The 288,358-nt window shown below is 41.3% G+C and overlaps 4 protein-coding genes, 1 non-coding gene and 2 pseudogenes across 6 annotated transcripts; 4 read left to right on the top strand and 3 right to left on the bottom strand.

The window, feature by feature from the left end:
- Positions 1 to 53,593: 53,593 nt before the first annotated feature.
- Abhd2 (abhydrolase domain containing 2, acylglycerol lipase) lies at positions 53,594 to 156,155 on the top strand. Its single transcript, XM_027919748.2, has 11 exons — positions 53,594 to 53,708; positions 75,577 to 75,676; positions 78,051 to 78,251; positions 111,302 to 111,477; positions 115,990 to 116,157; positions 131,986 to 132,169; positions 141,517 to 141,609; positions 144,732 to 144,842; positions 146,722 to 146,791; positions 148,259 to 148,343; positions 150,258 to 156,155. The coding sequence occupies exons 3-11, from the start codon at positions 78,058 to 78,060 to the stop codon at positions 150,452 to 150,454; spliced, it is 1,278 nt and encodes a 425-aa protein (XP_027775549.1). The 5' UTR covers positions 53,594 to 53,708; positions 75,577 to 75,676; positions 78,051 to 78,057; the 3' UTR covers positions 150,455 to 156,155.
- A 7,624-nt stretch (positions 156,156 to 163,779) lies between these two features.
- Rlbp1 (retinaldehyde binding protein 1) lies at positions 163,780 to 171,713 on the bottom strand. The gene is made up of 7 exons (XM_071607419.1): positions 171,702 to 171,713; positions 171,360 to 171,503; positions 169,542 to 169,746; positions 167,500 to 167,678; positions 165,913 to 166,071; positions 164,249 to 164,359; positions 163,780 to 163,938 (listed from the first exon to the last, which is right to left on the bottom strand). Exons 1-7 carry the CDS (start codon positions 171,711 to 171,713, stop codon positions 163,780 to 163,782), a joined length of 969 nt encoding a protein of 322 aa, XP_071463520.1.
- Positions 171,714 to 181,200: 9,487 nt separating this feature from the next.
- On the top strand, positions 181,201 to 252,210 carry Fanci (FA complementation group I). 2 transcript variants are annotated; one of them, XM_027919764.3, is made up of 38 exons: positions 181,201 to 181,322; positions 181,913 to 182,015; positions 196,960 to 197,032; positions 202,232 to 202,362; positions 202,920 to 203,076; positions 203,177 to 203,234; positions 205,067 to 205,108; positions 205,863 to 205,986; positions 206,495 to 206,580; positions 208,330 to 208,456; positions 211,243 to 211,332; positions 211,936 to 212,072; positions 212,859 to 213,039; positions 215,045 to 215,132; positions 223,232 to 223,362; positions 223,996 to 224,066; positions 225,455 to 225,569; positions 227,383 to 227,505; positions 230,094 to 230,162; positions 231,819 to 231,920; positions 233,007 to 233,183; positions 233,269 to 233,390; positions 234,138 to 234,302; positions 234,783 to 234,962; positions 239,988 to 240,154; positions 240,472 to 240,557; positions 241,421 to 241,537; positions 243,340 to 243,391; positions 244,179 to 244,306; positions 244,404 to 244,472; positions 244,652 to 244,745; positions 245,067 to 245,248; positions 246,071 to 246,124; positions 246,204 to 246,263; positions 248,971 to 249,042; positions 249,868 to 249,963; positions 250,563 to 250,670; positions 251,697 to 252,210. In XM_027919764.3, exons 2-38 carry the CDS (start codon positions 181,932 to 181,934, stop codon positions 251,754 to 251,756), a joined length of 3,978 nt encoding a protein of 1,325 aa, XP_027775565.1. In that variant the 5' UTR covers positions 181,201 to 181,322; positions 181,913 to 181,931; the 3' UTR covers positions 251,757 to 252,210. The 2 variants fall into 2 exon arrangements, with proteins under 2 accessions (XP_027775565.1, XP_071464740.1); XM_071608639.1 differs by lacking the exon at positions 248,971 to 249,042.
- Positions 198,074 to 198,167, top strand: LOC114081392 (small nucleolar RNA SNORA40; annotated as a pseudogene).
- Positions 219,924 to 220,465, bottom strand: LOC114107351 (ras-related protein Rab-2B pseudogene; annotated as a pseudogene).
- Positions 252,006 to 269,027, bottom strand: Polg (DNA polymerase gamma, catalytic subunit). Its single transcript, XM_027919755.2, has 23 exons — positions 268,896 to 269,027; positions 267,409 to 268,185; positions 264,475 to 264,670; positions 263,199 to 263,363; positions 262,942 to 263,088; positions 262,713 to 262,792; positions 261,742 to 261,924; positions 261,507 to 261,649; positions 261,218 to 261,347; positions 260,139 to 260,375; positions 259,051 to 259,171; positions 258,761 to 258,847; positions 258,372 to 258,479; positions 257,752 to 257,912; positions 256,953 to 257,006; positions 256,732 to 256,849; positions 256,139 to 256,274; positions 255,804 to 256,050; positions 254,424 to 254,546; positions 254,129 to 254,297; positions 253,788 to 253,996; positions 252,515 to 252,675; positions 252,006 to 252,095 (listed from the first exon to the last, which is right to left on the bottom strand). Exons 2-23 carry the CDS (start codon positions 268,023 to 268,025, stop codon positions 252,019 to 252,021), a joined length of 3,669 nt encoding a protein of 1,222 aa, XP_027775556.1. The 5' UTR covers positions 268,026 to 268,185; positions 268,896 to 269,027; the 3' UTR covers positions 252,006 to 252,018.
- Positions 269,028 to 269,277: 250 nt separating this feature from the next.
- On the top strand, positions 269,278 to 269,350 carry Trnar-ucg (transfer RNA arginine (anticodon UCG)). The gene has a single exon. It is a non-coding gene; the product is annotated as a tRNA-Arg (tRNA).
- Positions 269,351 to 288,358: the final 19,008 nt, after the last annotated feature.

Here is a 288,358-nt window from a genome sequence, read left to right as displayed (position 1 = left end):
ACTGAAAATAGTGAAACTTTGGGGGTCTCAGAGTTTTGATGCTATAATTATATGTTTGCGTTTTTTTTTTTTTTCTGGAGAGGAAAAAAGTTCAAGGTTGTACTCTAGCAAAATCAAAAAGGAATTCAGGAAAAAAGAAATAGTGACATCAACTGAGGAGCATAATGAAGAAGAAAATAAATAATAATCCCAGAATGATAGTTGTCCACAGACCAGCAGAGTTAGCAGTCCTCAATTAGAGTAGGGGGTCAGAGAGTTAATGTGAAAAATATTTTTTAGAATAAAATGGGTTCCAGTGGATAGATAATGTTTATGAAAGAGAATAATCTCCTAAAAGCTCATGCGTGAGACAATGCAGGAATGTTCAGAGGTGCAGTGATTAGATTATATGAGTTCCAACCTAATCAGTCGGTTAATCCATCATGGGGATTAATTCATGTGATGGATTAAAAATTTGAATGAGTTAATGGGTAGTAACTGTTAGGTAAAGCATGACTAGAGGCAGAAGGTCACTGGGGGTGTGCCCTTGGGGATTATATCCTCCCCGACTCCCTGCACTCAAACTTTCTCTGCTTTCTGATTCATGAACTGAGCTGCTTTCCTCCACCATGCCCTTCTGCCATAATATTCTACCTTACCTTGGGCCATAATATTCTACATTACCTTGGGCCCAGAACTATGGAGTCAGTCAACCATGGACTGAACCATGAGCCAATACAAACTTTTTTGTCTCTTAAAAAAAAAAAAAGAATAATTTTTGTTTTCTCATTGATTCTTCTTTTTTAAAGAGGGGCAATAAAAACTCCAGGAAAAACAAAAACTAGAAACTTAAGAAAGTTGAGCTAGGCGCTATGGCACATGCTTGCAATCCCAGCAGCTCAAGAAGTTGAGACATGAGGATCATGAGTTCAAAGCCAGCCTTGGCAAAAGCAAGGCGTTAAGCAACTCAGTGAGACCCTGTCTCCAAATAAAATACAAAATAGAGCTGGGGATGTGGCTCAGTGGTCGAGTGCCCCTGAGTTCAATCCCCAGTACCAAAAAAAGAAAAAGAAAAGTGTGACCAATGTATGAAGCAAACTATTACAGATATAAATATATATTTGAGATAAAATGTACTTATGAGAAAATGCTCAGACCCTAAGAGTACCGTTCAATCACTTTTGATAAATGCATACACTTATTAACATACACCACTATCAAGGCAAAGAACATTTCCATCACCCCAGTAAATTCATTCATGTACCTTCTCAGTCAATCCTCCTCACCCCTCCCCACAAAAACCATTGATTTGAAACAAGCTAATTTTGAGAAATAGATGAAGTATAAGAATTAAGAAGATACTTGACTTTTATTCTTTTCCTTTCCCCAGTGCTGGGGATTGAGCCCAGGACCTCCTGCATGCCAGGCAAAATGCTCCAGCACTGCACCACATCTCCACCTCTTCTTCTTCTTCTTCTTCTTCTTTTTTTTTTTTTTTTTTTTTTGGTGGGGGGTACCAGGGATTGAACTCAGGGGCACTTGACCACTGAGCCACATCCCCAGCCCTATTTTATATTTTATTTAGAGACAGGTTCTCACTGAGTTGCTTGGCACCTTGCTTTTAGCTGATGCTGATTTTGAACTCAGGATCTTCCTGCCTCAGCCTCCCAACCACTGAGATTACAGGCGTGCATCTCTGCACCCAGCCCCAGCCCCTTCTTATCTTTATTTTGAGATAGGGTCTTGCTAAACTGCCCAGGCTGGCTTCAAACTTGTGTTCCTCCTTCCTCAGTCTCTGGATTATCTGGGATTACAGGCCTGTGCCATTGTACCTGGTTCTGTGTGACTCTTATAAGAGTCACAGGGCACTGATCCTTTGATTAAAACCTTACTCAGATAATCCAGAATAGTCTCTTCATTTTAAGATCCTTAACTTCAGCTGGTGACCACCAGAAAAGCCACAAACAGATAGTAAACTGATTACATCTGAGTAATAGGAATGGGGTTAGGGAATATGAGGGAGAAGTCTTTTTTATTTATATTCTTTGATACTGAAGAATGAACCCTGGGGCACTCTGCCACTAAGCGACATTCCCCCTTCTTTTAATTTTTTATTTTGAGACAGGGTCTCACCAAATTACAGGAGGGTCTCTTTTTGGAGGTAGTGGAGGTACCAGGGATTGAACTCAGGGGCACTAGACCACTATGCCACATCCTCAGCCCTATTTTATATTTTATTTAGAGACAGGGTCTCACTGAGTTGCTTAGCGCCTCACTTTTGCTGTGGCTGGCTTTGAATTCACGATCCTCCTTGTCTCAGCTTCCCAAGCCACTGGTATTACAGGCATGTGCCACCATGAAAGGCTACTGAGGGTCTTTCTAGCTTTCGGGGGTTGGTCTTGAACATGCAATCCTCCTGCCTGAGCCTCTGGAGTTACTGAGATTACAGGAGTGCACTATTGGGCCCAGTAAGGCAGAAGTCTTTGATTTTTTGTGTTATACCTTGTTATACTGAAGGAATTACCATTTCTTCACAGTGTTCATGGGTTATTCTTATAATGTGAATTAGTATATTTTATGAAGCTAGGTACAAACTAATCTATGATACAGGGAGGTATGTGACATAAGAGAAAAAGAAAGAATGGGTAGAATCATAAAAAGAATTACACACCATGACCAAGTGAGATTTAGCCTAGAAATGCAAAATTGGTTTAACATAGAAGATCAATCAAGGTCACACACCATATTAATAGAATAAAGAACAACAAAAACAAACCACATGATCGTCTCAGCCAATGCAGAAAAAATATTTAATAAATTCCAACACCCTTTCACAATAAAAATACTCAACAAGTAAGAACAGAAAAGAACTTCCTCAACCTGAAAAGGGCCTCTATGAAAACCACAGCTAACATCAAGCTTGAAGGGAAAGACAGAATATTTTCCCAGGACGATCAGAAGATCAGGAATAAAACAAGGATGTTTGCCTTTAGTACTTCTACTTAATGCTTCACTGGAGAGTCTAGCCAGGGCAATTGGGCAAGAAAAATAAATAAAGGACATCCAGTTTGAAAAGGAAGAAGTAAAACTACTATTCACAAATGAAAAGGAATTTTGTTTTGTTTTGTGGTACTGGGGATTGAACTCAGGGCCTCACACAGAGTAGACAAGAGTTCTACCACTGAGTTACATAACCACCCCTTTTATTTTATTTACAGACAAAGTCTCACTAAATTGCCCAGACTGGCCTTCGGTTTGGGATTCTCCTGCCTCTGTCTCCTGTGTCTCTTATACACAGAAAATTCTAAACTATTACATACCACACACACAACTATGAAAGTTAATGAGTAAGCTCAATAAAGATACAGGATACAAGATCAATATACAAACATTAAGTGTGTTTTTACATACTAGAAATAAACTATCCAAAAATGAAGTGAAGAAAACAATTCCATTTACCATAGCACCAAAAATAATTCAATACTTATAAGTTACATCTAACAAAAGTGGTGCAAGATTTGTACACTAAAAACTACAAAGGTCTGTGAAAGAAATTAAAGACATAAATAAACTGGGCATAGTCATATAGGCCCCATAATCTCAGACTTGGGAGGCTAAAGCAGGAAGATCACAAATTTGAGGCCAGCCTTGGCAATTTAGCAAGACCAGATCTCAAAATGAAAAAAACTAAAGGGACTAGGTGTGCAGCTCAGTGGTAGAGTGCCCTTGGGTTCAATCCCCAGTACTGGGGGGAGGAGAGGGGGAGGAAGACCTAAATAAATTGAAAGAAATTCCGTTCATGGATTGGAAGACTTGTATTGTTAAGACGGCAATACAACTCAAATTAACATACAGGTTCAATACAGTCTGTCATAGTCCATTCTGTGCTGCTACAACAAAATATCTGAGGCTGTGAGACTTGATACTTTATAAGTAAAGAAGTTTATTTGACTCATGATTATGGTGGCTGGAAGGTCCAAAGAGCATGACACTCGCATCCTGCCTATATCACAAGATAGCAGAGAAATAGAAACTAGTCACATGCAGAAGAGACACAGCATGCAGGTGGCCTCACTTGATGACCACCCAATTCTTGCTGACCCACCAGCTAATTCACTCCTAGGAAACCCAACCTACTGCACAAGACCAGCGAAATCCATTCATGAAGGTGGACCCCCCCTCCCTGTGACCTAATGACCTTCCACTAGGCCTCACCTCCTAGAGGTTCTACCACCTGAACAGTGCCACACCAGGGACCGAGCCTGTAGCACATGAACATTTGGGGAACATACTCAAGTCACACCCAAATCATAGCACAACGCCTATCAAAATTCAGCTGCCTGTTTTGCAGAAATTGACAAACTGATTCTAAAACTCAGATGGAAATGCCCAGAACTTAGAATCGCCAAAGCAATCTTGAAAAAGAACAAAGTAGGAAGATGCACGTTTTTCCGATTTCAAAACTTATTACAAATACACACTAATCAAGACTGTAAGATACTGGGTTAAGGACAGACACATAAATCAAGGAAACAGAACAGAGTCTAGAAGTGAACAGAAAAATCTAGAAGAAAATCCTCCTATTTACGGGAAATTCATTTTTTAATCGATTTTTAATATATATATATATTTAGTTGTCAATGGACCTTTATTTTATTTATTTATATGAGGTGCTGAAAATCAAACGCAGTGCCTCACACATGCTAGGCAAGCGCTCTACCACTAAGCCACACCCCTAGCCCTTGAAATTGATTTTTGACAAAAAGACCAAACCCAGCCAATGGGGTGAAGAGATATCTTTTCAAAAACTGGTGCTGAATCAACTAAATATCTACATTAAAAAAATAAAGAAAAAAAATAATAAGGAGAAGTTAAACCTTGATCATGTACAAAAATTAACTCAAAAAGGATCAAAACCTAAATGCAAGTGCTAAAATTATAAACCTCTCAGAAGACAACATAGGGATGAATATTTGTGAACATGGCTTCAGCAATGATTTCATAGATAAACTACTTAAAGCATAAGCAACAAAATAAAAAGCAGATAAATTGGAATTTATTAAAACTAAAAACTTTTGGGCTGGGGGTATGGTTCAGTGGTACAGTGCATGCCTACAGCATGTGTAAGGCCCAGAGTTCCATTACAAGGGCTGAATTCCAGCACAAGAAAAAACTAAAAGTTTTTGTATTTCAAAGGACACTATTTAAAAAGCAAAAAGATAGCCCATAAAAAATGAGAGAAAATATTTTCAAGTCATATGTCTAATAAAGGGCTAATATTCAGATTATGTAAGGAATTTTAACAACAAAAAGACAACTCAATTTAAAAATGGGCAAAATCCAGGCTTGGCGACACATGCCTATAATCCCAGAGACTTGGGAGACTGAGGCAGGAGGATTATGAGTTCAAAGCCAGCCTTAGCAATTTAGTGAGACCCTGTCTCAAAAAATAAGAAGATGAAGATCAGTGGTAGGGCATCCCTGGATTAAATCCACAGTACCAAAAAAAATAAAAGTTGTACACATGCCAGGTGAAGTGGTGGCATATGCTTGTAATCCCAGGGATTTGGAAGGCTGAGGCAGGAGGATCACAAGGCCAGCCTTAGCTACTTAGTGAGATATTGTGTCAAAATTAAAAATAAAAAAGACTGGGAATGTGGCTCTGGTACCCCTGGATTCAATTCCCAGTACCAGAAGAAGAAAAAAAATGTTATACACAAATGATACACAATAGCATCATATATAATAGCCAAGAGGGGAAACAATCTAAATATTCATCAGCTGATGAACTGATAAACATTGTGGTAAATCCTTACAATAGAATAAAAAGGAACAGAGCACTAATACAAGAATGAGCCTTGAGAACATATTAAGAGATAGCAGCAGTCACAAAAGGCCATATATTATATGATTACATTTATATGAACTGTCTAGAATAATAAATCCATGAGACAGAAAATAGATTAGTGATTTCCAGGAGATGTGGGGGAAGGGAATAAGAAGGAATTGCTCATGGGGGTAGGGTCTCAGAATAATGAAAATGTTCTAGAATTAGGTAGTGGTGATCGTTATGCAATGCTGTAAATATACTAAAAGCTTCCAAGTTGTATACAATACACACACACACACACACACACACACACACACATACTGAGTTCCATCCCCAGCCCTTTTTGTTTTGAGACAGGACCTCACTAAGTTGCCCAGGCTGACTTTGAACTTGTGACCCACCTGCCTCAGTCTCCCCAGTCGCTGGGATTACAGGCATGCACCACCATGCCAGGCTGAACCATACACCTTAAAGGGATGAATTCTATGGTATGTGAAAAAGGAAAGAAGGAAGGTGAGAAAGGAGAGAAAAAATATACACATTATAAATTTCTGAGGGAGAAGGGAAAGAAAACTAAAGGAATTAATTTGGCCTTTCATTTCTCAGTGAAGCAATCATTCACTCCACAGACCTGATCCATTATGAGTAGAACACTTAAGAAATGCTCTTGACTAGCTGAGAGTCAATAGCTGCTCATTTAATAAGCAGGCAAAGGGTTCTGATTTAGAAGGGGTCGGGGTTTAAAGGGGAGAGTTTCCATGCCCCCCTTCTAGGTGCAGGGGAGCACCCCTGGTGTGTCAACCATCCTGGCCATGCTCTGTTGGTCAGAAGGCTTAAGGGACAGGAATCCTTTTCTTGGCTGCTGCAGTCAGTCCCCTTGCCAGTGACAACATCAGGGCAGCACTGGAAAAAGACATACCTTCAGTTCTTGGGTAAAATATCTCTATGGTCTCAGCAAATAAGTTCTTTTGCCATTTTCCCAATAAATGACTCAGTGTCCTGAAGGCAACTCTGTGGGCACTTCCTGAACACCCACTCACCTGGAAAAACTGAGGGTGCTCCTGTCCCAAAGCAGTGTTGCCTGCTGAGAAGGTGAGCCAGCTGTAGACAGGAATGAGCACCCCTGTCAGAAATACTGCAGGTTCTCAGATGCAGGGTCTCACAGAAGCAGAGAGTGGAAAGGTGTGTTTACCAGTGGCTGGGGTAGGAACGGATTGCCGGAGATAATGGTCAAAGGATACAACATGTCAGTTAGAATAAGGAATAAGTTCAAGAGAGCTATTGAACGACGTGGAGGCTACAATTAATCACAATGCAGTTACACTTGAAAATTGCCAAGAGTCGATTTTAAGTGTTCCCATGACACATAAATATGTCAGTTAATGCATATGGCAATCAGCTTGCTTTAGCCATTCCACATTTTCAAAACATCATGCAGTACTCCATAAGTACATACAAACCTTATTTGTCAATTTAAATGATACTTTCTTTTTAAAGACAAAATGGTTGTGTTGTCCACTCTAACCTCACTGCCTGGGGGACCCCTCCTAAGTGCCCGAGTGAGCCAGAAGTTCACAGATTTGTCCCAGACACCAGAGACCCAGCCAGGACAGTCCTCCAGTTGGGCACAGAACCTGAGAGTCCTCCCTTGGACTGCGGAAGTTTTACCACAGAGGCGCAACTTCCCTGGTCTTTCCTGGAAGCGGAAGTAGTGGAATGCCTCAAGTACAAGTCCGGCTCCCGAGAGATCACTGCCTGCCATAGGCCTTGGCTCCGTGTGTCTGAGAGGCCCTGACCTCTAGTCTTTGCAGCTTGGGGTAGGTTAGTGGCACCCGACGCTCCTTGCGATCTCCTGCTCCACAGCGCCCTCTCCTGGTTAACTGGATACGGCTTCCTCGCCTCCCCTCAATCACCTAAACTGTGGGTACTCATCTTGCTTAAATATGGGAATGGTATTGTAGTGCACCCCATCCTCCACACACACAAAAAAAACTTCACTAAGCTTCTCCAGAAACATTCACTATAATTGATTTTAAGACTAAAAGCAAAAGAGTCTAAAAACAGTTCAATGTAGTTAAACTTCCTATTTTACTTGGCCACTGGCGGGGAAGAAATCAGCACTCCAGGTGCTGAACCCCTCTTTACTTGTTTTTCACAAACATGTATCCAGTATAGTAGTTTGTAGAAGTGTGTTTGCAAATGTAAAATGTGATTAAAAAAAAAAAAAGACAAATCCTTTAACAAGGCCTCTGGCCTTGGCTGGGCTTCACAGAGATGTCTACATTTTTAAGATAAGTTACCAATTGGGTCCATGGTAACAGCTGGCAGGGGGAGGAAAGAAAGGGGAGAAGAAGCTTTCCCCTTCTCAGGTGTTGTCCTTGAAGGGTTAACTTGCCCAGAACAGTGAAAGAAAAAGCTGCTTTTGTGTGAACTTCTGCAGACTGTGAATTTCTGAGCCCCTCCCCTTACATGCTGGGTATAAAATTCTGAAACTACCTGAACTCGGGGTTCAGGGGATTAATTGATTACAGCAAAACCTGTGCCCTCTGGACCTGGCTGCAGCCAAATAAAACTGTTTCCTTATATCTTCGGTGTCTTGCCTTGTCTGTCCCTACAACAGTATTCAACCAAGGTTGGTTTAGTTGGTCTCGATGCAATCCACACATCGGGATTTTAAAAAGTCCGCAGGTAATTACACCGTGCAGGGGCAGTCAAGGCATGGAACCCCTGATTTACCTCTGCCCCCTCTACCAAGAGTCCAGAGTTTGACTGATGAATGAACATCTCTTAGCAGAGCCCATCAAGTTTGTTAGCTTTTTAATAGGCTTTAATATTTTTCTCTTTCTCTCTCTTTTTTTTGGGGGAGTGGGGGAGATGCTGGGGATTGAACACAGGACCTCTCATGTGCTGGACAAGGGCTCTACCATTCAGCAACATTCCCAGCCCAATTTATTGTATTATTTTATTTTATTGAAACAGGTCTCACTAAGCTGACCAGGCTGTCCTTGAACTTGCAGTTCTCCTACCTCAGCCTCGTCGTCGCTGGGATTAGTCAAGCACTACAGCACCTGGCAGTAAATGTGCCTTAACACTCGTTTCTTGAGGAAATGTTTTTTGAAACATTGCAGTTACATAAATGATAAAGCATATCATTTGTGTGATGTGCTGACAGCATCCTGTGATGTGTGCGTGTGTGTATGTGTGTGTTGAATGTGTGCTCGGCTCCCTTGCTATTCAGGAGCTTCCCAGAGCCTTGGGTCCAAGATCCGATAACCGGGCCAGGTCAGCCCAGCTCTAACAAAAACAGATCGTGGCTCCAGCCACTTCCGGCCATCTCAAGGCCTTCGCTGTGCAGGGCTCGGTTCATTGTGGGGGAAGTTCTAGAGTTGCTGTCCTCTTTAACCAGGGCTGACTGAAATTCCTAAAGGTGTCTGTGGGGAGTCATATGTATAGCTTTCTTGCTGGACCCGAGGACTCCTGGGAAGGATTTCCACTGCCATGTGACCTGTCACTTGTTTGATTCACAAGTCCTCTGTGATGTCCACATTCCTGGCATGTTTGGTGTTTTTTTGTTTGTTTGTTTTACTTTGTTTTTACTTTTTGTTTACAGCACTGGGATTTAACCTTGGGGCACTCCACCACTGAGCTAAATCCCTTTTTATTTTGTATTTTGAGACACAGTCTTGCTAAATTGCTGAAGCTGATCTTGAACTTGTAAATCTCCTGACTCAACCGCCCATGTCACTAAGGTATGGGACTGTGCACCACAGCATCTGGCCCACAGCATGTTTAAGAATGTTACAGTGCACCAGGTTGATTGGCTGTCATCACAATCACCAGCAATTTTTGTTTGTTTGTTTGTTGGTACTGGGGATTAAATCCAGGGGTGCTCAATTACTGAGCCACATCCCCAATGCTATTTTTTATATTTTATTTAGAGCCAGTTCTCACTGAGTTGCTTAGGGCCTCACTAAGTTGCTGAGGCTGGCTTTGAAATCACGATCCTCTTGCCTCAGTCTCCCGAGCCATTGAGATTACAGGTGTGCACCACCGTGCCAGCTCACCAGCATTTTTGAGCTCTTCCCATGTGCTCGGCACTTTTCAGGAATTTTATTGTTTTCAGGGCTGGGGATGAAACCTAGGGTGTGACACATGCTTGGCAAGTACCCTACTCTGAGCTACAGCCCCAGCCCCCTCAAGGAACATTTAAACAAAACAAAACAGTGTCCTTGTCCTCTAAAATGTATAGTCCCACCAGAGAAGGTGTGGTAACAGGAGTGTACATCAGAAAATAAAATTTTACTTAATTTCATTTAAACCAATTTTCACGTATAAGGAGGCAGTAAGACATTTTAAAGAAGCCCTAAAAGAACTTAGAATCTTGTGAGGACAATGAGGAATGAGTACAAGGAATGAGAGAGTATTAAAAGATGTCAATGATACAAAGTACTGTAAGATAGTGCCTCTACTACTCAGAACTCATTCTGCTACAAACGTCAATTAGTAGGCTAAAACTCACACAAACAACCAGGCAAAGGAATTTTGGGTCCATTGAAGCAAAAGACAGGTGGGAGCTGACTCGCTTCAGGCATGGCTGGATCCAGGACTGCAATGGGGCAGGAGGCATTTCCCTGCCCTTCTCCTTCACCTCCACCTGTACCCCCAATTTTTGGTCTTTATCTCCCTGTGGTCTTCCTTCTCTTCTACACAGAAGGACATTCTCTGCACAGCAGGAAATATGACCTTAGGCAATTTTGGACTTCAATCTTTGGCCCTCTGCCAAGAGGAAAAGAAATTTTCCTGTTCCATTTAAAAGAAGAAAAACAAACACAAGTGGATTTGAATTTATTCCCCCTTCCTGGCAGGGTGAGATGAGATGTTTTTATTGCTAATTCATCCAAAGCCAAATAGAGTTGGGGAGAAGTGTCCCCCAAAGGACGTGGTGATGATCTAGCCAGTAAAACCATGTGACAATTTTTTTTTCCTTGAAATGAGAGTCCATAATTTCTAACAATTGTCAAAGGAATTCTTAACCCAAAAGTTCCAACCTGGAAGAAACATCAGTAACCACCTGTTTAACTCCTTGACTTTCCAATGGAGAATGCAGAGACACAGTTTAGCGTTTTGCCTGAGATGATACAAGTAAGGTGGGACTCCATATTTTAGCTTGAATGTAGGTTGGAGAAGGTTGAGACATTGTCTTGCTAAGTTCTCTCTCTCTCTCTCTCTCTCTCTCTCTCTCTCTCTCTCTCTCTCTCTCTTTTGGTATTCGTGTGGTGCCAGGGATTGAACTGGGGACATGCAAGGCAAGCACTCTACCAACTGAGCTATATCCCCAGCCCCCAGGGGATGTGTTTTGAAGGAAGAGTCACAACCTGATCTGAAGTTTAGCTCAATATAAATATTTAAAACATGATGGAGTAGCCAGATGCAGTGGTGCACACCTGTAATCCCAGCAACTTGGGAGGCTGAGGCAAGAGGATTGCAAATTTGAGGCCAGCCTCAGCAACATAGTGAGACACTGTCTCAACATAAAAAATAAAAAGGGCTAGGGATGGAGCTTAGAAGTAGACTACCCCAGGTTCAAAAAACAAAACAAATAAATGATAGAGTACCATAAGAACAGGGGCAGGTCTGAGCATAGAAGGAGGTGAAGGTGATTTTTAAAAACAAAAATTTTTTCAAGGCAGGTGAGGGAGAAGAAAAAGTCAATAAAGACTTCTTTGGTGAAGTTCCAAGGCCCCACTGGTATTTGTAATCTTGGAAGAATTCAGAAGAATGGGTGAGGCTGCACCTGACTAGAGATGGGCAAATATTGTTCTGATTTTCTAAAAGAGGAACAAACAGATTCCAAGAACTGTAGGCCATGAACTGTCAAGATTGCAGTGCAGATTTATAAGGACAGAGTGTGCCGGACAGACGTTGCTTCCATTTTCAAGAAAGTTCTTAGCCTGGCAAATTCCTCCAAAGAATATGCTACACTCCAAGGCTTCTGCCTGGTTACATCTGAAAGGAACCTGGAGGGATTAAAAAAAACCAGGGATGTCAGGGGCAGAGTGTAGCTACATAGTAAAGAATGTGCTTAGCATTCCTAAGGCTCTGGGTTCAAGCCCTGGCACTAACCCAACCAAAACAAACACCTTGGAAGGCACATTGGGGACCCTCAGATGAATTCAACCCTGAGACATTTCAAAGAAATGAGGAAATTTCCCACAGATCTGCTTTTCTGTATTCATGATGACCCTTGAGCAGTGCACATGCACACCCAGTTCACCCCAGGCCCCGTCATTCCCTATTAACTGTCCCTTGGCTATTTCATCACTGTAACCAATCCAGCCTCAGGCATTTAAGTGTGACCTTTGATCTAACCCTTGCCACCCAGTGTTTTGACAGAGACCCAGAACAAATGGGAGTGAGAAAGCTTCTGATACCTCCCAAGATGGCAAGCTACTGTGCATTAAGACTCTCATAACCCAATCATTTCTCTTCTGAACCTTCTTGCACGTGAGCTTTTGGGAAACACCTCACATCCAAACCATAACGCTGGGGGAATAGGTAAATAAAATGTGGTACATGCAACTTATAGAAATAATAGATCAGATGCACATTTAGCAACATGGATGGATATTTTAAACCAGTGTTGAGTGAAAAAAAAAAAAGATACATATAATAAGCACAACATTCACATAAATCAAAAGCACATGCCCGTAAAACAACACTATGCATTTTGCAAGAACCCATGCAAATAAAAGGATACACATCAAACACATGAGAAAAGATATTTATGGAGAGGAAGAAGCATCCTGGGAGTGATGAAGGGATATGAGAGCAAATGCCATGGAGACTTGTAAGGTTTACCCTTTGGCTATTCTTTCCTCCCAAATTCATGAGAGGATGGAATTTCTCTGCCCTCCTCCACCCCATAGTTAGGCAAGGTCATGGAATTAGTTCTATTCAAAGAGTTGTGGTTGAAAATCATTTGTGCTAATTGCAGACCAGAGCATTTAATTTGTGGTGAGAGATCACCCAATGCTCTGGTCCACTACTGCAAATGATCATGAAGACAAGACATCACCATCACCAGGAAACTTGCTAGAAATGCTAATTCTTAGGGGCTACCTCAGATTTACTCAATCAGAAACTCCCAGAGTAGGATCCAGAAAACTGTGTTTTAACAAGCCCTCCAGGTGGCCTCTGATGCACACTAGAGTTTGCAAACCAAAGGTTTAGATCAATGGCTTGACACCAGTAGCAATTCTAACAGGAATACATGTAAATCTTCCCCATTCCTCCTTCCCATGAAAAGAAAAAAAGCTTTATAGATCACGAACATAAGTAATTTTAAAGCATTGTACTTATAAGTTTTAGAGATTTTTGTTTTTTCTTTTTGGAATAGCCTCTAAATGAACTATCAGCGTATAATGAAGCCTTCCAAAAAGAAGCCATCTCTCTCTCTCTCTCTCTCTCTCTCTCTCTCTCGTGTGTGTGTGTGTGTGTGTGTGTGTGTGCGCTTAGAAATTGGGATTTGAATTTTAATTCAGGGGTGCTTTACCACTGAGCTACATTCCCAGCCACATATATATATACTTTAAAAATTTTATTTATTAGTTTACATTTATGTAGTGAGGATAGAACCCAGAGCCTCATACATGTTAGGCGAGCACTCTACCACTGAGCCATAACCTGAGCCCAGATCTTTATATTTTTAATTTAGAGACAGGGTCTTGCTAAGGCTGGCCTCAAACTTGCAATCCTCTTGCCTCAGCCTCCAGAATCACAAGATTACAGGAGTCACCACACCTGGCCAACAGAATCTAAAGTTACAATAAGATAATAATGTAAGTGTTCCAAAGGTGACTCATATTTTGGGTTTGGGTTCTGGGATAACAAAGCAAGACTGTTTTGTTTTCTGCAGTTCTAGGGATTGAACCCAGGTCCTTGCCTATGCTAGGCAAGTGCTCTCTTACTGAGCCACATCCCCAGCCCCACAAAACAGAACTTTTAGATTAAAGCCAAAATTATTAGTTTAAAAATATGACATGTAATAAACTTGCAAGACTCAAAACTCAAGTGTTGCAAATGCATATACAAAGCAATGTCTCCCTCCTATTCATTCCCCTGCCATCCAGTATCCTTTCCTAAAAGCAACTGATTTTCCTACCATATTACCTGCCTATCTTCCTTTCTTCCTTTTGGAACTGGGGATTGGATCCAGGGTCACTCTACCACTGAGCTACATCCCTAGGATTTTTTTTTTTTGTAGTTGTATATGGACAGCATGTCTTTATTTTATTTGTTTATTTTTATGCAGTGCTAAGGATTGAACCCAGTGCCTCACACATGCCAGACAAGTGCTCTTCCACTGAGCTACAGCCCCAGCCCGCCCTTTTTATTTTTTATTTTGAGAAAGAGTCTCACTAAATTGCCCAAGCTGGTCTTGAAATTGTGGGGCTGGGGTTGTGGCTCAGTGGTAGAGCACTTGCCTAGCATGTTTGAGGCACTGGGTTTGATCCTCAACACCGCATAAAAAAATAAACGAATGAAGTAAAGGTATTGTGTCCATCTACAGGTTAATTTTTTTTTTTAATTGTGATTCTCCTGCCTCAGCCTGCTGAGGTGCTGGAATTACAGGTGTGTGCCATCATGCCCAGCAGGAGTGATTTCTAACATCTACTTCCCCTTAATGCCCTCCAGCATTTTAACATCCCTGAAAGCAGGTTGTATCTTATAATAACTGTCAGCCAGGTGGCTTTCCTCATGTTGATGTGATTGCCTTCACATGTGCAAGCCTGGTTATAACGTTTGTATTGTCATCACTTCAAATGATTTATGTGCATCATTGATGCTACATGTGCTGAGATGGCCATTTAAAATGTCTTCAAAAAGGTTCTAGTATGATTCCACATTGAAATGAAAGGATACTGATGGGCTGGGGCTATAGCTCAGTGCGAGAGTGCTTTGCCTAACACATGGGAGGCATGGGGTTTGATTCTCAGCAGCATCACATAAAAAAAAATAAATAAAAGTATTCTATCCATCTGCAAAAAAAAAAAATTTAAAAAGGATACCAAAAGTCACAGAAATAACAGTAAAGGTGTTTAAAGTTGATACTAATGAAGCAAAAAATGCATTGTTGGAGAAATGACCTTGATACTGGATTTTTGTTTGTTTTTAGGTACTAGGGATTGAACCCAGGGGTGCTCTACCACTGAGCTACATCCCCAACCCTTTTTATTTTTTATTTTTTTTGAGACAAGGTCTTGCTAAGTTGCCCAGGCTGACCTCAAACTTACTGGGACTACAGGCATGTGCCACCACTCCCAGCTCAAGTTTGTATTTTCTCTTTTTTAATTTTTTTTTTTAGTTATAGGTGGACACATACCTTTATTTCATTTATTTATTTCTGTGTGGTGCTAAGGGTTGAACCTAGTGCCTCACGTGTGCTAGGCAAGTGCTCTACCACTGAGTTACAACCCCAGCCCCAAGTCTATTTCCTTGCAGGGCATTTGTCAAAAAAAGAGTTTTTCAGTAACAGGGCTTTTCTGGATGTAATGTGAACACAGGTTCCCCGGGGATCTGAATAAAATATGGAATCTGACTAAATCTGGCATGGGTCCAGGATTCTGCAGCGCTAACAAGTCTCTGGTAATATTGATGCTGTTGGTCTGTGCCTGGCTCGCTTTGAGGACCCATAGAATAGGGGTATCCAGAGCAGACGAGGAGATATTGCAGACTGAAATTCCTGCAAAAGGTACACTTATATCATGCCAGATAAAGCTACTTAAGGTTGGGATAATGACCAGCTCTTATAAAATAGGTGAGAGAAATTTCAAAGCATCGAAGGGCTGGTGGGATCAATCATGTGCTGAACTGCTGAACTGTCAAATAGCATCATGTGATATAGTTGTCAGAGTTCAAAAAAATAGAATTTAAAATTTTTTTTTAGTTGTAAATAGACCTTTATTTATTTATTACATGCACTGCTGAGAATCAAATCCAGTGCCTCACACTTCCTAGGCAAGCACTATACCACTAAGCCACAATCTCAGTCCTAGACTAGCTTTTTTGGAAAAAAAATATATATATATATGTATATATATGTAGATGGACATAATATTTTTATTTTTATTTATTTATTTTATGCAGTGCCTCACGCGTGCAAGGCAAGCACTCTACCACTGAGCCACAACCTCAGCCCTTAAAACTTTGTTTTTAAGAGTCGTTTTTAGGTTCCAGAAAAATTGAGAGGTACACAGAATTCCCATATATTGCCACCACCACTCAAGCACAACCTCCCCCACTGTCAACATCCCCCACCAGAATGGTCCATTTGTTACAATTAAAGAATCTTTATTGCCATAGCATTATTACCCAAGGTCCTTTTCTATTTAGCATAGTCTGGATGTACCTCGTTTACACATCGGTTCACATACTGAAGGACATCTTGGCAAGTACTCAGATGTATTATTTTGCTTCAGTTTATTTTATTTTTGGAAAACAATTTATTGCTTTCCCTTCTAAAGCTTTGAGAATTCACATGCACACACACAAAACAATAACACCTATAGATTGCTTAGGTCAGACGAAGAATGCAAGAAGTGGATGCCTATACCACCGGGTGCCAGTGGATACGCACTGATGTTTAAAGCAAGCTCCCTCCGATTTGTATCACAGCCTTCAGAGAGACTGCAGCCTTCACGCTCCATCTCAGATGACACACTTGGGTCATTAGTCAAGTCCCTGGAATGGTATAAAAGTGCTTTTCTTTTTGTTTCAGGGTAGTTTTGGTTTTTGTGTGTTTCCTTTTTATTCATCGATCCCACCCTCCCTCCCTCCCTCCCTTCCTTCCTTTGCCTGCCTTCTACAAAAAAAGAAAAGAAAAGAAAAAGAAAGAAAGAAAAGAAAAGAAAAAAGAAATTTTCGATTAATTTCTGAAAAATAGTTTGGTCAATAAATTCACTGATTGGTGTTCACGGTCAACCCTATATCGGCTCAGCTGTATTTTCTTCTTGTCAATTAGTGTTTGAGGCTGCTGCTCTTGGGCTTCTTTCTGCGTTGCTATGGATTTGGGAGAGTTCTAAACACCTGTGGCCTTCATCTTCTCCTTTAAGTCTGCTGCTTTTAAAAATTGGTCCGCAAGCTCCACTCCTTTCTATAGCTGGCGGGTCATCACAAAGTCCTTGCACCTTTCCTTTAGACCTATGGTCTGTTAGGTAATCTCTGGGTCCAATACTGCAGATTTTTCATCTCATCAAAGTGCAGCCCTGCTTCAGCTGGGCATGGTGGCACACACCCGTAATCCCAGCAACTCAGGAGGCTGAAGCAGGAGGATGGCAAATTCAAGGCCAGCCTGGGCAACCTAGCAAGAACCCATCTCAAAAAAAAAACAAAAAACAATCATATATATATACATAAAGGGATATGGCTAGTGGTTAAGCACCCTGGGTTCAATACTAAATATTGCAAAAATAAATAAATGCATTCTTGCTCCTTCATCCAGGATGCTCTTGGGCATTGCTATTTCCATTTCAGACTCACTAGAGAAGAGCAGAACTCTGAAGTGAGTGATGGTCAGGAAAGAATAGTGTCCAGTTGCTTGTTGCAGGCATCCTTCATCTTATATTTCTCAGGGGCCTATATGAAACACTGTGAGGCCTTGCTGTGTACAGATGAATGCAACATGGTGCCTGCCCCACGAAGCATGACATTTGATGGCTGGCAACATAGCAGTTACATGCTGCACCCCAGGCTGAGATCCACAGGCAGCACCTGCCTCCACTGCTGCCGCCAATACCCAGCCTCCTTAAGTTTAGTTCATTAAATCAATAAAATATATGTATTATTTGTCGTGAGCCATCCATGGACTGTGTGTGTGAGCTATGTGCATTGTAGCTACACGAGGGGACAGGTCTGGCATTGCACACTGATTGGGCTGTGCAATGTAAGTGCGCCTTTTCTCTTGTTCTGCCTGTGATCCCTCTCAGCACCTGAGATGGGTGTGACTTGCCAAGATGTCAATCAATCTGTGGACCACAAGACTTCACTTTTGAAACCTTATCCCTGCCTTATTTGGTGTAGAATATTTTATTGAAAATACTTTGTTGTCTTTTCCCTATAAATAAAAGGGTTCCAGGTGCACTTGCTCTCTTTCCTTCCAGTGTGGAAGAGGACCCTTAAGGTCACAGAGCAGTCCCGCTCTCAATATGAAAATTACTCCTGTGTCCTGTGCTTTTTCACCATTTACTTAGTTTAATGTTGCAGCCAGCTCTTTTGAACACAGTTCATCTGGTCAGTGCGGGTCACTGGCGAGAATTATTATTGGCATCATTTTATTATTATTATTTGGGGAGTATTGGTTCACTCTACCACTGAGCTACATCCCCAGCCCTTTTGATTTTGACACAGCTGAGGCTGATCTCAAAGTTGGTGATCCTTCTGCTTCAGCCTCCTGAGTTGCTGGGATTACAGGTGTGAACCGGCACCCCGGGCCTTGACATTTATTTTAATGTCTTTATGGTTGGATAAATTTTTAGAGGCTTTAAACAAAGGTGAGAGTGTAAATTGGAATGCCTCCCCCTAATGGTGCTCAGGGGAATTTTTCCCTATCAGGAGCAGTCACTTTTTTTTTTTTTTTGTACACTTTTCTTCTTTTGCACACTTACTATGTTCAAGCATCTGAAGACAGAATTCGAGACTCTTTTAAGCTTAAAATTTAGTAGGAGATTGTGTTTGATTTGTACTCTACTAGAAGTTTATACCAAACTCTGCTAGATAGAATAAAGAAGCAATTAATCCTTCCCAAGGATAGGGGTCAGGGTAGGAGATTCAGGGTGATTGTTGTTGGCCAAGGTCTTAAAATATAACGGGGTATGCCAATCTGAGAAAGCAGGAAAGGGGATTGCAAGCCAAGGGAGCAGTATGGCCAAAATACCCAAGTGGGGAATGTCAAAAGACCCATCATGAGCTCAAAAAGTGGTCGTGCTGGTAAGATTGCAGTTTCAATGTTCCTTTGAAATGATCATTTGATAATAACTATCTCCTCCACCACACTATAAGACTTTGTTTTGATTTGTTTTCCTTTTCGTTTTTGTTTTGGTGCTGGGGATTGAAACCAGGACTTCATGCATGCTCAGCCCAAGCTCTACCACGGAACTACATACCTAGTCTGACTGTAAATTTGATGAGAGCCAGGGCTGAGTGTATTTGGCCATACGATGTCCCTAGTGCTGGGCATGTGACATTCGTAAATATCTGTTGGGTGGATGAAGGGGTAGAGTTTCTCAATTAAGATGGTGCCAATTTTGTCAAACTTATCAAAAATAACTTTAAAGAATTTTTCTTCAGTGAATATGAATATATTCTTCATAAAATCAATTTTCAATGTTCTTTTTCTTTTTTGGAGGTACTGGATATTGAACTCAGGAGAGGTATTCTACCACTGAGCTACATCCCTAGCCCTTTTAAGTTAATTTTTTAAAATAGTTTTTGTCTTATTTTTAGTTGTAGATGGACACAATACCTTTACTTTGTTTATTTTAATGTAGTGCTGAGGATCAAACCCAGTGCCTGTAACATGTGAGACAAGTGCTCTACCACTGAGCTAAAGCCCCAGCCTTTTTCAGTTTTGTATTTTGAGACAGGGTCTTGCTAAGTTGACCAGGCTGGTCTTGAACTTGCAGTCATCCTGCCTAGCCTCCCAAATCACTGGGATTACAGGTGTGTGCCACTGCTCCCAGATGAAACATCCATTTTCAGAAAGTTAAGAGTCACAGGATATATTCATGAAGAGCATATTGTTGGATATGTTTACTAAGATGTCCATTAAAAGTATATATTAGGATAAAATCATGTAATTTGCAGGTAAATGGATGGAGAATTTAATGCTAAGTAAAGTTAGTCAATCCCAAAAACTCAAATGCCGAATGTTTTCTCTGATATAAGGAGGCTGATTCATAGTGGGGTTGGAAGGGAAAGGATGGAAAAATTAGACAAACTCTAGACAGGGCAAAGGGTGGAAGGGGAAGAAAGGGGGCATGGGTGTAAAAAAAATGGTGGAATGAGATGGACATCATTACCCTAAGTACATGTATGAAGACACAAATGGTGTGACTCTACTTTGTATACAACCAGAGATATGAAAAAATGTGATCTATATATGTAATATGAATTGTAATGCATTCTGCTGTCATATATAACAAATCAGAATTTTAAAAAATTTAAAAAAGGATCTAAAAATATAATGCTACTTTGTTTCTAATTATTGAATAAAGTGAATTTATTGAGAACAACAACAAAAGTATATATTTGGGCTGAGGTTTGTAGTCAGTGGTAGAGTGCTTGCCTTGCATGTATGAGGCACAAGGTTTATTCCTCAGCACCACATAAAAATAAATAAATAAAATAAAGGTATTTTGTCCATCTACAACAAAAATATTAAACAAAAGAGAAAAAAATAAAAGTACATATTTATATTCACTGAAAACATTAAAGAAAATATCTTTTGAATGGTCAAGTCAGAATATTCAGTAAACTTAGCGAACTGTTTTTAGGGTATTTTATGCTTCCAGCATCTACAGTTCTTTGAAGATATTTGGAAGCAAAGGAAGGAGAGAGGCAGGGTGGTAGAAGCAGGCTGGGAGGAGCTGTTTGGGGATGTTGTGCTGAGTGGGTCTGCTGGCTGGAAGGAGGGATTCAATGAAAATGGAGTAATGGCCATGAGAAGAAATAGGAAGCTGGACGGAGCAAGATTTCAGAGGAAGCTGGAAGCAAGGGTGTCAAGAGCAAAAAGAGTGACCCTTAGGAAAAAGAAGTTGACAGCCTGGCACTTCGGTGGCACCCAATAAGCTATGACTCCCAGCATTCATCTTGTATGCAGTCCTCTCCCACACTGACTCTGGGCTTGGCCAGGTGACAAGCTTTGGCCATTGGGGCATTAGTGAGAAAATGCCAGCAGAGGCTTAGAAAGTATCCACACTGGGCCTGTCCTCTTGGGCTGCTGTTCCTGGGCCTCCAGCCCTTGGGACCCAGCTCTTACGTGTTACATAAGTTTAGCTTAGATAGAGTAGGGAAGAGGCCCCACTGAGCCTCCAGCCAACAGCATGAATTTGAGCCCTGAGAGTGCCTCCTGGAACAGGATTCTCTAGCTTCAATGGAGCAGCCCCAGTGGGTGCCATGTGCAATGGAGATGAGTCATCCTTGGCAAGCCCTACTCGTGTTGCAGAATCATGAGAAAAATATGAATTTTGCAGTTTTAAGCCACTAAGTTTGGGGGCAGTTTGCAATGGAGCAGAAGGGATTGCTTTCCTTCTGAGTTTTGGCTTGAATTCTACTTTATTATAATTTATTATGTATTCATAACTATGCTGTCTCAGCCCATCAGCATTTACCTACTCAAGAGCACTGAGACATCAGGACTCCCGGAGCCCTCTTTGATGTCTGGATCTGTGGTTGTGCCATTTATTTATTTATTTGTTTGTTTGTTTATTTATTTGTACTGGGAATTGAATCCAGGGATGTTTTGCCACTGAACTACATCAATCCTTTTTATTTTGAGACAGACTCTTTCTAAGTTGGTGAGGGTCTCACTAAATTGCTGAGGCTGGTCTTGAACTTTCGATTCTTGTGCCTCAGCCTCTGTAGTCACTGGGATTACAGGCATGTGCCACTGAGCCCCGCGTGGCCACCTTCTTTATAGCCTAGTCATCTTGCTCTTACTCTACTCCCTCAAACATCTTTTTACCAAGTCAACATTTTAGTTTAAAAACTGATAAGTCTTGGGGACTGGGAGTGTAGCTCAGTTGTCGAGCACTTGCTTCACATGTAAGAGGCCCTGGGTTCCATCCCCAGCACCAAGTAAGAAAAACAGCTCTGCTTTTGGAGCACATGCTCCCCAGTGGGGCCCCTCCTGACTCTCCCTCCTGAAAATATAGCAGTTCTTCTTTTTTAAAACAGTATAAGGGATTGAATCAAGGGGATGCTCTTCTACTGAGCTACAGTCCCAGTCCATTTTATTTTATTTTATTTTACTCTTTTTTTTTAATATTTATTTTTTAGGTGTAGATGGACACAACATAATGCCTTTATTTATTTTGAGACAGGGATCTCTCTAAATTACTGAGGCTGGCCTTGAATCCTCCTGCCTCAGCCTCCTGAGTTTCTGGGATTACAGGCATGCACCACCATACCTGGCAATACTTCTTTCTTGATTTTCCCTGTGTATTGGTTTGCACCACTCATTCCAGGGCTTGCTACAGTCTGCCCTTGTGCCTGTGCTAATCATTGGTATGAGCTCCTAGAGCCCTCTAGTGAATGCTCTCTCAGTGCTCTTGTAGTGGCTAAGATGAGCAACATGACTGTGGGGAGGACAGATAGCAGGAAGATGTGCAGTCAGTCCCTCACAGCTCTTCCTGGCACCCTGACCCAGGCAAGTCTGCTCTGGGCCTATGATCTGGAGTTGAAAGTAATCTCCGAGGCATGTGTGGTTGGGATAAACACTTTGATATATTCTTCTATGAGTTTTTCCCCCTCTTTGTATTTTTCTCTTTTCCATCCCTCCAAGTGGGCTCTGTGCTCCTTGTTCTCAGGCAGGTCATTGACAAGGGCAGAAAATAAAGTTGCCCATAAAATGCTAGCTGTCTTCCTGGACCACCTTTCAGTGGTTCTGTCCTTGGCTTCCAGGTGGAGAGGATTTCCTAAGGAGACAAAATGGCTTAGAGTAGGGTGAAGGGACCCTGGCACCCCTGGGGCTGGGATCAGGGAAAAACCATGGGTCCCAGGAGCAGATCAAGCCTGGCCTGGTGGACTCCAGTGGTCACATGACCCCAGGGAAAGATGGCAGCAGAGTGCGTCTAGGTGGAGGGGGAAGCTAATGTAGGTGGAATTTGCAGTTTCTAGGCTTGAGACCATGGAACAGGGATTATAGATGTCTCTGGAGTGACCATGTGGACAATCATCCAATGATGAGATGGCTTGGCGCACACCAAGACTCGGGAACTGGAACACAGTGTGGAGTTGGAGGCAGGCAAGAGCAGGGAAGGCATCTCCAAGAGTTGGAGTTAACTAGCACCCCAGTTTAGTTGACTTTTGAAAAGCAACATTAAACCTCACGTACACCTGAACTTGGGGACTGAGATTTCTACCCACTGCACATGTTCTCACATTGTGAGTCCTGGGCATCCAATCTGTTCCCCTTCTTGTTGGAGCAGAGGAGCCAGTGAATTCACTGGATCCCATCTGCTAGGAAGGGAGGTGGGGAGGAGGTCCTGGCTGTTTCTCAAACACCAGATGACTGTTCCCTAGGTTACTAATCTTGTCACCTGCCCTGTTTCCTCGGCCCTGAGGGAGGCAAGGGTAGCTTAAATAACTCCCATGATGCAGGGAGCTTGGAGAGCATGCATGAATAGCCAGGAGACTAAGGGAAAGGAGGTGTATAAAGGATGTCAAAGAAGGGGACTTGGAATCAGCTGAAGAGTAGCTTCTATGTGCCAGGCCCTGGACTAGATGCAGAGGAATTCTTTTTTTTTTTTTTTTAAGTATATAAAAAGCAATGTTTCAGAGCCCAGCACATAGTAGGTGCTTCATAAATGCTAGACACCTCACACTTTCTTCCTGGAAGAATACAAAGATGTGGAAAACACAATTTTGCCCTCAAGTTTCCTAAGACCCTGTAAGAAAGTCAAAACCTTCATGCACTGCTCTCTGCAACCCAGGTAAAGCAGAGTAAGCACTATAGCCCAGGTCCAAAGATCCAAGGAGCTCAAGGCAGGGAGAGTGGACAGCAGAGTCTTCATAGTTGAGGCACATGTGAAAATTGAGCGGGTATATAGGGGAGGTGGGAAATGAGAAGGGGAACAAGGGACAGGATTTGTGGAAAGCTATCTGAAGACTGAGCTATAAGAAAACACTACATCCAGAGTGAACATTTGCAGACAGATCAGCCGTGTGGAATTTGGAATGCATATTCCCATGGAAATAATACCATAAATGGACATTGGTTTCTTAGGCCAGAGGACAGAAACAGACTTCCTCCACATTATTCAACTAGATTATTCATGGTCATTCCCTAGTTCAGGGTTCAGAGACACAGGAGCCCTGTGGCATGACTCGCTCTTGTAGTGCTGGGTCTGCAAAGGCCAAGGTCTTTCTGAGTGGAGTGTGGTATGGTTTAGGAGGGAATTAAACCTGAGAAATCACAAGACTGATTTTAATTGTATTTAATAACAAAGCTGCCAGCTGATATACATTTATGATTATATATTAGAGTATTCCGGTTGCAGAAGGTAATGATGAAATAAATTCTAAACTACTACCTAATCACCAGGCAGGTTGGTTTTCAAATTTTGTAATAGCCAAAGCAGTACTGTTTGGTGAAAATGCCTCTTAATTCCCTAACCAATATGCCTGGGGTCTGTATTAAAAGGGGGAATCTGGACACAGACACAGTCACACATGGGGCAAAGGCCATGTGAAGAAGAGGACAGAAATTGGGGCAATGTTTCTATCATCCAAGAAATTCCAGTGAATGCCAGCAGACTACCCATCGGGGAGAGGCATGGAATCGATTTTCTCTTACAGATCTCAAAAGGAACCAACCCTGCTGAGGCTTGGTCTCAGAGGCTACAAAGCCTCCAGAACTAGAAAACAACACATTTCTGTTGTTGAAGCCACCTTGTCTGTGGTACTTTGTCACTTTGGAGCCCTAGCAAACTATGAAGACATTGCAGTGGTAGCAACAGGTAAGTAACAGACAACGTAATCCTACCACCCTGGCCCAGGGATCTTGAACAAAACCAGAGGCAGCCATCTGCAGGCTGGTCAGTGCCCTCTGATGTGACCTGGTGTGAGAGCTAGGCCAACTGTTACTCCCCAGTACAGATCACCCAATCAGACCGTCTTTCTTGGGGAGCATAAAGAGAGTACAAGACCCTGAGAAGAGAAGGGGGACACAGGAGGGAGGAGCTAAAACCAAGAGACCCCGAGAAAAGAGGCTATAAGCAGAACCCCTGGAGGAACCATGCATGCAAAGAGGAGAGAGGAAACTGGCTTTTGGAGCAGAGAAAGAAAGGCAAAATGGGCCAAGACATGCTTGGGTGGAACCCTGCAGACAAGAGTGCTCCCACTGATCTTGAAAGGTGAGGACACATTCACCCCACTGCTGGTGAGTGCCAAAGCCACCTTTATCTGAATAATGTGCCAGTGTGACACCTGTCATCCTCACTCCCCATGGAGGCTGAGAAAACCTCACCCCAACAGGTGAGGACCGAGGCCTGTTTCTAGCCTTGCAACCCCAAAGGGCATAATTCATTGCTACATAGCAGTGCATGATCCCCATAGGAAATTTAGAAAATATAGACAAGGCAAAACAAGAAAATAAAAGCTACCTGTAACTCCATTACTTAGAAATAGTCTAATTGTTAATATCTCACTGTTTGTTCTTTCCCCAAGTTTTAATTCTGTGCATGTGTTTTTTACAAAAAAAAAAGGCAGTACTATTTATGTTGTTTCATAACATGCCTTTTCTCTGAACTGCTTCCAATAAACATTTTTCTAAATTAATAAAAGTTATTATTTGTAGTGGGTGTTCACTGTGTGGGATGTGCTTAATCACTCTGCTTTTGTTGGAAATTTGTGTCTGATTTTAATGTGCATATCCTTCAATCTAACAATCCTGCCTTTAGGAATATACCCCACAAAGGTAAAACACTGGTTCCCAAGAATTTATTTGCAGAGATGTTCATTGCAATAGTTTTTATTGGTAATAGCAAAAATCACTAGAAATAACCTAGATGTCTGCCAATAGGGGAGTGGTTGAATAATCTGTGTACATTTGTACTATAACATTTTTGGGGGGCACTAGGGACTGAACCCAGGGGTGCTCTACTTCTGAGCTACACCTCCAGTCAGTCCCTTTTATATTTTTATTTTGAGACAGAGTCTTGCTGAATTTCCCAGGCTGGCCTTGAACTTGTGATCCTCCTGCCTCTGCCTGGGATTGAGTCACTGGGATTATATGTGTGCACCACCATGCCTAGCTGTACCAGGATATTTTGAACTGCTATTAGGAATGAGATTGATCAATATTATTTTTAAATATGATTATGACATATCAAGATAAAAAAACAGGTCACAAACTAATCCATAATGTGATGTTTGCTTTCAATTAAAATTTTGTAAATGGAGATGGGGAATCCTTCTATGTGTTTTTATAAATTTGTGACTATTTGTATCTCTGTAGGAGAAATGATAAGGAAAAAAAACACTCTCACAAAATGTTAATATTGTTCACCTCAAAAAATTGACTAGTTACAGTAAACACATATTGGGTTTTGCAACTTGAATAATTTTAAGAGAAAGAAAAATAAAAACAAGATTGTGGCAGGAATTTTAGTGCTTATTCTCTTCGAGACACTTGCAGAAGACAGAGTAGTGCAATGAAAATAACCAGATAGACCAATCAATGTGCCTTATTACTGATTGATCTTGAGTAAGTCATTAACTGCTTTGGGCCTTAGTTTCCTTATCTGTAAAATGAAGACAAGACAGCTTGGTGGTGCACTCCTATAATCCCAGCAGCTCAGGAGGCTGAGGCAGGAGAATCCTAAGCTCAAAGCCAGTCTCAGCAATTTAGGGAGGCCTTAAGAAACTCAGTGAGACTCTATTTCTAAATAAAATACAAAATAGGGCTGGAGATATGGCTCAGTGTTTGAGCACACCTGGGTTCAACCCCCAGTGATAACAACCTCTGCCTGTCAGGGTTGAAATGCAGACAATACCAGAAATTGAACTGAGTAGACAGCTGGGCACAGTGGTGCTGGCCAGTGATCTCAGCAGCTCAGGTGGCTGAGACAGGTGGATGGTAAGTTCAAAGCCAGCCTCAAGCAATTTAGTGAGGCGCTAAGCAATTCAATGAGATCCTCTCTCTAAATAAAATACAAAATAGGGCTGGGGATGTGGCTCAGTGGCTGAGTGCCCTTGAGTTCAGTCCCCAGTGCCAAAAACCAAAATGAGTGGACATTACGTTTTTTCACACCATAAATCCAATTTAATCTGTAAGTGGTATCATTTGAGCTCTGGCCTAGCATGTATGAGACACTGGGTTCGATCCTCAGCACCACAGAAAAATAAAATAAAATGGTTTTGTGTCCACTTACAACTAATTTTTTTTTTTAAGTTAAGTGAAAAGGGAAAGGATCCACATTTAGCCCTCGCTGCAAGCTTGGGAGTTCCGCTTGGGAGGCTGTTCCCAGGTCAGCTTTTCCAAGCTGCTCGCATCTAGTTCCTTTCTTTCATTTCTAAATAAATTGGGTGCCTGGTACGGAGGTGAGGGTCTCTGAAGATGTGGAAGAGGTGGGGAGGGGGTTTACAAAGGAGCCACAGGAAACTTGTGTGCTGGATTCTTCAGGAGCTCGGAGGATTGATTTTTACTGTCTCTGAGTCAAAAGTTATTTTGGGTAAGAAGATTAAAAAGAGCACCTCTGAAATAGCCGTGGCAGTGGAAATCACGGAGCGGGCCTGGCAGGGCCTTTTGGGGTCGCTCCCCACTTTCTGCTGCCATTCCCGCTGTGACCTCAGGGTGGCGCTGCTCCCTCTCCCATGGCGGCCAGTGACCGCTGCCCTGCTGCTGCTATGAAACCGCTGGAATTTTCCCATTAGACTGTCCTTAAAGCGAGAAATAACAAAAAGAAAACAGATTTAGAGGACTTCGTGATTTAAAACTCTGGTTCACTGACCTTGACTTGTCCTCTGCAGCTCATAGCCCTCTCACATTTCCACCAGGGGTCCCAGGACTAGGACTCCCTAGTTTCCTACTTTCAGATTATGGGCCCAGCAACATGAATGTGGCTCTGGGGCAAAGGTACAAATGGAGGTTCAGTTATTCTTTTTCTAAATATTTTTAATCTATTAAGTCAAGCGAATAAGCTAGTAAATGAATAGGTTCCATCCTTCCACTTTGACATGCATGCTTTATAACCACTGGAAGACCAGTTTAGACTGAGAATTTTCAGACTCCTTGGAGATCCATGCCCCAGTTCTCCTTTTCTGGCCTTTGGCTTATCCCCATCCTCTCAGAGTGTAAAGAGCTCCAGAGGTGCACAAATGGATATTTCAACTCGTGGACCCAAACTTCATGGGTACCCACAGCCCCTATAACCCTGAAAACAGTCATCCCTTGCCCACTCCTAGGTTCTAGCATTTGAACACTGGTAATAAGGTCCACTTTGGGAAGAGAGATCCAGAGAAGTTGCCCTTGCAGGCTCTGCAAGAGGGCTTGCTATCTTTTGGGCTAGAATTCTGGGGTATTGGTACCTGAAACTCATTCTGGGATGGGTGTATATACTCCTTCCCCTGTGGGAAGGAATGTGACCCAATAAGGTACAGATCAGGGGCTTCTCATGCTCTGGACTACAGACATGGGGTATAGGGGCAGGGACCAATGACATTCTTAACCCTCTTCCATCACGCAGGATTGCCCCTGACATCTGGGCTCCTGAAAGTTTGGATTGTAATAGGCCACGTCCCCTTTCAGTTCCTCATTTTTGCCTGTGGCAGTCTCCTTGTGTCCAATGATTGGCACCAGGAAAGACCTCACCCATCAGGCAAGACCACAGCTGTCCTGGAAGCCCTTTCTCTCTCGGTCCTCACCAAAAATCTCAATAAAAAACAGCAACCCAAAGTTCAACAGAGGCTTACAGTGTTGAGCAGCGGAGAAGGAGATGTCTTTCAAGAGCACAGAGTACCATTTCTTTCTCAGGGGACAGATAATTCTGGCCTTAATGCAGCCCTTCATCAGCCCAGTCTCCAGCTGATGGGAAAGCAGATTTCCGAAGCAGCCCCAGTGAGAGATAAGGGCTCTTTGCTTGAAATGAAAAATTCATGAAGAAAGACTAGGGATGGGATACTCGGATAGCTGCCAAGTTGCTGTGCTCTGGGGACATGGTGAGAAACTCTGAAAGCCAAATGGAAAATTGCCCTCCTCTCCAGCACATCCCATCATGCTCCCTGTCCATATTTGGGATTCCCTTCTCTGCTATACCCTCCCCTACCTCTTCAGTCTTACCAATGCCCATCTGCCAGTATGTTCAAGAAGGGTACTCTGCCCACCCAGGCCAGGCACATGGCACCCACCCAACATCCTCAACAAAATGCACATTGTTGCTGGTTAAGCTGGCATCATTCTGACCACCTGCCACCCCAGACCTGGAAGAAACCCAAGCTAGCAATTATTTGCCCCTGAGTGGATACCTACAGATTACTCCATATTCCAATTTCCTGACCAACGAATCTGATCAAAATTCGTATCAGGTAGTCATAACTCATAAATTGGGAAACAGACTTTGAATTTCTTGTCACCATACTGGGCAAATAGGGGTTTGAATGGAGTAACAGGAACAAGTAGGAATTGGAACATTTCTCTTTCGTGTGGGGATGGGCTCAAGAAGCATGACCCACTAGCCCATGTTATACAAAATGTCACAATAGTTGCAGTCGCCATTCTAAAGATGGTGAGTACCAGGGCAGGGGTACAGTTCTGCTGCCATCGCAGAGGACCCTCTCACAAACAAAGTTTGCCAGGCTCTGCTCTCAGAGGGACAAAGGAAGCTACAGGATACTGTTGCAGAGCTGCAGTTCCTCCTCTGTGCCACTCTGTCTCACTTGGAGGAAACCTCACTCTGCTGTGCCCCAGTCCAGGCCAGCTGACACCCTCAAGCCAACACAGCATCTTACATGAGGTTGGGGCCCCCTCTGACACCCCCAGTGCCTTAGCTCTTGGCTCCCAGTTCTTTCAGGCATTTTACAATCTTTTCTATCCAAGAAGAACCTGGATTCAGACAGTGGCTTCTCAGAGAAAAGTCTGTCCCTTTATCCAATCCTTGAGAACCACCCCAGGGCCTTTTAAAACACCAACTCCCTAATACAAAGGATTCATTCCCTGTTCCTTCACGTTAGGGCCCCACCGGAAAGAACATGGTATCAAACGCCTGGAGGGGTGTCTGTCCTCACCCACCCTGCAGGAATAGGAACCTCTCATCCTTCACTCAGGGACAGAAAGCAGGGTTCTCATAGGTCCCCTTGTGTACACAGCAGCCTAGTGGTTAAGTAGGGTGCCAGGTTTGACTATAATTCAATTGTTCCTTCTTTTTTGTGTACAAAGTCTTTTGAAGTTCCTGCCTCTAGATTATAAAAGTGATTTGTACGGAAGAGAACTTGAGGGTGGGAGGAGTATTCATAACTCACTTCCTGCAGGCAGACTATTAATATTTTGACATATTTTCCCTATTATTGTTCTATACCTTATTTTATTTTATTTTTGCAGTGCTGAGGATTTTACCCAGCAGTGTTCTATCACTGAGCTATATCCCCAGCCTTTTTTATTTTATTTTGATAGAGTCTCATTATGTGGCCCAGGCTGGCCTCAAACTTGCTGTCTTCTTGCCTCAGTCTCCCGAGTAGCTGGGATTACAGGCATGCACCACCACACCTGACTTTTTCTATGCCTTTTAAAATTTCACTTGAAATCGTACTGTATATATAGTTTTATTGAGTATTTTCTCACGGTATTGACAGTAGTTCAGAAATATTAACGGCTGCCTAATTATAGCATATCCATAATGTACACCTTATAGTTTGCCTGATCAGTCCTCTACTCTGAAACATCTAGGTGGTTTCTGTTGTCTTGATAATTTAAATTGTGTGATTAATATTTCTGCATGAATTTTTGTCCATCAGTTTAGAATATTTCCTAAAGGTAGAGTCCTAGAAATGGAATGATAAGGCCAAGAATTCAAAGAGCATGACTATTTTCAGAACTTTGGTTCCCATTGTCCAGTGGCATTTCTGCACGATGGTATACACCAATAGGGTATAAAAGTATCATGTCTGCAAGACTCAGCTCTAAGCCTTACCCAGTCATGAGGCCACAGTTACCCCAATACGGTGTGACAGAGCTTGGGTGAGGAAACAGACTCGGTTGGATCAGGCAGAGGCACTGAGGTCTATGCCAAAAACACCAGAAACTAAGGACACAGGATCTGGAGGCTACTTCACACAAATAAGAGGAGAGGAGCCCTTTGGACTTCAGGCTTCAGAAAGATAGCTGGAGTTCAGAGATCCAGACAAAGGCACATGTGTGAAGGAGGGATGTGAGGCCCCAGTGCTACCATCCATTCAGGAATATGAATGTTGTTGGGCATTGGGGCAGAGTGTGTAGTCTGGAGGAGTCTTGGGATGGATTTTTTCTTGTTGTATTTGAGTATCGGGGATTTAACCCAGGGGTGATAAACTACTGAGCTACGTCCCCATCCCCATTTTTCCTTTATTTTGAGGCAAGGTGTCACTCAGTGGCCCAGGCTGGCTTGAACTTGCAATCTTCCTGTGTCAGCCTCCCAAATTGCTGAGATTATAAGCACACACCACTGAGCCCAGCCTTAAATGGGTCATTTTTTAACAAAATCCATTTAGGAAGGGATTAGGAATGGTAGTTCCAAGCAGGGAAGAAAACAACAGGGGTGGTTTCAGAAGACAATTGTGACATGAGCATGAGTATATCAAAGAAGGAGTGGCATTTCTTGCCTTGTTGATATCTGGTGCTTATTGAATTTATTATTATTATTAGTAGTAGTAGTAGTAGTAGTAGTAGTAGTAGTATTGAACCCAGGGTGCTCTACCACTGAGTTACATCCTCTTTTTATTTTATTTTGTTTTTGAGACAGAATCTCACTAAGCAGCCCAGGCTGTCCTTGAACTTTTGATTCTCCTGCCTCAGCCTCCTAAATAGCTGGGATTACAGGTGTGCATCACCACATCTGGCCACATTATTTTATTATTATTTTTTTTGGCAGTGCAGGGGATTGAACCTAGGAAATATTATTATTTTTAATGGACTATTCAGAATTTTGCTAAACATATATTCGATGCTACTCAACTAGACTGTTAATTATGAGTCTTTGGTTATTTACAAAGTTTTACTTAATAAACCTTTCAGCTTTATAAATCTTTGAGAAATAAATCATATATGAGCAGATATACTGTATATGTAAAGTTTAGAGGATAATAAAAAATGTTCACCTTTACCCCAGTCTGTGATGAAGAAACAGAACATTATTAGATCCTTAAAGGCGCCTGTGGGCTCTGCCACATTGCGTTCTCCCAGAGGGATCACTGATCTGAACTTCATGCTAATTATTCCATGCTTTTCTCTATAATTTTATCATATGGGTATGTATATACCTCCTCCCCTCAAAAGAAGATCCTAAATATGAATCTACAGGGGCAACAGAAAAAAAAAAGGGTTCTGTGGGCATCCCAGGTCCTGGCCTTTCTTTCCAAACAGCATGTCCAGCTCTTGTCATCTGAGGCCCTCCACCACCACTGGTATGACTTCCCACCTTCCCCCTCAAGGTTGGTAACGTTAGAATCCCTCCACACTCCTCCTCCAACCCCATCCAACCATTAGGGCAAACACATTTGGAACAGTAATTATCCACAGAACGTTTTTCAGAAATGTGAAAGAGGGATCTAGAATAGCACCATATTTTGGGGAGAATCATCCAGGGTAGACCTTCATGTTCCACTCTCCCCACTTTGGAAGCCCCTCCTCTAGGGTATGTTATATCCCAGGTCTTCTTTTTTGTTGTTGTGGTTTGTTTTGTTTTGTTTGCCCGACAACCTGTAGGTAACTCTTAAATGAATGAAATAAAGGGCAGCAGGTGTAGCTCGGTGGTAGAACACTTGCCAATCTCCAGCAGCACAAAAATAAGTAAAAAATATTACTTGATGTGGTGGCACACACCTGTAAGTCCAGCTTCTCAGGAGGTTGAGGCAGGAGTATTGCAAGCTGGAGGCCAGCCAGAGTGACTTAGAGAGACTCTATTTTTAATATTTAAAAGGGCTGGGGATGTAGCTCTGAGGTAGAGAACCTGCCCAGCATGCTCACAGCCCCAAGTTCAATTCCCAGTAATGCACACATTTTCATTTTTATTTTTTTAATTCTTTTTGCAGAATGATATACAGATCTTTATGTAAAAAACCCAAACTATACATTTTATTCCCTGTAGCTTATACTGAGACTGAAGGCAGTTGTCAAAAAAGAACTTGTCTTGATATTTTTGAAGTAAAATATGTTATTTATCATGCATACACACATTTTTAAAAGGAGTAAATATACAAACACTCTTCTATTAAGAACAATGATCTCAGCCACTTTATTGTTTACATGCACATTAAATGAGCATATTAGATTGATGTCTTTTAATCCAAATGAATATAGACTTTTTCATCATTTTATAGAGAAATTTTAGCTCCACCTTTGCCTTACTCTCCTATGCAGATTATAGCTTTGATCAATCTCAAGCACCTGCTAGCCCTTTCTTCCAAAAGCCTTCTTCCCCTAATAAAATATATCTTCATCTTGCTACTTCTGTCCTAATGCAGAATCCCATGAAAAAGGAAAGTTGCCTTCGTATTTATGGAGAATGAAGTCTGAAGCTGGTATCATCATATTAACTACCATTTCATTAATGCTAATGTTCCTGGTACTTTATATATATATATTGCACGAGAAAAAAATTATTACTTTTGCATATAAGAAAATTTATGTTTAATCGTGCATCCAAGGGCTCAGCTAATGAAGGATCAATTCAGAGCTTGGTTCAGCTGTGTGCAGCACTTAATGTGTACATACTCTTTCTTTGGAAGTATTTAAAACTGCAACATTTGAAAAAACATTTTCTTTCTGCGGGTATTAGTTTCCCAGAGCTGCCATAAGTACCACACACCTGGTGGGTTAAAGCAACAGAAATATATTCTCTCATATATCTAGGGGCTCAAAGTCCAAAATCAAAGTTTTGACAGGATTGGTCCCCCTGAGAGTTGAGAGGAAGAATCTCCTCCACACAGCTATAGTTTGGAATTTGAAGGTTCATGTGTTAAAGGTGGCACTATGGGGACGTGGTGGAGCCTTTAAAAGTGTGGCCTTTAGGGAGGTCTTTAGGCCGCCCCTCCTCACTCTGTGCTTCCTGGCTACAAGGTTAGCAGTTTTGCTGTGCTCCTACCATGATGTGCTGCCTTACCACTGGCCCAAAACAACAGGGCCAATTGGTGATGGACTGGAACCTCCAAAACTGTGAGCTGGTTATCCAAGGCATTTTATTATAGTGATGAAAAACTGACTAATACAAGTGCCTCTTTCCTCTCTTTTTGTGGTTGCTGGCAATCCCTAGCATTCCCTTGAAGTCATAGGTGCCTCCTCCAATCTCTGTTGCTATCATCACATGTGATTCTTCTTCCCTGTGATTCATGTCTCTGTATTCAAATGTTCCTCTACCTTTCCTTATAAAGACACCAGTTGTTGGATTTAGGGCCCACCCTGACCCAATATGACCTCATTTTAACTTGATTACAATTGAAAAGATCCTATTTCTAAATCAGATTACATTCACAGATACTAGAGGCTAAGTCTTGAATACACACACACACACACACATAAAACATATATTTTTGTGGGATATGATTCAACACACTAACCTGGGCATCCCTGTCATCAGGTTTTTCTCCTGCCCTATCTTCTTCCTGGGACAGGAAGGAAAACTGCTCTCTGTTCAGACAAGCACATAGAAGTCGTAGGACATGTTACCTTAGTCAAATCCCAGCAGGAGAGCTGGACACAAATTGTGTGCTGAGGAAAATACCATTTCAGAGAAAAGAGACTCGTGGTGGCAAAGCCAAGTGAGTCAATGGCCAGGAGAGCAGGTGAGCCAGCCTGTGGAGAGGTAGTGCCCTTTGGTGTACTCAGTTGAGCCCCTGAGCACAGTGACATGGCTCAACTATGCTAGTTTCCCTTCTGCGGATGTTACACCATTTGGAAAATGTGGCTGGCTTTGTGTGAAGTCATCGGGCTTAGGGAATTTAGGATCCAAATAAATAAAGAGACAAAAGGTTTTGAGATTTACTCTACATTCTGTAGGGTTGAGAATGGAAGTTTGAATTGACTGTGGTGTTCACAGCACTGTGAGCCTAACACCTATCCTAATGTCACTCAGGGTGAATGCCCTTCACTTCCCCCTCTGGGCTCCCAGGGGTCAAACCTTGAAGTAAGGACCATGACATCACATTCTGGCACTTTGAAGATGATGGGCAATTGTTTGATAAATGAAAGAAATTCTTCAAAAAATGAATGAATGAATGAGTGCATGAAAGAAATATTCAGTGGGATTCTCTACCCACAAATACTGAATAACTTTCCTTTTTTTTCTCAAAGACTGCAGCCCTAGACCTCAGGAACTTTTTCCTGTTATAATGGGTTTAGCGGGGTATTAAATGCATTTTTATTTATGATATTTTGACAATATGCTAGGTTTATCACAGCATAAGGAGCATCTGTGTGTGTGTTTGCATTTATGTAATTTATCTGCATAATAAAATACCCCAAACTTAGTGGCATAAAACAACCATCCATTGTGCTGGCTAATGGACTCTTGGACAGGAACTAGCAGGGGCAGATAGTCTCTGCTTCATGATGTCTGGAACCTTAGCTGGAAAGACTTGAAAGCTGAGAGTGACTCATAGTGGGGGCTGCAGTCCTATGGAGGTGTCTTCACCCACATGTCTGATGGTTTGGCTAGAACCTCAACTGGGCTGTTAGCCCAAATACCTACTCGTGGTCTCCACATGTGGTCTCTCCATGTGGGCTAGTCTGGGCTTTCTCAAACTAGCTGGTAGCTGGGATCCAAGAGAAGATGTCCTAAGAAGACAAAGTGCAAGTGTCTTGACCATACTTGATTGGTCAAGACAATCATAAGTTTGTCTAGGTTCAAGGCATGGGGGAATGGGCATGTTTGTAGAACATGTAGACAGCAGGTATCATTGTATCTATTTCTGGAAGACACAACTGCCATGCTTTTTATTTAAATCATATCATTCATGAACAAAAGAATATAGAATATAATCCCAGAATATAATCCCAGCTACTCAGGAAGCTGAAGTAGGAGAAACACAAATTTGAAGCCAACTTCAGTAACTTAGTAAGATTCTGTCTCAAAATAAAAAAAAAAGAAAACAGACAGGTCTGGGTATATAATTCAGTGGTAGAGCACTTGGCCTAACATGTATGAAGTCCTGGATTCCATTCTCAGTACTGAGAAGAAGGAGGAGGAGGAGGAGGAGGAGGAGGAGGAGGAGGAAGAGGAGGAGGAGAATAAATATGACATGAATAATTTAGAGCTCTCCATTTGCATCTCCTTGACCCTCAAATGGAAGTAACTGCTCTCCTGACTTGTGTTATTCATGTCCTTGCTTTCTTTACAATTTTACATATTTTTACCAATTTAATCCTAAATAATATATTGTTTAGCCTTGCGTGTTTGCAAACTTTACAAAAATGGAATTATATAAAGGTATGTATGATTCTGTGGTCTTATTCATTTACTCTTGTATCAGGCAGGATAGTATGGTTATGCCCTAGTAATAAACATCACCAAGATCTTGGTGGCTTATAACTAAAATCTGGCATTTCTCACTCCATGTTATATATATGTTGCAAGTTGACAGGAAGTCCAGTCTGGGATCCAAGCTGAAGGAGCTGTCCCTATCTGGTACAGTGAAGGACCATATGTTGTCTCTCCAAACTTCTGCTCAGAAGTAACCTGTCAGTTCTACTCATATTCTGTTGGCCAAAAAAAGTCACATGGCTAAGTCTAAGGTCTATGGGGTCACAAATGTAATCCTCATATAGACAGGAACTCCAAAGAGAGTAGCAACAGGTATTTTGAATAATAACATAAACTATGACAGTATTCCCCCTTGGTCACAATTATTTGCTTCCCTAATACAACTTACAATATTCCCCAGGATATTTGTTTCCCTCTCTTCTACAAAATAAATTCACATCTTCTCAGGAGGTGAGACAACTCAAATTCCCATGTAATTCCCACCATCAGACTTCAATTCAGGGTTCTCATGATAGTTCCTACCTCAGATGTGGGAATGGTTCCTCTGAATCTGGAGATCTGGAACTAAAAAGACATGTTAGTAGCCCTCCACGCACCGAATGGACAATGGAAAAAGGGGAATAGGTAATTCCAAAGAATATACCATTTAGGATGGAAAGAATGGGAGACAGAGTAGTCACTGGTCAATGGAAATCTTGATCTTCCATTGGGCCGACATGGCAAGAGATACCTTATTCTGGGGATGGGAAATGCTTCTTGGTCAGGTTTCAGTCCTGCTTCTGGGGGAAAGGGGTTCCTCAGGCTATTGTCCTTCATGTCTCTTGGCTCTGCCATCAGGGATGTCCTTCCATTTCTATTTTCCTCCTGAAGCCTCCTGGGGTCTGTGAGGTTTTTCCGCTTGCCTTCTATAGTAGAATGCGTTATCACTCAAAATATCTATTGACCCTTTCTATGGGAAATCCTCACTACTGGAGAACTGATTATAAGCACTCACCCTATTCATCTAGGCAAATTGTGTCCTGTAACTGGCCAATGGAATGTGAATGTAAGTGTCGTGTGCCATGGGCCTAAGGTAGAGTGTCTCACTTTAATGCATGTATGAAGCACCTCTGGATCTTGCCAAAATCAACTCTGATTCAGCAGATCTGGGATGGGGCCTGAGGTTCTGCATTTCTAACACCCTTACATCAATACTACAAATTTATGGATCACACAGAGTAGCAAGACTACAGGGCAGTGGTTCTCAAACTTGGACCACCTGGAGAGACTTGTTCAAGCCTGGGCCTATCCCAGGCTTCCAGACTTGGTAGGCACATTTTTTTTTTTTTTTTAAGGTAGAAGGATTCCAGGTGTTTCTGATACTGCTAGAGGACCTCACTTTGAGAACCACAGTGCTAAGAGGGAAAGTATACACTTTGGAACCAGCAGAACTAAGTTAAATTCCATCTTAGCAAGAGGACCACCTTTGACAGTTTTTTTACATGGGCCGCTCTGACTGTACATTAGAATCCCCTGAAGAATTTGCTGGGTGCTGTGGCACATGCCTTTAGAACCAGCTTCATGGAAGGCTGAGGCAGGAGAATCACAAGTTCAAGACCAGCCTGGGCAACTTAGTGAGACCCTGTCTCAAAGTAAAACATAAAAAGGGCTGGGGATGTAGCTCATGGTAGAGCACTTGCCTAACATGTGAAAGCCCCTGGGGTCAATCCCCTGTGCTGCCAAAAAGCAAACAAACCAAAAACTTCTCAGCAGACTTGGCTCTTTCATCTTACTCCCAACTTTTCTGATTTGAACACTGGCATCTTGATTTTGTTTTGTTTTGCTTTGCTTTTTACATCCCTAGTCCTTTTTATAGGTTGTTAGAAATGCAGAACCTCATTATAGTCCAAGTTGGCTTTGAACTATTGGTCCTCCTGCCTTTACCTCCCTAGCCTCCGGAATTACAGGTATGCACCACTGAGCCTGGCCATGTTTGTTGTTTAACAAGTACCTAGGTAATTATAAGGTGTAGCCAGGTGGAAAACCCTGGAACACTTTGGCCCAATCCTTCCGTGAAAATGTCTGAACATTAAAATATAAATGTCTTGGGGGCTGGGGTTGTGACTCAGCAGTAGAGCACTTGCCTAGCATGTGCGAGGCCCTGGGTTCAATCCTTGGCACATAAAAATAAATAAAATAAAGGTATTGTGTCCAACTACAACTAAAAAATAAATATTAATAAAATAAAATAATTTTTAAATATTTATTTTTTAGCATGAGGCAGGCAAAGTGGCTACTATTACTACTCCACACTTTAAAAATTAATATTCAATATTTATACTTATTTATGGGGTATGGTATTATCATTTGTTATTATGTATGTAATAACAAATCAGGGTAATAAACACTTTCATATTTTCAAATATGATCATTTCTATGTGTTGGGAACTTCTACATTCTTTTGGGGGGAAATACTAGGGATCGAACCCAGGGATGTTCTACCTTTGAGCAACATCCCCCTAGCCCTTTTTATTTTTTATTTTGAAATAGGGTCTAAATTGCTGAGATTGGCTCAAATTTGTGATCTTCCTGCTTTAGCCTCCTGATAAGCTGGGAGTATAGGTGTGTGTCATTGTGCCTGGAAAACTTGAACACTTCTCTAGTTTTTTGAAAAATATAATTAATAGCTATAGACTATAGTGACCCTACTGTGCTACAGATCACTGGAACAACTCCTCCACCAACTGTATTTTGGTACCATTAACCATCCTCTTTCTACCCTATCCCTTCCCCTTACTAGCCTCTAGTGACCACTATACCATTCCCCACTACATGTGGTCAACTCTTTTAGCTTCCACAAATAAGTGAAAACATGCAATATTTGTCTTTCTGTGTTTAATTAATTTCCATTAACATAAGGTCTTCCAGGCTCATCATATTGCCACAGATGACAGGATGACATTCTTTTCTAATCCATTGTGTGTAGGCATGCATGTAAGTGTGTATCTACATATATCACATTTTTTAATTGATTCATCCATCACAGACATCTCAGTCTATTCCATATGTTGACTACTGTGAATAATACTGTAGTGAACATGGAAGCATGTATCTCTTTGATATAATTTCACTTCCTTTGGGTATATAACCAGTAGAGGGATTTCCAGGTCATAGGCTCATTTTATTTCCTGTTTCTAGAGGATCTCCATACTATTTCCCATAATGGCTATACTAATGGGCATTCCCAACAGTACATGAGTGTTCCCTTCTCTCCACATCCTTGCCAGCATTTATTTTTTTGTCTGTTCAATAACAGCTATTCTAACAGGAGTGAGTACTATAGCTCTGCCTTCCATCTTAAAGGAAGGATTGCCTATCCTTGCCTTCCATCTTAGAAGAAGGGTTGTCCCTAGGCCTGTACAAGGCTCATTTGCCCCCACCCTTCAAAAAGAAAAAGATTTAGCCTCCTTTATCATTCTACTTCTGGATCATTCTCTCCCCTCACCAGTATCTTAAGTCTGTTTCCCACGGGCTTCTCTTGTCTTTTAAAATACCCTGAGTCCCCCGCTCCGCATCACTCACCCTGTTTCCATGCTGTCTCCTGCCTCTGCTCACTGAGAATATTTCCCAAACAAGTGGCCTACAACTGTGCCAATTCCTAGGTTTTCCAAAGAAAAAGCCTCTTCCCTCGACTCTGATCCTAAGCTTCACTAGGTAGAAGCTGAAGATTGTCTAGGGTGTTTGAATGGCTAAACCCAAAAGTTCTTCTTGGTAATTATCTCCTTTAATTCAATTGTACAGACCTGTTTTAGTGCCTACTATCACTGGGTACAAAGATGAATCATTCACCATTCTTGACCCCCAATGGGTAGAGTTCAGGAACAAATATTATATAAACGAGTCAGTACTGTTGATAAAATAGGACTATGATGTAAGTGTGAATTATGTGGTTATCACCCATGGCAGTCAGCCTTAGCACAGGGCCTCCCATATGAATAATTTTCAAATGAATGAATGATTGGATGAATGTGTGAATGGCACAGGAAGATAAAGAAAGGCTTTGCAGATGGGGTGATCTTGTAGCAGAGTCCTGAAGGATGAGTAGGCTTTTCCAGGCAGAGGAGTGTGTGGGTAGGTCAGTATTCCAGATGGAGTCAAAGGTATGGGAATAAGAGACAGCATGGCACATTCCAGAAATGTTGATAATGTAATTGGCTGATGTGGAGGCTGTGAAGGGGAAGGGGAGGAGGGGAGGTAGGAGAAGGTAGGCAGAGAGGAGGCAGAGGTACAAAGAGATGTTGAGGAATCTCTTGTGCCTCTAACAAGCGTTGGGATATTATCATTTGGGCAATGGAAGGTTATTCATGGGTTTTAACAAGGGAATCCACTGATCAAGATGGCATTTTGGGCCAGGATTGTGGCTCAGTGGTAGAGTGCTTGCCTAGCAGGCGTGAGGCACTGGGTTCCATCCCTGGCACCACATAAAAATATAATAAAATAAATAAAGGTATTGTGTCCATCTACAACTAAAAAAATTTAAAAAGAAAAAAAAAGATTGCATTTTATAAAGAGGATAGAACTGCTTGGGGAGAGGGTATGGGGGAGAAGAGCAGAGGGCTGAGAACAGAACCCAGGGCTGAAGAGTCAGCCGCAGGAAGAGGAGCTCACAAAGTTGGGAGGGGAATCCCAGGGGTGCCTTGTAGGCAGGTGGGCCTGGCCACCAGCATCTCAGCCCACCAATAAGTAAAGTAAGTGGGACTGAAAACCAATCCTGGATGTGACAGTAAGGGGGTCTGGGGACCTTTGCCACTCCAGTGGAGCATTGGGGGCCGGATAAAAACACAGCAGTGGACGCTGCAAGCCTCAGCCCTCCCCATCACATTCCCTCCGTCCTCGAGTCTGTGGTTCATGTGTCTGCTCCCTTCTCTGTCTCTCTCAAAGGAAAATCAAATTTTAAAAATATGAAGCCACAGGAATCCATTCCTTTGGCCACACACTGAAGGTTACTTTTCTTTTCCTCCTATTTTCATTTTTTTAAAAAAATTCTTCTTATTTAACAAAATGTTCAAACACATGCACTACCAGTAATACAATGAAACCCAGGTAACCATCATACGCTTTGTGTGTGTGTGTGTGTGTGTGTGTGTGTGTGTGTATGTAGGGATTGAACCTGGGGCACTTTGCTACTGTGTTATATCCCGAGTCTTTTTGAGACAGGGTCTCACCAAGTTGCTTAGGGCCCTGTTAAGTTGCTGAGGATGGTCTTGAACTTGCAATCCTCCTGTTTCATCCTTCTGAGCCACTGGGATTACAGGTGCCAAGCACCATCATACACTTTTTTTTTTTTAATGTTTATACTTTTAACACATACCTGTAATCCCAGAGGCTCAGGAGGCTGAGGTAGGAGGATTGCAAAGTCAAAGCCAGCCTCAGCAAAAGTGAGGCACTAAGCAACTCAGTGAGATCCTGTCTCTAAATAAAATACAAAAAATAGGGCTCAGTGTCAAGTGCCCTGAATTCAATCCCTGGTACCCCACAAATATATATATATATATATATATATATATATATATATATATATATATATATGTATTTTTTCTAGTTGTAGATGAATACAATACCTTTATTTATTTATTTATTTTTATGTGGTGCTGAGAATCAAACCCAGTGCCTCATACATGCAAGAAAAATGTTCTACCTAACACTAAGCTGCAACTCCAGCCCCATCATACACTTTTAACAATGGCCAGCTCGTGGTCAATTTTTTTCCCCAGTACTTGGGATTGAAACAAGGAGTGCTCTATCACTGAGCTATATATACCCCAGCATTTTTTTTCTCTTTTTTCTTTTTTTAGACAATGTGTCACTAAGTTGTTGAGATTGGCCTAAAACCTGAAATCCTCCTGCCTCAGCCTCCTGAATTGCTGGGATTATAGGCACTTGCCACTGTGCCCAACTCCTGTTGCCTCTTTTTTGAACTTTATATAAATAGAACCATACAACATGGGTTCTTTTGTGACTGGCTTCTTTGGCTCAACATAGTGTCCAGGTTGTGCTTACAGCAATGGCTTATTCTCAATGCTGTATAATATTCCACTAAATATGAATATACCATAATTGGTTTATCCATTCTAATATTAATGAACACTTGGGCTGTTTTCAGGCTTAGGCTATTACATACAGTACTCTTTTTTAAAAAATATTTATTTTTCAGTTGTATTTGGACACAACACCTCCATTTTATTTATTTTTATGTAGTGCTGAGGATGGAAACCAGGGCCTCACACATGCTAGGCAAACACTCTACCGTACTTTTTATGAGTGCTCTATACAGTACTTTTATGAATATTGTTGTTCATGGATTTCTTTGGCATACACTTAGGAATGAGAGTTATGCATGCTTACAGTTGCTTAAGTTTTATTCTTGACTTTACTACATACCACTTGTGTGAACCCATTATGTTCCTTGTCTAGCCTTAATTTCTTGATCTGTAAAATGAGGTCAATAATACCCACCTTCTAGGGTTATATTGAGAATTTCATGAAGCTCTTTGAACAGTGCTTGGCTCTTTAGTGAGGGTTTGATAATGATTAGCTATAATTATTCTTCTTCTTACTTTTCTTGTGATCACTTCTCAATCTCCTTCACAGTTTTCCTCTCCCTGCCTCCTAAATGTTCTGTTCTTCAAAGTTCAAGTTATCCTAGCATACTTCCTGCATCCCTCCCTCTAACTTATCTACTCCCATAATGTTCACTATCTTATACATGGATGATTTTGAAGAGTGTTACATGAAAAACTATGATTCCAAATCTCTGGGTCTACAAGCATCACCAATCCAGTCTTTCTGGTGAGGATGTACTATTTGCTCTTTCCTAGAATTGGTGTGTTTCCATAATCTCACAAACTCCCAACCAGACTTGTGTTTCTCTTTCTTGGAATTTTTTTGGGACCACCATGGAATCATCTCTGACCCTTCCTTCTCCCTGGTACCATATCGAATCTGCAGGCAAGTTCATTTGAATCTCCCTACACTTGAATCATTCTCTTCTTCATGTTCCTTTTTGTGACATCGTCTCGTTCAGTCCTCGATCACTTTATACCTAGACTAATCTAATGACCTGTTTGCCCTCCTTCCTGGCCCACGGCTAATTTAATCTGAATACTACCTCCAGAGGAACCTTACCACATGATGCTGCATGATAAATAATCCTGACAGGGCATATGACTTCTGGAATGGGGACATGAGGAACTAACCCTGTGAACTCTCTCCCTATAGAAACAACAACCACAACTGGTGAAAATTGTTTGAAAATCAAAATCATAGCAATTAAAAAACCTCTGGAAATTGTCCTAAGGGCATATAGCAAATTAATAATTTTTTTCTTCAAGAAAATCTACTACATTTCAGGAAGAACACTGAGAGAGTTGCTGACTTTTGAACCACAAACCATTTCCTTTTCCCCACTCTATTCCAGACAGTTGAGGCCAAGAATACAGCCCACCTTTGGCCCCAGCTCTCCTTGAGGAGAGGCAGTCTGCCCTCCAGGTCCAGGTCTCAAAAGCTCTACCCCAGGCAAGATTGGCTAGCCGGTCTGAGGCTCCCTTCCTACACTCAGGCCCCACTTGTAGGTAGAAGCTCTATTTCAGGCTAAGAATACTGGAGCCTTAATCACTCTGGCCCCTGCTTGCTCATGGGGCAGAGAGTCTATTCTGGGAGAGGCCGGCTAAGATAACCCTGAGCTATTCCCCCTGTCCAACACCCTCCTCATTAGGCAAGACTGTCACTCTGAGATAAGAGGGCCATTGTCCCTGCTAGGTTCCTCCAAGGTCTAGAACAGTATGCAGAAGTTTTGCCCAGGGGGAGAATATAGCCATTAAGAACAGGGTTCTAGAGCTATCATAAGAGCAGATGAACAGGGCTGGGGTTGTGGCAGAGCAACTTGCCTCGTACAGGTGAGGCACTGGGTTCGATCCTTAGTACCATATAAAAAATCAATAAATGAAATAAAATATTGTGTCCGTGTATAACTAAAAAAGTAAAAATAAAAGAAGAACATATTAACATTGTTCCAAAATTATCAAGAAAACACTTTATTTGGAACACAATGTGGGGAAGTTCAAGTGTAAGGGTGCTCTCAAAAGCAATGGAGATTTTATTGGGAAGTAATTAAGAGGAGTTTGGGAGCTCCTTTAGAGCAATGAGCTAAAGTGTAGACCAGTGTACCAGAGAGAACCAGGAAAGAGTCAGTTCAGAAAAGCCTTCTGGGATTGGAAGAAGCCTCAAAGACTGATCTGAAAGACTACCCCGGTAAAGGGGCCAAATTGAATTGAACAAGACTGAAGCAATTGATATCCCAGTTATCAACCAGTAGAAAAATCAGCTGGCAATTGATGGAGGCTGACAGGATGTGATACCACAGCAGGCCAACAGCTTAATAGAGAGGTTAGGTAGGGAGGTGAAGAGAGCCCTTTGAAGACCAGTGACATTCCAAGGTGACTGTGTATGTCATGCCCATGGCTGCACCCTCTGAGGGGTAGCAGAAGAATCCATGTGCTATGGAGGAATAGTCCAGTCAAGTCACCATATGAATAAAAAAGCAAATGCAATGGCAACAAACCCCAGAGGGGGAAGTAATCAAGATCCAAAGTTGCTATCCTCTATTACCTAAAGTATCCATTTTGAACAAAAAAAAAAAAAATCATGGCCCTTACAAAGAAATAGGGTTGTGTGATCTATACACAAGGAAAAAACCAGGCATCAGAATGAATCTCTTTGAGAGTTCCCAGATGTCCGACTTAGAAAAGACTTCAAGGCAATTGTTATAAATATTTTCAAAGAACTAAAGAAACTATGCTTAAAGAAGTGAAGGAAAGCAGGGTATGAGGGTGCATACCTATAATCCCAGCACCTCGGGAGGCTGAGGGAAGAGGATCCCAAGTTTAAGGCCAGTCTTGGCAACTTAGTGAGACCCTGATTCAAAATAAAAACAAAAAAAGACTGAAATATAGGTCCATGGTAGACTACCTCTGGGTTCAATCCCCAGTACCACAAAAGGAAAGAAGGGAGAAAGTCAGGCACGCAGGCAATATCTCACTAAATAGAGAATATCAGCAAAGAGATAAAAAAAATATTGGGGAGGGGAAACCAACCAGTGAAAATCCTGGAGTCAAAAAAGTACAATAACTAAAATGAAGAATTCTTTAGAAGACTCAGAAGAGTCAAAACAACCCTGAAAAAGAATAAAGTTGAAGGATTGAGGGCTGGGGTTATGGTTCAGATGTAGATAGCTCACCTAGCATGCATAAGGCACTGGGTTTGATCCTCAACTCCACATAAAAATAAAATAAAGGTATTGTGTCCACCTATAACTAAAAAATAAATGTTTTCAAAAAAGTTGAAGGATCGACACTTCCCAATTTTAAAACTTATTACAAAATTATAGTAATCCAGACAATGCATAAGGATAGACATATAGATCAGTGGAATAGAATTGAGAGTCCAGAAAGAAACCCTTGTATCTCAGGTCAACTGATTTTTGACAAGACTGCTATTCAATGGGAAGAATAGCTTTTTCAACAAATGGTGCTGGGACAACTGAATACTCACAGGCAAAAGAATGAAGTTGGACAATTCCCTCACACCATATACCATACACAAAAATTAACTTAAACAATGGATTGTAAATCTAGATGTAAGGGCTAAAACTATAAAAGTCTTAGAAGAAAATACATAAAATACATCTCTATGATCTTGGGTTGCTTATGCTTTTGGTGTCAGAGAATTCTTCTGACACCAAAAGCATAAGCAAGAGTAGACACATCGGGCTTCATCCCATTTCAAAACCTCTGTACTTCAAGGAATTTCATCGAGAATATGAAACAACAACTCACAGAATGAGATATAATATTCATATACCATATATTTGATAAGGGATGTGTATCTAGAATTATATAAAGAACTCTTATAATTCGTGTAGTAAAAAGGAAAATGATATATTCTACAGTGGAGATGGACCTTGAAAACCTGATGTTGAATGAAAGAAGATAATTATAAAGATCACACAGCATATTATTCCATTTATATGACATGTCCAGAATAGCCAAATTTATAGTGACAGAAAGTAGTCTTAATGATTGCTGGGGTGGAAGAGGGGATGTTGCAGGAAAATAGGGAGTAACTGCTAATGGGCAAGAAGATTCTTTGTAGGATAGTGAAGATGTCCTAAAATTGATTGTAGTTATGGTTGCATACTCTGAAGAATATGCTATAAACCATTGAATTGTATACTTTGGGTGAATTGCATGGTATATGTATTATATCTCAATGAAGCATTAAAAATAATCATGATAAAAACAGTGACTATCACTTATAGAATACTTACTATAGAGTGAGCATTGTATTAAAATATTTCACATGCATTATTTCACTTTTCAGCATTATGAAATGGGCATTATTTTTTCTGTGTTATCAATGAAGAAACTAAGACTCGTTAAAGCCTTAGATCATTTGACTACAAAAATACAACTAAAAAATACCACAGTCTAGATTGATCAGATAGAATTCAGATGGATTCTTTGCTTCTAAAGTACATGTTCTTCAGTTGTTTCTCATGCATTAGAAGAAGATAAATCTAATTCCTTTCAATTTATTTAGTGGACATTATTAACTATCTGTGACAAGGTAGGCCTTGTGTTTCCACAAAGGATGAAGATGCGTCACAGGTGCTTAAATTCCTCTTAAGAAAAAAAAAATTTACCTTTTTTTTTTTTTTTTTTTTTTTTGGTACTGGGGTTTGAATCTAGAGGCCCTTTATCCCCAAGCCACATTCCCAGACAGGGTCTCACTAAGTTGTTGAGGGCCTCGCTAAATTGCAATCCTTCTGCCTCAGGCTCCTGAGTTGCTGGGATGAAAGGCATGCATCACTGTGTCCAGCAAAATTTATCCTCTTAACCACTTATAAATGTGCAACTCATTGGTATTAAGTACATTACATTGGTGTGCAACCACTATCACTAGTCATCTTCAGAACTTCTTCATCTTCCAAAACTGAAAATCTGTACCCATTAATCACTAGCTTCCCATTACCTCTTTCTTCTAGTACAATTCTATCTACTTTGTATCTCTGAATTTGACTATTCTGGGTACCTCACAGAAGTGGAATCATACAATCTTTGTCCTTTAATGATTGATTTATTTCACTTAGCATGATGTTCTCAAGGATCATCTAACAGGCTGAATAATATTCCATTACATGTATATACCACATTTTACTAATCCATTACTCCATGGATAGACATTTGGGTTGTCTCCTCCTTTTCCCAATTGTGAATAATCCCAATGAACTTTGGTATACCACTATCTATTCAAATAAAATTTTAACTTTTTAATTGCCATTAGTGCATTGTGGATGGTGTAAGAGATGATTTTAGGTAGCATATGGAAGAACATTTTAAAATTTAATAGTTAAGACATGATTTTAGTGTAATTAGAATAATTATAATCAACACACCAAGCCTGCAATATCACAGATATTGCTTCAGTCCACAGGGTTTCTCAATCTCAACACTATTGACAAGTGAGGCCAGGAAATTCTGAGGTGCTGCACCCTTAGAATGGTTAACAGCATCCCCTGTCTACACACTGGATGCCAACAGCACCTCTCCACTTGTGACAGCCAAAAGTGTCTCCAGACATTATTTTTTAAAAATATTTTTAGTCATTGATGGACCTTTATTTATTCATTTTTATGTGGTGCTGAGAATAGAACCCAGTGCCTCACATATGCTAGGCAAGCACTCTACCACTGAGCCACAACCCCAGCCCTCTCCAGACATTATTAAATGTTATCTTAAGGGACAAAATTGGCCCCCATTGAGAACCACTAATTTAGAATGAGACAGAAGAAGGTATTCCATTTTAAAAGTGAGTCAATTTAAGGAAATTGTTAGGTAAGTCATAGAGGAAGTACAAGACAGTCAAAATTATGAGCAGGGTTATGAATACCCCTGGAGTTTGGGATCCATGCTCTGCACCGTGCTAGGATATCCAAATATCAAGTGATTGAGATGAGGCCACTAGGATGAAGGCATTAACTGGCCTCTGCCATTGGTCCCTTCCACCTGTTCATCATGCCTGCTGATTTTTCACTTTGGCTCTGCTCCGGACAAACGATCTTGTATTCTTCCAGTAAGAGGTCTCTGTTCCCGGAATGCCACCACCCCACCCAAATTTAGCCCCATGGACCTTCAAGTACCAGCTCAAGTCCTCACATGAATCCAAATCAGAAGAAATTGTTCTCTCCTGTGAATAACAATTGATGACCTGATTATACCGTATTGCTTACTTCTCGTTCATTTAAGCTCTCGAATCTTCAAGTATTTCCTCTTTGTCTTATACTCCCACCTATGCAAGGATGGGACTTTATTTTATGGTTTTGTCTAGCTTTCTAGTACTATATGTCTTGCTCATTAAAAATATTTATTACCTTGTTAATTTAAATGTAAGGTAAAACAATATAAGAGTCTCTAAAATGATATAAACAGCTTTTAAACAGCTCAATAACACGAATTTATGCAGGAAAGGGTATATGATGTACTTATTTGACACACAAGTTTTATTGACTCTTTTGGAATTGATAATATGAAGAAGTCAATTTTTATTGCTGTAATTAAGGATGACATCAAGATTAAGAATGCATGGTGACTAAGAAGTCACCTTTAGCCAAGCATTTGTCTCACTCTGTATCTGATTATAAGATTGGAACACCTTTCCACGTGTTTGGGTGTGTGTGTGTGTGTGTGTGTGTGTGTGTGTTTCATTTTCAGTGTTGGGTCCTATGTATGTAAGTATAAGAATCACCATAAAAATTTATCATTCAAATTGGGAGGATTTTGAGGATTACCCCAGTAGGGTGCACTATTAAAATTTTGCCAGAATGGTCCTTTTCATTATTTTTTTATAGATAACCTCACATATAAGTTTAAGGAAGCAGCCCAAACCATAGACAAGGTTGTTTTCATCATTATTTTCACTGAGCAGCTGGAAGCTTTTCCCAAGTACAAAAGGAGCCAAACCCCTGAATTTCATCAAAGTTTGTCCTCACAGAACTACTGCAAAACAGGATTTAAAATTTCTAAATAAACTTAATCTTCATTATCAATAGAAATCTATCCAGGAGGCCTGAGCACAGGGCATTCTGAACCCACTGCCTGGATTGCCCACAAGCAATACTGGATGTGACAATAGATTCCTCAGTCTGAGTCATGTTGGGCATCAGGGGAATCCAGGCAGGCCACTGGGGCTGTCACTTTCAACATTTTGTGAGCCTCATTCTTTTCCATTTCCTTCATCACAATTTTGTTGATGAGGTCTAAACTCAAAACCTTAACTCAATCTTTTGAACTGTTTTTTTTTTTAAATAAAGATAATACAAAAGAAAAGTGCTTCTTACCAGGTAGTAGCTTTTGCTAGTTTTAAAACATCCTGCATATGTTGGGGTAGGGTGTATATAAGAACTCTCTGTCCTTTGCTCAGTTTTGCTATAAACCTAAAACGTCAAAAAATAAAGTTACATATTTATAATCTCATGATCACAACTTCTGAGGGATAAAACTTAGAAATGGGTTAACACCTTAGAGAAAGGTCTTGTTTTGCAGTGCTGGGAATGGAACCCAGTGCCTTGCACGTGCTAGGCAAGTGCCCTACCACTGAGGCACATCCCTAGTCCTGTGGAAGGTTCTTAGTGTGGGTTCCTATCATAACTACATTTATTAAGAATTAACCCTATGGAAGGCATTGTTTGATGCACTTAACATCTACCTACTCATTTGCTTATTCTTAGGACCCCATGGAGGTGGCATGTTTCTGTCATCTGCATTTTATAGAAGAAAGTAGAGCACTGAGAGACTGTACCTGCCCACGGCCTCAAGGTTAAGGAGGGCGGAACAAGGATATGAGCCTCAGTAGTACAGAGGTTCCAAAGCTGATGTTCTCAACCATTCCCTGAAGACAAAGAATAACTAACAAACCAAGCGAATTGCTGGTTTTGCCAGAAGAGAATAAACAGAGCATATTATCTGTCCTGGCCACAGCTCCCTGCTGTCTCCCAGGGTAATTTGAGGACTTTCTCAGGTTAGGAAATTCTGCTGAGAGTCTCCTCCCCACCCCCCCACCCCCATTGAATTAGTGCCAGTTCTACTTCAATAAAGTCCTGGAGCTCCAGCCAACCCAGAATGTGAGGAGCTCGCCTTCTCTCTTCTCTTTATAACAAGGCACTCTCATGCTTTTGGAAATTTACTTTACAGTCATGACACAATACCTGGCTTTCTCAGGCCAAGGCCCACCAAATCTTCAATCTGATAGACTAATAAACATGAAGGCAAAAATAAGGCCATACTGTCTCTTAAATGGCTTCCCACAGAAATGTTTTGTAGAGAGCCGGGTGTAGTGATGCATGCCTGTATTCCCAGGGACTAAGGAGGCTGAGGCAGAAGGATCATAAGTTCCAGGCCAGCCTTAGCAACTTAGTGATTCCCTAAGCAACTTAGTAAGACCCTGACTCAAAATTTTTAAAAAAGGGCTGAGCATGTAGAGCACCCCTGGGGTTGATCCCCAATACAAGAAAGAAAGAAAGATGCTCTGTAGAATGAAATATTGTGATTAAACAGAATATGGCAAGAGTCACAGAACAGGGGAGGAAACAGAAATCAGAAACAAATATGAAAACAGTTATGTGTAGGAAATAATAATAGATCATTCTTTAAGCCACCAGAACTGCAGTGAAGACGCACATGTCCTTTCACTCTCCTTCCTCTGCCTGGCCTCAGTTTGTAGCTCTTGTTAAGCTTCAGGGACACAATTATGTTTTTGAATTCCTGAACTAGACATCCCTTCTAGAACTCTTGGCTGAACCTATGTTCCTGAGATGGGAGGAAAAATCCATTTGCACAATGGTGAGCTCATCTGCAATTCACTCCAAACAGCTGTTTTGTGTGGCTCTGAATCAAGCTAGAGAAATCATCCCTGATTTCAAGAACCATTTCATGCTTTTCAGGGCCTAACAGGACATCTCAGTCTTCCTTAGCAAACATAGGCAGGAACAAACCTGCATTGGGCCTGGCCAGTTACCTAACAGCTCTTTCCTGGTTCTTAGGGACAAGAACCAGGAAACTGTGGATCAGAACCAAGCATGCCCATGCATGCATACACATAGACATCTCTGACTAGTAATAAATCTATTTTTAAATTATTTTTAAAATTTTTCATTGACAAAAAATTGTATATATTTATAACACGACATTTTTTTTTAATATTTATTTTTTAGTTATCAGCGGACACAATATCTTTGTTTTTTATGTGGTGCTGAGGATCGAACCCAGGCTGCACGCATGCCAGGCGAGCACGCTACCGCTTGAGCCAAATCCCCAGCCCATAACACAACATTTTGATATATGTAAACATTGTGGAATGTCATCAAACTAGATAACATATGCATTGATTGCTTCACATACTTATCTGGTGACAAATCTAAAGATCTTTTCTGGAAGTCTAAATTGTTTTAACACCAAGAGTCAAGAGCTTGGAGTGGGTGGGGAGGGGTCCCTCACTAAAATTCTTTGCTACAAAAGCCTGGGTTTGTCTTTCCCAAGATGAAAGAGAACATAGAAAAATAAATGAATGTTGAGATGAAACTTCATTTTAGGTCATATGACAATTGGATTAAAGATATAACAACAAGCCAAGCATGGTGGTACATGCCTGTAATCCCAGAGACTAGGGAGGCTGAGGCAGGAGAATCGAAAGTTCCAGGTTACCTCAGCAACTCAGTGAGACCCTAAGCAACTTGTGAGATCCTATCTCAAAATAAAAAATAAAAAGGGCTGTGAAGTGCCCCTGAGTCAATCAACAGTACAAAAAAAACAAAAATTAAAAAAAAAAAAAAAAACATCAATGGCAAAGGATTCTTTCTCCTCCTTAACTCTAAAGTATCATGGGTATGGGTTCTTTCAAAGGTGAACATAAAGGATCTGGGGCTCAATTCAGCCTGAAGACTATTTCTGTCCATACTCTTAGATGTCCACACCTTCAGAATGGGGAATGGGCTTCAGGAGTGTCTGATAAATGTATTTCCTGCAGTGATTTTTGATCCAGAACTGAGTAGCCACTGAAGGATTTTATTTGGTCACAATTCACAAAACTTGATCCAGCCTGGTTCCTTGTCACAATCCTGAAATATACCGAAAAAAATTAGCATTGCTTCAAATACTACTTCATTTTATTGGCTACATGGCTCCTCCCATTGCATCCCCTGCTCCTTCTCTTTCAGCCCCACTGTGCCTTGGTAGTGTGTCCCTGTCTGCCCCACAGGAATTACATTTCAAGTCTCTCAAGTGTTCTATTCTTAGTAAAGCACATGTATTGCAAAAGCAGTTTCAGGCTCATAGAATTTTAGAACTGGGCCTACTTCCATAGACGGATGGGGTGAGTGGGTAAAGAATCAGTCCTGATGAATGCCTAGGCACTGTTAATGTTTACCAGAGTTACTTAATCCTCTCATCAACTACTAGTGCTACCTCTAGTTGCCAAATGAGGAATCAGGGAGAAAACAAGTGACTTTGCCCAAGCACACATCTCCAATTCTAGGTCTGACCTTAAAGGCTACATTCTTCCAGGAGGCCTCCTACTGGCAAGGGGCTGGTTAAGATCTAAAAGGATAACTGAGGTCCATCTGGCCCCTCAGATTCCTGTCCTCATCCCCTTTCCCCAGAGGTCTCTGCCTCCACATCCTTTCATGTCCTTCTGGCTGGGCGACTCATTACTTTCTCTCCTCTCTCTTGCGTTATTATCCCAAATGTCGACCCCTGTGTTCTGGGCTGGCTACAGGTGCTTCAGTGGGTCTGCTTGGGCCCACCAGAACCCTGTAGCTTAGCTACCAGCCGACCTTTCTCCCATCCTCAGATGACACCTGACCTTACCCAGCCTCCCAAACCAGCTTGCGGTCACAATCGCCCCCCTCTCTTCACCCCACCCTAATCAACATCAAACACCACCCATCTCGTAGCTTGAGCGCCCTTTTCCAAGCCCCCTCCGGGCGGGCCTTATCCAATAGCGTCTTGGCCCATGGGCCAAAGACGTCAAAAGTAACCAATAGTTAAAGAGCTCTCCAATAAGGACCCCCGCCTCCATTCTGAGAAGCAGCTCTATTAACCAATGGGCTGCCAATCAGGTGCAATGGACGCGTTAGGCAAGCAGAGTAACAGCTGATCTACCCAATGAATAGGCGGGCTCCTGTAGCTGGGGGCGTGGCAGAGGCGGTAGTCAGGGGCGTGACGGCAGTTGCTTGGGCGGGGCCGGTAGCGGCGGGAGCTGCACTGGCCAGGGGTTCCGGCTGCGTTTCCATGAGCGCAGCCGGCAGCGGCGGAGCTGCGGGAGCCGGACTGGGGACGAGCTGGGCCACTGTAGTCAACGTCGCGCAGGTAAAACCTTAACCTAGCGAGCTCCGCGTAGCCAGGATCGCGCTCTGGTGCCATCGCGCCAACATCCCGGGCCTCACGGTTACCAGCGTGGCTCGGCCCTTAGTACCGCAGCCTGCGCGCCCCGGATCCTCGGGGATCCTCGCGGTCTTGTCACCTGGCGCCTCAGGGGTCCCGCCATCTGGCATTGAGGGGGGTCCCCAGGGTCGGCTCGCCCAGTGGCGGAGACAGCCAGGACCACGGAGGGATACGCCTTCCGGAAGGTCCTTTGTCCCCTCCTGCTCGGAGAACCGAGGCTGGAGACAACTCCGACCGCGGCCTCCTGGCTGCCGTCCCATCGATGCGCACTTTTGGGGCCTGAGAGGTCTGGAGAGGTATTTGCCGGTCCACACTTGATGAAGAAGGTCCAGGATCCAAACCTGGAAGGAAAGGATTGAGGGTCCTGTTTACAGCCGAGGATATTCGAGGGGGACTCTGCATTTGGGTGATCCGGGGGCGCACCCAGTACCAAAGGGTTCAAGTTCTAGAGAGGCAGTTTTTGACCCACTTGGAGGTGTACTTATGGAGCTCGGGCCCACGCGGGTCTCTGTTCTAGGCGCTTACTGGGTTTTCCCCATAACGAGAGCTGTCCAGCAGCGCTGGAGGCAGCCTGCCAGACCAGGCAACCAGCGCCTCGACCTTGGAAGTGTCCAGGCAGAGGCCGGATGACAGCCACCTGTCAGGGATGCTTAGGAAGGACTCCCAAGGGAGCATTGCATGATCCATCTGTAAGGACTCTCTCCATCCACAGATGCCCAATGGCTGACATTTAATGCCTAGATTGAGGATACTTAAGGGGGACCAGTAGGTTCAAAGTGGGTGTTGAATTTACCCATAATGAATTTTGAGGTTTCAGCTCTCGAGAGTTGGTATAAGCAAAGAGAATGGATTATATGAAAAGATTTACCAAAATATAAATAACCAAATGGTTTACTTCTCTACTATGAAATTCCCTAATTTGAACTATTATGGATTTAGTCTAATTCCTCTCTCTTGATTGTTCCACCTCCAAATGTCAGTTTCACTTGCATTCCAGTAACCAAATCCAGAGGCAGCTTCCAGAACAGGCTTAGGAGAGGACCTGAGATTGCAGGTCTAGCAGAGTTAATATGATCTGTGCCCAGAGCTTTTCATGGACCATTTGGTTATAATCATATTAAGCAGAGTCTAAAAGAGAAACGATTTATTTTGCTCCTTTACTACCTTCTGTCATTTGCCTGAATAGAGAGGACATAATCATCTGAAGGTCAGGAGGCAGAGGAACAATCTTATAAAACTTGCTGCCTGCTTGAGAATGAATTTGGTTGAATAGCCAAAGCAAAAAACACACTAGTCCACATACTGCTGATTACCAGCATGAACTTGATGGAGCTCATCTAATTCAGTCTCCTCAATGTGCTGATGAGAAAACAGACCTGTGGCAATCACCAGGCTGGCTGGTCATCAGAGAGCCATGACTAAGGGTTGAGTTATAGACCTAAGATCTAGCCAGTGCATGACTTGCATTTCATTCCTAGCCTAGTTCTTTCATTCTCTAAGTTCTAGGGGAGACCAGGGAGATTAGGAGCACAGATCTGGTGGCTGAGTGCCTGGGTTTGAATCTTAGCTTTGCCTCTTAGTAGCTGTGTGACTTGGGGTAAGTTCCTTAACCTCTCCATGCCTGTCTCCTCACTTATGACACAAGAAAATAATGTTGTTTAGGTTAGAAGATTGTTTTAAGAAGTGCATGATTTATATTGGATGCATTTAGAACAGTGCCTGGCACACAGTAGCTTCTATAGATTTGCTAAATAGAATGTTTTGATGTCCCTTTGTACAATTTTTCTTCGTATCTACCACTCAGTATTTTCTATCAGGAGCTAATTCCAACCCATCCCACCACTTATTTTTTAAACATATTCCAAATTTCATTTTATCATAGACATGTGCAGGGATTTCCATGCATTTTTATCTTACGTGTTTTTCTTTCATTGACTCAGATAATTCAGTTTCTCTCTTGTAATTACACTCTTCTTAGATGCCAAGTCTTTATTATCTTTAAAGGGGGTGGGAGGGAATCTGTCAAAGTGGCAAAGTCCCTGATGATGCCAATCTCCATGGAGTCCTTTCACGTATAGAGTCCCTCTGTTCAGCCTTCCTCTCTGACTGTCGGTATGATGCAGCTTGATTATAAATGGCTGAACATTTCTAGATTAAGATTTCATGAACCACTGTATTAAGTGCTTTTTGGAAGTTCAGGGATTGAGTGTCAAATGCATTTATGCAAGTTCCTTAGTCATTTGAGTAGGGGGAGCAGCAGCAGTACCCGCATGACCTGGCAGAGACGAAGTATGAGATGGATTCTTGCTGGTAATGTAGCTTGTTCACTGGTTTATCTGCATTTTTCCTGTTCTTTTCAAGGACTTGAAATTAACCAGAGGGCAAATTCAATCTGTGGTCTTTTCCCTCTTGTTTCAGCCCCTTTTTACTTTCATTTTCTTTCCCCTCTGTGTTCTTCATGATTTTGACAAATGGGTACCCTCAGTTTACCAGCTCATTTCTTTTTAATGGAAAGATGTCTATCACCTTGGTTTTTTTTTAATATTTATTTTTTAGTTTTAGGGGGACACAATGTCTTTATTTTACTTTATGTGGTGCTGAGGATCGAACCCATTGCCTATCACATGCTAGGCGAGTGCTCTGCCAACTGAGCCACAACCCCAGCCCACTGTCATTTTGTTTTTTAATTTTTTTTCTCTTCTCTGTTTTGACCTGTTTTCTTAACTGAACCCAATACAACTACTGTCCATTGATTAGCAATTTCTTTTGCATTATTTCTCTGGAGCTTTGATATTCTAGCACTTGGCCATTTCATTTCTTTCTATCTTGCTCTTTCCTCAGCACATTGTAGTGGAAGGGCTTCTTGTTCACCATATTCCTTGCTTCATTCACTAATACCTTTCTCTTATTGATCTCTGGCAGGCCCACATACCCTACAGTGGGTTCCCACCACCCTTGCCAGAGATCCTTCCTGCCCAGAGCACAGCACAGCACAATTTCCTATGGAAGACAGGAAGAGTCTGTCTTAGTTTTTGGCCTAAAATCCTACTGTGTGAAAAGCCCTGGCAAGAGAGACACTTCCAATATAATGGAATTCCTTGTGGCCGAATTTCTGCTTACAATATTCTGATTTTATTGGATAGTGGATTTTGAACCTTCCTTGACGAGTTTAAAAATGTAGATGACATGGGACATGAGGTATTCTAGCATTCCTGTTTCATGTTGGGCTGAGCTGTCCCCAGGAACAGAGCACTGGAAGTACAGAGTCTCTTGATGTGGTTTGTTGTTAGAATTTTACAGCAGCTTTTCTTGGTCCAGCATTTTTGATCAGTGCATGAATAAGGCCATTTTTAACCTCTGTGCTTCCATTTTGTTGTTGTTGTCGTTGTTGTTTCTTTGTTTGTTTTCTGGTGGTGCTAGGGATCCAACCTAAGGCCTCATGCATGCTGGACAAGCACTCTACCACTGAGCCACATTCTAAGCCCCCATTTCTATATTAATAGTCTATAGATGCTGACATTATTTCCCTTAAGGATCATTTGTGCATCTGCGCATGTGAGCTTTTGTTGTCTTGGTTTGGGGATTAAATCTTTTCTGTTTATTAAATGGCTGCTGTGGACAGATGAGGAGCCCTGCTGTTACACTGGGACCCATTCTCTGTTCTTTTGAGTAGTTAAGTAGTTAGAACATGGATGGCCTTGGGTTTGCCAGGTTTCTGATTTTCTTTTGTTTTCAAGTGGCAGTTCATTAAGTTCAACAAGTTGAGCATCTGCTGTGTGCCAGGAACACAATTAACCAGATTAACAGCAGTATTTGCTTTGTTGCAAAAAGACTATTTTGTTCTTAAATTGATTTTATTTTAAATTTAAAACTATTTTTAATATTTTTAATTCAAAATAGGTATGTGAGGAAAGAAAATATTTGAAAGGCACAAAAAGTTGTATAGTAAATATGTCTCGGTCCACTCTGATCCCTGCCACCTGGTTTCTCTCTTCAGAGGCAACCGATGTTACTAATTTCTTCATCCTCCAGAGGTAGTCCATGCACATCTAATATATTTTATATATCTAGTGCAAGTTCACCGTGAACGTTCTGCGCTCCCCATCCTTTTTAGGCGAGTGGTGGTGCACTATATGCGTACTATTTAGATCCCTGCTTTTTTTTTTTTAATATTTATTTATTTATTTTAGTTTTTTTTCGGCAGACACAACATCTTTGTTTGTATGTGGTGCTGAGGATCGAACCTGGGCCGCACGCATGCCAGGCGGGCGTGCTACCGCTTGAGCCACACCCCCAGCCCCTAGAGCCCTGCTTTTATTCACTCAATATTTCTTGGCTATATGAAAAGAGCTTCCACGTCGCTTTTTTTTATGAAGGCTGTTTATTTGCAGTATCTTGTTTTCTGCTTCTGAGGATGTTGAGAACCAGTCTTATTTTGGCTGTAGCTTCAAATGGAGATTTTAAAGCATTTTGTGGTGAGTTGGGGACAAATATTTTTCTTCTCTATGTTCCATAGCCCTAAACCTGAGAAGAGGCTGAATGAGGTAGAAGGTTTCTCTGCAGTGTTACCCTGTGAAGGGAGAGAAGGGGCGTTGGAGAATGAGCAATGCATTAGACTTTGAGCCCTCCATCTTGATCTCTGGGCAGAATGTACTGGAATTGCCAGGGAAAGTTTGCTGCTTTTCTCTCTGGTCTCCAGAGAAGTCTCTTGGCTTCCCTAATGCACATGTCCAGCATCTCTGTTGTGTCTGACCCTTTATCCTGCACTGTAGCATCCACGGTGTTTGTCCTCACCTTTGAGTATCAGAGAGGAACCTTGCCCTTCATCACTGGACTTCCTGTTTGGGAAGTGTTATTAAGTACCCAGTTAAATTACCAGCTGTTGCACCTGTTCCTCTGTGAAGCATCTTTCCTAAACCTGTATCTGATTTTTGTTGCCATCCTTGGAGATATTTCCAAAGATCTCCAAATCACTTGACCACTGCCAAGGTCTTACTCAAACCAGCCTTGCTAGCAAAAGCTTTCACTGATATTGACTCTACAAGAGAGTTTTCAGGTTCTTCATATTTGAATTTTCTATAGTTATGTTTGTTTTAAATAACCACGCTGATTTAAATATGGTTTTCTGTGGTTCCCAGATTTTGCTTGTGGGTGTTCGTTTTCTCTTTTCTTTGAAAGTGCCTTAACCTTCATCCTGCTTTTATTTACCTCCAAGTCTGATTTAGAGTCACCTTGAAATTTAATGGTCAAGATGTTAGTCAGCCAGCTAATCTAGAGGCTTTATTTCTTGGTCTTTGCTCATTGTTGGTGACCACGTTATCCTTCAGACACTGTGTTGTGTAGTGTGAGGAGAGGGAGGTAGTGTTATCAGTTAAGTATTTTCTAATCTTGCCTGGATAAAAGAGATAGATAAAAGCTTTAAAAAGTTGCTCCATCTATGCACTTTATTTTTAATATTTCTTTTTTAGTTGCAGTCGAACACAATACCTTTATTTTATTTATTTTTATGTGGTGCTGAAGACCAACCCTGGACCTCACATGTACTAGGTGAGTGCTCTACTGCTGAGCCACAACCCCAGCCCTCTATGTACTTTTTTTTTTTTTACATATTTACATTTACTTTAGTCACAGGCAGTGAAGAACAAAAATCAGGAAATTCAACAGAGGATTGCCAAAATTTTAATTTTTTTTTCAAATACAGCAATACAAAGGCCCTAACTGGGCACATGGTACATGTGTGTAATCCCAGTAACGCAGGAGGCTGAGAGAGGAGGATCACAAATTGAAGGCCAGACTCAGCAACTTAGTGAGGCCTTGTCTCAAAATAAAAAATAAAAAAGGGCTGGGGATGTACTATGAAGTACCCCTGGGTTAAATCCCCAGTAACCACCCCCCACACCCCTGCCAAAAAATGTCCTGAGGTCAATATCTTAGGATAAAGAGCACAGATAGCTTGATAAAAAGATTGAGTTAATGGTCATTAAACTGTGACATTTGGGAAGGCCTGAAGTAGAAGATTCTATTGTAGGAGCAGTTCTAGTTTCTCAGTTTCCTTAATGCCTGCTAGTGTCTTGTTAGGAAGTCAGCCCACTCATTGAATCCAGCTAACCCACCAGCAGCATCACAGGGTGGGGGGTTTTGTGTCTCAAACTCTGGGTGGTGCAGACCCCTACAATCTTGATATGCAGTTATAGCATGTTGTATTGATATGAGCTAACATTGGGAATTGTCCTGATTGTTCATGTGTAAAGTGTCATGTTGTAGTTCTTAAGGAGGAGGCTGAGGAGGGACCTCAGAGACTCCCTGGATTTAAGTAAGGCCCTTTGGCCATGTTTACATTTTGGTTCTTTTCAAGTGAGCTTAAACCAGTTAAACCCATGATTTAGCATGTCAGGTGATGGCTTAAATTCTTTCTTAGATTAAGAGTGATTTCTCATTCAGGTCCCTGGCATGAGGCTGTCTTCCTGAAGCACACTCACCTTGTGCTAAGAATTTCCAAACCGGGTCCAGGATATGGTGTTTTTTTGTTTTGTTTTTGGTACCAGGGATTGAACCCAGCAGTGCTTAACCACTGAGCCACATCCCCAGGGCCTTGTGCATATGAGGCAAGCACTCTACCAACTGAGCTATACCCAGCCCATTTTTATTTTTGAGACATGGTCTCACTAAGTTGCTGAGGCTGGTCTCAAACTTTTCGATCCTCCTGCCTCAGCCTCCCAAGTCACTGGGATTACAGGCTTGTGCCACTGCACCTGGCTCCAGGATGTGTTCTTGAGATTCCTAGAGTTCCCATTAAGTGAAGAACACTTGGTTTTTTGGGTTTCATGTTAATGATAGTTGGACATATTTTCAAGGCCTATCCTAGAAAATTAGAATATCTAATTATATCAGTCCACCCTCATAGCCTCAGTGCCCCCCAATTGTAAATGAATTTCTGATGAGTTGGAGCCAGGTTAGTCTCAGTATAGAGAAAAATATAGAGATGGGTTTAGTAAAGAAAAGAGGCAGTAGCATCCAGTGAAGCCAAATGATAGCTCTCAGCACTGTGGGGATGAAGGCCATGGCAGCTGTCCCAGCTGAGAAAGATAGCATGAGAATAGTCATCACACCTATGTCAGGTGTAGTGTAAACTCTCATAGGACCTGCCCAGGAGCGGGTGGGACCACACTGACACTGGATGATGCTGGCAGGCATTTCAGACCTGAAAAATGGCATCAGTCTTGTTGCATTAATATATTTCATCTGAATTTTACTGCTTGGGTCATTTTAGTTGTTTATTTGTGAATGTGCTTTGGTCTCCATAATTATAAATGTGCTAAAAGAAGTTTTAGTTTTAGGCTCATACAGTTTAAGAAATAATGTGATAAATAATAATTGGATGAAAATAATTCAATTTAAATCTAAGAATCAAATACAATGTAATTTAATCAAGCAGTTTTGACAAGATTAGTTTTTCCCCTTAGCAGGGGCCATTTGATACCTAAATTTGAAAGACCCCAGTGCAGGAATCTAAGCTCTGTGAGGTTTCCAGTCTTATTTGCATCATGTATGGTTACTTTCCATGTGTTGAACAGTGTGGAAATATGAGTTGAATTGAAATGAAGAGTTAGTTGACATCATTTGGTTTTTGTCTTAGTGAGATCTTGTTTGCTCAGATCTTGAAAGTGGTAAAGTGATTTGGAGAACTTGTATAGGTTTGGGGAAGATGCTTTACGAGAGAACAGGTGCTAGTTATCACTCCTATGTATACATGCAAGCAGCGTTTATTGTTCATACCAATGAAAGGGAACCCTCCCCAAAGTAATTTCTTCAGTTCTTTTCAGTTATTTATTTTTGAAGTGAATAGTAAAGTTCTCTTATTGATATTTGTATGACCTAAACAGTTATTAGAATGATAGTAGTTGACAGTTGCCCAAACTTATTTGCCACAAGTGACTCATAGCTCAGACTATGGTGGCTTGACTGCAGCCAAACATTCGGAGCTCAGAACTCAGTGGCTACCAAGTCTATTTATCCTATTGTTAAATAATCATCTATTCATTTATTAGCTTTTATTATGAGAATTTTTTTGGGGGGGTGGGTTCCAGGGATTGAACCTAGGGACACTTAACCACTGAGCCACATCCCTCCCCACTGTTTTTTGGTTTTTGTTTTTGAAACAGAGGCTTGCTGAGTTGCTTAAGGCCTCCTTACATTGTTGATGCTGGCTTTGAACTTGTGATCCTCCTTCCTCAGCATCTTGAGCCTCTGAGATTACAGGCATGCACCACGCACCTGGCTTATTGTAAGAATTTTAAAGTCATACAGAAAAAGACTGAATTAAACAGTGAGCCCCCATGTTCCCTTTACCCATCACCAGCTTTAACTATAGTCAATTCACGACCAGATGAGTTTCTTCTATTCTCTTAGCCACATCCCTCAACCCATATTTATTTTACAGTCGATCCCAAACATCATAGAGTTTCATGTATAAATATTTCCATGAAATCTCCTAAAGATTATGACTCCTTTATGAAACATTTGTTATTACATTTTAAAAAATTAACAATAGTTCCTTTAACATCCAGTATTTAAATCACTGTTCAAATTCCAGTTGTCTAAAAATGTTGCTTATCTTCATAAGTTTAATTTTTTTTTTAATCAGATTCAGATAAGAATCGCAACCTGTGTGTGATTGGATCCACTTATTTATGTCTCTTTTTAAACTACAGGTCTCCTTCCTTTGCTTTTCTCCCCCTGCCACCAGTAATTTATTGGAAAAACCAAGTATTTTGTCCTGTAGAGAGACTTTTTACTTTTGAACAGGTAAAACATTCACATGACATAAAATTCAACAGATACATCATGGTAAGGAGGGCAAAACCTTTCTCCCCAGAAGCAATCAACATCACTAGTACCATATATATATATATATTTTTGGGGGGGTAGGGGGGATATTTCATGCATAGCCCGGCAAATGTATGTTTGCATCATATCCTTTTTCTATTTTTTCTTTTTTTTAATATCACTAGTAGCATATTGCACATGTTATTCTGCTCCCTCTTTTAGTTGAGGAAACCACAATATTCCTAGTATGATGTGATTGCTCTAGAATCCTCAGAGCTGGGCAGTGCTCATTATTTTCATTTGTTCAGCAAAGATTTACAGAGCCCTTTCTCTGCTGGATATGCTGGGCCTCTGCTCTCAAGGTCTTCCCTGGGGCCTGGATACCTTGTACCTACCATTGGCCACACTAGGAGGCTTTCCCTGAATACACACTAAGCTCCCTGTGTGGCCAGCACTGTATTCACACTGTAAACTTTAGCTTCTCAGATTCCAAATTCCCTGGCTGCAGTTTCTTCCTCTTTTCTAATCATGTAAATAAAGTGCTCACTCATTCTTGTCAATGACATAGAAAAACGTAACCTTCTAAATAGTGAGATGATGGAACATGCCCAGTAGATTATAGCCAGGGATTTTTTTTTTTCCAATTTAGAAAACAGTCCCTTTCCCTCGGTCTATAATGAATATCATCCATCAGTGATTATTATTGACTCTACATAGCAAACTAGACTTTGCACAGAAATTGCAAGAGACATCTTGATTCTGTCACCAGGGAGCTTCTAAGAGGAGTATAAATTTTTTTATATCTCTCTGGTGGGAAGAGTCCTGACAGAGCTTCTGGTGAGAGGGCTGAGTGGTGGGATCCATCTAGCTCTCCAAAAGCCCTCTCATGGATAGGTACCTTCCCCTCTATATTTGAAGAGGTTTATTCAGGCTCTGGCACAGAGAGTGCCTCTAGCCTCAGTTTCCTTGTTTACATTCATAATAAGTCACAAGGCTGTTGTGAGCACCAAATGAGGTAATGTCTGAGGATATACTTTGTAAGTAGTAAATTATGTACTTGGTCTCCACTGTCAACACAGATTCATTTTGTGACATGTCTGAGGAGTAAGTGAGGTAGTGCTTTAAAATCCAAACACTTGATAAATTGCAGAACTACATAAATAGGACATTTTAGTATCTTCTAGTTCTGCCCTTTATTTAAAGATTTGGCGAGTTAAAGATGTCAGAGCCAGAGAGCAATACTGGACCCCAGGGAAGTCATTGATCCCTGAACTTGGGGTGCTGAAAGCAGCTGATGGTCTGCAATGGGGCAAGGAATATGTGCATGCATGGTCCAACTGTTGTCTGTAGAAGATGGTTAAGTTGGGTCTGGTAGTGTCTACTCAGAGGCAGGATAGAGACCAGACTATCCAGATATCTGGCTCTGGATTGGGATCCTCCATCCTTGGTGGCTGGAGCAAGCCCCTCTGCCTTCCTTGGCAAGCACTGCCACTGCCAGATTCACATCGTGTTTGTGAATAGCAGGATGCTCTGGTGTAGGGTACTTGATCTACTCTACCTCATTTGTGCCTCACAATGACTCTTCAAGGAAGGTTTTATTATCCCCACTTAATGGGTAAGGAAAGAGAGGTGCCACAGTTAAGGAACTTGCCCAGTCACATAACTAGTATGTAGTATAGCTGCAGTGTGGGCCAGATTGTGTGCCCTTGCCAGGCGCCTTACCATCAGGGAACACCAGAGGAAACCTCTCAATAAAGCATGAGTCTTTGTGACACCAATTGACCTCTTTCCACAAATTTGACAAAATTTGAATACCACAGACATTTGACAAAAGATTTTTCTATTTTCCTTGGATGCTAAAAAGGAACCCTATTTTTTATAATTCATAGTATCTTGGTCTAGGTTTACCTAGGATTAATGCTATTCAAATTTATAATTTATGGACCAAATAAACTCATGTCAGTTGGGAAATACCCTAGGCAATTTTGTTAGATGTTTGGATTGATTAGCCAAAATCATGGGTCTTCTAATGGTATTTAATATTTATCTGAATGCCAATAACCAACGGGTAGGTTTCTGTCTCTCTTCTCTTTGGGGACCTTTCCTTCCTGTTGCTTTCTTTCTTTCTTTTTCCTTTCTTTGTGAGAGAGCAGTTTCTGAAGTAGATTTATAACTTTCAGCCTAGTAGGATTCCTTAGACAAATGGAAAGGGGTGGAAGCAATATGGCTTTGGATGATAGCTCTTCTGAATGATAGAAAATGGAAAATTTCATTTTGGATGGAAAGTTATCTGCCTGAACTTCAAGATCATTCTTTAAAATTTCCAAAGACCGCTGAACAGTGGGTCACATTCTGCTGTTCTGTCAGTGCACAGTGGTGTGGCAGTTAACTCGTAGAGGCCTGAACCTTGTAGCCTAATGGAATAGTCTGGTAAGGAAGTTCTGTTTCAGGGATCATGATGGTGATGCTTCAGGCTCATGCCTTCTGCACAAACTCAGTTGACCATTAAATATTTACAGATGTCCATCAGGTACTCAACCTCTCCAGATTTCAATTTGTGTAGAATTTAAACATGGAGATTGAATTAGCAGGGCATCAATGAGAATCCCCAGTAGAGATTAAAAAGAGGAATCATCACTTTTAGGTAGAGATGAGACTGGCAAATTTTTAAATAGAGTATTTAAAAAATGTGAAGATGGGCAAGTATGATTTTAGGAGCTAGAGGAAATGGGCCCCCAATGAAAGTTCCTGTGTAGTTCAGTAGGTTACAAAAACACTTGAATGCCATCAAGAGCTTGTGGTGTTGCTCCAGTGGTCAGTGACAGTGCTTGTCTGCAGAGTCATGAGTCCGGTTACATGTACCCAAGTAAATGCTTCTCACACCTACAGGCTCTCACGTCAGCCCCTCACATGTACAACATTGCAGCACAACCCAGAGCACATGCCATAGCAGCAGATGTGTGGCACCATCTTCCAGGCTGATGTCTGGAATTCCCCTTGTAAGCAAAGCACTGACGCTTCAATCCACAATGATTCATTGTTCCTGCTCCCAAACCCATCCCTCTTGCCCAGTCTGCCTTCTCCTGAATGCCCAGTATTCTCCTGCCTTGGCTCAGCTGTGAGCCTTGCCTGATGTCTATACTCTCCTCTCCTTCTCACCTCTTCTGTCCCATCTTTTCCTGTGATTCCCCAACTGTGATCCACCTTTTTGTTTCTGCCTCCTTTGTTTGAATTTCTCTAGTATTTGTAGTTGGTTCTTCAGGATTTAGTTTTCTTTTCTTTTTTTTTTTTTGGTACTGGGGATTGAACCCAGGGGCACTCAACCACTGAGACACATCCCCAGCCCTTTTTTGTATTTTATTTAGAGACAGGGTCTCACTAAGTTGCTTAGGGCCTCACTAAGTTACTGAGGTTGACTTTGAACTCATGATCCTTCTGCCTCAGCCTCCTGAGCCACTGGGATTACAGGTGTGTGCCACACTATGTTGTGGAGACCATGTATTATACTTTTATAGCCCACACCAAAGTTAGAATGCAGGGAGTGCCTTTGAACCTATGGGGAGCAAGGTAGAATGTCAGAGGGGAAGGGTGTAGTTTGCTAAACATCTCCCTCAGTGGTGTTGACACTTTTCTGCTGGATTTGTCCTTTTCACTTGCAAACCACTGTTTTCTCTATGAAGGTGCTGCCAATTTATGCAGGTGAGTTAATTTTTGGTTAATGGCACCAATTTGTATTCCAGTTGTAAAAAAGCATTTGCCCTGTTCTGATGAAACCATCTTCCTCGATGGCCACTCGATCACCTCCCAATGAGGCAACAATATGTGTGCACTGGGAAAGTCTGGAGAGGAAGCTCCCAGGATGGGACAGGAGCAGAGTGGCTGAGCATCTGCTTTCTGTGGTGTGCCAGCTCTGTATAGCATCTTTCTTCCTGGAGGCAGAGCAGGACTGGGCTTGGAGCACAACCTGCCTATTATAGTCGAAGTTTGGAAAAAACCAAAGGATGAAGGCTGCTGGTAGGCTAGGGTGGCAGTGGGACTTGCCCTCAGGCTTTAAAGAAGGCTGAAGACATTTGTTTCCTGAGTGGGAGGCAGGAGGGAGTGAGGCCCAGAACAACAGTGGAGTGTTTGTATTGGACGGGTGGAGAGACAGGAACGCTTAAGGGTGTGGATTTCTCTCTCTTTACTTGCTTCTTTAAATGGAAAAGCAATCCTTTTAGCGCAAACCCTAAAATATATCAACCTGAAGAGCTTCCTCTTGAATTTTTATTTTTCTAGACTGTTCAGTATCCTCAGTGCAGGGAGCTGGTGAAGCCAAGCTCCAGACTGCCTGGAGACCAATTCCCATCCTCCTCATGTATTCAAATTCTCTAGCAGTTGCTTTAAAACTAACATTTTTTCTAATCTTAAAATATTTACTAAGGCAGCTTTCCTCTGAAGAGTTCAAAACATTTTACAAACCAAAACATTTTTTAACCCACAGAATTCACCAACTTTCCATCAGTAATCTGTAATGGAACTTCCTCTCTCCCATTTTTTAGAAGAAAACGTAAAATTTCATGAAGTTTAGATGATTCCCAAAGATAAGTTGGCAGAACCAGGATTCAAACCTAGGTCCTTTCTTTCTAAAGCTTATGTTTTCTAGTTATACCACGTGGAGTCTTAGGCTAAGCTTCAAAATCCCCAAAGAGGGCAAGTAACCCTCCCCGAGCTACACAGCACAGTGTGCTCAAGGAGAGAATAATTCTAGATGTCTTTGGAAGCAAGTAATGCAGAGACATAAGTGGGATCACCTCCTTCCTCTGACCTCCAGAATCTAGCACTTCTGGGTCCTTCTACTTGGTCTGTGACCTAAAATTGGAGTTGAGACTCTTTCAGCTCTCAGCATCAGTAGGAGTGATAGCAAAGGCTAGATAAGGACTCCCTGAAGGCCCAGCATTAGTGCCGGCTTGATGAGCATCAGATGGATGGCTCTCCCACCCTTTCCTTCATTTTTAGCCCAAAGACCTGAGCACAAATCAATCCTCTACATTTATCTGCCTTTTCTGGTAAGCATTTGTTTTCTAAGACTTGGTCACAGTGGAATCCATGTGACCTCCAAGCCTGCAGCTCTAAACTGGCAGGAGATCCTGTTTCTACTCAAAGCATCCGAGGTATTTATAAAACAGAAATAAGTAAAGCTTGTCTGAAATGCCATGCACACTGTATACTCTTGCCCCTAGAACATCCCCTCAGTCTTGGAAGGACGAGGAGACTAGACTTTTCCTATTGTCTAGCTTTGTGTTGAAGGCCCTGGTGGTCCATCCCTGAGGGGAGCTATTGCTCTCACAACTGGCAGAATTCACCAGACAGCCACTGATCTGGGAGAGGGAAGAGAGGGAGGTGAGAGAGTGAGCTCAGGCCTGCCAGGCCTGGGGGAGTGGACAGAATAGGTCTCTTCCTTGCTGAGGTGAAGGCCATGGTTTAGTGAATGATCATCTGCATTATAATGGGCTGCGCGAGTGCATGTATCTATTAGAGGCCTAAAAGCATTTGTGTTAGCCAAATTCTGTGGTGCTCTGGCACTGGGGGCCTGGGAAATCAGAATCCTCAGGAATGGGAACTGCTAATTTTTATTTTCCCATTAACTGTAGTTATTAATATCTGAGGGAAACTTTCTTTGCCTGCCTTACTGAGGTCCTGGGAGTGAGTGGTCCTTCAGTCAAGTGCTATGCCAGGCACTGGGACCTGCCCTCCTACCCATTCCCTGTTTCCTCTTTCTGGAAGCTCCTTTGCAGACACAGAAGACCCGAGGATCTGGGCTGTTCCTTGGACATATCCTGGAGGTTTCTTTTGTGCAATAAGTCTGGAGATGAGCTTCTCTTTGGTTGTATCCAGGTCTTTTAAAATTCCAGTAAACTAGATTCTTGAGTTCACTGGGTTCTGTTTACCTGAGATTTTGCTTCTGATGTTGCAGAATTCAATTATAGTATAGGGGTTTTTTTGTTTGTTTGTTTGTTTGTTTTTGTTTTTAATAATGTTTAGAGATGTTGAATTTCTCTGTTAAGGTGTATGTCCTCTTAAAAAAAATCTAGACTCTCAGAGGATATATCTGCTTATGTTCTTTTTTGTTTCTTTGTTTTTTCTTAGGGTGGATTGGTTTCTCAGGGACAGAGAACCAGTTCTGCTTGAGATTTCCTAAGCACCTTCCTTGTTCATTTTTAGAAGATACTACTCTTTCCTGAGGTTTCTTTGGGAGTGGGAGAGGCCCGCTTCGCTGCTGTACTTTAGTAAGGACATGTAAAGTGCTCAATTAAATGTGCATGTCGAACTGGTGACTCAGGCTTCAGATATTTTTAGTTTAGTAAGTTTTTTTTTGTGAAAACTCCTAGGTTAGTAGCCATTCCTGACATTTCAATATGAAGTTCACATTTTCTTGCTTTGGTTAACTTTTCTTTCACTAGGAACTTATAGGCCATTTTCTGAAATGTCAGCAGTTTGATTATGTGTGACCTTATGACCTTGTGGAAGAACATGGTTAAGTAAAGCTGTTATCACCTGAGTGAGTTTACACAAAAAGGCAATTTCAAGGTCTTAATTTTGAACGAAACATAGAGCAACATTAACATAGGTGTATTTAATTGTCAGTTCCTCTGCTTCTCTTGTATTAACTTTGGACAATCCCTTCGCCTCATAGCACCTGATTTGTAAGAGAAGTGGGATGAGATGGGAGGGGGGCGCTTCTCCATTCTGTTGCTTTCAGCCTCCTATGCCAGTGCACAGGAACAGCTCCCACCTCCTAGGTGATCTTAGGAGTTGGCTGTGTTGAAGGAAAGCAGCTGGGTATTCACTGCCTAGTGCTCAAAAATTAATGTGTCAGCTGGATGCGATGGTGCACGCCTATAATCCCAGCTACTCTAGAGGCTGAGGCAGGAGGATTGCAGTTTAGTGAGACCCTGTCTCAAACTAAAAAAGGACTGGGGATGTAGCTCAATGGTAAAGCACTTGCCTAGTGTGCATGAGACCCTGGGTTTGATCCCCAGCACTGCAAAAATAAGTAAACAAATGTCTCTTGACATTTCTTGAAAATAGCGTTGGCCTTATGTTGTCAGAATTTTTCTACCATTTGGAGTTTGAGGTGGTGGTGGGGAGGGAGGATCTTTCAAAACCCAGAGTACTGAGCACTCTGAACACTCTTACCCACAGAACTCTGTGGACGACATACAGACCTAGACCAACATAGGTGTTTTAAGAGGTGGTTCTGTGAGCTGCTGGCTCTAGTGCTCACCTACCCAGTGACATTAAACTTCACTGGAAGTGGGAACAGGGCCCAGGTCATCAGGAGGTGCAGAGCTCTCGGTAGAGGAAGCTGTATCTCCAGACTGGCAGTCCCTTTGAGGCTCTCCAATGCCACAGCAGTGAGTGACTTCAAGGGCGCAAAGACATGTCTTAGGAGGGGTGCAGGGCTTTCTCCTAGAATTCTTCTGTTCTTTTGCCTACCTCCTGTGGCATAGCTTTTGTTTTTCCATGACAGCTCTGACTTCTTTAGTTAAATTGCAGATAAAAGGGAGAAGCTGGCCCTTTTCCTGTCTTGTTTTTTCCTCAGAGGTGTATCCTGTTGCCTACATTAGTGTTGAGGCATTTTTGGCCACCAAAAAGGATAATGTGGGATGGAAGCAGATCATGTTTTTATGCCAGTGTTGGGGTCTTCCGTTGTCCTCCTCACCCTCGCAGGGCAGTTTTGAGGAATGAAGCTGGCCAAAGCTCTAGTGCTGACCTAGGGGTTTATGTGAAGGTCTGGAGAAGGGCAGCCAGGCCAAGTAAGAGGGGATTTACCTGCAGGAGGAGAAGCAGGTGAGGGGCATCCTTTTCATGGGAAGGAGAGAAAAGGGGTGTGTGTGTGTGTGTGTGTGTGTTGGGAGGAGGGTGGTCCATTTGTGCATTTCAAGAACCCCTTTTAGCAGAGAAAGAGGAACAGCAAGCATATCTTGAAACTATTAGGAGACTTAAGGATCACCATTTATTATCCAGTGATTTTTTTTTTTTTTGCAGTACTGGGGCTGGAACCCAGGGCCTTGGACATGCTAGTCAAGCGCTCTACCACTGAGCTACATTGCCGCTCCTTTTTATTTTTATTTTGAGACAAGGTCTCTCTAAATTGCCTAGGTGGGCCTCAAACTTGCCATCCTCCTGCCTCAGCCTCCAGAGTAGTTGGGATTACAGGCATGCGACACCATGCCTGGCTTTTCCAGTGATTTATTAGATCTGACATGGCTCCTCTTCAGAAGAATCAAGAAGAGTATGTCTTGGAATTAATTTTAAACTTTGTGGAGGAAGTCAGAGAAGTCAGTCAGCTAGACTTTTGTTCTGGTCAGGAAAGCGTATCTTTTATTGTAATTTCTGTCAGATGAGATAGTTTACTGAGCAAAATGGAGGAGAATTCAGTATTGGCGATGGTAATAGCTAATATTTTGAGGCACTTATTGAATTAATATGATAGAATTATTGGCATAAAGAACATAGCCTAAAATATATAATTGTTCAATTTATTTGAAGACAGAGCAGAGGCCCTGAAGGTTGTTCATTCTTATGAATTTTATTTTATGTGGTCTAAAAGAAGTAGATTGCAAATCATGGGGAAAGTACAAAGTACAGAAATAATTTTTGCCTCTTAGCTGAGGACTATAGTTCTGTCCCCAGAGTCTCAGGCATTTTGAACTGAAAGAGAATCTCTGGCATTGTCTATTTCCAAATCCAGTCTTCTCATTTTGAAGATGAGGTCTTTAGGGTCTGAGGGTTAAGTGACTTGTTGAAGGTCACCAGGCATGAAGGGACAAAGCAGCACTAGGACCCAGGTCTCAGAACCTCCAAACTGGTGTTTCTCCCAGCACAGTGAAGAAACTGCCTCTCCTGTCCTTGGCCTCTGGAGAGCAGTGAGAAGCGTGGGAGGCACAGTCCTGGCCTTTACCAGAGAAGGAAATACCAGTCAAGTGAGTGTTAGAGACAAAGGACAATACTAAAAGCTCCTTTAATGACTAGTTGGGCACTTGGCAGCACCTTGGGTTCCTTTGTTAATATATAGACTACAGATGGAGTTAACTATCACCTATAGCACCTACATCCCACTCATACTGGGGTGGAGGTGGGGCCAGGGAGAGATTGATACAGATACACAGGAAGCCCAGCCCACCACAGAGATGGAGACACTGTGGACTAGGAGCACATTTCCTTTCCGTCCTCACACACCCAGCCCTCCTGCCCTTCTGGGACTTTTTTTTTCCCTATGTAAGCTGCTGCATATTCATTTCATTTTCTAGGTAAATTTCACCTACCTAGAAAAAAGGGAGTGAAATACAATACAGTAAAATTTGAGTTTGTTATAACCTCTAGAACAAGTTCAGAATATTTATATTTAGTGGCAGGTCAGTCTTGGAAACCACACCATAAAATAAAATGCAAGGTAAATTAAAATGAATGTGATGAGTTTTGTTTTAAAATTGCCTGTTAATTCCTGGTTTGATACCTAGATATATAGTAGAAATGCATTGTACACACACACACACAGGCACATATACACACTTCTCAGTCCTACATTTTATACACCAAGGCCCAGTTCTAGATCCGTAAGTCCTTTCCTGCTTAATTTTTTCCTGGACTAATTATTCTCAACTCCAAGCTTCTAAAGTACATACATTCTTAACATAAATTTAATTTCTCCCCAGTTAAAATGCAAACTCTCCTTAATTGTAGTCCTGCAGAATGCTAGGCACACAGTAGGTGGCCAGGAACTTAAGCCCACTGAGATTCAAGGGAAGCGGCCCTAAGGACAGGTGGAAGAACAGACCTGTTCCTCAGCTCAGGTCTTGGATCAAGGCTGCATATTTGGATCACAATAACCATAAATTGCTCATTGGATTGCCTTCCCCAAATTGAATTGAATTTTTAAAAAAATTTTCTTCCTTTTTTTTTTTTTTTTTTAACACAATACCTTTATTTTTATGTGGTGCTGAGGATTGAACCCGGGCCCCGCCCATGCTAGGTGAGCGCTCTACCGCTGAGCCACAGTCCCAGCCCTGAATTGAATTTTTAAACCTTGGCATTTTTCAGGGGTTGCAGAAATTAATTCTCCGCTGCATTTGCTATTTTAAAAAAAAAGGTTGTAGGAGGACACTGTCTATCACATCACTCAAGGTCCTTTTATATGAAGTCCCACAGATTTTTCAAAAAAATAATTCTGTGCCAGAAAAGCCCTGTTTCCATTGAATTTGTGTTATATGTCTTGGAGTAGGAGCATCTATATTAGCTCTCTCCATCTTGGGAAACCATTAGATTGACTGGGTTTCCCTTCTCCCACTGACTGTCAGAAAGCTCAGAGACCATCTAAGCTGGGTCACATACATATTCTTGCATATGTTGACATGTATTTTCCTTGTTTTAAAATTTTACTTAAATTTTGTTGCATTTTAAAGCTTTTTTTTTTTTTTTTTAATATGCTGGGGATTGATAAGCACATTGCAGGATCTCATGCATGGTAAACATCAGCTATATCCCCATTCCCAGCCCTAAAAGCTTTTTTTCTAATAACAAAAATATTTTAAGTCATTACGAATTTTGGAAAATAGAGAAAATTTTCCAATATTCTTAACTAGCAATTCTAGCATCTTGAAGATTTAGGTATATAGTATTTCCTTATGTGTCATTGGAAATTGCAGTTAAAGCATACAGACCTAACAGTGGTGTTAAACTGTTCTCTCATGTAAAAGAACTCCTGAGGCAGGCAGTCTAGGTCTGATATGGTGGCTCCACTAAATCATCAGGGACCCAGACATCAGTTTTTCTAATCCGCTGTCCTCTTAATGGAGTGATGTTAAAGTCACTTCATGGCCCAAGATGGCTGTTAGAATTACAGCCATACTCTTTGCATTCCAAGGAGACAGGAAGGAAGAAGGACAGAAGGTTATCTTCCTGTCTTTAAGGAGCCTTCCCAGAAATCAGACCAATCCTTCCAGAATGGACCAGAATTTAGTCACCTGGACTCACTAAGCTGCAGGGGAGGCTGGGGTATGTCATTTCTCAGGAAGGTGCAGTGCTAGGTTCTGTTACTAAGGATGAAGGAGAGACTTACCTCTTGGGAAGCAGTCAGAAGCCTGCCACATTTCCAAGTCATTCTCTATGCATATCTAGTCAGAAAGGATGTTTCATTGAAACCATTTCTAATTGTTTATTGGAAGAGTTAAAGATGCAAATAGATTTCAATCAATAAATATCAAACAAAAGGTATTATACTTTGCTACCTATAAGTTTTGACACGCATCCAGGGCTAGAAATGACTTTAGTTTTCTCCGAGGTTCACATATTCTGGGACCATTCAGGAACCAGAAATGGTTAAAATGGGCCAGGCATCAATATTGAGAATGATAACAGGAGAGGTGGGGTCAGTATTGAGGACCTGGAGACAGCTTGTCTTGTTGAAAGGGGCAGCTACCACTCGGCCCTATTCACTGTTGCTTTTTGAAAATGCTGGCTGCATATTGCCAAATATTCTGATTTTTTTTTTTAAGTAGTCAGAAGTCTAGATTTTTATCTGAAATTTCCTGATTTTTATAACTTGGCAACTAATAAATTCAGTTTAAAAATGCCAGGCAAATGCACCACCAACCCATGGGCTGCCCATATAGGCTCTTGAGTCTGCAGCCTTATTTTTCCGCTGGCAGCTGAGCTTGGTGGGTCAGGTGCCTATGATGAGGCTGCAAACTCTGCAGTTCCACCTCACCACAGCTTGTCCTCGGTGGCTAATTTGTCTCAGGATGTGAAGAGATCATAAAGATTTGAAGTTAAGCAAGACCACTGTGAGGGTTAATTGAGTCTCTCCTTCAACTGGCTCTTATTTTCTTCTTCAATCATTTTGGTGTGATATGAGTCAGAAAAAAACAATGGGGTTTGAATCTCAACTCAACTCTTAACAGCTGTGACTCTGGGCAAGCCTCTGGTGTCTCATTTGTGCCTGTACAATTAGTTTTCTTGCTTGTTTCTCTTTCTCTATCTTTACTGCTTTCAAGTAGCATAAGATGGTGGTTAAGAGAAGGTCTCTGGGGCCAGAGATGAATCCTGGCTTTTCTCTTTACCTGCTGTGTCACCTTGGGGAAGTTACATAAATTTTCTAGGCCTCATTTCCTCATCTGTCAAAGGTAGCATCTACCTCAGAGGTAGATGGGAAGGATTAAATGAGTTAATGTACATGAAGCATGAAGAGCAGAGCTTGCTGCATAGATTGCACCACTTAAACATGGTCTGTTTCTCCATGTTCTTGTTTTGGCTTCCTCTGATGCTTTGTAATCTATAGATCTTTTAGCACACTCTCACAGGGGACTTGGGGCTCTGGCCCTCCATCTCTGGATAAGCACTGGAACCTTCTAGTGCCACTTTGCAGCCAGCCTTGGGGACCCCTGTCCAGTCACAGATCTGGCCATTGCTACAGGTCCCTCACCAATGCTTTGAGCTCTGTTTCTACTACCTTGTTTTTGAGCCCATCTGCACCCTTTTACTTTCCTTAGCTCACGTTTTTCCTTTCACTGTGACATGTCTGAGAAGGAATGAGTCAACTGACTGTGCTGTCCTGATCACATTATATCATTGACCACATAGAGTTGACACCTGTTCTCTGAGGCATTGCTGAAGGTCACCTTGTAAGATAAAGAGTCAAAGCAGTGTGAAGTTGCGTTAGCCACTTTCTCTCCAACAAAGGCAATAAGGACCCAGCAGATCACTTGTCCCAGCAGCCATAGAGAGCTGTCTATTCTTGGTGGATTAGCACAGGCTTCCCCCAGCAGGTTTGTGAAAATGGCTAAGTGTCCAAGAGTGTGGCACTGCAGGTGAATTAAAGAAATTGTCTTTTCTCCTAAAGACTTTAAATGCAGAGAAAGTTAGACTTGATTGTGTTTCAATTAAATAGTTTCTCATTCTTTAAAACCTTTCCATCCAATCTTTTCAGCTTTCAGGTTAATTTGAACAAGAGATCTGACCTGATCAGCCCAACTGTGCAACTCGTCGAGGACAGTTAATATTCACAGTGAGAAGAATAAGTGATATAGGTATGTATTGCAAGGATTTTTCTGTTTGTGTGTCATTTCCACCCCTCCCCCCATGTGTTAGTGAGCAGTGAGTAGAAGGGGAAGAGGAAGGATTTGTTTTATTTATTTATTTTTTATTCAATGAGAATTATTAACTTTGGGCTGGGATTGTGGCTCAGTGGTAGAGCACTCGCTTACCATGGGCAGGACCTGGATTTGATTCTCAGCACCACATAAAAAGATTCTCTCTCCCTCCCTCTCTCTCTCTCTCTCTCTCTCTCCTTAAAAAAAAAAAAAAAAAAAAAAAAAAAAAAAAAGAATTACTGACTTAGATCAACCAGGAGACTGATAAAACCATTCATTGCATTACTCTGTTCTCTCCAACAAAGGCAATAAGGAAGGACTTCCATTTCAGTTCCATATTATCAGTACCCAGGCAGAGAAACTGCAATTTCTGATAGGTTTTATTTTTAGGGCTTCCACTTACTAGACTTAAAAATCTATATTAACAAACTGCCTCATCTTGGATATTAGTCGAGCATTGTTCTGACCAGCATAGATGGCAGAGCTCCAGCAAGGTGAGGGCTGAGAGCTGCAGATTCAACCCATTGAGCATCTTTTAGTGCAGTGCTGTGTACTTTTTAAGTCCGCGGACCTTGCTGAGAATCTGAGAGCTCTTAACCCTCTCCCCAGAAAATCACATACTCGCATAAGCTTTCACATATGATTTCAGGGATTCCCCAACCCTAGAATTCTCTAGGAACCCACAGACCTCAAGTCAAGAATCTTTGTTGTAGGAGTCTGTAGAAAGCTTTCAGGGGACATGAAAAGCTTACCCTCACCCTTACCCCCAGGAGTGAGGAGAAAAATCACCAGCAGTAAGTTTTAAGAAAACTGCTCATCACAGGCCAAAGGCAGATCCTGAGGTCTAGCCTTAATGCAAAATTTTGAACAGGGTAAGTTTAAAAACATTGTTTTCTTGCCCTGAAGACTGCTAGTGAAGGAGCTGTGCCCTTTGATTTCCTTTCCTTGTTCAGTTGAGAAACTCCACCAGAGGTTGTCTGCACTGTTTTTTGGTTCTGTATTTGCCAGAGTCATCTTGATTTTAGAAAAGACCTCTCTGGACTTGCCTTAGGTCTCAGGAGAGCTGAGTCAGTTATACCCCAAACATTTTTAGGAGATTTTTTTTTGCCCGTCTATTTTGTCTCTATGGTTGGCTACCAGAGTTCTCAAGATGACTGTTTTTAGCAGAGGCTACTTGAAACCCTTCCAGGGGGAAGTAGTTGCCATAGCTACCTGGGCTGTGAGAGTTACCATTTTCTCTTTTTGGTTCCCTTGTGGTTTCCCTAATCCTTAAGGTAACAACTGATAATGTTACTCTGCTGAGTAGCAAGGAAAATACTAGATTTTTGTGGCTGTTGCATTTGTTTCGTTGTTGATATTTGGTCTTATGCATTTGACATGGGTGGTGTGTGTGTGTGTGTGTGTGTGTGTGTGTGTGTGTGTGTTTTGTACATAAGGCAAAGCTACCTCAAAAGATGAAATATTAGGAGAGCTTGGGAAAAATCACATGTGCATATATATTTTCTATACTGCAATTTAAAATTTTGATCCAGTGGTTTAATCTGGTCCATCTTTTTTCCTAATTTTGAACTAATGGCAACAGTCCAGTGCCTTCTGCAGGAAAAAATAATTGGTGAGTTCATTTCACACTATCTGAAACCCCCAAAAGCCAAGATCCCTGTTACCCAGGCTGAGAATTAACTAGACTCGCACCAGGGCCTCCTTGAGCAGAGGGCTAAGTCAGACTGAGGTTTCTGTATCTTTACCTGCTTTGAAAAAAGAGAAGTAGGGTCAGCAGGCAGTAAATACAGCCACACCTGCTGGCACCAGCAGTCCTTTCTGTGTTTCCATCCAGGGCTGTAAATACAACACTGAAAGCACACCTGGTGCTCCAGGTGCAGATTAAGTCTATGGGGAGATTTAAGGTGGCCTGTTAACAGAAATCAAAGCACTACACCACCCCCCGGCACCGGTCCTCTCTTGCCTTTCTGACTAGTCTTATTTTTCCACTTTCAAAAAGAACTCTATCCTCAGTGTTTTCCAATTTGCTTATCCTGTAAATGTTCAAGAGATTAAAGAAAGAATAGAACACCCTCCTCTGTTTGCTCATACTCAGGACTGTGTGTGTGTGTGATTAGGGCTGTGGCCTGTGTGTTCTCTGCACAAGCCTAGATCTGAATTTTGGAGGCAGCAGAGGTGGGCACTGCTTCTGATAGAGGAAATCATAGGCACTGATGGGGCAGGCTGGGTTCACCTGTGGGTTGTGTCACAGTAGGACATGCCTCTGTGGTGGGGTAGGCTCTAACCCTCACACCTGTGCTCTAACCCCCAGGTCAAAAATGAATGCCATGCTGGAGACCACCGAGCTCCCTGCCGTATTCGACGGGGTGAAGCTGGCTGCAGTAGCTGCGGTGCTGTACGTGATTGTCCGCTGTTTGAACTTGAAGAGTCCCACAGCCCCACCTGACCTCTACTTCCAGGACTCGGGGCTCTCACGCTTTCTGCTCAAGTCTTGTCCTCTTCTGACCAAAGAGTGAGTAGACTGTGTGCCCTCTGTGTGCCCAACCTGCTGATCTCTTTGGCTTTGTGTGATATTCAGAGAAGAACCTTGTTGGGCCATGGATATAGCTCGGTGGTAGAGGGCTTGCCTAACATGCATGGGTACTGGGTTCCATCCCCAGCACCAAATGGGGATAGAACACAAAAGACTTCTCAGATTATGTCCTTAAGGCATCAATGGAAAAATGGACCCATTGGTGTTAAAACAGCCACAGTCTTGTTAGTAGTCTTGTGTTTAAACCCTGGAGGGTGGGAGAAAGAATCTGATTTTTGTTGCCTGGAAATTTCCTGTACTCCAGTGTAGTGTCATTATCCAAGACAAGGACTTTGCAGGAATGGTAGTTGGTTGTTAGGTAGATATGGAAAACTTGGACTAGTTCTTTAGCAAACACCCTATTGCCAATCACAGGACAGGGAAACCATCCTTACCCCAAATAACTGATAAGCACAAAGGCATAGACCTTTGTGCTTATTTGGGTACTCTCCATCACCATATTGAAAAATATGGCGAGGGTTAGCTAAGAGAATGCCCTAAAAGGAAGTGGCTTCATTCCCAGTGTGCCAGGTTTCTCTGCACAAGCCTAGATCTGAACTTTGGAGGTAGCAGAGGTGGGCACTGCTTCTGATAGAGGAAATCGTAGTTGTAAAATCGAGGGCAACTGCCTTCCAGCTCATACATACTGTTTTTAACATAGCAGTATTAATTTTCCCCTGCAGCTGTCTTCTGATAACTATGCCTTGCTTTGGGCTGAGCCAAGCCTCAAGCCTGGGGCATGCCATGCCCTTCCCATCAATCTAAATTCCAGACTCCTTTCTTAGAATTGCTGCTTTCCTCAGCCTCTTGCAGCTGATCCTTTTCTGCTTGTGGGCCTCACAGGACTGCAGCTCCTTGCAGAAATGTCTTTCTCAAACTGTATTTCTTCACTACTTGACTAACAAAATTTCCAATGCTCAATGGATAATAATAGAAGCGTTTCTCTCCACTGTCTTTTGGGGATTGATAACCCTGGATGAGTGCTTATCTTTTAAGAGCAGACAAATGGGCAACAGAGACATGAGTTCAGCTTCTTGCTTTGTCCAGTTCAGTCATCTAGTTGATTTTCACATTGTGGGCTTCTGGTGCTTGGGGTGCCTGTATATGACTATGCAGTTTCCTCATAGTCATGTCAGTGGTATCATGACCTCGAGTCTGAGAGATGTTGCTTAATACCAGTGGAGCACCACACACAACAGAAATGTCATCATATTGAGTTTGAAACTGACCTTGTGATGGACCTTACAGTAGGTTCCACAACCAGGCATCAAACTAAGGATGTGGTGTTCTTATGTCACACTGGGTTTGCAGAGAAAACTCTTCCCTCACAGAGGATGTGCACAGTAATTGTGTATTTTGGAATTTGCCCTGCATTTTCATACTTCACTTTGAATGTTTCCCCAATACTTAATTGAGGTAATTCACTAATTTGGCCTGGCACCCACTTTCAGATTGAGAACTTCTAGACCCAGTTTCTTGATCATCTGTCTCATTTTAGGAGATCTTTTGAAAACCAAGGTATTTAAAAGCCTGCAAGTTTATATGCAGATGAATGTAAATTTGCACCCAGCATCACTACCTTAGTAATTAGAGAGAGGAAACCTTGGGAAAGCTGCTGTTGCCCAGGCGCCAGAAAAACATCATGTAAAGTTTGATTCGGTACTAATTAGTCAAAGTATAAATAAAAGCTGAGTATGGTAGTTTTTTTTATGTCTTTCATATTCTTCTTTCTTTATTGCTGTTGTTGTTTTAATATACTTTTTATTTTTTAATTTTATTTGTTGTTGTTGTTTCCATATTTTCCCTTTCAAAAATAATGCAGAGTCATGAAGTCCCAAGGTCTCCCTTTGCCTTTTTCCCTCCCTGGCACACATTCTTTATGAGCCTTAAGGACTGGCCTGGTGTCTTTTGAGATGGCCCACCCACCTCCTGATTTGGAAGAATGTCCCTGCTCCCATCCTCTCGGAGGCCCCAGGCAGTGTGCAGAAAGTGAGCCTCAACCTGAGCCAGTGGCACTGATTTGGAGCCCTAGTTTATTGGCCACGGGCCAGGCTCTCTCCCAGGAAGTCTGGATTAGGAGGGTGGGGTGACCTAGGTTGAAGGCAGAACTGGTGTTTGTTTAGGAATTAGCTACAGTTTGAAGGTGGGTGTGAAAAGTCCCCAGAAACAGTTTACTTCCAAAACCTGTTCTTTTGATTATAGGACTGGCCCTCCTACAGCATTATTGGAGCATTATTTAAGCAACTGAATTGCAATTACACAAGTCTTCTGACTTGAACATGACAAATGGTTAAAGGACAAAGAATTCTGTTCCCCTCCACTTTCAGTAACCTCTTTTTTTCTGATTTGGATTCTAATTTTAGGAACACCTATATCCTGTATTTATGAAACATAATGTTTTTAGATTCCTCTTTTGTCCATGTTACTGCATTTGAAATTTGTTGAGTCTCTCCCATAGAGATTCTGCCACTTAATCCTCTTAATGACTTGGGGATCGGATTCATTATTCCTGTCATTTAAGGATGAGACTGGGAGTAGCAGAGAGGGAAACTGAACCCAAACTGGAGTGTGATTCCAAAGTTGATTCCTTTCTTATCCAGGGGGAAGCTAAGAGGGAGTTTTGTCAGGGTGTAGGTGAGAGAACTGAGACATGGAGCAGGAAGAGGCCCTGTGTGGCCTTTGATCCCTGCATGACCTCTTTTTTTTTTCCCCCATCACTCTGGTGGAACCCACTATCCTCTGATGTTCTTTCTCTGTGTCATATTTCCGAAACAGCCTCTTGTGTATTTGAAGCTGTGGGCAGGAAATGTCTGTTATGGGTAAAAGTCCTTCTCCTGGGACTTTGAAGATTTTTTTTTTAATGAGGAAGCCTGTCTGCAGCCTTCACAAGATCTCGCCTAGGCTGGAAAGTTGGTTAACTGATTTACAGTGAGCTGTTGGCATTACTCAGTAGCCCTGACTACTGGCAGTCCTTATTATGACTTAATGCAAATCGGAACATATCCCCCTGCTGCTCTGGGGCAAGAAGCGAATTGGTGAAAGGTGGACATTCAAAGCATGCTGTAAGTGTAGGGATTTTTTTCCCCCTCTCAACAGTAAAGTCAGTTTTAAACTCTGCTTTAAGATAATTGACCCAAAGATACAGCATAAATGAAACTTCCAGGTCTGAAGGAAGACCTTTGCTTCGGTGGGACGATGTGGCTCTTGTTCACTTAGCAACAGATCAATATTTACCTAGTGATTCATTTTTTTGTTTTCAAGAAGTGTTTGCTTTTAGTGAAACAAGCAGACCAAAGCTCAGTTCTGAACTATGAGGAAAATCTAGGTGGTGATACAAATCTCCATTTTTTTTAAGAATAAAAGATTTAATGCATATTCATTTTTTTTAAAAATAGAAAATAAAGCACACAAAAATCATCTGTAATTCTTCCATCCAGAGATAGCATACCATTGCTATTTTGGTAATCATCTCTGTGGTCTTTTCTTCTGAATGTACTCCCCTTCCACAAAAACAGGATGGTATGATTTGTTTGTGTTTTGAGGTTTGTTTGTTTTGTGTGTGTGTATGTGTGTGTGTGTGGTGTGGTGCTGGGGATTAAACTCATGGCATTGAGCATGCTTGGTAAGCGCTATACCACTGAGCCACATACATCCCCAGCCCCGGGTTGATGCATATTACCTGGTGACCTGTTTGAACATTTTATATGCTATAACCATTTGCCCACACTGCTGCCTGTCTTCTAACATTCAATTTTTAACATTCTGTCATTCATTCAAATTTCCTCATAGTTTGACAGCAGTAGTGGAGAGAAGTTTGAACTAGGGTGCAAACCTAGGTCTTCTACCTCCATACTAGCCAGGAAACTGTAGATAAAGTGCAGCTCCTTTGGTCTCCAGTTTCCTTCTATGTAAAATGAAGTAGTCAAGATATGTACATTGCCCTTTGACACTAGTATCCTCTGATTCTGACACTCTTGCTTTGCCAGCAAGCATCAGAAAAGTCCTCCAAGAAGGACCCTTGATATCAGGCAAGGAAAGAAGCTAAAGAAAAGGGTTTTCTTGTCTGTCTGTCCTCTCCTGACTATTCCATTCCCATCCCCCATACCCTGGAGACAGGCTGGCACTGTTTCCCTTGAGCTTTTTTTTTTTTTAATACTTTTTTCAGCTATCATTTATATATATAGCAAAATGCATAAATCTTAAGTATTCAGTTCAGGACCTTTTTACCTATGTATTCATCTGTGTAACCACCACTCCCTTGGGCTTTTACAGGAGCACCCCCAGTCTCCTCCCTCCTTCTGATCCAACCATCTGTCATAACGCCACTTGAGTTGGCTTCCTCAAGCAGGCTATTACTTCAGGCATTCTGCAGTGTGATGCCCCCAACCTACTGGTCCAGCTTCATAACTCACTCATGACATTCTCCACCGGTCCAGCTTCATAACTCACTCATGACATTCTCCGGTTGCCAGGAAGTGCCTGTCCTCTGGGCTCTTGTCCTCTGGCTACTCCAGATTCCCTTCTCTCTCCACCCAAATACCTCTTATCCTGCAAGAAAAACTTGAGCAGCATTGATTCTGAGGAACTTTCCCTGACTTGTCCCACACCCCTTCAGCCGGAAAGAGTCCCTCTTATGTTTTTCTACCACATTTCTAGTCTCTTTTGCATGTTCCACTGGTTTTGTAAGAATTTGTGTGTCTCTCTCTTCCCTATCACTGGAGTAGATGTACCGGGATCAATAGCCGCCCACTTGGTGAGACAGATTAGGATTCTGGCAGTTCCCAATCTTTAGTACAATGTCATTCTGTCTCTCATTTTCCATAAACAGGTGTAGGTGAGAGATGTTCTAGTTTTGGAGAATGCCATGTGGGCCAGCAAGAAAAACTTCACTGTCTCCAGCTTGTTCAGTGGCACCCCAGGGAATCAGATGTACCTTTAGTTCTGACAGAGCTTTGTTTTTCTGGGAAGCCTCTCCCCTGTCTCTGGAAGCAGATGGATTTCATTCATTTATTGGTCTTTAATTAGTCAGTGCAGCTGCAAGTCCCTGTATAATGGCAGTCTGAGGTCTCTACCTTTTCCTGTGGGCCTCCCTGAAGTTTCTGTCACCTAGGTCCAGGTTAGAAAGTGAAGACGGGTAGCAGGTGTCTGTCTCTGGAACCTGCTATTAAAGTTATATATTTCCCTGTGGTAAGCCAGGCTGCTGCTATTTCACTCATTAGGAGGCTTGTCAGAGCAGGTTGTGGTGTAGCTAAAGATGAAGGCATTTAGGAGAAGCAAGATGGAGTGCTCAGCTAATAGACAAACCTAAAACAGAGAGCTGAGGCATCTTCATGGGATGCAAGAGACATCTAGGAGCCCCTGTGGGGTCCAGCAAGTGAAAGCAGTATGATCAAAACCACAGCCATGTGTCTGTGGTTCTTTCTTCCCCAGAGATAGAAACATAATAGTTTCTTTTTTGCAACTGGCTGCCACCTGTTTTACTCAGAACTGGATGTTATTGTTCTCCACTGGGGTTGAGATACCTGAAACTTGACTGTGAGGATCATGCCCATTCCAACCCCAAACCAAAAATAACAGCTCCGCTATGCATGGTGCCCTCTCTGAATGTTTCTTCATGGAAGCTGCTTTACCGGGTTACAAGAGAATGGCAGCAACCCATGGCTTTTCTGTATGTGGTAATGGAGTTATCTTCTGGGGGTTTCCTCATTTCTGTCTTCACTCAGAGAATAAGTCTCAAATGGGAATTATATTGAAATGTCATTCTCACCCTGTTTAGTTAATATCTTTAGTTTCTCACCAGTCATCTGGTCATTTTGGTTCATGAACATTTAAGGATCTACTTGTCTTGAGACTAAGTTGTTGGGAGAAATTTTTTAAAATATTTTTTTAATTGTGGATGGACACAATACCTTTATTTTATTGATTATTTTTATGTGGTGCTGAGGATCAAACCCAGTGCCTCACATATGCTAGGCAAGCATTCTGCCACTGAGCTACAACCCCAGCCCTCTTTTGGAAGGATTTTTAAAAGATCATTTTTAGAACTGGGTATGGTGGGACATGCCTATAGTCCCAGTGGTGCAGGAGGCTGAAACAGAAGAATTGCAAATTCGAGGCCAGCCTCAGCAACTTAGTGAGGTTCTAAGAAACTTAGTGAGATCCTGTCTCAAAATAAAAAGATAAAAATGGCTGGGTACATGGCTCAGTGGTAGAACACCCCTGGGTTCAATCCTCAGTACTGCAAATAAATAATGATTTTAAAAGAAGCTTTTCATTTTGGAGTTTTCTAGAGGCATTTTTAATTGATTTCTTTGCAACTCTGCCTCCTAATTATTTCTGATCATGCAGAGCAAATCTACTTTTGATTTTTCTCTTAAACAATACCATCTCTCTCTTATATATACTCACTTCCTGACAGTAAAATCCTTTTTTCTTTTTTCTGTCCCAAATAAAAGCCTGGTTCTATGTAAGCACATACTGAATTTGTCATAGATGTACAAGATAAGCTATTTTTGTCTTCATCTACAAGGAAATATTAAATAATATGTCTAGTTAGACATACCCTACAAAAAGAACTGATTCAAATGTCTAATAGTGCAATACATGGAGTTCTTTTCCAGATCTAAAGAACATAGGACTCCTGTGTAAACTACTCTCCTGCCATTTTTTTCTCCCTGCCTCATTTTTATAAGGCCATTTATTTGCAGTGGCAGTGCCAAAGCAGAGGCTGTGACAAAGGCCTTTGATGTGGATGATAGATATTTTCTCAATGTTAAATACAACATTAGGCAAATGCAGCTTCACACACCCACTTCAGTCAGATTCCTCCCAGGTATAGTTTTGGAGCCAGCACAGCTTATTTCTAGTGAGTTAAAGCTGAAAAGAATTTCATTAGCTTGGGCTTAAATTCCTCTTAGTTTTTTCTTGCTCACAGACATTCCATATCAGATTTAAATCCTTTCCTCCTTGGCTGAACACTAAAGCTTTGTCCTTTTTGCAGGATAAACTCCTAATTATTGCTTTAATTCTGTTGACCTGATTTTACCCATTTTAAGAGCTATACAAATATTTCCTTGGATGCTTGTGGTAAACTATGAACAGTTATAGCCCTCAGACCTGTAAACTTACAGTTACTTAACTGTAACTTAAGTTACTTGCAAACTTACATTAAGTTTAAGATATAAATATATATCCTGAAAGATGAAAGGCTCAAAATCATCTTTATTGGATGGGACTGAAGAGCCTCAACTGAGGTTACTTTTTCAAGTGACTTCATCTTAAAATTGCTTATGCAATTTTGAGTGATTGTAATTATAATTAAATTGTCAAGACAAAAAAAAAATCCTAAATTACTGACCTTGGGATGTAGTTCTCTGTACTAGGCTGGCCAAAACTTTCTAGTTTGGCACTGACAGGTTTCCTAGGACATGAGAATTTCTGTGCTAATGCTGAAGAAGTCACAAGTAAACATGAATGAGTTGGTCACACTCTTAACTCACTGGCTTCTGCCATCATTTGGTGAGGTTTTTTGAGTGGGTGTTCACTTGAAGGTGATGTATACTTTGCCAGTGGCCAGGTTTAATTTAACTCTTAGATATTGGGCTATCTGCATGGTCTCTGCCCTAGCAGGTCACTTATTCAAGGAGCTAGTCATGATAGGAAGGAAAGTGCCACCATCTTTGAGGCATCTTGTGTGGAATCCTGATGACTAACTTGAGTCTGCTAAAAAATTCATCCACTTTCTCTAACTTAGATCCGGGCTTGGCTTTTTTTTTTTTTTTTTTTTTTAAGAGTCTTCGTGCCTTCTTTCAGGAATTGCTGAAGCCTGAAATATATAAAAAGATTCAGAATCCAAAATATTAAAGACTTTCTCTATTTAGTTCATATAGAAGAAGTCTCATCTCATGCCATGCACTCTAAAGCAGTAACTTAAGTTAACATTTTCTCCAAATGTCTGTCCATCCTACTTCCTGCCCTGTTCCTCAAGCCTGAAGTTTTTCTTCAGGGGTCTACTATGTCTTCAGAAATGTAAAAGCCACCTATACACAGCAGATTCCACCTGTGCACAACAGAGTCCATTGTCACATGGTGACATCACACAATGTCAAACCCAGCACATATGGATGGACAAGTGGGTCTCTACTCCTGTCCTAGATCCTTTTACTAAGTTACCCCTCCATTCCAGTCTTTCCCAGACTAGGAACCAAGGTCCATCTTGACCCACCATCCTTAACTTCTAACTCTACTTAAACTACTTTACTTAATTTACTTTATAGGTCTTGCCTGGTATCCACCTTTGTGGTCCTTCTTGATATGTTGTTGCCTGAAAATTGTTCCAATATCTAGGAGCAGAAAATGGATCTCACCTTCTGGAAAAGTGCAAAATTTCCAAGTGTAGCCAGCTTTTATCAGCTCCTCATGTTTTATTGATCCCACGAATTCCGTAGTTACCAATTTTGATCTCAAGCCGATCTTTTTATCTGCCTGCCTCTCAGCATGCCTCCCCTCACTATGATAGTACATTTTCCACTACAAAATAATATGTACTTATTGGTAAAGTATATTTAAGACAATAAATTGACTCCAAAAATAATATTCTAGAGGGTAACAATGTGACTCCTAGACTCTTAGTGCCAGTGTGGTCCTCCAGTGGCTAGAGATCAAGAGCTCACTACAGTCATACTTCATCTCTGTCTGAAGCAGCAGTGAATGAAGTGACCAGCTTTGGACCCTGGTTATCTTCAGCAACATCAAGACTATCTTTCCTGGGCTGGAGGTGTGGCTTAGTGGTACAGTGCTTGCCAGGCATGTGCAAGACCCTGGGTCCCATCCACAGTACGGCGGTGGGGATGGAGGTGTTCCTGTAAATGGAGTCTGGAGTCTGTTGTGGGGGATTGGTTTTAGGATCAGAATGGTAGTGATATCATAGTTACTCAAGGACAGCTTTTTTCTAGGTTTATAAGGAATCTATCCACAGAACTCTAGGAAGCTGTTATTTACACAGAAAGCTGTAATCCTGGTTTGTGTATGATCAGATGAGATGCCGTTGTTGTGGCCACCCCAGCAACTGATAGAGAAGCGCCAACAACTAGCAACAGTGTACTCCTCAGCACTCTTCATCTGCCTGAGGTAGCTGCCTACAGTGTTATGGTGAGCCATGGAAGTGAGTCAGTCATTGTGACAGCCTTGGAACCACCCTAAATCTCCACCCAGTGTCAACTTCTGATCTTAGAATGAGGGCTCTTGGTTAGTGTGGGCACTTGACATCCAGCCAGACTACTTAACTTTTGAGGTAGCCATTAAAAAAGTCTGTACTCTGAAACATTTGGGAAACCTCACCAGGAGGTCAGTGACTAGCCCAGAATTCTGTGGCCTCCCAGGAAGGGTAGAGGTTCAAGAGAAGCAGCAGGTTATGTATTTTTCCATTTTTCCACTGGGTGCTAGTGCTATTACCATAACTAGCCTGATTTTCCTGTAACATGTAGCACCAGGTCCTCCTCCTGGCAAGACCCTGAACTTGCTCACGCAAGTTGGTAAAGATCAGTTTGAGTTCCATATTAATATGAAATGAAAGCCCCCATAATTTCTTTTTTAACTTAGAACTTAGGAGCCATAACAGTATGTACTTTTCCTGCCTTGGTATTTGAATAAAGGAAGGTTCTTCTTGTGAATGAATAAGTAAAGAACTATGTATTTTAATAATCAATTAATAATAGTCAGTAATCTACTCTTGCAATCTGCTCACCCCCTGCACCCCACATTCACCTCTTCTTGTATATAGTCAACAATACCTTTTCTCTTATTTCCATCTTCTCTAACCATCAAAATCCTCTCTCTCCTTCCTTCAAGACCTTAAGTCCTACCTCCTCCAGCATCCTCTAACATTTACCCATCTCTGTCTCTTTTGCTCTTCCCCAGTGATGGGGATATAAGCAGAAACCCTCCGTGTGTATATCTTCACCCCCAAGTTAGAGGCTTGAAGACAAAAACTGTTTTAAAATTATCTGTCCCCCATGGCTGCTACTTTGTGCAGGATCAGTGAACACCAGTGCTTAAAGATTGTCTTGATAGGAACCATGTGGTCAAGTGTCAGAATGAGTAATTTAGACAAAGGATAAAGGAGTATTAAAAAGGGAGATGGGGGCTGGGGCTGGTGCTCAGCAGTAGAGCGCTCACCTAGCATGTGTGAGGCACTAGGTTCGATCCTCAGCACCTCGTAAAAATAAATAAAAGGCATTGTGTCCAACTATAACTAAAAAATTATATTTAAAAAAGGGGGGAGGGGCTGGGAATGTGGCTCAAGCGGTAGCGCACTCGCCTGGCATGCGTGCGGCCCGGGTTCAATCCTCAGCACCACATACAAACAAAGATGTTGTGTCCGCCGAAAACTAAAATGTAAATAAAATATTAAAAAAAGAAAAAGATTACAGATCAGGGCTGAGAGTATAGCTTAGTCAGTAGAGTGCTTATTTAAAAAATAAAAATAAAAAAAAAGGGGGAGATGGAACTATGCACCTAGAATGAGGACGTCTGAAAGATTCATCAACTTTGAATAGGTCGGATGGTATGAGAGAAGGCACAGAGGTTGGTGGGGCAGGAGCCCACGACAGTCATCATTTAAGAAAGCACTCTGGCAGAGAACTGGCTTTGCCTTCCAGGCCAGCACTTCTCACCTACCACATTTGTCCTTTTGTCCTGTGGGCCTTCCAACCCGCTACCAAGGTAAGAAGGTGGCAGAGACCTTGGCACATGTCCTCATTGTTGCTGCTTTACCCTGACCCCACATCACCTCATGCTCCTGTCCCCCAGTTCCATGATCTTCATATGATTAGACTTTGACCATCTCTCATAATTCCCAGTGATGAACTTAGTGTTGTTTGCATGGTGTTTGGACCTGCCACCCAGTCTGCCCTTTGCTCATTGTCCTTTTGATTTTGTTTGCTAATGAGTGTCTGGCCCTCTCACTGGTCTGGTCTCCACAGTTGCTTCCTGGCCAGCCCTTAGACAGGTCCCCATGCCATGATCTGGTGACAAGAGCTATCTGATGACACCTGAGAGTCCTGGTCTGTAGGGGAAGGAAAGGAGGTCAGATCACATGGAGTCTAAAATTCCAAGAAGGAAGGAGTTGGGACTTGTGCCTGGTGGTGGTAGGAAATGGAAGGTTAGGTCAAACTCCGAGGCCTCCAAGGTGGAATCAGTGGTGTAGGAGGATAATGGAACAGCCTTGGGCACTGGAAGAAAGGGCTGAGTCACAGATAATGCCAAGGTTACAACGCACTGAGAAATAATAGAATCATGAGCAGAAATAGAGAAGTCATGGGGCTGGGGTTCTGGCTCAGAGGTAGAGTGCTTGCCTACCATGCATGACACACTGGTTTTGATCCTCAGCACCCCATAAAAAATAAAATAAAGATATTGTGTTCACCTATAACTAAAAAATAAATATTTTAAAAAAGAAGAAATAGAGAAGTCACATGGGGCAGCTATTCTCTCGGGGAAGGTTGTTTGGTTTGGGGCTTGTCTCTGGGAATTATACATAGACAGGTATCCATGTGGCTACAGAGCAGCTGTGAGCTCAATGCCAGACATGCAGATTACAGGTCATCAGGGCAAATAAGTTTAAAAGGGCAGGGCTGAGAGAGAGAGACCCTGAGGACTGGTGTCCGAGGCACATCATGGTCAGTAAGGAGGTAGAACCAGCAAATAGCCAAGAGCAGACAACAGGACGGGGGAGTAAAGAATCAGGGACCTGAAGTGTCACGGGAGCCAGAGAAGAAAAGCCATTAAGGAGGTGTCAGAAACCACAGAACGTCAGGATGAGGTCTGACCAAAGGCCTTAGACCTTGGCTAGAAAGATTCAGGAATGTTGGAGGATGTGTTTTCAATAGTAAGGTGAGAAAGGAAACCAAAGAAGCTAGTGAGGACACAAAAGACTGAGAAAGGAAGAAATAAAAATAAGAAACTAGAGAAGAAATCAAAGTTCAATGAAAGTTTTCCCCTAAGATTGAAAATATAAGTGAGAGGTGCCTATTGAGAGGGAAGAAGCTAGGGAGCATCAGGGCATGGGGATCCAGAACTCAGGCTCAGACTGAGACCCACCTGGGCTCAGATGCCAGCTTTGCTCCCTGCTTTGTGAAAACAGAGTAATTGATCTTAACTCATAGGTTCGTATGAAAAGGAAAAAGAGCGTGCAAAATGACTTATAGGACGTCTGGCATGTGTAAGAGTTTAGTAAGCATAGCTGTTATCATTATAGCTATTTTTATATTGTTAGCCAGATTAGTTGTACAAACAATAAAGGACATAATGTACACAGAGTTCATGCAAGTATCTTTGAATGTTAACAAGACCTCAGTGGATACGTAGGTAGAGGATATGTCTAGATAATTTCCATAAGAGGAAATATGAGTAATAAGTACCAAATAATGCTTAGCATTGGTAACAATGAAACTTTTAAAAATGAAGTATTGTTTGATATTCAGAGGAAAATCAGGAAGTATTATCAATATGATATTAAATTAGACACAATTCGTCAAGATGGGCTAGTTTATGCTGTGGTAACTAATTACCCCTAAATCTCAGCCTTAAACACACAAGCATCCATTTCTCATTTGTGCTACATGTTTACTTCAATCAGCAGGAGGGCTCTGCTGACAGAGTACTTCTGTAGTCACCCACTGAGACAGAAAGAGGGATGTGGCACCCCACACTGGCTCTTTAAGGCTGCTGGCCGGAAGTGGCACCACGTCACTTCCTTTCCCTTTTTACTGCTTAAAGGAAGGGGTGTGGCCATGCCTATCTCAAGAAGTGCACTTACTGTGTCCAAAAGCAGGGAGAATGATGGCAGCCACAGATACAGCCCTGTCATTTGAACCTCCTCTCAGTCCTTCAGTCTCTCTCTCCTCACCAGCCCATTGCCTCTGCCTCTGCCTCTGCCTCAGCCCAGGACATCCCCAGCTTTCACTTGGTGTAACACAGTAATCTCACTTCCATTCTCTGCTGTGGACCACCAAGTAATCTTTCTAAAGCACAAATCCCTGCATCACAGCCCTGCTTTAGACTGCAGTGGCTCCTGACTGGCTCCATCTCTCTCGCATGCCTTGTGTCTAGATTAAAATTCCCTCACTTTCTATGACACCACATAGTCTCTTGGGCCTGTGTTTTACACTGAGATCCTTCTTCCTGGAATACCCTCATAACTTCACACACCTCCTTATTTGAGAGAACACAGATTCCCTCCTCTTTGAAGAAGCCTCCACATTCAGAGTGGTGGTTTTATAGTGTCCAGTCCTTTCATTGTGGAATTTACATTTATTTGTATTACTTACTAATCTATATACTGTGATAGATTATAAAATAACTTAATGATAACAGCAACAAAATAACAAATATTATAATTTTAAGGGTGCCTGCTTCCACTGGCTACTGACTTCAGTCATTACCATGTATTTTCTTTAGTCTTCCAAAAAATCCTTGACCCACCTCTACCTTCAATGTTTAACAAATGAGTAAATACAACTCAACAAGATAAATTATCCAAAGTCACAAAGCTGTCAGAATGAGATTTGACCTTGGTCTCTCTGACCCCATAGTCCTTGTTCTTTTCCTTATGCCAAGTATCCTCATTGCCCAGTATGATATTCAGCACATAGAAGGTACTCACTAAGTATTTATTGAATGTATAACAGATTATAAATAAAACAGTAAAAAATATTAATTCTTCTATCATGAATTTAACCCAAAGAAATAATTAAAACAAAAATAAGAGCACAGGAGCTTGATTAAAAAATGGCAGATTGAAAACATGTTTATCTTTACTCCTCTCTCTTTTTTATATTTTTTTTTGTTTTTTCTTTTTTTAATTAAATTTTAATTGTTATAAATGACAACAGAATACATTACAATTCATATTACACACATAGAGCACAATTTTTCATATCTCTGGTTGTACACAAAGTAAGAGTCACATCCTTTGTGTACATGTACTTAGGGTAATGATGACTATCACATTCCACCATCTTTCCTACTCCTCTCTTAATAGCCACTAAAATGTTAATAAGGGTTAGAGGGGAGATGGAAGTGAATGAATAGAAAGCAGATGGTCAGGTGGAAACTGACTTAGAAGACTAGAGAAATCTAAAACCCAAGCTTGCAGAGGGGGATCCTGAAAGAATCAGCTGATTGGAAGGCTCAGCATTGGAGGCACCAGATATCTTTGAGCATGGGTGTGAAATGTGTCTGACAACATGAAGATTGGTAGAAAGTTCTCTAGTCTTCTCCCCTCTCATACAGCCAGAGGACTCTCTGCTCTGCCCTGGCAAGAGACTGGCAGCTTGAGAGTGGGTGTGAGGCACCAGTCCATGGAGTCTGCCTTCAAATAAGTCCTAAGTCATAGCCAATTTCCCCAGGGAGATGGAGGGATTTTCCTGAAGGGAAACTGACTATCCCCAGAGACACTGCTTTTTGAGGATCCTCTTAGAATAGCTTTTTGAGGATCCCCCCAGGTTGACAGTCCTCCCCATGTCTACAGATAGCTAACTCTGCGTCAGTTTTTTAGCACTTCATCTTGCAATAGGAACAGAAGGACATTTGAAGAAAGCCTTGAACATGAAAGATAAAGATAGCAAACAGAAGAAAGGAAGTAGAGGGAGCACAATGAAATAGGTTGAAGTAAACTTAAAACCTGTCATGCATATACTCAGATAAGAGAGGGTATGTATGCATTTGGCAAGAATAAACTACTATAAAGTTGGAACATTCAGAGAACAGGAACGAGCTTTTAGAGCAGGGGGAAAAAAAGATTATTGGAAGGATTGGAAGGTAAAATTGAGTATCTCTTCCAGCAAGGAGAATAAAAAGACAAAAAAAAAAAAAAAAAGTGAATGGAAAGTGGAAGAGAAAATTAGAGAATCAATCCAGAAAATGTAACACCAAATAATTTTAGTTACAAAAAAGGCCAGAAAAAAATAGAGGGAAGGAAATTATCAAGGCAATATCCAACAGCAATCCCATAACTGTAGGACTCGACACTCCATAAGTGGTGGCACCAGCCCCTGACCTTGGCATTTGTCTTTCATGTGTAAAGAGAGATGAACTTTGCTTTAGCAGAGCTTTCCAGAGCATGCTTTTCTATATGGTTTTGTGGTGCTCTCTCACTGTGTGGACAAAAAGGAAGGTCTGGTCCTTAAGCTGCCTGACTTTGCACAAGGGTACAGTTGTTGACCATTTGAGGACATGTTTTTCTGCATTCTCACTCCATAGGGAGAGCTACCATTTCAACAGGACTAACCCACAGCCATCAACAGTGGCTTCTTTGAGCTTTTTGGAACTATGTTCCTCTTCTTGAAAGGTCAGGGCAGCTGCAGCGTTTCCTTCCTTTTGCATTTCTGCTCAGGGCTGCATTTCCCAGTAGCTTTCTCATCAACCAGTGAGATTTATGACTTTGCTGTCTCCCTTGGTGCTGACCTTGTTGGCAGCAGGCTCTTACATTCGTCTTTCATCTTCTCTTTGTGGAATCACTTAGAGAATCTTCTAAATGACTATAGGAAGAACATCTCCATTTGTGTCTTAGCTGCTAAGTATCCCATAAACAATTTGTTTAACCAGTCTTCTGCAGGAAAGCTTCATTTATTTGTAATCTTTTGCTTTCATAATGCCACAATGAGTCATTCTGTATTTGCATCATGATGCGCACGTGTGAGCATCAGATGCACTTCTAGAAGTGGAATTGCTGGGTCAAAAGGGAAGTGCATGGAAATTTTGCTAGGTGTGGCCCCTCTAGCCTCTCCCCACATCCCTGTAGGAGAGCGCCTGTTTCCCCTATGCCTGTCAACATCAAGGGCTCCCCTACTTTTTGATATTTGCCAAACTGGTGGGTGAAATATTTTCTCACTGTAGTTTTAATTTGTATTTCTTTGATGAAAGAGACTGTGGTGTTTTTTAAGATATATTTAAGAGTTGTTTTTATTTCCTTTTCTATCAACTGCCTGTTGGTAGCCTCTGACCATTTTTCTCCTGATCAATAGCCAGGAGAGAGTTCTTTATATACTAGGGAAATTAGCCCTTTGTGATATGAATTACAAATATTTGTTCCTGGTTTGTCATTTGTCTTTTGACTTTGCCCATGGTAGTATTTGCTATGCAGAATTTTTAAAAATGTGTACATAGTTAAATTTTTCACTCTTCCCCGCCCCCCGCCAGCTGCTGGAATTTCTGTTTTCCTAAGAAAGGTCTTGTTTGTATCAGAATTATTTAAAAAAAAAAAATTCTGAAATTTCTTCTAGCACATGTATGATTTCATTTTTATTGTAAAATGTTGGATCCTTGTAGAAATGATCCTGGTGTGAGGGGTGTCTCCAGCTTACTTTTCTAGATGTCTACTCTTTGCCCAACATCATTTGTTGAAACAATATGTCTTTATCGCATTTATTCAAATGCCACCTTTTTCTCTGATTAAATTTCCTAGATATATGTTCAGGCTTGTTTCCAGCCTTTTATGTTGATGATCCTGAGACTATACCATTAGTTGTAGTTGTATAGTATGTTTTATGGTGGGCAGTGGGGGCAGGGCAGATAACCCTTTTTGCTTTTCTTTTTCATCATTTCTTAGGCAATTATAGCTAATTCATTTTTCCAGATGAACTTGTGAATGCTTTCTTAATTCCAAATGTAAAAATTCTGTCGTTTTTATTGTGTATCTTTTAAATTTATAGGCAATTGAGAGAGAATTGACATGTTTGTGATGCAGAGTTTTCCAGATCAAGTTCATTTGTTTAAGTCCCTTGAGCCTTATATAAAGTTTCCTTCTTTTTCTCTGTCTCATGATTGTGAACTCACTGGGAACAAGAATAGAGTCAGGTTCTGAGTGTGGCTTCTTAGTAATGATCTATATAATTACTGACAAAAAGAAACATCATTTTTATTAAATATTTTAAGAACCATCTTTTTTTCTAACATCATTGCTTGCCATTTTGTGAGTTATTTTCTGCATATCAGAGGAAGACAAGCTGTATTACCAAATGCTCATGTCAAACATCAACATTTGAGTTCTTTTTTTTTTTTTCCAAATTGCCAGTGTGAATTAATTAAAAGTTCTATACTCTAGCATAACTTCTTGCCACTTCACTAGAGGAAAGAAGTTCTCTTTAGAGGTATCCAAAAAAATTATTGACATCTTTGTTTGAAGACCTCCTTAGGAGCAGTGTGTCCTCTGCCTTAAACATCTTATGGCCAGACACAGGGACATCTCTCAGGAGAAGCCTAGAGCAGATTCTATTAATCTGAAAATTTTAGAGGTTGCCAATAGAAACAAAGTGGGGAGACTCCCAGCTCAGTTACCAGGCCAAACCTTAGATTTACCAAAAATCTCCATGTAAAAACAATACACTTGGGGCTGGGGATGTGGGTCAGTGGTAGAGCACTTGCCTAGCATGTGTGAGACACTGGGTTCGATTCTCAGTACCATATAAAAATACATAAAATAAAGGTATTGTGTCCATCTACAACTAAAAAAAAAAAAAAAAATACTTCAGGGAGTGCTGCATAACCACAAACAGAAGCTTCTTTTCTGCTCCCAACCTCTCACCTCCAGTCTATACCCCTAGGACTCTTCCCAATTCCACCTACCGCTGTGTTTTGGAGTCTGACCATAGATGAATGAAAGATCATCGGACTGTAAATGGCACCGTTACCTTTCACCAGAATGCATCTCATCTTAAGAGCCTTGGAGAAAGCAGTTCCCTACTGGTGGGAGATCAGAGGCAACATTCTAAGCCAAACTGTATCCATCTTTATTAAAGATACTTTTCATAAACAATCATGGTATTCCATGCAAGACATGGGCAGACAATTATTAATAGTATACAGCAACTTTCTAACTCCCTTCTTGGATGGGCTACCAAAATCAGAAAGCCACTATAAAACCCAGTGAAGTCTTCATCTGATGCTCTGAATAGGGAGAGTTTAGAGTGAAGATTGACATTTCACATTTAGCATGTTGTTTAGTAACTTTTTACAAGCCAATCCTGACTTTCTGAAAATGGCAGAATTACCAGTCCGAAGATCCGAAGTCTAAAAAAAGGAACTACTGCTCTTTTGAGGGATACCATCTCAGTGTTGTCCCTGGAAAGTCCAGATGGCCTGACATATTGGTAACTGGGGAGCGAGTGAAGTCCCAACAGGACTCTGGGATTAAGGGAGACCTTGTAATGGCATAGAGGAGCAGAAGACATGAAAACAAGTTTTCCCACACTACACATAAGACGTTTGTATCAAGGTGGCCATATATGTCAATGTCAAGGAATCCCTCCTTCTGGGAGCCAAGAGGAAGTCTTTCAAAATTAGAAGGGACAGAGGTTTTCCCCACAGCAGTCCTACTTTGGAGATATTTTATCTGTGACATATACCCTTTCCCCAGAACAGATCAACAAAGTGTTTTGTGTGCTAACAACATAGTTTAAAAAAAATAAAGTAAAAATTCTGTATTTTTTAAAAACTTATTAAAAAATAATATTTCAAACTGTGTACCAGAAATATAGAGTTACCAAAAAACGCACACATTTCACTTGGCATCTCCAGCATCTTCCACTTTCTGGGCCTGGTCTGCTCTGGCATCTCCATTTTCGGCAGGACTATTCTCATCCTTGCCAGCATCCACTGTTCTCTTTTTCCCTTTGGGTACCTTCTCCCCCTTCTTTGCAGGGGCCTTTTTAGACTTAGGCTCTAGCTTTGCAAGAGCAGGGTTAGCAGACAGCCTTGCAGATCTTCTCTGTGGCTCATCCTTCACTGTGGCTTTGTTCCTTAGCATCCTCTCCAGCCTTTCTCTCATGTCAAGTCTTGTTCTTAAAGGAGGATTCCATGTAGATAATGCAAGAGCTTCACAAGTAGGTATTCCCTTTCCTCCACCAGGAATAGTGACAGATAAATGATGGATTTTTTCCAGTTCTTCTCTTTCTTCCCACCCAAACATGGCACAGCTTTTGAGGAGGACTTGGGCTGAGAAGGAGCCAAAGGCAATACTGGGTTGGACAAAGAGCAGACCATTGGCATCTATGTGCCTGTCCTCCAGACAGGAGAGAGGTGACTGGGGCAATGGGGACAAAAGAAAGATGTTCTGGATGCCTTGTGTCAACATGTATCCTGTTTGGTCAGCATAGGTGACTTTTTCAAATCCATAATTTCACAATAGGAAAGGTGAAGCAAGGGAATAGTGTTTTTACTGTAAAGTCTGGGCAAACAGAGTGTGTTTGTACTTCATGCGTAGCACTTTGGCATCCTGGTTTCAGGAGCTCCAGTGCATCCTCCAAAGGTCAGGTTTGACTAGCTTTTTGCAGAACTAGTTCTCTAATAGATGACATTTGTTGGGTAGAACTTCAAGGCTGTGCTGGGGTTGTGGCTCAGTGGTAGCATACTTGCCTTGCATGCTTGGGGCACTGATTTCGATCCTCAGCACCACATAAATAAATAAAATAAAGGTATTTTGTCCATCTATAACTTTAAAAAAAATTTAAAAAAAAACCTCTAAAGGTGTCTAGTAAACTATATCCCCAATTAAAGTATAGTTTCAAACCAGGTGGAAGCATGTGGGAGGCCCTGGGTTCAATCCTCAGCACCACAACAAAACAAGAAAACCAACCAGGTGGAGATATCTACAAGGAGGGAGGACTGTGCATGTGCTTCCACATATGGAGTGATGTGGCCTGTCCTGAATGCTGCTCGTGGGACAAGGAAGATGATGGGATCAGATAAACTTACACTTAACATGAGAAAACAATTCTAAGGCTTTTTAAACTGGTTTTCTTTGAACTTTAAAAAAAGTTTTTATTTTTCCTTAGAGCAAAGAAGTGTGGTTTCATTTTAAGTGGTTTTATGGTAACTTATGGGCCTGTTCTCTTTAGCATTCATGTTTAATAGCTTACACAGCATGCAAGAAGGGTCATAGATGTGCCAGCTTGGCCCAGCAGCCCTGCCATCCTGTATTTAGAACCAGTTACAGGGACAGAAGATGATCTTTATCTTGTTTCCTCAGGCCACTTTTGGTCATTTGGGAGAAACAGAATAATCTTTGCATTGGAATTTTCCTGTACAGAATCCTGCAAATCAGGAATAGAATATTTAGCAACAACAGTGAAAATGTAATGTGTGGCAGCTGTGAAGTCGTATTTGCCTCTAGTTGGGAGGGGAAATGTGTTCAAAGCATATTTCTGATGTGCCTATTAATGGCTATTTGGAAAGCTGAATATGAGATAAAAGGCCCGGATGTTTGTTCCTGAGGCTCCTGATGAAGTCTTTCCCAGCCTCACCCTTGACTCCTGCAGAACTGGTATGATGTGTGTGCAGTATCTGCTCCACAGCCAGCCTCCTGAAAATGCGCAACTTCTGGGCAGCTGAGTCCTAGTGGAGCAGGGTGCAGCCCAGTGGGTGGGCTATCTAGAGATCTGCTGTTGACCCAAGCTGGGTGCAGGAGAGAGGCCCGGAAGGGAATTGGAAAGAGAAACCCAGCAGGAGCAGCAGGAGGCCTGGGTCCCAGACCTGTGCAGGGGAAGCTCTGGCAGTTCAGGATCCAGGGTGCATATCTACAGAAGGTTCCTGTAAACACCAAAGGGTTCTCCCCTTCCCAGCTTCCTTGCCTCTCCTGTGTGTCCCATATGTCTGTTGTGCACATGTGTGCATGCGTGCACAAACACGACAAATCACAGAGGAAGGCCCAGAGACCAGCGTTTCAACCCCTAGAACAAAGCTTGCTCCCAGAGTTCCCCACCAACGATGCTGGGCCTGCTGAGTTTATTCTCATTTATTAAAGCAGGACAAAAATGCTTCCCCAAATCAGACACCTGTCACCTTTCTAGAAGCATTTCCCTTCTCAGTTTCACTATCATTCCCTCCACCCCCCACCTGAGTCTCATTATCTCTGGGGAGAGACCCACTATGATCATATTATCATTCTGGCCTCATCTCAGAAATAACCGAATGTGAATCTTCAAATAATTACCCTCCAGATGTCTCTGCCGGAAAAAACTCCACTAACATGCAGAAGGCATTTACAGTTATGAAAAACATGTAAAACTAAAGAAATGGCTGTCTGTTGAATGCATGTAAAGAACGCCATAGAGAAGTTTCCACAAATTCAATTATCGATTTGGAGAAACATGATTTTATAGAACATTCTTCAAGTTGATTAGACAGGAAAAACCAGGCACAGGGACGTTGAAGTGTTATTTTGGGGGGAGCTGGTGAGAACTCTGTGAGCATGGCTGGGAAGAAGAGCTTTGCAGTGAGCTGGAGGCGTGTCCTCTAACCTGGCGGTGCAATACCGGGCAAGTCCAGGTCTGTTTTTCTTAGCTGTAAAATGAGGGTGATATGCAGTTACCCAGAGTTGTTGTGAAGATTAAGTGAGAGACATGACTAGCCCACCCCTGATTGAACGCTCAGAAGTGTTCCTGCTCCCTGGGAACCCTGGGCTCCCCCTCTTGAACCGAGTTCAACTGATGCTTCTCTGCCATGTGGTTGCATCCTGTAATGTCATTCCATTCTGCCTCTCTACCCATTGCTCTCCCCTCCTCTCTGTGACAGTAGTCCTCTGGGTGTTCAACATGATCCCTGCTCCAGATAACAGACCCTGAAAGGGCAGGCACTGTCACTTGCTGTATGCTCTGTCTGCCTCATAGCACCCATATCTGTCAAGTTTTATTGAATCAATATTTAAAAGCCAAAAGAATCTAGGGGAGGTAGGCTCGGCCCTGATACTATCTTTGGTTTGTTCCCAGGAACTGACAGTGCACCTCTAGTTAGGCATTTATGGTCCACATGTCATTCTTAAAACAAATCTCTCGGTCAGAGTAAAGGTCACCTCCTCAGTGAACAAATATTTTTCCTACGATGGGAAATTTGTTTTTCTTTACCCGAATGTGTGCTTTGAGCAGAGTGGAGGGCCTGTTGAGATGGGCATTCTTTGGAAACCAAGGAGACATCCTAAGCACGTGTCCCTTGATAGTCCCAGCCAGCCTGACTTGAACCCTGTGGGTATCTTGGCCAACAGAGGACATCAGCAGCACTTGAGAGTGAGGCTGCCAGGAGCAGCCATGTGGTGAGGCTCTGTGGATCTGATGGAGGGAGATGTTTCTTTTAGGGTGGCCTCCCTGGGACAGTGGGGAAGCCCTCCCACTGCTTTTTGCCTCAGTTGCATTTTGGGTCTTGCAAAAGAGGGAACCTGCAAGGCAGAGTGCAAAGGGGCGGAGCTGTTGGTAGAGTTGAGCAGCCTCTGTTAAGAACAGTCAGGGTCTGTGCAGTGGGGAGGCTTCCAGGGAGGTATTAGAGTCACAAATGCTTCTCCCCAGGCCCTACCAAAAGAGCTACAGTGCTGACATTTTAGAGTCAGACTTAAGAAGATGGTCACCTGTTTTGCTAGATGACCTTTTATTTTTATTTATTTATTTATTTTTACAATACCTTTATTTGTTTATTTGTATGTGGTGCCAGGGATTGAACACAATGCCTCACGTGTGCTAGGCAAGTGCTCTATCACTGAGCTACGCTAGTTGACCTTTTAAATAAGTCTCAAGAAAGAGTTCCAGGCTGGGCTGGAGCTACAGCTCAGTGGCAGAGCATATGCCCAGCATGCACAAGACCCTGGGTTCCATCTCTAGTACTGCAAAGAAAAAAATCCCTATAACAAGAATGAGTTCCAGGGCTGTGGATGGCTGACAGTTCTCTATGTTGAGAGTTCTTTTTCCTACCCAATGCCTTTGAACTTATGCAGGAGATAAATTAAAGATGAATTCCTTATTTCTTGTTATCATTGCAATATTTAACGATTATCTTGATATGCTTTCTAACATACTGTGGAGTTGCATTTTATGCCCATTTAACTTATGCAAATTCAACTCTGTTAAGAGAAATCCCAGTGGTTGGAAAGGCTGAGGCAAGAGGATCACGAGTTCAAAGCCAGTCTCAGCAACTTAGTGAAACCTTAAGTAACTCAGTGAGACTCTGTCTCTAAGTAAAATATAAAATGTAGCTTCCAATATGGCTCAGTGGAAGTGCCCCTGTATTCAATTCCCAGTACTAAAAAAAAAAAGAGAGAGAGGGACATACACAGCTTCACTCATGCTGGCCTTTCTACAAGCTTCTCTACTCAGAGGAGCCTAAGTTCCCACTGCCAGTGAGCGGTGTGCCTCTCCTACTGGCGGGATCATCTTGTTACACCCTTGCATCCTTGCATTTGAAGAGAGGTTTTATGTTTCTTTCTTTCTTTTTTTTTTTTTCACAACCTGGCCCCAACCTCAAAGCCACCAAAACCATCTGTGTTTAGCTACATGCCAGCCATCTGCCTGGGCCATGCTGAAGAGAGACAGTGTGTTCCTTTCTGTGGGATGATCAGGGTGTTACTTGATAAAATAGTTGATAGTTTCACCTTTTAACTTGAGAATCAAGCTGCAGGTGAGACATGACCCCCACCTTAAAAATAGAATGACAGAGGGCTGGGGTTGTGGTTCAGCGGCAGAACACTCGCCTTGCATGTGCGAGACCCTGGGTTTGATCCTCAGCACCACATAAAAATAAGTAAGTAAGTAAATAAAGTAAAGGTATTGTGTCCAACTACAACTCAAAAATAAATATTAAAAAACATAGAATGACGGAGATGAGAACAAAGTTAAAATGGGAGAAAGGAGTTACTTCTGAGTGATTCTCCTTTGCCATGAATGTCATTGTCACAAACTTGCTGAGTCCCCAGAACTTGGTCTGAGTGTTTGCTCTTTCTCCTGTTCATCACCGGCTTCTGGTTTGATGCCCTTATTCACCAGGTCCTCAATAAACAGATGTTTATCAGGAACAACTACCAGGGCTCTCTATGTTGCTGAAAAGGAGATCACATTTGGAGATGGCCAGCACTAGCTGGGGTGGACCACAGTGTACACTTACCATCCCAACTCAGAGGCTGAGGAAGGAGGATTGCAAATTTGAGGCCAGCCTCAGCAACTTAGCAAGACCATGTCTCAAAAAATAAGACAAAAAGGGGGCTGGGGATGTAGCTCAGTGGTAAAGCACCCCTGGATTCAATCCTTAGTAATCCCCCCAAAAAGCCAACACCAGAATATGCACATCTAGTGGCTGGCCTTTGGCTACTAAATTGGGCTGGCTGTTGGCTACTTAGGGTCAGCCCCATTTGTATTGGTTCTAGATAACTAATATTTTTCAAGGATGACTAATGGAATCTCTAGAATGAAAGCATCTCTTTGTCCTCTTCATGTCAGTTTTATCATCCAGTTAAACCCTGGACACAGTGGTCAAGGCCTTAGTTGAAGTCTTCAGTCCATTGTTGATCAGCATTGTGACTTCAACCAAGCCCTTAACTCTCTGGCATCTAGGTCCCCACGGTAAACAGGATTAACAACATCAGCCCATTTTACAAAATTGACATCAAAGGCAAATGAGACCATGACTTTAAAAAACTCTGAAGTGCTACAGATGACTAAAAAAGTAGTTTTATTCATCATGCTTCCTGTTCAAAGAAAAAGATACATAAATTCACAGTGACAGTCTCCCTTTGCTAAAGGACTCCCTTTGTTGGGGGAAGATACCCAGTGTATCTTAAGTCATTAAGGAGAGGTCTCGGGCTCCAGCCTAGGTAACTCTATTTCTTTGCTATACTGAGATTCCAGTGGCTTTTTTCCAGCATGAATCTTATTCTTGCAGATAATTAGAGCATGGTAACTATTTCTTCCCATTCTTTTTTTTTTCCTCTGCAAAATCATGAGCCTTATTCTTTCCTTGCCATGGAGAAGAAGACTCTCAATGGACAGCCACAGAGCTCCTCCCCAAGCAGCCTGTCCAGCCTCCCTTTCCTCAGCCCTGCAGCAGATGCTGCATCTGGGATCTTTTCCAGCACCAGTTACCTCTTAGCTCATGTCATCTTTTTTGTAAGTCTCTGGTCTCAGGTTGGTCAAGTAAGGAGGAACATGCAGGAAGGGAGAAGGAGTTGAAGTCTAGCCACCTACACTCCTATTGAGAACACACTCAGGAGGGGTTAACCCACAGACATTTTGAATATAAATATTTTCATCAGAGTTACATTAAGATTAAATAATTTTTTATTTGTATTTATTTATTAGTTTATTTTGAGAAAGGGTCTTACTAAGTTGCCCAGGCTGGCCTCCAATTTACAATCCTCCTACCTCAGCCTCCTAAGTAGCCAGGATTGTAAGCATGTGCCACTACACCCAGCTTATTTATTTTCTTTTAATAGATAGGATTTCACTTTGTTGACTAGGCTGGCCTCAACTTCTGGGCTCAAGTGATCCTTCTCCCTCTGTCTCCCATGTAGTTAGGACTGTTGGCACATGCCACTATACTAAACTGAGTTTTCTTTGAGAAAGTATTTCCTGAAACAAATTCTGCTAAACCTGTTTGATTTTGTGATGAATTTTTTAATATAATACAATGAAATTTTTTCTTCATCAGGGTGGTTTTCCATTTAAATTGTACTACCAGTCTTGGGAGTTAGTGATCACTTTTTTATCCGTTACATGTATTGTGACATGGCTTCATTATGCTAAGTTCTCCTGTTTTAGTTTCAGCAAGTCCAGTTCTTTCAGGTAAATTGTATAGGTCTAAATGTTTTTATGAAAACTAGATTCTTTTGCCAACTTTTAGAAGCTACACAGTTTTGACTTTTTTTGTGTGTGTGTGTGTGTGAGAGAGAGAGAGAGAGAGAGAGAGAGAGATGAGTTCTTTTCAGGTGATAGCAATTGTGAGATGAACAGGAGACAGATAATATATTTATTTATCAACTAATCAGTCTTTTTGGGAGGAGGGGTACGGGGATTGAATCTAGGGGCACTTAACCACTGAGCCACATCCCCAGCCCTGTTTTTTTTTTTTTTTTTTCTATTTTATTTTGAGATAGGGTCTCACTAAGTTGCCGAGGCTGGCTTTGAACTCATGATCCTCCACCTCAGCCTCCTCACCTGTTGAGATTATAGACATGTGCCACCGCTAATTTGTTTTTTTTTAATTGTAATTGATTGTAGAGAGAGAGATAGATGAAAATAGAGTGGAAGGAAATGACCCAGAGTCAAAAATGATAGGGATTCTAAACATCATTAGTCATAAAGAAAATGTAAATCAAAACCACAATGAGATACCACTTTACTCAAATTAGGATGGCTACAGTTTTTTTTGTCTTTTTTTTTTCCTTCCCCAGTACTGGGGATTGAACCCAGTGGTGCTCTCCCATTGAGCTATATCCTCAACCCTTTTTATTTTTTTAATTCTGAAACAGTTCTCACTAAGTTGTCCAGATTGGCCTGGAACTTGTGATTCTCCTGCTTCAGCCTCACAGGCATGAGCCACCCCACCACACCTGGTTTATGATAATTTTCTTTTAATAGAAAATTGTAAGTGTTGATGAGGATGTGGAGAAATTCGGGCCCTTGTATGTTGCTAATGGGAATATAAAATGGTGCAGCTGCTATGGAAAAGTTTTGAGGTTTCTCAGAAAGCTAATTATAGAATTACTGTACAGCGCAGACATTTCACTTCTAGGTACGTACCCAGGAGAACAGCAAATGGTTTCCCAGCATAAGGTTGTACTCAAAATTCATAGCATCACTCTTCCAATAGCCAAATGGTGGAAACCACCCAAGGTCTATCAAATGACAAGCGGATAAACAAAATGTGGTGTATCCATACAATGAAATCTTTAGCCATTACAAGGAATGAATACCGATGACATGTTACAGCATGCGTGAACCTCAAAAGTACCATGCTAAATGAAAAAGCACAAGAGAGGAGGCCACAGATTGTATGAATTCATTCATATAAAATATGTGGAATATGTCAATTTATGGAGACAGAAAGCAGATTGCATATTTCCTTTGGAGTGATAAAACATTCTGGAACTTGATGGATGCCCAATATTGTGATTGTATTAAATACCACTAAATTGCATACTTTAAAATGGTTAATTCCATGTGATATGAGTTTTACCTCAAAAAAGTGGAAGGGCCCAAGGTGTGGGTTCACAATGTGCTACTTTAAGACCAGTAAAGATCATCGACTAGGAGTCTTAAAAATTCTACTTTCCTGGGCTGGGGCTGGGGCTCAGCAGTAGTGCACTTGCCTGGCACGTGTGAAGCAATGGGTTCGATTCTCAGCACCACATATAAATAAATAAAGGTCTATCAACAACTAAAAAGGTATTTTTTAAAAAATTCTACTTTCCTGACCAGCCAGGCACAGTGGTACATATCTGTCATTCCCAACCACTCAGGAGGCTGAGGCAGGAGGATCCCAAATTTGAGGTGAGCCTTGGTGACTTAGTAGACTCTGTGTCAAAATAAAAAGTTTTTATAAAAGAACTGAGCATGTAGCTCAGTAGAATTCAACTCCCAGTTCTGAAAAGAAAATAAGCCTCTGCTTTCCTGAATGTTTCTTTTAAAGGAAGCACACTTAACTTGTGTGGGTAGATTTGCTTTCAAGAAAGATGGGTGCATGTAAACAAACAAACAAACAAACAAAAAAAACACTTAAGCAATCAGGTTGCCTATTTCTGATCTATATTATTACAGGTGAAGCACATGCTTATAGGCAGATAAATACATTTGAGAAATATGTGAAATGCTGAGGGTTGGGACCAGGGTTCGGGACAAGCACTGCAAGAAAGAGACTTTGGAAAAACTAGGTGGGAATAAAGTGGCTTGATGGGGGCTGTGTGGGCATCAGGGACTCTAAAGAAGCCTCTTGAACCAAAGACAAGTCAGCTCAAAAACTTATAGGAGACATTTGTCCCTTTCTGGTTGCCTTTTGAAGGACATACAAATTTCTTTGGGGACATTCTTCTCTCCCTCTGTATGCAGCTAATAAATTAAGGTGCTCCGCCTACCCTCTCTGAAAATGAAGACATCCCTTTTTTCCAGATGTCCCACTCATGGGATACTCACTGACTCTCGAGTGGAGTTGGGGGATGCTTCTCCTTACAGTGCAAAGAGCGACCCCCAATTTCTTTCTGGGATCCTGCCTGCTCTTCATACCTGTCTCTGTAGCCTCTTGTTCATTTGATAAGCAGCCCAGCATCCCTATTTATTTTCCTTTTTTAAATTCATCAGAGTTGGGTTTTGTTGCCTTAATTGAAGTGTCTTATCTGTTAGAGTAGCTGGTGATGGGTATTTGGTTTGATGGGGACTCAAGCTCAGATAATATATCCTAAATACCCACTGTATTTTAAGTCCTGTGCTAACTTGATAAGTATGAGATAATCAAAGGGAATAACAGTTAAGTCTGGCTATGCCAGCCAACTGTAAAGTAGTTTAATCTATAACCACAGGATCCAGTACCACAAGAATTGGTTATCCACTGATTTAGGGCAAAAATGAGCATTAGTCACCTTTATTTTTTCAACTCTTTAAGAGACCAGCAACCATCTGCTCTTGCTCCATCTGCCCAAAGGCTGTGTGTGGGGGAAGAGGACATGGGTGGGAAGGAGGTTCAGATTTTCCCTTGTGGGCTTTCCCATTGGGTAGTTTTGTTAATAAAGCCAGATGTTGATTATAAATAGGTTCAGAAGATAAGGACAGTCTGGCCTCTGTATTTTGTCAGGGTCTAGCTCATTTCTTGGTAATAAGCCTTTATTAACCACAAGTCACGCATAGCACTGGACAAAATAGCATGTGGATTAGTAAAGAATTAGAAGGCAGAATTCCTGCTTTTAGGAAGTTAGGAACAAAATGTGCCCAGATGCTTCAATTCTTCAGAACAGCCTATATAAATACCTGCAAATTAGTGTAGTCAAACTGAGTACTCAAACACAAAGGAAAAAAAAAGTTTTACTATAGGCCCTAAGGGAGAGATGTGCCCTGTTCTTAGATGGGAACAAGCCAATGTTTTAAAGATGTCAATTATCCCCAAGGTAATATATGTTTGGTACATTTCCAATCAAAAATTTCAAAATTTTCATGTAACTGATCAAGCTAGTCTTGTAATTCATCTGGAAAACAGTCTGCCAAGAAAATTTTGAAAAAGAATACTCAAGTCAGCTGCACTATCAACTCTCAAAATATCCCATCTGATTCTATAAAGCAGTCATAGTGGCACATGAATAGAAAAATGGACAGATGAACCATAATACAGAGTATAGAAACAAATATAAATAATTAATTAGGAACTTGGTATGTATTAAAGATGATGGTTGAAATATGTAAGGAATGGATGGGCCATTTATTGTGCAAGGACAATTGATTCATCTATTAGGAAAAAGTGAGTTAGATCTTTCCTTTACATCATTTACAGAAATAAATGGACTTAAGGTTAATCCCTTTTTTTAAAACTGTAGGAACAACAGAAAGAAACAATGGAGAATATATTTATAACTGGGTATTAGAATGGCACTACAACATACAAAATACAAAGATTTGAATGAACTACCAAAGTTAATCACAAAATATAAATATTATGGAAGGTAAAAATAAAGTTAAAATATACAATAGACTATGAGAGAACATTTGCACCATATAATAGATAACAGTTTAATGTAGAGGCAATAAAAATAATACTTAGAAATTAATAGGGAAAAAAGGTTAAAATATACTAGAAAAAAAATGGACAAGCAATATAAATAGACCATTCATAGAAGACAAACGTAAGTGACTAGTGAATCAATCAGAGAAATGCAAATTCAAGCAAGAAACTTTTTTTTTAGCTATATATTGGATCAACCTTAAGAAACACAAGTTGAAATGAGATGTCCATTTTTATTAATTAAAGTGGCCAGAATGTAAAATATCCATAATGCAAATTATTGATGAGGGTGAGGAAGACAGGAACATTATTGTCTTGCACTGTGTGTGGGAATGTACATTGATCCATTTGATCCATCTGTTTTGGAAGGCCATTTGGCAGTATCTATAAAATTTATAATGCACACAGCTCTCAGTTCCATTTCTCATTCCCCTGGGTTGCTTCTGTCTGATCTCTCACACTGGATAGGCTTCCAAGAAGGAAAGAGTAAAACCTGCCAGGTCTCTTAAGGGTTGGACCCAGATCTGCTCAGCAATCCTTCCACCACATTCTGTTAACCCATCTAGTCATAGGCCACCCTAGATTCACAGGACATGAATCTAGTTCCTGAAGGGAAGAACAGAGAATGACTTGTGGAGACAGGAATAAGTAAAATGATTGGCAGCTATATTTTCAGACAGACTACCATGTAGGTAGTTAGAATAAAACATACTCTTTCATGTAGCAGCACCTCTTCAGAGTTTGTATGTTTATATAAATTTCAAAATATTTTATTGTTTGGGGCCATATTTCCTCCCTTGACCTAGACCATGTAACTAGGCACCTATTTTGTTATTTTTTGTTTTTAGATTTTTTCCTTGTGGTTTGTGGAGAAGTTACATAAACACAAAAACATTCAGTAAAACCCAAATCTCAGTTTTGTAAATCTTGCTGTTGTATTACTGTGTTTCATCAGTAGGTGGTCTTGTCATCAAATAAAAGATTGTGATACTTGCTGTGCACAATTGACCTTGCATTGCACAGAGAAAGTCCCAAATGATTTTGAGGCAGTTGTTTCCTAAACACATACACATACTCTCTCTCTCTCTCTCTCTCTCTCTCTCTCTCTCACACACACACACACACACACACACACACACACACACACCCTGAGAGGATTTTATCCTACCCCCATCTAAGAATGGGCTGGAAAGAAGACATTAGCCAAATGCAGATCATGCAATAGCCAAATTTATGTTATCATGGTGTGTATTATTTTAAAATATATTTTTGTATATTTTAAAGACATTTCTCCCTTTAGATTTACTAAGTGGGTCTGTATTCTCATCATTTCAGCAAGTTCCCCCTGAATGCCTAATGTGCCTTAAGTGCCCAAGGGATAGATCCAAAGGTGAATGAATGGCAGGAGGGGTATACTTAAAAAAAGCTTCCAAATTAACCAGGCCACCTGGGTGCTAGGACAGAACTATGCACAAAGAAGGGGCAACTCCCCCAGCAACCTGATTGGGAGTGAGTCCTGAAAGACAATTGCTGGCCAGCAGGAACTTGAGTGTAAAGCAGAGCATGGGCACCTTGGGTAGAGGCATGCCCATGTGGGGTGGTATTAGGCCCATGGTTAAGGTTTACTGGAGTTATGCAGAAAATAAAATGAGCACCACAAGTGGCCAGCCTCCCCAGCTGGGCTAGAACCCATACATTGGAGGGCTCTGATCAGATTTGTGCATTGAGGTTATCCCTCCATTGGCAGTGTGGAGGATGGAGCAGGCAGGAGGAAGAGTAAGGCCAGGAAGCCACGTGGGGGGTTGTTGACAAGATTCAGAGTGACATGATCTTGAACTAGGAACACAGTATCAGGGTTAACACATCATTACATGTGACATCTGTGAACAGCCAAAATGAAATTTTGTTGCATTCTTTTGTCATATTTTCTAAGTTATATTGTATTGTAAACAAGATCAGAAGATAGGCACAGGAAATTTACCCATTCTTCTGATATTTTTAACTTTAGCATATTTATAGATCTAATTAATATTATAAGCAAAAAATAATCTTCTGATTTTCCTCTTAAGAGTAATCAGGAGTTTGATTTCTTGGGTCATTCCTCTCTCTCTATGTACAATATATTTCCAACTTGGTAGTCTATGTATTATACAGCTAAATCTTATATAGTATCCAATTGTCTAATTTGATATAATTTTTATAAAGCTGGCTTTTTGTTCCTGTAATAATCCACTCAACTCTTATAAATGCCTTCGTCTGCTTTCCAAATGCCATGGCTTCTGCCCTGATATTTGCTCCTGTGGTGTTATACTGGCAAGTGGCTTCATGTCCTTTTGGTTCTTAAAATACTCTTCCTCTTCTCCCCACCCCCAGAGAGGAAGCTGTCTGAGAACTGGGTTAAGATGATAGTTCACTTCCCTTAACTTAATGCACATTTAATTAATTACACATATACAAAAAGAGTAAATCAAAGAAGTGCATCTGGTATCATCTGGTTCTGTGAGAAATGACAGGCATGAATTGGCAAATAGGGTGAATTATTAATAAAACACCTCTGTGACATAATACAGAGATGAAAGATTGATGTCGTCTTATAAGGACTCTAGTTTATGTAGGACACATCCTGGCCAACTATCAGGCTTAGGTGAAAAACCACAAAAAAGAAAGGAATTGCAGTTTCAGTAAATCGGAATCACCTTATACTGTGGTCGTGATCATCATTATTTCTTAATTGTACTTGAAACACCTTTTCCCAGTAATTAGCTGGTGTGTGATCTTTGCATTTCTTACCAAAGCTCAGAGTCCCTTGGTGTTTTCACAAAGGACATTTGCAAGGGAGGCATCAAACCTTGCTTAGGCCAACAAGCCTTTATCCTTCATTAATCCAACAAATGTTTACACTGCTCTGCCCTTCAAGCACATTCTCTGGGTTATATAGTCATGCTTCCCCTGCCCAACATATCCCAAGGCACTTATGGACTCTTAGAAGAGTTTGCAGCCCTTCCCAGTGTGGCTGAGAGCAGCAGGTTTGGTTAATGGAGCAATCACTGTAACTGTGACTTGTCTTGTTAAGGGAAGGGAAAGAAGTGAGCATTTTAGTGGGCATATGCACCGTGCTACCTGTGTTATATTCGTTAGCTCATTCAATACTAAGGAGGCTAACCCTGTCAAGTTAGAATGTGTTCAAAATTTCTTTCCTTTTATTCTATATTATGGAAATAACCCATGATGAATTACTTAATACTCTAAATTTGAAATCCTCTCTATATAAGCATACCCTGGTTGAAATCTAAAACTACTCTGATGATGCAGGATGCATTAATAAATGGGGGAAGTGGGTAAATCATGGCAAAGACGTAAGGTAATAAAAAAACTCTTGCTTTTTGCTTAGGGTACAGAATGTGTCAAGAAAAAACTTAAATAGTTTGAAAGTTTGTTCAAGGAATGTAGAGAAAATTGACCTCTCTTCTCTTTTTCAGGTACATTCCACCACTGATCTGGGGGAAAAGTGGACACATCCAGACAGCCTTGTATGGGAAGATGGGAAGGGTGAGGTCACCACACCCTTATGGGCACCGGAAGTTTATCACCATGTCTGATGGAGCCACTTCTACATTTGACCTCTTTGAGCCCTTGGCTGAGCACTGTGTTGGAGGTGAGCAAGTTTAGGTCATAAAATTGGGCCATCTCTCAGAGAAGGAACACTAGTCAGTGGGGAACACAGTGAGGAGCACACAGCTTGTGCCACCCACTGTCCCACTACATTTGGGGGCTGTAAGTCTGTTGAGAGTCATCACTTAGTAGTGTCCTATGAGAATTTGCTCCAGTCCCAATAGCCCTCTAGAGAAAGCATTGTAGAAAACAATTGTGTAATTCTCTTGTGAAATACAGAAGTGTAGTCTAAAAGGATTGGGGAGAGCCTGGGGCCCAGCATCCCCACCCAGGACCAGAGCTGAGTCAACATCGCAACAGAGGCCCAATTATTCTAAGTGCTTTATATATGAGGTTATCTCATTTACTCCTCCTCACAGCCCTGCAAGATTAGTGCTTTTTTATTCTCACTTTACTACTGGGGAAACTGAAGCTTGGAAAAGCAGTATAGGCTGGTTTTGTTTGTTGAATAACAGTATATAAAAGCCATCGGATACCCTATGCATAGGTTTCCTTGGACAAAAAGACACATTCAAGTCATAGTCATTGTGCATGGGTCATGGATATCTATTTCTGAGAAACAACTCCATTTTCCATTGCTGCTGGAATTGGGCATTATTCTATTCAATCTATGCAATAAATACCTGTTATAAAACAATTCATAATGAGGGCTTTTGAAAAAGTGGAGTTAGATGCCAGCATTCTTTTGAATGCCATTTCTATCAGAAGAAAATGTGTCTTTTACATATTCAAAGGCACCTCCTTTTTTTTTATAGGAGTGTGGTAATTATTTATGGGTAAATAGCATGCCTGTAATTCCAGGTACTCTAGAAGCTGAGGCAGTAAGATCACAAGTTCAAGGCCAGCTGGGCAACTGAGTGAGACTCTGTCTCAAAACAAAATTACTGTAAAAATTACTACACAAGTACCTGAATGCTTGCCTAGCAAGTATAAGGTCCTGGCTTCAATTCTAGTATCATAAACAAATAAAATGATGATAACAAAAACAAAATACAAAGGGATGAGGATGTAGCTGTGATCTAGTGCTTGCCTAGCATATACAAGGCCCTGGGTTCAAGCCCCAGCAGTGGGGGGAAAATTCCAGTAAATGTATTATAACTCTCATTTATTTAAAGTAACTAGAACTGCTGATTAGCTGATAATAAAGGTTTAATTTTTGTTCCTTCTCCCTGAAATGCACATCCCCAGACCCTTCACTTGGCTGCCTTGTCATTCAGATCTCAACTCAAATGTCACTTCCTCCTCTATCAAACATTTCCTTCCTAGTAGATCCCTCATGCCTCACTGCTTTGGTTTTTCATGGTACCTGATGGTCTCTAAAGTAATCTGTGTACTTGTTCATTATCTGTCTGCTGGAATGCAGGAATCCCCAGAGCCCAATAAACAGTCATGGAAAGAATGGATAAATGAATGGGATAGGAATTCACATTGTGTTTATAAATCTTGTAGCTGATCTTTCAAATATTTATTTTTCCACCATACCCAATTCTCTTGTTTTTAGTGCTTTACTTCCTCTACCATTTTTTAAATTTAGCTTAACCATTCTACAGGACTGAGGTAGGGAGCTGAAAAGGGCAAAACTCTGATTTTTTTAGTGGTATATATCTATGCCTCTCTGTCACCCCGTTCATGAAGGATATTCTGGGGAAGGCAATATCTGTGCCCAGGAAATGTTCCAAGTAAAACTTCTCTGTTCCCTTGCATGATTTTTTGTGACTATAAAAGAAATAAGTGCTCATTTTAGAAAATTGAGATAATACAGAGAAGTTTTAAAAGAATCACCATCCAAACATACTTTTTTTAACATCTTGTTCTATTTCCTTCCAGTTTTATTCCATTATTTTTCTAAAATCTGAATTATTATAATTGTATTAGAAATACTTTCATTTCATGTCATTAAAAGTCTGAAAGTCAGGCTGGGGTTGTGGCACAATGGTAGAAGCACTCACCTATCACCAGTGAGGCACTGGGTTCAATCCTCAGTGCCAAATAAAGAAAAATAAATAAAGGTATTGTGTCTATCTACAACTAAAAAAATATTTTAAAAGAGTCTGAAAGTCTTCAAACATGTAGTTTTTTAAACATTTTTATTTGTAGATGGACAAAATATCTTTATTTTATTTATTCATTTTTATGTGGTACTAAGGATCCAACCCAGTGCTTCGTGCGTGTGAGGCAAGTGTTCTACCACTGAGCTACAACCCCAGCCCCCAAACACATAGTTTTAATGATTTCTTAATAGTCTGTGTTGTGGTCATATTCCATAGTTTAACCATTCTTCTATTATTGGGCAGTTAGCTTGTTTACAGTTTTGTCATTATGAATAATTCTATGATGAGCATCCTTAGTTATAAAATTTTAGGCAAGATTCTGATAATTGGAATACTAGGTCAATGTTTATAAAAATACTAAGGTTTTTCTTTTCTTTTTTGGTACTGGAGACCAAACCTAGGGCCTAGTACATGTGAGACAAGCTCTCTCTCACTGAGCTACATTCCTAGTCGACAAATTTTAAGGTTCTTTATGTATATTATAAAATTGCTTATTAATTCACATTTACCTGCCAGCATTAAGAAGTTTTCAATTGTTTTTCCTCTTAATTTAAAGGAAAACTTGTCAGATTTAATGAAAAAAAATATGTATTCACATTTTCAAGTAGATAATTCATGCTTGTGATAGAAAATAAAAGATGTACTAAAGATACACAGTGAAAGTGTAAGTCTCTCTTCCCATCTCTACTGTCCCTCACACCCTTCCCCATTGGTACCCACTGTTAGGTTTCTTTTGTATGATTCCAGAGCTACTGGATGCATTTATAAACATAGACATTCTTTTATCCTCCATACAAATAGCAGCATATTATAAATTCTTCTACATCTAGCTCTTTTTACTTAATATATATAGGAGAGTTTGCCATATGGGATTATATAAAGACATCTAAATTTTTTTTTAAAGGCCACATGTATTTCATCACGTGGACATGCAGTCATTTATTCAACCAGACCCCTGTTTCTGGACATTTAGATTATATTCAATCTTTTGCCCTTAAACACCTACTAAATATATACTGTTTTTCATATGTACAGGTTAATCTGTAGGATAAATACCTGAGAATAAAATTGCTGGGTCAGAGGAGTCTGTGCAAACACTTCTTTTTATTTTCCTATTCATTAGTTCATGCAGAACAGTAGTAATGTTCAGGTACTTGTGTAGTAATTTTTACAGTAATTTTATGTCTATTGAACTAATAAAAAATTGAGCTCCGTTCAATGATGCACATCTGTAATCACAGCCATTCAGTAGGCTAAGCCAAGAAGATCACAAGTTTGAGACCAGCCTGGGCAACTTAGCAAGACTCTGTCTCAAAGTAAACAATAAAAAGAGCTGGGGTGTAGCTCAGGGGTAGAGAACCTCTGGGTTCAATCCCCAGTACTAAGAAAAAATTTTTTGAGATTTATGTATTTTTCATTTTATTTATTTTTTAAAATATTTTTTTAGATGTTGATGGACCTTTATTTTATTCATTTATTTATATGTGGTACCGAGAATCAAACCCAGGGCCTCACACATGCTAAGCAAGTGCCTTACCACTGAGCCACAACTCCAGCCCTCATTTTATTTTTATTTTTATTATTTTTTTCTTTTTTTTTTTTAATATTTATCGATTTTTTTTTTTTTTTAGTTTTCGGCGGACACATCTTTGTTTGTATGTGGTGCTGAGGATCGAACCCGGGCCGCACGCATGCCAGGCGAGCGCGCTACCGCTTGAGCCACATCCCCAGCCCTCATTTTATTTTTAATAAATAATTTCTATTGTATTTTTCAAATGTACCTGTATCTGACTGACAGATTGGAAAATTTTTAAATTGACCCTTCATCATAAATAGTTTGGGAATCACCAAAATAGCTCCAGCTAGAAGGGAAAAATACTGTTTTTCACAGAATTGAGTGAAAAGATATATGTTAAATTCCTTTCTCCTATAAATACACAATGGAATATTACTCAGCAAGAAAAGAGAATAAAATTATGGCATTTGCAGGTAAATGGATGGAATTGGAGAATATAATGCTAAGTGAAGTTAGCCAATCACAAAAAACCAAATGCCAAATGTTTTCTCTGATATAAGGAGGCTGATTCTCAGTGGGGTTGGGAGGGGAAACATGGGAAGATTAGACAAACTCTAGATAGGGCAAAACGGGTAGGAGGGGAAGGGAGGGGACATGGGGATAGGAAAGATGGTGGAATGAGATGGACATCATTATCCTAAGTACATGTAATGAAGACACGAATGGTGGGAATATACTTTATATACAACCAGAGATATGAAAAATTGTGCTCTATATGTGTAATATGAATTGTAATACATTCTGCTTCATATATAACAAATTAGAATTTTTAAAAATTTCTCATGTCTTCAAATCCAATGAAGTGTAGTTGTTTATATTCATTGTCGTATTCATTGTATACATCCAGATCTCTTTCTCCACCCTATAGATGATGTCACCATGGTCATCTGCCCTGGAATTGCCAATCACAGTGAGAAACAGTACATCCGCACCTTCGTTGACTATGCCCAGAAAAATGGCTACCGGTGTGCAGTGTTGAACCACCTGGGTGCCCTGCCCAACATTGAATTGACCTCACCACGCATGTTCACTTACGGTAAATAGGGTAGGGTGTATGGCCAATAGTGTCCAAGTTCAGACAAGTGGGGGCCCCCTTTTCTGTTCTCTGCAAATATGCTGTTGCTTTTGCTTCTGCCTTGTATAGAATTTATGCCTATCTGCAAGAGATAGTGAGGCACACATTTATAACAACAGCAACTCATGCTGTGTGTTTATGATGCCATGCCTCACCACAGTTTTAGAAGTGGGTACACCAACCACCCCTGGCTCACAGAGGCAGAAACCGAAGCTCACAGGGAAGGCCTTGCCTTAGGTACCCTGGCTGATAAGTGTCACAGCAGGGCTAGGAGCCAGCTAGATCTGGGAGTAGAACTTATACCTCTCACCACTGTGCCATCTTGACTCTCAGACAAGTGTGTGATGAGACATGTGAATGTCAGGAAGGGAATCTGGCACATTAGAAACTTACAGGATTTTCAAGTTCCTCGAGGACCAGAATTGGTTCTCATATTTAGGCAAATCCTTCTTGACTTTACTCAAAATCCTGTATTTGTTAAGGCTCTAGCTTCTGAACTGTTCATTCTTGATTAATATTTAGTTCTCCCTTCACATAATAAGTATACAGTAATAAACAGAATTATGCATCTGTATGTGCACAAGCATTTAGGATGTTTATGACTAAATAAACTAATATGTTTTAATGGGAAACAACCACATAATAACTATGATGTTCTATTACTTCCTCCCATTCTGTCTGTATCTATGTGTATGTAGTTTTTATTGAGTTGTAGTCATAGCATGTGTACCTACGGTGACTTTTTAAAGTAACTCTATAGTCACCAGCATAAAAGATGCATAGTTATTCTGTTTAATTATTCTAAGAGCCACATTGATATTACTATTCTGTTGTAGTTTATTTAACCATTCCTCTTTTAGGACATGTAGGTCATTTAAAGTTTTTTAGCATTTTAAATGATGGTGCTATGAAGCTCTTTTTAACTTTTTTTTTTTAACACTGTGACCAAATGTAAATGTCTTATTAGCAAACATTTGTTTTTAGGGGGTATATTGTTTATATTGGGATCTGATGACATTGTCCTTCACCTCAAAGGAGAGGTATTGGATCCCTACAGGGGCACTATAAGCCTATAGGGTAAAAACAGTAATGCCTCGGATCCACAGTGCTAGAAGGGAAGACACACTAGCAATATAAAAAGACAAGGAAAGAAATTGCCCTCAATGGCCAGCACAGCAGAAGATAGACCGAGAAAGAGTTTAAGATGTGCATATTTAAAATGTTCTGTGAGTTAAAGAATGATATAAGGAGCAAATACAGTCTGCAAAAGACCATTTTGACAAAGAGCTACATAAACAAATACAGAAAGCAAAAGATTACTTCAATATGGACATAGAGGTTCTAAAAAAAAAAAAAAAAAACAGAAAGCCTTGAAATGAAAGAAAGAATAAACTAAATTAAAAGTTCAATTGAACATTACCAATAGATTAGACTACTTGGAAGACAGGACCTCAGACAATGAAGACAAATATAACTATATTGAAAAGAATATAGACAATACAATGAAAATGGTAAGAAACAATGAGCAGAACATTCAAGAAATATGACATAGCATAAAAAGACAAATGTTTTTATTTCTAAGGTATATGCATTGACAAAATCTGCAAGAAAAAGCTCTTCAATGTACAACTTCAAAATATAAATATGAACATCCTCATTACAATTAAGCTTCAAGTCAGGATTTTTTATAGTGGACTTATAAAAAATTAATGAAATACTCTTATTCTTAAGTTCTAAACAGCTGGTTCTGGTGCAAGGAATGATTTCACTGATCCTTAGGATGCAAGTGAAAGAACTCTTTAGTGACTTCTTTGGAGTAAGTTTCCAGTGAAATTATGGAGTTAACATTTTTTATGTGTATTCGTACATAGCAATATATTGCCCTCTAGCAAGGTCATTCCAGTTCATGATGCCTTTGGTAACATATAAGGTCACTCTCCTGCAAGGGCAGGGCAGGGAAGTGGGTACATCCAGGCCTGGGGCTAGGTACTCTGAGTCTGTTTCCTCCTCTGCATTTACTCCCACACCTGAAGACACCCATTCTATAGGCTCTGTTCTGTTCAACAGTTTCGTCAGTGGCTTGAAGACATAGACAATTGTACAGATTTGCAGATAAAACACAGGCGTGTTGGGAGTGAGAAAAAGAATTGGATCCAGAAGGCATAAATAAGCAAAATCTAATACAAATGAAAATAGTGAGAAATAATTGTAAGGTTCTGTACGTGAACTTAGAGCTCCATCTAAACAAATAGTGGATGAGAGGTGTGGCTTGGCTGCAGGGCAGGCAGAGACTTAGGAGCACAAGTGTGCCAAACTGCACAAGAAATGCCAGTGAAGGCACTTAATGTGAGCCAGCCCTGTGCTTGTCTCACCTAGATATGGTCCCCTCAGCCTCACCCAGGAATTGGTGAATTTCTGATTGAAAGACTAAGACAAAGAGAGTTAAGCTATTTGGCCAAGGGCATGGAACCTGTAGATAGAAGAGTTAAAAGATAGGAGCCTAATCCTGCTACCTCATCCTCCAGAACCATCTCAGAACTGGTAGAATGGCTGGCTCTGTGGGAATTGGCCCCCCACACCCCGTGTACTCTGGGTGGTGGCTAGAGGAGGCCACATGGATGCATTACCAAGTCAGGGGATCTGGTTAGAAAAAGGTGCAGAGAAGAACAGGCTCTGTGTGGAGTGTTCTCTCAGGAAGGACCCCAGTCAAGAGACAGGCCCTGGATCAGCTACTGCAGCGCTGCTGTCAACTGGCCACATGGCCTTGAGCAGTTTGCTTAACCTCAGTTCCAGATTCAACTACAATAGTAGGTGGGTTGCTGAGTACTTGGCAGGTAGTTGAGGGATTAAAAAACCATTTATTAAATGTTGGATTTATTCTTATTTCAATACTTGGAGGTCTGTTAATGTTGGTTAATGTTTTTGACCAGACTTTTTTTTTTTTAAATCATATTCTGAAGGGGAAGTTGAGTCTCAGTAAACCATTGTAGCCCAGTGTGATGAGTGCCCTAGAAGAGGGGCTGGTGGGCATGGGGACGCCAGCTGACTCTGGAGGTGAAGAGTTATGCTGCAGTGGGAGGAGTCTCCCAAGAACGGCATTGAGCTGGGTCCTCAAAGGTGAGCTTATAAACAAGGGCTCTGGGCAGGACAATCCAGCAGAAAAACAGCTTGCTGGGCCTAGTTGGTGGTATAGTTGGGCTAATGAGTTATATCTGAGCATGAAAAAATCTACACGGTTGAGGTGGATCCATTTAGGGAACACATCAGTCCTGTCCCGGTCATCCCCCATTTCCCCATTTCCTTTTATTTGTTACATTTTTGTTTCATCGAATTTTAGAAGTGAATTCCTACAGTTTATTTTACTTTGGTAGTTTCCCGAAAGGTTACTTGGGATGATTTTTCTAGCCCTGCTATTTAATTGAATACATTGGTGCATTTTCTAACTTTACAGTGCCTCTTATACCCTTTGGAAATAAAATAAAAAAAAAAAAATGTGACCTTAATGGGTATAAAATCCAGAAGTCACACACAATACTGAAATCTAAAATATAAACCATCTATGGTAGCTGGGAGGACACCAAGGAAAGGAAATGCTAGTGTTTCCTTAGGTGCCATTGATATATGTTATTTTAGCTTAAAATTATGAATTTTTAATAAATGGTTCTCTGGACTGGTGGATAAAGAGCACTCCTTTAGTGAAGGTGGCCTTGTGCATGAAGGCAAAGCCCAGGCTTATTAAATAACTTTTATACTTATATATAAAATTAAAATACATATATATATATATATATAAATTTTTATTTTTTGGTACCAGGATTGAACTGAGGGGTCCTTCATTACTGAGCCACATCCCCAGCTCTTTTTTATATTTAGAGACAAGGTCTTACTGAGTTGCTTAGGGATTTGCTAAGTTGCTGAGGCTAGCTTTGAACTCAAGATCCTTCTGCTTCAGCCTCCTGAGCTGCTGGGATTTTAAGCATGCAACACCTTGCCTGACAGGCTTGTTACTTCTGATAGGTAAACTGAGGCAGCTCAACAGTTAACATGCTGGAACTGAAAAACCCTCATCACTATTTTGTTTTTGTACTGGGGATTGAACTCGGGGGCACTCAACCACCGAGCCACATCCCCAGCCCTATTTTGTATTTTATTTAGAGACAGGTCTCACTGAGTTGCTTAGTGCCTCACTTTTGCTGAGGCTAGCTTCAAATTTGCAATCATCCTATCTCAGCCTCCCAAGCCACTGGGATTCATGGATGGGCTTTTAAAATTAGCAAAAGCATATCTGTAGAGTTTTGTTTCCATGCCCAATGTCATTAACTTTTAATTACTATTGTTTTGTGACTTTTTGTAACTACTATTACTATTGTTTACTATTGTATTGTTTTGTATCTGGCCTAATATCCAGCAGTACTCTTGCTTCTTCAGGGTGTGCTTTTCTCTCCTTGCCTTTCTATTTCATTCTGTTGGACTTTAGAATTATTTAGTCAGGCTCTATGTTAAATTTGTGTCAGATATAATAGATTTGATTATGCTATGGGAACAAACAACTCCCCAAATTCTTAAAAACAAAGATGTTTTCTGCCTCACAGGACACATCCATCATGGCACAGCAGGGGGTTCCAGGTCCCCATCATTACTATCCTAGGGCTTAGGCTGGAGCAGCAGCCACCAGCTGGAGCCAGCCTCACAGAGAGTGGAAAGAACCTGACTCTTGAAGCTTCTGAGAAACCATAGAGGTCACTCCTGGTCGTAATTTATTGGCCAAAGTACACAACATGGCCTAACCTAACTCCATTGGGGTAGAGATGTATTTTACAATAGGGAAAATAGATACTAGCAAACTCTGGCACAGTTTATTACAATTTTTAATAGAATTAATAATTATAAGTTAACTTGGAAAAGTTCATTTGTACAGTACTTTTCTCCTTAAGGAACGTGGCATTTTTCTGAAACTCCTAGTTCTCCTCATGTAGGTCATGGCTGTACACTGGCTCAATAGTAGAATTCCCCCTGGGAACTTTTTAAAGATCCCAGGGCTGGATGCCAGCTCCTGGGGAGCCCGTGGTTCAGCCTAGGTTTTCAAAGCCACAGACATAAGACTTGTTCCATTTCCTCTTTAGTTTTGTTTTGCTTTTAATTTTTATTATAGAAATTTTCAAAATATGCAGAAGTAGGGATAATAGTAGAATGAAACCAGAACAAACCCCAACATGCCATCACCCCATAACAGTTACTCTGACCAGTCTTGTCTCTACCAGAAATAGATGCAATAATTTGGGAATCTTTCCACCTCTTTATTTTGAAAATTTGGTGTGGATGTCTTCTTTTGTATAAAGTATAGTTGGATATTATCAGGGAGACACAGATTTTTTTTTCCATAAAACAAGAAACCTTCACTTCTGCTGGTGCTAAATGAAGTCCGAAAGTGAGAGATGGGACTTGCTCCTCTTGCCTGCTTCCAGGATTCAAGTCAGGTCCATCAATATGTTCAATTGGCTGATAGGTTTCTTATGCTTCTTTTAATCTTCTTTCTTCCCCAACTAAGTCAGCTTCCTTTTCGGTATGGAGTGATTGGATGTGACATTGGGAGGCATTCTGGGTCCTCAAGACACGCTGCAGTCAACAAGTCAGGCTGCATGGTCCCACCCTAAGTGTATGAGTGAGGGCCAGGGCCTGGCCCTGACATCACCAAGTGCTAGAGGGACTCCAGAGCCTGCTTTCTCAGGTCCATCCAAGTTCAGTTTGGAAGGCCATCCTGTGGCCTTCACACAGCTCCTCCCTGTCATTTGAGTTTCAACCAACATTTCACCTTTTTAAGAGAGTCCTTCATTGATTCCTCCCCCCACGTAATGTGGCTCCATCCTCCCAAGTCATCCTCCACCTAATGTCACTCTTGACATTTTTCAAGGCACTTGAGAATTGAAGTTCAGTATTTTTTTTCATCATTTGTGAACTTATATTCACATGTGTTTGTTTATATGTTTATTACCTGCCTCTCCACCCAAAAAGTCCACTCCATGAGAACAGGCAGTCTTTGTACTGTATGGAGTGATTGGATGTGACATTGGGAGGCATTCTGGGTTCTCAAGACACGCTGCAGTCCTGTGGTAGCTCCCATTGCCAAGAATCCTGCTGAACCATAGACTTTGCTCATCTCCTTAGACACCACTGCCTGCTGACTGAATGAGGATCCAGGTGATGGACATGAAATGGCAGTTTGTGAATGTATGGTGTCTAAGTGGGTATGCCTTGCTGTTCTGCAAGTCCTCCCTTGTGCAAATCACATCTCTAGAGCCAGAAGCCAGCCATTCAAGTCACCAAGAATACCCTTTTGGCTTTCTGAAATAGTTGTCTTCACCAGAAGAAATCAATAAAGGACTTTGACATGAAAACACGATATTCTTCTTTTCCTGTTATGTACCCCCTCAGGTCTCTCTCAGAAAATTACAAAAGATCTTTTCCTATTTATCAAACTAACTTTGTTCCAATCCATGCAAGCATTAATCCCTTGTTACTAGCCATCTTTGCTGATGTGATTAGAAATGGTTGAAAACAGATCTCTCTTGCTCAGAAGAACGTCCTAAGTGGATAATTAGGCATTCTCAGAATCCTTGGTGCTGCCTTTCAAAGATAAATTCATTAAGGAAAGTCCTTCATGATAGTAGTCACCATCTATCTCACACTAATAAATGCCAGGCATGTGCTGAATTTTGTGTGTGTGTGCTTCACTTGATCTTTACTGCCTCAAAGGTAGGTATAATTAGTATCACAGGCTTGAGGAGGTTGAGGTTAAGTTCCTCATTTAGGGTCATGTGATTAGTAAGCAGAACCAGTATTCAAACTGTGATTTGTTGTTGTTGTTGTTGTGGTTGGGGAGGTGTTAGGGACTGAACCCAGAGCACTTTACCACTGAGTTACATCCCAAGCCCTTGTTCTTTTTTTTTCCCCCAATTTGATTTAATTTTATTTTGAGACAGTCTCACTAAGTTGCCCAGATTGGCCTCAAACTTGCAATCCTCCTGCCTCAGCCTCACCAGTAGCTGGGATTACAGGCGTATGTCACTACACCTGGCTAAACTGTATGATTCTTAACCCCAATTCAATAACACCTCTGCTGTTGTGTTAATTTCCTTATTTAGAATATGGTTCATTAGGATAGAGAGGAGCAGGAAGATATTTGAACATTCAAAAAGGTTTTTCCCCACTTTGATGGCAGTAGATATTACTGTTTGTATTGATAGCTGTCACTTTCATGGTGTTTGCTCTGTGCCAGGTACATTTATTATTTACTCAGGCTCTATGTACTTACAAATTAAACCAGTCATTTCTCTTCTACAGATGAGGGTCCAGCAGGATGTAGTTAATGTTCCACATCACAAGGCTGACAGGAATGAGTGACCCTGTTTCAAACTCAGGCAATCTAGCTATTGTCTGAGAGTTCATGCTCCAGAACAATGGGCTACTTTCCCTTTCATATAAGAAAGTGCATCCTGCTGATACTTCTGAGGTGTTAGGAAATAGGTCTCACTCAGATGCATTTTAGATACAGGGCAAAAGAACACCTGAGAGCTGCTTAAAGCCACAAGAAATGGGCCTGGTGGATTTGTGTTCATTCATCCAGCTTCCTCCAGAGCCTCATGGGGCCACCCCCTATAATGAAGATACAGGTATAAATTTAAGTCCCTGCCTTCAGAAATCTCCCAGTGTATAAGGAGCACCTCACATCTAGCCTGGTTAAGGAAGGGACATATGGCCACAATCAGTTTAAGCTTATTTGCTGGCTTTATCCAGAAAGAGTATTTACCAATAAGAGTATCTTTATCCAAAAAGTTGAGACTTTTTTTTTTTCAGGGACAAGAACCAATCTTAGTTTTTTAACTGTTGTATTATTTTCTGTTAATCTCCTGCATCTAGTACCTCTCTTAGATCTTCTCAGGAAAGACTGCACAGGGCAAGAGCCAGTTCTTTAGAGACCCATAGGTGGGGGCTGAATGCCTAGTGGAAGAGTTAAGGAAGGTTATGGGGGAATCAGCAGTAACACAAAAGGCACAGAGTCCAGCAGATACCAGACAATGACAATGATGATTGTCTTTATTAGCCCTTTACTCTAACTTTGAATTTTCTGTGAACCAACTTAGAAAAGAAGAGGCAAGTGTTTACTGGAACAGTTAACCAACCTTGCCTTTGTAGCAGCTTTGTACAGTGACCTCTTATGAACATGTGAACTTCCACAAAGACTAATTTGAGACACCATTCTTGTTTAGTGCAAATGCTTTCTTCTTTTTTGAGCTTGGTCTGAGTTATGTCTCTTTCTGTGGTCACAGGGGTGACCAGGCCCTGAGAGTTATTTTGAAGGAGAAATGCTTGCTTTCCTGTTGCAGGACTTTCAGGATGGGCCTCCTAATCAAACCTGGTTGGATCACACATCTTCAGCTCAAAGCTATTAGTTTCAATTCAAATAGTCAGAGTCAACTCGTGTGTGAGTCGGTGGTGCTGGAGATTGAACCTAGGAGCTCACACATGCTGACCAAATGCTCTACCACTGAGTTACACCTCAGCCCTGGAGTAAACTCTTAAACTTAGTACTGGAAAGATTTTTTAATTGCTGTCCATGCTCTGTTCACTGTATTTTAACTTCTAAAGATAATTTTCTTTCTTTTAAAAAAATTCTCCTTACTTCAGTATAGTCCATAGACTTTTTTAAACTAGAAAAATATTAAATATTTCTTTTAATAAATTAAATTAAATGTCATTAGCTGATCTGACCAAAAATAAAATGTGAACCTATTAGGATGACTAGTAGCACCCACCATAGTGAAATTTTCAACCTGACTTAAAGTTCACTAAACTGTCTTATTGGTAAATAAGAAATGGGATACTACACTGGAACAGGCCAGGTTCCATCTCTGTGATGTGGATGAGATCAGTCAATATCACTTGGAAAAGAAGGAAGAGGAGAAGTCTTAAAAATGTTTTTGAAGTATATTATTTACAAAGAATCTATTTTTTAGTTGGAACACTGACTTAATTTATTTTCTAACCCAGACAGTGTTTGGAATATGAGTGTTTTTGTCAGTGATGTTTGGGGACCAGAAAGTTCAGGGCCTATCTTTGCAAAGAGCCTCATACCCTAACAGTCCTGTATTTATATTCAGAGCAAACTATAACTGGATCATGTCTATCAGCCAAGGAGTGAACTGAAGCCAGAATTTTTCAGCTGATGATGATTCTGGCCCTAGTGTCACATCTTCATATCTTGAAGTTTTATTGCCAGAAAGTTAAGAGATAAGCAATAAAGGGTCCTGAGTTTGATCTTGATTTGAAGAGAGAAAAACTAAAATTTTTATGTCTCTTCTATATCAGGTGACAGGAATAAAAATAACCTAGCTTTGGCCCCCATAGGGTGACCAAATCCCTTATGACCATGAGAGCCTCCTAAGAACTTAACACCCTTTTCTGACTAGAACACCAAGCATTGAAAAATGGGCTCAAAAGTTTTAAATTGATTCTTCCTGTGAGTTAACTATAAATAATAAATAAATGAGTCCTTTCCTTACTTCTAAATTCTTGACTCTCTAACATTAGACATCAAGGTGAGAAGTACCTAAAATCACAGCATTGGGATTCTGTTGCTTAGAGAAGGAGCTCTTTAATTGAGTTTAACACTAGAAGTTTTTGGTTTTTAAAATACCTTTTGGAACTTGAAGGTAAGGTCAGAAAATTTTACTTTGCTTAGAGAGCAGCCTTTCAGTCTTGGAATTGAGAAGAGAGGCCCTGGACCTGAGATGACTATATAATATAGTATCGCAACTGGGACATTTTTGAGAGTAAAGAAGGACCTTATTAATAGCCACATCTAAACAGCAGGCAGATCCCAGGACTCTCTCATACAAACTAGGATGGACAGTCATTCTTCACCATAAAGGAGATACATATAATAAAGAAACTTCTATTTTTTTCTACTGTTCAATCCATCTTATAATATTTGATTAGCTCATGAACCTAGATATTTCTATAGACTTCTCATATCTACCATTTTAATTGATAGAGATTCAATTTGGGATCGTGTTCATGATTCCAGATTGACAAATATGAATTATGTTGCCTCTGCCTGAAACAGTCAAGTTGATGATGGCAGAAGAATACAATGGGAAGGAAGGAGGTGGGGAAAGGTGAAGGGACAGAGAATATAAAAGGGAAAGGAGTAAAATATGGAAGCTCCAGCATCTGGCAAGACCACCTGCTGAGAGTCAGGGCTGGGAGCTTCAGGACATGCAAGGGGGGGTCATATCCAGAGCAGAATTGTGGAGAGGCAGTGATGATAGGTTCTGCACTTTCAGAATGAGATCTGAATGCTGAAGATGGCAACTATAAGAGGACAGTTTTAGGCAGTTTATACCTGGAAAAACAAAACCAAAAGTACTCGTTTTTGTTTCAGAGATAAGACCCAGGCAAACTAAAGTGATGGCAAAAAGGGATTCCCACCTTATTGCTACAGCTATTTTCTTCCCAAGTAACCCAATTTAGTAATAGCTTCCCTTTTGGCTTTAAGAAATGACTCACATACTTTCGCTATGAAAGTGACAAGCTGCCAGGCCTCTTAGCCACCCACCTGTCAGTGAGCCATGTTCTTAGCCTGACCATGTCTTTCTCTCAGATGAAACTTAGTAGGAAAGACATTCAAGTGCTTGTTTCCCACCCGCTGTGCAGTCACACTGGCCAACACTGTGTGTTGTCATTCCATATGAATCAGACTTCCTTCTTATCCACCTAACATTTTGTGGCACACCCACCAAGTGCCAGGCCCATGCCTGGCATGGGGAATGCGGAGATGACTCAAAGTCTCCATGAATAAGGAACACTAAGTCCCTGGGTCCTTGTATTTTAGCCTACTTAGTCATGTTAGTGTCATTTGGGAAAGTGGCTTTTGAAATAATAGCTTTCAAAAAGCCTTTGCCTTTGAGGGTGGGGGCTTGAAGAAAAAGGTACCAAGCCTTTCCTACTTTCAGCAGGTGGCCTTTCCAGGATGGCCCTGTCTTCTTCCTCTCTCTAAGGCCAGGCCAGTGTATTAAATTTCATCTTGTCTTTGAAAAGCTGCAACGAGATTAGCTATCTAATCGTGTTACTAGTGCTAATCCCAGAAGGATTAAATATCTAGAACTTCATTAAAATCTCCCTCGTATTAAAAAACAGATTACTGTAGCTCTTGGTAACCTAACAAGCCAGGGAGGGGCTCCCAGGCACTGAGGGTATTGGTAACTGGCATCAGGTGGAGGTCCCGGGAGGACCCAGTTTTCCAGAAGGCTAATCCTGGAGCTGGAGCTTGACAGGCACACCATGTCTTTGCCCTTCCCTTGCCTGGGGCAAGTGGCAGCTCTTCATGGATCACCCAACAGCTTGTCCAGCATCAGGCAAGGCTGGCCTTTTATCCAGATCAGATGTGTTTAGATTTAATTAAAAGGAAACTCCCCAAGTGCCTACACAATAAGCTTTAATTGTTCCTCAGTGGTATAGCAAATCCAAGTTTTTGTAACTGCCCCAGTGACATCTGAACATCTGCGCTAGGTCTCAAATAATTAGTATCAAATCGGAATAAAGATAGATGGGTCTAAAAGGAATCAGGGGAAAATAAGACTTTCAATAATTAAACAGTACAATAAAACTAACAATACATAAGTTCTATTACTTATGTAGAATTGTGATACAAGGCAAATGCTTAGCCTACCCATACTTCCTAAATCCAAAACTCTGGAATTGGGGCCCCCGATGACTGTTTCAAGGAGCTCTCTGTTTAAACTTATCTCTAGAACTGATTCAGTAGGTTTGGAGCAGGGCACAGAAACATGTATTTTGAACAAGTTCCCAGGCAATGCTAATATTGTTGGCCCAGGGACCACTTTGAGAACCCCTGGGCTAATATATCATTCTTGCAATGACATTTAACCTCTGTGTAGCTTTTCTGACATACTTTTTACAAGAAAGATCACTAGCAAGTAATTGTATATATTTAAGGATTTAAAGCTTGTTTTTGTCAGGTGTTTGATGAGTCTGGAGGATGTATCTCATTGTGTTGAGTGGGGACTGGCCCCTGTAGAAGCCTTGCATTGAGGAAATGTTTAGAAATTTGCTACCAGTCTGACATCTCCGCTTCAGATACTTCCAAAGTCTGCACAGTGCCCCCATCTTTGAAGGCTGCTTATTGCAAGTGGAAGGGAAGGAAGTTGGAAAAGAGATGGTCCAGCATAGAAGAAGGGGTGCCTCAAAAAATACTTTCTCATTTTGGTCTGAGCTGGTGAGGTCCTTGATCTTTAGAGCAGTAGTTCTCAGTCCTAGTACCAGGCACATTGGATCCTCTAAAAGAATACCCATGCCCAGGTCCTACCCTCAGACATTCTGATTTAATTATTCTGAGGGAGGGCATGCATTAGCATTTATTTTTATCTTATTTTTATTTTGCACCAGGAATTGAACCCAGGGATGCTTAAGCACTGAGCTACATCCCCAGCCCATTTATGTGTGTGTGTGTGTGTGTGTGTGTGTGTGTGTGTGTGTGTGTGTACTTTTTAATTTAGAGACAGTCTTGCTAAGTTGCTAAAGCTGACTTTGAACTTGCAATCCTCCTGCCTCTGTCTCCTGAGCCACTGGAATTTTAGGCATGTACCATTAGGCCTGGCTCATTAGCTTTTATTGGGCCAGGTGATTCAAATATACAATCAGATTAAAGAACACTGCTTTAAAGAAAAATCCAGAAATTTAGCATGGTCTTTCCGAGTGTTAAACTGCAGATCCTTGTTTGAATTATTTTTTTAATTGTGATAAAATATGCATAACATAAAATTTACCATCTTAACCATTTATAACTCTACAATTCAGTAGTGTTGTCACTTTGTTGTACAACTAATTTCCAGAATTTTCACTTTGCAAAATTGAGATTCATTAAACAACTCCTAATTTCTCCTTTTTCCAGCACTTGGCAACCATCATTCTATTTTCTATGAATTTAACTACTCTAGGTACCATTTAAGTATTTGTGTTTTTGTAACTGGCCTCTTTCATTTAGCATAATGCCTTAAAGGTGCATCCATGTGGTAGCATGGTCATGATTTCCTTCTTTTTTAAGGCTGAATATCTTTCATTGTAGGCAAAATACTATGTTTTGATGGTTTGTCCATTCATCTGTTGATATTCTTGGCTGTTGTGAATAATGCTGCTATGAACGTAGATGTACTTAAATGATATTTTTAAAATAAAAAATTGCAATCAGTCATAATCATATAACACTGAATGCTCATTATATTCTAGACCCTACTCTAAGCCATTTATGTGTATCACCTTATTCAGGCCTCCAAACAACTCTATGAAGTATTATTACCTTCAATTTACAGAAGAGGAAACAAACCCAGAATTAATTGTAATTTGCCCAAGGTAACAATATTTGCCAAAGTTTCTCAGGATAAAAAGTATCTGTAGTATAGGTTAAAAAATACCCATTTCTGTGGGCTCTGAGCCTCTCTCTAGCAGGAAGTCCAGAAACAGTAGATTTTCCTCATACCCAGGGCCACCTGTCACCAGAGGGAAATTTAGTAGCATTTGGGGCCACTAGGAGGTAAGCCCAGGCAATCTGACCACAGACCCTTTCACTTAGCCATGAGGCCACTCTGCTTCTTTATGAACCTGTATTTAGGGCCCCTAATGTCCTGAGGGAGGTGAACAAATGTTCTAATGAGATTTCTTTGTTTTTATTTGTTGTGTGACTGAGCATCTGTGATATCAGTTGAGTGCATTATATTACAGCACCTCATTTTAAATCTAGCACCTCCTAGAGGTACATGTTTCTTCCGTTGCTACCTTTTTAAAAAGAAAATCTTAGACAAATTTGGATAAATTTGACCTAAGTGGGCATGAAAGCCTGGCCTTTCAAATTCCAGAATGAAGAAGCCAGTTCCCTTTGGACCAGCTTCTTGACCCTTCAGAGGGTCCATTCTGTTCATTCTGTTTATTGAAGACTACAGACTGTCCCAGCCTGATGGGTGCAGGAGGGAGAAAAATAGGAAGCCTGATCCTCTAGCATCTCACTGGAGTGAGGGAGACCTGCTTCCTTCCCAGGTGGAACATAGGTCTCAACTGTACTGATACATAATGGTTTCCAAGACATTGTAGAGGGATAAAGGAAGGTACTAAAGAATGTGTATGCTACCACTGGTATTAAAAGAGAGATGGAGGGAGGGAGGGAGAGAGGGAGGGAGGGAGGGAGGGAGGGAGAGAGAGAGAGAGAGAGAGAGAGAGAGAGAGAGAGAGAGAGAGAGAGAGAAAATAGGAAACTTACCTTTTAAGCATCATTTATGTCATTGGAATTCTGTACCATATGCATGAATTGACTACTGAAAAAATTTTTGTTCAGATTCCTGGGCCTGGTCCCCATTTCATAAAATCAGCATCTCTGGGGGTGAGGCCCAGGATTGCCCATTTCTGACACTCTGTCCAGGTGATTCTGGGCATTCTGCAATTTAAGAACTCCTGCATGTGTTGGTTTGACTCAGTCTGCAGCCCACCACAAAAGGAAGACAGAAACCTGGGAGCTTGCCCCAGGCATGGCTTGCTGATTAGGGAAGAAACTGTCCAAGTCCATTAGGGATGTCAAAACTTCTGAGCCAGTGCCCAGGTCAGCAACTCATCTTTCTACTGTAAATTCATTCTCTTCTCATACCAGTCTGGGTTATTTGGTTTGATACTGGGAATTGAACCCAGGGGCACTTAACCACTGAACTACAAACCCAGTCCTTTTTATTATTTTTTTATTTTGAGACAGAGTCTCAATAAATTGCTGAGGCTAGCCTCGAACTTGTGATCCTCCTAACTCTGGCCTCCCGAGTCCCTGGGATAATGGGTGTGTGCCACTGCACTCATCACCAATCTGTTTTGTATATGCTTCCTGCCAATATTCCTAACTTTCCCCGGTAGGTGTTACTTAAGTTGGCTCCCTGCGATCTGAGGTTGGGTCTTAGAAGGATGTGGTGAATCACTTTACTTGTATATGGCCATTTGTCTCCTCTTCTAAGCAAAGCTGTAGAAACACAGCATGGCTCCAATAGCTTCCCAAGGGGACACCAGCTGAGGTCATCCCTCCTGAGCAAACTAGGCAAACACCTCTCCATCCAGAAGGCTCCTCTGAGTATTTCTGAATGGGGCTGCCTCCCTTGGCACCCTGTTCCAACGTCACAAAGAACATCTTATCCTAATCCTACAGAGCATCCTGGCCATCCCTCTGGACTTAAGTTTGCCTTTCCTTCCCTCCCCTACACTGACAAGAAGATCCTGTAAATAACAGCCACTTGGTACTTTTCTTAACACATGAATCATTGTCCACCTGCGTATAGCATCCCAGTGTAGCTCATGAAACTATTCTCGAAGGGATTTGCCCTTGGTTTATTTACATTTATATGTGAACATATGTATTCATGCACACCTGAATCTATTCCAATATCCATGAGCATCTAAACTAGTTTCTCATGACCCATCCTTAAAGGAGCATCTATTTGATACATGGAACCTCTGCTTGCGGGTACTTCTGATGCTTGGTTAATACTGGGGGAGGGAGGAGAGACTTCTAAGTAGCCAAAGAACAGTTTCTGTCTGCCTATCTCCCCCTACCCTCCCTCAAAACACACATAAATTTCTTGTCTTTTAGTATATTTGCACCAATTTAGTAACCTTCCAGCTTGCATTTTCTCCAACATTTGTTGCACCTAAAATGATTGAGTGACCTCACCTGTTTTTTGCCCACAGGCTGCACATGGGAATTTGGAGCCATGGTGAACTACATTAAGAAGACCTATCCCATGACCCAGTTGGTTGTTGTGGGCTTCAGCCTGGGTGGTAACATCGTGTGCAAATACTTGGGGGAGACCCAGGCAAACCAAGAAAAGGTTCTGTGCTGCGTCAGCGTGTGTCAGGGGTACAGCGCACTGAGGTGAGTCATCTCCACTGTGTGCATGTACTTCTTTTTTCCTTCAGGTCTTCAGTTAGCATTTGTTTATTGAGATGTCCCAATGCACCAGACATGGTTTGAGAACACCATGGCAGACTGAGCAGAAGTTTCTGAGTCTTGGTCTCATCTTGTTTTGATTTCACATCATACATTGGAGTTGTTATTAGCAGACTCTATAAGCCTGATATATGCAGCTGCATGTTAGGATCAGATCTATAATTGGGTGAGCCAAGGCCCTGTTAATAGCTGCTTCTTCCCTAGGGGAGTATCTGTTAGGTGACTACTGTGTTCATGCTTCAGGAACATGGCAGAACCATGGGTTTAGGAGAAGACACAGGAAGTTGTGAGTTAGGAACTGAGAGCAGGGCCTTATGATTGCACATGTCTCCTACCTGTGTAAGAGCCAAGTCTCAGATGGCATCTGGAAGGGCTCTGTGGAAACCATTTTACAAACATCCTCACCTGCAAGTATTCATATCTCTTAGGCATCCCAGATCTCTTCACAAATGCATTGACCCACTGGGTGGTCTTCTGCCCACAGACACCTACAGGATGACTCCCCTCAAGATTGGTGCTGTCACTGAGCATGGTAGCACATGCCTATAATCACAGCAGTTTGGAAGGCTGAAGCAGGAAGGTAGCAAGTTCAAGGCCAGCCTCAGCAACTTAACACGGTCCTAAGCAACTTAGCAAGACCCTGTTCCAAACAAAAAGGTCTAGGGATATAGCTCAGTGGTAAAGTACCAAATCTGAACACACATACACTCACACACACATTTCTCTCCAGGCTCTTCAGATGCATTTGTATTTTTTCCTAGCCCGGCACAGTGGTGCACACCTATAATCCCAGCGACTTAAAAGTCGGAGGTAGAAGGATTGCAGATTTAAGGCCAATCTCAACAATTTAGCAAGACTGTGTCTCACAAATTTAAAAGGGCTCAAGATGTGGCTCATTGGTAGGGCACCCTGGATTCAATCCCCAGTATCACCTCCCCTGCAAAAAAAAAAACACCCTATTTTTTCCTATAGACACTCTTCATTATAATGTCTTGTATATGACCAATTATTAAAAATCTCTTGAATAAATCCAAAAATTGCACAAGGAAGTAAAACAAATAAAAACTTCTTTATTGATCCTGTCTAATGCCAGATAGTCTTTATACTTCGTAAAAGTCATTCCATTTTGCCTTACTTACATCTTTCATGCTGCATTTTTAAGCCCATTTCATAATTCTGATGGATTAAATTTATCTGTATTCTTTCTAAAGTTATTGCTGGAATTTGAAGCCAGCATATTCAGGGGGCAAATGTGGGCCCCAAATTCAACTTCTGCCTAAACTTGAAGCTGGCCAAAAAGGAGGATTCAAATGTACCCAAAGCAGACATGACAAATGTCCCTGATGAAACTTTTCCAAGAAAGGGGTTCCAGTCTTCCTCATCTGCAATATGGGGACAATAATAAGAAATAGTCCCCAGTGCATAGCTCCATTATGTAGGTAAATGAGTTCACGTGTAGAAATACTTAGAACAGTTCCTAGCACATAGAATGTAAGGAACTCAGAATTCTTAATTATTGGGTCATCATTATTATTATTATTATTTACTATAAAATGAAGGAGTTGGGTTAGATTAGTGGATCACAAAGACCAGTCTGGTGAACTACTGGCTGTCTCACTTCATTGAGAATCACTTTGGGGATAATGTTAGAAATCAATTCAGTTTGGGGGGAACACTATCTCTAGTGATTCTGATTGATGAAGTCTAAGGCATGAGACCCCAGGAATCTGCCTGTTGATACATTTCACAGGTGACTCTTGATCTTAGCCACATTTAGGAGACACTGATGTGGTGGCCTCAGAGGTCTCTCCAGTTCTGGCATCTAAGGACTAGATTGGCCCTTCATCTTCCTTTTGGGAAGCTCCCCATGGACACTGGGAAGCCACCTGAAAGGACATGTTCCTTTACTTTAGCTTGACTGGAAACACTCAACTCCCAAGTTCATAGCCATATGTAACCAGAGCTAACTAAAGCCCCATCCTGCTCAGTCGCTGGGATAGGAAATAAATGAGCAAGGGACCAGCCTACCAGCAGATCTGAGGGAGCTGGGCCTGAAGAGCTGGGAGGTTCTGACAGTTGGCACAATTTTCAGCAAGCCTAGAAAATGGAAATCACTAGATTCCTTTCCTAAAAAACTTCTGTGAACTTGCTGTGGATGCTGACTGGATATTCAAAGAGCCTTGGATTTGATAAATAGGAAGATTAACAAGTTTGTTCTTTTTTTCTTTTTTGTTCTTCAAAACGCAAAATCAATAACTTCATTTCATTTTGCTGCAGTAGCTCCATCTGCTGTTGCCAAGAGCACATGACACACACTGTCGGCAAACAAGTGTCCTTAACTAAGGCAAAGCAGGTTAAGGAGGGTAGGAAACTAGAATCTGCAAGGTGCTTTGTATTTTGTCCCTTCTCAAAAGATTTCATACACATAATTACATATGGTCACATCAGCCTTATACAGTAAGGAGAAAAACAGGCAACTTTATTCTTTGGAGCATAGAGAATGTTTGAGCTAAGATCATACAGTTCCACACATGGAAACTTGTGGCAGGTCAGACAGGCACCATTGTCCCATGTATGCTGATGCTACCTGAGGCTCAGGTACCCTCAACCTTTCAACCAGACCTTCTGAATGAATAAAGGAACAGTTCTGTCCTTTAAACCAATACCTTTTTTTTTTTCTTGCCAACACTTGAGGGTGATGATCCTTTCGGCACTGGGATGATGGCAGCTGTGCCTGCGCGTGTCCTCTTACATGGAGGTGGAGTGGGAGGGCCCATCTGCGCCTGCAGGGGCCACACGGGAGTTCGTGCTTCTGGTAAATCCTTTCTAGCTGAGCCTGGAGGACTGCCTGCTCAGTTACTCCCCTCCTTCTGGCTTCTCAAACTTAGTAGCTCGCCTCCCTCCCCTCTAGCCTCACCAGAGCCAATGGAAGGCTCAGAGAGAAGCCAACCACCTGCTTGCTATAGTTAGCAAATTCTAGCTGCTGCTAAACCAGCTTACATCTTACCACATGCTGCACATGGGAAGTGGGGGGGACTGTCCTGATTGGTATTCCATGATATGTAGTGGACTTTAACATATTCTCTTAGCATAAGCAGCTGCCAATCAGCCTAGGGAGGCTGCATGGTCAGACATAGTCTATCTTCTTTAATTATTTAGCTGAAACTTCACTATGAAGATACTTGATGATAAATTCATTGATGAGTAGTGACCAGACAGGAGTGTGATAGAGAGACCCAGTGGGACCAGAAGATTACTGATAGGTGAAATCGTGCATTGATTCTTTCAGTTAGACTTCATCCTGGGCATTGGAAACACAATCCTGAATAAGCTCCTTCATGGAGCTTAAGGAGGAGGGAAGGGAACCTTTTTTGGTTTGGTAGAATCAATCTCTCCTGACAAAGCTCTCAAAAATATGATATTGCAAGTCAGGCACTATGGCATACTCCTGTAAACTCAGCAGCTTGGGAGACTGAGGCAGGAGGATCACAAGTTTGAGGCCGGCCTCAGCAACTCAGCAAGGCCCTAGGCAACTTAGAGAGACCCTGTGTCAAAATAAAAAAATAAAAATAGAGAGGGCGAGAGGGCTGGGGATGCAGCTTAGTGGTAGACCATCCCCAGTACTGGGGGGGAAAAAAAATCTGACATTGAAGAATTAGCCAATAATTATAATTAAAACAAAAGCATTTTGTTGATTAAACAAAAATAATCAACATCTAAGGACCTTATCGCATTTAATGACAATAGGATGATATTTATAAGGCCACAAACCAACACACCAGCTACAAGGTCCTCAGAAATAACAGATTTTCCACTATAGGGTTATAAAACTGACCGAATGGTTTGCCCTTAGCACCTGGAGATTCTTGTTTATTTTGTTGTTGCGCTTATTGTTTTTAATCAGAAAAATGAGGGGGTCTGTATGTACCCTTAATTCTAATCTATTCTTGTAAATGTATACCCTGAGAGAAAATATTATAAACAAGAAAGGGAGTTGGTGGGTGGCCATTCTTACGCTAGCCTGAGTTCCAAATCCTGCTACCCCAATAGAAGTACCAAGGCCCAGTTAGACAGGTATCAAAGACCCTTGCTCCCTCCCCAAGGGCTTGGTTTTCTTCCATTCATATTCTCAAGCTGAACTAGATGGAGGTTATAGCCCCTCCTCAGGTTGGCTCCACCTGTGAAAGACAACCAGTTGCTGGCCTGGGCTAGAGACCACCTTCCCTCTTCAGAGGCCACGAGCCCTGTACTGTGCTAGTGGTCTGCCTAGGACTGCCCACATGTCTGTGCCCTGCCCTTTCCTTTAGGCTACTCCTGGTTTGGCTTCCTCTGCTTACTTCTCTTTTGTAGCATCAAGTTAGAAATAATCCGTATGTCCAGCTTGGGGGATAGTTAAGTAAATTATGATACATTGACTCAATGGAACTACAGGCAGCTTTTATTTAAAAACATCAAGAAAAATATATAATGTGACAGAATGTGTACATTAAAATTAGGGGAGAGAACAGCTATATAAAATATAATTGCAGGGAAGGAGAAATGGGAAGATATTATTTAATGGGTATAGAGTTTCAGATCTACAGGATGAAAAAAGAGAAAATATGATCGTATCTGGGCAAAGCCTGGAAGGGAATCCCCTCCTTGCCCAAGTAAAAATAGTTCTTATATTGGTATATAGCATTCTAGGAAAATACATAATGTACTCTAAGGTTTCATGAAGCATGTTGCCTTCAAGGTATTTTTTAGTATTGCCTAGATCCACATCCCATAAATTCATCACCAACCTTAAATCATAGTTTGCCTTCTTTCCCCTTTTTGGAATATTAGAGCCAAGCTTGCCCCCATCCAAGCCATGTAAGGACTTCTCTCTCATCCTCACCCTCCATATTTTCTTAAAGACCATGCTGTCTCACAGTCTTGCAGGAATTTGAGCTATTTATGTGAGTCAGGAGATTTGAATTAATTTGGACATTAGATGATTGGTTTCTCCAGTTCATTTTCTTCATTTTACTCAGTGCTTAGTCTGCTCATTTTGCAAAGTTGAGGAGTTGGAAAGTCCAGCCTTTTCTGAACAGGACCCCTAAAAATAATCATGAATGCTTATTTGTATGGACCCTTTTCTTAGTGATTTAAAAATATGTCAGGTGCAGTGGCACACACCTGTAAACCCCAACAGCTCGGGAGGCTTAGGCAGGAAGATCGCAAGTTCAAAGTTAGCCTCAGTAACTTGACAAGGCCCTGAGCAACTTAGCAAGACCATATCTCAAAATAAAATATAAAGAAAGGGCTGGGGATGTGGCCCAGTAGTTAGGCATCCCTAGGTTCAATCTCTGATATATATATATAAAAAAAAAAAACTATTACCTTCTAAAACACCTTTTTAAATTATTTTAACAGTTCAAAGTCAACAACTGTGAAAACATTGTGGGTAACATTATTATTACTTAATTTTATTGGATAGAAGTAGTGAAGGCATCTTTCGAGAACTTTATTTTGGTAATGGATAAGTAAATTGATGGATAGATGATAGAGCTTTTAAAAATGCATATGCATCATTCTCAAGTAAGACTGACAGTGAAACCATACTTGTTTGCAGGGTATTCTCCTCTCCTTTGTGACCTCAATGACAGCATCACTTTTTTAGAGCTTTGCTACTTTTAGGAGGCCTCTTTCCTATTGGAATGATCCTGGTTCTTTCTGATGTTTTTGAAACCTGTCTTTCTACCAACAAAATTCACTCTGGATTACACAAAGCCTCTCCTTCCTATAACAGTGACCTAGCTACTTTTTCTCTGGATTCCACAGTTCTCTGCCAGGTCCTCAGCCCAGTTACTGCTGGTGGACCAGTATCTGGATGGGCCTGGGTTGTGGTTCCTGCTATCCATTCTCTCTTCTAGAGAGTATAGCTGTCTAAAGGCAGGTTAAGCAGTTGGATGTTCTGCCATTTAGGCAAGTAGAAGTTTGGGCAGTGTCTAGTGCCCTTGGCTTCCATGCCCATTTTGTGATTTGCATCTAAACTGTAAAATTTATTTCTTCTGACTTGGCAGCTCTCACCCAACATTCTTTGCATGTTTTTCCCCAAGGTTTTTGGACAACATGGGTCTGTTTTCTTAAGCCATATAGCTTTATTCTGCTTCTCTTCCTGAAAATTGACCTTATTTTGAGTAACATGGTGTCCATCCCAGGATCCTTCCCATCTCATGAAGTCTCACTGACACCACTGAGATCTTAGGTATTCTGTGAGCTAGTTTGTTTTTGTTTGTGCTTCACCCATTGGCATTTAGCTCTCTGACACTGTAATGTCCTCTTCCCTCCCCTTAGAAGTTTCCCATTTACTCTCATCACAAGTGTTCTTCTGCCCTACCACCATTCCCTTTAAACCTTCTTCTTTGGGTCATGTAGTTCCCGGGTAGATGGATAGACGTGACCCATCTAGCCCAGGAGCTGCCTATCTTCGGGTTAAAGCCAGAGTTCACACCCATTCTCAGTACCACTTGCTGGCCAGCTCTCTATTCACCACATCTGCCTATCTGCAGAATTCTAACCACTGTTAACAGGAGCAGGAAAACCACCAAGGTCTCCAAGGTGGCCTCTGTTCTGTCTCTCACGAAACTATCTAGATAACCTCAGCATGGAAGCAATCTCGGTGAATTCTGTAGTTCAATGAATTCTCTAGTTCGACTTCTTGATTTGGCACATAGGAAACCGAGCCTTGGAAGGTTGAAGCTGCTCATGCAGAGCCTGGTGAATTTCTCAAGGTGTCCTATGGGCCATGTTTCAAGTCCTCCCTCTACCATTTGAGCCCAGACATCTTCTTAGACCTTTATCCCTTCACCAGACCCAAAAAGCCTTTCTCCTGCCTCCATTCACTGCAAAAACAAAGTGGATAAATCAGAATTTGCATCTGTGGGAGCTGTATGTGTGAGGCTCTTGATAGGCAGTGTATCCAGATAATCCACTTGTCTCTTTTTCTGTCTTTGGAAATGGTGACTGTGACCACTGCAGTCTAACCAGTTAAAACTCACTTTGACTCTTCTCTGTATCTCTTTGATCTTTAACATTCCTCAACAGGGCAGTTAATTCTCAGTAGCTTGGAATACCTTTCTTTTTAGTATTGGACTGTGTGTTTTTTATAACACACCAATTTTGATTATGTTTTATTAAACTTATATAAAATCAAGTTTCAATTCCTTAATTATATACCCAAAGGTTGTAAAAGACAGCTCCTAAACAAACTGAGTGGCCAACCAAAGATCCTAGAAATTAATGTTAGCCAAAATAAACTAAGTGAGACACTGATCTCAACATCCTTATCTGGTCCCTCCTTGGGCCCAGGCACCTGTGAATCACCAGAGACTTTCACTGAGATATTTATTATTCCAGCGAAAATCTTCTTGCAGCACCAGAGCATCTTTTTATATCTTAACAGTATGGCAGCCCCCTCCTCCCTTCCCTGCCTGTGCAGCCCCTCTCTTAAGGGAGGTACTCACATTAGCAAGAATGTTTCTTCAGTTAGAAGGTCAGCAAAGTGAGAAATGGATGATGCAAGACAAAGCTGGGACTCTTAAGGGGAAGGGGCAGCTTGGGTACAAGTTCAGAGAAGAGGAGCCACTGGGCAGCAGCGCATGGCTCACTGGTTGGGTGACCCCCTTTCTCAGACCCTGAGGTAGGTGTCTACAGTGCTGCCTCAGCAGTGATCTGGCCTGTCCTTTCTGTTTCTGTAGAGTGGGGGGAGGTTCCCATACATTCACATAGTGACCTTCTGACCTTGGAAGGTGGTATTAAGTCTCCATTTTGACTTTTGACCCTTGTGTTTTAGAAGAATATTATAGGCCATTAAATTCACAAACCATTTCACTTTTAATTCCCCACTTTTTTTTTTCAAGATATTATGGGAAATGCTTGTCATTCCAAAATTGAAGTTGGCTGCTTTAGGGAAATTACTTTTATAAACTCTCTGGATTTAAAAAAACAAAACAAAACAACTGTGAACCATTCAGTCTCTATTGCCACCTAGAAGATGAATCCTGTGGATTCTGTGTGGGCAGAGTGTCACCCAGAGGAATTGACAGGGTGGAATCAGGCCTAGAGACTCAGAAATCTGCAAAATGAAACTTTCTTTTTAATTGATGTGGACCAAAAGTGGCCTGCTTGGATTCATACCCAGGAGGAGAGCATTGAGTGGGGAGGACCAAGTTCCCATGGTGGAAACGAGCCCTTTGGGTTTGTTCATCTGTCACGTGGGCATGGACATCAGGCTACGGGGACCTGTAAACAAGGCCAGCAGTGTTCCCATGCCTCCCTCACAGGGTGATGGCCAAGCTCGGGCTCTGGAAACAAGGACACTATTTCTAACCTAGTGCTACAATTATGCAGGTCAAAGATGACCCTCAACAGGTAGGCTAACCGTGCATAGCCCTAACAGCAGAAGGACTTCCCAGCCAGCTCCCCTGTGCCTAGGGGGTGTCACTGGCCTCCCTGCCTTCACTTCTGTCTCTTCACCACTCTGATATTCTAAGGCTAATCCAAAAAAAAAAAAAAAAAAAAAAGGTTTGCTTGGATAAGGTCAGATTTTATGATTTTTCTTTTGCCTTTCAAACAGCAACAAGAGAAATTGTTTTTAGGTTTTTCTCTGCACCAAACTTCACATCCACCCTCAACTTAGAGGCTCCCAATATTAACCCATTAAGTCCCAAGTTTTCAATTCTGCAAATATTGCAATTAAATTGACACAGGTGCATTAAAATTGGTTGGAAATCATAATGTAGAGTTTATATATTATTATATTTTGTATTATTTTTATTATAATATTATGGTTTTATTATTACATAATTGTATATTATATTTGAGTTTTTATGGAAATTTCACATCTGGGATGATAGAACAAAATGGGTTAAGCCAGATAATTTTGCCTGCAGGGTAGGAAGTCAAATGGAGAAAGTATTCAAATGGCCATCAAAGCAGACTCTGGAAAGTTCTTTGACTAAAGGAAGGCTGGCTGGACAAGTGTCAGGAGCATAGTTCACAAATAATAGGGTCTCTCTGGCCCTAGTCGGTCCTGCTGAGATCAGCTTCAAGGGCACATGGTGGTTCCTCCACTGGTCTCTCTACAGAAGTTTGAGCACTGCACATCAAAGCCTCTGTCCCAGCATCTGAACAACCAGAGCTCTCCACAATAGTATCTTACTGCAGCAACACAAGCCCCAGTCGGCCTGCACCCACACCAGCCAGCCTCCCCACCACATCCCTCTCACTCTCCATGGTTCTTCCAGGGCCCAGGAAACCTTCATGCAGTGGGATCAGTGCCGGCGCTTCTACAACTTCCTCATGGCTGACAACATGAAGAAGATCATTCTCTCGCACAGGTATGGCCCTTTCCATTCTCTTAGGAGACACATGGCTGCTTTCTGAGCTGTTTGGGGAATCACTAAAAGCCAGAACTCCTGTTTGTCCAGAATAACAAAACAAAAAAACAACAGGGTGGTGGCCCTTGGTGTTCTGCCCAAGCAGCTGTGACAGGAGGCTCAGGTTAAAGTGTCAGCTCCTGCCTTCCTGAATTAACCCATCAAGCACTTAGAGTAGTGCCTGGAGAACAGTAGCCTGCAACAAATATTAGCAATAATTATGTCATTATCATTATTATTTTTGCTACTATCTCTTCTTCCTCCCTAATGACTGCCTTTCCCAGCATCTCTGCTTGCAGACCCGGCCCATCTCAGGTCTCATCATCCGCCAGGTTGCTTTTCTACAGCTTCCCCTGTGTGAATCCTGGGTCTTAAACTACATGGGAAGACTTGGAGGGCTTGGGCTTGTTTGGATTTTTCCCAGAGCCTGGCACATAATGAGCACTCAAAAATTACACTTTGGAGGGATTTTTGTCACTACACTAGGAAAAGCCATCAAGCTAAGTGATCAATTTTGTAATCTCTGGTTTTTTGTTTGTTTGTTTTGAGAAGTAGTCTCACTATGTTGCCCAAGCTGGCCCTGAACTCCTAGGCTCAAGTGATCTTCCTGCCTCAGCCTTCTGAGTAGTAGGGACTATAGGTGTCCACCATCATGCCCAGTTCTTAGTCTCTTTTTTTCAATGGTTAAAAGGAGATGTTGTTGAGCAAGGTCCTAAGCAACTTAGCAAGGCCCTGTTTCAACATTTTTAAAAAAGGGGAGAAGGGGGTTGTTGGTGATGTAGCTAAGTGGTTAAATACCCCTGGGTTCAATCCCTGGTACCTAAATAAATAAATAAATAAATGGAGATGTTGTGCTGCCCATCCAAGCCTGACCCCAGGTGGGGCTTCCTGTGAATAGGTCATATGATGCCTGAGCAAGGCTGAAGCTTATAGCCCTTCAGGCTGCCAAGCTGCCAGGCATATCCTTAGGTCCTCATGTTGGGTGGGTACAGAACAGAGGGACATTTATGTCCCTGTACTATAATAATCAACTATTTGCATTCAGTTCATGTAGTTTGAGCATCAGCCATGTACTGACATGGGTGTGACTCAACTGAGTGGGTGCTCTGGAGATTTGCCAGAGTTATTATTCCAGAAGGGGCAGAGTCAGGGCACCAAGGCCACATCCAAATCCTCTGCCCTCCGCACTTCCAGAGTCAAGCAAGACTCCTTCCAGACAAGATCTGTTTTGCTAAAGGATTTGGTCTTGCTACTAAATGGTCTGTAAAGTTCATTATGTAATTCTTAACAAATTGCAAAAATGTGCCTAAGTATATTTACCTTTTAAACTTTTTCTATAAAAAGCCAGATACTGAGCTGGCGTTATGGCTCAGAAATAGAGCACTTGCCTAGCATGTGTGAGGCCCTGGGGTTCAATTCTCAGCACCGCATATAAATAATTGAATAAAATGAAGGTCCATCAACAACTAAACATTATTTTTTTTTAAAAAAAAAAAAGCCAGATACTCTGAAATTTTAGAAAAACTTTAACTTGTGAACCCTGTCCCATAGATATATAAGATAATCTTCCTAATTATCTTTTTTAAAATATTTATTTATTTGTAGATGAACACATAGTATCTTTTTTTATTTTTATGTGGTGCTGAGGATTGAACCCAGTGCCTCACACATGTGAGGCAACCACTTTACCACTGAGCTACAGCCCCAACCCCTTCCTAATTATCTTTTGAAAAAAATAAGTGCTGGAGTAATGTATCTGTCTTCTTTTGGAAAGGTTGTGAAAATATACAGAACACTGAGTTTCTGTAATGACATTTCCTACCATAGAACCAAACTTCAAAGCAAACTCACTCCTTCCTCAGCTGTGTGACTGAGAGTTCTTGCTGGGAAGAGCAGGCTACCATGCACATTTTGACCCCTTCCTTTGTTGTGTTGCTCTTAAGATGGATCTGCTTCTCTCTAGAAATGACCACTGTACTGAATACAGTTGGCTCTCTATCTACATGAGCTCTTCATCCCCTCTTCCAACCAACAATGGATAAAAATATTAGACCTACAAAGATTGTATCTGTCCTGAACATATACAGACTTTTCTTTCTTGTCATTGTTTCCTAAACAATACAACTTTTACATAGCATCTGTGTTAATTACTATAAGTAACCTATAGATGATTTAAAGTATTCATGAGGATGGCATAGGTCATGTGCAAATCCTAAAGCAAGACATGTTTGTGGGTGCATCCATAATCTCAGCTCTCAGGATGCTGAAGCAGGAGAAGCACTTAAACCCAGGAGTTCAAAGCCAGGCTAGGCAACGCAGTGAGACCCCAACCCAAAATAAAACACAAACACACACACACACGAAATAAATCCTACACCATTTTATGGAAGGGACTAGAGCATCCATGGATTTTGTTATCTGGGGTGGGGGGGTGTCCTAGAACCAGTCGCACATGGATACCAAGGAATGATCTTATACAGCTTTTTAGCTAAGTCTTTGGGTGATGTTGATTTACCCAAATGCTGAATAGGTTATCGTTGTCTTCCTTGTTAAGCAACATAAATGGCTCATAAAGGACAAGGGGCTCTGCCAAAGGAATCATTGTCAACACCAGTGTAAGGGTAAGTGGTGAGTCACTACCCACCACTCACCACTCACCACAGGACTCATCCTGATACCTCCTCTGTGCTGAGGTCTGTAATATTCAGCTAGTTTCAAACACACACACACAATCTTTAGTTTTTCTAGTGCCCCCAAAAGGACAGTAAGGTCTTTGTGTTCATCTTTCTGAACGTTCTTCAAAAGTCACCACTCAGGTTCATCCTCTAGGACATTCTAAAGGCTGAAAGGATGTTTCTAACTTACCACATGGACTCTGGTTCATGTGGCCGCAACTCTCCAGACTTGCCCCTGGACATGGAAGCAGGCTCTGTTGGTTTCTCTCTGCATGTGAATTTTTTAAATTTGATTGGTGTATTATAATTATACATAATAGTGGGATTCATTATTACATGTTCATACATGCATTCAATAGAATGATATCATTTGGTCAATTTCTCCTTGCTTTTGTGTCTTCCCCCAAGGCAAGCTCTTTTTGGAGACCATGTGAAGAAACCCCAGAGCCTGGAGGACACGGACTTGAGCCGGCTCTACACAGCTACATCCTTGATGCAGATTGATGACAACGTGATGAGGTAGGTCCACGAAGCTGGAGAGGAATGCTCGGGGGTGGGCCGCCAGGCGGGAAGCTGCAGGCCAGCTCTGCCCAGCACAGCTCTTTGCTTTTCTCACTTTAGTGGTAAGGGAATAAGCAGCCAGTGTTTAAAAACAGATTTCACAGAAAAATTCTAATTTCTTGAGAAATAGGTAGAGGGTCTGACAACTCGTCCTACATGGCACAGTTGGCATGAGTCGAGGGGCTGGGTGTGCACACCTTAGTCACCCTCAGTCTTTCCCCTGGCTGTTCTGCCTCAGGACCAGGGCAAGATCAGGTGTCACATAAACCTGCCTTCCCAGTGGAAGGAAAGGAAGTGAAGTCACCATCAAAAATGAAAAAAAAAAAAAAAAAACAAAGACCAAGAAAGCTGTGTGTGTCAAGCAAAATGGACAGAGCCTCTTATGTTGGGGCCTGGAGACGTCTCTGTGTAAGATGCAAACCCTGCCTACTTCACTTGTTTTCTCTCCACCTGCCTGGCCCCTCCTGGCGCCTGTAACACAACCCTCACAGTGTCTTCTTTCCTGCTGCCAATAGTGTCTGACTGAAGTTGGCCTTAGCTGGAAAAGGTGTGGATCTCTGACCACAAAAGATCATCCTTTTTAAATAATCATTTGATACCTTTGATGTGACCTAAAGCAAACAAGTATTTATCCAATAGATAGGGAGAGAAAGGCCTGAGGATGTGAAAACTCTACTTTTCTTCTTCTCAAGATTTTAGTAGCCTTCTTACACCAAGTATCCTTGAACTGTGCTTGTTAACAGTTTCTCAAGGGAAATAGACACTAGGAAATTATTGGTATGTTCAAAAGAGTAGAAAGAACCATACCCACCCCCACTTAAGATGGGGCATGTGACTTACTGTGGTGTCTAATAAGAAAAAAAATTAATTTTAATTTCTCAATTCATCTTCTCAATTTTTTTTAAGCCCAAAAGAGAATGTTCTCAACTCTTTGTAAATTTCTTCCTTCATAATCATATTGAGTAGTAGCAGCTTCATATCAGTTTTGGCAACCTCCTCACAGATCTCTCACCAGTCATACTGGAAGAATAGGATGAGAAGGAACAGATTTCACAGGGACAGAGGTACTGGAGATGATGTCTACACAGCAAGAGTCCCTGATGGTCCAGCCTGAGCTTTCTTGGCAAAGATGTCGAAGACAGCTGGGGTGGAAGTGACCCAAGTTCAATCTTTGTTCCAAAAAAAAAAACAAAAAAAAACTAAAAGACTTTCAGTCTGGTGCACTGAAGGTTTTATTAAGTGTCAATTTGTCTCTGATGACTGCTCCACATTTTATTACCATTTAAGTGACCAATAAGAACTCTTTTGAAAAGAAAGTTCTAGCCTTTGAATTCAGTTTCTCTGTCTATGGTGATTTATGGTTTCATTGATGTTTCAAATGATGTAACATCCACTAATAATTATAGATGACACTGAGTCGTTCCTCTCAGCCAGTTACCAGGCTAGTAGCACTTCAGTGCAATAACTATTGTGGCACCATCAAGAAGTTCCTATTTTCAGACCTATTTTACACAGGATGAACCATTCTCTTGAAGTCACGCAGCCGGTAAGTAGCAGAGCCAGGATTTGAACTCAGATGCCAAAGCCAGCATTCTTGACCCTAAACACTGCTACATGTTCTGCTGATAGGACAAGTTAATATAGAAACTAGAGTGGTAATAAAATCAACTCAGCATTTAGACCAGTCTTGGCTGCCTGTGCATATTCTACCAATGCAGTGAGTTAGCGTGAGAATTAGATAATAATCAGCTCAATATTTCCATCTTATGACAAATGTTGTTTTGTCCTTTTTCCTTTTCTTTTTTTTTTTTTTTTCTTTCTTTTTGTTATGTTCCAGGAAGTTCCATGGCTATAACTCCCTGAAAGAGTATTATGAGGAAGAAAGCTGCATGAGGTACCTGCACAGGGTGAGTAGACAACACTGGCTCAGAATTCATGTCACTCCACCTAGCTCCATCCATGGTACAAAAATATACCTCCTAAATTTCCTAGTGGAATCTCAGCCAGACTCTAGCTGGATCTGTTCTAGTTTTTGACTCTTTTTTTTTTTTTTAATTAAACCAAAGTGTGTCCCTCTGTGACCACCATACACTAATCCCAGAACCACCCCTTAGACCAGGCTGCTCCCAAGTCTATATGAAAGCCTTTAAAATTGCTGCAACACCCCATTTTTTTTCTTAGACTCCCTTTGGTAGTATAATCCTACCCAGTTTCTACCATCATTCTTCATGGGAGCTCCAGGTTTCTTATCATCCTGAACCCTTCTTTTTGGCTATTGTGTATTTTGTTAGTGTGGTGCCTAGAACGGAATTCCAAATTCCTGCCATGATCCAGTGAGTATAGAGTCAAATGGATGTATTTATCAAAATGATGAGGAGCATGTCTGTTGATTAAGTAGACTGGTTTGCATCAATGCATTTTTTTAGCAGCTATAATAAGTGTGTGTATTAAATTTGTGGCTAATCAAAATTCCCACATATTTTTTGACCTAGCCCATCACCAAGCCAGTCTCTCTTATTCTCTTGGCACAACTGCCTTTTTTATACAATCACAGAACTTCTCATTTATCTCTGTCAGGGTCCACCTGCTGGTTTGGCTCACCATTTCCCCAGCTATAGCAGATAATTGTGTATCAAAGTTCTGCTCTTTTAGTAGCCTTCCCAGCTACTTTAGCATCATCACCCCAGCTTTGGGCATATTTATTTAAGCCATTATATAAATGTCGAGCTGTGTACAGCCAATATCAGAGAGTTCCAGGAGAGCACAGCCATTCACTAGGCATGGCTGTTCAGGAAAATCTGAGTGCCACGTCAACACCATTTCCACTCAAATGCAAAAGGAGACCATTGGCTGTTTTGCTAAAGTGGATACTGAATGCAATCCTGCCAAGATCCCCAGCTATTCACCAACCTACTCATAATTTCAACCTTCAGATTCTTCTGGAAAGTCTTCTTTGTCTGGAATGGAGTGCACTTCATTTTCCTTTCTCACAGTATAAACCAAATGAGTAGGCACATAACTCTTGGTAAAGTCATTTTTCTGAAATGTGTGACTAATTTGAAACACTATGAAGACCAATCAGAATTATTTTGACAGTGAATGCCACTCGGCACTCCCCTCTCTTCTTCGGTACCTGAGGACACTGGGAACTTTGCCCCTGCACATACTTGCTGCCAGGTGATGATCACAGTGGCACCTGTAACTCAGCCTACTACCAGTGAATACCAGGCATCCTTATCCCATCTGTTTAGCAAGCCAATCTGTGACTCTCTTCCTTTTGCTTCAAAGACATGTCTGGTAGTGATTCTGAACCTTGAATCAATGGGATCTGGAAAAGGGAATTGATCATTTCATTCAACTCTTTGTTGTTGTAGATTTATGTGCCTCTCATGCTGGTTAATGCAGCTGATGATCCCTTGGTGCATGAAAGCCTTCTAACCATTCCAAAGGCCCTTTCAGGTAAGTGTTTCTTCTTCTGCTCCCCCAACCACTCAGCAAATTCACTATTCCTTTAGCTCTGGGAACCAACCTCTTCAGGGAAGGACAGTTCATGCCTATCCTCCAAGTTCTGGAGTTGTGAAGGGCCTAGGCAGAGTATCATCGTTCAGAAGCCAGAACCATCCTTGATGTCCATCACCAAGACAGTTTGGGGAGATTCACCTGGTGTTCTGCAGAATTATTGTCTCAGAGTTATGGTTTCATTAAGTAGGAGAGTTTGACTTAAGAGATATTTACATGTAAAATTTGACCTGAAAAGCAAAACAAAACAAAACAAAAAAGCCAGTTCTATTACCTCTGGTGACAGCCTCTCCATCTGCTTTAGGGATAAAAATATAAGCAACTGAAATGGCAAAGAATGTTGCTCATGGAAATGTTACTGTGCCTCATGCGAGCACAGTCTCATTTCGTGCTGAATAAGAAGCTAAAAGGGAAAATAGAGTGCTGGCCTAGCATGTCCAAAGCCCTGGATTCCATCCTTAGTGGAGTAGGAGAAAGAGAAAGCACAGAGAGATTAAAAGGAGGATTTGATAGGAAATTGCACAGCTACTTTTCAGTGTAATTTCAGATCCTTAGGACATCATCTCCACACTCCTCACTGATGACCACTTGGTGCATGAAAGGGACATTGAAACCATTATATGAATCTTGCAAATATCATATAATAACCAGAAGGAAGAGCTATACCTCTGGTTCTCCCATGACCCTCAGGAGAGTAAATCGTAGAGCAGACAAAGGACCCACTGCCAGGGCCCTATTACACTGCCCAGGTCGGAGGCTGTGTGTAGGACAAGTGTCACATTGATAAGGAGCTGTCTCCAGTCAGTCCCCATCCAACCACAGACTCACTACACAAGTGCAACCCACTCAGCCACATGCATGGCAGTGAGAGAAAGCAACAGCACTTGTCCCCTTCTGGAGCTCTAAGTGATGGTCACAGCGCTAGTGCTGTCACATAGAAACTTACAAAACAGCAACCGAAGAGCAAGAATTAAGTGGGTAAGACTAGAAAACAGCCCTGGAAAGCCAGCCAGGGGGCCCTTCAGTCATTCCCCTGGGAAGACAGGTGCTTCCTGTTAAACTTGGCTGCCCCTGTCTGCCCCATGTACACACATTTTCAATAGTGGCCTTTACTGGCCTGTGTGGGATCAACCTAAATATGGAATCAGAAAGTCAAGCTCTAGGTCATTAACCCAGAATGGCTATCTAGCATGTGGCATTGGCAGCTCAGGCTTTAACACAACTTGCAGCTTTAAGTCTTAGTCTCAAAGATAAATGAGTGGGATGAAAAATGATCGACTCTGTTGAATTCTCCTTGTTCTCTAGGAAATAACACTCTGAGTGCTTGAACCTCTCCGTAGGGTCCGCCCACCCTCAGATTATTAAATCAGAACTGCATTTTAACAAGATACCCCAGGTGGATCCAGATGCACAAAATTGGGAAGCATAACCGAACACCTGGAGCGTTTTAGCAATACCCGTGCCTGGGTTCCCCTCCCTTGCTCATTCTTCTCCTGCCACCCCTGAGTCCCTGATTTAATTAGTCTGGGTGCAGCCTAGACTTATGGAGCTTGAGAAGCTTCCCAGGTGATTCTAATATGCAGCCAAGTTTGAGAACCACTTAAAAGAGTTCCAAGGATTTATAAAGCCAGTGCCCATTCTTCCCAAAGGCATGCCGGTCCCAAAGCTAGCTAGGTTCCACTGTCTTGGCTGGCTAACTTTGGTGAACAAGGCAGTGAGGGCAGAGGTTAGATGCCCACTTAGGTGATTTTTCCCTGTAAGCAAAGCCTAGGCCATCCCAGCCAGCTCACTCCCCTTCACATCTCCAGCCTGAAGCTAACTAGAGTGCGGTAACTCTCTGCCTTTCCCCTGCAGAGAAACGGGAGAATGTCATGTTTGTGCTGCCTCTGCATGGGGGCCACCTGGGCTTCTTTGAGGGCTCTGTGCTGTTTCCCGAACCCCTGACGTGGATGGATAAGCTGGTGGTGGAGTATGCGAATGCCATCTGCCAGTGGGAACGAAACAAGTCGCAGTGCTCCGACACGGAGCAGATGGAGGCCGAGCTGGAGTGAGGCCTCCGGACTCTGGCGCGCTCCAGCGACCCTCCTCTGGAACCCGCGTCCCCTTGCCCGCTGTTTCAGGTCTCCCATCTCCCTCAGCGACCTGGACCTGACCTCATTTCATCAGCGGGGCCCCATCGTGCACAGGTGTCTCGAGTAGGAGGCTCTCCCTGGGAGCTCCAGGCTATTTTTGTGCTTAGTTACTGGTTTTCTCCATTGCGTTGTTAGCCATGGTGACAAATGACAGGGTTCTCACCCTTCTGTCCGGTTTTTTCAGCTTCTGATTGCTTTTAAGCCAATTACATCTAGTTTCCCTATTAAAAATGTGTCTGAACAGCCATTCTGCTTTGCCAATCAAAAGGCTTTTCCCTGAGAACAGTGAAGGATATATGTCGTTTCGTGGTGGTTGTATGTGTCCTATGTAGACCCTGACAAAAGCTCACCATTCTGGGCCAATGCTGAAGATGTGACTCGGCTTGGGAATCTGGGAGCCTGCAATTCTCAGGCCAGAGTGCAGCCTCTTAAATGGCAAAGGAAATTCCACTTGAGTCACAAGCCAAGTTTCTTCCATCACCATCCACTAGGACAGTCCCCTCATACCTTGTTGCCACTGCTGAGAGTTGCTTGAGACACTTGTTAAAAATTCAGCCTCCCAGGTCCCTCCCCTTAGAGAGGCTGACTCATTGGGTCTGGGAAGGAGCCTGGAGATTTTAATTTTTGACAAGTGCCCCAAGGGATTCTCATCACAAGGCAAATTTGGGACACATTGTTCTATAGCGCCTTTAAATTAGAAGCATCTTGGTGGCTCATTTTATTGAAATTCATCATCATTGATGTCTCTTTGCTCCCAGGGGCCTCCAGAGCAGCAAGGCCTGTTGCATAGCTGCCCTTGTGTAATCAGTGTAGTGTCCCCACAAAGGACCCTGAGTGGGAGTGGGCCTTTGGGCTGAGCCCTGGCTCTGATTCTCACCTGCTATATGACCCTGGATAAGTCTCTTTGGACTTGAGTCTCTTCGCCTATGAAATGAGGGACTTGGACCAGGTAGATTGCTGAGATGACCACCAGTCCTAAGTTCAATGACAAACTCAGTTTACTGAGCTTTGAGAGAACATCCCTCCAGGCGAGGCTGGGAGCTCTTCTCCCAGGCTAAGCATTTACCTTTCTTTTTCCCTATCTGCCACCCCCCTCCCCACCCCCACATTTCATATAAAGAGATTTTGGGGGTCTTTTGAGCACTTAATTGTAATTTTAGTTTTTTTAACCCAGTACCCTCTATCTCTGGCTTTTGATACTAAACAATTCAAAAGTTGGATCCGAGTTTGAAGAAGAAAGATATTTCCAACCAAAGACGGTGTTGTTTTGAAACTGGATTTTTAAATGAATAGCCTCTATTTGTTGTTGGTTGGCTAGATTTTCTGAAATGTCTTTTCAAGTGGAAATGTCACTATAGGTTTCAAGTACTTCTTTTCTCCCATCCTGTGGTACTTGAAGATCTAAGAACCCTGTGCTTTGAAAAATCAGCAGTTGCTATCTGGAATTAAATAGAACTATGAGTGAAATTGCCTGAATACTTTAAAAATATATATTTTCTTTGCTGCATCTCCTTTGGCTCCAGGACAGACTGGAATAAGTGGTCTGTGTGGATGTTTAAGGAATAAAGGGAGTCACCTGGGCACTTGAATGCCAGCCCCTGTGGCCACAGTTTGGGCATTGGCCCAAGTGACTGTGACAATTAAATCTGTAACCTGAAGTTGTTTTCTGACAATCACCAGATCATCCTAATAACATCAGAAACAGCCATTATCTCAAGACTGAGATTACTGTGGTCTTGACTTTGTCTTGGTATAATTTCTCACACTTGCTAAATCCTGTCATTACAACTTCCCCCCCAAGTTGACATTTCTTTAACGCATCTCCTCTTCGTGTTCTTTTAGCACAAATTGGCACTTTATCATCTATGCCTCAATTTGGAAGCTAGTCTTTCTCCTCTGTTGCTTTTCTCTCCACCACCCACATCTGTAATCTGGGTTTAGGGCCATACTTTCGTTTCTCAGACTTTTTACTAAAATAGGTCCATCAAGCAATAACTTAATAGGATGGAATCGGCATTTGGAAGTGAGGGGCTCCTTTCACTTGTTTGAGGCCACATCCTTGACCTGCTGTGGAAGTAGTGGCCCAGGTACCCCTCCCTCCAGGAGAAGAACAGTCCTGAGGCCTCACACACAGGAAGAGGGGCGGGGGCTTGTCCCAGGAGCTGGCCTGTATGGCAGGCCTGGAAGTCTCCCACCCCAGGAGAGGCAGGCTTGGGCAGAGCCTTTGTTGCCACACAGCCGGAATTCCCCACCCCCAGGACTGGGGGGCCACGTCCCAGCTGAAATCTCTTTAGTGTGGAACTCTGAATGGCACTTACATTCCATTTTGGTTCACATGAAATCAACTGAAGCCCTTTATTCAAGCTTCAGGCTCTCAGGCATGGAAATGAGAATATGACTGTGGCTGTCTTACAGGAAAATTCTTGTTTGTCCCTGAATGAGAGCACAGAGGCACTGAATGTAGAGATGCAAACTTGCCTAATAAATGAGGGAGCAGCACTTTATATGTAGGTCATCTTTTCTCCTTTCTCTGGGCTTCCTCGCTTTTTTTCCCAAAGTCATTCCTTTCTGATGATAATGTGAATGCTCTTCTTGCTATGAAGGTCTTAGCTGGGCTGAAACAAGCCTGGATTTTCAGAAAGTGTTTGAATATTCTATTTTGAAATCAAATTAAGGATATAAATTGCATAGATCTAGACAATTCTGTGGCAGGAATAATATGTCAGAAACCAAGGGAAAGAAGCACCCCACTCTTCTCCAGTTGTGCTCCCTGCTCCTCCCACCCCCCAGATAATTTAAAGACGTTGCTCCCAGTCAAATTAATATTGCCTGTCTTGAAAAAGTGCATTGGGTCTCTTTGATACATGTATGTTAAAAGGGAGTTCAACAGACTCGAAGAAAACCTTTTCTCTTTTTTTGCGGTGAGTTTGCACCAATGATTCCAGACCAGAATGAAGATAGAGAGTTATTTGTTGTTACAATATTCTGTTAACTTCTCTGCAGCGTTTTAGGCATAAGGGAACCTTAGGCCCCACCGTGAGAGTGGAAATACACTAAAAAGGAATGTTCCTTTCTTGACCTGGTATTTGGGAATCAGAGTCCAGGAGATCTAGCTTCTCATCCCCAGTGTCTCTGATTGACATTGTCAAGTGGGCAAGTCACTTCATATGCCTGAGCCTGTCACCTCATCTTAGGCCATCCTAAGACGACTTCATTTACATATCATTTGCCTGATCTTTGTTGAACACTTGCCTGAAGTTGGCCTCTTCAAGCCCTTGCAGGTAGAAACAAACAGCCATGTCATCGGCCAAAGCTTATTTGAGGGGACTTGAATGAGGGAGTTTGTACATTCACCTTTTCCTGGTTAGGCCCATGGATAGCATCTAAAGCCCTGTGTCTCACTGGCTTCTCTCCCAAGGGGAGTTGTCATCGCAGTATCCTTGCTATTCTAAGGGCAGTCTCATGACTATGGCAGGTGCTGGCCATCAGGATGAGGACAATAACTCCATCCTTCAGTGTGATCAGGCAGAGCATGGAAAATGCCCAGGGCAGAAGTCCTTCCTGCCCAGGCTTTCATTCTATCCCATAGTCTTCACTGAAGTGAACTTCTGGGCAGCTGAGCTTCTGACATCAAATGAGAGTTCTCTTTGTAACTAGGTGACTTGAGATGGATTTTGCCAGCTCCAAGGAAATGATACATGTGTTCTTGTTTGTGTTTGCCAAGCACACAGGTGTCCCAGATGTGAGAGGCTTTTCCTGTGGCCTTGACTTAAAGTAAAGACCATTGAAACACCACATCTAGTGTCCTGACACTCAATGAAGACATGAAGGACTCATGTCTTCATCCTTTAGGAAGGCAGGAGAGTCATAAGTAAGCATTTTGCTGCAGCATTCTGTCACAGTATCATCTGGAATTATTTTCTTTGCCCAAAAAGCCTTACCACACCTGTAGAAAATCCCCTGGTATTACAATATCATGGTGGAAGAATTAAAATTCTTCTGCTATGGAATTTTGAAACAAAACCAGAAAGTATCCTCAAGTGTCCTGCAGGCTCCTTATTATGTTCTGTCCCCACCTACCACCCCTCAACAATAGACATGATCCAGATGGGCCAAAACCCCTCATCTCTGGCATCTGTCTTCTTTGGATTACTTGGATGCTCCAAAAAGTCATGAAAAGTGGCCTGCCTATGGCATGTAGAGGCCAACCAATTGGGACAAATTTTCCTTCCACCTGTTAGCAGAGGGAAGTACCCCATCCTTCATAAACTAGGATTGTTTTTGCCAAATTATATTTGAAGCTGAGAAAAGGAGAAGAGAACCTGGCTGGCAGAGAAAACTAGAAAGCCATCCATAGCAAAGGCTGCACCTGCATCACTGCTACTGCCGCCTCTGGGTGCTGCAGCCAGCATCCTCCATCGTGGCTCTTGAATGCAGGCCATGGAGTCCAGCTCCCCATTCTCGGCTCCCAGAATAGACAGCTACCCTTTTGGAAGAGTCAGTCCACCATGTTTTCTGAACCTTTTTCCAGGCATATATGCTGGTAGAGCTTTCATGGATCTCTAATAAATAAGCTGAAGTTAATTTCTCACTGGTGGAAACTCAAACATTCTGAGTTTCACAAAGTTCTCAGCTTTTAACTAGAACTATCAATTAGTAATGAAATCCATAACTACATTCTCTCCCTTTTGGTCCTCATTAGCTAAGAAATCCACTATTGCCATAAGTTGGGGACAGACCACTTATAGCATCTGCAGAAATACCCCTTGTCTCAATGGGCATTCTCCTCCCAGACCACTCACATCCAGCAGCCAATAGTCACCTAGAATAATTGCAACCCGCTTGGTCCCAGTGCCAACCACTTCTCTCCCAGGCTGGCCATGTAAGTGGACCAAGTCCCTGGGTGTTAGGAGTTAGATTTTTTTTTTTTTTTTTTTTTAATTTCATTCTGGCCACTTTAGTTTTCCTAAAGCACAAGTCCATGTAGAATCCTGTCACCTTTCCAACCAGTTCCAGATGGTCTGGGTCTCTCCCACTGCCTCAGGAAGACCTTCACTGTACCTGAGCTTCTGATTTCTGCCACTGCAGCTGCCTTAGTGGGGGTGGGGGAGGGGGGTGGGGGCGCCAGTTTGCATCTCTCTTTTTCCTGGTTAGACTCGGTTCAACCACATTTTTCTGTTGGCAGATCTGCTTCAGATTGATTTTTGAGAACCATCACTTTCACATTCCTGATTCTGGTTCATTTCGTTTTGTTTTGTTCTCTTTGGGTTTTCTGAAACTTTTAAATGCTGCCCTGAAAATACTGTATTTTTGAGTTTGTGTTCTGAAAGCCTCCACGCTGCTGGATCTTTGGGGGGAAATAACAGGATCCTTCAGCACCGAGGTGTTTAAGATTCGCAACTAGCAATGCAATTTTTTCTAAATATGAGGATATTTACCTTTATTAAGAAATTATACTAAATGATGGTGTCCTTGATCATTTTGTGTTCTCATATTACTTTTGATTCTATATGATTCTGTGTGGTGGTGAACAAAGATCATTACAAACAAAACTGTAATTTTGTTATCTTTGATTCAACTGAATTTCTTTACTTAAAAAAATAAAGTCTAAAAAATGTGGCATGGCTGTGTGTGCTTTGTGTAGTGGTAAAACCAAGTAGGTTCTATATGTGCCTTCACCAAAACATGAGCTTAATGGAAATGCACAAAACACCAGTTTTTCCTCACAACTGATGTCAACCCAACCTTGCACACAGATACCAAAAATACAACCAGCCCATGAGTCCTCACAAGCCCATCCTCTCCAGGCAAAAGAGCCAAAAACTGAAATAAGTGAGGATGGCAACATTTTAACCAACTACTAAAGTGAACCATGTAGATGGAATGCAAAGCAAGATGGAGGTAGTGTTTGCCATGCATGGTTTGGGTGCTTTTCCGGTATCATTCTTAGATAACTAGCCAAATGTTACCTAAATCAAAATGGTATTGGTTTGGTTGGTGGTGATGGTGATGTTTTCTTCTACTTTGGATCTTTCTGAACCCAAGCAAAGTGTCTCCCAGGGCTGGGCACAGCTCAGCCAAGAGAGCTATACCACCCACAAGAGCCTTGCACTCAGAGCCCTCCTGGGCCATGCAAAGCCTTTGATGAGCTGGGTCAGGTAGAGAGTATTGGCTTTAGAAGATGGGCATTAGCAAGATCAATATCAGATTACGGGGCTGGGGATGTAGCTCAAATGGTAGTGTGCTTGCCTAGCATGCATGAGGCACTGGGCTCGATTCTCATCACCACATAAAATAAAAGATATTGTGTCCACCTAAAGCTAAAAAATAAATATTTAAAAAATATATCAGGCTACAAGATTCATCCTTCTTAACAAGCTTCTCCCCCAAAAAAAATAATGATCCAAGAAAACAAACTTGGAAAGAATACTACCTATGAAAAGCATGACAAGGGCCAGGTACAGTGGCACACACTTGTAATCTCAGCAACTAGGGAGACTGAGGCAGGAGGATTGCAAGCTTAAGGACCAGCCTGGGCAACTTGGAAAGATCCTGTCTCAGAAAGCACCAGGGATGTAGCTTGATGTTAGAGCATTCCAGGGTTCAACCCCCAATACAAAAAAGGAAAAAACATAGAAGAGATTTCAGCTCCTGGGTATTGAATAAGTAGGTGCTAACCGCTTGCCAGTGTGGTCCTTTGCTGTATCTCTGCTAAGCAAACTTTTAGCATTTGTTGCTACCCCGATACAGCTAATATTTTTTTTCAATTATACCTTTCATTAATAGGCTTTTCAGCTCTGGTTGTGTAGGGAGTTACTTTCCCATGGTAAAGACTGAACACCTAACTGGATGGCCCTCTGTATGACCATCTCCCCTCCTCATTTCTCTCTTAATTGTCCTTAGAGGGAATTACAGGAAGGTACCAGCCACTTACCTGAATGGTTTAAAGACATTACAAGCAGTCTGGCCTTGAACTACTGAAAATCTCCCCAAAGGAGACAAATTAAATCCCTCTCTCCTATGGTTGTGTGCTACCCAGAACTTCCTATTGACTAGTTGGAATTATATCAGTACCTCTACTGAACACTGGTTAGTTTCTTCTTAAAATTGTTTCCTCTTTTATCTGATGATGGTTGGGGACCCAGATCTGACATAAATGAAGTTCTTACTTCCTTATTCCTCTTTCCCTTTTCTACCTGCACCTCCCCCACCTCCAGAAATAAATGAAGCAAATATTTGAAACAAGTAGTAACAGCCAGAGGGACTCAGAACCAGAATTGTTGGGTTAGAGTTACATCCTAACCATTTCTAGCCCTTTAATCCTAAGCAGGTCATATGCGCGTGCACACACATACACACACATCTTACAGGATATATATATATATATATATATATATATATATATATATATACACACACACACACACACACACACACATAAAATAGTTTCCAAAAAATTTAATATATTTAGTTTCCAAAACATATAAATATATTTGTATTTATTTGCATATAAAATTTTTTTCATATTTTACCTGTAAGATGACTGTAAGAATGCCTGCCTCAGAATATTGAGGGGCTTCAAATAATGTTTTTCAAAGTGTCCCTGTTATTTCAGGCAGTGGTTTTGACTTTGTTTGGTTCCCACTCATAAATCATCTCCTGGACAGTGTAGAAACTAGAAGACAAGTGTCCTCGTGGGGTAGCTCTATGCCAAAGTCTCCTCAGGGAAATACGGAGAGGTTTAGTTTCCAAAACATTTCTGGGCTTGGAAACTCAAGACGAGCTGCAAGTGTGCACCATCAAACCCTGATCCTAATTTTTTCCTTGTTAATATAGTCATGTTGAGAAATCACACATGTTCTGCCTAATGACAAGGCTACTTCTGAGCACAGCCCCAGGGAGGAGATTGCTCTTATTCTAGGACATTTGGCCTATGACTACTGCTTTCCCACCTGAACTTTTGTAGCCCAGGCTGAAAGAGCCAGGCTTCAGCATCCCTGCTTTTCTCTCCTCTCTGCTCGAGTGCAAATTTTGCCTTTAAAATCTTAGATATTAGCTGGGTGTAGTGGTACACACCTGGTAATCCCAGGAACTCGGGAGGCTGAGGCAGGAGGATGACAGGTTTGAGGTTAGTCTCAGCAACTTAGCAAGTCCCTAAGCAACTTAACAAGATCCTCTATCAAAAAATAAGAAAGGGGGAGAAAAAATAAGAAAAGCAGGGAGTTGTGGCTCAGTGGTAGAGTGCTTGCCTAGCATGTGTGAGGCACTGGGTTCGTTTCTCAGCATCACATATAAGCAAATAAATAAAGGTCCATTAATAACTAATAAAAATATAAGAATAGGGCCTGGGGTTGTAGCTCAGCGGTAGAGCATTTGCCTGGTATATGGGAGGCACTTTGTTCGATCCTCAGTACCACATTTAAAAATAATAAAAATAAAGGTATTGTGTCCATCTACAACTAAAAAATAAAATTAAAAGAAAAAAAGAAAGAAAGATGGGGCCGGGGATGTGGCTCAAGTGGTAGCACGCTCACCTAGCCCTGCGTGAGGCACTGGGTTCGATTCTCAGCACCACATAAAAATAAAATAAAGATGTTGTGTCCACCTAAAACTAAAAAATTAATATTTTTTTTAAAAAAGAAAGAAAGGCTATGGATGTAGGTCAATGGTAGAGCACCCTGGGTTCGATCCCAGTAGCAAAAAAAAAACTTACCAGCTTCCACATCTTCACCTTCTCCATATGTCTATACACAGTGCTTTAGCAGTGCACATTTTAGCTACCTGGGGAGCTTGGAAAGATATGGATGGCCAGGCTGTATGTCAGACCAAGTGAACCAATCCCGTGGCTGGGGCTCAGGGTGAAATAATTTTAAAGCTTCCCCAGAGGATTCCAACTGGCAGGAAGTTTGCAAACCACTGCTTTGGAAGCTTTGATGAGCTCTTTAATGTGCAATCCCCTGGGAGTCTTGCTATAAAAATGCAGGTTCAGACTCAGTAGATCTAGGGTGGGGCTACAATTATGCATTGCTAGTGAGCTCTAAACAGGTGATCTGTGAATGGTGAGGTTCCTGGGGAACCACTGAGCTTCCAAAACCAACACTGCTGAGTTTCATAGAAGTGGGATCAGAAATGGTCCAGTTCACCCTTTAGATGACTGTCCACCTCTTTTCCTAGCTGGCTTGACTATGATAAAGGCACACACCTCTTCCAGGAGCTTTACCAGGCAGCACTAGCCTCCTCCAGTAACTTGGTGAACTCAAGGATATGAGCCGGGGCCGATCCTGCTCAGAGACTCTCTGAGGCTTGGAGGACATTTCTCTAGTGAAACCTCTACCCACACCTGGATGAATGGCCTCCAGAGTCTGCTGTCTTCAGTCCTCCAAGGGGCTATGTGGGGATGCAGCAATACATTGCCACAAACTTCCACCCTCGCATTCTGCTCCAATTGCCGTTTGCAGCAGAATCCCTGCCTCACCCCAGATGTCTCCAAAAGGAAGTCACTTGGGCACCAAATGGTTGTCATAAAATTCTTGCTTCCTGTGGCTTTCAGGAGTATTTTTATGCTCGCTGTCCCACTTGTGCTCTCTCTCTCTCTCTCTCTCTCTCTCTCTCTCGTGTCAGGTGGGGAAGAAGCACGTGTAGGACTTGCACACATAAGCAGCTGGGATTTTGTGGGAGCTGAGTATGTCATATTTTAATATTCGTGATCTTCACCCATGTTCTCCCAATGGTGGTGGCACCACCTTCCTAGAAAAGATCTGGCCAGCCAGCCCCCCTCCCTGCCTAAGGGGCAGTGCCAAGGCAGGGTCAGCAGGGGGCGGTGCTGGCTCACAGTCAGAGCAGGCTCAGTGGGTCCCAACCCTCTGGCTTCTCCCTGAGAAACCTACTGGGTTTTCTTGTCACACAGAGTCCCCAGGCTATGGTAAAGAACCCGGAGCTAGGTCCCCCAGCCCTGCTAACTTTAAGAGGAACCTCAGATACTAGAGTTTAAGTAGGATCCAAGGCTGACCCAGGAGCCTCCTGGCTAGCACTTGCCTGCCGCTTTCTCTCCATCCTGACCACTCTATAAATTCTGAACTGCCACAAATCAGGACGGCCTGGTTGTGTCCAGGAGGGCTCCTGGCAACTAGGGGATAGGGAAGAGATGGGAGTCAGCAGAAAGGATCAACCACTGGTTCCCTTAGATTTGGATATAACTCTTTCAAAAGAATTAGAAGTATATATATGGAGAACATAAAAAATATTTCCTACAATTTTCCCCCCTTTTTGGTGCTGGGGATCTTACCTAGAACCACAGGCATGCTAGGAAAGTGTTCTACCACTGAACTACATCCCCAGCCCCAACAACTCCGCTTCTCTTCCTCTTTCCTTTCCTCCTCTCTCCCTCCCTCCCCCCACCTCTTTAATTTTTTGTTTTATTTTACTTTATTAAATAGTGTCTGGCTATGTTGCTCAGGCTGTCTCCACAACTCCTGGGTTCAAGGGCTCTTCTGGTGCATCCCCATGCACCAACACACCCAGCTTTCATTCCTTTAAATTCCTTAACTCGGGCTGGGGATATAGCTCAGTTAGTACGGTGCATGCCTCGCATGCCCAAGGCCCTGGGTTCAACCCCTAGAACCACCAAAAAAAAAAAAAAAAATTTTCCTGGGACAGGATTGTGGCTCAGTGGTAGAGCTGCTTGCCTAGCATGCATGAAGCATGGGGTTTGATCCCCTGCACCACATAAAAATAAAGATATTGTGTCCATCTACAACTAAAAAAAATATTAAAAAAAAAATTCCTTAACTCAGCCCATCCCCACCCCAACTGTGCCAGCGACAGCCCTGAAAGGGTCACCAGTGCCCTCCATCTTGGCAGATGTCAGTTCCATTGTCACCATTTGACTCAGTTGCCCCTGGGACACAGTTGCCCAGGTTGTTGTACTTGAGATGCCTTCTTAGTGCCAGAGGTTCCTAGGAAATCCTGCAGGGTGAGGGCACTGAAGCTGCTGAGCCCCCTTTAACCAGCTTTGTTCTGTTTAAATTTGTATGCCAAGACTCCACGTCAAAGTGATTTGAAAGGGAGGAGGGGCTCAACTTTTAAAAAGTAGCGAAGCAGGGGCTTGAGGGAAAATCCTCACTGGTCAGCAGCCTCTCATTCTACCCACAATAATAATTTGCTGATTCCTCCTCCAGTTCGGAAGTCCTGTGTAAATACCATTGCTTGTTAACTGCGATTTTGGGGGCAAGGATACTGGGGATTGAACCCAGGGCAGGAGCTTTCCCAGTGAGCTACATCCCCAACCCCAATCTCAGTTTTTTTTCTTTCTTTTCTTTTTCTTTCTTTCTTTCTTTTTTTTTTTTTTTTTTTTTTTGTACCAGGGATTGAACCCAAGGGTGCTTAACCATTGAGCCACATCCTCAGCTCATTTTTGTATTTTATTTAGAAAGAAAGTCTCGCTGAATTGCTGAGGCTAACTTTGAACTCACAACTCTCCTACCTCAGCCTCCCAAGTCTCTGGGATTAGGTGTGTGCTCCATCACACCTGGCTCCACCCCACTTTTTTAAAGACAGGATCTCACTAAGTTGCTTAGGCCCTGGCTACACTGCTAAAGCTAGCCTCAAACTCACAATCCTCCTGCCTCAGCCTGGGATGACAGATGTGCACCACTGTGCCCATCTTGACTGTGAATGTTATAAAGAAGGAAATTACTGTCATTTGGTGGCACACACCTATAAACCCAGTGACTTGGGAGGCTGAGACAGGAGGATTGCGAATCTAAGACCAGCCTTAGCAACTTAGCAAGATCCTGTCTCAAAATAAAAACTGAAAAGGACTTGGGATGTAGCTCAGTGGTAAAGCTTCCCTGGGTTTAATCTCCAGTACCCCCCAAAAAAAAGAAGAAGTTACAAGTTACTTGGGTAATAAGCATAGACTACAAACCTAGGCATGGAAAAATGGATCAATGCATACATATATAAATGTACGTTCACATTTACATGTACATAGCCTCATTATAGATAAGAGAAATTCTGGAAGGTGTGAAATCAAGTGGAAGGCCCTGCCACAAACAGTGGGTAGAGCATCAAATGTGCTTCATACATGCAAGGAGTAAGATTACTCCACCAACTGGGGCAGACAAATCTTGATTTGGTTTATTGGGATACCTCAGTGGTTGCAACCAGGCCAGTCAACCCTTCCCTATCACCACTAGCCAAACAATAGCAATGAGAGTCTGCTTCCAGTTGGGAAAGTAAATATAGCATCTTAGGAGAATTATCTGTCAATGGTTGGGAGCCCTTTGCCAGATGAGCCAGAGGAAGTCACATGCTCAGCAGAGGCTTCTCATCTACAAAAATGAACACATACTCAAAAATCTCTAAGCACTGGAGGAAAGACAATTCCATAGGAGGAAAGCATTTATATTTGTCAGAACATGCAGATTTAATAAGTTCATTACTTCAAGGTGCCTGAAACTAAAACAAAGAAGAGTTTAACTGTGTAACTTGAGGACTGAGAGTATGCTCAGAGAAATTATCACCTGTAAATTTAAGTAAAACCATTCATCAAGGCAAGGGGTCTAGGGGAGACAGTTTTTTTGTGTGGAAAGGAGGACAGATGAGGACATGACTGCCACCCTGGGAAGAGGTCCAAGCTCCTAACCATCATTGCACACATGAGACTGCACCTGGCCAAGGGGAGCAGGTCATCCCAGAATGAAGCTGCTCTGAGGCTGCTTCCACCCTGAATTTCTCTGTGGAAAACCCCTTGCCTGTCAACCAGTCACCATGGTCACTGTGTTCCATTTGAACTTAAATCCTCCCTCTTTTAATTGTATGGGCGAGGGAGGCTTTTAACCCAGCCTCTTTGCCTGTTTTCACAGACCCTAGAAAAACTCTGTTACAAAAAACAAAAAAAATTATTGAGAAGCCTGTTTAGAATCTTTGAAATGCAACCTCATATAAAAGTCACTGTCCCATAGCTTTAGAGGCACATGGAGATATAACTGCCTGAATTCTTCTGTTCCAAGGGAATTCCCTCTGCTTTATTGCCCTGACCCAAATTTGGGGAAACGGTGACATCAGAGCTCACCTAATCCTAGGAAGTCACCTCAGGAGGCCCTTTCCCAGCCTTGGTGCAGGGTGGCTGAGGAGAGGCCCAGGGTGGCTGAGGAGAGGCCCGGGGTGGCTGAAGAGAGGCCTAGGGTGGCTGAGGAGAGGCCCAGGGATGCTAACTACAATTCAAATGGCAGGACATGTCCTCACAAGGCTGTGCTTTCAGCCTGGACCCGGGGGCCAAAGAGCAGCTCAGCCACAGCTTTGCCATCATATTTGGGCTGCGTGCCTCCAAAGTCAGCTGGCAGAATGTTCTCATCAATCTCCTGGAAGAAGCCAGAGAGGTCATCTCCATGGACAAAGACCTGCAGGGAAGCAAGGAAGACAGCTAAGCCAAAAGTGCCCTGAGGATGAAGGATGAGGGCAGGAGAGGGACAGAGGGATAAAGCCGCATCATGGTATCTTGCCTGGTGACATCCTTCTCCACTGTCCTCCATGTTGTGCAATCAGGGGGATCCACTCAGCTTGGGAACAGGGCACAGTCTAAGAAGGGCTCAGGTGGGGTCCTCATCCCACTGCCCTCTCGCCCCTCTTGTATCGTGAGCTCTTTCCTGCTCCAGCCCCACACTCACTCACCAGCTCACCAGCACCTGCCTGGGCAGGCCATGCACTCACCCTCTCAAGCAGCTTGCTCTTCAAGAAGGGCTTGACCACATTGTAGGTGGTGGTGAAGTACCACGGCTGGTGGATGAAGTGGATGGCCTTGAACCGTGCTGGGAAGGAATCCTACAGTGACAGAGAGTGTTTTCAGACCCCCCCCAACCCCACAGTCCTAATGACTTCAGAAGCTCCCCATCACCCCCTACCCCAGGGACTGCCTCTCCTCATGGCATGAGGACCAACTAGTCCAACACCCCATGGAAGGCCAGCCAGCAGGGAGCCCCGGCTTCACTGAGGCTCCAAGTGGCAGGTAGGAAGCACCAGAAGTCACATGCCCAACCCTCTCCCCCAGATTTAAAAACAAACAAACAAAAAAAAAACTACAATTAATTGAACAATAAAATGGGGGCTGGGGTTGTGGCTCAGTAGCAGAGCACTTGCCTAGCATGTGTGAGGCACTGGGTTTGATTCTCAGCACTGCATGTAAATAAATAAATAAAATAAAGGTTCATCAACAACTAATAAAAATATTTTTAAAAATTAAAATTAAAAAATAAATGAAATGGTAGACTTGCTTGGTTTTTTAGTGGAAGTGTTTTCAGACCCACTTGCTCATCAAGTGGACTGCAAACTATTATAGACCACAGAGACACTGTGGTCGTTACTCATTGTCCTTCCGCCCTTCTGACAACCCTCCCTTCAACTCTCCCAATACACATAGAATAGCTCTAAAATAGCTCTAAGAAAGGATGGCTGACACATCAGCATATATAGGAGTAGCCATCAGGGAGTTGGTGATATCCCTTCTTCAGGGTAAATTCACAAAGAGAGGTAGCATGATATAATGGACAGAGAGCCTGGGATTCCAGGTAGAAAATGTAGGTTTAAGCTGGGCATTACGGGCTAGGGATGTGGCTCAAGCGGTAGCGCGCTCGCCTAGCATGCGTGCGGCCCGGGTTTGATCCTCAAAGATGTTGTGTCTGCCGAAAACTAAAAAATAAATATTAAGCTTGGCATCGCGGTGCACACCTGTAGTCTCAGCTATTGGGGAGGCTGAAGTAGGAGGCCCACTTAAGCCCAGAAGTTTGAGACCAGCCTGTGCAGCATTACCAAGATCTTATCTCAAAAAACAAACAGGCTGAGCACGATGGCACATGCATGTAATCCCAGTGGCTCAGGAGGCTGAAGCAGGAAGATGTCGAGTTCAAAGCCAGACTCAGCAACTTAGTGAGGCCCTAAGCAATTCAGTGAGAACCCGTCTCTAAATAAAATAAAAAAGGACTGGAGATGTGGCTCAGTGGTTGAGTGCCCTGAGTTCAATCCCCAGTACCAAATATGTGTGTGTGTGTGTGTGTTTTCAAGTCCAGTCTCTACCACTTTATTACCATGCGACCTTGAGAAAAGTCACTTAAAATTTTGAGCCTCAGTTTCCAGGTTTGTTAAAAAAAAGCAGGGGGAGAACACTCTGGAGGATCCAATGACATAATGACTGTACACCTGGCAAACTTTCCATCAATATGCAGGTGTCTGTGGTTGGAACTGTGGTTGTCATTATTCTTTATGGCACTAGAGGGTCAATATCTTAGGTTCCAGCCAGCACCATGAATCTAGGAAACCAGGCCTAGCCTCTCAGGACCCCACCTGTGGAGGTTCCTATATGGTAGGTCCCAAGGCCTCACCTGGAGCATGTCCACCATCTTCCTGAGATCCGAAGTCCGGAGCCTGGAGGCCTGCTGCATGGTAAAGCCCTGAAAGTTCTCAATGATACAGAAGCCATTAATTTGAGTTTCTTCATTCTCCAGTAGCTTCTCCAGGATGAAGCAATAGGCCTGCAAGATCTGGAGCACAGAGTAGACAGGGCATAAGATCCAACCCGCAAAGATAATTAAGGTTTAAGATCCTGAAAGAAGAGCTAACTGGTACATTTTTTAAAAATTTTTTTTAGTTGTAGTTGGACACAATATCTTTATTTATTTATTTTTTATGTGGTGCTGAGGAGCGAACCCAGTGCCTCACAGATGTGAGACGGGCACTCTACCATTAAGCTACAGCCCCAGCCTGGTACATTCTTTACTAGAGGAATTTGCCACAGGTTTCCATGTAGGACCATTCCCCTCTATGGGTACATACCCTCAAAAATGAATGTTATATTCATGGATAGACACCAAAGTGGTTAACTCAACATAAATACTTATAATAGTGGAACCAGTGGACCTAACTGTCCATCAATAAGGGACTGGTGAAATTATGGTACATTTATACCACAGAGAAGTTTAAAACGATGCAGAGGACAGGAAAATGCTCATGGTCTATCATTGAACAACATGGACCTATTTTTATAAGAAGAATACTTGTGTATGACCAGATTCAGTGACGCACACCTGTAATCCCAGCAACTCAAGAGGCTAAGGCAGAAGGATCAGAAGTTCAAGGTCAGTCTAGGCAACTTAACAAGAGCCTGTCTCAAAATAAAAAATAAAAGGAATGCAATATAGTTAAATGGCACAGTGTTCCTGGGTTCAATCCCTAGTACCACAATAAAAATAAAAAGAGAGACCAATGGAACAAAATAGAAAGTCCAGAAATAGACCCAAGTACATATGAAAATATAGACTATGGTAAGTATGACACCTCAAGTCATTGGGAAAAGATGGACTTTTAAATAAGTTGTGTTGGGATATCTAGATAACATTTTTTAAATTGAGTTTGTACTATTTTTTTCTAATTTAAATAACCTATTTAAGCATTAGTGGCACATGTCAAAGTTCTCCCAAGATAGACCTTAATTCTTCCGCTCAGGGCAGCCCTCTTAAGGGCTCAGAGAAACAAAAATCACATAATATGAGTACAAAGAACTCAAGCTGCTAAATAGGATGGAACTTTCCAGAATCTCTTCCAGCCCACACAGTACACTAATCCCTGTTCTCTTTCTCTCAGCTTTAAGCATTTGGCAGGGCTGCCCTCTGCTTGTGGCCCACAGCTGCTGTCCCGGTTTGGCACTTGGCAGCGACACTCAGGGACAGCCATGTACTATTGGCCAGTGATCCCTGCTTGCAAAGCTCCTGGGCTTTCCAGATGCCCTGGCACATCCTAGGAATTTCCCCCCTGACCAGAAGGGCCAGGTGACAGGTGGCTGCCTGTCTTTTCCCCTCCATAGGCCTTGCCTCCTGAGGAATCAGGAATGAAGGTTCACTAGAGACAAGGATAAGGGAAGGAAGCCCAGCTCACCCACAGGATGGGAAGGAGCCAGGTGAGCTCCCACTGACCTCATCAAAGGTGATTTCTTCACATTGCCAGTTCTCAATTTTGAAAAGCATGACCACTCGGCCATACTTATCCCGACTGGAAAGGACACCAGGGTAGCCAGCCTCAATGGTACAGCGAACAGCCTCCAGGGATAGGCTGTCGAAGAGTTCGGGGTACTGCAGCCGGAAGTTCACATAGCCTGGTGGAAAAAGAACCCAGTGCCCCCTTAGTGAGCCATCCCCACCCTAATACATCCCACCTCCCAGGGGGGCACACAGTGGGGGAGAAGAAGACCTGGGCTCCTGCCTGGCTCCTCCACATCCTGTGTGTAGCTAAACAGGATTCTCAACTTATTTGAGCTCCATTTTCCTCTCCAACAAATGGGATGATAATATTGTCCTATCTCACCAAATGGTGTGGCAATCAAACAAGACTCAGGGTGTAAACTATGTAGTCCTAAACACAGGGATGTTTATTGCTGGTTATGTTCTTTCCCATGGGGACAAGGCACAGGTTTTTCAGTTGGGCTCAGAGTTAGCTGAGTGAGGGTGTAGACAGGGCTGTAGTAAAGCCCCAAAGATAAAATCCAAACCCAAGGAAGATGCAGAGGCCATTCCTGATTCTATTAACACCTCCGCTGTCCACAAACTCCATCCTCACCTATCCTGAAAAGGTCCCTGCCTCTGTGGCTATCTGCACCACCAAACATGAGCTTTGGAGAAGCTGGACCTGGAGGAGGTGTTCGGGGAGCATTTGCCAAGGTTGGTGCCTGCCACACCAACCTCCTCACTATTCCAGAACATTCCAGTCACATCCCACCACCTTGCCTTTGCCTTGTTGTTCCCTGCTTTTCTCCCAAACATCTCATGTTCTTAGGGTCACACTTTGCACTGGGGGCCTCCTGACCACTTTATCCACCTCCTTTATTTTTCTCCTTGTCCCTATCACTAATAATCTATATGCTTTTACTTATCTGATTTTTCATTTCCACAGTTAGAATATAAATTCCATGAAGGCAGAGGATGCTTGTGGTTTTTTTTTTTTTTTTTTTTGGTGGGAGGGGGCGTTACTAGGATTGAACTCAGGGTGCTTAACCACTGAGCTACACCCCTCGCCCCTTTTTACTTTATTTTGAGACAGAGTCTCACTAAGTTGCCCAGGCTGGCTTCAAACTTGCCATCCTCCTGCCTCAGTCTCCCAAGTTGCTGGGATCACAGGTGTGCTCCCCCGTGCCCTACAAAGGCAAGGGATTCTTATCCGTTTTGCATTCCTTGGCCTAAAACAGTGGTTGGCACAGCATGGTACTGAATTAAAATTTGGGGAAGGAAGGAAGAAGTAAGAAAAAGAAAATCAGCCTGCAGAGAGAGGGCCTGCTCAGACCCTTCCTTATCCAGGAATCAAAAACTTGACTTTTTTTTAGGAAAACCCTTCCTCCTTCCAGCAGGGGCAGGGTAATACTACCCTGGGGTTAGCACCCTCCTTAGTTCCATTGTGCTTGAAGTTTAGGTTTAGGTAACTGCCAGGAGGGAAGCTCATACCTATGACTCTCTGGAGCATTCCAAAGCCAAATCATGGTGGTGGTGGAGGTGGTGGGGGGAATCCTGGGGGAGACTCCTCACTCTGTCATCCTTTTTTTTTTTTTTTTCTTTTTTAGCAAAGCTGGGGATGTGGAACCCAGGGCCTAGAGCATGTTAGGCAAGCACTCTGCCACAGAGCCACACTCCTAGCCCCTCATTCAAATTTGGTATTCCATTGAGTCCCAAAGTCTGGGAAAGAAGATATTCCTCTAAGAAACTGGTCCTGATATAGTCATTCGTTCATTCATTCATTCACTGACAGAGCTGAAAGGGATCTTGGAAGCTGTTTAGTTCACACACAGATTCCCATTTTACTGGGAAGGATTTGGAGGCTGACAGAGTGACTTTCCCACTGCACAAACCCACAGCATGAAAGGACATTCACGGTGCCTGGGTAAAGATGGACACCCTCCTCATGCCCTCCTCCCACATCCCCATGGCTGCCCCACCTCCCCACCACGGTCCCTCTACCACGCACATCTCACCTTTGAGCAGCTCGTAGGCGCGGCCCACGTTGAACTTCCGTGCACGGATGAAGCGAAGAAGAAAGGCGCTGTCCCTGTCTCGCACCCTCTCCGCCACTGCCACGGCCAGTTCCTCCCCAGAGGCGGCCTGTGCCTCCACCAGCTCCTGCAGTTCTCTCACCACATCCTCCCGAGTCTCCTCCCTCTCGTTCAGCTCATCCTTGGCCTAAAACAGGGGAGAAGGGCATATGTAATGAGGCTCGCCTCACCCCGTGGGAGACTTGCCTCTGGGGTCCACAAGGGCAGCATCTGCACTGGCCTCCTCTCAATTTATGGTGTTTGGAGAAACCGTTCATCCTGGCTCTGTTCGCAGGATATGGCCAACAGTCTAAGCGTTCCTATAGTTCTACAGTAACTCCTACACTTACTACTCCGTTTTTGAGCACTCTGTAAAGTTCTTTAAATGAATTATGCCTTTTAATCATTGCCATAACTCATCATGTTTAGATTTTGTTCATTTGGTTTTTTTCCCGAGGATTATTGAACCCAAGGGTGCTTTATCATCCTCATCCCCAGACCTTTTAATTTTCTTTTACTTTTTTAGACATTGATGGACCTTTATTTTATCCATATATTTATATATGGTGCTGAGAATCAAACCCAGTGCCTCACACATGCTAGGTAAGTGCTCTACCACTGAGCTACAACCCCAGCCCCATCCTTTCAATTTTTGAGGAAAGTTCTTACTAAATTGCTGAGCCCAGTCTTTCTTTTTTGATGGGTGGTGGTGGTACTGGAGATTGGACTCTGGGGCACTCGACCACTGAGCCACGTCCCTAGCTGTATTTTGAATTTTATTTAGAGACAGTGTCTCACTGAGTTGCTTAGTGCCTTGCTTTTGGTGAGGCTGACTTTGAACTTGCAATCCACCTGTCTCAGCCTCCCCAGTTGCTGGGATCACATGTGTGCGCACTGCACCTGGTTGGGTTGTTTTCTTAATCCCATCTCTCAAATGAGTAGACTGAGGGCTGCTGGAGTGAAGGTCATTCACACAGGAGTGGAGATGAGACTCCCTACTCCTGTTGAGTCACACACTTAACCTCCCAGACTTAATTCTGATCTTTTTAAAAACAAAGATCCCCAGCAGAGGCCTCCCTGTCTCCTCCCTCTCCCCCACGGTTGCACATTTCTTTCCCTTTGCTGGGAAAGATAGGAAACCTTCCCACTTCTCAGGCAGCTCTCTCCCTGATCAGCGTAAGGGGAAACCAAGTCAAATTGAGGGACCTAAGAATACTTTTCCTTTGAGATGTTCAGAGATGCAGAGATGGGTATCAGGAGCCCAGGCACAGCTCAGCCACTTCTCACCCTCTCCAATAACCCCAAAGCAAATCTGCCAACTTCCGCAGAGTCTGATGATCTCTGAGCCAATCCAACAACCATCTTTCATAGTTACAGAAGGCGAGACTTAGAGAGGGAAAGTTATTTGCTCAAGATCACACAGCAGGTCAGATTCCAGATCTCAGTCCTCTTGCTTGTCCAGTGGGGCAACAGTTGGATAAGGGCCACATTCAAACCAGCGCTGCTCATATCTGACTCCAGAGGCTCAAGTCTAGTCTTGGATTCAACTAGTTTGGATGCAGATCTGCCCGCTGCTGTAGCCCTGAACTCTAAAATGATTGCTAGAACAATTCAATCTATCAGGTCCAGGATGACCTGGAGAGTGAAGCTAGACCATTTCTATAGGATTGAGGATGCTGTCCTGTCCTTAACCCTTATATGCACATGCCAACCCCATTTTGCCCCCATAGGCTAGCCCTCACCGTAAACCTACCACCTCACCTTCTGTAAGGTGTGGCGGGGCAGTTGGCTGCACGGGCCAAAGACAGGCCCATGGTCCTGGGTTGTGAGCTGCTCCAACTGGGCCCGGAGCTCCTGTTCTTCTTCAGGGACCATGCGGAATGTGCCCACCTGGATAGAGAAGAGTTAGGAACAGCAGCCTGAGTGAGCCAGGCAAACAGGACTTCTGAGACCCTAAACTAGTACTTTTGAGCCCAGGATTGTTGGTAAGCCCCTTCCCTTTTGGGGGACCAGGGCCCACAGAGAAGTTGTAGGGTGTAGATGATAGAAAAGCAGCAAAGGATGGAAAGAGGGCAAAAGGGAAGGAGAACCCAGGGTACTTACCACTTCTGTCATATTGCCTCTGAAAGACGCTGAGTCCTCTGGCAAAAAAAAAAAAAAAAAAGAGTTTCCTGCTTCCTCTGTCCTGACTGCTTCACACTCTGGTCCTAGGAAAGGAAGTCAGCACTGCAGTGGCAGTAGAGAGTCTGTTCTACAATTGTCTCAGAATAGTGGATCTCAAACATTCAAGTGCATTAGAATTGCCTGGGGCATTTGTTAGAAAGGCAGCTGCATGGGCCCCACCCCCATGATTCTGATTGGAGGTCTGGGCAGGGCCCAGGGCTTTCCAGGTTGGGACTCCTGCAGGTGGCTCTGAAGGAGAAGGTTCTTGGACCACATGCTGGGAAGCACTGCTCTAGGAAGTGGCATACCTACAAATGCCTCAAACCTCAGCCCTTAAGTTGGCCCAGCTAGGAAAAAAGTGGAGTTGGGCTCCTATCTCTTTCAGATCACAGCAGGTTAAGACAATCCCTACTGCCTCTGAGGCTCTTCCTCCCTAGCCCAAAGGGTACCCCAGAAATTTCCCAGCCTCGTGGTTGACCCTTTCCTCAGCATACTCGTTCTCAGGAGTGCTGGTGAAGTTACATGGTCATTATTCTGGGTATGTGTTCAGTACTTTGTGGTTCATTAAATAATTTCAGATTCATTGTCTCAGATTCAGGGCCTGGCATTATTATTCCCATTTTATATAGGAGGAAACAGGACTAAGACATTAAGTGATTTGTCTGAGGTAATACAACCCAAAATAGCCAGGATCAGGACTCAAATCTAAGTTGTGACTTCTATTGGCATGGAGAGGCAGCTGGGGAAGCAGAGAAATTGGACCTGGGTTCCTCTTCCGTCTCTCCCACATGAGAGTTATGGAATCTCACCTCAGTCTTGGATGTTCCCTGTTGGGATGGAAAGATTGGAAGTATAATTAAATAATGTATACACAAGCAGTGCCCACATGCCACCCTGCTTCCCCACTAGGGACTTCTTTTGTGTGTGTGTGAATGTTGTACTGGGCATTGAACCCAGGGCCTTGCAAGACAAGCATTCTACCAACTGAACTATATCTCCAGCCCCCACTAGGAACTTTTGATGGCACCTCTTCTGTTCCCAGATTTTCTCTTCTGCTTAGATGTCCCAGGTGCCTTTGAGGATCCTTTACTGTCTGCTACTGCCTCTGACCTCATTCCATCAGTCAGTTCAGTCACCTACTCACAATTGCTAAGTGGTAGAGTTGGGACTTGAACCTATGCCTGCCCCATACCAAGTCTGTCTTATGTCAAGAGAACCAAGACATCTCCAGACAAACTCCCTAGAAGAATTGGTATCTTAGGCCTGGATTTGAAACAGGCTTTGTCCTTTGCCACTTATGCAACCTCAGGCAAGCCATCTAACTAAGCCTCAGTTTTTTTGTTTGCAAATTGAGAATAATAACAGTACCCACCAAACAGGATCCTCATGAAAACACTATAATTTCTCTAATGTGCCCAGCAAGGTGTCTCGCTCTAGAACATCGCTCCTCTTCCCTTTCTTAACATCATACCAAACATTATCCTAAGTTGCACAAAGAGACTTGGAGGATTATCAGGAATATTTGAGGGTCTCCCACCTCCTGCCCCTCCCGCTCTGCAGTCCCAGCAAGGGCAGGGAGTTGTGGGGACTGGAATCTACCACAGGAACCAAATGTAAATCATCTCTTTGGCTGATAGACATCTACATGTGTGGGCACAGAGACAGAAAGACTGAAATGCTGCCATGTTCCCCTTAGGTCTTCTGGAACAGGAATGGACAGGCCAGTACAATTGCCCTGAGGAACTCAAGTAGGAGAGATTAGTGACTAGACATCCCCAGTTTGTTAAGGGGATCATAAGGACAAGATACTAGATCTTAGGGCTGCTTTTGTGGCTCAGTGGTAGAGCGCTTGCCTAGCATGTGTGAGGCACCAGGTTTGATCCCCAGCACCACATAAAAATAAATAAAATAAAGGTATTGTGTTCATCTACAACTTAAAAAAAATACTAATTCTTAGAAATATAGACTTAAAGTCAATGCAGCAACTAGCAACTCTTTCTAAACATGCCCAAGCAACAAACTTTGCTTTTATTTTTTAAGTTTATTTTCTTTTTCTTTCTTCCTTTTTATTTTTTTCCCCCTTTGGTACTAGGGATAGAACCCAGGGACACTTTACCTCTGAGATACATCCCTGGGTCTTTTTATTCTTTGAGACAAGGTCACACTAAATTGGCTGTGGCTGGACTTGAACTTGTGATCCTCCTGCCTCAGCTTCCTGAGATGTTGGGATAGCAACATCTGCTGAGCTACATCCCCAGCCCTCAACTTTGATTTTTTTTTAAATACTTATTTATTGATTATATACAGTGAAAAATGCCCGTCCCTCACTTCATATTGATATGGTTCCCTGCCACCTAGGATCACCATATAAAATACAAAATTTTCAATATTTGGGACATACTTAGACCAAAAAAGTATTTGTTGTACATTTGAATTCATAGTGAACTAAGCATTCTGTATTTGTATTTACTAAGTCTGCCATCAGACTGGTATGGCTCAACCGGAGAAGAGCCATCTGGTTTCAGTTTACAGGCAGGGCAGTATGTGGTCCCTGGTTCCCATCCCTGATTCCCCTGTCTAGGGCTCCCTGGCGCAGACAGTCCCCTAGTACTGACTTACCTGCCAGGTCAGCAGCTCCTCCTTGGGGCCACCTGGTACCTGAATGCCCTGGAGGTCTGAAGGTTGCCTCGGCTGGGGGCGTGGCCCAGTCAGCAGGTCAGGATTAGTGTGTCACAAGAAACTTCTCATCGCCCACAGTTTCCCATTAAATCGGGCTCACAGGAGGCCCAGAGTGGGGCAAGTGAAGCACGGGGGAAGAGAGGGGAGAGGCCTCAGGCTGCAGATGTATCAAAGCCCTCCTTTGTGTGCTTCTGCTTCGGAGTCCCTGCTTAGCCATGCGGAAGCCAGTGTGGGCTGGGATCTAGGCCAGCCCCATCCCCTCTTCCCTGCCCTCTCTCCTTGAGCTCCCAGGGGAGTTTGAGAGAGCACCCGCCTGGACAGGACATGGAAAGAGGTGAAGGGAAATTATAAACGTGATCCCAGATGCAATGACAGCCTAGCAAATCCAGACCTGTGGCTCACCTTCTCCCTAGGCCACAGAGAATGGGGCCAGTGGGAGATGTAGAGGGTGAAAGCTGAGCAGAGAGAGAGGACAAAGCAGGCCCACCTGCCTTCTAGGCAGTATGGTGCAGTGGTAGGTGTAGGTTCTGGAACAAGATTGCCCATTTCTTTTTTTTTTTTTAATTTCTGTGTGTGTGTTGCTGGGGATGGAACCCTCGGCTTCTTGCATGCTAGGCAAGTGCTCCACTACTGAGCTATATAGCCCTAGCCCCTGCCCACTTTTCAATCCTAGCTTCAGCACCTTCTCTCTATGAGAAGTCACTACACCATTCCTTGACTCAGTTTCCCATCTGAGAGGTGGAAATAACCAGAAGACCAGGATCACAGCTTTAGGGAGCAAAGTAGTTAGATGCCTGACACTTGGTAAGTGCTCTTTAAATGCTGTAAATGTTCATAGTTACTCCAAATACAGAATCAGCAGGCACCCCAGGGGAGGAGTACAACCATGTGTACAGCAAGAAACTCTTCTGCAGCCCCTCAGCCTCTGCTTTGGTATTCCACTAGGGTGTGGGAGAGATTATTCCTTTAGAACATTTCTGTCAAGAACTCTAAAGGTGGGGAGCTCCATTTTTCCATTACTGGACAGTTCCCTTTGTTTAAAACTCATCGTTGGTCTGAGTTCAAGCAGTTTCCTGCAATCCTCCTTGGCCCTGGTTTTGCAATCTAGAGGTGCCCAGGGCAACATCAAGATTCTGTGTACAGTTATTCTGTGGAATCCAGTCTCAGAAATATTTTTCTTTATTTTCCCAGAGATTTTTTTGTTTGTTTGGGGGTTTTTGTTTGTGTATTTGTTTGCAGTACAGGGATTGAACCCAGAGATGCTCTACCACTGTGCTACATCCCCAGTCCTTTTTTTTATTTTTTATTTTGAGACAGGGGCTTGCTAAGTTGCCCAGGCTGGGCTCAAACTTGTGATCCTCCTGCCTCAGCCTCCCAAGTAGCTGAAATTACAGGTGCCACTCTGCCTGGCTTGTTATTGTTGTTGTTTTATTTTGCTTGGCTTGTTTGGCTTTTTAATTTTGTTTTGTCTGTTTTTTGTTTTTTTCAGCATTGGAGATTAAACCCAGGGATTCATATAAGCCAGGAAAGCTTTGCTCTAACATTGAACTACATCCCCAGTCCCAATTTCCCCCAATAGAGTTCTTGCCTTTCCACCCATTCCTACTTTGGCAAGTTTGGGATCTCTTTACCTTTCTGTGGTCTCTCCAGACACCTGGGCGGGGGGGGGGGGGAGCTGTGGGAGTATCCCTAAAGGAACACCTGAAGAACATCTGTTCCTCACCTGTCTCTCTGGACCCCTCCCTCTAAAGCAGGCTGCATTGCCTGGTGCTTAGATCTTGGGCTGTGCCTGAGACGCCTTCAGCTCTTTGTTTTTTACAGCCCATTCCCTGGGTTCCTGTTCCAGCTGCTGTCTGGCTCTAGGACTGTTTTCTCTCCAAGTCCTCTACACAAATGGTGATACCATTCCCCTATTTCTATCATTCTGCTCCCTGGGGGCCTAGTCCTCTGCTTTGTCCCACTAGCCACTAGCCACATGTAGTTTTTCAGCAGTTGAAAATGGAGTTATATGCTGGGTGTGGTGGCACATGCCTGTAATCCCAGTAACTGGGAAAGCTGAGGCAGGAAGATTGCAAGTTCAAGGCCCTCAACAACTTATCAAGTCCCAGTCTCAAAATACAAAGGGTTGAGGATATAGCTCAGTGATAAAGTTCTCCTGGGTTCAATTCCAATAAACAAAGGGAAGAAGAAAGAAAGAAAGAGAGAGAGGTGGGGAGAGGGAGGGAGGGAGGAACAAAAATAAAGTAATGCAACTCAAGAACTGAAATTTTAAATTTTATTTAAGAAACTTAATTTGAATTAAGGCCCTGACAATGCCAGCCAGGTGATGGACTCCATTGTGGAGAATATTTCTGTGTGCCAGGAACACTGTCAAGTTAAAGGACAGCCCTGATGGTACTGTACTGGACTGCACCAGGCATCTCAGAATGTTAGCAGTCCTTTTTGGGGCAAAGAGTTTTCTGCAGCACTACTTTCTGCTCACAACCCTTTTCCTGCCTACACCCCTGCCCTCTCCCCATCCTGAGTCACATTCCCTTCTAGCTTCTCTGGTCAGAACAATAGTGCCACTGTGAAAAAGGAGACGCTGCCCTCATTGGCCCAGACACCTGTGCTGGCCATGCTGGCAAACAACTGTGGGCTCCCTGGCCTGCCTGGCTCTGCCTTACTAAAGGCAGCAAGGGAGGAGGCTCACATTTGCTGTGCCCTATTCTGTACTGTGGCAGGCACCATACCAGCATTATCTCATCAGATCCTTCCAAATGTGGGTTAGAAAGCATAGGATTTAAAAAATGGAACTGGAGTTTGAACCTAGGGGTATTTACCACTGAGATGGTATTTACCACTGAGCTATGTCGCCAGCACTTTTTATACTGAGACAAGGTTTTGCTAAATTTCCTAGTCTGGCTTTGAACTTGTGATTCTCCTGCCTTGGCCTCCCAAATAACTGGGATTATAGGCGTGCACCCCCATACCTGGCTCTAATCCCTTTTTTATAGAATAAGCAATTGAGAAGGGATGGGGTGGGGAGGAAAGGGACCTGTCCAAAGTCACACATTCTAAAGCCTTCTCATCGTTCAACACACAAGGTTGGCCCTGGTGTGGCTGCTCAGGGAAGTCACAACTGCCCTATTCCCACCCCAACCCTCTCCTGGAGAAGGTGACATCATTTTGCTGTCAGCCTCCTGAGTCATTGAGACTGCAAGCATGCACCACCACACCAGGCATTTTGATTTCAATTTAATAAAATATTGATTGAGCACCAACTATGTACCAGGCTCTGGCCAAGTGCTGGGGAGATGCTGCCCTTACTGCACATAATCTAGCAGAGAAGATACACATTAGGGGAGTGTGGCTCATAGAAGGAAAGGGGTGCCCAGTGTTGTAGAGAGGTCAAGATAGGATCAAATCCAATGGATTTTAAACAAGAAGGTTTGCCATGATCTTGGCCTTAGCAGTTTTGGTGAATTGATAGAGCTAAGAAGCAGAGAAGGATAGAAGAGTAGATAGGAGACAGGAAAATACAGACAGTATAGATGGAAACTTCAAGAAATTTGGCCAAAAGCAGACGGGGGAATGGGGGTGGGGGGGTAACTGAAGGGCAATGCAGGTCAGAGGGTTTGTTTTGTTTACAAGGATTCCTGAGACTTTTTCCATTTCTGTTTGTATATTTTTGCAGTACTGGTGATTGAACCCAGGGACATTCTTCCACTGAGCCACATGTCCAGTCCTTTTTATTTATTTATTTTTTTAAATAAATTTATTTCACATTTGTAGGACAATTATTTTTTAGTTTTTTATATGTTTATTTTATTTTTATGTGGTGCTGAGGATCAAACCCAGTGCCTCTCGCATGCCAGGCAAGCACCTTACCATCTGAGCCACATCCCCATCCCCTCCTTTTTATTTTTTATTTTGAAACAGGGTCTTACTATATTTGCCAGGATGGCCTCACACTTGTTTACTTGTTTTTCATGCCTCAACCTCCCTAGTAGCTGGGATTACAGGCATGCTCTCATCTGTTCTTTTTTTTTTTAATATTTGTTTTTTAGTTGTAGTTGGACACAATATCTTTATTTCAGTTTTATGTGGTGCTGAGGATAGAACCCAGGGCCTCATGTGGGCTAGGTAAGCACCCTACTACTGAGCTACAACCCCAGCCTCCATCTCTTCTTTTATTGCAAGGAGATGATCTTAACTTCTACTACACAGGAAAAAAAAAAAAGGCTATTTTTTTCTTGTCTTTTCTGGTCAAGTGGAAGTGAAGTTATCTGTTGAGAATAAAGGAAGAGATAGAAAAGTTTGAAATAATCCTCTTGTAGAAAAGAAGGATAAACTTTATTTATTTATTTATTTTTGGTTCTGGGGATTAAACCCAGGACTTAAAAAAAAATACTTTTAGTTGTAGATGGACACAATACCTTTGTTTCATTTATATTTATGTAGTGCTGAGGATCCAACCCGGTGCCCCACACATGCCAGGCAAGTGCTCTACCACTGAGTCACAACCCTAGCCCAGAAAGAATAAACTTTCCAGGGAAGATTGTCTGACAGTGTTGAAGACTCCTTTGAGATTGGTTGCAATGACTTTACAGGGTACTCATGTGATTTTTTTCCAGCACATTCGAGCAGCCAGGTATAGTATCAATGAAGCAATATGGCAGGTCTCATGGGGTTAGGGGTTGGCATGGATGGCACAGCAGGAAAGGCAAAAGCAGGCAAGTTGAGGATATTAGTACAAATATGGTGTGTTACATCTTGGAGTTAAAGATGAGGAGGAGTGAGGGGCAGTGAAGACTGGAGAATAGGAGTATTGAATAGAGTAATTGAGTGAGACAGTTGTCTGGGGGTGACTTGGACGGAGGCTCAGGATGTAACCTGAGAAAGTGAGTGGCTGAGGAGACAAAGGAGAAAGTCATGGAGTGGGGAGTGGAGTTCCCCAGAGGCTCCATAGCATGGGGGTGATGCAGGATAACAACAGAAGAGAGATGAAAGGAAGACAATAAAAAAGGTACCCACCTCTCAGAAAAGGGCAGAAAGGGCTCCTCAGGTTTAGTTTGCTGGTTATTCACAGACCAGAGCAGTCTATTAGATTTGTAACTCGAGTGTTTTATTTTATTTTTTTATATCTTTCTTTATTTTTATTTTTATGTCGTGCTGAGGACCTTGCATGTGCTAGGTAAGCGCTCTACCGCTGAGCCACAACCCCAGCCCCCTTTTATTTTCATTTTCATTTTTAAAAATTTTTTAGTTGTAGTTGGACACAATATCTTTATTTTATTTTTATGTAGGGCTGAGGATTGAACCCAGGGCCTCGCACGTGCTAGGCGAGCACTCTACCGCTGAGCCACAATCCCAACTCTCCAGCCCCTTATTTTCACCTTCTAATTTTGACATCCTTTCAGATTTACAGAGAAAGCACAAGAATAGTACAAAGAATTCTCATATGCCTTTCACCACATTTGCTTTACATTAAATTGCTGACTTGATGCTCTTCTATTTGCAAATGCTTTCAGTGTGGATTTCCTACAAACAGAGACATTCTCTTTGCTGTGTTCTGAATATTTGTGTTCCCCCATCAACAAAATATTTTTAAAATACTAACCCCCCCCCCCCCCCCCGACAGACATGGTACTAGGAGGTGGGGCCTTTGGGGGGAAGAGAGGGCCTTCATAAAAGAGGACCCACAGGACCTTGCCCCTCCACCATGTGAAGATACAGAGAGAAGTCACCTTGAGAAAGCCGTCTTCCCCAGACATTGTATCTACCTAGACTTGATCTTGGACTTCCTAGTCTCTGAAAATTTGAGAAATTAAATTTCTGTCATTTAGAAGTGACCTGATCTCTGATATTTTATTATAGTAGCCTGAAAAATAGTCTAAAATATTCTAACCATGGTACAATGACCAAAATGAGGAATTGAGCATTGATACAACTGGATAATCTCTAGACCTTAATCAAATTTGCTAATGATAAAAGGCCAGTTTTTAGGAATTATTACTACCCTGCTTCTTCTCCTTCCCTCTTTTATTTTCTTCTTGTTCAGGTCTTTGAGAAATAAGAAACAGATTGGGGAAGGGAGCTAACACTTTTTATTGTTGTTTTGAACCTTTTATTTTCAAAGGAAGCTTCAAAAGTGGCAAGCAGCTTTGCCTTCTGAACTCAGGGCTTGTTTCTCCCACCTGCTCTCAGGCCCTTTACACAATCTGCTCCCTCAGCCTAAAATAGAGAATCTCAAATCTCATCTTACCCCTTCCTGCTCTTCACTCTACTGTCAGGTGTTCTTTTTTACTTTTTTTTTTTTTTTTGTACTGGGGATCAAACCCAGAACCTTGCACATGCTAGGCAAATGCTCTACCGTTGAGCTACATTATGAGTTTTCATGTATTAATTTAGCAAATATTTATTAAACATTAACTGTTTCGGCCAGGTTGTGAGCTAAACCCTCAGATTACGCAAGGGTGGAAGGGCTTCTGCTCCAGAACACAGGTGGAGCATGTAACCCACTTGTTTTTCAGCTGCTTTCAATGCAAAGACCTGCAGGATCATCCATTCATAATTCCTTCCTGCACTGACTACTTCCACTACACTGCACAACGCTCCAGGCACTGCGCTTGCTCACTGTGCGCCTCTTTCCGACTGTGAGTGGAATCGACGGAAGGATCCCCCCACCCTCTAGGCCTCAATGGTATATTCCATCCACGGGCGCCAGACGGCGGAAATGAGCCTCGGGGGCGGGACCTGTTGTTGAGGGTGGCGGAAGTGTGGTGGCGTTTTTCGGAAGCGGGCTTTTTGGAAGTTTGTGTCGGCGGCGAAGCTGAAGTGGCTTCGTGGAGCTGCTTCGCGCGCTGCCGGGCGTTGGGGCTCGGTCTTTGGGAGACGCAGGTCTGTTAGGACAAGAAGGCTCCCCCTCCTTTTTTTTTTTGTTTTTTGTTTTAACGTGGCCTTCTTGAAGGTTCTATGGCTGGGAATTCCGCCATGCCCGCGGTTTCCCGCCGCGCGCTTGGGCTTTCGCAATATTTTCCTTCCCGAGTATTCCATATACTCGGCTGACCACTTATTTTTAGCTTTTCCACTTACTTTTTATTTTTTATACTATTTAGTTGGAATTTAGCATTTCCACTTTTAATCATTTATCAAATATTACTTTATTACGTATTTATGATAATATACAGTGTGTTATATTTATAATGTATTACATATTTGACAATGTTTGGTTCTAGGCAGTGTGCTGAGTAGATTATGAAAACGTGGGCAAAAATTATTGAACCACTTGATTAGATTACAAGTTCTAATACGGAGATTCCAGGGAATTCTTGAGATTATTTTCGTTAGGATAGTCACCAACTCGTACTAGTACTTCATCTGTTGACTGCCCAGTAAGTGTATTGTCTGTAAGACAATAAAGGGGGGAAAATCAAGCTTGTTTACTTCTGGAAGTTTCATCCAGCTCTGACATTTTTTCACCCTTACAGTTCCCTGATATGAGTGAAAATGGATCAGAAAATTTTATGTCTAGCAGCAGAAAAGACAGCAGACAAACTGCAGAAATTTCTTCAAACCCTGAAAGATGATGATGTGAGTATTGGCAAGCATGTTCTGCTAAAAGCAAATGTCAACAAATGCAGAAGACTTCTTCTACTGCTGCTTTATCTTCATACCATTCTCTTTAGGAGAAAAGATCTTATTTGATAACAAATCATAGATGTAAAGAGGAGAGTGAGTGAAATGCACAAGTTAACAACATTTGTGACCAAATTTAAACCTAAAATAGCATGCAAATACAATTGCTTTTGCATATGTACAAATTAGTATACTTTTATGGTCCTCAGATGGACCCTGTTTGAAAAATGTCCTGGCTATAGCTATGGATTTATATTTTTCTAACAAAAATAAATTCATAAGCAGCAAAATATTTTTAAAGTATTAGCAAAAGAGAAAATTAATGCCTGAGTCTCCACTTTAAGTACATGATTATAAAATGTAATAATAATGACCCATACGTTAGGCTGTTATTTCTTTCTAATCTTCCTTTTCAGTTTTTTTTTTTCCTTCTTGCCCAATATATTACTCCCTTTTCTATAATAATTGGTCTTAGCTTGAGCAGATTTTTGCCTGGAAAAGAATACCTCTTCAAGATGAACCTTAAACACATATAAAGTTGTTATATTTTGTTTTTAAGGGAATTGTTATGTGCTGGTGTTGTAGTCATAGAAACTAGGTGCACATTTAAGAATCTAGAGAAAATAGAGCAATCTGAAAGTAAATTTAAATATTTAACAGATACTTAACATATTTAAAGCTGTAAGTGCAGGAATAGAATCCATAAAACAAGAAGAATGAATTAAAAAAAATTTTTCTTAAAACAAAAACCTCAGTAGATGGTTTAATAAATAAACACAGTTAAAAAATCAATAAAATGGAATATAAATCTATATTATTAAATATAATATTATATAACAGAAAAATAAATTACAGATTGTAAAGAGGTGGAAAATATGAAGAATGTTTACAGCCTGTGGAGAGTACTTTTTTAAAAGAGTGTCTTAAGAACATAGAAGAACATTCATAGATATTAGTTATGTGGAGTACTAGAGCACAAAGAAAACTTGGTAGACCCCATAAGAGAAATATTACATACCATGCTCTGATGACAGTGCAGTAAAACTGGAAATGAAAAATGAAACAAACCATAAAGGTCTTTCTACCCTGACTAAAATACAACTAAATAACTCAAGTGAAAAGAGATATATAAATAAATTACAGGATTTCTGAAAAAAATAATGATAATGAAAACACTGCAAATCAGAATCCTTGAGCTGGGCGTGGTAGTGCATGCCTGTAATCCCAGCAACTCAGGAGGCTGAGACAGAAGGATCATGAGTTCAAAGTGAGCCTCAGTAAATTAGGCCGTAAGTAACTTAGGGAGATGCTGTCTCAAGTCATAAAAAGGGGGTTGGGGCTGTAGCTCAGTTGTAAAGTGCTTGCCTAGCATGTGTGAGGCATTGGGTTTGATCCTTAACATTGCATAAAAATAAATACAGGCATGCTGTTCGTCTACAACTAAGGAAAAAAAATTAGAAGGGTTGGGGGTGTGGCTCAGTAGTAAAACACCCTGGGTTAAATTCCTGAACCAAAAAAAAAATATCTTTAAAATATTGTTAAATATCACATATATTAATAAAAATAAAGTGAAAATGAAATTGTGGGAGCTGGGGTTGTGGCTCAGTGGTAGAGTGCTTGCCTAGCATGCACGAAGCACTGGGTTTGATCCTTAGCACCACATAAATGTAAAATAAAGATATTGTGTCCAATTAAAACTAAAAAATAAATATTAAAAAAATTATGAACTCAAAAAACTAGAAAAAAGAGCTTTAAACAATAACAAGCCACAAAAACTACTGTTGGTCCACTTTTCCTCTTGCACTATGACAAAAATACCTAACAAGAAAACTTGTAGGAAGAAAAAATATTTTAGGCTCACAGTTTTCAGAGGTTCTGTCTATGGACACCCCACTATATTGCTTTGGACCTGAGGGGAAGGCAGAGCATGACTAGGCAAGTGAATGATGGAGGAAAGCTACTTAGCTCATGGCAGCCAAGGAGGAGAGTGTAAGGGACAAAATATAATTCCCAAGGGCTTCCAGCTACACCCTACCTGCTTAGTTACCAACCAGTAATCCATTCAAGTTCTTGATTCACCAAATGGGTTAACCATTGATTTAGGTTAATTTCTGAAAATTCTTGCATTGTCACATGAACTTTTAAGGGGAACATCTCATAAACCATAACAACTGCTAAAAATAGAAATGGAAATTAATATAATAGAAAAATAATAGATCAGACTAATCAAGAATTCTTGTTTTTTGAAAGAAAAACCATTAAAAATTTTAATCAAAACAATGGAATAAAGAAAAAACTAAAAAGCCACAAAATAAGAAATGATAAGAGACAAGTTGTTTATATGAATGCACATAAATTTGAAACCCTGGAGGAAATTGATAATTTCTTAGCCACATACAGCTTGATAAAATTGACCCAATTTGGGATGAAAAGTATAACCAGGCCAGTTTCCATAGAAAAAAAGAATATTATCAAGGAATTATTTCACCCAGGGCCCATGTAGTTGTTATTTTCCCCTCTGGGATCAAACCCAGGTCCTTGTGCTTGCTAGCAGGTGCTGTACCACTGAACTATGCTCCAGCCCAGGGTCCAAATAGTTTCACAGGAGACTTCTAACAAAGTTTTAGAGATCAGAATGATAGTCTTAAGACTACATAAATTGTTTCAGAGCTTAAATAATGAAGGAAGACTTCTAAAATCTTGGAATCGAGTGTAACTTTCATACCTTAATACGTGATAAAGATAGTGTAGAAAAAGGATATCATGAGCTAATTTCACAAATATTGACCAAAAAAAATCCTAAATATCAGGACAGATTTCAACACCATATTAAAAAAACAATACTCCAGCTGGGCATGGTGGTATATGCCTGTAATCTCAGGGGCTGAGAAGGCTGATTGTGAGTTCAAAGCCAGCCTCAGTGAAAGTGAGGTGCTAAGCAACTCAGTGAGATCTTTCTCTGAATAAAGTACAAAAAAGGGTTGGGGCTTGTGGCTCAGTGAGTGCCCTGTACCAAAAATAAAAAAACAACATGCCATGATCTGGTGTAGGTTTGTTTTTGTTTTGGTACTAGGGATTGAGTCCAGGGGCACTTTACCACTGAGCTACATTTTTTTTATTTTTATTTTTTTATTTTGAGAAAGGACCTAAGTTGCTTAGGGCCTTGCTAAGTTGCTGAGTTGGCTTTGAACTTGTAATCCTACCTCAGCCTCCTGAGTTACTGGGATTATAGATGTACACCACTGTGCCTATCTCTGGAGGGTTTTAATGGCAAGAATAAAGGTTATCTCAATATTAGAAAGTGTGTTACTATAAAGACCTTATGATTTAGATCAGAGAAAACCTTTGACAAAACTCAGCAACCATTCCTAATAAAAACTTGAGACCGCAGGAACGGGGTGGCTTTTTCCTTAATATGATAAAACATAGATGCTGACTCTAGCATCTTTTTTTTTTTTTTAAGTTGTAGATGGACACAATACCTTTATTTACTTATTTTCATGTGGTGCTGAGTATCAAACTCAGTGCCTTATAGGTGCTAGGCAAGCGCTCTACCACTGAGCCATGACTCCAGCCCCTAGAGTGAGAATCTTAATGGGAAACTGTAGAGGCTTTTCTATTAAGGCCAGGAACAAAGCCATGATGCTGCTGTCTCCACTGTGGTTTAATGTAGATCTGGTTGTTCTGATCTGTTAGTTAATACAGTTAGCCTAGAGAAGGTGTATACTTGGGAACCCCTGGGGAATCAGTGATAAAAATCATCTATAAACAATTCATCAAGGTAGCAGAATATAAAATGAATATGTAAAAATCAATAGTATTCCTACATACAATAGCCAGTTAAAAGGTATAGTGAAAGAAAAAGTCACATACTAATACAAAAGGTAAAGTGGTAATAAACTTAAGAAATATCTCTTCCCGTATGAAGAAAACTATAAAACACATAAAAGATGTAAAAATAGACAACTGGAAAGATATCGTTTATTCTTGATTAGGGAATATCAATCTCATCAAGATGTCAGTTTTCCCTGAGTTAATTTATGAATTTGATGCAATGAGGTTTGAAATTCCAGTGAGCTATTTTGTGAAATTAGGTTAACTGACTATAAAAATCATGTAGGAAAATAAACACAGGAATAGTTAAGGAAAACACTGAAAAGGAAGAGTTTTGAGGAAGGACTAACCCTATCAAATACCAAACACCATAAAAACTTCTATAATTGAGGTGGTACTGATGCATGAATAGATGATCAGATAATGGAATACAATAGCAAGAACAGAATAAAATATAATGGATAAAATAGATAATGTCTCAAAATAGACCCAACTATATAAAATCTAGTGTATGAAAAAATGGCATTTCAAAATACTGGGTTAAAGATAGCCTTTGATAAATGTTGAAACAGCTGTGTAGACATTGGTAAAATTAGACCAACCCTCATAATATTTGAGAGTGAGCTCCAAATTAGTCAAAAGGTCTACATGTAAAAATCAAATCTATGGGGCTGAGGTTGTGGCTCAGTGGCAGAGTGCTTGCCTAGCATGTTCGAGGACTTGGGTTCAATTCTCAGCACCACATAAAAATAAATAAAAGTATTATGTCCAACTGCAACTAAAAAATAAACATTAAAAAAAAATCTAAATACATAGTAGAAGAAGACATAATTAATTCCTCTTTCGCCTCAGGGCAAGGAAAAGCCTTCTGTGGCTCAACATCTAGATGCAATAAAAGATTGACGTATTTGTCTACATATAAATTTAAGTTTGCCTGGCTAAAAATAGCATCAACTGAGTAAAGATAACTGACAAACTTGGCAATAATTACAACAAATCACAGCTAAAAGTTCAAAATTCCTAATTTATAATAAGAGAAGATTTAATCCTATAGAAAAAAAAACAGAATAATCACAGAAACATGTAAAAATGGCCTTTAACACTCATAGCAGGAGAAATATAAAACATAATGTTTCTCTGTAGAAACTGAACTACTTGACAACATGCTGGTTGGCAAGGTGATGTTTGTAGAAATGAAAAGTGATTTGACCTTTATTAGGATTTGGTAATATTTAAAAAAAAAACTACATAAGTATTTGCATCCAACCCAGTTATCCCATTTCTAGGAATTTACCCTAAAGGTATACCTCCAAATAGACTTGTAGACCAGTGGTACAGAATAGAGGACACAGAGACAAACCCACATAACTACAGTTATCTTATATTAGACAAAGGCGCCCAAAAGGTACATTGGAGAAAAGATAGCCTCTTCAACAAATGGTGCTGGGAAAACTGGAAATCCACATGCAACAAAATCAAATTAAACCCCTATCTCTTACCATGCACAAAACTCAACTCCGAGTGGATCAAGGACCTAGGAATTAAACCTGAGACACTGTGCCTATTAGAAGAAAAAGTAGGCCTAAATCTCCATCATGTTGGATTAGTCCCCGATTTCCTTACTAAGACTCCTATAGCACAAGAATTAAAACCAAGAATCAATAGATGGGGTACATTCAAACTAAAAAGCTTCTTCTCAGCAAAAGAAACTATCAGTGAAGTGAATAGAAAGCCTACTAATTGGGAACAAATTCTTACCACACACACATCAGAGCACTAATTTCTAGGATATATAAAGAACTCAAAAATCTTAACACCAAAATAAATAACCCAATCAATAAATGGGCCAAGGAACTGAACAGATACTTCTCAGAAGATGATATACAATCAGTCATCAAATATATGAAAAAAAAAAAAAGTTAAACATCTCTAGCAATTAGAGAAATGCAAATCAAAACTCTAAGATTTTATTTTATTCCAGTCAGAATGGCAGCTCTTAAGAATACAAACAACAGTAAGTGTTGGCGAGGATGTGGGGGAAAAAGACACACTCATATATTGCTGGTGGGACTGCAAATTGATGCAGCCAATATGGAAAGCAGTATGGAGATTCCTTGGAAAACTGGGAATTGAACCACCCTTTGACCCAGCTATCCCACTCCTCAGTCTATACCCAAAGGACTTAAAAACAGCATACTATAAGGACACAGCCGCATCAATGTTTATAGCAGCACAATTCATAATAGCTAAACTGTGGAACCAATCTAGATGCCCTTCAGTTGACGAATGGATAAAGAAAATGTGGTGAAGTTAGCCAATCCCAAAAAACCAAATGCCGAATGTTTTCTCTGATATAAGGAGGCTGATTAATAATGGGGTTGATGGCGGAGCATGAAAGGATTAGACAAACTAGACAGAGCAAAGGGGAGGGAGGGGAAAGAGGGGGCATGGGGGTAAGAAATACGGTGGAATAAGATGGACATCATTACCCTGAGTACATGTATGAAGACATGAATGATGTGACTCTAATTTGTGTACAACCAGAGATATGAAAAATTGTGCTCTATATGTATAATATAAATTATAATGCATTCTGCTGTCAATAACAAATTAGAGTTAAAAAAAGATATACCTCCAGCAATATACACTTATGTTATTTGTTATGATATTTTGAATCTGTAAAAAAAAGTATCAGGAAGAGATCTACAACTGAAAGAGTGATTTCCAGAAGATATAATTAAGTGAATAAAGCAAAGTGCAGGGCTGGGGATGTGGCTCAAGCGGTAGTGCGCTCGCCTGGCATGCGTGCGGCCCGGGTTCGATCCTCAGCACCACATACAAAGATGTTGTGTCCGCCGAAAACTAAAAAATAAATATTAAAATTCTCTCTCTTTCTCTCTCTCTCTCCTCTCTCCTTAAAATAAATAAATAAATAAATATTTAATAAAAAAAGCAAAGTGCAAAATGTGTATCGTACTACCTTTTATATAAAACAAGGTCTGTGTGTCTTTACAGGAAAAAACTTTGGAATAATACCATAACTTATCTTGGACAGGGTGGGGGGGAATGCATATAAACTTGAACTCTTTAGTAGGATTGATTGTTTTAATATGGGTGAAACAATTTGGGAACCGTTTTGGATGAGTATGTATGTTGACATCTGGAGTTAGGGTTGAAGGTGGTAGAAGGCACATGCAAATATGGAAAGTTGGAAGGGTGGAAAGAACCCTGTGGGAATAAATTAGAAATGAAAATGTTGGTTGAGGGGGTGGTCATGCCTATAATCCTAGTTATTCAGAAGATTGAGGCACAAGGGTCACAAGTTCAAAGCTGGCTTGGGCCAGTGAGACTCTGTTTCAAAATAAAATATTAGGAAAGAAAAAAATAAAAGTATCAGTGTACACTTAGGATTTCTCAAATGTGTGTTTGTATATACATACTTTTGCTTGTTTATTTTTGTATGTATGTGTATATATATAACCAAAAGCAAAGATGCCACAGTAGCCATAAGCACATGTGTCATCTAATTATTTGCTCTCTGATAATCATTCCCCCACTCAAGGGAACCAGGCATTTAATGGTAGATTTCATGGGTGCGCAGGATGGATACAAGATGAACTTGGAAAACTTTACTGACCAGGAAGTAAGAAGTGCTCAAGACAATGTGGTCACAAGGCCATCTGGAAAGGACTCCCATTGGGCCAGTCTGGGGTTATTGTACTAGTAAGTTCAATTGTGAACTACTGGAAAACATTTAGGAGACCTACTAATCTTTTTTGTTTGTTTGTTTTGTTTTGTTTATTTTTGGTGCTGGGATCAAAAACCCAGGGCCTTGTGCATGCAAGGCAAGCACTCTACCAACTGAGCTATACCCGCAGCCCCCATTCTTATCATTTTTTTAAAATGAAGAAAAGGGAGATCTCTTGCTTACAGTGCTAGAGTTGGAAAATCAGCATTTTGCAATCACGATGACAAGGTTATCAGGTGAGATGTATCAGTAGATGCTCAATCCAGGGTTTTTAAAATTTATTTGTTCTGGTTACCAGGATTGAACTCCACAGTCACTTAACCAAAGAGCCACATCCCCAGCCTTTTTTATTTTGAGATAGGGTCTTGCTAAGTTGCTTAGGACTTCACTAAGTTGCTGAGACTGGCATAGAACTCAAGATGGTCCTTAGCCTTCTGAGCTGCTGGGATTGCATGACTTATTGGTGCATTCCAGCTGTACATAATGGTGGAATTCATTATTGTTAGTTATTCATATGTGCACACTGATTTTTTTTTTTTTTTTTTTTTGCTGGGGGAGAGGTACCAGGGATTGATCTCAACGGGCACTCAACGTCTCACTGTTGCTGAGTCTGGCTTTGAACTTTTGAACCTCTTGATTCAGTCTCAAGCCGCTGGGATTACAGGAATGTGCCACCGTACCTGGCTGATTTTTTTTTTTTTTTAATGTTAATGTTTTAGAATTCCATATCATGCGTACTTGTCCTTTTTCCGTGATCTGTAGTCAGCAACAATTCTCAGCTTTTCCTTGTCACTATTGATTGTTTTTTTTGCTTTGTCTTGTTTTTTATTTTTATTTTTATTTTCATTATTATTTGTTGTTTCTAGTTATACGTGACAGTGGAATATATTTTGACATACATACATTCTTGTGTTTGTACATAAGAGTCACACTGGTTATGTAATCATATAGGAATATAAGAAAGTAATGTTTGATTCATTCTACTGTCCTTCTTATTCCCAACCTCTCTTCCCTTCATTTTCCTTTGTCTAATCCAGAGTACTTCTACACCCCCCTCCATGTGTGTTAGCATCCACATATCAGAGAGAATATACCTCCTCTTTGTTTTTTGGGGTTTGGCTTATTTCACTTAGCATGATAGTCTCCAGTTCCATGCATTTAATGGCAAATGCCAAAATTTCATTTTTCTTTATGGCTGAGTAATATTCCTGTGTGTGTGTGTGTGTGTGTGTGTATGTCTGTATGTGTGTATAATCACATTTTCCTTAACCATTCATCTGTTGAAGGGCAAAGGGCACCAGTTTGGTTCTATAGCTTAGCTATTGTGAATTGAGCTTCTATAAACATGATGTGGATGGGTCATTATAGCATGCTAATTTTAAGTCCTTTGAGTATATGCTGAGGAATAGAATAACTGGGTCAAATGGTGGTTCCATTCCAGGTTTTCTGAGGAATATCCATACTGCTTTCGAAAATGGTTGCACTGTTTGCAGTCCCACCAGCAATGCATGAGTGTACCTTTTTCCTACATCCTTGCCAATACTTATTGTTACTTGTATTCTTGATAATTGCCATTCTGACTGGAGTAAGATGAAATCTCAGTGAAGTTTTAATTTGCATTTCTCTACTTGCTAGAGAAGTTGAGCATTTTTTTGTGTTTTTGTTGACCAATTATATTTTTTCTGGGACGTGTCTGTTCAGTTCCTTTGCCCATTTATTGGTTGGGTAATTTGTTTTTTGGTGCTAAGTATTTTGAGTTCTTAAGTATTCTGGAGATTAATGCTTTATCTGAGGTGCAGGTGGCAAAAATTTTCTCCCATTTTATAGGTTCTCTTCACATTCTTGATTGTTTCCTTTGCTGTGAAGCTTTTTAGTTTGATGCCATCCCGTTTATTGATTTTTTATTTTATTGCACTTTAGGAGTCTTGTTGAAGAATTTGGTTCCTAAGCAGATATGATGGAGATTTAGGCCTACTTTTTCTTCCTTTTACTGCTTAGGTCCTTGATCCTTGAGTCGAATTTTGTGCTGGGTGAGAGATAGGGATTTAATTTCGTTTTGCTACATGTGGATTTCCAGTTTTCGCAGCCCATTTGTTGAAGAGGCTATCTTTTCTCCCAATGAATGTTTATGGCACCTTTATCTTGTATGTGATAACTGTATTTATGTGGGTTTGTCTCTGTGTCTTCTATTCTATGCCATTGGTCTTCATGTCTCTTTTTGGTGTCAGTACCATGCTGTTTTTGTTACTATAGCTCTGTAGTATAATTTAAGGTCTGGTATTTGTGATGCCTCCTGCTTCACTTTTCTTTGTGAGGATAGATTTGGCTATTCTAGGCCTCTTGTTTTTCTAAATGAATTTCATGACTGCTTTTTCTATTCCTATGAAGAACCTCACTGAAATTTTAATAGGAATTACATTAAATCTGTGTAACACTTTTTGGTAGTATGGCCATTTTGACAATATTAATTCTGACTATCCAATATCTTTTCATTTTCTAAGTCTTCTTTAATTTTTTCTTTAGCATTTTGTAGTTTTTATTGTAGAGGCCTTTCTCCTCTTTTGTTAGATTGACTCCCAAATATTATATATTTTTTCGAGGCTATTGGGAATTGGGTAGTTTTCCCTTTCAGTTTATCATTACTGATGTTTAGGAACACAGTTGATTTTATGGGTGTTAATTTTATATCCTGCTACTTTGATGAATTAATTTATGTCACTCTTGATCTTGAGAGTCATGGAGAGTATTCATAAGTTATTTTTTTTTAATGTCTTAGAGCCTGTTTGCTATGGTCTAATTATTAGGCTAATTATTATTAGGCCCTATATCCCTGATGAAAGGATCACAAAAATGGTGATGCCCTTCTCAGTATATATCACTGGGCTCATGATTGTCATTCTTGGTAATATTGACTTTAATAACCTGGCAGAGATAGTTTGTGCTGGGCTATTTCATCATATAGAGGGGAAATTAGATGAGTGGCAAGATGATTGCATGGTTTTAAAGTGTGTCCTTACAAATTTCTTACTGGTTGCAAAGAGAGGGGGGAATAATTGTAAAGCGGGGAAATCTGGCAACACACCTTACTAATTACAATTGATATCCCAAGTGACGGACAGATAGATACCATATGCCTCCTCATATGATCCTCTGAGAATACACTATCACCTGTGTTCCAGCTAAGATTCCATAAACTCAGTCTAACCATGTGGAAACATCAGACTATACAAAATAAGAATTTATTTTTGTGATGCTAGAAATCAAACCCAGGACCTTGTACATGCTGGCAAGTGCTCTACCACTGAGCTATACCTCCAGCCCTTTTTTTCTTTTTCAATTTATACTTTATTTGGACTGTGCTGTTAACTTGATAGTTCTAGATTGCCAGTGATAAGAAAAAATTTACAGGCTTCTAAAGTAACAAGAATACTTAATCTTAGTCTACTTGTAATTTTTAAATGAAGTTAAAAGCATTACTGAGCCAGGCATCAATGGCACACACCTGTGAGCCCAGCTACTAGGGAGGCTGAGGCAATAGGATCACAAGTTTGAGGCCATTTTGGGCATCTTAGCAAGACAATATCTAAAAATAAAAAGATCTAGAGATTTACTTCAGTGGTAGAGCGCTTGCTTAGGATATGTGGAGTCCTGGGTTCATTCCCCAGTACCAAACAGCATAGCTGTATAAAGTTTAAGAGGAAGATTGAAGATATGATAAATTGAGGGAGAAGGAAAGGAAGTAGGGGACAGAGGGAAAAGAAGTTAACATTTGTTGAATGCCTGTTGTAAACTGAGCCCTATGCAAGGTCCTCTAGTCATCATCTTAGTCCTTTGAGCTAAGGAAATGATCTCATGTAACAGTTTAAATAACTAACCTGAGGTTATATGGCTGGTAGATGGCATAGCTAGAATTCATAGCTTAGGTCTTCTAATTCTGGGTACAGCTTTTTTATTTTCTATGCCATACTGACTTGTGTTGAAACTGAACTTTTTGGAAAAACCTCAAGAGTTTCTCAACCTTGGCATTGTTCGCATTTTGGACTGGATAATAATTTCTTGTGGTCAGCTGTTCTGTGGATTATGAGATGTTTAGTAGGGTTCCTGGTATCTGTTTACTAGATTCCAGTAGCACCCTTTCATTGTGATGTCAGAAATGTCTCCAGACATTGTCTAGTTTCTCCTGGAGGATAATAATCATCCCTGAGAACCAGTTCTCATTTGGAGAGTTCAGACAAAAGCAGTCAGATACTTTCTTATACCTTTAAGAAAGGAGAGATGGACTCTGGTTAGGAAAACCACATTTATGTAGGTGAGGTAGAGATCAAATTCATTGTTTATTATTAGTCTTGACTTCTGTGACACTCCTCTCTCTGGGTTGTCCTCGTGGGTTACTGACTTCATTTGCTTTGCTGGTCTCCCACTGCCTCCCCTTGTATAACTTTTTGTTTTAATGACTAACTGTTGGTGTTTATCTTGTCTTCAAGTTAATCTTCCTGGATATTCTTATCTATTTCCATGGAACTCTCCTGTGGGGTCCATTTGTATATATCTAGTTGTTTACTTGGCATCTCCACTTGAATATCTCAGAGTAGTGGTTTGGAGCCCATGAAAGACCTGCTGAATCAGAAACTGTGGGTAGAGCCCAGAAATCTCTTTTGGTAATCTTCAGGATGATTTAGATCTCAAAATTTCACCATTTTCTTTGGATGTTATCATCATCCATCCATTTAGTTGTTTAAGCCATAAATTTAGGAGTTTTTGTTGGGTTATACCCCTTCCCTACCAAGTTATGAAGAATTTCTATTCCTAGTTCTGGGATATATTTTGAAATTATCTACTTTTCTTCATCTCCTGTACTAGTATGCTAAGGCTGTGTTAGAAAATACCACAAACTGGATGGCTCAAATAAATGCAGTTTATTTCAAGTTTCTGAAAACTAGCAGTCCAAGATCAAGGTGTTGGCAGGGTTGGTTCCTTTTGAGGGCTGTGAGAATCTGTTCTGCCTCCCTCTTCCAGTCTCTGCAGGTTTGATGGCAATCTTTGATGTTCCTTGACACCTGCTTTCTGTCTTTGTCTTCCCTTGACATTCTCCCTGTGTACATGTTGTCTATGTCCAGATTTCCCCCTTTTTAAAGGGTATTAGTCCCATCTCACTCCAGTAAGAATGGCAGCCATTATGAAGTCAAACAATAACCAGTGCTTGTGAGGATGTGGAGAAAAAGGTACACTCACACATTGCTGGTGGGACTGCAAATTGATGCAGCCAATTTGGAAAGCAGTATAGAGAGTCCTTGGAAAGCTGGTAATGGAACCACCATTTGACCCAGCTATTCCCCTTCTGGGACTATACCCAGAAGACTTAAAAACAGCATACTACAGGGATACAGCCACATCAATGTTTATAGCAGCACAATTCACAATAGCTAGACTGTGGAACCAACCTAGATGCCCCTCAATGGATGAATGGATTAAAAAAATGTGGCATTTATACACAATGGAATATTACTCAGCACTAAAAAATAACAAGATCATGGCATTTGCAGGGAAATGGATGGCGTTAGAGCAGATTATTCTGTGAAGTTTGCCAATCACTAAAAAACAAAGGCCGAATATCTTCTCTGATATAAGAGGGGTGACTCAAAATGGGGTAGGGAGGAAGAGCATGAGAAGAAGATTACCACTAAATAGGGAAGAGAGGTGGGAGGGAAAGGGAGAGAGAAGGGGAATTGCACGGAAGATGGAAGGAGACCCTCATTGTTATACAGAATACATGTATGACTATGTGAGGGGGAAAAAAAAGTGTCACATTAGATTGGGTAGAGAGAAGTGAGGGGAGGGGAGGGGAAGGGGGGATAGGAAGGACAGCAGAATAAAATAGACATTATTATTGCTGTATGTATATGTATGACTGCATGACCAACGTGATTCTGCAACCTGTACACTCAGAAAAATGAGAAATTATACCCCATCTGATTCAAATGTATGATATGTCAAGATCATTGTACTGTCATGTGTAACTAAAACAAAAAAGGGTATCAGTTACAATGAATTAGGGCTCAAAACAACCTGACTTCCAATTTTGGTCATAGTTTTAGGTGTTTGGGGTTAGAACTTATGAAATTTGAGGTGGCACATTTCAGCTTATAACATCTCTTCTGCTGTCATCTTGATTTTGGCCACTGTTCTCTCTCGCTGGAACATAATAGCAGTCTCCTATCAGATATCCCTGTTTTACTCGTGAATATCCCCACAAGCCATTCTCTACACAAGGAGCAAAATTGACTTCATATCTGTTGTATCACTCCATTTTCCCCCCATTTAGTAACTTATACTTAAAATCTAAGATTCCTACCATAGCCTGTAAAAGTTTTCATAATAATCCTTTGCCTGTTGCTCCAAACTCATCTTCTGGCATTCTTTTTCTTACTACTCTCCACCTATCTTGGTCTTTTTTTCAGGTACTTGAATAGGCCAAGGTCTTTGCTCCTTCAGGGCCTTTGCAGTGATGATACCTCGTCTCCTACTGCCTCCTCTTGTATAACTAGCTCTTTCTTATCCTCCAAGTCTCTGCTTAAATGTCACTTATATAAGAGAAACTTAAAACTACTCTAACTGAAGTTGCCTCCCTTTTTGAAATTATTGTCTACCTCATCCTTTTGTTTCCATTACATTTTTTTCTGTCATCCTTTCTTCTCCTATTAGAAACCAAGTCAAATTACCATGTGCACATCCCTTGTTCATTCTTGTATTGGCCCTAGGAAGAAGAAAATACACCAAAAATATTTGTTGATGAATTTAATCTCAAAACAATACAATACAAAGTGCTGCTAAGTAAATGTTTGTAGAATAGATTTTAGTCTTGACAGCCATCGATCCTGTTAAGCTCTACCTTGTTCTAAATAAAAATTAAGGCCAGGTGTGGCGGCACACTCCTGTAATTCTAGCAGTTTGGGAGGCTGAGGCAGTAAGGTTGAAGATGGCAAGTTCAAAGCCATCCTCAGCAACTTAGCAAGGCCCTAAGAAACTTAGTGAGGCCATGTCTCAACAATAGAAAAAGAGCTAGGGTTATGGCTCAGTAATAACTTTATTTTCTTTATTTATATTTTGTGGAACCCAGTACCTCACACATGGGAAGCAAGCACTCCATCACTGAGTTACAGTCTCATCCCTTGTATGTTTATTTTCAGGTAATTGAAGTCTCTGAATGATCTGAACCAGAGAGATGAGTGCTTTTTCCATCTTGAGTGTTTAGGTTTTGGGGATAGAGGAGCTGTGACCAGTCTTGTAGCTTTTTCTTTTTTTTTTTTTTCATTGCAGTTGACTAATCTCCTTCAGAATCAAGCAGTGAAAGGAAATGCTCCTGGAGCACTCCTGAGAGCCATCTTCAAAGGTAATGAGTTAATTAATTTTACTTTTGTTGTACTGTGTTCATTGGTAGATTTGTTTACCTTTGGCAATTATTGTTTCTTTTACTATTTGAAGTGCTACTAGAACATATTCTGGTCTTTCACAGAAGCAACTAAAGCAGCAGTTTCCTGTTTAGAATACTAAACTATTTTATTAAAAGGAGTTGGAGTGGCTACCTGAGATTGTATTGTTGATTTCTTCCCCTTTTTGGGGGGCGGGTACCAGGGATTGAACTCAGGGGTTCACGACCACTGAGGCACATTCCCAGCTTTATATTGTATTTTATTTAGAGACGGTGTCTGACTGAGTTGCTTAGCACCTCATTTTTGGTGAGGCTGGCTTTGAACTTGGGATCTTCCTACCTCAGCCTTGAGCCCCTGGGATTACAGGCATGTGGTACTGCGCCCAACCTCTTATTCATAAAAGAAATTTCAAAATTGGTTGACTAAACTCTCATGGAAACTTGCAAAATATTTTGTAGAAATACCAGAGAAAAGGGAATGATGGATGATCAGTGGCATTTGATGGTTTATTTGTTAGACAATCCTGGAACAAATTACTAGAACTCCCATTTTGTGACTATATTTAAAAATAGATTTTGGAAAACCTTGCTTTAAATTTGCATGAATTATCAAGTATTGTGGAAACTACCTTTTTAATCATTTTAGTTCTCTTATTAGGTATATGACCAATAACTAACTAATGATGACATTTTAAAAACTGAGATATAAGCTGATTGCAGTGGGGCACACCTATAATTCCAGCTACTCATGAAGTTAAGGAAGGAGGATCACAAGTTCAAGGCCAGCTTGTGCAACTTAACTGGACCTGTCTCAAAAGAGCCAGGTGGGGAGCACTTGTGTTTTTGTATACCTTTTGGACAAAGACAAGTGCAAAAAACATAGCTTTTTTTAAAAAAATTATTTTTTAGTTGTAGTTGGACACAATATCTTTATTTTATTTATTTGTATGTGGTTCTGAGGATCGAACCCAGTGCTTTGCACGTGCTAGACGAGCACTTTACCGCTGAGCCACAACCCCAGCCCAAAACATAGCCTTTTTTGCAACCCAAAACTCATTGTTCAGTTTGAGTTTTGATACATATAAGCAGGACTATTATACCTAAAACAGCTTAATGATGGGATATTGATAACTAAAAAGGATAGTTCTAAGATTAACGGATTGATGAAAAGCACAGGTATTGAGAGAATCTCAGCTACGTTGATTCAATATTCCAGTTTTCATATTGTGATATGGTCAGATGGCTTTTTTAGAGGCTTTTATCTTCAGAATGATTCATGGAGTTGAAAATATATCTTAATGTGTTGGATCATGTTTGCCTGTCGAATTGGCATATTCCACATCTGCACTATTCCTGAGAGTGATAATAGAAATTAGTATGATTTGAACTCATTGAAGTTTAAGGAAGGTGTCAGCAATCGAGAACCAAACAGATGGATCTACCCCAAAAGTGATCCTAAAGTCAATTACCCGAAGAAATTAGATCCCACATATCTTAGATGGAGAACTATGAAATCATTATCAGTATTGTCCATAATTCAAATCAAAATAGAAGCCCCCCCCTCCCCGCAAAAAAAAAAAAGAATGGTGGCATGCTGATGGGGCAACTAGATTAAGCATCGGTTTTTCTTTTTCTTTTTTTTTTTTTAGTTGTAGTTGGACACAATGCCTTTATTTTATTTATTTTTATGCTGAGGATCGAACCCAGTGCTTTGCACGTGCTAGACGAGCACTCTACTGCTGAGCCACAACCCCAGCCCCTAAGCATGTTCTTTAAAAAAGGGCATTGTTGAGATGGACAGTAAAGGAATCACAATGGGAAATTCCTTAAATAAAAATTTATTGACTTAAAAAAGCTGGGTGATAGGGGGCTGAATAAAGCACTTACCTAGCATGCGTGAGGTGGTCAGTTCTCCCCCCAAAAAAGGAGTGATAATCCATATATTAAAAAAATTTACCTTTTTAAAGTATATAAATTAAAAAAAAATTTTTTTGTTGTAGATGGAGAGAATGCCTTTATTTTATTTGTGTGTTTTTATATTGTGCTAAGAATCAAAACCCAGTGCCTCACACATGCTAGGCAAGTGCTCTGCCACTGAGCTTCAGCCCTAGCCCAAAAGTGTATAAATTTTTTAATTGAGGTAATTGTCATGTCCAGTTCACCTCCTTAAAATGCATAATCCAATGAATTTTAGTGTAGTCACAGGGTTGTGCATTTATCACCACAGTGAATTTTAAATAGTTTTCATTACCCCTAAAAGAAATTGTACCATTAGTTTTTACCTCTCTACCCAGTCCATCCTGGCTCTAAAAAGCCATTTATCTACTTTCTGTCTTTATAGATTTGCCTATTCTGAATATTACTTATCTACACATCATCTAGGTTGTAGCATCTTATTTTTTTTACTGCCAAATAATATTCCATTGTATATAGCAAATTTTTTTCATTCATGAGTTGGTGACCTATTTCTGACCATAATATGTTGCTGTGAACAGTTATGTACAAGTTTTTGTGTGGACACATGCTTTTATTTATCTTGAGTATATATTCAGGAGGGGGAATATTCTAGGTCATGTGGTAATTCTATGCTTAACTATTTGAGGAACCGCCAAATTTTTCAGAGTGGCTGTATGAGGATGCTGATTTCTCCACATCCTCTTCGACACTTGTTATTAATTATTTGTACTTAAGTGGTATGTGGCTTTGATTTACATTTCTGTGATGTTAATTTTGTTGACCATCTTTTCATGTGCTTTACTGATCTTTTGTATATATTTGAAGAATTGTCTCTTCAAATCTTTTACTCTTTAAAAAATCAGATTTTTAAAAAATATTGAGTTGTAATAGTTTTTTATATATTTTAGGTACAAGTCTGTCTTTCGTACTAAGGATTGAACACAGGGTGCTTAACCACTGAACCTTGTCCCCAACCCTTTTTTAAAATATTTTATTTAGAGACAGTACCTTGCTGAGTTACTTAGGGCCTTGCTAAGTTGCTGAGACTGGCTTTGAATTTGCAAACCTCTTGCCTCAGCCTCTGAGCTGCTGGGATTACAGGTGTGCAACTACTATGCCCAGTCCTTTTTATTTTGAGACAGGGTCTCACTAAATTGTCCACGTTGGTCTCAGACTTGGATTCTCCAGCCTCAACCCCCTGAGTAACTGTGATTACAGGGGTGCTCCACCATGCCTGGGTATTTTTTTTTTTTTTTTTTTTTCCTTTTATGGTGTTCTTTGAAGCTCATAGTTTTTAATTTTGATGACATCCACTTATTTTTTTGTTTGTGCTTTTGGTGTCATATCTCATGTACCATTACCTAAACCAAGAACATGAAGCTTTGTGCCTGTTTTCTTGTGAGAGTTTTATAGCTTTAGCTCTTAACATTTAGATCTTTTATCCATTTCAAGTTGATTTTTGTATGATAGGAGGTAGAGGTTCAATTTATTTTATCCCTCCACTTAACACTTATCAGTTGCTTGAGCTGGGAGTGGTGGCACATGCCTGTAAACCCAGTGACTCAGGAGGCCTAGGCGGGAAGATTGAAACTTCCAAGCCAGTCCCAGAAATTTAGTGAGGCCCTAAAAGCAACTCAGGGAGACCATGCTTCAGAATAAAAAGTAAAAAGGACAGGGTGACTCAGTAGTAGAGCGCTCCTGGATTAAATTCCTGGTACCAAAAAAATTGCCTGAGTCAGGTGTCATACCACACACTTGTAATTTCCGCTATTTTGGAGGCTGAGGCAGGAGAATTGAAAGTTAAAAGCCAGTTTTGTAGTAGGTTATGCACATAGGAACTGTGAATCTTTTTGAGTTTTGTGCTGCTTTCTCTAGATTGTCTTGGATATTGTGGGTCCTTCATGTTTCCATATAAATTTAAAGTAAGCTTGTTCTGCAAAAAAGGAAGTTGGGTTGTTAGAGATATTTTGTTGAATTTTTACATGAATTTGAGAAGCAAAGTTATCTTTTTACCAGAGACTGAACCCAGAGGTGCTTTACCAGTGAGTCACATCCTAGCTGTTTTTTTATTTTGAGACAGGGTCTTACTAAGGCTGGCCTGGAACTTGTGATCCTCCTGCCTCAGCCTCCTGAGTTATGGGGTTACTGGTGTGCACCACCAGCAGTGCTATCTTAATTCATATCTTCCATTCCATGAGCATGTGATGTCTTTCCATTTTTAACATTATAGGGATGAGGAATGTATTGAAGTGTTGTTAAAATGCCACAAAGCTTGCTGTTTTTAACCGAGATTCAACTTTTTATTTTCTTTTTTTAAATAACTTTTAAGGTTTTTTTTATATTTATTTTTTAGTTGTAGTTGGACACAACATCTTTATTTAATTATCTATTTATTTATTTTTAAATATTTATTTTTTAGTTGTAGTTGGACATAATATCTTCATTTTATTTTATTTTATGTGGTGCTGAGGATCAAACCTAGGGCCTTGCACGTGCTAGGCGAGCATTCTACCTCTGAGCCACAATCCTAGCCCCTCAACTGTTTTTTTTTTTTTGAGTAGACACTTTCTGGATTATTGGAATCCTTTGCTTAATTTTCAGAGCTCTGGAAGGTTGATTTTGCTTATTTCTGTCAATGTTCCTTTATTGTTTATAGATGAGAGACATTTCTAGGATCCTGTTACTTTGCTGTTCCTATAGATATCACTTAGTGATGACAATTTGAAATGAAGTATATTAAAGGCATTAAATTGGGGTTACTGCAGTTTCCCCAAATGCTGCAAGTTATACTAGAAGGCTTCCTCCTCCTGTACTATATAATAATAATAATAATTATTATTATTATTTATTTTTAGTTGTAGATGAGTACAATACCTTTATTTATTTTTATTTTATGTGGTGCTGAGAATTGAACCCCATGCCTTACAAATGCAAGGCAAGCTCTCTATCACTGAGCTACAACCCAAGCCCCCTGTACTATGTAATTTTTAAGTTAATAAGTGGAAGAAGAAAAGATGTTATTTCGGTCCCTTTACTTTGGTTACATTGAGCATGTTTTTTCAAAGCCCCTACGTGTTGCTGATAATAATCAGTAGTTTGATAATTCTGTTTCTATAAACTATAAAGCTCTTTATTTTTCTTATTTACCCTTTAACCTTGTTAGACTTTTTTTTTTCCTTCTTGTTCCTTACCATATATTTAAAGGTTCTCCCTGCTCTGAGGAAGGTGGAGCACTTAGAAGACGTAAGGTATACACTTGTTGTATCCAGTTGGTAGAATCAGGAGATTTACAGAAAGAAGTAGCATCTGAAATCATTGGATTACTAATGTTGGAGGTAAGATGGAAGATAGAATTGTTTGGGGATAGTTGTTTTGAAAGGTTATAATTTGTTGAGGGAGGGAAAACTTTTGTGCCAAACCTAGGATAGTTTCTATTTATGAATAAGAGCTAATGTTAACAAAACAAACAAACAAACAAATGGGTTATGAACCACCTAGGATGAAGGGATATGAACCACCTAGATGTATATATTACCTTTCTGTTACCCTGAGCATATATCTCCTTGAAGAGCTGATATATTTGAAAACATTAAGGAACTGATGAAGGGTTCTAGCCTTTGAAATCTTTACAATTACAAATATGTAATATAGCAACTTGATTCTGTGAATCTTTTTCTTTTTTCTTTTCTTTTTTGTGGTGCTGGGGATTGAACCCAGGGCCTTGTGCATTTGAGGGAAGCACTCTACCAACTGAACTATTCCTAGCCCTCTGTGAATCCTTTATAGGGTCTGTTTTGGGTCTCAACATCAATTCAGTTTGCCAGCAAAGACTTATTACTTAGAGATATCAAACACTGGATTTCTACTTAAGATTTTCTTTTTGAACTTTTAGGCTTACCATTTCCCAGGACTGTTACTGATTGAATTAGCCAATGAGTTTATTGGTGCTATCAAAGAGGGCAGCCTAGTGAATGGAAAATCTTTGGAGTTACTGCCCATCATTCTCACTGCCTTGGCTACTAAAAAGGAAAATCTGTCTTATGGAAAAGGTGATTTTCTTCCAATTCTAGTGACTTTTTCTCTAGTCAGATTTTTTTTTTTTTTTTCCACATAATCAGATTTGTTTCACAGTGTGTTTTGCACTTCTAGGTGAATTGAGTGGGGAAGAATGTAAGAAGCAGTTGATTAATACCCTCTGTTCTGGCAGGTCAGTCTTTGTCATTGATGTATAACTTTCTCAGAACTACAAGTGGACAAAAAATGACTATCATTTATTTCAGGAATTTACATTTGTGAGGTTTTTAGGCCGTTTTTAAACACGCATATTAACGTTCATTTTAACATAGTAGCATTATTTGGAGTCCCAAGGTCCTTAAGGCTAAGAAAGTTGTCTTGATGTTACATCTTTCAATTTTTTTTTTTTTTGGTGGTGCTGGGGATTGAACCAAGGCAAGCACTCTACCAACTGAGCTATCTCCCCAGCCCCTAAAAAAAAAAAAAATTTTTTTTTTTTTTTGAGGGAATAGAATACAAAAGTAATGTTTGTATTCTTTAATCAATTATTGTATTTCTGGGATTCTACCTAGTTAAGACACCAGTATATAAAAAATTCTTACACATGAATATGTTCAACACGGAAACTTATGACCCAAGTGAGCACACCATAACTGACATTTAAGCTATGTAAGTTAAGGTATAGCCACTATGAAATTTATACCTATTAAGAATGAAATATATAAAGGCATACTTCAAAAATGAAAAATTTTTACTATATAGTCGGTAAAATAAAGAGAATACTAAGTTACATACTACAGTGTTTATACTTGAGTATGTTAAAAAGAATAAGAGAATATCCAAGACTTCTTTATGTAAGAGCCGTGATGTAAATTATTTTAGGCTTATAATTAATGTGTCCATCTCTTCTTTTGTTTGGTTTATTTGTTTTGGTACTGGAGATTGACCCAGAGGTGCTTAACACCGAGTCATATCTCCAACCCTTTTTTTATTTTGAGTCAGGGTCTCAGTAGCTTAGGGCCTCACTAAGTTGCTGAGGTTTGCCTTGAACTTGGAGTCCTTCTGTCTCACCTTCCTGAGTTGCTAGGATTAGAGGCATGTGCCACTGCGCCTGGCTTGGTTTTTTTTAGTTGTAGATGGCACAATACCTTTATTTTAATTATTTATATTTATGTGGTGCTGAGGATTGAACCCAGTGCCTCATACATACTAGGCAAGTGCTGAGCTACAACCCTAGCCCCTGTTCATTTGTTTTTAATTACATAAAGATTTTATTAAAAATGATTATGTTGGCACACTCCTATAATCCTAGTACTGGAGAGGTTTAGCTAGGAGGATTGCCTGGGCAACTTATTGAGACCCTAAGCATTAATAGTGAGACCCTTTCTCAAAATAAATAAAGGGATGGGAGTAGTCCAGTGGTAAGGTGCCTATTCAGTATACGTTATATTTTATATTTTTCATTTTCATTTAACGTATCTGTTTATGTCAGCATGTAAATACAACTCTGAATTCATTTTAGTGATTTCATAGTATTTTAATCTATTATTTGATTAATGTTCGATTGTTGGATTATTTATTTCTATTTTTATACATCTAGATGATCTTTTATAAGCATGTATATGGAATGTATTTCAAATAGTAAGTTGGGTGGGTTTGTGGTTATGTGCATTTTTAAAGTTGATAAGTATTATCGACTCCTACATTCCCTGAAATAGTATTTGAATAGTGTTTATTTTCCATAATCTCACCAATACTGGGTGTCATGAATTTTGTTTTGGTTTTTATTTTTTGATTCTGGGAATCAAATCTCATCAAACTTTGGTTTTCTAAGTCTGATAAGTTAAAAACTGACACTTAAATCATTGTTCTAAATAGTATTTTAAAAATATTGATTTCAAGTGTTGCAAAATTAAACTTGAAATGTCCCTAATTTTGTTTTACCTCTTCACTAGTTTTACAAAATTAAGTATAAATAAGTTAAAATGAAATAAATTCATGTTCTTTGTCACTTTCTTGAACCAGATGGGATCAGCAGTATGTAATCCAACTCACCTCCATGTTCAAGTAAGAATCATTATTCCTTTTTCTCTTTATCTTCTTCTTTGTGATCTTACCTGCTAGAAATTGAAAAACAGCAAGCTCAAAGGTTACTGTCCTCTGAGTAAGCATATTGGTACCTCTTGTTTTCTTTTAGGGAATTCTCTCCCCCACCTCCTCTTTCATTTTTTTTGGTACTGAGGATTAAACTCAGGGACACCCAACCACTGAGCCACATCCCCAGCCCTATTTTGTATTTTTTATTTACAGACAGGGTATCTCTGAGTTGCTTAGCGCCTCACTTTTGCTCAGGCTGGCTCTGAACTCATGATCCTCCTGCCTCAGCTTCCCAAGCCACTCGGATTACAAGTCTGCACCTCCATGCCCAGCTCCCCCACCTCCTTTTTTTTTCTTTCATCTTCTTGGAACAGGGTCTTGCTTTGTTGCTCATGCTGTCCTCCAACTCAGATCCTCCTACCTCAGCCTCCAGAGTAGTTAGGATTACAGACACACACCCTCGTGCCCAGCTTAATTATTTAATGTATTACTGATTTTTTTTTTCCAAGATGACTTTGTTTAGGAAAAGTTATTGGTTCCCTTAAAGATTCTTTATAAGAGAAAAATCAAAAGGAATAATTACAATATTCTAAAGTTTTCTTTCTTTATTGCTCCCAAATTTTGTTTCTTAAGAAAATGTTTAATGGAATTTTAGCACTGGATTTAATTTCTAAAAACAAGGCGGTTGAGTTCTGGCTAGAGCCTTTGAAATTTTGATCTATAGGGATGTCCCTCTGACTCCAGAAGAGGTGGAATTTGTGGTTGGAAAAGTGTTGAAAATGTTCTCCAAGTTGAATCTTCAAGAAATACCACCTTTGGTCTATCAGCTTCTTGTTCTCTCTTCAAAGGTATTTAAAAAAAATTGATTTCTCTTTTTATTTTGGTGGTTTGAACCAATTATCACCATTCAGCTTTTTCACACTGCTGATTTATGTACTAGGCCATAGCTGTTTTGTTTTTATGTGTGGTGATTTAGTTTAGTAAAAAGGTCATGCTCCTCGGGCAAGGAAAACAGTTATTTCTGCCATTAATACGTTTTCTTTTTAGTAGCAAAAGAAAGAGATTTCAGAAAGGGTTAACTATAGGCCCCTTAAAGTCAGACACTAAGGTATTTTAAATTCTGTTTAAACCTATGATTCTAAGTTGAGGTTTATTTAAGTAAATCTGTACTTTATAATCCTTTAGGTTGAAAAGTACTTTTTTTGCAGTGCTGAGGCCCTAGTGCATTTGAGGCAAGTGCTGTATCACTGAGCTACGAGTCCTACCACTACATCCTCAGACCCTTGAAAAGTACTTTGATTTAGCATGGTTATTTTATCCTTAAATTAGAAGAATTTATCTCCCCTATCCTCCTAGGGAAGCAGGAAGAGCATTTTGGATGGAATCATAACCTTCTTCAATGAGCTAGATAAGCAGCACAATGAGGAACAAAGTGGTGATGAGTGAGTAATATAGACAAATAGATAAAAATATTATTTTTACAAATTCATCTTATATATTTTAATTTCTGTATTGTTGCCTGTTGCCTTCTTTTTCATGCCCTTTCTTTAGAACCTCAGCACTGAATTTTTGTAGTCCTCTCCTAGATAATAATAAAGAGAAATTAAGAAAATATGAGAAATAATTAAGAAAATAATGCAATGTCTTCAGTTCTCTAATTTGCAACCTTCCAGAAAAGTAGCAATAATTGTCCTCTAACGTGTAGGTTTAAAACCTATATATTATTAAATGTCTACTCTGTGCCACAAAGTTATTTGATCTGTGGTCACACTAATGAACCAGTCAAACAAGTTCCTTGCTCTTGTTGAGCTTACATTTTAGTGGAAAGAAAACAGAGTGGAAAATGCTATGAAGGTAATACAAAGGGGTGATGTGACAGTGACAGCATAGTTACTTTAGATTGGATCAAGAAAATCTTTTCCTGAGAAGTTATTATTTTAACTGAAGCCTGAATGATAAGAATCACAACATGTAGATCAGAGAGAACATTCTCAAGTGAAGGAATAATACAAAAGCAGTGACATATATAAGAGGTTTTTTTTTAGTTGTTGGATCTGTATTTAATTTATTTATTTATATGCAATGTTGAGAATTAAACCCAGTGCCTCACACGTACTAGGCAGGCACTCTACCACTGAGCCCCTGTTTTTGTTTTTGTTTTTTGGCAAGCATTTGTAGAGTGCTTATTGTGTATTAGTGCAGTTATAAGCACTATAAACCTCACAATGCTATTTTGCCTCTATTTTGTGGACGTGGAAACCAAAAGTCAAGAAATTAAGTAAAGTAGTGGCCCTGAGATTTGGTTTGAAGAGTTCTTTCTGTTAGCTATAGTGCAGTCTGCTGTTCCTCTGTATCATAACTTCTAGTTACTAGGCTTGATCAGTTGCTTAGAAAGCAGTCTTAGTCAATTAATGCTGACAGTGTCAGGTTTGGGACAGAAAATTAGCTTAATTTTGATCATTTTAGGTTTTATGTGTATATTAGCATTCCATATAGATATGGGAGCCGTAGTCCTAAATTGCAGAGAAGAGACTGAACTGGAGACACAGATTTGAAGGGACTAAAGCCATGGGATTGGATGGAATGAATTATGTAGGGAAAGTGTGAAGAGAAAGAAATCCAAGCCTGACTCTTAAGCATTCTAAATTTTAAAGGTTAAGCAATAGGGGAAGATGGTCCTGAAAAAAGAATTTTGAGAAGAGACCAGTGACAGTGCCCTAAGAGAATGTGTTTTGAGGAAGAAGTAGTTAATTGAGATGGGACTTTATTTGCTTTGGCAACATAGCAGTTATTTGACCCTTGTAAGAAGAGTCAAGTGGCATTTGAGGGTGGGATTAAGAGAGGGCAGAAACCTGGTTGAATGGGGTTGAACTGGGAAGACAATATGAGATAAGTAAAATAATGACTATAGAGAATACTTACAGTAAGTTTTGTTCTAAAGAGGAGCAGAGAATGGGGCAGTAGAATCTGTTTATCATGCTACTTTTTTTCTCCATGTTTTCATTATAAATTACACATGAGATTTGTTGTTACATATTCATACATACACACAATATAACAATATAATTTGGCCAATATTTTGGTTACTTTGTGCTTCCAGTGATTGTGTGAGTTCAACTTGAGTTGGTCTACTTGTTCATTGAAGCATCTGCATGTCTCATTCTAACTCATCTTTGTATTGAATCTTTTAGACTGCTGGATCTTGTTACCGTGCCATCAGGTGAACTTCGTCATGTGGAAGGCACCATTATTCTACACATTGTGTTTGCCATCAAATTGGACTGTGAACTAGGCAGAGAACTTTTGAAACATGTAAAGGTAGCACCAAACTTTGAACTTCAGCCATTTTATGTCAATTAATGACAGGAAACAAATATTATAGAAGAGCCCTAGGTTGAGAGGATCTCTTTTTTTCACTTTGAAATTGAAAACATGTCACCCCAATCTTCAGCAAACCAGAAATTTTAAAACTTTCCTTTAAACATTCTAGTGCTAGAAAAGAAAAAACTGAGGACTGTTCATTAGGAAGATCAAAATCTAATTTTATTATGTGATCTTCAACCTTTTTCCTCACTTTTCATCATTTTTGAATTAGGGTCTTGCTTATTTCTAGTAGAGTTTTGTGATGCTGTCATTCAACATTAGATCTGTGAGGTAGAAAAATAAAAATTCAGAAGTGCTTTGAATTCTTAAACAAAAGAAGGACACATTTATGTTTTTTCCTCCAACTCTTCCCTCCCCCCTACTCCCTCCCTCCCTTCCTTCCTTCTTCCGTGCTTAACTGCTGAGCCACATCCCCAGCTCTTTTTTTTTTCAGTGTTTCACTAAGTTGCTGAGGGCCTCATTAAATTGCTGAAGCTGTTTTTGAACTTGGAATCCTCCTGCCTCAGCCTCCAGAGTCATTGGGATTACAGGCGTGCTCCACTGCACCCAACTCCTCCAACTTTTTATTTTGAAAATTTTAACCCGCAGAAAAGTTTAAACTCTGTAGCACAGAAAGCATCTGTATTTTCTTCATCTAGATTTACCAGTTTTATCTGTCTTATCTCTTTCTCTGTCTCATACACTCCCCCCCAATCATTTAAAAGTAAGTTGCAGAAACCATAATTCTTCATCATCTGAGTATTTCAGTATGTGCCTCTCGAGAATAAGGACATGTTAACACAATACCATCCTCACATCTGGGAAAATTAACAATAATTCCTTTTTCATCTCTAACTATTTATAGTAGCTATATTGTTGGTCTTTTCGGTTTTGTGTATTTTAATCAACTCTACTATTTTTGTTTCGTTCATCTTTGATTTTATATTTAGTCCTTATTTTTTGTTTTTATTTGGTGTCATTTTTTCTGGGCTTCAAAGACCTATTTTTTAAACTTTATTAAGGTACAATTGAATTGAATTTAAGTTAAAATTTATCCCATTTAAGTGTACAATTTAGTGACTTTTCATAAGTTTACCTAATTTTGCAGTGGTTACTATAGTCCAATTTTAGAATATTTTTATTGTCATATAAGAGCTCTCATGTGCATTTACTCTTCATTACCACACCTAGCCCCAGGCAACCACCAATGTACTTTCTGCCTGTATAGATCTGCCCTTCATAGACATTTTATAAAAATGGAGTCACATCATATGTGATCTTTTGAGCATGGCTTTTTCATTGAGTGAAGTATTTTCAAGGTTCATCCATATTATAACATATATCTATTTAATTTCTTTTTTATTGTTGAATAGTACTCCATTTTATGGATATAGCAGTTTTGTTTAGCTATTTACCAGTTGATGTAGTTAGAGTTTTTCCTACTGTTTGGCTATTAGGAATCATACTATTTTGAAAATTAAATCTGAATCTTTGGGTGTATATTTCATTTTTCTGGGGTAGAGAACTAGGAGTGGAATTACTGATTTGTATGATACATTTATGTTTAAAAATTGTTTTTGTTTGTTTTGGTTTTGGATTGGTTCTAGGGAATTGGTACCAGGGGTGCTGAATCACTGAGGCACATTCCTAGCCCTTTTTATTTTTTATTTTGAGACAGAGTCTCACTCAGTTGTTTAGGGACTCATTAAGTTGCAGAGACTGTCCTTGGAACTTGTGAACCTCCTGGCTCAGGCTCCCAAATCATTGGGATTACAGGCATATGCCATCAAATCAGGCTTATGTTTAAGTTTTTAACCAACTGCGGAAGTGTTTTCCAAAGTAGGTGTATATCATTTCACATTCCCATTGTCATTGTAGGAAGGTTTCTGTTTCTGTTCTCTACATCCTACAATAATATTTTATAGTGTCTTTTTTTATTGTCTTTTTTTCTTGTATTCTAATTGGTGTGAAATAATATCTCATTGAGGTTTACTTTGCATTTCCTTAATGACTGATGATAATTGAGTATATCTTTTCTTATGCTCATTGGCTGTCATGTTTTTGGTGAGATGTCTATTCAAATATTTTGCCCATTTTATGATTGTGGTGTTTTGTCATACTGTTGTAAGGATTTTTTTGATATTCTTTACCAGGTATATATTCTTTATTTTGTGTATATACTTATCAGGTATATTTAGCAAATATTTTCTCCAGTCTCTAACTTATCTTTGCATTTTTTATTTTATTTTTGGGGAGATACCAGGATTTGAGCTCAGGGGCACTCAACCACTGAGCCAAATCCCCAGCCCTATTTGTATTTTATTTAGAGACAGTGTCTCACTGAATTGCTTAGCACCTCACTTTGCTGAGGCTGACTTTGAATTTGGCAGTCCTCTTGCCTCAGCCTCCTGAGCTGTTGGGATTACAGGTGTGCACCACCGCGTCAGGCTGCAGTTTTTAAGTGGTATCTTTTAAAGCACAAAAGTTTTTAATTTTGATGAAGTCCAGTTCATCAGTTTTCTTGTATAAATTATGTTTGATATTATGTCTAAGAAATCCTTACCTAGTCCACGGTATTAAAGATTTTCAGTTTGTTCTAAAAGTTTTATAGTTTTATCTCTTACATTTAGGTTTGTGATCCATTCAAGGGCCTATTTTTAAGCAGGCTACCTTGTGCTTTTTAAGTGTATACATTTTCTTTTTTTAAATGTAAATAATGACTCTTTTTTGGTTTATTTTAGGCAGGACAGCAAGGAGATTCAAATAATTTATGTCCCTTCAGTATTGCTCTTCTTCTTTCTGTAACAAGAATACAGAGATTTGAGGAACAGGTATTTTTTTTTTTTTTTTTTTTAATGACATCTTGGTTACTTCTGTGTTGATAAGAAAATATACAAGAAATTGTTTTTGTTATTAACCTTTCTTAAACAATTCTACTCCCATTCTGTGGGGATTCTAGAAACTTCAGATACTTGGTCTACAACTATTTTCTATTGTGAGGTAAGCCAGGTGGTGAAATGAGGAAAAGGTGGAAATATCACATAGCGTACATAGTAAGAAAGGAAAGTATCCATGGATATTTGCCAGCAGTTTTATTGCATTGTAACTTTCCAAAAAATTGGACCTGATTGAGTTGAAACAAATGTGAGAATATAGTCGTCACAAGATGAAAATAATAAAATCTTTTGCCACTTTTTCTCATGTGTGTTCCCAGATCTTGGGTAATATTTATAAAATATGATATATTTTTCTTGTCAAAGATGGCATTTCTCCAATTCTTAGGTTTCCCTGAAAGTCACATTTTGTGTCATCTTCATCTAGACAGTTTTCATAGGGATACATGTGAGTTTAAGCTTAAAGAACAGTTAGAGGGTTAAGATTCACAGAATGAGCAATAATTTTGTTTCATTTCCCTGCTTCTTCCATCATATTAGGTGTTTGATCTTTTAAAAACTTCCATTGTGAAAAGCTTTAAGGATCTTCAGCTACTCCAAGGCTCAAAATTTCTTCAGAATCTAGTACCCCATAGATCCTGTGTTTCAACCATGATCTTGGAAGTGGTAAAGAATAGGTGAGTTGGTGAACCATATTCCAAATACTTTTACATGGTATTTAGTATTAGAAAATGTAATGTGGCACCATACTTGTGACCCATCAAAGAAAACTGATGATTACAACTGTTGACTTCATAATATGAAGTTTTAATCCCTTAAAATTGGTCAAGCAAATTACTTGCTTGACACAATGATATAAAGATTATTTATAAGCTTATCACTTTCACTGGAAAGGGTAACAGTAAGTGGTATAATCACCAAAGAGTCTACGGTTTTACAAAAGTGTTTTTATAGTTTTAGCTCATGTGGTGGAACCAGGTTATTTATTCATTCATGTTATAAATATATACTGAGTACCTTTGTTTGCCAACCTTGTGCTAGGTAGTATGGCTTCAGCCCTAGAGAATCTCAGTCTAGGGGGAGAGGCAGGTTTGTAAGTTTATATATCATGTAAGTATTGTCAGTATTAGGGGAATGAGAAGAAAATTAATTTTTAAATAAATGGAAATCTTTAATGATTATTACATTGAAATATTCTAATTTCTTATATATTTTTTTGAGTATTTGTGGTTTTTAGATTTATTTATTGTTCTGGTTGTCCATGAAAACCACTTGCCAATTCATTCTCATTACTATACATTCAGGAATTCAGAATTCTGCCAGATAAGGTTGTATGAAAAGATTCATACGTGAAGTGCATTGGTTTATCCATCTTTAATTAGAGAGTGTGTAACATAGCAGTGAGTATAAAACTAGATGTCTTTCCAGGTTTTTCTTTTTAACTATGCTTTCTTTTCTTGTAGTGTTCATAGTTGGGATCATATTACTCAGGGACTGGTAGAACTTGGCTTCATTTTAATGGATTTATATGGGCCAAAGAAGATTCTTGATGGGAAAACTGTTGAAACCAGCTCTAGTCTTTCTAAAATGCCAAACCAGTGTACATGTAAGCTTGGAGCTAATATCCTATTGGAAACTTTTAAGGTGAGACTCTAGTTTGGCAACAGTTTCCTACTTTGTGTAAGTGATATCAGTAGAGCAGGACATTTGTCTAGGAGTTTGGTAGGTAAGAAAATTTGTTGTTTAGTACTTTGACAGTATTTATGACAGAGCTTAGGTTGGTAAAGGGACATTATAGATCCAGTTTCATGAATTGCTTTCTTATTCTTTTATTACATTTTTCATGTATTCCACTTATCCTGTTGTTTTGGATCATACCATAGAAATTTGATTATAACTTCTACATGTATTTTTTCTCTTATTCCTCTAGTAGCAGATCACTTCTAGCTTTTTGCTTATTTATTTATTTTCTTTTACTGTATTTCTCAGGGTCTGATTGATCTGTTATTCCTTGTACATAAAAGGAATTTAATGTTATTTCATAATACTTTTTAGGTCACCAAAGAACATTAGACTTGAAGAATTTGCTTGGTTCATTGTTTTTGAAGAACCTAAATGTGACGATAATAATTTTTTACATTATTACCAAATTATGACTGTCATCTCAATCTGTACTTCAAAGTAATCAAGTTCAAGTTCATAATCTCTTGAAATAATTTAAAAAATTAATTTCCTTTTTTAAATAAAAAAGCAAGGTCACATCTGATACTAAACAATTTTGCTAGTGATTTCTCTAAATTAACTTTTTTTCTTTTTCTTTCTTTGGTACCAGGGATTAAAACCATGGGCGCTTAACCACTGGGCCATATCCCCAGCCCTTTTTTGTTTTAAATTTTTTCATATATATTTTTAGTTGTTGGTGCACCTTTATTTTATTCATTTATTTATATGCAGTGCTGAGAATTAAACCCAGTGCCTCCCACATGCTAGGCAAGCACTCTACCACTGAGCCACAACCCCTGCTCCCCCAGCATCCCACCCCTGCCCAACTAAGGATTGAACTCAACCACTGAGACACATCCCCAGCCCTTTTTTATATTTTATTTAGAGACAGGGTTTCGCTGAGTTGCTTAGGGCCTTGCTAAATTGCTGAGGCTGGCTTTGAACTTGCATTTTTCCTCCCTCAGCCTCCTGAACCACTGAGATTACAGGTATGCACCCCTGTGCCCAGCTCTAAGTTATCTTTTTGACATTCAGTTGTTGTAATATAACTATACCAAAAGTATCTGGAGATAAATCTAGTGTTTTGGACTGGGGTTGTGGCTCAGGGTAGAACACTTGCCTAGCATGTGTGAGGCTCTGTTGTAAACAAATGAAATAAAAGGTCCATCAACAACTTAAAAAAATCTAGTGTTTTGATCCAAAACTGTGAGGTAAATGGCATAGTTCTTGAGGTAAATGTACTTAATATAAATAATCCTTTTAAATAATAAATAAAGTTAAAAACATTCTTAGAATAACTTCTTGTTTTAAATTAATGATTTTCAAAACAAGATCCATTTGATTTCAATTCACAGATGTTGGCTTTTCAAAGCATCTCTAAAGCATATTTCTTTTTGCCGGAGTAGGAGGCATGTACCGGGAATTGAATTCAGAGGCACTCAACCTAGCCCGTTTTTTAAAACTTTATTTAGAGACAAAGTCTCACTGAGTTGCTTAGCTTTTGCTGAGGCTAGCTTTGAACTCGTGAATCTCCTGCCTCAGCCTCCTGAGCTGCTGGGATTACAGGCGTGTACTACTGCACCAGGCTCTAAAGCGTATTTCTAACAAGTCACCAGTAGTCTGAAGTCTGACAGAAATTAATCTGTACTTCAAAGTAATCAAGTTCAAGTAAGAATTTTAACTAAAATTCAAATGAAAATTTAGAATGGATCTTTTCCAGGCAGCTGTTTTGCTTCTTGAAACAGGAATAAGTTTTTTATGTTTCTTAAAAGATTTTAATAGACTTTTAAATTTTATTTTATTTTTTTAGAATAAAACAGTTGAGTTTTACCTATATTCAAACTATTCTCATCCTACCTGGTATGCATTGATGACCTTATAAGCTGAAGGTCACTCAGGAGTATTCTGTTGGTTCTATTCTTTTTAGATCCATGAGATGATCAGACAAGAAATTCTGGAGCAAGTCCTCAACAGGGTTGTTACCAGAGCATCCTCTCCCATCAGTCATTTCTTAGGTACTAAACTTTGAAAACATGGATAAGATTTTGGGAAATACTTTATGATGCAGGAGAGTTTAATGAAATATCTTTGATTATGAAGCCAATCTGTGTTGTCTGTGGTTATCAGTAAGGAAAGGAACATTTAAGTAATGAGGGGTACTTTCAGTTTTCATTAGTGTTTTTTTTTTTTTAAATACTTCTCAAATGATTGCTTTTCTGTTATTTGTTGACCTCCTAGCTGCTTAGACCTAGACATTCTGAAGTCAGAATTCATCTCTTTGGTGACTTATAAATTTGCTGGGTTTAGTACGTATCTCCTAATATCTAAATACATTGCCTTTTTCTCAGTCACCAATTTTCTTAGTTTCTCTGTCATTCAGCCTGTTCACAACTTCCTGAAACTTTTTAAATAGATGGTCTGGTGACTACTAGTTTGCTTTTCATGCCTGTGGCCAGTTTTTTTCTTTTTTCTTTAATAGGAACTTTTCTTTCTTCTATCCTTAAATGTCTGTAAAGTTTAATACTTAATAGTTTATTCTGCTTTTTTCCCTTTCTTGACAGCTTTATTAAAGCATACTTGATGCATAATAATCTCCAGATTGAAAGTATAACTGTTTGATTATTTTCGATACATGTATACATCTGTGAAACCATTACCATAGTCAAGATGTATATATCTCACCCACAGATGCTTCCTGATGTCTCTTGGTAGTCTGTTCCTCAGTCTCTTCTTTCTCCACTGCCCATCTCTAGTCTGTTTTCTGTTACTATAAATGTCGTGTGTGTGCGCGTGCGCACTAGGGATTGAACCCAGGGCCTTGTACATGCTAGCATACATTCTACCACTGAACTATACCACCAGCCCTTAAATACCACTTTTTGAATTTTATACAAATGGAATGATGTAGTGTACATAACTTTCTTGGTGGGGATGATGACTTCTTTCACATAGTATTCTTTATCTATGATTTGTGTTATGTGTGTCAATAGTTGATTCCTTTTTGTTGTTAGTATTTTATATCTTAAGAATGTAATTAATTTTTTCATTCATTCACCTGAAGATATTTTAGGTTGTTTCTGGTTTGGAGCTAACAAAACCTACTCTGAACATTCCTTTGTGGGTTTTTTTTTTTGGTTGTAGTTGGATACAGTACCTTTATTTATTTTTATGTTGTGCTGAGGATTGAACTCGGGGCCTCGCACATGCTAGGCGAGTGCTCATCATTGAGCCATAACCCCAGCCCATCTTTGTAAGTTTTGTGTAGCCATAATGATTTCATTTCTTGGGAAAACATGCAATGAATCAGGTGTATTATATAATAAATGTTTAACAGTTGAATAAACTGTTAAATTGTTTTCCAAAGTGGTTGTACCATTCAGCATTTCTCCAGCAGTGTTCCCAGTTTTTGCACATTGACATCAATACTTGGTATGGTCATCCTTTTTAATTTTGGGCATTCTCATATTAATAATGGTGTCTAATTGTGGCTGATGATGCTGAACATTTTTTTAATATGTTTGTCATCTGTATATCATCTTTGGGCAAGTGACTATTCAAATCTTTTGCCCATTTAAAAAAATTGAGATGTTTGCCTTAGTATTTGAAGAGTTCTTTATATATTCTAAATAAGTTGTGTCAGGTATAATCATCTCCCTCGTATCCATTAGGGAATGGTTCCAGGACTGCCTCAGATACCAAAATCCACAGATGCTTCTGTTCTTTATATAAAATGGTATAGTATTTACTATAATCTATACACATCCTCTCATAAACTTTAAATCATCTCTAAATTATTTATGATACTAATATAGAGTAGTTATTATAAATAGTTATTATGTATTGTTCAGGAAATGGTAAGAAAGAATAGAACATATATGCTTTGTACAGATATAACCATTATAGAACTTATATGCTTTGTACAGATATAATCATCATAGACATAACTACATGTCAGCAACAAAAATCACATTTTTTTCAAGTTCATGGTTGATTAAATCCATAGATGGGGAACCTATTGGGATGGAATCTGTTCATATAGAGGTCTGACTGCACATGTTTTCAAATAAATATTCACCCATTCTTTTTGTTTATTTATTTATTTTTGGTTATACTGGTTTAAGAAGAAAAATGTTTAATTCAGTGAAGTCCAGTTTATTGATTTTATTTTATGATTTCTACTTTCGTGTCAAAGGTAAAAAATATTTGCCAAACCAAAGACCACTAATATTTTCTCTTGTGTTTTCTACTAGAAGTTAAATAGTTGTAACTTTCATCCTTAGATTGTGATCCATTTTTGTTAAATATTGTTTATGGTGTGAGGTAAAAGGGATTTTAATGTTTTTATTTTCTTATTTTGCATATAACTATCTTGTTTTGTCAAAACTTGTTTTTTGGACTAATTTTTAAAATAATTTTCTGAGTATTTTTTTTTTTTAATTTTTTTATTAGTTGTATATGGACACAATACCTTTATTTATTTTTATGTGGTGCTTAGATCCATTCCAGTGCCTCACATGTGGTAGGCAAGCGCTCTACCACTAAGCTACAACCTCAGCCCCTTGAGTGGTATTTTTGTTAAAAAATCAGCTAGCCATTTATGTGTGGTCTATTTCAGGAAGTATTCCAATGATCTATGTGTCAGTGTTTGTCTTCATTGCCGTAGTTTTGTAGTAAGTCATAAAATCAGATATTAAGTCCTTGAACTTTACTTTTCAAATGGGTTTGACTCTTTTAGGTCCTTTGCATTTTCAAATAAATTTTAGACTCCAGTCTGTCAATTTTTAGAGAAAATTGATCAAGTTTTGATTGAGGTTGTTTTGAGTCTTTGGGATTAGTTTGGGATCTGAACAATACTGAGTCTTTTAACCTGTGAACACATCCATTTCTCATTTGTTTAGACCTTGTTTAATTATTTGCAATATGGCTTTGTTTTCATTGCATGGATCTTTGCATACCTTTATCAGAATTTCTTTAAGTATTTTATATGTTTTTGAGATGGATGTAAGGCATTTCTTAAAAAATTTAATTTATATATAATTGTGCAAATAGATATACAGCAGTGTAAGATGTTGTATATAGAGTTACATCATCTGTGAATCACGACATTCCCAGTAATTTGTCTTTTTTCTTTTCAGCCTGGCTGGCTAGGGGCTTGTCAGCTGTTTGTTTGCCGGGGGTGGGGGGGGGGGGGGGGGTGGGGTGGTGGAGTGGGGTGGGGGGGGTGGAATATATGCATGTATTTAATAATGAAACAGTTCATTCATTAACAACAAAAAATATAATAATTCATGAGACCCCAGAACTATGGAAGAAAATGAGATTATCAAGGAAAAAAAGCTGCTGACCCAGAAGGTAATATGATGAGCAAAGCAAAGGTAAATATGGGTTGGATAGTATTGAATGATTTGAAAAGGAGAAAGGCTGAAGAAGCAACCAGTTATCTGATTGCTTGGCATCAAGCAGCCTTATAGAATACTGTATAGAATGGAGGCTATGTGCCAGAGAAAGGCAGGAGAGGAAAAGAAGAATGTATAACCCAGGGTAAACAGGTGGAAGAGAGAAGAAATTACGAAGGTGACTCTAAGATCTTTTGTTCCCTCTAAAGTCAATGTCCTAAGTTTTTAGGTGTGTTGGTCAAATTCTATAATCACAAGTAGCATTAGGCACCCATGAAGAAATGGTGGGGAAAGTAGTTTTTAAAAATAAAAAGGTGACATGGATTCTCCTTTACAGAGCTTATAACCTATATGAGGACACAAATTCTATGTATAAAACTACTATAAAATATATTTACAAGGTAACATGCATACAAATAAATATACATGAGACTAGCCAACATAGGAAAGCTGAGGGGTACTATGTAAATATTTACTTAAAAGTCCCGAGGAGAGTTGCTGAAGGCTTCCTAAAGGAAAAAAATGTTGGATTTTTAAACGTAGTGTTAGTAGAGAGTAAGGCATGTGCAAAGATACAGAAAAATAAATATACCATGTTCAGTAAACAAGCTTGATCAGAGAGTCCCAATATATCTAGTTACGAAGTGAGTGTGATGAAACAGTAGAAGTCAGTTCAGTGAAAGACACTACAATGTTAGATCTGGTCCCTAAACGAAATGAATAAGGAATGAATGTTTTATCTAGGTAAGGATAAGTGGCCACAAGTCCAGGACCAACTCCATTTCTCCCAAGTTTGGTATGCAAGAGACAGAAAGCAGCAGTCAAGACAGGAGAGAAGCACTCTGCTTCTGTGAGCAAATAGAAGGAACTGCTTTCTGCAAGAACTCCAAAGTGGCAAGTAGACCCTCAAAAACAAAGAAGTTAAAAAAAAAAAAAAAACTCAAAAGAAATTCCTGTGCAGTGGCTCTATTTTATATACTAAGGCCAGCCAGATCATGGTCATCTCAAGTGTTCAAACAGAGCATACTTGACCCTTATTTCTAATTATTGGTGGGGAGCATATTATATATGCTTATTAAATTCTTTATTTTTGAATCCTACCATTTAAGAAATTTAAATGAGGATGAAAAGAGCCCCAATCTATAGAGAGTGTTCACGCCCCTGAAGAAGGACAAATCAGGAAGTTCCCCAAATCTCCCCTGTTCTTTAAGTGGAAAAGCAAATTATCACATCTTGAAAAGAGGCTCCTCTCAGCCAAAGCAAGACTTTTTTCTTTAAGCCTATTTATCTGAAGTTGTTCCAGGAAAAAAAAAGTAAAAAGTTTGGGCCAAGTGTTCAATGGCAGCCAGAATCCCACCCTGTGTCACAGCAGTTCTGCTGGAAGGTGCTGGGTCCCCGTGATGTTAAAATCTACTGTTGGCGCCCAATCTTGATGCTGTTTGCCTTATTGTGAACATCAGATAAATCCTGCTGGATCTTCCTGTATATTTCTTTGTCTGTGTTAATGAGGGCCTCTTCAACATTGCAGGCTGTTTCGCCTGAGTTTCCATGAATGTAAGTCATGCTCATGAGCAAAGGCCTTTCCTCCTTCACTCTTCACATCCCTGTGGGACTCTAGGTCACCTTTATTCCCAGTTTTCATGAAAACCACATGCTAGAATGCTGGTGGGCATCCTGTAACCATGAGGCCAGGTGATTGAAGGTTTCATGTCTTGTAATGTCATATACCAGCAGTGCTCCAACTGTTCCCCTGTAGTAGGAACAGGTGGAAGATGGAAGGATTCTTGCATATCTGTATCCCAGATTTGCTGTTTGATTTGTTTTCTATCAATGTTGACCACGTGGGTCCCAAACTCCACACCTGTTGTGAGGTCATGGACATGCTTGCCTATAAGTTGCAGGAGGAGGCATGACTTCCCCACAACTGAAGAGGAGGATGTATATGCAAGCATGAGGCCTAAGAACTTTCCACCTGTGCCGCAGTCCGGCTGCAGCAAACTAACCGGGGGGTGACGAACAACTTGTGTACATTGATACAGCAGGAGTGGGAGCCGTTTATTGTAGGACAGGAGGGGTATTTCTACATTCCACACAGCTTATCTAATTAACATAAACTAAATACAGCAGTCAACCAATAAGGAATCTCCACACTTAATGGCTCGCTGGCGTTACTTCACAAACGACTCCCTCTGCAAAATGCCAGGCGCCATCTTGACTTGTTCACAGACTCTAACACAGCTGCTAGACTCTGGGCATCTAGGACAGTTTTAATAATCTGTCAAAGAATGAGGTTTTGGTTTGATTCTTATTTTTCATTTTTAGTTTCATTGATTGCTGCTTATTTGTTTTTTCTCCTTTCTGTTTGCTTTTGCCTTTTTTTTTTGGTACCAGGGATTGAGCCCTGGGGTGCTTAACCACTGAGCTTGCAATCCTTCTGCCTCAGCCTCCCCAGTTGCTGGGATTACAGGCATGAGCCACCATTCCTGGCTTTGCTGTTTTTAATGGTTGAAAAAATTAGAAGAATGTTTCATGAAGTGCAAAATCTAGATCTCAGAGTTCATAAATCAAATATTATTGCAACATAGCCATGCTCATTTGTAGGTGTTAACTGTTTTGCTTCACACTAGACCAACAGAGTTGAGGTAGTTGTAACACATTATAAGGCCCATAAAGCCTAAAATATTCACCTTCTGACCTTTGATAGGAAGAAAAATACCAACTTCTCATCTCTTATATTTACCCACATTTACCCTTTTTTTCCTCTTATATACCAAGTTTCCTTGTGCTTGTGGAAAGGATTTTCAACTACAAAATTAATTTCTTTAATACAAATAGACTATTCCAATTATCTTAGAAGTAATTTGATCATTTTTTTCCAAGTTTATTGCTATAAGTTGTTCAGAATACTCCCTCTCCACCCACCACGCCCCCCTTCTCTTTTCAGCCCTGGGGATTGAACCCAGGACATAATACATAGGAGTCAAGCATTCTGCCACTGAGTTACATCCTCAGTCTTAGTAATTTTTAAATTTTGAGCCAGGGTCTCACTAAATTGCTCAGGCTGGCCTTGAACTTGTTATCCTCCTGCTTCAGCTTCCCAAGTAGTTGGGTTTACCGGTTTGCATTCCTACCACATCTTGCCCATATATTCCCTTTAATGCTTCAAGAATCTGTGTTGATGTCCTTTTTTTTTCATCCCAAGAGTCATAATTTGTGTATTATCTATTTTTCCTTATCAGTTTGGCACATTTACTGATTTTATTGAAATTCTTGAAGAACCAGCTTTTGAGTTTTTAAATTTCTTTAATTTTCACTTTCATTTCTTTTTTATTTATATTTTGTTTCTTTTCTCCTTCTTACTTTGAGATTAATTTATTCTTCCTTTGATGGGAAGCTTTTGTCATTAATTTGAAATCTTACTTTTTCTCCAGTGTAAGTATTAAGATAGCAGTTTTCCTCTAAACACTGTTTTAGCTACATCCCATCATTTTTTTCATTTTCATTTAGTTCCAAATACTTTCTAATTTCCCTTGTGATTTTTTTTTTGGTGGGGGGGGGTATTTAAACTTATGAATTATTTAGAAGTATATTTAGTTTCCAAATATTTGAAATTTTTTTTTCTTTTTTGATCTTTATTACTGATTCTAATTTGCAGTTAGAGAACATACTTTGACAATAATTCTCTTAAATTTATTGACCCATAGCTTCCTAAATGGTTTTCAGACTACATATTGGTGCCATATTAGTATTCCTAAAAAAAACTACCCTATTGTTCTGAAATCATCAATATATTCTTTAATAAATTATTAGCTCTTGGAGCTGGAGTTGTGGCTCAGCAGTAGTGTGCTTGCCTAGCATGTGTGAGGCACTGGGTTCGATTCTTAGCACTGCATATAAATGAATAAAAAGAAGATCCATCAACATCTTAAAAAAAAAAAAAATATCAGCTTTTCATCCTGGCACTTCAGGTCCTTCAGTTTGATTCTAACCTACTTTTCCCATATTAACTTCAATAATTTACTTTTCTGAATTCTTTTTCACCCAAGTTCCATTGGTTTCCCTTTCATCATCTGATTAAGTATTATTCTTATCTTTCTTGTACTTTTATATTTAGTAGACCATTCTGTGATCGTTTGAACATTAAATGGTACTCATTTTTCAGAACCTGGTTGTTCCTTCTTACTTTTTTAAAAAATTGGTCCTTTTTGTTATGTATGACAATAGAATCCATTTTGATAATTATACAAGCATGGAATATTCTCATTAGGATCCTAGTCTTGTGGATGTACATGATGGTGAGATTCACTGTGATTATTCAAATTCTTGAAGGAAGAGAGACCCATAGTTGAAGCTTTCGATATTCTTGATAGGACCATATTACGCTTGCATGTAATAAAATTTATAAATGTTTATTGGTTTATTGATTTATTTTATCTTGGAAAAATGAGGATGTGCTACTTGTCTAGGCACTATGTTGGATTTCTTCCTTTCTTTTTGGCAATTTTTGTAGTCTTTTACTGTCACAAAAAACAATGTTGAAGTGTCCTGACTGCATTGACTGGAGAAACAGTGTGTTTGATTAGTAGAAATTTGTATTGTTGAATACTTACTTCAGAAAGGAAACAAGATTTTTTTTTTAATCATTTCTTTCCCCATATTATTTCCCTCTTTTAAAAAGTAGTTATTTGAGGTAAGTGACTATAGATTCTTTTTTTCAGACTTGCTTTCAAATATCATCACATACGCACCCTTAGTCCTTCAGAGCTGTTCTTCTAAAGTCACAGAAACTTTTGACTTTTTGTCCTTCCTGCCTCTTCAAACTGTACAAGGCCTACTTAAGGCAGTGCAGGTAAGTTTTTGATATCAAAGTTAACTTGCCAAAACTGAGGTTTAAGTGTGTAATAATATTTATATTTCTTTATAAATATTAATGTCCACAAAATCCTATTTCCCTTGAGTCTTCTATAGAAAACTTTGTAGTAAAATGGTAAGAGTGCTAAGCTGGACTGTTTTCAATTTTATTCCTCTTCATAGCATTGTTTGCTCTCCATGGATTCATTTTCTTTTTTTTATTTTTAAACATTTATTTTTTAGAAGTAGTTGGACACAATACCTTCATTTCATTTATATTTTTATGTGGTGCTGAGGATCGAACCCAGGGCCTTACACATGCTAGATGAGCACTCTACCGCTGAGCCACAATCCCAGCCCCTCCTTGGATTCATTTTCAAGTTTGTGAAGTAATTGAAATTCTCTTAAATTGTTGAATACAGTTGTTTACAAATATCTTCAAAACCAGTTTCATTTTATTGTTTCATAGTATATGATTATCCTTATTAAATGTAATCAACATTAAAACATGTATATAAAACAGAACCAAAGTTCTTTATATAAGGCAAATGCTAACAATATTGAGAAGAAATGAGCTAAGATAAATAAGCAAACTCATTCTGTTTTTTACCATTAATTTTTCTTCCTTCAGCCACTTCTCAAAGTCAGCATGTCAATGAGAGACTCCTTGATACTTGTCCTTCGGAAGGCTATGTTTGCCAGGTATGTAGCATTCCTTGAAATCATAGGAAGTTATGCCTTCTAGTGTTGGGACTAAAAGTTGTCTTTGCCATCTCTCAGTATCACCTATTCACATGAAATTCCTAGCCCACCAGAGCATGCTCATCCAGTAAGGCACTATGTGCTTCTTTTCATTTAGTCTTTAGAGCAACCCTGTGAAGTGAAAAATGCTGCAGTTCCACTTCATAGACAAAGAAATTTGGTGTTAGAGAATATATAAGTAGCTTTCCAAAAGTCAAGAAGTAGTTGATGATGGAAGTAATCTAACATCAAAGCTTATGATCTCAAATACTCTGCTGTACCACTCCTAGAATTAAGCTTCAGGAAAAAGTTTCATTGCCAAATTCCCTGAAATCTGAGCTGGCAACAGTTCCAAAGGGAACTTACATATATTCTTAGTTAAGAATATATGTAAGAATATCGGTTCTCATGAACATCAGGATTGTGGTCATGGACCAGGATGGTAATAATATATTCTAAAAATAAAGAGAGACAGTAATATGTAGAAAGCATTTGGTATTTGGAGAATAAGATGCCCAATTAATATCACATTAGCCATGTGATATTATAGATGTTCAGAGGAACACATGCTGCTATTATCTGTTCTAGAATTGTCAGTTTTGTGTTACTCCTCCCCAAACCGAAAATGCATGTTGTAGAATGTGTAACATGAGTTAATCATGGAGCCTCAACCTGTAGAAGAATGTGTCATTTTTCTGGATAGAAGGTTTACATAGCACAAAGTATTGCACTCCTCTGTGAAGAAAGGGAGCCTGTGAAGAGAAGCACTCCTTTGGACACAGAAAATCAAGCAATTTCCTTTGCCATTCAGTACTTTCATTTGAGTTAGCAGCTGATTGTATGACCTCCCATCACTCTGCTTCATACCCAATAAGGAGTTGAGAGCAGGTTGGAAGAAAGTACAGATAGAGGCACGAGGTGAAGAAGATAATGAAAAAAAATTGGCTGTTTGTGTATTGCTAATTGCTTTAAATAGCTGATGTGTTAATTTGAGAAAATATAAATTCAGATTGTTTTGTGCTTTTTTTTTTTTTTTTTGGCACCAGGGATTAAACTCAGGGGCACTCAACCACTGAGCGATATCCTCGCTCCTATTTTGTGTTTTATTTAGAAATAGGGTCTCGCTGAATTGTTTAGCACCTCATGGTTGCTGAGGCTGGCTTTGAACTCGCGATCCTCCTGCTTCAGCCTCCCAAGCTGCTGGGATTATAGGCATGTGCCATTGTGCCCAGCTTTTGCTTCATTCTTTATATATGTATTCTTTTTCTGCGTGGGACTAACTGGATATTCATATTTCCTGTAAAATTAATGCTATTTTGTTAACCTCTCTCTATGTATTCCTGAGCTAGCCAGCTTGATGCCCGAAAATCTGCAGTTGCTGGGTTTTTGCTGCTCCTGAAGAACTTTAAAGTTTTAGGCAGCCTGTCATCCTCTCAGTGCAGTCAATCTATTGGCGTCAGTCAGGTAAGGATTGTTCACACTGACTTTTAGTTTGAGCATTAAAGCAGAGGCCAATAATATGAAAACTACTTTTAAAAAATTCCTATTATGGTTTTAAGAACCTATTGTGAAACTGAGTTCTGTCATGAAGATGATGATGTTGTGGTATCAGTTACTACTTACCTCAATAATTATTTTATATTAATTTTATATTGTTGATAATACTTGTGATCTGTTGGGTTAAATAAAATACTAAAACTTACGTTAAGCCAGGTACCGTGGTGCATACCTATAATCCTAGCAACTTAGAAGGCTGAGGCAGGTGTATCGTGAGTTCAGACCCAACCCCAGCAACTTAGTGAGGCCCTAAGCAACTCAGACCCTGTCTCCAATACAATTAAAAAAAAAAAAAAATAGGGCTGGGGATATGGCTCAATGGTTAAGCCCCCCTGGCTTTAATCCCTGGACCCCCCCCCCCAAAAAAAAAAAAAACAAAACAACTTCATCCTTTTACTTTTCTGATGTGGCTACTGGAAATTTTTAAATTATATAAGTAGCTTATATTTGTGGTTCATAATATCGTTATTGGATATCATTGTTCTAGACACTGTTTAAGTATTTATTATCATTTAATCTTAATTGTCATTGTCTGAGGCTTGGTATTATTGTACCCATTTTTAAAATAAGTATATTTGATTTGCACCACTAAACCATGTAATCTGAGAAAATGAAACTTTATAGTAATTTCATAATCTGAGCTTTGGAGCAATAAAATTGTCTTCATGATTTCAATGATATCTTATAGAGTTGATAAATAGACATAATTAGCATTTTTATTAGGAATCCTTTATTGCTCTAGTATAACTGTGTAAAACCTGTCAGTAACATACAGTTTAAATTAAATATGAAGAAAAATGGGTGTCATTATTTATTTGTACCCCATTTATTGTTCCCATTTTAAGGATAAGGAAACTAAGACTGATAGAGGTTAAATAACTTGTCCAAAGTTATTTTTTTGTTTATTTATTTATTGCTTTAGGGAATGTTCATGAACTCAGGGTCTCACACATGATAGGCAAGCACTCTGACCCTGAGCTATACCCCCAGCCCCCAAGGTTATATTTATGTAACCAGTAAAGAGTAGAACTAGGATTTGACTTCAGACAGTATGAGCTACCTAACTGTATCTGAAGTAAGGATTAAGAAATTCTTTGTACTTGCTAGTTTTATTTGAAGTCAAAAAGAATATCAGTTCTTTGTCATGTCCATTTCTAAACAAAAGTCTCTTCCTCTGAACATCTCTGGAATTTGTGGAAGAGGTAGATTCTTTTAGCTACTAAAGATATTTAAGGAAGTCTTAGGCCTTTTAAATAAAATCATGTACATTCTGATTGCTATATTCTAGTAATATAAGATTATTAATGCTTCCTAGCAGCTGACATTGTCAAGGAAACCTAAGGAACAGGGGGAAAAATATTAATTTTGTTAAAATACTTGAAAATTCTTTTATCTCAGTTTAGAGTAAGAGCAACACCACTGTATAAATTAAATATGAAGAATGGTGTCATTTATTTGTCCTCCATTTATCCTTCCCATTTTAAGTATAAGGAAACTAATTGATAGAGGTTAAAAAACTTGCCCATGGTTATTTATTTGTTTGTTTATTGCTTTAGGGGATGTTCATGAACATAGTGATTTTAGTGTCTGCCTCATTTCTGGGTTTTAGCATAGAGAAAGCTCAGTCTATGTTTCTTTGAACAAGAATATAGTCTCATTTTACTCCTTAATGAAAACTATCTTAGTAAGATGGACATGAACTAGGCTCTCTTCCTTTTAGGTTCATGTGGATATTCATAGCCGTTATAATTCTGTTGCCAATGAAACTTTTTGCCTTGAGATCATGGATAGTTTGAGGAGATGCTTAGGCCAGCAGGCTGATGTTCGACTTATGCTTTATGAGGTAAGTCAGTAGAATGGAAGGAATGTAGCAAACCTACCCACCCCCAACTAAGAAATTAATTTTTTTCTTGGTTATAAAAATACATGAGTCATGCCCTTATACAATCAGGACCAATAGATTGTGGTAGTCAAAAAATTAAGATAAGGAATCATAAATGTTGCTACATCTTAACTTTTAATTTGAAATATTTAAATGTGCATTAACTTGCTAGTATTTTAAGACCAAGCTTGACATTTGTAACTTCTTGTTCCTCATATAAACAATAACCTTAATTTATTGCCTATAATTTCAAATTTTTGTTTACTTAAAGTGCTAAAAAAACCTGAATATACTCTAGACACAGTCTTAGTACAGAAACCTTTTAGATGGGTTTAGTTGTTTCCCTAGCTTTTTAAATTTGCTTATTACCTAATCATCAGAAATTGGTTTTTAAAGTCTTTCTAAAATATTCAGCTTAGTTTTTATCAGAACAAGGTATTTTCTTTTTTGCATTTGGTTTCCAGCTGTTTATAGAATGTATGATTAAATTACATAATTGTAAAAGCAGTACGATTACCAAAAATAGTGGACAGTTAAAACTACTGACTTGTATTAGCATGTAACTCACCTAGTAGGAACAGAAGTATGTGGTATGGAGGTACATTTCTAGCATTAAGTAAGTCATATTTCAGCACATGTTTCATGGAAGGAATAAAGAGCATTAGATACTCTAAACAAGTACATTAAGTAGAAGTTATTTCACAGAGCAGCTATTATAATACCTTCATTTGTCATCTTAAAATAACACTGAGCTACAGGAGTTGCCAGGCACTGAATTTTTTAGCTTATTGTAGAACATACAGAGAGAATATAAAAATGCTATGTTGTAGTATTGCTAATCCCACCATTCATATATACATATTTATGCAAAATTGAAATGAGATTTATATAGATTTTATCTCAACATTATGTTGTAATCATTGTCCCACTTCATTAAATTCTTTGGCAACATTTATTTATTTATTTCTGTGGAACTGGGGGGAATCCAGGAACAGTTTACCACTGAGCTGAGCTACATCCCCAGTCCCTTTTTAAAAATTGGTTTTTGTTTTTGAGACAGAGTCTTACTAAGTTGCCAGGGCTGGCCTTGAATTTGCAATCCTCCTGCCTCTCAGCCTCTTTGAGTACCTGGGATTACAGGTGTGCTCCACAGTGCCCATCTGACAACATGATTTTTAATGCCAAATTATATATTTTTAAAATATAGAGTATTTTAAACTTATTTTGGAGCATTTCTGATGTTTGTAGTTGTTTTAGTATGAATGAATGTTTGACCACATTCTGGGTCAAAGATTAGGACGTTTTAGTCTCATGGCACACCTTTGCAAGCACTATTATTTTTATTTTTAATTATTATTTTCTTTCCAGGGAGCAGAGAGTGCTAGGGATCAAACCCATGGCCTTGCGCTTGCTAGGCAAGCATTCTACCTAAATCTATTTTTTCCCCCTTTGAGGTATCTAGTGTTTTTATGTAGAGTCTATATTCTTCCTATGAACATTCACTAACATTTTCTTCAAATTAGGGTTTTTTGCTTTTGTTTTTTTATGTTTAGTCACTTAATTCATCTGGAATTTGGTTTAGCATTATAAGGAGCTAACTCTTCCCCCTCAGGTTAACCAGTTGTTCAGTTGCCTCCTTTATGTGTACTATTATGTTTGTGTGCTAGCCCTTTATTTTGCTTATATATTTTGGTGCCAAGAGAAGCATCTTTTTATTATTATTAAGCCTTATAAAATATATTAATGCCTACTAGGGGCTAATCTTCCATCATTTCATTGCTTTTCTTGAAACAAAAAGTTTTGGTCAATTATTATTTGCTTCTTCTCAGAGGTGAGCTGTACAACCTCTTTGGCAGGTTCAAAAAAACTCCCCAGAAGTGTAGTCTGAGTGGTTTTTAACAATACTGGGAAATTTCAGATAGGAAAAAAAAAAAAAAAAAATCATGTATATTTGGGTATTTAGGGCCTTGAAGCCCTATGAACTAAGTGGGAAGAATGTCCTAAAAGGCCACTAATACAGGATGAGTAAAAAGAATAGAAGCTTAGAACATCCCTGACTTTGAAGGGGGAGAGTACTCCAAAGCCATATTGACCCGTTGCTTAAAAATTATGAGAATTGCTAAGACTCAGTGGCACACACCTTTAAATCCCAGCAGCTCAAGAAGCTGTGACAGGAGGATCATGAGGTTAAAGTCAGCCTCAGCAACTTAGAGAGGCACTTAGCAACTCAGCGAGACCCTGTCTCTAAATAAAATATAAAAAATATCTGGGGATGTCTTTCAGTGGTTAATTGCCTCTGGGCTGAATCCCTGGTACCTTCCCCCCCAAAATGTGAGAATTGTGGTGAGATCATTAACCCAGTTCATGGTAATCAGAGATCTCTTACTGCAGACAAATAATCTAAATTTTCTAAACCATTTTCCCTCTAGCAAATAGAGTTTCCATCTTTATCAAAGAACTAAAAGTAGGATTAAAATAGTATTTTAAAATTATGATTATTTAAAACATTATTTTTGTTAAAGAGCTTATTTATTCTCTCCTGCTTCTAGGGTTTCTATGATGTTCTTCGAAGGAACTCTCAACTGGCTAATTCAATCATGCAGACTCTGCTATCACAGGTAAAATGTATTTATGTACATTACAGGGAAATCGATGAGACTTTGAGAGGCAATTGAATTTTTCTAGACTTTTCAAAACACAAAATAATTCCTAAGTAATACACTGTGTTGCCTGTGGTATGTCATGCTCTTCTGGGTTGTTTTATGTCAATTACCACTTACTACCTACCATATTGCCACCATTTAACTGTTAGCCCTGTGAATTAGCAATCTACATCCTAAGTCAGAGACCTTTTGAAGAACTATTTACAAATGCTGTTAGCACTTATATCTGTATGTTTTATTTCTAAAAGAAAGAAGAAATCTACAGTAAATAGAGCAGAATGTCGACATCTGTTCAATCCAAGTGACACGTACATGAATAACTGCTAGGTTATTTTCTGTATTTTTTAATTTTAAAAAAGATTTTTAAAATTATGAAATATTTCAAAAGACCATCAAGATGACAATTCAGGTGGAAAATATCTGGTGTAAATAAGACCTTTTTACTTTCAACATTAATGAGAAGAATTCAGGTGGAAAATATCTGGTGTTAACAAGACCTTTTTACTCTTCAATATTAATTAAGCACTAATTTGAATCTTTATTAAGATACAATTCATATGCCAGTAATTGTTACTGTTCTCTTATCAGAAGGGTTGTTGTAGACCCTTAGTCCATCATTTTAGTAGAAAATAAGCATGTGTGCTTGCTTGCTAGTTCTGTCATTGTTTTGTGATAATTCTGAAGAAGCTCCATTTGAAATTAAGTTCTCAATGTGTGGAGATAATTGGAAGGTCCTTTGCTATCCAAAAAGTTTTCACTGGGCCTTCACATTGATCCTGTATAAAACTTAGATCCTGATTAATAATATCTATCTTTCAAATTATAATAATTAAGCTTTAGTCACATACTTAACAGAAATATAAAATTATGTTTGAAGGAAGAGCAGTGCTTCACAATTGAGGTTAAAATACAGATTTGAAAAGGAAAAAAAAAGAGTAATAGCCAGCATTTGTTTTTCAGTTCTGTTGTATGTCAAGTAGTGGATTAAAGCTCTTTACATCTGTTGTCATGTTTAATCCTTATATAGCATTCATATTAACAGTATACTTATTTTTTAAGTGAGGAACCAAGGTATAAATAACTTTATCAAAATCAGTAATAAGTGGTGGTTCTGGTATTTTGGACTCAATTAGTCTAACTCAAGAGCCTATATTCTTAAATATCACACTATACTGAAAATGCTAATTTCCCGTGCAAGTTTAGGGATTGGTGTGAAGGAGTATGCTGGAAGTGAAATAGGAAAGATGCCTCTTATCAGTACTATGCTTGAAGCAAGGGCCAAAGGATCTAGTTGAGACGAAGCAATACAAATTCTGCTGTACTGTTCTTTAGACACTTAAGAAATGTGTCTTAGAAGGCATTAGATATGAAATAATCTTTATCTTGACCAGTTTAAAAATGCAAAATGTAGCTGGGCATGGTGGTGCCCAGCTCTTCTATAGGCAGGAGGATCACAAGTTCAAGTTCAAGTTCAGCTGTAGCAACATGGTGGACCCTTTCTCAAAATAAAGAAGGACTGAGGTGAATTCAATCCCCAGTACCAAAAAAAAAAAAGTGAAAAAAGTATTAATGAACAGTGATGACTTTTTTTTTCCCCTTTGCTATATACAGTTAAAACAGTTCTATGAGTCAAAACCTGATGTGCTGCCTCCTCTGAAATTAGAAGCTTGTATTCTGACCCAGGGAGATCAGATCTCTCTACAAGAACCATTGGTGAGATGTTTTATTCCTTCTATAACCATTATTTTTACTGGTAATGGTAGGATTGATCTTCAGAAAGAGATCTGTGAAAATTTCTTCCTAATTCTTACAGTGAATTTTTACTCTGAAATCTTCCCTGCTTATCACTGCTGAATGCCAAATGTGGTGGTGCATGCCTGTAATCTCCAGAGGCTGAAGCAGGAGGATTGCCAAGTTTGAGGCCAGCCTCAGCAACTAAGCAAGACCCTGTCTCAAAGTTTTAAAAAGTGCTGGGATGTGGGTCAGTGGTTAAGTGCCCCTGGGTTCAATCCCCAGTACCCAAATAAATAAATAATTTCTGACGCAGTAGCACTTTGTATCTATTGGTAAAATTACTTCATGTTAGCACTTTGCTAAATCATGGCATCTACCGCGTCAAGGAATATCTTATCTGTTAATATGTACATTAAATAAGTGTATTTAAATAAGTATTTATCTCCATTATTTCAGAATGGGGATGTCACCCAGGAGTAGATGAATCCCGGGACCTGCTTAGTTGGAGAAAGTACATGGTTTAGGTTGAGCTAGATTGGTGCTCTGTCAGACCTTCAGAGGATCTAGGATGGGTTGTTTTTCATGTTACCTGGTATTAGAAAGACATAAAAAAGAAGAAAAATTGAAATTTCCTGCCCCAGAGACCTAGAACTCGTGGCAGTAGGGAGGGAAGTCTTTCAGTTGTCATAACCTGTCTTGATGTGCATTTTGTTTCCAACTTAAGATGCTTCCTCAACATAAAATGGGACTCAAAGGAATTAGAAACCATTTAACTTCACAACCTGTCTCCAGGGTTTTTTCTATAAAACTAATGACAATATATCTGATGTTGCATTCTGAAATGTCAGCTACTTATGAGACCAGTTTCTTTGAGAAAGTTCTGTTAAACAATGCCTGTTAGTTCAATTTAAGTTTTCCCAGTTTTTTAAATTCAGATAGACTTGATTTGTAATGCCAACAAATAACTTACTTAAGCTTTCTGAAGAATTATTTACTGATTTTCAGTAGCGTCTTGGGTTATCCCTTAACTCATAAGAATATTATTTACTTATTTTTCTTCTACAGGATTATCTGTTGTGTTGTATTCAGCATTGTTTGGCCTGGTATAAAAGTAGAGTGGTGTCCGTGAAACAGGGAGATGAGGAGGAGGAAGAAGAAGAGGGATTCTACCAAGAACTAGATGATATATTGGAGTCTATTACTAATAGAATGATTAAGAGTGAGCTGGAAGACTTTGAACTGGTAATGGCTAAGTCCTCCATGTATCGAATAATGTAGTTACTGTTATTAATAAGTTAGTGCATTAATATTTATCTTATGGTTTTAGGATAAATCAGCAGATTTTTCTCAGAGCACTGGTATTGGCATCAAAAATAATATCTCTGCATTTCTTGTGATGGGAGTTTGTGAGGTTCTAATAGAATATAATTTCTGCATAAGTAATTTCAGGTAAGATATTATTGTGACTCCACTTGTAGTTTGATGAATACATCATGAATACTAGAACAAATGGATATGATTTTTTAACTCTTCACAATATGGTTAGGCACTAAATAGACCACAGACTATAATATCTTTTAAACAGAAATCTAGCCTAAGCCAGGCACGGTGGCACATACCTGTAATCCCAGCAGCTTTGAGAGGCTGAGACAGGAGGATCGCAAGTTCAAAGCCAGCCACAGCAGTGGCGAGGCGCTGAGCAACTCAGTGAGACTCTCTCTCTAAATAAAATATGGAATAGGGCTAGGGATGTGGCTCAGTGGTTGAGTGCCCCTGAGTTCAATCCCCAGTACCAAAAAAAAGAAAGAAAGAAAAAGAATTCTAGCCTAAGACCAAACTATTTTCTTTCTATCAGAGAACATTGAAGAATATGCCAGGCAGGAATGTTGTCTTCTAGCAGGCTTTAATTTATTCATAACTCACCAGACCTTGAACTCAAGTACTCCTCATTTTAATAGAAATTTTTATTAGTGCTAGTGTTGGACTTTTATGTTCTGCTTTGACAGAGTATAAATAAGGGGGAAAGGGATCTAGATAGATCAGTGTATGAGTGAGAGTGCTATGTTTATGTTAATGAAGGTCCACTCATAATGTTATATCTAAAATATGACATTTTAAGAAGCATTGTGATTTCTTATTATTATGTGTAACATCAAACCATGATAATTCTGATCTTTGTCTGTTCCTTTTACGCAGTAAGAATAAGTTTGAGGAGGTTCTGAGCTTATTCATGTGTTACAAGAAACTCTCTGACATCCTTAGCGAAAAAGCTGGTAAAGGCAAAGCTAAAATGACCAACAAAACAAATGATAGTTTTTTGTCCATGAAATTTGTTTCTGATCTTCTTACTGCTCTTTTCAGGTAAGGTTCTAATTGATTGTATAAAGACGACAGCCTAGTAAAGATAATTCTTCATGTGCAGGTTCACTTGTATTAGTTTAGATTCACAAATATTGTTATAGATATAGTAAGAAATGTAAGGAGGCTTAAATTTTCTTGAAAGCTGGACAATCACAAGTAGGCATTTTAAAGAGGCGCTTTAAATTATTAAAAGCAGAAACAATGGACTAACTAGAGAGATGAATTCCAATAGTATTGTAAGAAAATCTATGTAAACTTAGACATTTAAATTTTATCAAAGTAAGGATTATAGGAGAGAGAAAAAAACAGACAGTAAGAATGATTGTAAAAGAACAACCATGGCAGTAACTCTAGCAAAGGCTTTCATAGAGTCTGCCATTTAAAACTTGCTGGCTGCTGCTGTTCTTCCCTAGGAAGCCTAATTGCAGATCCCAGTAAATAGAGGAATCTTTTCCCCATGCTCTGTCTTTCTCTCTCTAGGGATAGTACCCAAAGTCACGAAGAGAGCCTGTCAGTTCTGAGGTCCAACAATGAGTTCATGCGCTATGCAGTGACTGTTGCTCTGCAGAAGGTGCAGCAGCTAAAAGAAACAGGACATGTTAGTGGCCCCGATGGCCAAAACCTAGACAAGATCTTTCAGAACCTCTGTGACATAACTCGGTAAGCCACTTCCTCTCTCAAACTTGTTGACTTGCTTATCTGCCATGGATTCTTCAAGAGGAATGTGAATGAAGGTGATTTGAGGTTGGACATGCCTAAAGAGCAAAAGTACAATCACTGAAGTTGGGTTTTTTCCTAATCCTACTTTGGTATAGGTTGTTAGTTGTGTAAAAAAGAGGTCAGGATATTATTAAATGATGAACAAATGATTTCATCTGGGTTGGAAATGTAGTTCAATGGTAAAGTGTGCTTGCCTAGTCTGCTTAAGGTGCAGGATTCCCTCCCCAGCACAGCCAAAACAAAATGGTTGGTCAAGTCGGCATAATAATTCTAAATGTAAGTGTTCCTGACAAAGACCCAGAATACATAAAGTGGGCGGGGCTGAGAGGGACAATAAAATTGAAGACAAATTTTTTTTTTTAATATTTTTTTAAATTGTAGATGGACACAGTACATTTATTTTATTTATTTGTTTTTATGTGGTGCTAAGGATCGAAACCAGTGCCTCACATGTGCTAGGCAAGCATCTACCTCTGAGCCACAACCCCAGCCCTGAAGATAACCTTTTTATTAGTCGTTTCTCAGTAATGAGCAAGACTAGTAGATGGAAAATCAGGAAATAAAAGACCTTAACGATATCGTCTTGCAGTTTGACTTAACTGACCTAAATCACTCAACAACAGCTTCCAAGTACACAGTCTTTTTATGTACGCATGATTCAGTCACCAAGTTGTACTTTGGACCATAAAATAAACCAGAAATTTTTAAAAATAGAGATTATTTGGTTCTCCAACCACACAGAACTAAACAAAAAAGATAGTGGGATAATCCTCATATATTTGAAAATTAAATGTACTTCTGAATAACCTCAAGTCAAGGTCAAAGGGAAAGTCATAGAGGAAATTAGAAAATGTCTTTGAAGGATAATAATGAATATGTAGCATATGAATATGTAGCATATGAATATGTATAATCCAGCCAAAGTACTGTTTAGGAAGATGTGTTTTTTCCCAGGAGTTGAACTCTGGGAGGCTCAACCACTGAGCCACATCTCCAGCCGTTACCCCGCCCCACTTTTTTTTTGTATTTTGGGACATGGTCTCCCTAGGTTGCCTAGGGCATGCTAAGTTCCTGAGGCTAGTTTTGAACTTGGGGTCCTCCTGCCTCAGCCTCCTGAGCCACTAGGATTATAAGTGTGTACCACCGCCCCCAGCTCAGGTAGAAATTTATAGTCGATTTTTTAAAAAATCTCATCTACATAAAAGCTTATACATTAATAGAAAAAGTAAATTAAAATGAAAATAGATGGAAGAAAATAATAATGACAAGCAGAATCATTGATAATGAAAATCAAAATAATAGAGAAAAAGGAAAGAAAACTATTTTTTTGTGAGATGAATATGTTTAATAAACCTTAGCCAGACTAATCAGAATGAGAGAAGACACAAAATACAAATATCAAAAGTGAGGGTGAGGAAATATCACTATTAATCCTACAACTATTAAAAAATTGATAATAGCTGCTTTGTGTGTTAAACTTCATGAGTTAAATGGCCAAATTTCTTGAAAGTTCCCTCAAGAAGCATTAGATAACATGAGTAAATCCAACTTCTACAAAAGAATTTAAACTTGAGATTTAAATTTTTCTCTTAAGCCAGAAGTGGTGGCACATGCCTATAATCTCAACAGCTCAAGAGGCTGAGGCAGAAGGATCACAAGTTCAAATTCACCCTCCTCAGCAGCAGTGTAGGGATGTGGCTCGGTGGTCAAGTGTCCCTGAGTTCAATACCCAGTACCAAAAAAAAAAAAAATTTTTTTTTTTCCCTCTTAAAACACTAAGCCAAGAGACTGAGGTTTGTAGCTCAGTGGTAGAACACTTGCCCTGCATGTGTAAGACACTAGGTTCAATCCTCAGCACTATATAAAAATAAAGGTATTGTGTCCATCTGTAACTAAAGAAATATTTTAAAAAGAGTGGAAGTGATGTTTAAAAAAAATACACACTAGGCCAGCTGGGCGCAGTAGTACATGCCTATACCTGTAATCCCAGCAGCTTGGGAGGCTTAGGCAGGAGGATCGAAAGCTCGAGGCCAGCCTCAGCAATTTAGTGAGGGCCTCAAAAACTTAGGAGATCGAGTCTCAAAATACAAAATAAAAAGGACTGGGAATGTAGCTTAGTGGTTAAGTGTCTCTGGGTTCAACTACTGGTACCTACCCTACCCCCAGGCATATATTTAAGGAAGAAATAATACCAATTCTGTACAAACACTTCAGAAGGTAAAAGAGAACATGTTCTCACTTTAATGAGATTAGTAATATCAACCCAGAAAAAGACATTTATAGAAGAAAAGATTATGTACAATTTCCCTCATGAATATAGATGCAAAAAAGACAAGCAAATTAAGTTTAACAACGTGAAGAATAATATAATTAGGTGGAAATGCAAGGTTGGTTCACTAAACCAACCAATGTAATTAGCATATCAAACTGAAGGATGAAAACTATCTGGATCAACTCAATAAGTATAGAAAATTATGATTCAACATAAATTCATGGTATAAGTATCAGAAAACTAGAAATAGATTTTTTTTTTCAATTCAGTAAAGAGAATTTACAAAAACTCTATAGTTAACTCTTATTTAATGATGAAAAGACTGAATACTTCCTTCCCACCTTGTACTTTTACCTCTACTATTTAACATCATACCAAAGGTCCTAGCCAGTGCAGTACGGCAGAAGAAGAAAGAAAAGGCATCCAAATTGGGAAGAAAGAAATGACACTGTCTTCATTCATAGGCAATTAACATTCTTCAAAAAAATTCAAAAGAGTTTTTCAAAGTTATAAAATCTATTAAATATTTAACAAGGTTGTAGAATATGTTTAGTATAAAAATATTTTAGTTAACACACCAGCAGTAAATAATTGGAAATGGAAATTTTAAAAACTATTTATGCTAGCATCACAATATCATGGATTGCTTAGCAATAAATCTAATAAACATACAATACTTGTATGATGAAAACTATAATAAACATTAATAAGAAATCATAGAAGACCCAAGTAAATTGAAAGATATACATTGTATATGAATGTATACATTGTATTTGAATGAATGATTCAATACTGACAGATTCAACATAAACCCAGTCAAAATTCTATTAAGGGGAAAATGGGAGTGTAGCTTAGTGGTAGAATACCTGCTTAGCATACAGAGACTAAAGATACAATCCCCAGCAACCCCCTCAAATAAAAACTCCTACTAAGCTTTATTGTAAGAATTGACAGTGATTCTAAAATTTATGTGGTGAAGGATCTGGAATGAACCTTTCTCCATTTCTCATACCATGTTTAAAAAATTAATGAAACGGATTAGATACTTAAATATAAAACAAAATTATAAAACCTCTAGAAGAAAACAAAAAGAAAAATCTGGTGATCTTTTTTTTTTTTTTAGGCAAAGATTTCTTAGCTGTAACACCAAAAGCACAATCCAGAAAAATAAGAAGTACTTTTTGTTTTAATAATTTTATTTATTTATTTTTATGTAGTGCTGAGGATTGAACCCCAGTGCCTCACGTGTGCTAGGCAGGCACTCTACTGCTGAGCTATACCAGCCCGAGAAATACTCTTAATTCTGTTTTCCAAAAACTTTAAGAGAAAAAAGCCACAGATAAGGAGAAAATATTCGCAAAACATGTTTGGTGAAGGATTGATAATCAGAATTATATAAAGAATTCTCAAACTTACTATAAGAAGAAACAGCTAAATTTAAAAATGGTTGAGGCTGGGGGTATAGCACTGGTTAAGCACTTGCCTAGCATCATAAGGTCCTGGGTTCAATCCCCAGCATATTCTCCACCTATCCCATCCCACCCCACCCTACAGGGACAACGGGGAGGTTAAAAAGATGGCTAAAATATTTGTGTAGACACTTGACCCAAAAATATCATAGACATGGCAACTAAACGCATAGATGACATGACCTTTAGCTAAATGTACAACAAAGTCATAATGAAATATCACTAAGCACGGAACTGGGATTGTGGCTCAGTGGCTGAGTGCTTGCCTAATTTGTGAGGCATTGGGTTTGATTCTCAGCACCACATATAAATAAATAAATAATAAAGGCCAATCAACAACTAAAAACAAAACTTAAAAATATCACTAAGCATTTATTGGAATGTCTAAAATTAAGACGTTGATCATATCAAAGTGTATACACGTTTGGTGGAAGTTTAGAATTGTCCAGCCACTTTGGAAAACAGTGTGACAGTTTCTTCAAAAGTTAAGTACACACCAGATGTTGTGGCACATGCCTATAATCCCACTAAGAACGCTGACACAGGAGAATTGCAAGTTCAAGACCAGCCTCAGCAATGTAGTGAGTCGCTAAGCAACTTAGAGAGACCCTGTCTCAAAAAACAAAAAGGATGGGAGATGTGGCTTAGAGGTTAAGTGTCCCTGAGTTCAATCCCTGATAGAAAAAAAAGAAGAAGAAAAGTTAAGTACGCACCTACCATATAATCTACCTGATCTGCTGTATATGAAAGCAACTGTTCATGTAAAGGGTTGCACACAAAGATTCATTGCAGCTTTATTTGTAACAGCAAAATGTGTTAAGAATCCCAGTGGATGAATAACGGGTGGATGAACTATGGTATATCCACATAATGGAATAGTGCTCAGCATAGGTGAATCTCAAAAGCATATGCTGGGTTAACAAAGCCAGACTCGAACTTATATGTTGAATGATGCCACTTTTATGTATTGTAAAAAGTCAAACTGTAGGGACAGAAAATCAGATCAGTAGTTGCTAGCAAATGGGTGAGAGTGTTGGCTACCAAGGAGCACAAGGGAACTTTCGGAGTGATGGAAATGCCTTGATTATGAGGAGATTTCACATCTGTATAAGCTTTTTAAAAATCCATAGAACTGTTCACTTCCAGGATACAAAGTTTACTGTATGTAAATTTACTTTAATGGTCCAGTCTTTAAAAGTGATCTGTCACACCTTCCACTTTCAGAGTCTTGCTGTGGAGATACACTTCAATCCCTACTTCAGTGGAAGAGTCAGCAAAGAAAGAGAAAGGAAAGAGCATCTCACTGCTGTGCTTGGAGGGTTTGCAAAAGATATTCAGTGTTGTGCAACAGTTCTATCAGCCCAAGATCCAGCAGTTCCTCAGGGCACTAGGTGGGCATTTCAGTGTCAACAAAATTGCTTGTTCTAAGTTTCTTCTTACCCATGCTCCTTAATCATATTTGTTCACCTACCAGAGGACACCTGAGTACAATCCTGATGTTGAGAAGTAATAACTGGTGGATACAGGATCATACTTAATAGTTTACATTTTAATGACAACTGGAAAATAGAATGTAAAATAACTGAAGGATTTTAGAAATACACTTAAATCTGCCTCCAGACTTTTGAATTTCTTAAATTTTAGCTTTTTAAAGTCCAACACAGAATGAATCACCTTCAGAGCAAATAGAGTTCTTTTCTGTTTCTAGATGTCACAGATCAGGAAGGAGATGAGGGAGAAGATGCAAATGTCAGTGTCACTCAAAGAGCAGCTTTCCAGATCCGGCAGTTTCAGGTAAGAAGCTGTTGTACTGGCCTGAGGATTCTTACAAAGGGCAGAATGTGAACAAATAGAGCAGTTTTTTTCCCCCCTGCAACATTGAAGCAATGGAACAGCTCTTAAAAGGATCCTAATGAGGATGTGTATTTTATCTAAGCAAATCCTACCTGTTGCCTCTGAGAACCACTGTTTGAGATGACATGAAGAGATAGCTGAGATAGGTGTTGTGATTTTTGATTTTGAGTCTGTGGTATGATTAAGCTTTGTCAGATTATGTAGAAACTAACAGTGGAACTTGTTAGTTTCTAACAAATTGTCAGAATATCAAGATATTCTATCATAAGGATTTCATTTACTTAATGAATTTTAAATTTTCTACTGCTTATCAGGAAGTGTTGCTGGGAATACAGCAGGGAACAAAAGTGAAATATTCATGTCCTTATGAAGCTTACATCATAGTAGGGAAAGACAAATGAAAAAAAAACACGTGGTATTTAAGTTAACAGAGAAGATCTGTAGGGAATGCCGGGTTTGGGGCTTATTCTAAACATAACATGAGTTTAGTAGATAGGCTTCAGAGAGATGAGAACCACCAGAAATTGTATGCTATTTATTCTTTTTTTTTTTTTTTATTGTTGGTTTATTCTTAATGTATATTTGGTGGGAAGTTGGAGAGGAAAGAGTCCATATTTTCAATAAATTTTTCAGGTTTGTAGTTGAAAACAGGTTCAATGCAAGGTCATTTTCAGATTGTGTCCTCTTGGAATTTTGGTAGCTTTAGATTCTTTCTGTCACAGTCTTAAATGTCTAACTAGGTGTCTCTTCTCTCTGATTGGAATATATCTATTGATATTTATGTGCATACTTTCCTTCCTCAGAGGTCCTTATTGAATTTACTTAGCAGTGAAGAGGAAGACTTTAATAGTAAAGAAGCCCTCCTCCTAGTCAGTGTTCTCTCCAACTTGTCCAAGCTACTGGAGCCTTCCTCCCCTCAGGTACTAGCACTGCTTGTTCAGTCCCATTTACCAGCCTTCAGAAGGTAAGGAGTATTGCGTAGTAAAAGATCTCTCTCTGAAGCCTAGCTTATTTTAAATATATTTAATTTTACACTCAAATTAATAAGACCATAAGATGTATTTTCCTATATATTATTTCTATCATAACACATACAGCCATATAAGGACAAGATTGTACTTTTATTTGATCACTGTCCAAGGTAAACTGTAAACACTACAGAAAACACTTAACAACATCTTTGATGACTTCAACATTCTTAAGCTGTGTTCTTCCCCAGTTTTGGTGTTTTCCTTTATTTTCTAAGTTGAAAGTATGCTAATTATCAATAGGGTAGCTGACGTTCAGTAATTGGATTTCTCAGCACTTACCTGGTATTGAGTTTGGGGGGGGGGGGGGAGTTCAACAAAGGATGATTGTGTCAGAAAAGCATGACCATAGACCCAATGCAGAAAGCATTCTGCATTGGGATTGGGGTTGTAGTTCAGTGGTGGAGCTCTTGCCTTGCATGCATAAGGCCCTGGGTTCAATCCTCAGCACCACATAAAAATAAATAAATAAAAATAAAGATATTGTGTCCATCTACAACTAAAAAAATATATTTTTTTAAAAAAGCATTCTGCTTAGATAGGTTGTATGTGGGTGTGCCCACATATACATAGAATTGTGCCCCCATTTGAGTGTACACTCACAAATGCGTGTGTACACACATGAAGAGTAAGAAAGGCCACACTTGTTGGGTCTACATCAGGAGTAATTTCCCATTAGGATGATAACGAGCATTCCCAGGAGCCAGGGAATCCTGTGTGTTCCTACTATATCTTTTTTCCTAATTTCCTCGATTTCTGCAAGGAAATCAAGTTGAAGTCCTTACCTCTCTTTTTTCTTTCTTTTGTTCCATTCTATTCTAATCTCCTTTGACCTTTGGCTCCTAAGAGCTAATTCTTATATCGTTATGGTCAGGCCCTTCCTCTTCCTCACATCTTTGTTAGCCTGATATCCTTAAAGATGTCTGAAGTATGGGGCTGAGGTTGTGGCTCAGTGGTAGAATACTCGCCTAGCACGTGCAAGGCCCTGGGTTCAATCCTCAGCACTACATTAACATAAATAAATAAAATAAAGGTATTGTGTCCATCTACAACTAAAAAACAAATATTAAAAAAAAAAAAAAAAAGATGTCTGAAGTATGTAGGCCAGGAAGGAAAAAGAGAGATCTCAGTGGTAGCACAGTGGGGGCAGAGGAAGCTTCAGATACAAGGACTCAGTGCTGGAATGTAGCTCAGTGGCAAAGCATTTGCCTCACATTTGCAAAGCCCTGGGTTCAATCTCCAGTTCCAAAAAAGAAGAGAATAAAAAACCCTACCCCCCCCCAAAAAAAAAAAAAAAAAACCCCAACCCGTATACAAGGACTCAGATCCATTCCCCAGGACCTTTTGGCCCTTAATGAGGGCATAGATGTTCAAAATTAAATCATATTCTATCTTGTAATTACAGTTTCACCAGGAGCAGTGGCACATGCCTGAGACATGAGGATCACAAGTTCAAGGCCAGCCTAAGCAACTTAGTGAAACTCTGTCTTCAAATAAATAAAAAAGGATGAGTGTGTACCTCCATGGGAAAGTGCCCCTGGGTTCAGTCCCCAGTACCAAAAGAAATATTTGTAATTTTGGACTTTATCTTTAGCAGGTGATTTGCTTAGGCTCAGAAAGGACTAGGACTCTTCTGTTCTGACAACCCCCATTCTTAGCATATTTCTTTAATATCTGAATGACTTTTCGTTTAGTTTGTGCAGATGTTATCCTGGACATCTAAGATTTGCAAGGAAAACAGCCGGGGTAAGTTTTCCTGCTACATTACCTAAAGGCTTTATGTAAAATCATCATCACCAAATTAGTATTTAGAAAAGAATATTCATTACATATTCACCAGAGTGGTCAACAGGAAAAAGATAGATAATACCAGATGTTGACCAGTCTGTAGAGCAGTTGGACCTCTCATTTAATGCTGGTGAAGGTGTAAATTGGTATGACCACTCTGGAAAACTGGCAATATCTAACTACTAAAGTTAAACATAAGTCTATGACCCAACAATTCCATTCCTAAAGAAATTCATGGAACAATTATCAATGAAGCACTATTTTAATAGGTGAAAACAAACTTAAGTGTTCATTGGTAGAATGAATAAAGGAACTATGATATAGCCACACAGTGGAATACTATGCAGCAGTGAGAATGACCTACAGCAACATCATCGAGAGGATCATACAAACATAATGGGGAACAAAAGAGTCAGAAGCTGTATAAGTCCATTTAGATAAAGTTAAGAATTAGACAAAAGTAATCTGATGTTAAAAGCCAGGATAGCAGTTTTCTTGGTGGGATGAGAAAGAGAGGGGTCTTGATCTGAATACTTGTACCCAATGACTAGGACTAGTAATAGGACATATGGATAAAAGGGTGCAGTTGTGGTACAGCTATTTGGAGTATGTGCAGCACTAGGATTGTTGGTTGTGCCTTGGACATGATAAGCCACATGTTCTGGTTAGGCATATGTGTACAGTCACACAAAGGAGATGCTGGGTTATAACTTACCTTTGAATTGTCTTTCCTTCATACTCCTAGAGGATGCCTCGTTTTGCAAGAGCTTGATGAACTTGCTCTTTAGCCTGCATGTTTTGTATAAGAGTCCTGTCACCCTGCTACGTGACCTGTCCCAGGATATTCATGGGCAACTTGGAGACATAGACCAAGTACTATAGCAAACCTTCAGTATAACAGCCTGTGTGGGATGGAGGTCAAGGGATCAGCATTATTGCTATTAGGTCTTACCTCTTTTTCCCTCCCCAGGATGTAGAAGTAGAAAAAACAAACCACTTTGCAATGGTAAATTTGAAAACGGCTGCCCCCACTGTCTGTGTAAGTATTGATCCCAGTCCATGGGAAATAGCTTTGTCTTTCTTCCATTGTACTTCATAGAGTCATTTGTAGTGGTTTTTGTTGGGAGGCCTATAACCTACCTATAGAAGCCATGGTTATTGTATTCCCCCCAACAGCTGTGTGTAGTGAACCATGCCAGGCATGTTTTTCTTCCACAGTTACTTGTTCTGAGTCAGGCTGAGAAAGTCCTAGAAGAAGTAGACTGGTTGATCACCAAGCTTAAGGGACAAGTGAGCCAAGAAACCCTGTCAGGTAAGATGACTTTAGGTGGAGTTTCAGGAATTGTGACAAGAGCAAAGCCATCCAAATCTAAATTAGACCATTGTGTAAAGGTGGAACCCTTGAGCTAAGTCTCCTATATTTTTCACTTGGTTTTGTGGTAGATTTCTGATGTGATGAAGAAGGTAGTAATAGTTTATGACAGACTGACAGTCAATTCACTCTGCACAATGAATGCTTATTTCTGTACCAGCTTTCTAACTATTGGTTATTTAGTTGATTTCTAGTTCTTCTTTACTGTTAGTTAGAAAATAAGACTGGTTGAAATATGTCAATATCATTTCCTCTAAGCAGAAACTTCTCAAGCAACCCCACAAAATAATCCTGCTGAGAAAGCCATCATCATACAATTGGGAACTCTGCTTACATTTTTCCATGAGTTGGTGCAGACAGCCCTGCCATCAGGCAGCTGCGTGGACACTCTGTTAAAGGACCTGTGCAAAATGTACACCATCCTTACAGCTCTTGTCAGATACGTGAGTAGCTAAGAAACCATCAGATCACTCCCCACCATTCTACCCCAACTAGTCAGGATGTAACACTGAGGCAGCTGCCTACTGCTGCAGGATGCCCCTAAACAGAGCTCTTGCCCTTACCTTTGCAAGTCATGGATTCATTTTTAGTTTGCTCAATAGGTGGCAGGTGTGTTCACAGCCAAAGGAAAACATTTGATAGAGTAATTGTAAATTTTGCTTTCAAAGGTCTTTTATTCCCTGGTATGTGAAGTTTTTAGCACCTGATAGAAAGTGAATGCTGTTTTCAAAGAAACTCTTTTTTTTTTGTTGTTCTTTCAGTATTCTGATTTTCAACAGATTTAGAAGGTGATAGGAACTAGTTAGTTTAGTTTTATCAACAGATCCATAATGAGTACTTAAAAATGCACAGACAACTTTAAAAAAAAAAGACCAACCTACATTGTACCAATGTAGCCAGGTCTGAGAATATGTAGCTCTAGCTAATGTTGTGGCCATTGAGATGCTAGTAGAAATACTAAGAGCCTCTTTGGGGGGAAATTTTTAAGAGAATTAACCAAGTCCCTGATTTTCTAGATGCAGGGACTCTTGGCCTGAAGTATTTTTAAAGCAATGAGCTGACAAAGTCAGAAACCCTCCATTGCTTGTTGTCTGGGAAGCTTTGGAACTTTGAAGGAGGGGGAAAGGAAGCATTGTGTCTTGGCTTCTCAACGAATTTTTCTTTTACCTCTCTAGTAAAGGTGATTAGTCACTCATGGGCTTACTGTAAGAGTCACCTGTAGTTTCACAGGGTAATTTACTAAATCTGGAATCTTTTTTTATTAGTATCTGCAGGTATGTCGGAGTTCTGGAGGAATTCCAAAAAATATGGAAAAGCTGGTAAGTTGAAAATGATTTTCCTAAGAATAAGGGAAGCATTTTATTACTATGGTTACATTGGTTTCCTTCTGTGCTGCAGGTGAAGCTGTCTGGTTCTCATCTGACTCCCTTGTGTTATTCTTTCATTTCTTATGTACAGGTAAGTGATTCAGAGGCAGTATCAAAATAGATTTTCAAGAAAGGGCTCCTTATGTTCCCAAGGGGCTGACTGGTCACCTGAGCTGAGTTTCTTCCCTACTTACCATAAGACAGAAATGCTCATCTGAGACCAATCCAAGAATTGGGGGCTTTGCAGCAAGAAGATATTTATTCACACCAAGGAAATAATTTTAATTTAGAGAAAAAAAGCATTTGATATGCTAGCTTTTGGAGCAAGGAATAAAGTTTGACTCAGTGACTTGGTTCATTCTGTGTGATTGGAAGTCCATGCTGTTAAGACTTTTCAGAATGTGGGTAAAGAAGCTGCAAGCATCTGAAGAAAGCTGAGATTAGGTGGTGTTAGTGAGAGCAGCAGCACTCTCAGGGAGGTAGAGGGGCTTTTTCTTTCATTTGTCTAGACTCTTTTTCTTCCCTCTTTGAATTAATAAAGTAATAGGTTCCTTCAGGGTTTGAAGAGAGTAGTTCATCTGATCCTAAATACCAATAGAGTCTTTCAGTACTTGAATCTCCTTTACTCTTTCATTAAACCAGAGTTTTTTAACCTTACCACTATCAACATGTCGGACCAGATAATGCTTTGTTGTGGGGCCTGTTCTGTGCATTTGAGAATGGTTAGCAGTATTTCTGACTCTACCTGTCAGATTCCAGTAGCAGATTCTTCCCTGTTGAGACAACTAAAAATGTGTCCAGAAATTGCCCAATGCCCCTAAGGGGCAAAATTGCCTGTTTGAGAACCACTGGTTTAAATGCAAGTGATAGGAGGCTTCCTAAGGCCACTTAGTCTCTGTAGTAAATATATTGTAGGACTGTTATTGATCTTTAAAGAACCAGAATGGACCCACCAAGTTAAATCTTAAGATTCTAGAACCCTTTATTAAAGCAATGGATTATGGCGCTGGGAATTTAATTCTGGGTGTTATGCATGCTAGGCAAGTGCTTTACCACTGAGCTGTCCCCAACTTGGACACAAGTGCTGTCCCTAACCCCAGATTGCACATTAGGTAGTGATGCTTCACTTGATACTGTCCCTACATCATAGGCATAACACCCTTGTGTGGGTACTCTGCCTCATTATGTATACTAAGTTTACCTTCTCCTTGCCTTTGACAGTTAGTGACCAAGTGGTCTGTCATGAAAGTTTATCTGAAAGAATTCCCAGGAATGTGCATATGTTGAGGTTCTCTGGAATGGAACATCTCTTTGGCCAGTCTATAGCTTATTCTCATTAAGCTGTACTTAGTCTTTTTAATCTCACCCAAATGCTTGCAGACATACTTTCTCAAACTTCATGCTCATAAATTTTTATGTGCGTGCCATTCTGTCGAACAAATCTGTTGTCTCTAAAAAGAATGTATCCCTCCTTTCTTAAATTGGGGTTTTTAATTCCCCCATTGCCAGGTCTTTTTTTTTTTAAGAGAGAGAATTTTTTTTTTTTTTTAATATTTATTTTTTAGTTTTCAGCGGACACAACATCTTTGTTTGTATGTGGTGCTGAGGATCAAACCCGGGCCGCACGCATGCATGCCAGGCGAGCGCGCTATCACTTGAGCCACATCCCCAGCCCCCCATTGCCAGGTTTTAAAGATGCCTACAAAGCCACATTTCTGGAAGTATCCTGTAGAGACTGAGGTGAAATTTTAAAAAAAAGATTCTGTGAGGAATATTCCTACCATATTTACCTTTTTTTTTTTTTTTTTTAAGAGAATTTTAATATTTATTATTTAGTTTTCGGCGGACACAACATCTTTGTTTGTATGTGGTGCTGAGGATCGAACCCAGGCAGCACACATGCCAGGCGAGTGCGCTACCGCTTGAGCCACATCCCCAGCCACCATATTTATCTTAATTTGTAGCGTGCATTAGCATATTAAAGGTCCAGAGAGGTCCTGAGGGTATGTTCAGTAGTACTTTTCAAACCTATTTAAGAACATTTTTTTAGTAATAAACATTATCATTTGGAAAAAGTGTTCCAGATGACAGCCAGTGAGACACTGCTATTAGATTACATATACCACCCTTGTTATAATTTAAAAGTCACTTTGTTCATTTTATTAGAATAGATTACATTTGCCTTTCTTAATGCCTGTCATGTTAAGCTCTCTTCATGTGTCACTTCATTCTTCCTGCTGTTTTGTGATCAGTAGTTATCCCTATATTAAAGGTTATTTGAAATGTCCAAGAACAGACAGCTAGTAAGAGGCAGATCTGAAAATTGACCCCATCTAGTTTGACTGCAGTGCATGTTAGTGATGTAGTGATGACCTCTAAGTGGGAATATTACTGGCCCCTGGATAGCTCCCTTAATTTCCTTTCTCTTATACAGCTACTCAACAGGAAAATGCCTATTCCTGCTGCCACCTTGACACTTCCCGTTTTAACCATCCTTTTGTACCTTCACAAGTCCCTTGGCTGGCCCAGTACAGTAATGGTTGTCCTGCCTTCACTTTCCATGTGCCAGCTCCAAGAACAGTCAGACACTATACCTCCCAACAATTAAAAGAGCCATCTTAAGATTATAAAGCATCACAAAATTTCCCCATCTTCCAGCATTTATTACACAGATAATCCTGTTCACCCAAATTTACTCTTGACTGTCTGTTGGAATTACCTTTTAGGAAAATTACCACTAATCTTCTAGTTCTACAGAAAAATCTTTAGGAATGAGAGAATTGTGTTTATTTCTTTAGAATAAGAAGGGTAACAACCTGAAATATACAGGAGAGAAGAAAAAGGAGAAAACTGCTGTTGCCACTGCCATGGTAAGCTGCTGACACTGGTTCTTGGAGTATAGTGCTGATCATTCTCTGTTGATCATAAAAATTGTTTTCAGGAAAAGCTGGTGAGCATAAAAGGTGCTTCCTAAGAAATCAGAGAATTAGTGAGGGTGCAGGAAAATGAGTATCCAGTACATTACCAGCCAAGGCAAAAATGAGTACAAGCTCTGAAGGGGATGTAACTACTTAATTTTTGTGATCCACACACACTGGTATAACAATTCCACTTAACACAGAAATGTAAAGACATAGGTACAGGATGGTCCTAGCCCCTTTTTTTTTGAAAGACAACAATATTAAAGATATCCATTAATAGGGACTAGCTAAACAGATTAAATAAGTTTTTTTAAAAAAAGAATGTATAGTGTCTGTATTTGTGGATTTGAAAAATGTGTATGAACACATATACCTTAACATTTGAAAGGATCTTCACATTATAATTCAGATTGAAGGAACAGATACATAATTCCAGCAGTGAAAATTCATTTGCAGACTAGAAAAAGGAACTAGAGCTAGTGATACTCATTGTTTCAGGAATATGAAGTAGACTTGTTTCTGCAAATGGTCCTGCCAATCTTTCAGTAATATTCCTAATATTTAGGAATTATAATTGGAAAGATTCAGTGCAATCTGGGCATTTAGATCGTCTCAGATTAAACTGCTACAAGTCTTAGAATATTGGTATATATATAAGTATAAATAGCATTTTATTGGATGATTGACTAGTTTTTCTTCAAAGCCATGGCAGTTAGAGGAAAATTTCAAAAACCATTGAACTTGAAATTTTCATCTTGTGTTCTTTATCCTTAGGCCAGAGTCCTTCGGGAAACCAAGCCAATCCCTAACCTCATCTTTGCCATTGAACAGTATGAAAAATTCCTGATCCACCTTTCTAAAAAGTCTAAGGTAAACATGCATATTGTTTATTACCATTTACATTTGTTCTGTTGAGAGGATCTGGCAAACTTAAGCAGCACAACTGCAATGGAGAAAAATTTTGAACTATTTATTCCTGTTTCTTTGCTCTGATGGCCTGAATGGAAACAATGTGTAGGAAACTGATGAGAAAGTGGTCAAAAGGGTATGTGCTTACTGTTTTTCACTGCATAATCATCAGATTGTATTTTTTTTTTGTAAAACAGTGGGGTGTGAGCATTACTTAAAACTTTTTTTGGTGGTGGTATTGGGGGTTGAACCCAGGGATGTTCTACTACTGAGCTATAATCTCAAACCCGCTCTACCCCCACTGGTTTTTAAATTTTTTTCCCCTTAGTTGCAAATGGACTCAATACCTTTATTTTATTTATGTTTTTGCTTTGGTATTAAGAGTAGGAAGAGAGAATACTCGTAAATATACATGAATGCAGTGGTGACAACTATGCAGTGAAATACTATACTGTAGGAACTGAAGGGGTTGTCAGGTACACTAAATATAGTTTAAGCTATCTATCCTCAGCAGGACCTTTGAGTAAAAAAATAGCCTCATGCTTATAATCCTGTCACAGGTGAACCTTATGCAGCACATGAAGCTCAGCACCTCACGAGACTTCAAGATCAAAGGAAACATCCTGGACATGGTTCTTGGAGAGGACAGGGAGGACGAAAGTGAAGAGGTCAGTAGCCACTTCTGTCTAGAGCACAGCAAGCCCTACCCAACTTACTGACTGGCAGTAGCCTATCTGGGAGCAACCGCATATAAGTGGGAGAAAAGCAACCAGCAGATTGAGAAAGGGCTAAGAAGTGGTCAGGCAAAGATGAAAACTAAGGAATCTCAAGAGAGGGGCTAGAACCAACAAAATCCTGTTAAGTTGTCTAGATTGCATAACTTTTTTTTGTTTCAATACTGAGGACTGAACCCAGGGGAGCTTTCCCAGTGAGCTACATTCTAGCCTTTTTGTTAAGGGAGGATCTTGGCTAAATTGCCCCTGCTGGCCTGAAACTTGTGATTCTTCTGCTTTAGTTGCACCAGTCACTGGATTACCGGAGTGCACCACCACAACATCCAATTCACACTTTATAACCTTTTTGGTAGATATTTCTAGGAAGAGGATGGTGACAGTCTTTTTGTGGACCACAACCAGCTAGCTTCCTGTTACACATGCCTTCAGAGTAGGGCTACTGTTTAGATTGGGTGGTGCTTCCTTCTGTTTGCATGCCTGCTTGTTCCTCTTTAGTTTTACCAGTTAACAGTACCATACTCCTATCCCTTTAGCATCTTTGAAACAGGGCCCAGTGTATCCTTAGGAGTAACAAATGCATCTGGTTTTCTGGATTCTCAAAAATTTTGAACCTGTATTTCAGATTATCACACTTGAGGGCCATAATGTCCCTGGCCCCACCCACACTCCCTTTAACCTTCTTGGCATTCAAGCAGGAAGGTCCTGTAGCATTTTTATTCTTGAGGCTAACATCTTGTCCCTTGATTCCCCAGTGTAACAGATGTCCTAAGAGAATTAGTCTACTTTGGAATGCCTCCCTCCCTTTTTTCAGCATAGTTATCTCCCATGAGTAGAAAAAGGTGGCCGTGGGGCAACATGACTGATAACAGGCTTTGATGCAAGAAGGTACAGGGTTTTTGTGTTTATTTCCACTGCCTTAGAGCAGGTCTCTCACGATAGAGCATTCTCTCTCCCCTCTAGGGCACTGCATCAGAGCACAGGGGACAGAATGAAGAACCAGCCAAGAAAAGAAAAAAATGAAGTGCCTGAGTTAGTGTGAACTTTGGGGCGTCTGCTTTCTTTTTGCCCAACACAACAGTGCCCCTTGTCCTACAGCCCACACCCATGTTGGCATCAATTGCACCTTCAGTTAGAAGGAGTCTTCTTGATAGGTCCTGCTACTGAAAAATGGCTGGCTTTAGGCAAGCCCTTTTGCAAAAAGCACAGCTGAAAGCCTGAGTTTGGGAGCCTGCACTGCCCCGATGAAGCTCCACAGGAGCAAATACAGTGCCTCCAGGCAGAGCTATGGTCCAGGCTGGCTTCGTTTTTCCAAGGAGCCTTTGGTGAGTTCAATTATCTGGTAAATATCCAGCGCTTCACCTGAAAGACAGTGCAAACTGGTTAGGATGCCTTGAAACTTATAACTGAGAGCCCAGAAATCAGAAAAGGACCTAACTTAAGGTCAAATAGAAAATAAACTTTCTGATTTGTTTGGTGTTTGTAGCACAGATTTTTTTTTTCCCACCTAAAAAAGGCACTTTTGACTTTATACAATAAATCCATTAAAGTTTAGGGACAGGTATAAATGAACTGCTTTCTAGAAACAGACCTCTGATTTGAATATCACATTCACTTTGGATCTAGGGCACCTTATAAACTGAAATATCCTGGAATATTACATGCGTAGATTTCTTCACTGGGGCCTCAAGTTGCCTGTTTTCTGACCAAAGACCACTTTGTACTTTCTGGCCAACCTCACACTATTGTATGTATATGAGGAACAAATGTGTTGTGCTCACCCTGGGGAATCCCGTATCTCCTTTCCATCCCAGTTGGGTTGGAAGGGGTTTTACAATCCATGGTCACTTCTTTCCTGAGGCACTGGTCAATATCGACTGCACTGAAAAAGGCGACTGACTGGGGCAAATCATTCAGACCCAGCTTGTAGGCAAACATGCACCTGAAAGAAACCCAATCTCCCCTCTCAGTCATGCCCCTGCTGTGAAACCAGGAGAAACCATCACATACCCCTTATAGTAGAGCTTCCCCTTATAGTAGAGCTTTCCCTGCACCAATTCCCCAGTCCCAACCAGGGAGCTGGAGGGCAGCACTGCTCCAAACAGCCTACGCCTCCTGCTGAGAGACTGAGATGCAATTATGGACAACACACATTTTCCGGTTTGTTACACTTTATTGATATAAAATTATTTCCAATTATTGGGCCAGAGTTTGAGCAGTAAATGAAGACTTTGTTAAGTAAACCCCATAGGGGATAATTAAGAGGGCAATGGTGACAATGTTAGCATTGTGAACATTTGTTATTTACCCATTAATCAGGACAGATCATGGTTTTCAAACTGGTTCTAGGTGGCAGAGCAACATGGAATGAATGGTAATACCATTTTACTCACCCATATGAACTAGGAATTTTACTACAAGAAAATACAATTCAGCTAATACTAATAAAGTGTTTTCTTCACTCACATTCGAGTTTCCCCATTAGCAGTGTTTTCTGTTATTCTGACTACTAACAAACTTGTAGCACTTAAGAAAACATTTATGGGGCAAAAGTTTTGTTCTGTTCAGTACTGGGGATTGAACCCAGGGGGCTACACTCCCCAGTCCTTTCCATTTTTGAGACAGGATCTTGCTAAATTGCCCTGGATGGCCTCAGACTTTGATCCTCCTGTCCCAGCCTCTTGAGTTGCTGGCATTACAAGTATGTACAACCACACCCAACTTATGGGTGAAAGGAAAACATTTCACTTTTCTAGGAATTGAGGAAAATGTATTATTCCTAGGGGAAAAGTTCGAGAACTACTCTTTGGAACAACTCCTCTGACCTCAGCATCAGTTCAGTGACCTAGCCTTGGTATATGACACTTTGAAATCCAACAAATTGTTTTAAAAAGTTGAGGCCAATTTTTTTTTAGGACTTTAATATATTTTAAAAATTAGAGATAAAAGCTAAAAGACGTTCATTTCTGGGCTGATGAAATTTAAAACTGCTTTTTAGCTGGACCCAAGAAAGGAACACATGGCTGAGCCAGAGGGGCCATGGGCCCCACATACCTGGTTAGGAGGTTGGTGATCTGCAGGGCCAGGGCAGCACGGTAGCGATCCTCTTCCCGTACCAGGTAGCGAACCTCATCATGGATACTGATGCAAAAGCGTCCATCAATGGCAAACTCTTCAAATAGCCACTTCATGGCCACAAGCATGAGGTGTAAGTAGTCCACAGCAGAGCTCTGCACCACCCAGTTTACACGGCTGGTCATAAACTAGGGGAGGATAGGTGGGCATGGGTGTTAGTTCTGGGGTGGGGAATCTAAGAGCACAGGCAGGAGCTCCACTCTGGCCCCATTTGTCAAACTGGTGGTGCCCACTCCCTGCTTCAAAGGTTGGCAAGTTACCTCCCCCTGGACAGCCGAGGGCTCCAGGGCTCGGCTGATGCGGCAACCCAGCACTGGGGTCTGTGGTGTGTCTGATGTGGCTATACTCTCCAACTTGTTGAACATTTCTGATTCTGTACCCCCTATCCATGCTCGCTCAGCAACTACGTCCCATTTCTTCCAGCATGACCTGGGGAAAGCAGGAGCAGAAACAATAGGCTTTGTCTTTCAACATTTCAGAGCTAAAAAAATCAAAGCACCCAGCTCTTATGGAGCCACCTCACACCCATCCCTCCATCCTAAACAGAGTTCTCACTTCCTTGAAGCCACTCTCTGGATCTTGCGCAGGTCCTGCAGGGAAATCCATCCATCCTCAGTCCTCTCCACAGGGAGGTTCAACTGTCTCACCAGCCACTCGCCCTCATCAGAAAGCCGATACCTGAAGGTAGTGTACCACCATGATTCCTATAAGAGCACCTTGGTGCCATAACCCTCCCCCACAGGGCTTTATTTCAGAGAAGGAAACAAAAGCTCAAATAAGTGACTTACTGGGGTCATGCAGCAAGGAAGAGGAGCCGCCCAGACAGGAATTTGGGCATTTGTAGCCCCAAAACCTGGGCTACACCACGGTACCCAATAAAGAACAGACTGTAATGCAAGAGCTATTACTATTTTTACTGTTCTAACACCTGAGATGGTGAACTGTCCAATGATCAGTGATATTGTGTGTGTCTGGGAGACAGCAATGGCCATCACTCCAGATTTCAAGGAAGTGACAGGGTCTTGCTAAATTGCCCTGGCTAAGCAATTTAGCCAGGGGTAAAAACATTACTCCTTCAAGAGTACAAGGCATTTGGAGAAGCAGAGAATAGGGAGGTCCTACTTATCCTCCTTAACCCCCAGACTTCAGTCCATCATGCACACCACTAGGCTTGTCCCCTGAATGTTGTCACCATCTGATCCTATGGTTCAACTTATCTGTGATGCCTTCAGAATCTCCATAATTAAGCCTAAACCTTTTCTCTTCTCTGCCCTTTGCATTTCCCCAGGCGCACACTGCAGTATGACCTTAGCCAGCTCATGCAACTATGAGGCACCCCCATTTACCTACAACAATACTAGGCTCCCCTTCCCTGCACTGATGTGTCACTGCTAACCCATTTGCCACTTCGTCAACTTTTGTTCTTTCACGAGGAAGCGTTTCCACACTGAGTGAGCTAATTAAATGTGGACACGTATTCACTATACTGAACAAAGCTGTAAATGTTCCTGTACCTCTCCTCCTCAAGAAGCCTGTGAGGGCTCTAAGTGCAGTATAAGTATGTGAAACAGGTAAGAAGTAAACTGGAAGCCTGGTCAAGCTTCTATGTCAGAATCAGTCGACACTCTGCAGTTACCCACAGTGCTCTCCTGGCAACTCTTGTCTCATGCGCTTATTCCTCAGGCACTTGAGTTTAAGACTCCTATGCTGTTTATGCTGTGTAACCAGAGCTGTGGAAGTGCTACCACTCAGTGACAACCTCAGTACAGCTTTACCTCTCTCAGAAAAAACTTAACAAGCATACAATACCAAAGACAAGTCACTCTGTAGCTAGGTCACAAAGCTTTGGAGGGAGATAGCTCAGGTGACGAACAAAGACGGCAGCAATAAAGCAGGCCTGAGACTGGGCAGTAAGGTGGGTAGAAGGACCCTCACCGTCGGAGGCCCTTGGTGACAGCATACATCTGCTGGGCTTTCTCAGCTGCCTCCTGCCTCGTAAGCCGGTGGTTGAACTGCATCAGTAGGCGTTCAGCAAATGGTTGTCCAGCCCCATAGATGCGGCCATAGTTGAAGACTTTGGCATGCTCACGGCTGATGCCTACTGTGGTAGCTGTCTTACTGTGTAGGTCAGTGCCCCTGCTCTTCCTGCCCTGCAGTGTCATCCACCCAAAAGCAGTGCAGCCTAAAGGACAAAGCAGGAGTGAAAAAGGAAGCTCAGAAACAGTTGGCCTAGCTGAGGGTTTGGGCTGTTTTGCCCCTGCAAGACTCACCATGCATGCCAGCGAAGTGGGCATCTCCGAGAACAGCTGCAATCCACAGCTCCTGTGAATCCACGTCAGCACCCACAAGGACATAGCCAGGTGGAGCCTGCACCATGGCTTTCAACTCACTGCCTACTCGGTCAGGCTGCAGAAAGAGTGAGGTCAGGTTCACCTAGATTCCAGGTAATACTCCTATTCCTATTCCTGGAGCCAAAGTTAACTGGGAATATGCTGGGCCTTTCTAGAGGGAATGTCTTTAGATAATGACAGCAGTACTCAAAATTCCACAGTTCTAGGGAGGGCTACTGCTCAGCAGTGGGGCAGATAGAGAACCCCTACTCCATGTCTGGCCTCTGACCTACACGGCCTAATCTAAACAGTTGCAGCTAGTATGCCTGGTATTGTGGCCACGAGCAGGCACCCAGAACATGTTGCTAAGGGAACGGACAAGAGTCATGAAGCCAGATGTGAATTATAGCCTGCCTGGCTCAGAATAGATTCCTTTTCATGCCCCCTGCTAAACCCCAAAGGCCCTTTGAGCTCCTCATTTCTAGAGACCTAAGAGTGGAAGAACAGAGGCCAAAGATGCAGAGGACACATACCCGGGCATTGCTAGCAGTGAGCCATGTAGGCTCCACAGCCCTGCGGGTGATGGTGCCAGCAGTCACTACCTGGGGCAGGATGGCCCCATAGCAGCCTTCCTCATCATAGTCAGGGTGCCTGGGATGGGAGAGAGCGGCAATGAATATCAGCAGCTTGCTTTGGCCCTAGGCTATGTCCCACTGAGTTCTCTTTCCACAACCATGTAGCAGGCCATATGTACCTGGTCACAGCACGGGGCAGAGCTGACCTAGGAAGCCACACCACCATCTGGGAGCTGTGAAGACAGACAGGCTGAGGCACAGCCCTAGGAAGCCAAATCCACCATCCCACCATGGCCCATACCCACTTATCTTCTGGGCTGCTGAAAACTCTTCTTTTGCCTTGTCTCAACCCTTTTCCTACTAACTTGACTCAGGGTAGCCCCTGGCTCTACACAAGGTCCTACGAAACATCAACCAAGAGGATGAGCCATCTAAAAACTGGCAAGTATCCAAGGCAGCTTCTTATTCCTCTCCCAGGGTATTTATGAGGCACCCCTGCCATCACGCCTCACCCAACACCTAGCCTGCCATCACGCCTCACCCAACACCTATGATAGACCCATCACGTTCTACTCATAAGTGTGCTTGTAGCCACAACCACCTTGGAAGGGGCCTTCAAGATGAATTCATGTGCCAGTCCGAACAGCTAACCCTCCAGGATTCTCAGCCACATCCCACTTCACCAGCAATTAAACCAAGTGGTTCAGTTAGAACAGGGAAGGGCCATCATACAATACATACAACACGTCCTACAATATGATTCTCTTTACATAAACAACACATCCTACAATATGATTTTCTTTACATAAACAGGGAAACAAGCTGGAGAGGGTAAAAGACCTGCTCGAGGAACATGGTACTAGGACATGTAGCCAGGCCTCTGTGGCAGCCCAGGATAAGTCAGGGACCCCAGGACAGGAACAGGGGGAAAAGGAGTCCTAGGACTGCAGATGAGCCTCTCTGCCCATGGCGTCCCACCTGATACGTTTATGGGCATTTCTCCAAAAAGAAATCATTTTGTTGATTTCCAGGGCACGGGGACCACTGGCACCTCCTGGGCCAGCCTGCAGGGTGCCATCCTCCATCTTGGGCAGGAAGTCCTTTGCAAAGGGGCTGCCCACATTACAGCTATTGCCATCCTAGAGAGAGGAAAAGAAGCAAGGGCTGGAGGCAAAGGGTAGACCTCAGAGAGAGAGAGCCCCTGGGCTCCCCCCAACAGAACCTCAAGCTCTCCATGGTAATTCTGACTGCATCTGTCTGGTTCAACTGTTTCCCCCTGCCAACACACACACACGAAGCCAGATACTAACATATAGAAACAAGCAAACCTGGCTCCTCTCAACAATAGCAATCAATAAAACATCAGATGTGGTGTGAGACACATGTCATTTTTAATTCCATCAAAACCCATCACCATCCAATTTTTAGAAGAAAAATGAAAGCTCAGAGAGAGAGCAACATTTGCCCCAAAGTGCACACTATCCCATGAATACTAACATTCTCTCAAAAAGGACAGTTTACTGGTCTAAGTCACTCTGGAGGCCTACTGCAGAGCAAGCACAGGACACCATGGGACAAGCATGAAGCAGGCCACACACCTTATGAGGCAGCTTGAAAAACCAGCATCCAGGGATATCCACATCATTGTAAGGTCCATTGCCATGATGATAACTGGGCTGGCTGGCCTTGGGCCCACAAGCAGTAGTCTGTGGGGGCCACACACCTAGATCAGGCCCTGTTCCAGAACCTGCATTCAGCAAGGGCCTGAAACTGTGAGCAGGTAAGCTGGGAAATGACAGGAAGGCCATGAGGTCTCAGGCTTCCTCCTTGGCCTCCCAACATGTACAGGGCCACAGGGGCACCAGGCAGTCTCTCCAAAACCCCCCAAAACCTAGGGAACTCTGGTGAGGAAGAGCTATGTGGACAAGAGGAAGCCCTTGCCACCCAGTACCCACCCAGAAAACCCCTAAGTAGGAGCCTAGCTCACCAGAGCTAGGGGTTGACCCAGTTCTGCAGCACACAGGTTCTCCATCTTGGCCTCAGCCTCCATGTCCAGGCAGCTTAGTTCTTCTACCTGGATGGCCCAAAGACCAAGGCAGAGAGGCAGGGGGCTATATGGGCCTGGATCCATAAGCCCTACCCTGCAGGGCACTCAGACACCCCAGGCCGGTATGCAGTGAACAACTAGTGCCAGCCCCCACCCAAAAGGCTTTCCCGCAATGACTAAAGACACCTCGTCCCACCCCTGAGGCTTAGGTGCAGAGACTTCCCCCTCACCGTATGCCACATGGTACTGTTATCAGAAAGCAGGAACTCCTCAGCCAGGCCTGCCTCCTGGGGCTCCACCTGCTGCTTCCCCTGTTCAAGACAGTGCTTCCTGTATAGGGACTCGATGGCTCTGGGCAGAGAACAGCAGCAGCCTGATTAATGGATGCTACTTTGGCCAGGTGACTCATTGGGGGCCTCCCACAATTCCCTATATTCAATCCTGAGACAGAAATGGACAACACTTCCTGGTTTTTAGACTGGGAATGACTTGAAATGACAAACACAGCACACTGGTGTCAGGCTGAGGTTTCAGGCCTGGTCTGATTCAAATCCAAGCTCCTCTTATACCAGAGTTGCCTGAACAGCTGAGAGCAGAGAAGTCAAGACTCAAAGCCCCACTTTGGGCTGGTCCTATTGCTCATTCATGGATGGGCTCAAAGGAGCAAGGCTCATCTTAGCCACTCTGATACAAAAGCAAAACCAAGAGTGACTCAGGCTGTCCTGGCTAATTAAGTAATTCTGGGCCTCTTTAAGTGCCATGGCTTCCCAACACCTGCTTGTCAAAAGCTCAGGGTTTGTGATCACAAAAAGGTTAACTAACTTACTAGATTATAAATTGGGAATACAAGGCTGGGTATAGCTCAGTGGTAAAGCACTTGTCCAGCATGTGTGAAGCACAAAGCTCTAGGTTTATGCCCAAACATCACACAAAAATATAAATTATACAGGGACACCATCCTATCTCATGGGGCTACTCAGGGCACAAATGAGGTAAGCACTGCAAAAGGTTTATTAGCAATGCATGGCACATAATCAGTACTCAAATTATACAGGAAAGAAAGAAAAAACAAGCCCCTTTACCCTGTACTTTCCAAGAGTCCTCCCTTTTCATGTTCCTGTGAGTGCAGCTACACTGCTGGGACCAAGAACAGGACCTTTATCCTCCAACTTGGACACTTCAATACCCCTACCAGAGGAGCAGGGAAGTCATGGAAAAGAACTAGATCCCAGACTCCTGGACCCCAGCTCTTCCCACTAACCTGAGTAGATGTCATTTCTCAACCCTTTCCTCCCTGGAGCCCAGGAGTGAGCCTCACCTATAGGGGCAGGCCACCCCAGGTGACTCTAGGATGGTGCCAATTGGCCCTTTAGCCAGGTTGTCCCGCCGCCCAGGCACCAGGTAGCCCCAACCATGTCGCTCTGAGTAGTGCAGAGGGAAGCCGTCCCAGGTCAGTGCCATGAGTTTAGGTGTGACGCGCATCTGCAGGCTGACAAGGCTGGGGCCTGGGGTCCATTCAGGGTCATCTAGTCGTGGACAGAGCTTCCGGTACCACCTATTCCCCACCAGAAAGGAAAGCAGTGTCAGAAGATGTGGGGAGGGAAGGAAGTCCCCCCCACCCCACTTCCCCACCCACCTTCCAAGGTCCTAGGACTTTCTAGTAACCCAGACCTACAAGTCACTATCTCTACCTTTCAGATGCTTTGGTTAGCCCTATGGAATCTCCTTGAATAATTCACATATCTCCAAAGGAAAGACCCTATGTCAATCTCACTGAACTAATCAGGACTCAAGATCAACAAGCACCCATCCAGAGCTAGGCTCCCTCCCGAGCCTGTTGCATCCTCTAAGCAGAAGGTGCAGATCTGCCTTCCTCACTTGTCAGACCCCCTTGCTGCCTTCAAGACACACCAGATCCTTCTGAGCTCCATCTCTTGCACTGGTTATTTACCAGGGAGAGGCTAGCAAGATGCCCAGAGGACTCATTCTTAGGTTATGAAAGTACAAAGTTGGTGCCCTAATATTCACCTGGCTGCCTTTTTTTCATCTCTTCCACTCTGAAAGGTCACCTCAAGGAAGCCTTCCTTGATTTCCGCAGGCAGTCAGAACTGCCACACCACTGCTCACTGTCTCACTACAGATCTCCACATCAATTGTGCTGGTTGGCCTGCCACCTGCTCCTGCTGCAGGCAGCACACAGTAGGTGCTCAGCACACTGAACTGTGAGAGTCTAGGAAGCTGGTGGCATCAAAGTAAACACATGCAAGCAGGACTGGAAGATGGAGTAATTAATGGCAGCAAAAGTGTATGCCACTTCCGTACTGGAGCCCAGACAAGAGATGTTCTAAGGATGGCATAAGGGCAACCTCTGGATATATTAGAGGGAACAGGGCTCACCCAGGGTGTCCAGGAAGGTGCTGGAGCCGCTTGGGCAATAGCACCTCTGTGGTGCCCTTCAGCTGTTGCAAGCAGGCATGGGCCATGACATCTCGTTGAACCTCCTCCTCCTCGCTGGGGGGGCCGGGGTCTGTGCAGAGTTGGGGAGGACAGTCAAGACCAGGGGGACTCAGGAAGATCTACCCACTTCTGTCATCTCCAGAAAGCTGGGGTAATACTTCCAAGGGTTCCCTGAGTCCTAACAACATCCTGGGGACCACCCTCCCCATCTCCCAACCATGTTCCCCACCTTCCTGATCCATGGGATCCCCAGCCTCCTCGACAGGCAACTTGCTAGCTGTGGCTGACTCCTTCTTCACCTTCTTTGCCTTCTTCTGCTTGAACTCTTGCAGATCCCACTCTAAATCCCAGAGCCAGGGGTCTTCTTTGTACCTACAGAGCCAGTCCACCAGAGCAGGGTTAAGGCTGAGCCAAAGGCCTGGCCTCATGCCTGCGTGTCCCCTGCCCACCAGAGGCCTGACTACCTATCTCCTGAGAGCAGCTGGCAGGCATCATTGGCCAGGTCCATCAGTGACTTCTTCATCTCCCGCTGGAGCTCTTCATAGGTGTTCTGTGCCTCTGTGAGGTATCGCTCCCAGTTCTGGTTGACAGGCAGGTAGGAAACACCCATCTCCAACATGCCAGCTAGAGTCACAGGGTGGGGACACCTTGGAGACAAATACCAGGGCTGCTGTAAATGACCACAGGAGGAAAGACTTTGGCCCAATGCCTAAACTAGTTTGGCAAGTTTGACGCAACCAACCCCATGGTACAGTTCTAAAGTCAAATGGGAACTTAAATCCCTGCTCTGCTGTACCTAGCCCTGCGTCAGTCATTTCTATCTGCACCTCAGTTTTTTCACCTGTAACATGGGAATGATATCCCATTCTCAGGGGTAATGTGGGAATGACACATCACAAAAGAAAGAATGGCTGCCACTTGAGTGACTTTAGTCTTAATAACTCTCCCTGTACCACCAATGATCACATATGTACCTCACAAATGGGGAGTGAAGTATTTCAGTGTCTTCAGGGCACTGAGGCTCAGAGAAACCAAGTAACTTGCTTAAGGTTAATGCGGAAGATATCACAGTCAACTTTGAATGAAATCTGCTGACACTTATAACTGATCACTTTCTAAGATTCACTGATTAATAAACAAGCAGGACAGATGTGAAGCCCATAGCTTCTCTGAGGGCAGAGCAGGTGCTTAATAAATAGGAACCATACACATGAGATATGAGTATAACCCCTTGGGCCTCTGTAAAAACAGAGTCCAGGGCCCACATGGATACCACCAGATTAAGATAGCCTTTCCAGATTCAAAGAGGGGTTCCACTCTTTGAATCTGGAAAGGCTAAGTACCCAGCCTGAGAAAGAACCAGTGCCACTTGATGACAGTGGGCCTGGATCCTGGGACCCACCAACCCCAGGGATTCTACCCAGGTTCTCCTCACCTTTCCAAGAAGAGCGGCAGCTGCTGCTGAAAAACCTCATAGGTAGCCCACACGTCCCGGGCACAGTACTGCATCAGGTCCTAGAACAAGGTGACAGGAAGGCGCTGGGTGGGCAGCCATCCACTAACACTGCCAGGTCTCAGGGTCAGGCCTGGCAGCTGCACCTCCCCAAGTTCAACTGTAGGTCTGCCACAGCCCAATTCCCTGGACCCTTTCACCAATACCTTACCTGGAAGTTCACACGGATGTCCTGCATGCTGCCCTTGACAAACAATTCTCGAGGCTCCTTCTCTAAGGGAGGTCCCCCCACATAGAGGTGATGCACGTCTGCCAGATTGTTGATGCTGCTGATGTCCATCCAGTCCCAGGATGAGATCTGGAGGACCAGAGAAAGTGACATGCAGGTCAGCCTGGCCTCAAGCCAGACAGGTGGGCTGGTTGGTGAGGGGGTCCCAAGCAGCTTGCCCACCAGAAATGTATTCTCACCACGTGGCCATTGGCTTTGCGCTGGGACTTCTGGCCTCGCTGTGTAGGGTGCCGGGCCTTGTGCTTGCCCTGTTTGGCTGCCACCCACAGACTGCGCTGGAAGCTGCTCAGCCCTGAGATGGCCATGTGCATGCTCATGGTGTCCAGGAAGCGCATGCGAGAGCCCTGGGGGATGGGGGTGGGGGTAGGCTACAGTGCAGGGGTCAGCCAGCCACTGTTTCAGTGGTGTTAACCCCAGCCTGTTAACCACAGCCCCATCTCAGCTCTTCAGTCTCCCTTTGTAGAACAGTCTCCAACATGTGAGACACAAAATCTTTATGCTTGCTTTTGACCTGAGGGGCCTGCCTCCCAAATCCTAGCCATCCTTGAAGCATCAGGCCTGGCTTGATCCCAACATGCAAGTATTTCTTGGTTTCCAGCAACCACTCTGAGCAACTTGGATACAGAATGGTCAAAACAAGACCTTCGGAGCTACCAGTCTGACCCCAGTCCCAGCCCCTCAAAGCTCTGTGGCCCTGAGCACAGATGCTCAACAAGGCTGTCTGAGCCTCAGCACCCTTAGCTCTACGATAATAGTACTCTCCCCTGCCCTGCCTTTCTTCTTTCTCCTAGGGCTACTGTGAAGGCATAGTGAAAAAACAATTTTCATAAAATTAAGAAATGTCATCACCACATGCCAGACACAGTTCTGAATGTTTGACATGTATGTGTGTTCAAATTCTCCCAAAAATATCCCATGAGGGAGTTTCTTCTGTTGGTGCACTTTCATTTTCTTTCTTTGTGTGTGTGTACATGCATGAACACACAAATGCGTGTACATACTGAGGAATGAATGCAGGGGTGCTCTACCACTAAGCCACACCCCTAGCCCTTTTGATTTTGAGACAGGGTCTCACTAAGTTGCTAGGCTGAACTAGAACTTGTGATCCTCCTGCCTCAGCCTCCCAAGTCACTGGGATTACAGGTGTGCACCATCACATCTATTGGTTCTCTTTATACAAAAAAAGGAAAACTAAGGCTTAGAGATATTCACTGCTCATTAGTGGCTGAGGCAGAATAAGAATAGGCTGTGGCTCAGAGCTTCCAAAGGCTCCTACTAAGCTATAAAACACCACACAGAGATAAGGGCCATTATTACTTTGTGACACTCAGGTTCTGAACCAGACTTGTTCTGGGGATGGAGAGTGTGATCAGGAAAGCAATCTTTTCCTTAGCCACCGAGATCAGGGCTCTTAGCCTATCCAGTATCAGAACCCGCAATTCACAGGAACCTTACCTGAATCAGGTACTGCTCCCTGATATGGGCTCTATCAAAGGAAACATTGTGTCCCACCACTAACTGCTCCCGCCAATTCCGCTGGGTGGAGCTGCTGGCACTGGCAGGGACCTCCAGGGGAATGAGGTCAGCCGGCGACAGCTGGTTGGTCCAAGAGTAACGCTCTTCCACCAGCCGCCGGCTGCACCAAGAATACCTGAGGGAGGTGAGAGGTATACAGGTGAGAGGTACACGGAGACATTAAACTTCTACTCTATATCACCCACTGCATATCCACCACCACATGCCAGGTCCTGCTCTAGTGGCTGGGGATACAAGTGAGACCAAGGGGTGCTCCTCACCCTCAGGTCAAGTGGGGCAGGGTGCGTGTGTACACTGTGGAGAGGAAATACAAAGCTTCTTCAAACTCTCACAGATGAAAACGGAGCTAAGTGCTACAATACGGGGTGCCACATGCAGGTGCTGGGCCTAGGCCATTGAGGCCCTTGCAAGACCTAGTATTCAGAATCTGCATGTGGCTCTGAGGTCTTTTACAAATGTGACAAACTTCCTTTAAACACAAAACTGTGTTCAAAGTGCTAGCAAAAGATATAGGTGATTACAATAGAACCCAAAGTGAAGATTTTTTGTTTTAATTGACAGTGGCAAAAAAAAGACAAATGCTGCACACATGTACAGGATGAGTCATCTGACGGCTGCAAAGATTCTGAAGGACAAAGAGCAAATCATGCACCCTATAGAAGCAACCACCCTCAGTGAGAGACCAGGGAAAGTGCCAGAATGAGAAAATGTATGTACATGTGCTAGGGTGGGGGTGGAAGAGACGGGATGAGTGCTGCCTGTGGGGGCCTGACACTGACTCAGGAGAAGACTGCAGTCTGCTCAAGATTCAAAAGGCTAAGTGTAGGCAAAGGCCACTGAAAAAGGCCTGTTGGAAGCCACGGATGCTCCAAAGGGTTGAGTCCCACTTGGCATCAGAATGATGAGGCCACATGTGTGGACATCAACCGCAAAACATTACAAACGAGTGTCCTGCAACCTTTTTGGAAAGGAAGAAGGGTGATTTGCCTCAATAGTTTCAAACTACATAAAACTAGTTTATTTCAAAAAGAGATTTCTAGTTTTAAATACAACAAAATTTAACTCAGCCTCCAAATTGTGGGAATATTCCAAGGGACTCAAACTACAACCCTCTCCCTTTTGAATTCAGCATGTCAAAGCCCTTAAAAACAACACTGAAGAAAGGCTAAATACCAAATATTTGAGGCTATGATGATAAAAGCTTTAGTTACAATAAAAAGTCATATTGGTGTTAACACACAGGTCTGCAGCTATGCATGGAACCATCTTATTTATGATTTAACAACTTATTTATGATTTAAAAAAAAAAGAAAGCTGAAATGAAATACCTTAGATAAATTTAAGATGAGTTGGAATCCATGTCATTAATACTACAGTCTTCATGTAACTCTCAAATAAATGCCAAGGACCTGAGTGATGTCTCTTTAGCCTGATGACCAAAGCCCTTACCAAGAGCCTTTAGGAACCTGCCCTGAGAAGGCTCAGAGCTGTCCAAGGCTTTCCTCTATCCCCTGGAAACCATGGGCTGGTTAGGTACCTAATGTCACAGCCATGTGGCAGGGAGTGCCAGGTTAAAAGTGGACTGCTATAGGGACACCATCTGGCACCTCCCCACACCCATCACAGACTACTAGAAAGAAGGTCCCAGTCTATGCTCAGGCCTCAGCAATGACTTCTGCTGTTGGGCAAACTAAGCAATGCCCCCAGCACCACTGGCAAGAATGGAATGAGTATGAGGGCAGAATGGGAAGGACAGAAAGAGAAAGGAGAGGTAAAAGAGAAAGAGGAGAGGAAAAAGAAAAAAGGACTTTAACTGGCCAAAAATGACCAACAGATCAAAAAAATAAATCCTTCTTGTCTCTGGTTTCCTAATTTTTTTTCAGCCACCAAAGCCTATTTCATCTTTTCTAATGATGGCTGGTATTCCCCTTCACTTTGACCATCAAGTTACATAATAAGCACTGTGATTCTTATTAAAACTAGAACTAAATCAATGTGAAATCATCTAGTTTTGCTCTTTTCAGCCATTAATGCCTACCTTATCTATTTAGCCATGCTTTCACCATTTTCAACTGCATATATAACATTTCGCAGCTTTCTTTACAAAGATGTAGCTTCCAATAGGAATAAAGAAACTGCCAACTTTTTTTGCTGGCCATGCCTGAAAGCATTAAGGTTGTAAATAGTATTTTAATCCTGGAATGAAGAATAAAAAAGGGGAGAAACAGTACTGCCATCATTGTTTGAAAAAGAAACTTGGGTAGCACTTAGAAAGTTATTTAAAAAGAAAAGAGAGAGATTGGATATACCTGTTTGGGATCAAAATGCCTGCTTGGGAGGCTGGGGGGAAGGAAGCAATGTTTCTTAGCTGGGATGGCCAAGGGCATGCCACCTAGAGGGGGTACTTGGAAATGCTGGGATTTATTTGAAGTTTATGGGAGAGGCTGGTGATGCTGAATGTCTTATACTGCCTGGGACAATCCCACAAAAGGGAAATTTCTCCTGCCCAAAATTAACCAAACAGAAACACCTTTCAATGTCTTTCAGACTCACTTATGAAGCTAGTAGGGGAAGGGTACAGGCAACCAATCACGGTGATCTCGAGTGATTTCCCGTAAGTCTCAAGTAGAACACTCCATGTAATTCTCTGAATGGCTCTATTACCACCTGACGTTTGTTTGCCCAGGTGTTTCCCACTTTTATCTTCCCACCAGAAAGTGAGCCCTATGAAGCAAGGGTTAAAGCACACCAGCAGTCCTAGCACATAGCTAGAGCTCAATAACAGTGTCCACTGAACCATTAAGCTGGGCCCCCTATGTGTGCTAAAGTGCCCTGGCCCTGGCCCCTACTTACCAGGCCGAGGGGGATATGGCCACCGCCAATGTGGGGCAAGTTCCCTCTGCCAAGCAGACCTCCACGTCGAACACCAGGGCCCGCTCCTCGGGGATGGCCACGGGTACGGCCTCCCCCTCGGGGCCGTACCGGGTCCAGCCCTCCTCCCAGGCCCAGCTCGGGGGCTGGGGGGGCAGCTGGGCCTGCAACAGGGAGTTGGCCGCCTCCAGGTAAGGCAGGCTCTGCTTCTGGGCCAGGAGGCGGAAGTGCTGGTCCAGGCTGCCCCCGTAGAGCGGCGGCAGGCGCAACTCCACGTCTGGCATGGGCGCGGCCGGCTGCCCCCAGAGCCCGTGCTTCTGCAGATGCTCGACGCTGCGGCGCACCGCGGCCTCGTCGGGCATCTCCCCTCCGTGCCCGAAGATTTGCTCGTGAAGCCCTCTCGAGAGCATCTGGATGTGCAATGGGTTGTGCCGCAGCTGCCCGCCCTCCAAGGATGGCACTTGCGGCTGCTGAGGCCGCAGCTGCCCGTCGCTGGGGACGGGGTCGAGGACGGAGCTGGAGACCCAGCGGCCCGTTGCTGGAACCAGCCCTGGCCCGACGGTGGCGCCGGCTACCTTCTTCCAGAGCAGGCGGCTCATGGTTGGTGCAGGGAGCCCCCCGCTGGGAATCAGGACACCTGGCTTTGGCCTCCAGTTTGGCTGCTTTTACTGGGTGAAAAACTTGGAGAGAGACACGTCCTGTCTCTGTTTTCCTGTCAGTGAAATGGGTCTGACCATGCCTGCCTTCCTCCCACAAATCCTAAAGGAGATAGATGATATAAAGTGTTATTTGTTACATATACATTATGTGTTGTGTTAATAATCGTCGTTCCTTGGATATTTACTGCGTCCAAGGCACTATGCCAGATAATTTAGGTATGTTTTCTGTTAAGTCTCAAACAACCTTCGGAAATGGCAATACCCCTCTTGAGGAAACAGAGGTCCTTAGAGCTTCATCAGTAAGCTTGGGGAAGCTGCGGCACAGGTTAAGAGTGCAGATTCTGAAGCTGCACCACGCAGGCTCGAACCCCGGTTCCGGCTATCGCGAGCTGTGTGACCTTGGGCAAGCGCTTTAGGTCCCAATTTCCTACTCTGTAGAATGGGGTTAGGGTCTACCTGCCACAGAAGACTGCTGTTGGGGTGATGGAGGGCGCACACATCGCTCAGCTCTGCCCTCTGCAAGCAGTCGGCAGATGGTAGCTGCCATTGTCGCGAGCGCCGCGGCCCGGGCCCCCGCACTGGGAATCCGGCGCCTGGGTTCGAACCCGCTGGGAGGCCGCGGTCCCCCCCCCCCCGGCCCCACCCACGACCCGGCCGAGGGCGCCCTGCAGGGGGCGACGGGGCAGCCCCGGAGGCGCGCGGTGCGCCCTGGGACTAGCCGCCGCCCTGCCCCGGCAAGCTCCCCTCCTGGAGAAGGGGGCTGCACCGCCCCTCGGCGACCGGCCTGCCCCCGCCAAACCCGCCGGAAACCTCGGCCCGGTGCTTCCCGGTCGGCCTGCCTCGACCCTAGGCTGAAGACACGGGGTCCCCTCCGCGCGGCCTGCGCAGCGCCAGGTAGTGTGTGGCCTCCGACGACCAGTCCGCCTCGCTGGCAGCCGCAACTTCCCGTCTGCGCCCCGCTAGGTCCCGGGGCCGCCTGAGAAGCAGGCGGGAGACTCCCAGCGCGACCAATAGGAAGACCGCCAATGGAGCGGTCCGCCTGCGGGGGGAGAAGGGCACTTCCGGGCGGGTCCTCCCTGCGGAACGCTGGGAACCGAGGTTCAACCCCCCTCCAGGAAACAGGTGGGTTGGTCTCAGCTAACCAGTGGGCTTATGACACTGTATGTTGTGCAGAGCGTTCCTTGTAGCTAACGGCCGCGTGGCCTAATGGATAAGGCGTCTGACTTCGGATCAGAAGATTGCAGGTTCGAGTCCTGCCGCGGTCGGGAGGAGCTGGTTTTCAGTTTTTAGTTCATACTGTGCTCCAGTTGAGACTGCAAGTGTTCTCGCTCATTTCCCTTCTCTCCCAGAAACCTGGGAATCTCCCTCCATTCAATCATTCCCAGCGCCCCACTGTGAAGCCCCAGGCTTGTTGGACTCCCAAACATACCGTGGCCAGCAGACCTACCCAGGTGGAAGATTGTAGAGAAGACGCACATCCTTCCCTTCTTTATAATCAATTGATAGATGGCAGGGGCTAAGGTGAACTCTAATCAGCCCAAACGATCCCACGCCACCTCTCCTTGTCCTGGGAGGTTTTAATGAGGAGAAACGCTAGGTTTCCTGGATTCTGCCCACAGGTCCTGAACTACCCCGCCCACGCACAGTCAAAGCATGTCCCCTTCAGGTGGTGTCAAGTTTTGGTATGTCGTCTTTTGCTCCAGGTGCTTCTACTCTCAGCACTTCGTGGTTGGTAAACTGAAAAGTACCGCTCACAATGAGGCCTATGAGAAATAAGGAGAGCCTCCGGGCCGGAGTCTGGAGATCTAGCTGCATAGATGAAACGAAGGCTCACAGCACATTAGTCCACTACCAACCTGTGCATGTGACTGGACCTGAAAAGTCGACCTTTTCCGGGAGTGGGTACTGAGGCCCTGCGGGCTGATGCCAGACCAGGCTGCTCCTGCCACCAGGAGGGGCAATGGGAAGCCCTGGCCTACTGGCATTGAGCCTGGATTCCTCCATACACTGCTTTTTTTCTTTAAGGTATGAAATAGATTTCATACACTTTTTTAGGTGTACTTAATGTACTCACAGTGTTTTGTTGGGGGTGGGGGATAGGATCAACTGGAAATGCACGGTTTGTAAGGTGAGAGGGGTTTTCTGTTTGTTTTCCCATAACCTTGTACATTGACAAGTTTTTACAAAATGCCTAAGGCAAGATTCTCAACATAAATAATTTTTACTTTTCTATTCCCTTACCGAAACTTAGCATCCCCTTCAGTTATGAGCTGAGGCAAGCAGCCACAGTGGTTTTAGATATACCTGTGACTTTCTCTCTAGTAGCAATCCCAGATATTTTCATAACACATCAAATTGCTCAGATTTTTCAAAATATTGTTTACATTCATCTTACAATACTTCATGATAGCATAGTTACCAGGCCACCATCTAGACCCTGTGATTTAATGAGTTAATACAAAAGCACATGTGTTATGTCACCTATTTGTTCCTTCCTAACATTTCATTGTTTGGTTTCCTACATAATCCTGTGTGTTTTATGTATTTAAGAACATTTGGCCTAACTGTCCCTTCAGAGGAGATGCTGTTATTGGCCTGTGTGGTGTCCACTGGGAGAACAATCCTGCCTCTAGAGTCTGTCTTAGGAGATGGCCATCAAAATGCCCTCCCCTCTGGAGTCTGATGCCCTCACTCTGGAATTGGAATCTTCAGCAAGGACAAAAATGGTTGGCACTCATTCCTGCTGAGGAAGGGTGCTGGAGGAATAGGCCCTTCCTGCCAAGTTGCATCTTATTTCCAGGTCTTTCTGTTCAAAGTTCCTCCACTTTCCGTCCTTTTCTGGGAGCTCCCCTTAACCTAGAAAAGTCTGTCCTTACTGGTAATCCCTGAGAAAAAAAGACACATCTCCCTACAGTCCCCCAGACCTCTTCCCCACATAAGAAGGGACAAACTTCATTAAGACCTTGTCCCCATCAAAACACTCCCTCAAAGCATGTACCTCATTTGTAACTAAATTATGATAGTTTTCAATCTCCCCCTTCTATTGCTGTCAATTCCCACAGGGACTGGCCTTGTATCTCATTCTGTGACCTGTTCAAGAACTTGGTAATAATAACTGCTGCCTACTACTAGTATGCCAGGTCCTGTTCCAAGGGCTCACTTTGGGCTCTATAGAAATACTGGCTTTATTCCCTTTTATTGATGAGTCAATCAAAGTACAGAGAGGTCAAGAAGCTTGCCCAGAGCCCCATAGCTGATAAGTGGTAGAACTGGGACTCGAACAGACCAGCTCTAGGGTCAAGTATATCAATAAGTGTACAGCACGGCACATACACTCTGAACTCCTGGTGGGCAGCATGTCCTGGTGCTAAGGATGCAGGCTGGGGAAGGCTCTGCCTCATTGCTACTGACTAGAGAACCCCTCCCTTGGCAGCGGCTTCTCCAGGATCCCTCTCTTGTACTTACTTCCTTGACAATATTCCTCCGTGTTTGCCAAGCCCCAGCTTCAGTAGCCTCCACCACAGAAAGAAAATATCTTTGCTTCATATTTGTCAAGAGTTCCATTTCCAAATGAACCAGACTGAACGCTTTCAAGTTTCATCTCATTTAATCCCCTCTCTAATCCCATGAGGTAGATACTGTTATTAATTCTTTCACAGAGAAGAAAAGAAAGGTTCTAGTAAGAAGTAGAAGGTTGACTCATCCAAAGAGCATACAGTGAGTCCTCAGCCTAATTTGAACCAAGCACTGTATGATTCCAAAGCTACCAGTGTTTCTGCAAGCCCGCTAGACAGAGAAGGAACTTTGGGAAAACAAAAATCCCACTCTGATTGGCGACTGACCCACATAGGAATGTTTTGCATAACATCCTAGGAGCTAATAATTGCCCTCCAATAGCTGTCAGAAAGCAATCTGGGAACTTATTCATGTTTTCCTCCTTTGCCCTGGACCAATGGGACCCCTAAGGGAGTTGAGCAGGAGGACCTGTATGAGGAGATGGCAGAGGGTGTTAAGGGTCGATTTTTGTTTGTTTGTTTGTTTTTGTTTTTTGGACCCAGGGATTGAACCCAGGGGTGCTTAACCACTGAGCCACATCCCCAGAATTTTTTAAATAATTAATTAATTTAAAAAAATATTTTATTTTTTAGTTGTAGTTAGACATAGTACTTTTTTTTTTTTTTTATGTGGTGCTCCTTGGTATCCTGGTCTGTAAAATGGGGCACATTTTACAGTAGCAACCTCACAGAGTTGCCACAAGGGTTCACAGAGGTCTGCATATAAAGCATTGAGAACAGCATCTGAGTAGTCAGGTCCTGCCTTGCTGGGCCTCAGTATAGTCCTGAGCCTCAGAATAGTCATACGGGGTAAAATCAGTATGTGGCTTCATAACCAGTATATGATATTCAGGATGAGAGGTATAGACTATTTTTAAAAGATGATCTAGTTGGTTGGATAAAGTTTAAGGGCAGGTAAAAAGAGAATTTATGATGGAAATTCAAGTAATTTTTTGGTGATTGGGAAGCTTCCTGATGAGAAGAAATGGGACCCTTTCCATTTTTGTATCTCTAGTTATAGAACCTGACACAGAGAGGAGATGTTTGCTGTTCTTTTTCACACCAACAGTCATCTTTCTGCAGCTGCTGGCCAGGGCTGAGGAGCTGACTTGGTCCTAAGAGTCAGGAACAGGGCTTATTAGCTATGCTGGGCCGATTTGGGCCTTTCAAAAAATTAACAGTACTTCCTTCATATTATAAGTATTGAAATTTTCAATGACAAGGGCCTCTTTTTTGCTTTAACTAATATAGACTTGATTTTCTGTCACTTGTGATGGAAAGAGCCCTTACTGATTGGGTATCCATGAAATATTTGCTGACCAAATTAATGAGCTTTTTTTTTCCTGTCTGTCTGTCTATCTATCTATCTATCTATCTATCTATCTATCTATCTATCTATCTCTATCTTTTTGATACTGGGGATTCAATCCAGGGGTGCTTTACCACTGAGCTACATCCCCAGCCCTTTTTATTCTTTTAAAACAGTCTTGCTAAGAAGCCTAGGCTTGCCTTGAACTTATGCTCCTCCTGCCTCAGCCTCCTGAGTAGCTGGGATTATAGGAATGTGCCACTGCACCTAGCATGAATGAGCTTTTTGTTTTTTAAACGTCTTCAGTTAAATTTTACTGAAGGAAATCTCACTGAGATGAGACTAGTCTGTACATAAGATTCTTCCACATAAACAGTGCTTTGCAGTTTGCTGTTTGTAAACTCTTATAATTTCACCTTAGCTCCCCAAGGATCTAGGGTCCTGGAGCTGTCAATGATACAAGTAACTATTTTTCAAAGAGACTCAATAGATATTTTATCATAAATTGAAAATGCCTGTCACTCATCGTGTACAATTTTAATATATGCAACTACATATTACTATACAATATGTAATTTATATATTAGAATATATAACACAATATATATCATTTACTTTAACATGTAAAATTTAAAAATACCAAATATTGGTTAAAAAAAAAAAGTCAACCAGTTTACAAAACTCCATACCTGAAAATAATTTTTTTCCATCAGGAGAAATAAACACTTCCTTTTTAAAATTTTTTTTTTCTTTTTTAGTTGTAGTTGGACACAATACCTTTATTTTATATATTTTCATGTGGTGCTGAGGCTCGAACCCAGGGCTTCAAGCGTGCTAGGTGAGCCCTCTACCTCTGAGCCACAACCCCAGCCCTGAGCACTTTCTTAACAGGGTATAAAAAAGATCTATTCAGTTAAGGTCTCTTAGCTTAAAAGGTCAATAAGACAATTTAGTTTTAACATTTTGTATGATAGAACTGGGGGTGCAGCTCAGTAATGGAGCACTGGTCTAGCATGTTTTAGGCCCTGGGTTCCATCCCCAGCTTTAAAAAAAAGAAGAAAATTAGCTGGGTTTAGTGCCAAACAACTATAATCCCAATGATTCAGGAGGCTGAAGAAGGAGAATTGCAAGTTCAAGACAAACCTCAGCAATTTAGCAAAGTCCTAAGTACTTAGCGAGATCCTATCTCAAAATGAAACCAAAAAACAAAAACAAAAAACCGACTGGGGATGTGGCTCAGTGGATAAACAAGCTTGGGTTCAAAAAAAATAATAATAGTAACTCCAAGAATCTCAATCTACATGTACTGCCAACTCCGGTTCACTTTTGTACACTTTTTTATCACACACTAAATAAATATTGACTTTTAGAAGTGACATTTTGGTCAATTGCTGAAAAAAAAAATCTCTATACAGGTAGACACCATAAGGCTCCATCCCTGAAGCCATGTCATCTGGGCACATATCCTCCCAGATGGAAGAACCCTTCATTCCTGAGGGATGGAAAAGTCCACGGTCTCTGAGACCTAGCCGGTCCCTGCGACCTTTTTGCCAGTTCCAGAATTGTGCATTCCACTTCCTGAGCTGTCACAGCTAGACAGGGCGAGCCCAACTAGCAGTGCCCCCTATAAGATGAGCATAGTGCCACCCACACTATGAGCACAGCTTTGACCTTCAGCCCTGACCTACACCTGCTGGGTCCTGCAGCAGTCCATTTCATGTGCCCAAGGTGATAAGTGGGTTTCTTTTTCTTTCTTTCTTTTTTTTTTTAGTTAAGTGGACACAATATCTTTATTTTATTTATGTGGTGTTGAGGATCAAACCCAGTTCCTCATGGATGGTAGGCGAGCACTCTACCTCTGAGCCAAAATCCCAGCCCCATAAGTGGGTTTCTTGCAATTTGTTTGTCACAGATTTTTAGCTTAAAATATCAGCCATACTGAATATAAATGGGATGAGAGAAATGTGTATTTCTCTCTTGCAGAGACATTTCCATTGATGAGTAAATTGGGCTAGATTCTCCAGGTCAAGCATGCTTGTGGAAATGACCTTGCCATTCTGTTAGAAGGGGACATGCTCCCATTCCCTCCCCGGAACAAAAAGCATTTTAGTCATCCATCCATGCAACAGGGGAAAATGAGAACAAGATGCTATGGGGAGGTATTTACAGATGGGGAGCCTCTTCTCCCAAATTCTATGTTCAGAAGTATATGGCTGTGTGGCTTTTGCATTTAATTGTCAGAATTGAAAGAGAAGATTCTGTCTTTTGTTCTTCAAGTAAAACAATGGAGCCAGGAGGAACACATCTGTCATCCTAGGGGTGAGTGGGCAGGATGAGGCAGGAGGATAACAAGTTCAAGGCCAGCCTCAGCAACTCAATGAGGCCCTATCTCAAAATAAACAATAAAAAATGAGTTGGGGATATAGCTCATTGGTAGAGTGTCCCTGGGTCAATCCTTAGTACCAAAAGAAAAATAATGGACCAGTTTGATCATTGTAAAAAATTGTTCCATTTGGATTGGCTTATATTTATTTATCTATTCCTTACTTTCTTCCAGAAAGGTTTTCTGGTGGCCCTGGCTAATTGTGATCATGTAGGCATTACTGTCCAAGTTTAAGGCAGGGAAGCCCCTCAAGTTGGCATCTGCTGAAATCAGCAGCCACAGGTCCTATTAGGGGGTTCACAAGGGCTTGCCACCCCTGTATGCCCCAAGGAAACTGGTGATACTCCCCTGACCACAGCTGCTAGACCCAGGCAGGTGCCTGAGCCAAGATAATTGTGGACCAGCCAGGCTTGAGAGGGAAACCAATCATCAGTGGAGTTAGTCTCGTCAGTAGGGATGATTCAAGCTGAATGGTGACAAAGCATCCCAATTGTGTCTTCTTTCAGGAAGAAGGGATCATAGCTGTTCCCAATCGAGAGGACAAGCTCAGGGTCACCAGAGCTGCTGCTGCATTGCGTGATGATGCAGCTGGCAGAACTTCCCAGCCTTGGAAGCTCAGGCAGTTCTCCCCACAATGCTCAGGGCATCACAGAGATGCCAAATCAGCAGTTCCAGAAATGGCCGTGACCTTGACCAGGGCAGGGTGGTCTCTTTGTTAGAGGGAGGGCTCTGTGGCATTCTGGAGGCCCCACTGAGAGGTCATCCTCTAGCCCTTCCAAGGATCTGCTCTCCTGCACTAAGTCACTTTCTAATTAAAATATATAGAAAAGTCCCTCTTTCTTGAGGTTGAACCCTCACTGATCCCAATACCCTATTCTCAGCTCCCCCTGTACCTGCTGTATGGGTCACATGATTGTTTTACTTTCTCCACCAACAAAGCATGAGCTCCCCAAGGGCAGGGCTGAGTCTGGGTTCTACTGTGTCTCCATTCCTTGAGGTATGGCTAGCTCAAAGGAGGGACCCTATCAGTATTTCTTGAATGAATACATGAATCTCCCCAGGGAAAATAAATTTTTTTTAATTCTGTACCCATTGTCTCATTCTGTTTATTTCAAGCAAAAAGAAACATAATGCAGGACTTTACTATGTGAATAAAGATGGAAGGGCTGGAGGGGTAGATGTCAGATGGTGACTTACATAAGTTCACAATGTCACATCTATAATCTGGATCCAAATTCTGAAGGAAAGAAGACCACTGTCTTGCTTCAGCTACCACTGTTGCTGCCACCATGACATAAAGCCAGTGACAGTAAGTGATACGTGGAAGTGAGCTGCCACAGTCTGGTTAGCCAGAGCTTGCTGACCTGTGCCAAGGCCATATGAGTGTTCATAGCAGCATGTAGTCACAACCAGACCCTTGCCAGAGCATCTGGCAGCCTTCTACCTCGTAGGGGAACAGAGAAGAGGCTGGGAATGGAGGCCAAACTCCAACAAATGATATCTGGCAGACACAGCCATACAACTGTATCTGCACCTCTTCTGCCTTGTCTAGGACATGGGAGTATACACGCTGCCTTCCTGTGCCTGGCTCAGGGTCTATCAGAGAGCATGTGCTCCATTAATGTCTTTGGCCAAGTCACTCATATTTTCCATGGGTTCCCAGGGTTAGGGATCCAGAGTTGCTGTCTGGCTACTCATAGAACTGCCAGAAACCCACCACCAAGCCCCACTTGTCCTCCCAGGGAAAAGAGGCTGCATGCTAGGGCCTGGGACCTGAACTATATGCATCTCTGGGACCAGCAGCATCTTACAAAGCAAAGGATTTGCTGGGCCTGGTGGTTCACACCTGTAATCCTAGCCACTCAGGAGGCTGGGTATGAGGCCAGCTTGGGCAACTTAGTGAGAACCTGTCTCAAAACAAAAAATTAAAAGGCTGGAGATCTAGCTCAGTAGTAGAGTACGCCAAGTCCAAGTCCAATCCTCAGTACCAAAAAAACAAAACAAAAACAAGCAAAGGATTGTTAGAGTCTGTAAACAAGTCAAAAATAACACCTGGCATTTTGCCAGGGGAATGTTAGAGTTCCTAAACAAGTCTGGATGGTGCCTGGCAAAATGCCAGAGGGAGTGGTTTGAGAAGTAACAAAAGCGAGCCATTAAGTGTGGAGATTTCTTATTGGTTCAGTGCTGTATCGAGTTTATGCTAATTAGATAAGCTGTGTGGAATGTATAAATACTGCTCCTGTCCTGCAATAAACGGCTTCCACTCCTGCTGTATCAATGTACACAAGTTATTCGTCACCCCCCCCCCAGTTATTTTGCTGCAGCCGGACTGCGGCAAAGGATATAGCTCCCAGAGGGTGATAAGGCATATTGAGGGGAGGTAATTCTGGGGAAGGCTGTAACCCCAGGAATCCACAGGAAGAGAAGACAGGTTAGCCACCCCTCCGCATGTTTGTAAAGAAACACAGTGGCTCTCAAATGTCAGAAAAAAAAATTAAGCGTAGCTAGTATCTGAGAGGCAGGAACCCAGGGACATGTAACTTGCTGAAGATTGAGCCCCCACAGGAAGGGTCAAGGAGCCAAAATGACTGTCCTGACCTCCCAACTTGGAAATACCCAACCCTCAACTCTGGTGGCTGGTGGAATCCAGCTGTTTTGGTTTGTCCTCATTCAGGGGCTCCTGATTGGGTCTGCAATCTGTACCTGGCAAAGAGCAGTCTCTGAGGACCCATTCAAGTTCATCTAGCTTCATGCCAATCCTGGGTTTAATGGTCTGCAAAGAGACCACAGGGGAGGTCACGGTCAGGCTGGAGCCTGTAAATCTGAACCTGAGCTCCACCAGGTGAGGGCAGCGGGGGAAGACTTGGAAAAGCCATCAGGCTTCTAGTCCTTGTCAGGAATGGCATCTTATGTATCGTCCAGGGACCCCCAGAGCCAGATGGGAGCAGCAAACACTAGCTCTTGGTCATCTTCAGGCCTCACCTCCACCCTGAAACTTCTGAGGGGGGCTGAGGCTCTACCCCTTCCCAGAAGCACCGGAAATCAACACCAGTGATACCTCTAGGTAGAGGGACACAGTGAGGGGATGACAGGGTGGGGGGACCTTGTATTTAAATCCTGTTGTAGCTTCCAAATTTTGAATTATGAACTTGCTGCCTGTTCAAAAATAATACATTAGGGACTCGGGGCATGGCTCAGTGGTCAAGCACTTGCCTGTCATGTGCAAGGCCTTGGGTTCATCCAAAATACACAGAGAAGAAGGAAAAGACAAGAAAGAAGGCGGAGTCCAGCATGATAGCTCACACCTGTAATCCCAGTTGATTCCAACAACTTGATTGTTAGGTTGAGACAGGAGGATCACAAGTTGGAGGCCAGCCTGGGTAACTTAGTGAGACCCTGTCTCAAAGGTCTGGGGATGTGTTTAGTACTAGGGTGCCCCTGGGTTCAATCTCCAAGACAAGAAAAAAAGAGAGAGAAAATTGTAAGGGTTGGGGGAAGAGAAAGAAAACAAAGAAGGAAAATAGAAGGAAAGGAAGAAAGAAGGAGGAAAAAAAAAAACAGTTATTTTCTCTCTCCAGAATAGTTGATAGACTTGAGGCTGGGGTGTGTTCAAGTCACTTTGATTCCTCCCTGGGCCACATCTGTGTTGTTACACCCCCTCCCCAAAACACACATACTCCTGCTTTCCACATGCAGCCCCCAAATAGATACAGCTCCCACCTAAGCCCCAGGAAAGCAGCTAAAGGTAGCAAGTGATCCCAGTGGTGCTCATCAGAGACTCTGTCTAAACTGTGTGTGTGTGTGTGTACACATGTGGGTGCATGTGGTACTGGGGTGTGAACCCAGGGGTGCTCCACCACTGAGTTGTATCTCTGCCCTCCACTCCCATCCCCCTTCTTTTGTTGTTATTTGTTTGCTTTTAATTTTGAGACAGGACCTCATTTTGTTGCTGAGGCTGGCCTCAAAGTTGTGATCCTCCCACCTTGGCCTCCCAAGTAATTGGGATTACAGGCATGTGCCACTGCTCCCAGTTTAGAACTTTTACAACTACTTAGGAAAGAGTCAAATCTCAAAGCTGAGTGGATGCAAGGTTAGGTTAGAGCATCTGGGCCCAGTGGTTTGGAGAAAGGTGGTCTGATCTGTAGAAAGAAGAGAGAAGAGTCACACAAGACCCCAATGGGATCAGATTCCTGTTGTCCCTTCCCTTTCTGCAGTTTGGCTATAAGTGCCAAAATTGGTTTGAATTAGATTTCTGGTGCTTATAGCCAAAGAATCCTAAGTGATTGGTCTTCCCCTCAGTAAAATAACAGGGCGCAGTAGGGCTGCTAGTCTGTCAGGGGCCGGTGACTTTGGCCTAGGTGTTCCAACACCATTGTCCCCCAAACCTTGGTATGAACCAGGATTTGGCCTGGCTGTGGTGGCCCCAGCTCAGGGGTAGAGGGACCTTAACCTTCCCCCTCCCCAATGTCAGGTGGACTCGCTCCGTCTCAGCATCCAAGAGGTTGGGCCAAATGAAGAGAAGCAATTTGGCTGCCTTTTCTGGCCCAGTCCTGCCATCACTTGACCTCTGCTGAACTGTCCAGCTCAGAGGGGAGGTGAGCACACAACCAAAGCCTCCTCTGAGTAGAGAATGTGCACATGTCATCACAGTTAAACCTCATGAGCTCTGAAAGGTCGTTATTTTCCCATTCTAGAGATGAGGACACTGAGTCCCAGGGAGATGCAGTATCATGAGCTTCAGAGTGCACAGCTCGGGCTGGTGTAGCCAGGACGCAAACTCCTCTCCTCAGAGACCTTCACTTGGCCATGCTGCAGGGTCTGCTGCTCTTTGGGAGGCCCCTGAACCCCTGCAGGATCTCCAGACAGACCCAGGAAGGGAAAGGCATCCGCTCTTTTCCAGTGGCTCAGCCACCAGGAGTCCTAAGGCTGCTGGCTCCATGGACCTTTGTATGAAGTCTCAAGCTGAAAGGCTCAAATCCAGAGCAGTGGCCTCACACGGGGGCCTTCTGAGAACCTCCATTCCCTCATGAGCAAAACAGAGAAAAGGCTTTCTCTACCTCCCTCACGGCCAGCTGACCTCAGGTGAAAAAGCCTGAGGACACTGCGCTGCTCCCCTCTGATGTCCGTTCTGGGTGCCTTTGAGCTTAAGGGCTGTGTCCTCTTCCCCTTGCCAGCCATGCCCCATGCCAATGGCTGACTCCTGAGACCAGCCAAGATGCTGACGCTTTAATTCTGCCTAAGGGACCCGAGCAGAAAATGGAGTTAACCGGGGAAGTGGAAGCTCAACATCTCTCCCAAATTCCCAGTTGTTTCTTTTCTTTTCTTTTTTAGTGACCAATATTTTTCTGTGTTTTTTTTAAACCAAAACACAACCTCCCCCAAAAAAATTAACTGAAGAAATTTTAGAAAATCCATAAAACTCAGCATATAGTCAGGGTTTATTATTCACAGATTTGGTATCTGTGAATTTGCCTACTCTCTCACATTTATTTCTGACCCTAAAATCAATATTTAGAGTGCATTCACAGCTAAAGACATTCAGTGAGTGGTTAAAAAACAAATAAAACGTGTGTGTGTGTGTGTGTTTGAGTGTGTGAGCGAGCACACTATGAACTGAATCCAGCACATCGTGCAGCCTAGGCTAGGCAAGTGCTCTACCACTGAGCCTCATCTTCAGCCCTAGAGTGGTGAAGAACCTGAGAGGTTGAACAATTTGATGTCTGCCTTCTATTTCAGCTCTTGAGCTGTAAAAAGATGTACTTTTTGCATCCTATTCCAGACCACTTTTTTTTTTCACATTTTGTGCTTTTTTTTGTTGTTGATTTTGCTATTGAAGATGGGCCCCCAAGCATAGGGCTGAAGTATGCCTAGTGTTCCTAAGTGCAGAGTGGCTGTGATGTGCTGTTAGTCAGATTTCTGTTGCTATGACAAAATGCCTGAGACAATTAATGTTAAAAGAGGAAAGGTTAATTTTGGCTTACTGCTTCAAAGGGTTCAGTCTAAGGTCACTTGGTTCCATTGCTTTTGGCCCATGGCAAGGCAAAATATGGTGGAGTATATGGTAAAGTAAAGCTGTTCAAATCATAACATGGGGAAGCAAAAGAGAGAGAAAGAGCAAGGGGTAGAGTCTCAATATCCCTGTTAAGGACACACCCCTAGTGACCTAACTTCCTCCCACTAGGTCCCACCTCTAAAGGTTTCACAACTCTCAGCAGCACAAAGGCTGGTGAACAGCCTTCAACACATGACCTTTGGGGGACATTTAAAATTCAAACCATAACATGTGCCTGACAGACAAATGCTTGTGTTAGATGATCTAAGCTTTGTTCAAGAAGAAGTTACAGAACTGTCAGTCATGAGTTCAATGCTAGTGAATCAACAATATGTATTAAGTAACATGTTTTTAAACAGAAGCATGAAGGGTAAGGTGGGACACACCTGTGATCTCAGGGACTCAGGAGGCTGAGACAGGAGGATTGCAAATTCAATAACTTAGCAACACCCTGTCTTTTTTTTTTTTTAAAGAGAGAGAGAGAGAGAGAGAGAGAGAGAGTTTTTTAAATATTTATTTTTTAGTTTTCGGCGGACACAACATTTTTGTTTGGTATGTGGTGCTGAGGATCGAACCCGGGCCGCACACATGCCAGGTGAGCGCGCTACCGCTTGAGCCACATCCCCTGTCTTAAAATAAAAAATAAAAAGGGATGGGAGTTGTAGCTCAGTAGTAGAGCACCCCTCGTTTCAATCCCCAGTACTAGGGGGAAAAAAATGTTGCCACCAGGGGCTCATGGAAACTTTATCCTATATTTCTCCTAAAAACAATGGTTCAGTATTTGCTAATTCGGTGTTCATGGGAACTTTATAGAACACAACTACAACAAATAATGAAAATTGTTTATTAGTCAGTCAGGATGCTCATAGTGTTCAGCTGAATGAAAGCTGTGGGTTGCAGAATACTGGGCATAACATGAAAAACAAATCAAATAAAGCAAAGAGTTGTTTTTTCTTTTTGAAGGCCTCCATGTGTGCATCCCTACTTCGCTGGAACATGGAAAAGACCACAAAGAGATTGAACCCAGCTTTCCTTTATGGAGGGGGAACAATACGAGGGGATGATGGTTAAATATTTTCTTTACACGCCTCTGTTGTTTGTTTTGCTTTGAGAGTCATGGGCCATTTTTGTAATTTTCTTTTCTTCTCTTTCTTTTTTTTTTTTTAGCAGTGCTGGGAATCAAACCCAGACCCTCGTGCATGCCAGGCCAGCACTCTACCACTGAAATATATCCCCAATCTCATTTTTGTAAATTTTTTTCAAGTTTCACACAATGACCATAGAAGTCGGAACTGGGGCCAACAGGCATAGCTCAGTGGCAGAGTGCGGGCCTAGGGTGTGCAAGGCTCTAGGTTGATCCTCAGCCTGGGGAAGGGCCACAACTTTGTCCTAGGCCTTTGCGCTGGTGGCACCACCCTGTGGATGCAGCTGGAATTACTTTGATGATCCTGAACCTCTTTTCTGGGATCTGACCAGTGACCCCAACCCTCACGCCCAGGTATTCCTCAGAGCCCCTGGAAACATCTCACATCAATTCAGGAACAAGTTGCAGAGTTTGTTGACCCATCAAGAACTGTTGGAATGCCAGCAGGTACCCAGAATGCACTCTGATTTCCCAGCTTCTTGTTTGAGAGATGAAGGACAGCTATTCCCAAGACCACAGAGAATTTCCAAGGATGGACACCAAGAGTGGTTAAAGCTGGGGCCAAATCCCGGCTCTACCACTTCTTAGCACTGTGTAACCGTCGATGGGTTATTTAACCTCATTTCTTCATCTGTAAGATGGCGACATCTACCTGTGCTACCTGTGCATTAAAATCAAACCATCATGGCGCACACCTATAATTCCAGAGGCTTGGGAGGCTGAGACAGGAGAATTGCAAGTTCAAAGCCAGCCTCAGCAACTGTGAGGCACTAAGCAACACAATGAGACCCATCTCTAAGTAAAATACAAAATATGGCTGAGGATATGGCTCAGTGGTCGAGAGCCCCAGAGTTCAATCACTGATACTCCCCCCTGAAAAAAATCAAACCATCATCAGAAGGTGGTGGCACATGCCTGTAATCCAGCAGCTCGGGAGGCTGAGGCAGGAGGATTGTGAGTTCAAAGCCAGCCTCAGCAAAAGGGAGGCACTAAGCAACTCAGTCTAAATAAAATACAAAGTAGGGCTGGGGATGTGGCTCAGTGGTTGAGAGCCCCAGAGTTCAATCCCCAGTACCCTCCTCCCCCAAAAATCAAACCATCTGGCAAATACCTACCCCCTTTTCAGGCCAAGACGAAGGATAGCAATTGTCATTGTTCTTATAGACTTTATAGACTTTCAGAAGGTTATCACAGCTAACATTAGAACTGCCCTCTGGCTGCAAGCCGTGTCAGTTCACTGGGCCAACCCAGACTGCTTGAATCCCTCTTAGACCTGAGCTGGCCCTTGCCACCACGTAGCCACCGACACACATGGCAATAAACAAAGAGAATCCAAGCCTCCCATAAGCTCATACCCAAGAGATAATCCCTGCTAACAATCTGGCGGGGGCATGTCATGGTGCTGCTCTATTTGTCATTCCCAGTCTGTGCAGTGCACCCCCACACCCATCTTTCTCACCTTCACTCTGATGTTATCATTTTTCTGAGGCCATAATAATCTTTGTGAGGGCCTGGACATTGGGTGGCTTTTCATTTATTTCTGGCCGCACACGGTCTTCCTCACCCCAGATGGTGTATGTGGAACCGTGCGCTCTGCTGAGGTGATGACTAACCAGCTAGCAGGGCTGGCAGCCCCCCTCTGTGGTACAGAAGGGTGGCACTGCTGCGTTTCCATTTAGCTGAGACAGAACACCCACGGTCGCCACCTGCGCAGGCTGCTGGGAACATGGCCCTGATTTACACCCCCAAATCCCTCTTGAAACCATTCTGTCTGCATAGTAAAGAGGCTTTGGACACATGCAAGCTGACCTTTGGAGAGATGGGCCTTATGAGCTACCGTAGCCCAAAGGGAGATGGTGCCCACTTGGGGCCCTGGCTGGCCTCAGAGAGGACACAGGGGAGGAGAAATGCAACCACAGACCTTTCTCATCCAGGCAGCTAAACACAGGGCCAGTGACAGCCTGGAACAGTTTGCGCTTCCAGCAGGCCAAAACAGGCTTCAGGGCAGGAGGTGGTGAGGACTGGCAAGGGAGTCCCAGTGAGACCCAATGACAGTTAAGACCTGGGTGGGCCTGGACCACACCCTTGGGAAAATGTATGGGAACAATCTTTGCAGTGTAATACTTCTAGTATCTGCAACTACACCTGCCCCACAGGCTGGTTTGGATGCTGCCCATCTCTTAGGGTCTGATTGTGGTCTCCCATCAAGTTCATGTTGAAGTCCTAACCCCCAAATCTCAGATTCTAGCTATATTTGGAGATAAAGTCTTTAAAGAAGTAATTAAATAAAAATGAGGTCATTACAATGGGCCCTCACCTAAGCCAAATGGTGAAGACACAGACCCACACAGAGGGAATCCCATGTGAGATACAGGGAGAAGAGGGCCCTCTACAAGCCAAGGAGAAAGGCCCCAGAAGATGCCAGCCCTGCCAAGGACAATCTTGAGCTCCGTGAGAAATTAAATTTCTGTTGTTTAAGCTATGCAGTCTGTGGCTCCTTGCTGCGACAACCCAAGCCAATCATCTCTCTCAGAAGGTGGAATGCAGACCCGGGCTGGAGGGAATTATTGACTAGGGAAGTTGTGGGCCTATTCATTTATCCTGCATGCCCAGGACCTTGTGAGGAATGAAGAATACAATGTGAAGAGACAGAGGTAGTCCCTATTAATATGTTCAGATCACCAAAACCAGCAAAAAAAGGCTTGACTCTTAATTTTTGTGGAATACAATTATGATGGTCACTACTCTTGGCATGGCTCTAGAAGACCACTGGAGCCTGACAGTGCTGTTGGGTGACCTAGCCTCCTGCCTTTTTATCCACTGGGCCCTCACTGAGTGTGTCCAGTGCTTCCGCTGTGTACTATCCCTCTGCTGGACACTCAGAAGTGGAAGCCAGAAAGCTTGCCCAGTCTTTGGGACAACAAGCTTTCTCAACATTTTTCTTTAATCACCTTGCTTTTTTTTTGTTTGTTTGTTTTGTTATTGTTTTTTGTTTTTTGGTACTGGGGATTGAACTCAGGGACACTCAGCCACAGAGCCACATCCTCAGCCCTGTTTTTGTATTTTATTTAGAGACAGAGTCTCATTGAGTTGCTTAGCATCTTGCTGTTGCTGAGGCTGATTTTGAACTCGAGATCCTCCTGCCTCAGCCTCCCAAGCTACTGGGATTACAGGCATGCACCACTGCGCCCAGCTCATTAATCATCTTTTAACATCTGCCCTCCTGCCTCGGTTGTGCACAACATTGAGAATCACAGTCTTGTCCATAGGCTCCATCAAAATGAAAGATTTTTGTCTACCTTTTCTTTCTATAGTTGCATTGCATAAAAAATGTAGGATCTAATTTTTCTCTTTTTTCTTTTTTTAACCAGGGATTGAACCCAGGGCCACTCTACCACTAAGCTACATCCCCAGCTCTTTTTTATGTATTTTTGAGACAAGCTCTCACTGAGTTACTTAGGGACTTGTTAAATTGCTCAGGCTAGTCTTGAACTTGTGATCCTACTGCCTCAGCCTCCTGAGTCACTGGGATGACAGGCATGTGCCAATGCACCCAGCTAAGATCTAACTTTTCCAAAAAGGAAATTATGTCCCAACATTGTATTTTTTTAAATGACATTTTTTTCTCACCTGAAGGCTCTGATGTGTATCCCCTCCCCTTAATCCCTTTCTTTCTGCAATATGCACTCCTGGAAGAAGGACCAAGGCCAATGTGACTGCCACCCCACAGGAGTTATGCAGTACTCAACCTGTACAGCTGTCCATGATAGTCCTGGCTCAGAAGGCAGCCTGAGTTGAACAAATTTGCTCTACAATCTGTCAAAGCTTGACTTGTCACAGTGTGGGGGTTGTAGTCACCAAGGCAGGCAGAGAGGTCTGCAGAAAGGGAGTGCCTGCCAGGCTCCTTCTGAGGTTGAAGCAGGAATCCTTGTGTTAGGCATGAGGGAGGTGTCCAAGCCCAGGCTAGTATCCCGTGGCCTTAGCTGGCAGGGTGATTTCAATCACCAAAAGGCACAGAGAGGCAGCCAAGCCATGGGAGCTTTGCCGAGGCAGAAAATCATGATGTGACAGCAAAGAAATAGAGACTAGAAGCCCACTAATGGTGAGAATGGGAGAAGGGTGTGATGTGGGGCCTGGGACACAGCACACAGGCTCTGCATGTCCCTGGAGCCCCAGGTGACCTGGAGCCTGGTTCACCCACACCCAGGGTTCTGCTGGTATACCTTCAGCAGCACAAAGCTCACTACCCAGAAGGAAACCTGCTTCCTGGCTCAGCAGATGAAGCGCCTGATGGTTTTCTTGTGAAATCTGTTGCTAAGGCCACACCAAAGAAAAAAGCGGGCTGGGCACCATGATATATGCCTGTAATCCCAGTGACTTGAGAGACTGAGACAGGAGGGTCGCAAGTTCAAGGCCAGTCTCAGAAATTTAGGGAGGACCTAAGCAACATAGTGGGACCCTGTCTCAAAATAAAAAAATAAAAATGGTTGGGGATGTGGCTCAGAGGTAAAGTGCTCCTGGGTTAGCTCCCCGGTTACCAAAAACAAGAGGAGGGCTGGGGTTGTGGCTCAGTAGCAGAGCACTTGTCCAGCATGTGCGTGGCACTGGGTTCGATTCTCAGCACCGCATATCAATAAATAAAATAAAGCTCCATTGACAATTTAAAAATATTTTTTAAAAAAAGAGATCATTAAAAAAAAAACACACACACAAGAGGAAAGCAGGCTGTGGGTATAGGAGAAGCCGGGGCTAGTGGGGACTGCTCATCTGCATGCAGGCGTTCTCCTCAGCATCCCCATTTAATCCTTTCAATAACCCCCACAGGGAAGGGACCACCACTAGCCCCGTGTTATGGTTTGGATCCTTAATGTCCCCTGTTAATGCAGGAATGTTCAGAGGAGAAACAATTAGATTATGAGAGCTGTAACCTCATCAGTGTATTAATCCATTTGATGGATTAATAATTTAAATAGACTACTGGGTGGTAATTGTAGGCAGGTGGGGCATGACTGGAGAAAGTAGGTCACTGTAGGGGTGGCAGGCTTAGGAATCATATCTTGTCCCTGGCTCCTGGAGCTCCTCTGTCTATTCCTCCCTCCCTCTCTCTCTCCCTCTTCCTCTCTCTCTCTCTCCCTTCCCTCCCTCCCCGCTTTCTCCCCCTCTCTCTCTCCACCCCCTCCTTCCTGGCTGCCATGAGCTGAGAAGCTTTCTTACCCACACTGCCCTCTGCCCCCTTCCATGATTTTCCGCCTCATTTGGGCCTCAGAGCAATGGAGTCCGTCAACCACGTACTGAGACTTCTGAAATTGTGAGCCCAAATAAACTTTCCATCTAAGTTTTTCTAGTCAGGTATTTTGGTCCCAGCAACAGAAAACTGCCTGACACATCCATCTTATAGATATAAAAACTCAGATACAGAAACATGATCAATTGCCCAAAGCCCCACAGCAAAGAAATAGTAAGTGGAACTGAGGGTGGGGAACAGGACAGGCTCGATCTCAGGCTCAGGGTCATCAGGACGGCTGCTGGGGACTCCACCATACCCTTGCCGATGTTGGGGAGGCCAGCACACTTCTCCCTGGCAGCACCAGGAGAAGCCCCACAGTGACCACGCTGCTTCACTGTCTCGTGGCCACTGCTCAGCTGCTCTGCTGGGGCTTAGGGTGTCAGGACTGTCCCCAGTGAGCCTCCAGGAGGGCTTTCTGCTGTTAACCCACATGTTGGGGTGTTGGTCCCTGCTCTCCCCACTGCTGTTTCAGAGCCTCCACTTGCCCCACTTGCCTGCCCCATGGTGGGCCCTGCCATGATGCTACCGATCTGAAGCCTGCCCT

This window comes from Marmota flaviventris, chromosome 2, assembly GCF_047511675.1.
Source record: "Marmota flaviventris isolate mMarFla1 chromosome 2, mMarFla1.hap1, whole genome shotgun sequence".
Lineage (NCBI taxonomy): Eukaryota > Metazoa > Chordata > Mammalia > Rodentia > Sciuridae > Marmota > Marmota flaviventris.
This window is presented reverse-complemented; position numbering and strand designations above follow the sequence as displayed.

What these genes read in the sequence shown, in the direction of transcription:
- Abhd2 (XM_027919748.2), top strand. Translation starts at nt 78,058, where the DNA reads ATGAATGCCATGCTGGAGACCACCGAGCTCCCTGCCGTATTCGACGGG. An exon ending in TGTCCTCTTCTGACCAAAGA is followed by an intron (nt 78,252 to 111,301) that starts GTGAGTAGACTG and finishes TCTCTTTTTCAG; the next exon opens with GTACATTCCACCACTGATCT. An exon ending in ACCACGCATGTTCACTTACG is followed by an intron (nt 116,158 to 131,985) that starts GTAAATAGGGTA and finishes TTTTGCCCACAG; the next exon opens with GCTGCACATGGGAATTTGGA.
- Rlbp1 (XM_071607419.1), bottom strand. An exon ending in AAGAAATCACCTTTGATGAG is followed by an intron (nt 166,072 to 167,499) that starts GTCAGTGGGAGC and finishes TCTGTGCTCCAG; the next exon opens with ATCTTGCAGGCCTATTGCTT. An exon ending in AGAGCAAGCTGCTTGAGAGG is followed by an intron (nt 163,939 to 164,248) that starts GTGAGTGCATGG and finishes GCTTCCCTGCAG; the next exon opens with GTCTTTGTCCATGGAGATGA.
- Fanci (XM_027919764.3), top strand. Translation starts at nt 181,932, where the DNA reads ATGGATCAGAAAATTTTATGTCTAGCAGCAGAAAAGACAGCAGACAAA. An exon ending in CGGCTGCCCCCACTGTCTGT is followed by an intron (nt 244,473 to 244,651) that starts GTAAGTATTGAT and finishes TTTCTTCCACAG; the next exon opens with TTACTTGTTCTGAGTCAGGC. An exon ending in GGGAGGACGAAAGTGAAGAG is followed by an intron (nt 250,671 to 251,696) that starts GTCAGTAGCCAC and finishes TCTCCCCTCTAG; the next exon opens with GGCACTGCATCAGAGCACAG.
- Polg (XM_027919755.2), bottom strand. Translation starts at nt 268,025, where the DNA reads ATGAGCCGCCTGCTCTGGAAGAAGGTAGCCGGCGCCACCGTCGGGCCA. An exon ending in CACCTTCCTGGACACCCTGG is followed by an intron (nt 260,376 to 261,217) that starts GTGAGCCCTGTT and finishes GGTGGGGAATAG; the next exon opens with GTGGTACCGGAAGCTCTGTC. An exon ending in CTGCCCCGTGCTGTGACCAG is followed by an intron (nt 256,850 to 256,952) that starts GTACATATGGCC and finishes CTCCCATCCCAG; the next exon opens with GCACCCTGACTATGATGAGG.